At 47.6% G+C, this 264,569-nt stretch overlaps 2 protein-coding genes and 1 long non-coding RNA gene across 15 annotated transcripts; 2 read left to right on the forward strand and 1 right to left on the reverse strand.

Annotated features, from left to right (window-relative positions):
• Positions 1 to 25,436: 25,436 nt before the first annotated feature.
• On the forward strand, positions 25,437 to 223,361 carry ARMC9 (armadillo repeat containing 9). Of its 12 annotated transcripts, none has more exons than XM_063695276.1 (26): positions 25,682 to 25,794; positions 33,401 to 33,492; positions 35,329 to 35,454; positions 42,044 to 42,214; positions 43,851 to 44,006; positions 49,930 to 50,022; positions 53,957 to 53,981; positions 62,403 to 62,560; positions 67,079 to 67,177; positions 83,600 to 83,634; positions 86,003 to 86,114; positions 89,329 to 89,421; positions 98,025 to 98,115; positions 99,994 to 100,117; positions 103,702 to 103,841; positions 105,436 to 105,512; positions 109,095 to 109,169; positions 118,393 to 118,483; positions 123,248 to 123,303; positions 158,474 to 158,578; positions 171,442 to 171,557; positions 183,148 to 183,284; positions 188,098 to 188,227; positions 197,381 to 197,553; positions 221,375 to 221,561; positions 223,160 to 223,361. In XM_063695276.1, the coding sequence occupies exons 2-26, from the start codon at positions 33,442 to 33,444 to the stop codon at positions 223,215 to 223,217; spliced, it is 2,679 nt and encodes an 892-aa protein (XP_063551346.1). In that variant the 5' UTR covers positions 25,682 to 25,794; positions 33,401 to 33,441; the 3' UTR covers positions 223,218 to 223,361. The 12 variants fall into 12 exon arrangements, with proteins under 12 accessions (XP_018878300.1, XP_063551346.1, XP_055235724.1 ...); XM_063695277.1 differs by lacking the exons at positions 25,682 to 25,794; positions 221,375 to 221,561; positions 223,160 to 223,361 and adding exons at positions 26,105 to 26,123; positions 32,847 to 32,957; positions 198,945 to 204,261; XM_019022755.4 differs by lacking the exons at positions 221,375 to 221,561; positions 223,160 to 223,361 and adding an exon at positions 198,945 to 204,268 and having other exon boundaries at positions 25,437 to 25,794.
• On the reverse strand, positions 80,571 to 86,009 carry LOC109026016 (uncharacterized). Of its 2 annotated transcripts, XR_008677522.2 has the most exons (4): positions 85,506 to 86,009; positions 81,894 to 82,061; positions 81,458 to 81,563; positions 80,571 to 81,346 (listed from the first exon to the last, which is right to left on the reverse strand). It is a non-coding gene; the product is annotated as an uncharacterized lncRNA (long non-coding RNA). The 2 variants fall into 2 exon arrangements; XR_010129719.1 differs by having other exon boundaries at positions 80,571 to 81,563.
• A 579-nt stretch (positions 223,362 to 223,940) lies between the features above and the next one.
• Positions 223,941 to 228,966, forward strand: B3GNT7 (UDP-GlcNAc:betaGal beta-1,3-N-acetylglucosaminyltransferase 7). Its single transcript, XM_019021650.4, has 2 exons — positions 223,941 to 224,192; positions 226,105 to 228,966. The coding sequence occupies exons 1-2, from the start codon at positions 224,182 to 224,184 to the stop codon at positions 227,297 to 227,299; spliced, it is 1,206 nt and encodes a 401-aa protein (XP_018877195.3). The 5' UTR covers positions 223,941 to 224,181; the 3' UTR covers positions 227,300 to 228,966.
• The last annotated feature ends 35,603 nt before the right edge of the window (positions 228,967 to 264,569 follow it).

Raw genomic sequence — 264,569 nt, forward strand, 5'->3', positions numbered from 1 at the left:
ACATGGCAAAAACTCACCTCTACAAAAAAAAAAAAAAATTAGACATGCACAGTGGCACGTGCCTGTAGTCCCAGCTACTCAGGAGGCTGAGGTGGGAGGATCACCTGAGCTTGGAGGTCGAGGCTGCAGTGAGGGTTGATCATGCCAGTGTACTCCAGCCTGGGTAACAGAGTTAGACACTGTCTGAAAAAAAAAAAAAAAATTAGCCAGGCAGGGTGGTATGCACCTGTAGTCACAGCTATTCAGGAGGCTGAGGCAGGAAGATCAATTGAGCCCAGGAGGTTGAGGCTGCAGTGAGCTGTGTTTGCACCACTGCACAACAGCCTAGGCAACAGGGCAAGACCCTGTCTGGAAAAAAAAAAAAAAAAAAAAGAGTCTCACTCTGTCGCTTAGGCTTAGGCTGGTCTCAAACTCCTGGGCTGAAGCAATTCTCCCACTTTAGCCACCTGAACTACAATTTTTTAATCGAATAGAGGGTGTCATCACTTACTGAAGTCCCTTTCATAATCCAAGGGAATTGTGTGTTTAGGCAGCTCAGAAGCTTTTTTGTTAAACCTTTGCTTATTGTTTCTTGCTTTTGATCCTGTTAATAGATAAAATTTATTTAGTTTCATTTAGCCACAGGATCTGATAACATACCTTTATTCCTTTCTCATTTTCCAATCTTTTTTTCATGTTTTTTAAAAATTAAAGTATAATTTAAAAGCAATAAAATGCAGACATTTGAGGTATATACAGGATAATGAATTTTGACAAGTACAATTTTGGTTTCTAGATTATCAAGCCTTTCTTGGATGCTAGGCTTTTAGAATAAGCAGTCAGGGTTGATATTCTGACGACTATACCATCTCCTCATGTTCTGGCATATGAAATGGATGTTTCTGATTTACTGGGACATGGAATTTAAAAGAGCTGGATTTCAGGGGTTTTGTGTTGTTTTATGAGTAGGTAGCTTAAAAAATTATACAGGAATGGCATTTTGCCCCACCTTGATTCTTTCACTTCTTAACTTAGGATGTAGTTTTCTGAATCTTGTAGGGGGAAACTATTCTTAAAGGAAACAAATTCCTGAGTAGATCAGCCCTAGTACATTCATCTACCACAGGCTAGTTTTTATGTCCAGGTCTAAAGGTTACTGATCCCAAAGGATCAACCACTCATTGGTTAATTTCATTGTATCCCCTCCTTTGTAAATTCCTTGTTTCCTCAATATCAGATGATTCTATAAAAGAGATTATCTCATTTCCTAGCCTCTCATTAGCTATGTCCTTCCTGTTCAAGCTTTTAATGTTGCTTGCATTCCAGACAGTTATCTCTTACATTTCCCCTAGTATATGAAATGTTTAAAAAACAGAAGTCTCTGGATGTCACTGTACAAAATTGAGTAGTCTGGGAGGGGTGGTCCATTCGCTGGCCTCCTGCCAATGTTATCACACTCCTTCCAAAATAATAGACTGAACTTCAGGGAGCAATTAGCACTAGTTCCTATTAGGCAGTGCAATTCAGAATTTAAATCTTGAAAAGGTTATAGCATTAAAAAGTGCAGGCTATAAAGTAAAATATCTACATGGAACAGATTATGATGAGACAGTCGGTATCTGCTTTCCTGATGAATATTTATTTATTTGTTTTGAGATGGAGTTTTGCTCGTGTTGCCGAGGCAGGAGTGCAATGGCACGGTCTCGGCTCACCGCAACCTCCACCTCCCGGGTTCAAGCAATTCTCCTGCCTCAGCCTCCCGAGTAGCTGGGATTACAGGTATTTGCCACCATGTCCAGCTAATTTTGTATTTTTAGTAGAGACGGGGTTTCTACATGTTGGTCATGCTGGTCTCAAACTCCCAACCTCAGGTGATCTGCCCACCTCAGCCTCCCAAAATGCTGAGATTACAGGCGTGAGCCACTGCGCCCGGCCTCCTGATAGGTTTTTTTTTTTCCTAGATGTCCTGGGAAATGCATAGGACTGAGAGCTAACCAAGGAGTAAGGAAGTCTACAGTAAAATAAGAGTGAAAGGCCGGGCGCGGTGGCTCACGCCTGTAATCCCAGCACTTTGGGAGGCCGAGGCGGGCGGATCACGAGGTCAGGAGATCGAGACCATCCTGGCTAACATGGTGAAACCCCGTCTCTACTAAAAATACAAAAAATTAGCCGCGCGTGGTGGCGGGCGCCTGTAGTCCCAGCTACTCAGGAGGCTGAGGCAGGAGAATGGCGTGAACCTGGGAGGCGGAGCTTGCAGTGAGCTGAGATTGCGCCACTGCACTCCAGCCTGGGCGACAGAGCCAGACTCCGTCTCAAAAAAAAAAAAAAAAAAAAAAAAGAGTGAAAGTCATATGAAAACAGGCTAGGAGCTAGAGTTGACACAACCAATAGAAGAAACAGAAGGGAGGGTGGCAGCAATTACTCCCAGGTGGTGTCATTGTGGCACACAGTGTCAGGGTTGACGGTAAGTGGGATGCACACCATTGAAACCAGGTGCAAGTGATAAATGGTTTGGTTTCTTAAATGGGACCGATCCTAGAATCTAGTCTTTTCCTACTGGCCTGCAGGTAAATGACTCTTGCGTTTTAAAAATACTCTCCTTGGGGCTGGACATGGTGACTCATGCACTTTGGGAGGCCAAGGCAGGTGGATCACGAGATCAGGAGATCAAGACCATCCTGGGCAACATGGTGAAACCCCGTCTCTACTAAAAATATGAAAAAATTAGCCAAGCATGGTGGCACGTGCCTGTAGTCCCAGCTACTCCGGAGGCTGAGGCAGGAGAATCGTTTGAACCCAGGTAGCAGAGGTTGCAGTGAGCCAAGATCTCGCCACTGCACTCTAGCCTGGGCAACAGAGCAAGACTCCGTCTCAAAAAAAAAAAAATTATCCTTGGCTTTCTTGCTGTAATTTTCCTCCTGTCTCTGACCTTCTCTTCATTTGACAAATCAATAGTATTTCTCTTTATTTGAGCATCTGTTTGTGCAGAGATTCTTTGGTTTTTTTGGCAAGTCCCACTCCCTCTGACTGCACTTTAACTGCCAACCTTCAGAATTTGGTCTTTGATCCTCTTCTCAGTCTACTTTCTCCAAGCAACTTCGTCCATCCCATGTCACCCAGGCGGGGGAGTGTAGTGGCACAATCCCATCTCACTGCAATCTCCGCCTTCTGGGCTCAAGCAGTCCTCTCACTTCAGCCTCCCGAGTAGCTGGGACTACAGGCGCACATCACTACACCCGGCTAATTTTTTGTGTTTTTAATAGAAATGGGGTTTCACCATGTTGGCCAGGATGGTCTCCAACTCCTGAGCTCAAGTGATACACCCACTTACCAAGCTGTTGGGATTACAGGCATGAGCCACCACACCCAGCCTCTGAGCTTCTGACATGTACATTTCAGCAACTCACTGGTGTCCCTATCTGGGCTGCTGCACAAGCACTTAAAACATTATGTCCAACCACACTCCACACCCATCCTGCTCTACTTCGGGCTAATGCCAAGCCCTCCATCTGGTTTCCTACACCAGAAACCCCAGCTTCACCTTGACTCAATGCTTGGCATCTCAATTATCTCTCCAGTTCATCCACTTCCCTTCCCCACTGCTCAGTACCCTCAGCTGAAGCATTTAACTGGTCTGTACTTCCAGAGTTGACCCATTCTAATCCATTCTCCAAATTGATCTCTCAAACACAAATCAGGCCAGGTATAATGGCTCACACCTATAATTCCAGCACTTTGGGAGGCCGAGGCAGGAATCGCTTGAGCTCAGGAATTCAAGACCAGCCTGGGCAACAAAGTGAGACCGTCTACACACGCACACTAGATGGGTGTGGTGATGCGTGCTTGTAGTCCCAACTACTCGAGAGGCTGAGGCAGGAGGATCGCTTGAGCCCAGGAATTCAAGGCTGCAGTAAGCCGTGATCACGCCACTGCGCTCCAGCTTGGATGACAGAGTGAGACCCTGTCTCCACCAAAAAAAAAAAAAAGTTAGTCTTAAAAATCTGTGCTTTCTTGTTACCAAATAAAGCCCAAGTTCTTCAATATGTACACATGGCTGCCCAAGGCTTGAACTGCTGCTTGTCTCTCCAGCCTCCTGTCTCTTCATTCTTCTCTCACCTCACACTCAGAACTGCTTTTTACTTCCTCCAAAGACCCAGGCTTTCTGTCACCTGGCCTTTGCACATACCATTCCCTCTGCCTGAAATGCCCACCTCTTTTGATTCCCGCCATTTTCTGCCTAGACCTGGTAGATCTACTCGTTATTTAGGAGGTTTTTAAAGACCTCCTTCAAGAAGCCCTCCATGATTTCTCCCACCAGGTCTGACTTAGGTTCTCTGTTTCCCCAGTACCCAACATTGCCCCGCATTGCCGCCCCACCGTATTTTCATTCATTGCCTGGTTTATTTGCCTAACCTGTCCTACATTTGCTCACCATCATAAACCCTAGCATATAATTTATGGTCACATACTCATTTGCTAACTGTGGCTGCCTTCCCCAAGTACCTAAATGTCTCTTCTCACTCTTCCTCCAGTGACTAAATGCTCCCACTAAGGACTTTTTCCATTAGTTTTGCTCTTGAAAAACCCTTGTTTTTCTTTATGTGCACAGGCAAACAGTGTCTCTGGAATTTCCAGCTGGCGTGAGATGATGAGAAGACATGAGCGTGGGCAAAGATTTTGTGGCTCTGTCCCAGACAACGCCCAACCTTCTTGTATCGATTATAAATGAAACACTTCCACTTCCTTAGCAAGTGCATTTTGCTGTTTCTAGGGTTCCAGTTTTGGTTCCACCCTCTCATCCTTTACTGTTAAAGCTGTAGGGGCCCTTCCAAGCCAAACCACGTAAATGGGAAGATCATGGGCTTTGGCCTCAGATTTAAGTTCAGATCCTCATCTGAGGATCCCTTCATGGGTTCCTCATTTGCACAGAGGGAGTCATGTTGACCTCAAGGTTGTTATAGGGATTTAAGAATGGCTGATTATTACACGATGGCTATGTGCTACTGATGAGAATCACACGCATTGTTCTTCATTCCTCACAGCCACTTGAAGAGGTAGATGCTATTATATAGAGAAAATTTACGTTAAGAAACCTGCACTCAAGTAGGCATTCACTAAATTTTACCTGAATCAGAATGGTGTGGCCGGCCAGATGCAGTGGCTCACGCCTGTAATCCCAGCAGTTTGGGAGGCCGAGAATGGCAGATCACTTGAGGTCAGGAGTTCAAGACCAGCCTGGCCAACATGGTGAAACCCCATCTCTAGTAAACATACAAAAATTAGCCAGGCGTGTGGTGTGCCTGTAATCCCAGCTACTCAGGAAGCTGAGGCAGGAGAATCACTTGAACCTGAGAGGCAGAGGTTGCAGTGAGCCGAGATTGTGCCATTGCACTCCAGCCTGGGCGACAAGAGTGAAACTCCATCTCAAATTTAAAAAAAGTGCCAGGCGTGGTGGCTCACGCTTGTAATCCTAGCACTTTGGGAGGCCAAGGCGGGCGGATCCCCTGAGGTCAAGAGTTCGAGACTAGCCTGGCCAACAGGGTGAAATCCCATCTCTACTAAAAATACAAAAAAAAGACCAGATGCAGTGGCTCACGCCTGTAATCCCAGCACTTTGGGAGGCTGTGGCAGGCAGATCACAAGGTCAGGAGATCAAGACCATCCTGGCCAACATGGTGAAACCCCATCTCTACTAAAATACAAAAAAATTAGCCGGGCATGGTGGTGTGCACCTGTAGTCCCAGCTGCTCAGGAGGCTGAGGCAGGGGAATTGCTCGAACCCGGGAGGCGGAGTTTGCCCTGAGCCAAGATTGTGCCACTGCACTCCAGCCTGGCGACAGAGCAAGATTCCATCTCAAAAAATAATAATAATAATACAAAAAAATTAGCTGTGTGTGGTGGCACATGCCTGTAATCCCAGCTACTCAGGAGGCTGAGGCAGGAGAATCATTTGAACCCAGGAGGTGGAGGTTGAAGTGAGCCAAGATCGTGCCACTGCACTGCAGCCTGGGCAACAGAGCAAGACTCTGTCTAAAAAAAAAAAAAAAAAAGAGAGAGAATCATGCGGCCTAACCCCTCATGCAGGTGAGAACATGCAGACTGAAGTGCTTTGTTCAATATCAAAAGCCATTTTTACATTTGTGTTTCTACTTCCTCTTTCCGTTAACCTGGTTTCTGGCCTCTTCATTTTCTGGTATTGTTTGATCCAAAGGATCAACAGACACACCAATAGCCGTGTCTCTTTCATCCTATACCATACTCTGCTCCACATTTCTATCTGCCTCCATACTCCTAAGTCAATATGCCTTTTCTGAAAGGGATTTTTAACAAAAGCATTCTTTCCAACTACCCTCTACAATGTAGCCCATTGGTGATGGGCATTTGCCATTTGTTTGCTGGGATCTGGGCAGTATCTTTGGTGCATGTACTCAGTGTTTTCCCAATCAGCAAGTTATTTATTTTTAATAAAATTATATCCCAGGCCAGGCACAGTGGCTCACACCTGTAATCCCACCTCTTTGGGAGGCCGAGGTGGGCAAATCACGAGGTCAAGAGATCAAGACCATCCTGGCCAACATGGTGAAACCCCGTCTCTACTAAAAGTACAAAAATTAGCCAGGCATGGTGGCGGGTGCCTGTAATCCTAGCTACTCAGGAGGCTGAGGCAGGAGAATCGCTTGAACCCGGGGGGCAGAGTTTGCAGTGAGCCGAGATCATGCCATTGCACTTCAGCCTGGGCGACAAGAGCGAGACTCCATCTCAAAAAAAAAAAAAAATTATATCTGGTAGATAATTACCTTTAGAGATCTTGGGCATTACACAGAGCTGGGACTTGGCAAAGAGTTAGACAGAGATAAGGAATTTTCCATTAAGTCTTATTCCCATGACCTAGGCTGGGCAGCATCTGACTCTTGTGCCATTATCGTCTCTCAGAAGCCCTGATTCATGTTCCAAAGATTTCAGAGGTTTACAAGTGTCTAAGCCTTTTTCTGTAGGCAGAGTATCAACTAGCATCTCTAAAATAACAACAGGGACGGGTCCTAAGGAAATTCCTTCCTTTGTTCCCGGATTAGAAGCCTGATGGAGGGATTCACTTACACCTCACTGTCAGTCCCCAGTAATCTCTTCTCTGAGCAGCTCTCAGGCATGTATGACACATGGTTCACAAGCTGATTACTTGTTCTCCTGTGGTTTCCTGTGTGTGTACAATTTTTGTTTCCTAACCAGACTATAAATAAGCTCCTTAACGGCAAGTCCCAAAGTGTCCCCCAAAGTCCCCATCACAACGCTTGATACACGAGGCCTATTGGTATCAGATTAAATCATTGAGTTAGCTCTGGGGAGTCTAGTGATGCCCTTGATCCTGACTGAGTTTCTTCATGGCACTTACACCCACCTGGCATCATAGCTGCTTATTTGTTTATTGTCTGTCTCCCCGGATTAGCACGTAAACCTAATGAGGACAAGGAGTTTGTTTTTTATGACTGCTGTATTCCTAGTGCCTGCAGCAGTTTCTGGCTCATTGTAGACTCCTGGTAAATAGTTATTGGAAGGACAATAGTGGCGAAAATGTATTTAGCTCCTGTGCTCTAGGCACTGCATTCAGCACTTGGCTGCCCTTCATCCTCACAATTCTACAGTGAGGTAAATATTACAGATAAAGGAAATAGAGCTTAGAGATATTACAGGTGCATAGTAATTTACAGGACTGGAATTCAAACACAGGGTTGTCTAACTATAACACCTGTTTCTTTTGGTTTTGTTTTACTTATTTCCCTTTTTTAAATTTCTTTTTTCATTTTTATTTTTAATTTGAGATGGGGTCTCGCTGTGTTGCCCAGGCTGGTCTCAAACTCCTTAGCTCAAGTGATCTTTCTGCCTCAGCCTCCCAAACTGCTGGGATTACAGGCGTGAGTCACCGTGCCTGGCTATTTTCGATTATTTCTTAACCACTATGGCAGTGATTTGGCAGGTTTGGAGTCCACCTCAGGAATCCAGCAAGTTTAGCAGGTACTCAGATGATTCTGAGACGGATGGTCCTGAGGCCTCCACACTAAGAAACTCTCCCATATAAAGGTGCCTCCAGAAGACCTGAGTCTCCTGGCCATTTCAATGAAGCGTGGATACAGGAATAGTGCACACCCCAGGACGCTCTACCAGCATGGATGACAGTAGGCATAAGCGAAAGTCCTCCCTGAAAAACAGATTTCTCCAGAGGGTACTCAGGGTCTGTCTTACCATCAATAGAGTACAGACATTTCTAGAGACGGAATATACTTCCCAAAGGGGAGTTCCCCAACCACAGAATCGATTGACCAAGTGGGAGCAGGTGGGAGTGCCGTCTATGGCCCCTTGGATGGGTCTCTCTGCAGGACACAAGACACATGGCAGCAGGTCTGCAAGATTCCCCATCTCCAGGCTCTGCTAAACTCGCCATGGCAATTGCTGTTCATCATCAAAAAGGCGTTGGGTTAGCCAGGTGCGATGGCTCATGCCTGTAATCCCAGCGCTTTGGGAGGCCAAGGTGGGTGGATCACTTGAGGCCAGGAGTTTGAGACCAGCCTGGTCAACATGGTGAAATCCCTCTCTACTAAAAATACAAAAAATAGCCAGGTGTGGTGGTGGGCGCCTGTAATCCCAGCTACTCGGGAGGCTGAGGCACAAGAATTGCTTGAACCCTGGAGGCAGAGGTTGCAGTGAGCTGAAATTGTGCCGCTGTGCTCCAGCCTGGGCAACAGAGTGAGACTCTGTCTCAAAAAAAAAAAAAAAAAAAAAAAAGGCTTTGTGTGTATATGACCCTAACAGCAGCCCATATTTTGAAATGCTTCTGGCTGTCTTTCCTGGAGCCCATGCTTGGCATACCATGGAGCCCAGGGGCCACAAGAGCCAGCAGGGGCAGCCAGAATGCACCACTTCTCTTGGGAAGTGCCCTGGCCTGAGACTCTGCAGCTTGCAGCAACCCAAGGAGATCAATACACATCCGATGACCCAAGCAAACAGTGCCTATGAGTGGGTGCCATGGAGTCACTCCTTGCCCTGGAATCTCCAGGCCTCGGGCCTGCCCCACGGTGGCCTGGACACAGGTGCTTCAGCCTCTCGTCGGTTCTCCAAGGGGAACTCTGTTCAGTCACACCAGTCATGCAACAGCGGCAAGCCAGCAGCAGGGGGAAGTGAGAGGGCCACGCTCCAGGGTCAGATTAGGACAGCAGAGCCAGACTCCTATAAGCAGGCAAAGGACACGCTGGAGCCAGCACAGCAGAGGCCCAACAAAAATAATTTCATTTTTCTTAAAATAATTTGATCAACATTTGTTTGTCATTGAAATAATCTTTAACAGAAAAAGGAACAAGTCATCAGACTTCCTTATATTCATTCTGTGGCTTACAGCTGTTGTTGTTTTTAATGGGGACAAAAACGGGGGGGTGAGTAGAAGGCACCGTAATCTTTTTAGTGCTTAGAGTCTTTAAATGTCTTAATCCAGACCCGAACAGGGACACATAATCTGTGCTCCGTCCCTCAACATTCTCAAGCCACTGGTTCAAGATAAAGTCATACTCTGGCGGTGGAGCTGATACTGACAAGGATAATGAACGCGGAGAAGGAGCACATCGCAGGGCAAAGACCACTGACCTGACCAGACGGTGGGAAATCCAGTCTGCAGACCGGACCTAGCTCAAACTTCTGTATCAGGTTACAGACGATGGCAGAGCCTCCTTCACTCATTCATTCGCACATTCAATAGTGAACTTCCACAACGTCTGCAGCCCAGCAACCACTGGCACTCCTGGTAACAGGTATCTGTGCCTTCATTTCTTCTTCAGGGAAGTGGCCACCTCCTAGCTCAGCCCAGATGCCAGCCCACACATTCCATCCACCAGGTGACAATGATTGGTTCAGGGACGAGCACGTGACCAAGTCAGGCCAATCAGAGCTAACAAGACCCAATTCTGGGGTATCTGTTCTGGCTATTGGGAACCCATCTCTCTCTATCAATCAGGATCTATCTACCTACCTAACTACCTACCTATCTTACCTCTCTACCTAATCTATCTTATCTATTGTCTATCTATCTATCTATCTTCCACTGATGATGTAGCCTGAAACTGCTCCTTCCACCATGTAGATCCTGAATGTGGCACCAACCAAGACGAAGCTGAGCTAAGAAGAGGATCCAGACAGGCTCTCCTAAGCCCTACGTCCAGCTGTGCCTCTACTTCCAGACTGTGTCATTCCAGGCAGCAAGTTTTATTTGCTTAAGCAAAACACAGGCTACTTGGAGGTGAATTTCTGGCACTTGATACCAAAAGAGCACTTTAAGAGGAGCCGTGATGGGGGGTATTATGGACTGAGTTGTGTCCTCCCAAAATTCATATGTTGAAGCCCTAACCCCCAGTACCTTCAGAATGTCACTATATTTGGGTGGGCACGGTGGTTCACGCCTATAATCCTAGCACTTTGGGAGGCCAAGGCAGGAGGATTACTTGAGCTTAGGAGTTTGAGACCATCCTGGGCAACATACTGAGACCTTGTCTCTACAAAAAATTTTGAAAAAATTAGCCAGGTGTGGTAGTACATGCCTGTAGTACCAGCTACTCAGGAGGCTGAGGCTAGAGGATCGCTTGAGCTGGGAAGGTTGAGGCTGCAATAAATCGTGATGGCACCACAGCTCTCCAGCCTGGGAAAAAGAGCCAGACCCTGTCTCAAAAAAAAAAAAGAAAAAGAAAAAAGAGAAAAAGAAATGTCACTATACTTGGAGGTGGCCTTTAAAAAGATGATTAATATAAAATGAGGCCATTACGATAGGCCCTAATCCACTCTGACTAGTGTCCCTATAAGAAGAGATTGGGACACAGACACACACAGATAGAGGGACACTGTGAGGACAGAGGGAGAAGGTGGCCACCTGCAAGCCCAGGAGAGAAGCCTCAGGAGAAACAAACCTGCCAGCACCTTGATCTTGGACTCCAGCCTCCAGAACTGTGAGAAATAAACATCTGTTGTCAAAACCACCCAGTCTGTGGCTGTTGCAGCCACCCAAGCAGGCTAACACAGAGGGCTTACCTGAAGAAAGGTGGGGCGGTTGAATGCGGGCAGGGGGCATGAAGGAGGTGAGCCAGCTGGAGGAAATCACTGCAGTCATCACTGGAGAGCTGAGGAGGAGGTGGGAGTGATCAAGAGAACATGGACTTGAGACTTGGTCACTGATGCTGACTGCATCGGCGTAGGGAGGAGATTGGCTTCTTCCTGGAGCCTGGTGGTGCCGGCTCCACTAGGAGGGAGGTCGGGGGCACTGAGTGGTGACTGTGAACTTCCCTGGATCTGTCCTCACTGCACTCTGTGCCTCTTCCCACGCTGGATTATGAGCTTCTGGGGCTGGACTTGGGTCCCTTCATTTTCATATCCCCTCCACTTCCAGGGCCTAGATTCTCAGGAAGGGCACCACTGCCCCTGGGAGGCATTGCACACAATGATGGGACATTTTTGGTTTCTACAATGATGGGGGAATCCAACCAGCGTTCCTGGAGGGAGCTGGCATGCTGGACGTCCTGCGGCGCTGGGTGGGCAGAGACTGACCTGGGGTGGGTTCAGAACTTTACCAAGAGCTGTTCATCATTTTGAAAACTCACATCAAAGATAGCCACACCATTTGTTCTGCTGAGTCACCAAACCACCACACACCTATGCCAGTGCGAGTGTGCATGACCCACTCTGCCTCAGGTCAGCTGCATCAGACTTTGCTTCTTTCTAGAAAGACCTGCATTTTTCTATGCTTTCTGGTATAGTCAGCCTAAGCGCTTGTACATGGAAATTATATATATAAAATTGCTTTCCCCAGCCTGGGCAACATGGCAAAAACCTGTCTCTAAAAAAAATACAAAAATTAGCCACGTGTGGTGGTAACTGCCTGTAGTCCCAGTTACTTGAGAGGCTGAAGTGGGAGGATTGCTTGAGCCCAGGAGGTTGAGGCTGCAGTGAGCCATGATCGCACCGCTGTACTCCAGCCTGGGTGACAGAGAGAGACCCTGCCTCAAAAAGTAATTACTTAATTAATTAATTAAAATAAGTTGCTTGCCTTTTATTTCTTCTTTCCATTAGAGTTAGGGCATTATAAGGGTCATTTTTAAATCATGTGGATAAATATCTGGGAATTTCCTTTTAGGACAGGAAAGAGGATATTACGAAACATGTTATTAAAGGGGGAGTCTGGAAGGGCGGAGACTCACCGCCCAGGTCAGCCAGGCGTGCTCAATGGGGAGCCCCTCTGAGGCCACCCTGCCTGTCCTTCCCCGAAGGCCTGGCCTCCGCCACACCCTTCTCAGCCTCTACCCTATAAGGCCACGTGAGGGCTGAGCAGCAGACAGAATGAATGGGCTTCCCTGGCCGGTGGCTCTCACGGCTCCCCGGAGCAGAGGGAGGGGAAGGCTGTGGAGACTGGGACTGAGCAGCCTCCCAGGAGAGGAAGCTCCACAGCAACCCCTGCCCCGGGAGCCCACGATTGGAGGTAGCCTCCAGAGCTGATGCTGGGCAAGCCAGACTTTGAAGTGCAAGCAAGGAAAATGCCCTGTGACCCCTGCTACTTCCCTCTAGACAGGTGCACACACATGCCCACGGGACAGATGGGTCTAGAAAACGTGAGTCAGGACAGATCAGAGCCTTGAAGGCTGCTGGGGCCAGAATGGAGGGTGGGGAGGGGAATCTGTCCCTTGTCTTGGCTCCTTCCCCAGACCTGTGTTCTGGGTTTGGTGCCACTGGTGGAGATGGCGAATGGCCTGCCTAGGGGCGGGTGAGGCCACAGCTGGCCTGGCCTGAGACCTGAAGGCCTGGACAGCTTGGATTCGGGGGGCTTTGGGCTCCAGACCAAGACCTTGATGCTGCAGGGATGGGGCCCCCATAGTGTACCACCATCTGCAGAGACCCCTGGATGCAGTGGGGGTTCAACCATGCCCCCACCTCCCTGGAGGGCCAGGGCCTTGCTCCAGTCCCCAGCCCCACCAGCACTTCCAGGCTGATTCCAGGGAGGCTGGGAAGAAGCTGGGCCTGGCCTTCCTTCCACAGTTGTTCTTGGAACCAAAAATGTTTATTTCCCAGCCTTTTGGTAGCTCCTCCAGGGAGGGACGTTCACAGGCAGGCTGAAAGGGAAATGGAGGCACAGGACAGGGTGGTAACTCATCCGGGTCATCCTGTGCCTCCCTGCCCAGCCCTGGCCTGTGTGGAACCCAGGTCCAGATCATGTCACAGCGAGCCTGGGTCCCAGCAGTCAGCGGGACCACCTCCTCTCTCAGGGCCCTGGTGGATTCCCCAGAGGATGCTGCCTTCAGCCGGCCCTGTGGATCTGTGTGTCTTTGCTGGACTGCCTCTGGGACCACCCGCCTTAACCAACCTGCCAGGACAGAAGGACAGGTAGGGTCAGGCTGCCAGTCTGTCCCTCCAGCTCAGGAGTGGGACTGGCCTGAGATGATGGTATGGCACCTGCTCTGGATGGGGTGCAGTGTTCAGGCTGTGCAGGAGAAGGTCAGAGAATGATGTGGGGCCATGTGTGTCCAGGGCCAGCAGCAGAGACAGAGCTGAGATCCCAGAGCGGCCACCACCTCCAGGGCAGCCAGGTCCTTGAGCCACTTCCAGGTCCTGCGACCCTTGGGCCCAGCCACTGAAGGCTCAAGTTCTTCACCCGGACCTCCCCGGTCAAAGTGCTCAGCACAGGAAGCGCCGTGGGCCTGGGTGGGGGTCAGCTATCCTCCCAGGCTCTGGCCAACAGGCATGAGCTATTTTGTTATTGTTATTTTTAATGTATGGGGTACATGAGATGTTTTGATACAGGCATGCAATGTGAAATAAGCACATCATGGAGAATGGGACATCCATCCCCTCAAGCATTTATCCAAATTTGAGTTGCCAACAGTCCAATTACACTCTAAGTTATTCCAAAATGTACAGTTATTGACTACAGCCACCCCGTTGTGCTATCAAATAGCAGGTCTTATTCAATCATTCTATTTTTTGTACCCATTAAGCATCCCCGTCCCCTTCCAAGCCCCCCGCTACCCTTCCCAGCCTCTGGTAACCATCCTTGTACTCTCTATGTCCATGAGATCAATCACTTTGATTTTTATTTATTAATTATATTTATTTATGTATTTATTTTGAGACAGAGTCTCACTCTGTCGCCCAGGCTGGAGTGCAGTGGTGTGATCTTGGCTCACTGCAACCTCCACCTCCCGGGTTCAAGCGATTCTCATGCCTCAGCCTCCCAAGTAGCTGGGATTACAGGCAAGTGCCACCATGCGCGGCTAATTTTTGTATTTTTTGTAGAGACGGGGCTTCGCCATGTTGCCCAGGCTGGTCTCGAACTCCTGAGCTCAAGCAATCGTCCCACTTTAGCCTCCCAAAGTGCTGGGATTACAGGCATGAGCCACCGCGCCCAGCTATTTTGATTTTTAGATCCCACAAATAAGTGAGAAAGTGCAAGGTGTGTCCTTCTGCCAGGAACTCTCTCAGCTTTTTACCCTGTGCCCACCTATAAAGAGAATGCCACGCCCATGCAAGTGCCCTCACCCAGGGGAAATGCACAGATGGCATGAGGGGTCCCACAGGTGGCTGGACACTCGTGCACCTCAATGTCAGGGACATGCTTCCACTATCTTGTGTTCCTATATGAGCTGGAAAATGTCCCCCTAAAATTCATTTCCACCCAGCGCTCAGAAGGTTAACCTTATCTGGAAATAGAACTCTTGCAGACGTAATTAGTTAAGATCTGGTCATACTGGAGTAGCATGGTTCTCCAGCACAAGAAGCCAGCAGATAGGCAGGGATCAGTCTCCCTCCTAGCCTTCAGGAAGAGATCTGATGTCAGCCTACTGATCTAGCCTTCAGCCTACTGATCTGATGTCAGCCTACTGATCTAGCCTTCAGCCTACTGATCTGATGTCAGGCTTCTGGCCTCCGGAACTGGGAAGGAATCAATTGCTGTTGTTTTCAGCTGCCCAGCTGTGCTCATTTGTTATGGGAGCCCCAGCTGACTGATAAGCTACCAGGCATGGTTCCTTTCCCAAGGCCACCTCGTGATCCAACGTGGCGCCTGGGCTTCAGACGGTACATCTGCGTTCCAGCCATCAGGAGAGGGAGGAGGGAGAATGCTGAAGGCACAATCTTCCCCTTGAGGGACACTTCCCAGAAATTGTACACATCACTTCTGCCTTCATTTGGCCAGAGATTAATCACTTAGTGGTATGTGCCCAGCTAAAAATGTTTGGTTTGGCTGGGCGCAGTGGCTCATGCCTGTAATCCCAGCACTTTGAGAGGCTGAGGTGGGCGGATCACTTGAGGTCAGGAGTTCGACACCAGCCTGACCAACATGGTGAAACCCCATCTCTACTAAAAATACAAAATTGGCCAGGCGTGATGGCAGGTGCCTGTAATCCCAGCTACTCGAGGGCTGAGGCATGAGACTCGATTGAACCAGGGAAGTGGAGGTTGCAGTGAACCGGGATCGTGCCACTACACTCCAGCCTGGGCAACAGAGTGAGACTCTGTCTCAAAAACAAAAATAAAACACAAACAAAAAAAAATTGGTTTTATTCCTTTTATTCGTCTGGAAAAAGTGGAGAAGAAAGATGGAGGCGCTATACAGCACACTGACACTCCACAATAAACAAACTTCCTCTATTAGATGTTTCTGGACCCTAAATCCCAAGATCCCCTGATGGAGCCAGTGCCTTCAGCACCTCCATGAGCAGCTCACCACCTTGCTAGCTCCCTTTCTCCCCAACTCCAAAGCTCCTTCTAGGCCCCTTCTAGGCCAGGACACTCCAGGTCAGCTCCAGTGCCCCCATGGGACCACACACCCTCCACCCACTTCGGCACTGAGACGCAAAAGGCCCCCAGGCACGAGCATCCCACCTCCTTGAAGGCAGTTCTGAGACCCCGGAGTCTCACCCTGCTCCTCTTGCCACCTCACCCTAGAGGACTTATGTAAGTATTCCTTCCTAATGAATCCATTGCTCCTCCTAAGAGGAAATCTGGAGAAAGAAATGTCCTTCATCTGCTACCATGGGACCCCATTACCTTTCCAGCCTGATTGGTCGGTTGGGCTTCCCCACCCACAGCCAGAAAACCCTCAAACTCAGAGCATCTCTTCCCTCCACCCCCACCGGCTAACGGGCCTGGAGTAAAGGACACCGTGGGGTCCAAGCGGCTCAGGCTTCCTCAGCCTCAGAGCTCTCAAGGGGTGGGTTGAAAGCTTTCTTGAAAGCAGGGGGTCCCCGCCTCCCCAAAACCCCTCCCACAGACTTCTCTCACTCTCCACATGTTTTCTGGCTGGTCCCAGGGACTCTCTTGCCTCTAGTAGGATGAATCCCAGAGATTTTTGGCACCCAAATGGGACTCTGGTGCGCCTCCTGGGAGCTGGGACCCGCTGCACCCTGTAGTTATGGGACTGGAAGACAGCTGCCAGGTCTTCACCCGCAACACGGGGAGCACTGTCTCGATGCGTTCATCCTGACGGCTGGGCACTGATGGGCCAGGGAGCAGCTCTCTGAGCCTCAGCTCTCTCCATTTGATGATGCTGCCCCTTGGGTCTGTGCCAGTGTTCTGTACAGACCCTTGCAGAACCAACCTCTGTCAGGACAGCCCCAGTCCTCAGATAGGGTTTGCTTAAATCTAAAGGGTGGGCAGGGCTCATGTCACCTTTTTCTGGATAGCTTCTACGCCTTGATTCAAAGCAGGGGCCGCAAATACCTAGGGGAGTGGGTGACTTAACTCCATTTACTAGAAGTGTCTGAGCCTGGACAAGCTGCCGCCACACTGCACATAACTTCAGCACATTTGCCTCCTTCAGCACCTCCCCCAGGATCCCGGGGCCCCTTTCCAGGACCTGGTCCAGGCATGGAGAAATAGGAGGACACGGCTGATCCCCTGCTCACAGAGGGAGGGAGGGAGGAGGGGGCCCCCGGAGCTGAGATTCAGCCACTTGTTCTTTCCTCCTGCTTAGAACTCTGCCTCGTGGGCAGGAAGGGAGGCCTGGGATGGAGGCCGGCTCTGCCAGGGAGCCTGTAAGAGTGCAGACTCTGCCTTGCAAGTGATCAGTGTGAAGAGCTCGAGTCAAAAAGGATCCTTTATCCAATACACTCAGAGGCATTTTAGAAAGTCAAGAGGGTGCAGCCACGCCAGGGTAAGGACTAGGGCCCCAGGCTCCAGGGAAGACCCTGGAAGGCCTTGGTGGCTCCTCTCTGGTTCTCAGCAGACCCAAGGTTACCCAGGCAGAGCGGACATGCAGTCCCAGTCCCACACAGGGCTGAAAGCGGAGCCGAGAGGGAGATTGCGGGACGGAAGCCCAAAGACCGAGGGCACTGTAAAGTCCTACTTGCAGCCCTGCCCAGCGGGGCCAGCTCCACCCCTGACTTCTCAGGGATGTGAGCCAAAGAAGGCCCTTTTGGCTTAAGCTGTTTCGAGACAAGTTCCTGTCACTGAATGTGAAGGATCTCTTCTTTCCTAAGACACCGGACAGCTCTGATCTGTCCTTTGTAAGGAGTTCAGGCAGGGAGGGAAAGGGCCAGGGGCCGGACCAGAGAGAACGTGCAGTAAGGGACCCCGGTGGGCCAGGGCTGCCGGCCGGCCAGGGCAGCTCCACAGTCAGGGGCTGGGGGCTAAGCCGGGGCGTGTTGAGAGGGGGCGGCTTGGGGGTCGGTGATGGGAGGAAAACAGGGAACCCAGAACCCCCGGGTGGGGACTGACTCTCCACTCCAGGGCGTATGTTTTCTGGGCGCCTCTCGCCGTCCTGACCGCTGGGCTGGCAGAGATGGAGCTGTGTTCCTGGAAATGACGGCCTAGGGGAGGTGGGGGTGCACCTGTGGCCAGGTCGGGCTGTGCTGGCTGCTCCCCAAGACTCTACCTGAGTCTCCTGCCGCAGCCAACCCCAATCCTTCCCACGCCGGAGATCACTGCAGTGACCCACCCTTCGTTAAGTGTCAGGCCACGGGGTAAAAATCCCTGCAGCCCCTCGCTCGCTTCTCTTGGCTGGAGGCCGCGGGACGGGCTCGCTCCCCCCCGCCGGGACCCAGATCGGGAACTGGCCCCCACGCCAGTCTGGCTGCGTCTGGGCCGCTTCCCGGGCTGCTCCGCCGGCCGGATGCTCCCGCTGAGACATTTATCCTCGGCGGGGCAGGGCTGTGGGGGGGCTGCCCCGCCTGCACTGGCCGCGGGTCTCTCCTTGGAGTTGGCTGGGGTACCCAGTGGGCCCGCAGCTCGGCTTTCTTGGCCGCAGATGCTGCAGGGGCCCTGCCTAGGACCTTTGAGTTCCAGCAGAGGCACCCAGACTGCTGAGCCAGAAGATTTGCGTTTCTTTTCTTTTCTTTTTTTTTTTCTTTGAGACAGAGTCAGGCAGATCACGAGGTCAGGAGTTTGAGACCAGCCTGACCAACATGGTCAAAACCCTTCTCTGCTAAAAATACAAAAATTAGCTGGGTGTGGTGGCACGTGCCTGTAATCCCAGCTACTCAGGAGGCTGAGGCAGGAGAATCGCTTGACCCCGGGAGGCGGAGGTTGCAGTGAGCTGAGATTGTACCATTGCACTCCAGCCTGGGTGACAAGAGTGAAACTCCATCTCAAAAAAAAAAAAAAAAGATGTTCTCTGTGTGCCACATCTTGCTGGTCACCCAGGTGTGTTGACCTGCCAGGAAACTACCCAAATGTGGTCACTTTAGCATCTATTCCTCCAGCTTAAACCAACATGCCACCCTCTAGGCTAACATCCTGTGCCCTGTGATGTGCTTTTTTAAACTTGCTTAGAAAGTGACAGTCCTCGGCCGGGCGCAGTGGCTCATGCCTGTAATCCCAGTACTTTAGGAGGCTGAGGCGGGCGGATCACGAGGTCAGGAGATCGAGACCATCCTGGCTAACATGGTGAAACCCCATCTCTACTAAAAAATACAAAAAATTAGCCGGCATGGCAGCGTGTGCCTGTAGTCCCAGCTACTCGGGAGGCTGAGGCAGGAGAATGGCGTGAACCCAGGAGGCAGAGCTTGCAGTGAGCCGAGATCGCGCCACTGCACTCTAGCCTGGGCGACAGAGCCAGACTCCATCTCAAAAAAAAAAAAAAGAAAGTGACAGTCGTCATGAAAAGTCTTAAGTGTCTATGTCTATGAACACCACTGATGAAAGCCCTAGCAATCTCTCCAAGTGTGCCTGCTTGGAAACCACCTGGGAATCCAGGCTTGCTCTTCCAGATGTTCATTTTGAGGCCCGAGTTTTTCTGCCAACCTCCTCCAGGCCACAGAACGATTGGGGCAGTGATGCGGCTCACATCCTTGGGACAGGGGAGGAAGGACACACACTAGAGGCCACAGTGGCTGCTCAGTGACTTTCAGGGGTCGCCTGCTTTACCGCCCACCGAGAGCTCTTTTGGGAGATGAATATTTCCACCCGGTGTGCTCTCCTTCCAAGAAATCTTCAGCTTCCAGATATAAACAGCTTTGGGAAGGGGAGTGGGAGGAGAAGCAGCCTTTGGGAGACAACTGTTCCTCCACCCCTACATGGACTCCAGGCCGGGAAGACGAATGGACCTGCATACCCCACACATCTTGAGTTTTGAGCAGCGACCAAGATCCAACTTTCCTGGAAGGAAATGTTCGCTTAAGCAGCATCTTGTAATTCATCTCTTGATTTACGCCGGGCATTTCAGTACGTTCCTCCTCCATCCCACTGATTAGATCCAGGCGCTGGGCCTGCCCAGAAACATGCTCTTGGTCTGAACTCCCCCTGCAGGAGCTCCCGGATGAGGCAACTGTGTTTAGTCTAGCTGGCCGCTGGTCTGCCTGGGTGGGTCAGGCTCAGTGTGCTTAATTTAGGTGGCTTCACCCTTTTATGCAACTCAGGAAAGTAACATTTACCAACTCTCCCTCTTTGCTTGTGGTCTCAGCTCTTTGCCTTCCAACAAAGACAGCAGCCAGAAAGATGCCTGCTTTGCCTGCAAAGATGACTTCATTCATGAACTGTGTGTAGCGGGCCACAGAGGAGTGTGACCCTCCTGCCCCTAAAGTACTCAGGGCTAGGGCCCACAGAGGGCTCTAGGCTGCAGAAGAATCAGCTGTGTCCCCCACCAGAATCTAGAGCTCCACCAGTCCCTCTGATGTCCTATGCAAGGCTGAAGATATTGGCTAAAGTGTTCTGCATATTCTAAGGATTTAATTTGAGGTTAAGTTTTTCCCAGCACCAGTGTCATTATAATCCTAGAATCTGAGAGATGGGTGTATGGCGATTCACTAAACCATCCTCTGGTTTTGCATATGTTTGAAATTTTCATAATTAAACAATTTCGAAAGTCATCTTGGGCCCATTGGCAGTATGTGTCCCATTTTGGGAAAACTGGAGTGGTCAAACAAGAACATTTGGGGCAAATGGGATGCTTTGGCAGGTCCTAAGAGTGGGGAAGCTGAGGCAGCTGGTTCAGTGTATTGCTATGAACTCATGGAATATACACAGCAGAGCCAACCTAGATACTGGCTGGAGGAAGCTTCAGACCTAAGCAGTTTTGCCTCTTGTGACAAAAGTATCCTTTGTACTCCCACGAGAACACATCGAATAAGTTAAATAGACTGAGATTGAGTCAGAGATTTTCCACCTAAATACTGGCATTATGCTTACACAAGTGTTCAGGATTCAAAGAAAGTCTTAAATTATAACTAAGGAATTATAGCAGTTTAATTATTTTTAAACTGTATCAAACCATATCTATTTGTTCCATATCACACCTAGTCACGGGGATGATACAATTCAGAAACCAACCCAGATCCTTGACAACTTGAGCTGCTGGTAAGAAGCCAGCTACTTCTGTATTTATTATAAGAAAATGAACCACCACCCCCATTGCTGAGGCCACTTTTAGTTGATATGACATTGTGAAATAAGAAAAATATATAATTAGGCTGGGCACGGTGGCTCACACCTGTAATCCTAGCACTTTGAGAGGCTGAGGCAGGCAGATCACCTGAGGTCAGGAGTTCGAGACCAGCCTGGCCAACATGGTGAAACCCTGTCTCTACTAAAAATACAAAAACTAGGTGGGCGTGGGGGCACGCACCTGTAATCACAGCTACTCGGGAGGCTGAGGCAGGAGAATCATTTGAACCCAAGAAGCAGAGGTTGCAGTGAGCTGAGATTGCACCACTGCACTCCAGCCTGGGTGACAACAGCAAAACTCTGTCTAACAAAAAAAAAAAAAAAGAAAGAAAAAGAAAAGAAAAATATATAATTGATCTCTGCCCCTGGCTCCTGGGACAGAGCTCCTAAAATTCTTGTTATTTCCTGAGTGATGGGGCACCAGGTGGATCTTTTTGTTCTATTTGGTCTTTGTCCCTTGCTCCTGATAAAGGGTCCTAATCCCTTGGAATTTCATGGGTGATGGGAACATCTAGTATTCTAATGAGATGACTCTTGGTGGGCTGGTCACCAGAAAAACCAAGCCAAGGTTAGAAGCTTGGAACTTTCAGCCCCATCCCCATCTTCTGGGATGGGGAGAAAAGCCAGAGATTGAGTTAATAATTGATTGTGCCGACCAGGCGCAGTGGCTCACGCCTGTAATCCCAGCACTTTGGGAGGCCAAGGCAGGCGGATCACCTGAGATCGGAAGTTCGAGACCAGCCTGACCAACATGGAGAAACCCTGTCTCTACTAAAAATACAAAATCAGCTGGGCGTGGTGGCGCATGCCTGTAATCCCAGCTACTTGGGAGGCTGAGGCAGGAGAATCGTTTGAACCCTGGAGGCGGAGGTTGCGGTGAGCTGAGATTGCACCATTGCACTCCAGCCTGGGCAACAAGAGTGAAACTCCGTCTCAAAAAAAAAAATTATAATAACAATCGATTGTGCCTCTGTTACAAAGCCTCTGTAAAAATCCCTGAACCACAGCGTTTGAAGGGCTTCTAGACTGCTGAACCGTGGAGGTACCTGGAGTGGGCATGGAAGGTCTGCGCCCCCATCCTTTGCCCTGGGTACCATCTCATCTGGCTGTTTATCTGTAACCTTTGTCACATTCTTTATAATGAGCCAGTACATGTGAGTGTTTCCTTCTATGAGCCATCCTAGTAAATTAATGGAACCCTCATTTATAGCCATTTGGTTAGAAGTATAGATGACAACTGCTACTTTTGACTGGCATCTGAGGTGGGGGACAGTGTTGTGGGACTGAGCCTTTGACCTATGGGATCTGATTCTAACTCCAGTCATTAGCTAGTATCAGAATTGAATTGTAGGACAACCAGTTAGTGTCTGTTGGATAGTTGCTTAGTGTGTAGGGAAAAACCTCCACACATCTGCTGTCAGAAGCATTGTGTTGAGGATGGGCACGGTGGCTCACACCTATAATCCCAGCACTTTGGGAGGCCAAAGCGGGAGGATCGCTTGAGCCTAGGTGTTCGAGACCAGCCTGGGCAACAAAGTGGGACCCCACCTCTAAGAAAAAAAAAAAAAAAAGCCAAGCATAGTGGTGCGTGCTTGTAGTCCCAGCAGCTACTTGGGAGGCTGAGGCAGGAGGATCACTTGAGCCTGGAAGTTGAGGCTGCAGCAAGCTATGACTGTGCCACTTCACTCTAGCCTGGGCAACAGAGTTAGATTCTGTCTCAAAAAAAAAAAATGTGTTGAGTGTGAGAAGAGTAAAAGCAGTCAGTTTGGTTTTTCCTATCTCAAACAGACATATAGAAATTGTGTCTATATTAGTCTGGTCTCTTTTGGTTGCAAGTGACAGAAACCCAACTTGAACCAGTTTATTAATTAAAAGAATTTTTTTTTTGTACAGACGGATTTTTTTTTTTTTTGTACAGATGGATGTTGCTATGTTGCGTAGGCTGGTCTGAAACTCCTGGCCTCAAGCAATTCTCCCACCTTGGCCTCCCAAAGTGCTGGGATTACAGGCATGAGCCACCATGCAGGTCCAAACCAGTTGAAATTAAAAAGATGGTTGAAGTCGTGTGCAGTAATATGTATAATCCCAGCACTTTGGGAGGCTGAGGCAGGCAGATGGCTTGAGCTCAGGAGTTTGAGACCAGCCTGGGCAACATGGCAAAACTCCGTCTCTATAAAAAGTACAAAAATTAGCTGAGCGTGGTGACACATGCCTGTAATCTCAGCTATGAGGGAGGCTGAGGTGGGAGGATTGTTTGAGCCCAGGAGGCAGAGGTTGCAGCAAGCTGAGATTGCGCCACTGCACTCCAGCCGGGGTGACAGTAAGACCCTGTCTCAAAAAAATAAAAAATTAAAAAGACAGTTGACTGGAAGGATGCTGGAGGAGCTATAAGAATAAGTGCAGCTCCAGGAAACTCAGATCCTGGGACCAGGGATTTGATGTCCCCAGCACTTTCTTTGCATTTCTCTAGGTAATGGCTTCATCTTCTCAGTCTTTCCCATGTAGTGAATGCTGTAGGCTGCCCTGGAGTCTCATTTTACAATAACCTGACCACACTTCAACAGCAAAATCCCAGGGAAGGACTATCATTGGCTTTGCTTGGCTCACATGCCCATCCTGGACCCATCACTGAGGGCAGAGGGATGGGGTAAGATTGGTCCAGTCTGGACCATCTGCCCATCCTGTGGTCAGGGATGGGGTATGTTACCAGAAGGGAGAGGGGAGGTAGACGGACAAAGACAATAGCCACCACAATGACCATAATCCCGGCAGTCAGGCAAATGCACTCAGGAGGGAAAGCAAAGCAGGTGGGGTGTTCATGGAAGCTCAGAGCCCAGGGTCCAGAGACACAGAGACCTGGGTTTAGTCCTGGTCTCCTCAGTGGTGTCAACTTTGAGGAGTTTCTTAATCCCCTATGCCTCATGTTGTTCATCTTGCCAAAGACAAAACAGACAGCTCTAATCTCAGCTAATCAACCATCAGACAAAGAATGAGAAGCTGAAAACTCTGTCCTTGGCCTTGCCGGCAGGCTCAGGCAGAAGGGAAAAGGTCTGCATTTGTCCTTGTCACAGGTAAACAAGGGGGTCATCCGTGCATCATATGGGAGGCATGAGAAAGACAGGACTGTGGGTCTGATGAAGTCATATGTGGAAGGGTAGTTCTTTCTGATAAGCTACTTCCCAGAACACAAAAGTGTGGAGGATTTTAGAAAACAAAAGGTTTGGGGGTGTGTGGGTGAGATTTCTTAACTGTGGCTGTTTTCTAAGAGCACACAGCTCAGGTTAATTACAACATTGTCAATCAGTAAAATGCTGAAAATATTATTCATCTCATAGATGTGGTGTGAGAATTAAAAACTTTTTTTTTTTGGGACAGAGTCTCACTCTGTTGCCCAGGCTGGAGTACAGTGGCATGATCTCGGCTCACTGAAACCTCCATCTTCCGGGTTCAAGGATTCTCCTGCCTCAGCTTCCCGAGTGGCTGGGACTACAGGCACATGCCACTACACCCAGCTAATTTTTGTATTTTTAGTAGAGACAGGTTTCACCATGTTGGCCAGGCTGGTCTGAAACTCATGACCTTAGGTGATCCACCTGCCTTGGCCTCCCAAGTGCTGGGATTACAGGTGTGAGCCACCGTGCCGGGCCTGGTGTGAGAATTAAAGAAAACAATCTATATGATTCACTTAGCACAATGCTGGGCACACATATAGGCTGCACGTTTTGCAAACAAAAATACAGAACAATATAACATCCTACATGCACAATAAAATGAAGCAGTATTTGGGATTTACTTATACTAAAACATTATCTAAAATTTACATTTAACTGTGTGTTCTATATTTTGTCTGGCATCTCCTGGCATACAGTTGTGTTGACGACAAATATTATGGCCATGGATCGAAGATTTATTTTCAATCCATATTACCTGGACAGAAGGTAGGGCTCTCTTCTACTAAATACAGCTTTTTTTCTTTTGGAAGACAATCCACTGGCAGGGTTGGGGACTGGGGAGGTGGTGGCCACAGCCCATCTTAGGGCTTCTTCAAAGGCGAGCTGACCTACCTTCCCCGTGCCCCATTCCCTGTCTCTGGCCCTGGTAGCCTCCTCCTTCTTGGAAGCATGGAGGTGGAAACACTGAGGTGGCAACGAGAGACTCCCACGGAATCTCAACGCCTGGAGGGGAGGGATTTTCTATCCATGGCCATCTCTTCACCCTCTAGCACAAAGTTGGGCGACTAGCAAGTGCTCATTCAGTGCTGATGAACTTCAGTTCAAAAGCATCAGGTGCAAAGAGAGGGAAGACGTGTGCTCCTGATTTATTTTTAATAGCCCACATTTGACATGGAAAACAAAAAGTTTCTCTGAAATCCTTGGAAACCGCTGCAGTGGGGCGGGACCCTGGTACCCGGAGCTTTAATGCACATCTTGGGCGTCACTTTTGGTTCTAAGGTGGCCCCAGGTCCCTCCTTTAAGATGGGAATAACCATGCCTGATTCTTTTCCCACGGACACCACACTGTCCTAGTTTGTGTTCTCTACGCGACCACGAACTCCTTGAGACAAGGGGTTGAGCCTGCTCCGGCTCATCCCGAGAGCCGGCGCAGCGACAGGCGCAGCGAAGGGGAAATGAACGAATGAATGAACGAACGAAAGTGGAGTGGTGGAGAGGACCACAGGAGACGCGGTCACCCAGCGCGTCAACCTTGACCACTGCCGGGCTGTGGACCCTCACTTCCGCCGCCAGGAAGTTTCGGGGTCGCCCACCTTCCCTCCCAGGCTGCTCCGCGTCGGCGGCGCCCCGCGCGATTGGCTGCGCCGCCCCCACGTGACGCCGGGGTGGCGGCGGCGGCGGTTGCCCGGGTGACGGCTGCGGAGGTGGCGGCCGGGCTGGGATAGCGCGAGTGTCCGCGGCCGAGCAGCAGGTAAGCGCGTCCCCGGATGCAGCCGGGCCACCCTCCGCCCGCCGTCCTGGTGCTGGGAGGAGCAGCGGTGGGGTTGGAGGGCCGAGGTTCTGCGGACCTCTTGTTCCGAGGAAAACCCCGACGCGCCCGCTCCGCCGCCGCCGGATGCTACCACTTCTCGCCTGCGGTCCAGGGATCTTTCTTCGGCAAGGGCCGAGGCGGCCGCCTGGACATCCCAAGAAAGGACAGGCCCAGCTGCTTCCCGCAAGTAGTCCCTGATCTTTGCTGCAGTGGGCCAAACTTGGAGGGGGTCCCTCAAGCCGTCCAGCTGGTGGTGGCGGCGCGAGCGGGTTAGCCGGGATTTAGATCCCCCTCATAATCTCCATCTGCTAGCCGCGTTCCTCAGGCACCCAGTTGAAGTCCAGACTTCACCTAATCTTAGGAAAAACAGGATGCGTGCTATGCAGATTCGGCTTCCATACAAATCCCGTAATCCCACCCGTTTGTGGGCCCTAAATCTTTCTTATATAGAAATTCAAAAGCTGCCGCTGCAATCCCCAAATGTAACTGGAAAAGTTTTTCTTAGTTTCGGCATAAAGGAGAGCAGTGGTTCTCAAACTTGAGAGTGTGTAAAAGTCACCCAGGGAGCTTGTTTAAAAGGCAGATTTCTGGGCATGGTGCCTGCCATGGTGTTCAGTAAGACCAGGGTGGAGGCAGGAATTTTCATTTGCACAAGCGTGCCAGCTGATTCTGATTTAGGTGGTCCAGACTTTGGGAAATAACTGTGTAGTGGTTCTTTTCAGCCACTTAGTCACTTACTGTGGCTGTTGGGAGTGTGTCAGACTTCCTGGGCCTCAAATTGCCTCATCTGGAATGGGAAAATATAAACTATATTCACCTCTCAGGTTTACTATGAAGGTTAAATGTAAAACATTTTGCACATTGCCTGGCATACCATATACCCTCAATAAATGATACCTATTATGATATAAAAGTTTAGAGAAAATTCTGTAATTTCTTTTTCTTTTCCTTGTTTTGAGACGGAGTCTTTCCCTGTCGCTCAGGCTGGAGTGGAGTGGCATGATCTTGGCTCACTGCAACCTCCACCTCCTGGGTTCAAGCGATTCTCTTGCCTCAGCCTCCCTGGTAGCTGGGATTACAGGTGCAGATGCCACCACGCCCGGCTAATTTTTGTATTTTTAGTAGAGATGGGGGTTCCACCATGTTGATCAGGCTGGTCTCGAACTCCTGACCTCAGGTGATCCGCCTGCCTCAGCCTCCCAAAGTGTTGGGATTACAGGTGTGAGCCACTGCGCCTGGCCAATTCTGTAATTTCTAAGAATGTTGAGTAATAGGATACCCAGCAGCACTCACATTCAATGACAGTTGATCACAGCAGATACTATTTAAACGGCTTAGGGAGGTCTACTCTAAGGAGGTGATGTTTATTAGGCACAGTGGTTAACCAGGTGAAGAGAGGGAAGAGTGTTCTAGGCGGAGAGAGTAATATGGGCAAAGGCCTTGAGGTTGGCCTCAAGGTTTCAAATTCTCAGAAACTCACTTTTCCCGTTCCAGGGCCTTTAAAATGACATCCCCTCAGCTCCGGCTTCATTATTCATTATATGCCTTGAGTACCTTTCTTGCTTACTAGGCACTCTGTTAGGTTCTGGGGATACGAAATTGAAATACAGCTCCCTGTCTTTGTGAACAGGGTTGTAAGAAGTGCCAGGTGCAGTGGCTCATGCCTGTAATCCCAGCACTTTGGGTGGGTGAATCGCTTGAGGTCAGGAGATCAAGACCAGCCTGGCCAACATGGTGAAACCCTGTCACTACTAAAATAATACAAAAATTAGGCCAGGTGTGATGGCTCACACCTGTAATCCCAGCACTTAGGGAGGCTGAGGCAGGTGGATCACCTGAGGTCAGGAGTTCGAGACCAGCCTGGCCAACATGGTGAAACCCTGTCTCTACTAAAAATACAAAAATTAGCTGGGCGTTGGTGGCGGGCGCCTGTAATCCCATATACTTGGGAGGCTGAGGCAGGAGAATCACTTGAACCTGGGAGGCAGAGGTTGCAGTGAGCCAGATTGCACCTTTGCACTCCAGCCTGGGCGACAAAAGTGAAACTCCATCTCAAAACAACAACAACAACAAAATTAGCTGGGCGTCATGGCGCATGCCTGTAACCCCAGCTACTTGGGAGGCTGAGGTGGGAGAATCACTTGAACCCAGGAGGTGGAGGTTGCAGTGAGCCGAGATCCTGCCACTGCACTCCAGCCTGGGCAACAGAGCTAAACTCCATCTCAAAAAAAAAAAAAAAAAAAAAGCCTTGGTAGGGAAAGAAGGGAGGGGTTTTTCATGGAAGACTTCTTGAAAGAGATTAAATCTGGCTTGGCTTAGAATCATGAGTCATGTTTGCCTGGGGGGCAGAGCATACATCAACCACAGGCTTAGGATCCTGGAAGAGCTTGTTGCATGGGGGAATGGCCAGGAGTTCGCTGTTGGCAGGGTCCAATGTGGGATTGGTGGAAGGGAGCAAGGAGAGGGATAAGGTAGGGGGAAGGTGGATGGATTTGAGGCATGGGTCCAGAAAAAGGCTGGAGAGGTGGGTGTCCTCCAGCAGCAGCTGCCTTTCTTCTCTCCCCTTTTGCATCTGGCAGGGCTGGTGTGGTGCATGGGGAGGTGTCCTCCCTGCTCCTCATTACTGCTTCCAGATCACTACCCACTCCTTCACAAACCCCAGCTCCTTTGAAGCACATGGCAGATGCTGTACCCCTTGCCAGCCCTCCCTGAGGTAGCCACTTCCCAGGGCAAGTCTCTCCAGTTCCCTTGGAGCCTCCAGCACCCGGCTGGCTGCCTATCCCTTCATCTCTTTTACTTCACTTTTGGGGGTTTCCACATCCTGGCCCCTCCAGTTTCTTCATCCTCCTTACTTGCAGGCATCTCTTTCCTCCATCCTCCTCATCTGCCCACTCACGTGGTCGGGAGCTTTTTAGTACTAGTCACCTTCAAAGTCTTGCCTTCAGGCATCTGTCCCACTCTCTGCCCACTCCTTTCCATCTTTCACACTCACTGGAATGTGCCTCCTTCAGCAGGTCTCAGACCCCACTGCTTCCTCACTGCTCTGCAGCCGCCTTATGTGTGTTCCCCTCCCCCATTCTTAACCTGATTAGTTCCAGTGTCCCATCATGGTTGTACTGTTTTCCCTTTCCTCTCTCTTCTAGAAGAACCTCTCACATTGGTTAACCTAACTCAGATAGCTGAAAGTGCCTGGAGAAGAGCTGCAAAACTGTGCAGACTGATTCCATTTTAGATTCAAGTCCAGAGATCTTAAATGGACTATAATACCAGCAACCCTGCCATGTTGCTGTAGTCACTTTGGTTCCCACCCTCCCTTCTCTTCGAACTGTCACCATGCTTCTTACTTGCAGCTGATGACCTTGTTTCTTTCTTTTTTTTTTTTTGACAGAGTCTCACTCTGTTGCCCAGGATGGAGTGCAATGGCACGATCTCAGCTCATTGCAACCTCCACTTCCTGGGTTCAAGCGATTCTCCTGCCTCAGCTTCCAGAGTAGCTGGGATTACAGGTGCCTGCCACCACACCCGGCTAATTTTTGTATTTTTAGTAGAGATGGGGTTTCACCATGCTGGTCAGGCTGGTCTTGAACTCCCAACATCAGGCGATCTGCCTGCCTTGGCCTCCCAAAGTGCTGGGATTACAGGCGTGAGCCACCGTGCCCAGCTGATCTTGTTTCTTGTTTCACTTTTTTTTTTTTTTGAGACAGGGTCTTACTTTGTCACCTAGGCTGGAGTGCCATGGCGTGATCCCGACTCACTACAGCCTCAACCTTCCTGGTTCAAGTGATCCTCCTGTCTCATCCTCCCCAGTAGCTGGGATTACAGGCACACACCACCATGCCCGGCTAATTTTTGTATTTCTGTAGAGATGAGGTTTCACCACGTTGCCCAGGCTGGTCTCGAACTCATGAGCTCAAGTGATCTGCCTGCCTTGGTGTCCCAAAGTGCCAAGATTACAGGTGTGAGCCACTGCACCCAGCCTGTTTCACTTCTAATCACTAAATCTGTGTCTTTGCTCAGCACCCATATTCTCTGCTATCCCTCTGAATGCCGTTCCTGCTTCTCCCTTAAACTCCAGGCTCATATATCTGTAAGAATCAAAGAAAGAGGAGAGAAACACGAAGGGTGACTCGACAGTCAACAGGTTTGTTTCCTGGGTAACTGCCAAACTTCACCCTCTTACAATGGGCCTCAGTATAACAGTGGGCCTTAATAAGGACATTCTGTTCCCTTCAGGTGCGCTAAGGGAAGCTAAAAGCAGACTTGGGGAGTATGCCTGCAGCTGCAGAAAGTTGTATGGGAACAGACACACAACTCTCCCTCCCAGATAAGCACAACAGAGAGACACAGAAACAGTTCAAGCCTTTGATAAACTCTCCCGCCCTGAATCCTTAAAAACTCAGTCTGTAGGAGAGTGTGGCTCTGACCTAACTCGGTCGGAAGTCCCTCCCAGGTTTGAAATAAACCTGTTGACTGTCGAGCCACCCTTCGTGTTTCTCTCCTCTCTCATCTTTCTTTAGTTCTTACAATACCCACTGACCATTTCGGAACCTCCACTGGAATGTCTAACAGGCAGCTCAGACTTAACAGCCAAAACAGAGCTCTTGTTTTGACCTCAAAACAGTCCTTCCCCAGGTTTTCGTTGACTCAGCAAATCACATACTCTTCGGCCAGCTGCTCAGATCCCAGGGTTCTTCCTTCCCTTCTTCCCCTCATGTCCCACAACTAACTGGTCTGCAGATTATGCCTCTTCTGCCTTTTCCATCTGGACTCACAGCACTCATGGCCCCTCTTGCTTATCCAAATGATGCTCATGGCTGGCGTGGCCTGAGCAGTACTCATCTCCCTCTTCCCACTCCCCTCCAGTCTTCTCTGCAGAGCAGGCAACATGCATATTAAAAAATGGACATCAGCAGCCGGGCATGGTGGCTCACCCCTGTAATCCCAGCACTTTGGGAGGCAGAGGAGGGAGGATTGAGCCCAGGAGTTCAAGAGCAGCCTGAGCAATGGTGAAATCCTGTCTCTGAAAAAACCAAGGCTGGGCGTGGTGGCTCATGCCTGTAATCCCAGCACTTTGGGAGGCTGAGGCAGGTGGATCACCTGAGGTCAGGAGTTCGAGACCAGCCTGGCCAACGTGGTGAAACCCCGTCTCTACTAAAAATACAAAAATTAGCTAGGCATGGTGGCGGGTGCCTGTGATCCCAGCTACTAGGGAGGCTGAAGCAGGAGAATTGCTGGAACCCCGGAGGTGGAGGTTGCAGTGAGCCAAGATTGTGCCATTCTACTCCAGCCCAAGCAACAACAGCGAGACTCTGTCTCAAAAACAAACAAAAAAAACCTCACCAAAAACCAAACAAACGAAAAAACCAGAAAACAAAAGACTTGGGGCATAGAGGCACACTCTGTAGGCCCAGCTACTCGGGAGGCTGAGGTGGGAGGACTGCTTGAATCCAGGAGTTTGAGGCTGCAGTGAGCTATGATTATGTCACTGCACTCTAGCCTGGGCAACAGAGGGAAACTCTGTCTCCGGAAAAAAAAAAAAAAGGACATTAGTGGTGTCAGTCCCCTCCTCCATACTCTCTCTGAGCCTCCTGTTACTGTCAGCCTAATGTCCAAGCCACTTACCAGCTCTGTAAGGCCCACCTGACCTGGCCCCAGTCCCCCATCGCCTGCTGCTGTCTGCCTCACCTCTAGCTACATCCCAATACCCCAAGACTGCAGAGCTCTTCAGCCTGAGGCCTGTGCACTAGCAAAGCCCTCTTCCCCAGATCCAGGTGCTCAATCTTTGCTGAAATGTCACATTCCCAGTGAGGCCATCAACCACTCTATCTAAAATAACCCCATACCCGTCTCCTTCAGGTTCTGTCCCTTTCCTTGCACTGTTTTCTTCATGTCTGGAATCAATTTCCACTCCGTCCATGTTTTTGAGCCTGTACTGTGTGCCAGGCACTGGTCTAGGCACAGGGGAACACCTGTCAGGTGCTGTTGAGAAGAATCAAGCAGCACAAAGGGCTGAGAAGTGATGGGCCGACCTCTTAGAAAGGGTGGTCAGGGCAAGACTCTCTGAGGAGGTGACAGTTAAGCAGAGACCTGAATGAGACATATCTGAAGGAAGGGCAGTGAGCCAGAGTTCACGAGGGCAGGCGTGTGCTTTGGGTGTTCAGTGGGTGTCCACAGGAACCACACAGTGGCCAGTGTGGCTCAAGTTTACAGAACAAATGGGAGTGTGTCAGAGGCCAAGTTGTCTAGGGCTTTGGGAGTTGAGCCTAAGGAGTCTGGCCTTCATCTGGAGGGCGCTGGAACCACAGGAGGGTCCCAAGCAGGAGGGGAATGCTCACTTGTTAAAAGTGTAGAAATTGGATTGAAGTGGAGAGAAAGGAGATGGGGAGGCAGTGGCAGAAAAATGTAAGGTTACAGACTCAGAAGAGATCTGACTGAGTGTGGTGGCTCACGCCTATAATCCCAGCATTTTGGGAGGCCAAGGTGGGAGGATTGCATTACCCAGGAGTTTGGCAGCTTAGTAAGACCCTGTCTCCCTGTCTCTACTAGAAAAAAAAAAAAACAAAAACAAAATTACCTGGGTATGGTGGCATGCACCTATAGTTCTAGCCACTGGGGAGGCTGAGGAGGGAGGATCCCTTGAACCCAGGAGTTTTAGCTTGCAGTGAGCTATGATTGCACCATTGCACTCCATCCTGGGCAACGGAGTGAGATCCCATCTCAAAAAAAAATTGGATGATTTCTGATACAGTCTGAATTTTACAGATGAAAAAAGGCTCTGCACTTCAGTGAGTTGTCTCAGATCAGGTGCCAGTGAATGGCATGGTTAATATTAGAGCCCAGACCTTTTAATTCCTCTGGGGTTACGGGCAACTGGTTTGGGCTGAGCCTGGGGTGTGGGCCATGGGGAATGACTGCTTTGGGTACACCTTGAGGGAGGGCTGGTAGAAAGAGTAGGAAGAGTTTCTTTTGACTTTAGCCATTGTATTTCCTAGTGCCGCTGAACAAATGACCATAAACTGAGTGGTGTCAAGCAACAAAGATTTAATATCTTCTAGTTCTGGAGGCCAGAAGTCTGAAATGGCTTTCACTGAGCTGAAGTCAAGGTGTCTGCAGTGCTTGATCATTTCTGGATGCAGTGGGAGGATCTGTTCCTTGCCTTATGCAGTTTCTAGAGGCTACTTACCCTCCTTGTCTTATGCCACTTTATCCCCTTTAAAGCCTGCAGTGGCTGTTGAGTCTTTCTCACACCTCATCATGCTGACACTGACCCTCTTGCCTCCGTCTGCCCCCCTCCCTCTGCTGTGACTGCCTTGGGCCCACCTGGGTAATCCAGGATCATCCCCCAATTTAAAGGTCAGCTGATGAGCAACCTTAATTCCATCTGCACCTTAATTCCCCGTTGCTGTGTAACCTCACGTATTCACAGGTTCTGGGCATTGGGGCATGGATGTCTTTGGGGGCCATTATTCTGCTCACCACAACCAACTTTTTGTAGTTTCATAGGTGGTTGAAATGAAAGCTCTTGTCTTGTATTTTTGCCTTCTAGAGATTTTTGCTGTGAGAATTAATTACCAGTAACAGTTCAATATGGGGGACATTCTGGCTCATGAATCTGAATTACTTGGACTAGTGAAAGAGGTAGGTATATTATACAAAACAGGTCACAGAGAAACAGATCTTGAAAACTTGTGTTTTAAAATGCAACAAACTATTTAGTGCCTTGTAATGTTTCTTCTATTGCTATGTTGGAGCTATTTTTCTATTATATAATATTCCATGTATTTACATTTTGGTTTTATAACTAAACAAATCTTAAAGCCACTTAAAAAGTCCCTTGAAAGAAAATTATAAAAGCAATACATGTCCGTGGTAAAAGATTCAAGCACTACAGAAGTATAAAAAGGAAATTTCCCTCCCAGACTTTTTTCTATGTATAGTAAAAATATATTCACATGCCTGTAGTTTGTTTTACAGAATGGGATGATAACATTGTTCTGTAGCTTGCTTTTTATCTGCCAACAATAATATAGCATGAACATCTGCCTATGATCGGCCCTAGACATTTGAATGCCATGGAGTATTTCATTGAGTGGCTGCATCATAATTTTTTTAACTCATTGTCTGGTAATGGCCTAGGTTTCCTACGCTAAAAGCTTTGACAAGTAGGGCCCAGGCCTTAAACTTTCTGGTGCTAAAGAAATGGTTCGCGCTTGCTGCTGCTTAACTGTGTGAGTAACCACCTGCAGATTGCGAGAGCCACGGGCCTGGAGCAGGGATGAGGCGCCCACCGTGCAACTGCAGATTTGGAATTTGGTGGTGTGATGGCGAATATATTCTTTTTTAAAAAATTTACATTTAAAAATCTTTTTAGAGACAAGGTCTTGTTCTGCCGCCTAGGCTGGAGTGCAGTGGCATCATCATGGTTCACTGTAGCCTTGAACTCCTGGGCTCAAGCAATCTGCCTGCCTCAGCCTGCTGGGTAGCTGAGACTACAGACGTGCACCACCTTGCTCAGCTAGGTTTTATTTTAATTTTTGTAGAGATAGGATCTCACTCTGTTGTCTAAGCTGGTCTTGAACTCTTGGCTTCAAGCAATCCTCCTGCCTCAGCCTCCCAAAGTTGTGGGATTGCAGGCATGAGCCACTGCACCCTACCTATATAACACATTTTCTTTTAAAAATTTATTTATTTGAGATGGGGTCTCGCTTTGTTGCCCAGGCTGGTCTCAAAGTCCTAGGCTCAAGAAATCCTCCTACCTCAGCCTCCCAAAGTGTTGGGATTACAGGCATGAGCCATGCCACCTGGCCTATACCATTTTTTCTTTTTTTTTCTTTTTTTTTTGAGATGGAGTCTCACTCTGTCGCCCAGGCAGGAGTACAGTGGTGCTATCTCTGCTCACTGCAACCTCCACCTCCTGGGCTCAAGCGATTCTCCTGCCTCAGCCTCCTGAGTAGCTGGGACTACGGGCACGCACCACTGTGCCCGGCTAATTTTTGTATTTTTAGTAGAGATGGGGTTTCACCTTGTTGGCCAGGCTGGTCTCGAATTCCTGACCTCATGATCCACCTGCCTTGGCCTCCCAAAGTGCTGGGATTACAGGCTTGAGCCACTGCTCCTGGCCGGTGGTTCTATTTTTATTTTTTTGAGGAGCCTCCATACAGTTTTCTATAATGGCTGTACCAATTTACAATCTCACCAACAGTGCACAAGTGTTTCCTTTTCTCCACATCCTTGCCAAGACTTTTTATCTTTCGTCTTTTTTGTAATAGCCATTCTGACAGGTGTGAGGTAATTATGTCTCTGTGGTTTTGATTTGCATTTCTCTGATTGTTAGTGATGTTAAGCACCTTTTCATGTATCTGTTGGTCTTTTTAATGTCTTCTTTGGATAAATATCTATTCAGATCCTTTGGCTGTTTTTTAATTGGATTATTTGTTTGTTTTGCTGTTGAATTGAATTATTTATTTTTTATAGTATTTAGATTTTGCTGAATTTGAAGACACCTTGAAAACATTTTCAAAAGAATGCAAAATAAAAGGAAAACCATTGTGTAAAACAGTAGGCGGATCTTTCAGAGACTCCAAATCATTGACAATTCAGGTAACATTTTGCTTATTTTTCATCCCTGTAGATAATTCAGGATGCTCCCAACTTGTGGAAAATGCTGCTGTTGGATAGTGCTAGAATAGTTTTTGAGCACTTGCTCAGAGTTACTTTAGATGGCACAAGTGTTTATAGATGAACTAATAATGTCATTTTAAATCTCTGTACCCTCCTCAGGAAATGTGTGGCCATATAAGATCTTTCACAAACATTTCTTGGGAAGAAGGAAAAGAAGAAACCTTGCAGTGTTTAGGAACTGAGACAATTGTAGCCTTCCTCCTGAGGAGTTTCAGGTTATTAATTCTAGGCACTGGGGATCCAGCAGTGAACAAACAAAATCCAGCCCCTTGCCAGCTCAGCATTTGCATTCTAGCTTGGGGAGGTTGGAGGGAACAGGGAGCAAGAGTGAGACTGACAAGGCGGGTCTGTGAAAGGAAGTCTGAGCAGCTCTGTGAATACCAGTGGGCTGCAGGGGCACAGAGGTTATACAGACCTCAACTCTCAGGGTTAGAAAGGACCTTAAAAATCCTCGACTAGGCATGGTGGCTGACTCCTGTAATCCCAGCACTTTGGGAGGCCGAGGCAGGAGGATCGCATAAGCCCAGGAGTTCAAGACCAGCCTGTGCAACACAGTAGGACCTCGTTTCTTTTTCTTTTTTTTTTGAGATGGAGTCTCTCGCTCTGTCACCCAGGCTGGAGTGCGCTGGTATGATCTCGGCTCATCGCCACCTCTGCCTCCAGGATTCAAGCGATTCTCCTGCCTCACCCTCCGTAGCAGCTGGGATTACAGGCACATGCTACTGCGTCTGGCTAATTTTTGTATTTTTAGTAGAGATGGGGTTTCACTACGTTGGCCAGGCTAGTCTTGAACTCCTGACCTCAAGTGATCCGCCTGCCTTGGCCTCCCAAAAGTGCTGAGGTTACAGATGTGAGCCACCATGCCCAGCCAGAACCTCGTTTCTATAAAAAATAAAAAATTGGCCAAGCATGGTGGCATGCACCTGTAGTCCCAGCTACTTAGGTGGCTGAGGTAGGAGGATCACTTGAGCCTGGGAAATCAAGGCTGCATTGAGCCATGATCATACTGCTGCACTCCAGCTGTAGTGACAGAGTGAGACCCTGTCTCCAAAAAAATTAAAAAGTCATTATTTTAACCATTATTTGATGTCTCAATCTCATTTGTAATATGCCAGGTAAGTAATCAGTTCACCTAGAATATTTCCATTGACTAGAGACTGTACCATTTCCTGAGACAGCATGTTTCACATTTGGATGATTTTATTATTTATTTATTTATTTATTTGAGACGGGTTTGCGCTCTGTTGCCCAGGCTGGAGTGCAGTGGCAGGATCTCGGCTTACTGCAACCTCCGCCTCCTGGGTTCAAGCGATTCTCCTGCCTCAGCCTCCCAAGTAGCTGGGATTACAGGCACACACCATCATGCCCAGCTGGTTTTAGTATTTTTATTGGAGATAGGGTTTCACCAGGTTGGCCAGGCTGGTCTGAAACTCCTGACCTCTGGTGATCCACCCACCTCAGCCTTCCAAAGTGCTGGGATTACAGATGTGAGCCACCGCACCTGGTCTATTTTATTTTTATAATTAAAAAAAATTATGTGGAGACAGAGTCTTGCTGTGTTTCCCAGGCTGGTCTCAAACTCCCAATCTCAAGTGATCTTCCTGCCTCAACCTCCCAAAGCACTGGGATTATAGGTATGAGCCACTGCACCTGGCCTTATTATTTTAACAGATTTTTAAATTTTAACATACCTACTTCCAGAAATAATTTTAGGCTTGGCTTGCAAGCCCCTTGAGTAGCTGGAGTTCAAGTGGCATTCACTGCTGGTTTTCTCCTAGTCCTTGACTCCCCAGTGGCCTGGCATGGGCGCTGTTGAGAGAGGGACACTTTCTGAAGTGGCCTGTGGAGCTCAAGGCAGGGCTGAACCCTCTGCCTGCTCCGCTTCAGGCCTCTGGCCCCTGGATGCTGAGCTGCTGCTGCTTCCTGTCAACACAGACTCTTCTGTGGATGCTACAGCAGCCAGACCTCCCTGGCACCCCCCACACCTAGAACGATATGTTCAGAACATAAAAGACTATAGTCATTATTAGAGGTGAAAACAGGTTCTTAGAGTGAAGTGTGCTCTTCAGGAAATCAGCTTCACTCCCCAGCACCTGGCTTCCCTGGTTCTTTCTGGATGAAGAAAGACCTTTACCCTACACGTTGGAAGTATATGTGAGCATCTCTTAATTAAAGCTACCATTTGAGAGGAATATAGCAAATCCTCAATACCTAACTAGCAGAACAGTGAGACTCTTTTGTGAAGTTCACACATGACCAGATGATGTGATGATACAGGGTAAGGCCAACAGGCCCTGTGCCTTGAAGCTTCTTTGCGTATCGGTCCCTCCAGAGGTGGCTGCTGTACACTTTCCGCAACTGGTTTGCCATTGCGTTTCAGCTCCAGCTGCATCTGAGAACACTCAAATGTTTCTTTAGGTCTTTTTAAAAAATTGTGATTAAAGATAACATAAAATGTATCATCTTAACTATTCTTATGTGTACAGTTCAGTAGTGTTAAATGTGTTCACATTGTTGTGAAACAGATCTCTAGAATTTTTCATCTTACAAACCTGAAACTCTGTCCCCATTTAACAACTCCGCCTTTATCCTCCCCCTAGGCCTTGGCAGCCACTATTCTACTTTCTGTCTATGACTTGGCTACTTTAGATATGTCATATAAATGGAATTATGCAGTATTCGTCTTGCTATAATTGGCTTATTTCACTCAGCATAATGTTGTCAAAGTTCATTCATGTTGCAATGTATGACAAGATTTCCTTTCCTTTTAAAGGCTGAATAATAATCTGTGATATATATTCACAAACACACACACACACCCACACCCACACACCCACAGTTTATCTGTTCTGTTGATGGACACTTGGGTTGCTTCCACCTCTTGGCTATTAAGAATAGTGCTGTTGGGGCTGGGCGTGGTGGCTCATGCCTGTAATCCCAGCACTTTGGGAGGCGAGGTGGGCAGATCACCTGAGGTCAGGAGTTCAAGCCCAGCCTGACCAACATGGTGAAACCCCGCCTCTACTAAAAAAAAAAAAAAAAAAAAAAACAAAAATTAGCGGGGCATAGTGGCAGGCACCTGTAATCCCAGCTACATGGGAGGCTGAGGCAGGAGAATCACTTGAACCTGGGAGGCAGAGGTTGCAATGAGCCAAGATCGCACCATTGCACTCCAGCCTGGGGTAAAAAAGTGAGACTTTGTCTCAAAAAAAAAAAAATAGTGCTGCAGTGAACGTGGGTGTGCAAGTATCTCTTTAAGGCCTTGCTTTCTGTTCTTTTGGATGTATACCCAGAAGTATTGCTGGATCATATGGTAGTTCTATTTTTAATTTTTTGAGGAATTGCCAAGCTGTTTTACAAAGTGGTTATACCATTTTCCATTCCCACCAGCAGTACATAAGCGTTCCAGTTTCTCTACATCCTTGCCAATGCTTGTTATTTTCTGTGTGTGTTTTTAAAATATTCACCATTTTGATGGGTTTGAAGTGATATCTTGTCATAGTTTTGATTTGTATTTCTCTGATGTCTTCAGGTCTATTTTTATATAACTTCAAAGACCTTGAAACTTTCTGATTGTCACAAGCATATCTTTTCTGCTCATCCAGTCAACAGCTGTGTCCCTCACTGTGGTAGATTTCCCAAATGAAAAATGCCTGGGTTGAATGAAGAAGAGTGGGGAAAAAATTTTAGAAAGAAAAATAAAAAAATATATCTAGAACTGAGGTTCAGCAAAATATGCTAATTGTTAGTGGAACTCAAAAAATAGTGAGTTTCCCCAAGCAGTTTTATGTGTATAGTTCAGTAGTGTTACGTATGTTTACAATGTTGTGAGATATAAGAAGCGTGTGTGTCTACAAGTTACTATTGATGGTGTAAACATTTTCTCATCTTGTTGATTCTGCTTTGATCATGGTTTATAGAACATCACTAATATTTTGTGACTGTAAATTATAATAGCGGATTCTTTTATGTGTGGGAATTATTTTAAGCTCAGGGACCATTTCCAGGTACAGAATATGATTCATGAGTTAGGAAGGATGATAGATGTGATTGTAATGACATAGCAAAGGTTTGTGGTTTCAGGTCTACAAATATAGACCTTAGAACAAACTGTAGATGGGCCATTTGACTTGTGGACTCTGCCAAGCCACATTGATAAAATAACTTTTCTTTAAGCCATAACATTTCACAAGAGTCTGCGCTCACCTCATCCACACAGTCAGAGAGCTCTTGGTCACCGCACTTCTCATGGCAAGGCCCCCTCAGGAATGGGCACAGGGTTTGCTTGGGACCTTGGCAGAGGCAAGCATGGGGCTGAGCCTGGCCCCATAGCACTGCCCCTGGGAGGATCCCTTCACGTTTGTGGCAGTCATTAACAAGCATGCAGGTCTCTGGTCAGCTTCCCCAAATTCTTCCAAGAGGTGCCTGCATTCAGCTGCTTGTGCTTTGTTTTGGCAACCCTCACCCACAGGCGCTAACACACTGTCCCTTGCCTGTGTCTGGGAGGAACAGAAGAGCCAGCCTTGAGGAGGTAGATGCTCATTGTAGGGCTTATTTGAAAAATTCTGAGTTTACTTGAAATGTAACTGGCACCTTCCAGCGTAAGGCAGTATTCAGAGACAGTTCTTGATCACATGACATAGTGAACATTTTTGTAATATTCAGATTTGAGGATTCCTTGCCAATCAACATCTTTGACTTATGTGTAACCAAACACTGTTACATTATTTGTTCTCTATACATTTCCATTTTATGTTAGAAAATTTGCTTATAAACAGATAAAACAAGTAATTTTTAAAAATGACAATTATGCAGGAAAATTATCTGTAAACGTTTTTTCTTTTTTTCTTTTTCTTTTCTGAGACAGGGTCTCATTCTGTTGCTTAGGCTGAAATACAGTGGTGCGATCTCAGCTCAGTGCAGCCTCTACCTCCAAGGCTCAGGTGGTCCTCCCACCTCAGCCTCCCGGGTAGCTGGGACTACAGGCACACGTCACCACACCCAGCTAATTTTTGTACTTTTTGTAGGGACAGGGTTTCACCATGTTGTCCAGGCTCGTCTTGAGCTCCTGGGCTCAAACGATCTGCCCACTTTGGCCTTCTAAAGTGCTGGGATTACAGGTGTGAGCTACCACGCCCGGCCATGTAAACTCACTTTTTTGTGTTTTTTTTTGAGATGGAGTCTCGCTTTGTTGCCCAGGCTGGAGTGCAGTGGCGCAATCTCGGCTCACTCCAACCTCCACCTCCCGGGTTCAAGCAATTCTCCTGCCTCAGCCTCCAGAGTAGCTGGGATTATAGGCATGCACCACCATGCCCGGCTAATTTTTGTATTTTTAGTGGAGACAGGGTTTCATCATGTTGATCAGGCTGGTCTCGAACTCCTGACCTTGTGATCCACCTGCCTTGGCCTCCCGAAGTGCTGGGATTACAGGTGTGAGCCATCTCACCCATAAACTCATTTTTAGAAGTATAAAAGAACAATGGCCAATAATGGTGGTAAATAACGATGGTATTGGGTGGGGAAGTGGGGATTCTGTAGAAAATCCAATCTCAGAAACGCTGTTGCAGTTGAGCGTAAAATGTAAGTACAAACATCCTGGGCATTCGATACAAAAAGAACAGTAGCAACTGCATTGTTTTGGACTCTTAAGAAGTTCTTTGACTTCTGCCTGATACTTAAATCCACAGAATTATGCCACAGATATTTGTGACAGGTGAGTTATCTTCCTTGTGAGACAGGTGACATGATAATTGCCACCTCCTTTCTCCAGATTTCTTTGAACTAGTGCATGCTGAATCATGATGCTGTCATTGTCCCAGGTGGACTCACACAGCTCTGTGGTCAAACAGCACTGAGCCGGTGCTCCTTCCTCCATCTCCAGCCTTCTCTGTCGCTGCAGCTGCATCTGGCAGGCGTGGACAGTCACCTTATGGTATATTGGGGTCTGTGGTGGCTTCCTTCAGCTCCATATCAGCCTGGTGTGCTTCTAGCAATGGGGCAAGTGGCAGCGCTGTCTCCTAGGCCCAGGATTGACTGGGTCAGTGTGTGTGGGCTCCCAGCCACTCCAGGATGTGGAGCCATGCTGTCAGCAACCTTCCGTGCCTGTGAGGTTTGTTCCTGGGAGGCCTGGCTAGACTTGGTCTGGATAGCTTTTGTCAGTTGCACGCTGTGGGTCAGCAGGTCCAAAGGGTGACTTCAGTATATTTACGTGTCCGAGAGTTTTCTGGCCCCAAGTCTTTGTTCTGTGCCTGATTCTTTCCATTTCAAAGACCTTAAATGTTTTGTGTGTTCTTTATAGTGCCCAGATTAGATATTGCAAAGGTGTGGGAAACCAGGGTTGGTCTGCAGGAATCGCAGGCTCAGGAGCTTGAATCCTGTGGGATCTCTATTTTTCTATCCTTTACCTCTGAAAAGGAGTATATGGGAGATCTGTGGTGTTGAGTGGGTTGTGAGAATTTTGGGTGTTGAAATTTACAACGAGGTATATAGTCTGATGTCTTCTCCACAGAAGGATCTTGTCGCTGCATTTGACAACGGAGACCAGAAGGTGTTCTTCGATCTGTGGGAGGAGCACATTTCAAGTTCCGTCCGAGATGGGGACTCCTTTGCCCAGAAGCTGGAATTCTATCTCCACATCCATTTTGCCATCTATCTTTTGAAGTACTCTGTGGGGAGACCGGTGGGTTTACCTGGTGATGCGGGTGGGTCTGAGTGGTGTGTGAAGGAACAGTGTTTGCTGTCATTGTCCACATGGGCATGGATTTCATATGTGGCTGTGCTGTCATAATGCTTACAAGGTACAGGCATCCTCTGTCCTGGTGAGTGATTTTCTACTGTATTCCCAGCAGTTTATATTCTAATTTCTATGGAGATTTAATAATTTCTGTAATCAAAGCTATATTCCTAAATACCTCAAGTTTTTGAAACCTCATCAAAATAAAGTTTATTTGGCAACTTAGTATGTAGGCGTGTATGTCTAAGAGAACATATATTTCAGCTGCATATTAGACCCTATATTAGAACATAAATTTATTTACTTATTTATTGTAGAGAAAGGGTCTTGCTATGTTGCCCAGGCTGGTCTTGAACTCCTGGGCTCAAACAGTCCTCTCACCTTGGCCTCCCAAAGTGCTGGGATTATAGGCGTGAGCCACTGTGTCTGGCCAGAACACACATTTAAACTTAAGTAGTGGAAAAGAGTACGTCTCTTTGTGGAAAGTCCTTTTGAGTGATAGGTTGAATTTAGCATCTGCAGTCCTTTCCCAGATGGGGCTGGAGATGGGAAGAGAGGAGAAGGCTGAAATGTGAAGCTGCTGCGGTGGCTGAGCTTTGAGTGCAGAGTAAATGACAGAAGGGCAGCAGAGGCAAGCTGGCATTTGACCCCGTGCATTAATGACTGCCCTGTGGACCAAGGTGAACACATGAGAATGTCAGAACACCAAAGGTGGGGACAGTGGTGGAGGGAGCAGCAGGACCATACATTGTGGTAGCTGTTGTTGGAAGGCTCTTCCTCAGGTTATCACTCTTGCAGGGAAGATCACAGGAGATTTTCATTTTCTGTTTGTATTTCTGTTTAAGTCTGGGGGTCAAAAAAGGGCTCATGGTATAGGTCAACTGAGATGTGTTTGTAAGAACAGGCTTAGTCTGTGTATGAGACTGTGAAGGCCATGATTGGTAGAGCCAGTGTGGGAGCAAAGCCCCACATTCACCTCCTCTGGTTTTCTCACTGAGGGCCAAGAGGAGATAGAAGCCCCGAGAGGGGAACTGACTTGCCTGGGATCCACATGGAATAGTGACACAGAGCGAGCCCAGGCCTTAGCACAAGAAAGGAAAGGAGTGACTTGGAAGCTTTTGTTTCCAACACCATAAAGAAATGCCTGTTAATCTTTGGAAACCGCTCCTGCTGGAGGCATGGGAATGCAGACAGATATTTATTTATATCTGAAAAGTAGAAGCGATGTGTCCATGTAATAATGGGGAAACTAGTTAAATAAATGTGATAGACAACACGAGGTTTTGTCCTGCCATTAAAAATGTTTATGAAGAATTTTAAGGACATGAGAAAATGGCAATAATAAAGTTAAAAAGCAGCATATTGAACTGTATATATAGTTCTCTGATCTTCCTGACATAGTTTCATTAAGGGGGAAATTTAGGGTGGATGGTAGAATTCTAGAGACAATGCACCTGCCAGGTTAGATAGGGGATGCCAGCGACACGACTGGGACAGAAGGAGCCTCAGAGAGAGGATGGGGTGAGCAGATAGACTGGGCATTGATCTGGAGACCTCAAACAAGTGTTTTCCCTTCTTCTAGGACAAAGAGGAGCTGGATGAAAAGATTTCCTACTTCAAAACCTACCTGGAGACCAAAGGGGCAGCCTTGAGCCAGACCACAGAGTTTCTTCCTTTCTATGCCCTTCCTTTTGTTCCCAACCCTATGGTGCACCCCTCATTTAAAGAACTCTTCCAGGCAAGTGTCAGCTTTTAACTCTTGTGTCAGATCCTGGGTGACATTGTGGTTTTACCTTCTATATGCTGGGGGCTTCTGAATGATGCTTTAAAAAAACTAAAATTTGCTTACATTAGTATTATTTTTAGTTATAACCATAATTTGTTTAGTCAGTCTCCTATTGGATGGTTAGTTAGGTTTGGTTTTTGCCATCCTCTACTAGCAGTGGTTTGCAACTTGTGCATACATTAAATCTGGAAGAGTTACAGTAATTAACACTTTGTAATAGCAAAAACTAGGAACAACCCAGTTGTACACCAACAGGAGCATGCATAAATACATTGTGTTATATTCACACAATGGAATATTATACATCAATGAGAATGAATGAACTAAATTACACATTGATGAAATCTTAAGCCAGATACAAGAGAGGACATGCTATGTGATTCCCTTTGTATATACATCAAAGCAAACAAAAGTAGTTTTTAGGCATATGTGTACCAGTGTTAAAATGTTACAGAAAGTTGGCTGAGCACAGTGGCTCACGCCTGTAATCCCAGCACTTTGGGAGGCCAAGGTGGGTGCATCACTTGAGGCCAGGAGTTCGAGACCAGCCTGGCCAACACGGGGAGACCCCATCTCTACTAAAAGTACAAAAATTAGCCGGGTGTGTAATTCCAGCTACTCAGGAGGCTGAGGCAGAACAGTTGTTCAAACCCAGGAGGTGAAGGTTGCAGTGAACCAAGAGTGCCACTGCACTCCATCCTGGGCAACAGTGAGACCTTGTCTCAAAAAAAAAAAAAAAAAAATTACAGAAAGTAAGGATTCTCACCTGCTCGAATGGCAACTTAACAATTTTTACATTATCACACACAGAATTGACTTTTCAGGATGTATAGTTCTATGAATTGTAACACACATATGTTTTGTTTGTTTGGTTGGTTGGTTTTGTCGCCCAGGCTGGAGTATAGTGGTGCGATCTTGGCTCACTGCAACCTCTGCCTCCTGGGTTGAAGCGATTCTCTTGCCTCAGCCTCCTGAGTTTAGCTGGGACTACAGGTGCGCACCAGCACACCTGGCTAATTGTTGTATTTTTAGTAGAGATGAGGTTTCACCATGTTGGCCAGGCTGGTCTTGAACTCCTGACCTCAGGTGATCCGCCTGCCTCGGCCTCCCAAAGTGCTAGGATTACAGGCGTGTGCCACCGCGCCTTGTTTGTTTGTTTTTTGGAGACAGAGTCTCATTCTGTCACCCAGGTCACTCTCACTCAACAGCAACTGATGCAATTCTTCCAAATCCCAGTACATTTCAGCATCCCATTCAGTTGTAATTCTGTAAAACAACTTTCATCCCTCCTGAATAGTAACTGCTAAACTGAAGGTTACTTAGTTGACCGCTTTCATTAAAGCAGGCCTTTTGTAGAGTAGCCCAAGTTGAAATTTTTGCTGTTTTTTCTTGATCATTCTAGATTTAGTTTTACCTACTTCCTCTCCCAGAAGTTTGAAGAAAAAAGTGGTTAAGAAGGTGATTAAATTTGGAAGGGTTCAGATGTCTTCGAGGATTAAAACAAAGAAAATAATAAAAATAAATTTTAAAAAATTAAAAATTAAATTAAAAAATTTCTAAAAATAAATATTCTTGGAAGGAGATGGTAGATTTTCTCACAGTGAGACTTCTGTTCCTAAGTATTCTGTTCGTGAATATTCTGGCATAGTGGCATAGATAAAGCTTGGATCCAGGTGGCAGTAGAGCTGGCAGAATCGGGGATGGGGCCTAGCAGAGGCTGCAGCTGGCAGCTTGACTCACTCAGATTTGGTGTTCCAAGGTGGAGTTCAGCTTCTGGTGGTTTAAGGAATTTAATGACCTTCCGTATTCATGGAGATTCATTTTATTCCATTTGTTTTCTTTTGTTAGTCTACATATGTTCTTTTAATGGTAATCACAGATATTTTAATATGTATACATAATAAAGTCAGTCTTTTGTTTTTTTTTTTTTTTGAGATGGGATTTCACTCTTGTCACCCAGGCTGGAGTGCAATGGCTCGATCTTGGCTCACTGCAACCTCCACCTCCCGGGTTCAAGCGATTCTCCTGCCTCAGGCTCCTGAGTAGCTGGGATTATAGGCATGCGCCACCATGTCCGGCTAATTTTTGTATTTTTAGTAGAGACGGGGTTTCACCATGTTGGCCAGGCTGGTCTCAAACTCCTGACCTCAGGTGATCTGCCTGCCTCAGCCTCCCAAAGTGCTAGGATTACACGTATGAGTCATCACGCCCAGCCATAAAGTCTAAATTTAATCTTTATTTTCTTCCAGAACATTCAAGGAACTCAGAATGCATTAACTTCATTCATCCCCTTCACAATTTATGTCCTTTTTTTTTTTGTCAAGTATCTTAGTTATATATTTTAAATGTACAAATTAAGAAGTTTTACTATTTTACGCAATCAGTGTGTGTAGATTTTCCCTTATAGCTACCAGTATTTTTGTTCATCATTCCTTCTTGTGTTAACGACCTTCCATCTGGGATAGTCGTCTCCTCTTATTTAAGTACATGTCTTTAAAACCCCATTTCCTTGAAGATCTCTTCTTTCAGTTCTTGTTTGACTACAGTGTCTTTATTGCTTTCTCAGATAGGATTAGAATACTAGGTTTAAAGTTATTGTCTCTTACTACATTGAAGATACAAATCCTAGCTAGATTGCATCATTTCGTAGCTCGCATTGCTGCTATTTTGAAGTTGGCTGTCAGTCTAATTGCCGTTCCTTTGAAGGTGATCAATCTCTTTTCTCTGGCCTCTGGGTTTGTATCATTTCCCTACAGTGTTTCTAGGGATAGATTTCTATTTTCACTTGAGATTTGTTGGGTTTCCTGGATGTGAAGTTTTGTGTCTTTCAACAACTCTGAAAAATTCTCAGTTAGTATCTCTTTGTATATTATCATTCTCTTTATTATCTCCTAGATATCTGACTAAATGTATGTTAGACCTATTATATTCTCCATGTCTTTTTTTTCATTAAAAAAATTGTAAAATACACGTAACATAAAATTTACCATTTTGACTTTTTTTTTAGTATTAAAGAGATGGGGTCTCACTCTATCCCCCAGGCTGGAGTGCATGATTATAGCTCACTACAGCCTTGACCTCCTGGGCTCAAGTGATCCTCCCACTTCAGCCTCCCGAGTAGCTAGACTATAGGCATGCGCCACCACCATTTTGACCATTTCTGAGGGTTCAGCTGAGTAGTGCTAAGAACGTGCACATCATTGTGCTTGCCATACCTTTTAACATCTTATGTTTCCTTCTCTTAATCTCTCTGGCTGTATTCTGGGTGATCTCTTCACATCTGCCTTCCAGTTCACAAACTCACCCTCCAGCTATGTTTAGTCTGTTCTTTAACGTTTTCATTGAATTTGTAATTTCAGTTAACTCTGTTTTTTTAGAAGTTTATTTTTTTGTTGTTTATTGAAATTGCTGGGACATCTTTATAGTCTCTCATTCCTTCCTGTCTTTTATTTCTTTAACACATTAAAACTTTAGGCCAGGTGCAGTGGCTTACACCTCTAATCCTAGCACTTTGGGAGGCCAAGGTGGGCGGATCACCTGAGGTCAGGAGTTCCAGACCAGCCTGGCCAACATGGTGAAACCCTGTCTCTACTAAAAACACAAAAATTAGCTGGGCATGGTGGCTAATGCCTGTAATCCCAGCTACTCCGGAGGCTGAGGCAGGAAAATCTCTTGAACCCGAGAGGCGGAAGTTGGAGCAAGCCGAGATCACACCACTGCGCTCCAGCCTGGGCAACAGAGCGAGACTCCATCTCAAAAAAAAAAAAAAAAAAAATTCCTTGGCTTCCTTGCTCTAATTTTCCTCCTGTCTCTGACCTCCTGTTCATTTAACAAATTGAGCCACCATGCCCAGCTTGGAAATGTTCTTATTCTCAGAGTTGAAAGCACAGAAAAAATAAGAATGGTCAAGAAAAAAATAGGTGACTCATATCCAAAGAGGCTTTATTTCAGTCTCATCCCTGTCATTAGCAGAGCATCATAAAGTAAGTAATTACATTGAAAACACATATTTGTTGGTAATACAAAATAGTAATCAACAACAGAGCAATCTAACTGGAAGTCTGTATGTCCCAAGCATTTTGTTTTGTTTGTTTTTTGAGACGTAGCTGTCCTTTCCTGAGATTCTTCTCTGTGTGGTTGAGCGTAGACCACCTTGAGTTGTAGCACCTGGGTGATTTCCCTAGGGCTGCCCTAGCAAAGTACCACAGGCCAGATGCCTTAAGACAGCAGGCATTCGTTGTCTTACAGTTCTGGAGGCTGCAAATCTGAAATCAAGGTGTTGGCAGGGCTATGCTGTCCCTGAATCCTAGGGGAGGATCCTTCCTTTCCCCTCCCAGCTTCTTGTAGCCACAGGTGTTCTGTGACTGTGGCAGCATCATTCCAGTCTCTGTCTCCATTGTCACATGGCCGTCTTCCTTCTGTGTCTGTGTCTAAATTTTCTTCTTCTTGTAAGGACATATTGGATTAAGGTCATATTGGATTAAGGACACACCCTACTCCAGTGTGACCTTATCTTAACTTTAATTACATCTGCAATGACCCCATTCCCAATGACCTCATGTTCTGAGGTACCAGGGGTTAGGACTTCAGCATGTATTTTGAGGGAACACAGTTCAATCCATAATAACACACACCTTATAAACAAAGTTATCATGCAGTATCAGGGAATTACACAATTTTTTAAAAATATAAGAACTCTCTGGTTGGGCATGGTGGCTCATGCCTGTAATCCCAGCACTTTGGAAGGCCAAGGCAGGTAGATCACTTGAGGTTAGGAGTTCGAGACCAGCCTGGCCAACATGGTGAAACCCCGTCTCTACCAAAAAAAAAAAAATACAAAAATTAGCCAGGCTTGGTGACCCTCGACCCAGCTACTCAAGAGGCTGAGGCAGGAGAGTTGCTTGAACCTGGGAGGCGGAGGTTGTAGTGAGCATAGATCGAGCCACTGCACTCCAGCCTGGGTGACAAAGCAAGACTCTGTCTCAAAAAAAAAAAAGAACTTTTTGCTCATCTGGCAGTATTTTTTCTAGAAATCAGATGGCGTACTGGCTAGAATGATTGGGTAGGGGTGGGAGGCATGGAGGAGGGTACAGAGCTGGAGAGGGAGAGACAGTGGGGAAGGATGGAAAGGTCTGAGGGCCATGGGGCAGCATCCAAGAGGATGGTGGGTAAGAATTTTTAGTGGCTTCGCTGCATTTTTGTGGAACTTCTTGGTTTGGGTGGAAGATATTTCTGTATAAAGAGTATAAGGAAAATTGTCCTGAGACAAAGATTGTTACTTGTTATGTTTTTTCTTATTTAAGTCATTAATTTTTTCTTCTTGATGAGCATTATTTGAGATAAATAATTTGTTTTTAAAGGACAAATCATGCTGAGACTATATCATAATTCTTGATATGGTGGGGTATTTGTGGCAGAAAATAGCTTCTGTCCTTTTTTCTTATCTAGACGAGGTTTGTGGAAATGAGTCCCTTTCTTGGGGAGACTCTCAGTAACTTAGTGATAATTGTTTATGTTACACCTCCCAGTGCTGTGCGTGCCTAGACTGTACTGAACTATTTTTGGTATGCAGCCTAATAAGGTTCCTTGTCACGACTGTGTTTAAATCACATGAAATAGTCAAATCATGTTCAGGGTTATTTTTTCCCTGTTTATGAAAGAACTCTTATTTTTTCTTCCTACTGTGGGCACTTGAATCTTCTGTAAATGAGTTGGTCAGATGTCCTAAACCTGTTTTTCACAGCCTTACATCACTGGCATTTTGCTTTTGGTTTCAATCACTGTGCAGGGTTTTTAAGCCTAATGACCTCAACTTGATGATGCTATTGGTACTTAGTAATCTAATGTTTGTATTTTTGTTCCCTTTTTTCTTTAGGATTCCTGGACTCCAGAGTTAAAGTTGAAGTTGGAAAAGTTTCTAGCTTTAATATTTAAAGCCAGCAACACGCCAAAGCTTTTAACAATATATGTATCCTTTTGAAGCAAATAGAGACCACCTGTGGTTTTAGAGCAGATTTTATTTAGAGTAGCACGCTGGCTTAGGTTTATTTAGGTTGCCTCATTAAATCGGGATAATTAATAGTGTTGCTTTCATATTTACAAGGTCAATGAATCATTAGTGGCAGGGCCTATAGAGATCAATTTCTATATCATTGGATCTCTGAGACTTTCTTTTTGGCTAGGTCTTATTTTGATGTCACGTGGCTAGAAGTTGTCTTGGTAGAAAAGAAAGTTTGTCTTCTTGTAAAAGAATTCCTTGGGATAATTGTCCCTTTGCAGAATGTCACTTAACCACTTTTAAGCCCTTCAGGCCATGGCATATGGATCGGGTGACCATCTAACTTGTCATTCAAATTGGGACTTCTTTTTAAATAACTTTATTGAGGTGTAAATTTACATACCATAAAATCTACCCATGGTAAGTGTACAATTTAATGCTTTTTGGCAAACGTACAGAGCTGTGCAGTGTCACCACAGTCCAGTTCAAACTGGGACACTTTTGAAAGTAAAAAGGGACACTAACTGGACAAAGTACCAGGGTGACAGGTGTAAATAGAGCCTGTTTCAGGAAGAGCAGAACATTAGGTCACCCAACCCATGGAAGACTAATTTCCCAAAGGTTATTAGTTTTTAAAGACAAGTATCTCTTATTTGGAATAAAAATGTATCCAAAGTTATTTCATAACAAGAACATAATGTTTTGAATGGTAAAATTGGTCACTGTTTTGTTTAATTTCATGAAAAATTTAGGCTACTTTGCCACGTAATACCTTCTGCTTCCTTTCTAACTCCAAAGCATTTGACTTTCTTGACCTAATTGAGGTTTTATTTGTCACTAGGATTCCATGCTACATTTCTACTTGAGCTTCCTAAGCCTTCCCTGTTGCCTGTATTCAAATTCCTTAGCCTGGCCTGAGCCAAATGGACTGATCTACAGCTCTCCTCTCTGCCTTTATATCCTTAAGGCTTTTGTTTAAATTCTTCTCTTTACCTACATACCACGATGTTTGCATATCCAAACCTTTTTCTTCCTAGAGTTCCATATACAGTGATTTTCAATGAAACTAGAACTTTTCCAACTTGACTTATAATTATTTGAACACGCTTTAAAAAAGCATTTCTCAGCTTAATTTTTTTTTGATACTGCTCCTTGTGGAACAGGGCTACCCCATAGGCAGTGTGCCCAGAGTAGCTCAGCTTAATAATTATGGGTGCCAATATGTTAAGAATCTAATCAAAATGATTTACATGGTAAATTATATTAGTTATATTAATAATATATTAGTATACTCAAAACAGTACCTGACTGGGCCCTGCAGCTCACGCCTGTAATCCCAGCACTTTGGGAGGCTAAGACGGGAGGATCACTTGAGCCCAGGAGTTTGAGCCCAGCGTGGTCAACATGGCGAAACCCCATCTCTGCAAAAAGTACAAAAAGTTAGCTGAGCATGGTAGCATCCATATGACTATAGTCCCAGCTATCTGGGGGAGACAGGTGGGCGAATCACCTGAGCCCGGCAAGTTGAGGCTGCATTGAGCTGTGTATTTTGCCATTGAACTTCAGCCTGGGCAACATAGTGAGACCCTGTCTCAAAAAAGTAAGAATAAGAAAAGATCATAGTACCTATTTTATAGGAAGAGTATGAAGATTGAGTTAATACATATAACTTGTATGAAACAGTCCAGTATATAGTAAGTGCTTGATAACTGTTAGCTGTTGGCATTAGAATTTTTAAGTACTTGTCACCTTTCATCCTGTTCTACATGCTTTGAAGCATATGCTGAAATACAGCAGGTAACTGTAAATAACATTCTAATATTTTCCTTGTTACATGAAAATACTTGTAGTTCAGTTCAATACATTAAGCTTCTACTATGAGTCAAATATTGTTCTAGGATTTAGGGATATAAAGAAAAGGCCAAGATGTAATTCTCTTAGCCAAACTGGAGCTTTGAACAATAAAATAGGAGTCTGTGAGGCAAACAGAGGAGGGATGGGAATTACAGGTAGAGGGAACAGCCTGTGCAAAGGCACTGAGACAGTGCCTGGGAAACTGAAATAATTTAATATTACTGGAGCAGAGTATTGACATAGACAAACTCAGAGACTAGGCAGGGCCTAGGTCATAAAGGTTTATGCCAAGTCCTATAAAGAATAAGGAGCCTTTGAAGCATTTTAAGTAAGAGAATAACAGTTGTATTTGCAAAAAATAACTTTTTACTTCCTGATTATAAAATCAACTATATTCCTTATAGAAAATTTGGAAAGTACAGAAAGGTATTTAATACAGACATACACCCAAATTGTAATAAAGGTAGGTACATGTATGTGTGTGTATATTTCTATGCATTTTTATCAAAGGAAGAGAACATCTTCCCATATCATTAAATAGCTTTCAAAAGCAGGTTAAGTTCCCTCAGAGGTTTAAACATAGAGTTACCACATGACCCAGGAATTGGTCCTGGCTGTACACCCAAGAGCTATATACCCTAGCTATATACCCAAGAGAAATGAAACATACATATGTCCACAAAACAACCTGTACACAAATGTTCATAGTAACATTATTCGTAATAGCCAAAAAAATGCAAACAACTCAAATGTCTGTCATCTTATGAATGGATAAACAAACTGTGGTGTTATCCAAATGATGGAATATCATTTGATATCATCCAGCCATAAAAAGGAATGAAGCACTGATTCATGCTGTAACATGAATGATCCTTGAAAGCATTATGCTGACTGAAAGAAGCCAGTGGCAGGGACCAGGTATTATATGACTCTATTCATAAAATGTCCAAAAGAGGCAAATCTGGAGAGACAGAAAGTATATTAGTGGTTGCCAGGGGCTGGGGAGAGCAGGGAATATGGGAGTAACTGCCAGTGAGTACAGGGTTTCTTTTGGAGGATGATGAAAATGTTCTGAAATTGATTGTAGTGATGGTTGAATAACTCTGAAAATACTGAAAAGCATTGAAATGTACACATTGATTGATGATTGATTGATTGATTGAGTCAGAATTTTACTCTTGTCACCCATGCTAGAGTGAAATGGCGTGATCTTGGCTCACTGCAACCTCCGCCTCCCAGTTTCAAGCGATTCTCCTGCCTCAGCCTCCCAAGTAACTGGGATTACAGGCACCCGCTACCATACCTGGCTGATTTTTGCATTTTTAGCAGAGACAGGGTTTCGCCATGTTGGCCAGGCTGGTCTCAAACTCCTGATCTCAGGTAATCCACCCACCTTGGCCTCCCAAATTGCTGGGATTACAGGCGTGAGCCACCACACTGGCCTGAAAGGTACACTTTAAATAGGTGAATTATACAGTACGTGAATAAAGTTATTACCAAAATATTAAGGAAAAGTTTAAGACAAATTAAGGGAAAAGAAACATGTTAAGTAACTGTCTTCAGTCATGCAGCCAGACGTGTGGGAACTGAGATTTGAACCCAGGCAGTCTGGCTCCAGAGTCCATGGTCTTAGCAACACTGTGCTATGCTGTTTTCACCTCAATATCAGTTTCCTTAGGATAAAGCTTTGAATTGAAGTTAGAGTTGAATTATGTATAAAATCAGATTTGCATTTTTAGTTGGCTTGGTAGCAGTGGGGAAGGCCTTTGGAAGGGGATAGGAAGGGGATAGGAGGCTGTTGAAATAGTGCAAGACTTGAATTCAGACAGTGATAATTGAGATGGGGAGAAGAGGACTTGTTTGGGAGTGAGTCAGGCCAGTATGGAGAAGTTGCTTAGCTATTTACAGCAACAGTTGGAGCTGGCCCTCCCGGCTCCGAGAATTCTGTTTCACCATGCTGAGGTGCTTTCTCACATTGGCCACAGGATGTCCGATACCCCAAGTACCGTTCCCTGAATGCCTGTTTTCCTGAACTTCTTTTTCATCCCAGAAGGAGAATGGACAAAGTAACAAAGGTAAATCATCTAGATTTAAATTTGTCTAAAAACAACTTTGCCAGTTCAGGTTTGAAGTAGTAAGATCGGTGCAAAGGTGGAGAGAATTCATGATTTTGGCTTTAAGAGTCTAAATATTTATGAAAGGCTTTGCAGTCATAGTGACCTGCAGTTCCTTGAGGCCCATTTTCAGGAGGGCTGGTATTGTTAGCTTCATCTTGCATGTCAGGTAGCTAAGCCTTGCAGAAATGAAGAGAATCCAATAATATCCCAAAGGGAGGTAACTGCAGCAGCAGCACATTTTCCCTAGAAGGTGTAGGGCAGCATGGGTAAGGATAGAGTTCTTTTAATTTAATTTATTTTAATTATTTTAATATTTAACTTTTACCTTGAACTAGTCAACTGGGGTCTTCGAAGACATATGGAGTACCCATTCTTATCAAGCATTTTCCATTCCGAAGTAGGAATTCCAGTCTTCAGTTTGTAGCATAAAGTGTTATTTTTCCATGGTCAATCATTTTTACCAGAACTGTTCACTTTTGAGTAAGGTGAGAAAAAGTGTAGTTAATATGAAGTTGGTGGCCCCAGTTGGGGCACTGTGCCTCAGTTTTGCCTTTGATACTACATTTTGACAGCTGCTTAAATGATGCTGCTGGAAAGGGCCTGTGATGCGTGTCATCCCTCTGGTGAGTATTGATGGCATAACCCTCAGTTCCCAGTAGGTGGAGTGTGACTACGGGAGATCTTGTTCCATGCGCCAGCACATTTGCCCTTTCAAAGCAGAGTCATACCAGAGAGGATTTCAGAACTTCCTGCCATTGCTTTTTCCTGTTTCTTTTAGGGAGTGAAACTCTTTTAAAGAAAGGAAGCATTAATTAGTAAATTATTTAGCTGTTTACTCACCAGGGAGTTGGCAGATAAGCAATGGGGTTTGTCAACCTCAGGGAGAGCTTGGGTTTGGGTTTGTCACTCAAGATGGCTTTGGCAGCGTCAGCCTTTGAGAAGGCTTCGGATGCTTGGTTTTGCTCTTGGTAGCCTCAAGCATCCCCAGCTCAGCCGTTCTAAGTGTGTGACTGGTTCTGCCAGCCATGCTGACCCTTCTGTCGCTCAGAGGGGACAGGCCCTGCTGGCCCTTCATGGAGGAGCAGGGCTACAGATACGGCCCCATGGGATCAACCTGGACTGCTCCAAGGGTCGCAGGAGCACCCTGAGTCTTGGAGCTCCCCAAGGTTGCCCTACCCCCAGTACAGTATGTGGAGGAAGAATCCCAGCCTGCATCCTCAGCTCTGCAGGCCCGCTCTCTCAGTGCTAGCCTAGGCCCAGGCCTTGGCCACGGTGCGTCCCGGGCCAGTTTGCTCACATCCAACACAGCTGGCATCTTCAACTGGACTGGGACTTTGGATCTTGCCCTGCAGCTCCTGGAAATACACCTCAGCCCACTGTTCCATTGCTGCCTGACAGACCATCCCGACTTGGTGGCACAAAACAATGACATTCACTTATAATGGTGATGATGAGCCTGTATGGTCTGGGAGCTGTGGGCTCAGTTAAGCTGTTCTTCCTCAGCGTGTCTCTCAGGTGCAGTGGGCTGGGGCCAACTCCAAGGCACTCACACGCAGAGTGGTGGTCGTTGCTGGCTGTCACGTGGGGTCTCAGCAGAGGCCCTTGACGAGAACACCTGCGTGGCCTTGTGGTCTGGGCTTCCTCCAGGCATGTTGCCTGGTTTCCAAGGGTGAATGTCCCCAGAGAGAGCCAGGAGGAAGCTGTATCACTTTTTCTAACCCAGCCTCTGAAGTAAGTCAGTCATTTCTGCTGCATTGTTTCTTGCAAGTGAATTCCTAAAGCCCCCTCACCTTCAGAGAAAGGAAATTACGTTCCTCTTCTTGATGGGAAGGAGGGTGTGTCAAAGACTACAGGCATTTGAAAACCACCACCATACCCTGTATCCCTGGACCCTAGAGAACTGCCTTAGTTGTTAGTTGAATCTGCCAGGTCGCTGTTCTGAACTAGCCTTTGGACCCCCAGGCAATGGGGGCAGGAAGGTGGTGAGAAACTTCTCTCTCTGGTTCCTGAGTTTCTGCAGCTCATGTCCCCCTAGCATACACTGCATTTTTGAGCATAGCTTTCTTCTGGGAGCATTATGTAAATCTGATAAGTGGCCCAGTTTTGCAGATCAAATAAACATGGGAAGGGGAATGCAAATAAAAGAACTGTGTTTCTCTACAGGTTTTTAATGCTGGAATTTCAGTAAGGAGACCAGTTTTTAAGCCTTCTTTAGGGTCGATTTTAACTGAGTTTTCTGGAAGCCAAGCAGAATGGCTGTGGATTCGAGTCTGGCAAGCAAAGTGCATCTATGAAGGAGTGAACTCTGTAATGCGGTGTTGCTATGGAGATTGGAGATTCGCATTTTGGGCCCAGGCATGACAGTCATTTGTCACCCCCTTGTCCCCTCATCCTGCAGCTAAGGCTGTAATAACCAAAGGCACAGACATGCCCCCAGTTTAATTTAATTCTAGACTCAGGCATTGTTTTAAATGAAGTGGTTGTGTGATATCATTGTTGTGTGTATCTTGATAGGAAGTTTTCACGGTTAAGTAAGATTACCAGAAGCTTTTAAAGAAGGCAGGAAAGGCACTTGCAGCAGAAACTTCTCTCAAAAGGAATTACATTTGAAATGCTGTGTGGAATAAAAACAGTTTGACAATGTAGTAACATCGGATTATTATTTTCACCTAGTCACTTAAAAAGGATATAGAAATAGTATCTTTTGGCATTTCTAGCATGAATTGATTCAACCCTTTCAGAATGAGCAGTTGATCATTTTTCTGGAGTTTGGAGCCCTAAACAGTATTTTAAAAAGTAATGACTTATATTCATAAGTTACATTATAACTTTCTTCATCCAGTATCTGTGGATTAGCAAAGTAGCAAGGAGGTAATTTTTATCTGAATAGAAACAGGAAGGAGTATATCATTATAAAGACAGAGTGGTTAATTTTAGCTTTTCATAGTGGGTGAGAAAAACAATTCCATATTTAAAAGTTGATCATTTTGTCTTGAGCAGCCAATTAAAATCTCATTTACCCTTTAAAAAAAAGTACAGTGCCCTAAGTGAAGTAGAAAAGTTAAAAAAGAAAGCTTGAGTGGCGGGGAAGAGATTTACATCACTGTTATGTCAGTAATTTTGGATCTGAAGAGTCTCAATAAATTTCACTGGCATGACTAAGATGGTTTTATTAAAATAACATGGAGGTTATAATAAGACATCTCCATTAAAAGTTGAGGTCTTGTCACTAGGCGTGGTGGCTCATGCCCATAATCCCAGCACTGTGAGAGGCTGAAGTGGGAGGATAGCTTGAGGCCAGGAGTTTGTGACCAGCCTGGCCAACATAGTGAGACCCTATTGCTATAAAAACTAAAAAAAATTAACCGAGCGTGGCGACGTACATCTGAAGTCCCAGCTACTCAGGAGGCTGAGATGGAAGGATGGTTTGAGCCCAGGAGTTGCAGCGAGCTATGATCGCACCACTGCACTAGTCTAGGTGGCAAAGCCAGACTCCATCTCAAAAAAAAAAAGAAGAGGAAATTGAGGTCTTGCATGGGAAGGCATCTTGGCTTAGTTGTTCTTGTCTCATAAAACTTTTGACAGGGAAAATAGAAAGTCCTGTTTAATGCTCTGAAATAAAGCTGATGTGTTTGAGCTGTCACCCACGTAGCTTCTAGTCATGGACAGGTCTTGTTTGTAGCTAGTTAAGGTATCTGCAAGGTGATATCTCTGGGTAGCAGCCTTTCCTCCTAAGGAGTATACAGTTGTCCCTCAGTATCTACAGGGATTGCTTCCAGGACCCCCACAGATAACTAAAATCAACAGATGCTCAAGTACTTTATGTAAAATGGCATGGTGTTTGCATACAACCTACACACATCTTCCCATATACATTAAGTCATCTCTGGATTACCTATACCTAATACAGTGTAAATGCTGTGTATACTGTTGTTATACCATTTTGTTTACGACATGAAAATGATATGAAAAAAAGTCTGTATGTGTTCAGTACAGGTGCTTCTTTTCCCGAATATTTTCAACCTGAGGTGGTTGAATCCAAAGATGCAGTACCCATGGATATGGAGTGCTGACTGTATTTGAAAATGGTCACAAACATTTCAGCCCTATTGCCTGCTTCTCTCTTTCCAATAGACTGCAGGCAGTTAGGCCTTTTATCCCGGAGATGTGCCACACTTTGAAATTGTCATAAATTCTGATTCTGGGTTCCCAAGGCAAAAGTTCCACAGATAATCTCTTATGTTTAGTAAATTGCAGAATGAACTTCCGGGGGGAAGGGTTCCTTTGTGCAGTCCAGAGGGACTGCTTTGGGGACATTCACATTGGTGACTTGGGAGGTCATTGAGCCTAGCTAATGGGTTTTGGTACTTGATTCATCATGTACCACTTGGTCTGTGTTGAGAAAGTTTGCATAGATGTTCTCCAATACTTACGACTGCAATGTGGGATTATGAATAGTATTCTGTAGAATTTTCATCTTTGGAAGTTTTAACTTATCTAATTTTGAACTCTCTCTATATATATGAAAAACTTTATTTGTATTTATTTATTTTTTTGAGACAGCACTGTTGCCCAGGCTGGAGTGCCGTGGCATGATCTTGGCTCACTGCAACCTCTGCCTCCTGGGTTCATGCAATTCTAGTGCCTCAGCCACCTGAGTAGCTGAGATTACAGGCGCATGCCACCATGCCCAGCTAATTTTTGTACTTTTAGTAGAGACGGGATTTCACCACGTTGGCCAGGCTGGTCTCGAACTCCTGGCTTCAATCAATTCGATCGCCTTGGCTTCCCAAAGTGCTGGGATTATAGATGTGAGCCACCATGCCCCACCTGAAAAAAATTTTTTTTTTTTTGAGATGAAGTCTGGCTTGGTCGCCCAGCATGGAGTGCAGTGGCGTGATCTTGGCTCACTGCAACCTCCTGCTGCCAGGTTCAAGCAATTGTCCTGCCTCAGCCTCCCAAGTAGCTGGGATTACAAGAGTGCGCCACCATGCCCTGCTAATTTTTGTATGTTTAGTAGAGACGGGGTTTCCCCGTGTTGGCCAGGCTTGTGTCGAACTCCTGACCTCAGGTGATCTGCCTGCCTTGGCCTCCCAAAATGCTGGGATTACAGGCGTGAGCCACTGTTCCCGGCTGAAAAACTGTAATAATAGCACAAATTTAACACATTCCTTTTTTTTTTTTTTTTTTTTTTTTGAGACGGAGTCTTGCTCTGTCACCAGGCTGGAGTGCAGTGGTGCAATCTCGGCTCACTACAACCTCCACCTCCCTGGTTCAAGCGATTCTACTGCCTCAGCCTCCTGAGTAGCTGGGACTACAGGTGTGCGCCACCACGCCTGGCTAATTTTTGTATTTTTTGTAGAGATGGGGTTTCACTATGTTGGCCAGGGTGGTCTTGATCTCTTGACCTCGTGATCCACCCGCCTCGGCCTCCCACCAAAGTGCTGGGATTACAGGAGTGAGCCACCGCGCCTGGCCAAATTTATCACATTCTAAGAGGCAGAAGGTAGTGTGACCCCCTTTCCCTAATGTTTAAGGAGAATCTTGATAAATGATTTTCGGGGCCATTCTCAGGGGAGTCAAGTACTGGATGTAAATTCATGCCAGGTGACTTTTTTTTTTTTGAGACGGAGTTTCGCTCTTGTTGCCCTGGCTGGAGTACAATGGCATGATCTCGGCTCACTGCAACCTCCACCTCCCAGGTTCAAGCGATTCTCCTGCGTCAGCCTCCCAAGTAGCTGGGATTACAAGCATGCACCACCACACCTGGCTAATTTTATATTTTTAGTGGAGATGGAGTTTCACCATGTTGGCCAGGCTGGTCTCGAACTGCTGACCTCAGGTGATCCACCTGCCTTGGCCTCCCAAAGTGTTGGGATTACAGGTATGAGCCACTGCGCCCGGCCTTTGCCAGGTGACTTTTTAAAGTTATCTTTCAAAACTGAGATTTGTGGATGTTGAATAATAATAATAATTATCATTGATATTTTGGGTTTTTAATTATTTATTTATTTATTTTTGAGACAGAGTCTCACTCTGTCACCCAGGCTGGAGTGCAGTGGCGTGATCTCAGCTCACTGTAACCTCCACCTCCTGGGTTCAAGCGATTCTCCTGCCTCAGCCTACTGAGTAGCTGGGACTACAGGTGCGTGCCACCACGCCTGGCTAGTTTTGTATTTTTAGTAGAGACGGGGTTTCACCATGTTGGCCAGGCTGGTCTCGAACTCCTGATCTCAAGTGATCCACCCGCCTTAGCCTCCCAAAGTGCTGGGATTACAGGCGTGAGCCACCGCACCCAGCTGAAGATATTTTGGGTTTTAATAGTAAAAATATTTTACTTCTGTATATAAACAGTAATCAAACATGAAGGTTTTTGAAATACAATTTGAATGTAGGTTTTTAGAACACAAATTAGGAAGAATGGTTAACTTAGGTTATCTCAAACCTGTGGTGTGCCCCAGATCCATTTGAGGAGTTTGTTGACTATATAGACATTCAGACCCCACTCAGTGTCTATAAAATCAGAATCTCTGGGAGTGAGGCCTGATCATCTTTAATTGTGGGTGATTCTGATGTATTTCAGAGCTTGCATGCCACTGCTTTAGGATGGAACCTTTCTGCCACTTTTAAAAGTTATCTACTTGTGGCCGGGTGCGGTGGCTCACGCCTGTAATCCCAGCACTTTGGGGGGGCCGAGGCAGGTGGATCACCTGAGGTCAGGAGTTCAAGACCAGCCTGACCAACATGAAGAAACTCCGTCTGTACTAAAAATACAAAATTAGCCGGGCATGGTGGCACATGCCTGTAATCCCAGCTACTCGGGAAGCTGAGTCAGGGGAATCGCTTGAACCCGGGAGGCGGAGGTTGCAGTGAGCCGAGATCACGCCATTGCACTCCAGCCTGGGCAACAAGAGCAAAACTCCATCTCAAAAAAAAAAAAATTCATCCACTTATATAGAAATGTATTTACAAAGTCTTTCACCCCTTTCCATGAAATGAAATAGTAGTAATAGCCACCACTATATAACCTTCTCTAGGTCAGCCATTGTGCTAGGCATGTTGAGTGTCTTTTTTTAAATTTAATCTTCACAATAACCCATCAAAGCAATTATTGTCTCCATTTTATAGGTTAAGAAATGAGAATTACAGAGTTAAATATTTTATCTGTGGTTACTCAGCAAAAAGGTAATAGAGTAGGGATTTGAGCCCAGGTCTTTGTAATTTTAAAATATCTCTCCATATCCTTGAAACCTGTTCTACAATGAAGACTTCAAATATTGTACAGTACTTGGATCAGGACAATAGCGAGTTACTCTGGGTTTGGGGGCACTGTTACCTCCTTTCGTCCAAAGTGTCACCTTCAAGAAAGAGGGAAGGTGGTATGGGCAAAGAAGTGCCAACGCCGATGAGGATTTGCCTATTCCTGCCGAGACCAGGGTGGCTTGGCTTCAGTGTCTTTAGGGCTGCCCACGGGGGGATTCCAAGCAAAGAATCCTAGAGCCTTCTAAGCTGCTTGCTCTAAGGCCTGGTGGGAGTGGTTTTATGCTTTATCAAACTGGCAGAATGATGGAATCTCTTCTCCTTCTGGATTCTTGTTTTTCCTAGCAGGAGTCAAGCAGCCCAAAGTTTTATTTAAAATAAAGAAGTGTCCTGCAGATATGAATTGTCCCCAGACAACTTCATAATACAAAAACAGAGAAAAAGACACAGGTTTGATTCAGGCATTTTATGAGCTCACTATAGAATAAAACATTCTTTTCTTTTTTTTTGAGACAGAGTCTCGCTCTGTTGCCCAGTTGCCCAGGCTGGAGGACAGTGGCGTGATCTTGGCTCACTGCAACTGCTGCCTCCCAGGTTCAAGCGATTCTTGTGCCTCAGCCTCCTGAGTAGCTAGGATTATAGGCGAGCACCACCATACCTGGCAAATTTTTGTATTTTTTTAGTAGAGATGGGGTTTTACCATGTTGCCCAGGCTGGTCTCCAACTCCTGGCCTCAAGTGATCTGCCCGCCTCGGCCTCCCAAAGTGTTGGGATTACAGGCGTGAGCCACCACCAGCCCTAGACATGTTTATTTTCTTAGACCTAGAAGAACTAAAAGAAATTGCATGAGGTTCAGTCAAGGGAATAGATTTTCTTAGGAAACCCAGTGAGGATTGAGTTGAACTTCCTGAAAAGGAAATTTTAAGTCAGTGTGGTTACAAAGCACTATGTAAATAAATGTGGCATAAAATAGAAGTAAGTGTGAAACACAAATAGTGTCCAGTTTATTGTTACAACAAAACATTCTGGCAATAAGTATGGTAGTTCTTTGAGAAGAATACAATTATTTTTCATATTGTGGATTTTTATTGATGTTGTTTGTTTTAACGGTCTTCCTAGAAATCTTGCAGCAGCTCCACCAGCAGCTGGTTGAAGCTGAACGTAGGTCAATGACATACCTCAAACGGTACAATAAGATCCAGGCCGACTACCACAATCTCATTGGAGTCACAGCAGAACTGGTGGATTCTCTAGAGGCCACAGTCAGCGGCAAGATGGTAAGGAAGATCCCCAATTGTGTGTATGTCTGTTTGGCAATGAAGAAGGCTTATAGGCATGGACTATGTTGATATGGCAGATGGAGCCTGCCTCTCTCCATTCCAAGCCAGTGGCGCCTGCTGCTCTATTTCCAAAAGCCGACATGCATGAAGGAGATAAAGCTGATATTTTTTACTGTTTTTATCAAGCTGCTTGCAGTGTTTTACCCATTTTTCTTAACATACTATCTGCCATATCTTTATTTCTCTACTTTATTCTTTTTTGTTTGTTTGTTTTTGAGATGGAGTTTTGCTCTTGTTGCCCAGGTTGGAGTGCAATGGCGTGATCTCGGCTCACTGCAACCTCTGCCTCCCAGATTCAAGTGATTCTCCTGCCTCAGCCTCCCGAGTAGCTGGGATTACAGGCATGTGCCACCACACCCAGCTAATTTTGCATTTTTAGTAGAGACAGGGTTTCTCCATGTTGGTCAGGCTGGTCTCGAACTCCTGACCTCAGGTGATCCGCCAGCCTTGGCCTCCCAAAGTGCTGGTATTACAAGTGTGAGGCACTGCGCCTGGCCCTTTTTAAAAAATATATTTTTCAAATATTGAGACGGGGTCTTGCTTTGTTGCCCAGGCTGATTTTGAACACCTGGGCTCAAGTGATCCTCCCACCTTGGCCTCCCAAAGTCCTGGGGATTACAGGTGTGAGCCATCGCACCCAGCCTCTACCTTATTAATATTAGCAAAGGATAAATTGTCTGGCAACAGAAAAATATATGCTAGCAAAAAAATGAGGGGCACGTGCCCTGCTGTTATATAGGGAAGCCACTGATTTTCTAATATTGGTTTCGTATCCAGCTACCTTTCTGAATCCCATTAATCTTGGGTGTTTTGATTTATTCTTCTGTGTTCTAGATTGACAGTCATGTTACATCAAATAATATTTGTGTTTTGCTTTTAAAATTTATCTTAACTTTTTTTTCTTAGTACATTGGCTATGGCCTATGGGATATTGTTGAATAATGTCATCATGGGCATCTTTATCTCATTCCTGACTCTTTATAAAGTACAATAAAATCTATTTGTGGACATACAGATTTTTTAAAAATTGAAGTAACTGTAGATTCACACTGCAGTTATAAAAAATAATTCAGGCCAGGCACAGTGGCTCACGCCTGTAATCCCAGCACTTTGGAAGGCTAAGGCGGGAGGATCACTTGAGGCCAGAAGTTTGAAACTACTCTGGGCAATATGGTGAGACCTCTGTCATTAAAAATATACAATTAAAAATAAAATTAGCCAGGCATGGTGTCTCACACCTGTAATCTCAGCACTTTGGGAGGCTGAGGTGGGCAGATCATCTGAGGTCAGGAGTTCAAGACCAGAGCCCCGGCCAACATGGCGAAACCCCATCTCTACTAAAAATACAGAAATTTGCCAGGTGTAGTGGAGCACATCTGTAATCCCAGCTACTCGGGAGGCTGAGGCGGGAGGATCTCTTGAACCCGGCTGGCAGAGGTTGCAGTGAGCCAAGATTGTACTCCCGCCTGGGCAACAGCGTGAAACTGTGTCTCAAATAAATAAATTTAATTTAATTTAAAAAAAGATGGGTCAGAGGAGGAAAGCTGGACTCTTTACTAGCCTTTCTAATGTAAAAGAACTGCGTTGTTTTGGTAAAAGATTGAAACAATTCAGAGAAGCGTGTAGTGAGCAAAAGCTCCTTCACCACAATGCTGTAGATTCATTTCCTTATTGATGTTCAAGACTGACATTGTCTTGTGTATTATTTTAGAACATTTCTCTGTGTATGCGTGTGTGTGTGTGTACACACGCGTACAGCATTTGTACCCTTAGTTGGGATCATATGATGCATTACTCTTCTGAAACTTGGTATTTCTCTTTCGATATATCTTGGAGATCTTTCCGTATGACCAGATCCACCTCATTCTTTTTAATTCTTATACACAATTGCATTATAAGGGTGAATCATTATCAGATCTCTGGTGATGAACATTTAGATTTTTTGTTTTTTTGTTTGCTATAACAAAAAAATGTTGCAGTGAACATCCTTGTGTATACTGTACATCTTGATACAATTCTAAAAGTGGAATTGCTAGGGCAAAGGTATGGGCATGAGCATTTTGATAGAGGTTGCTAAATTATTCGTCCTAAAATATCAACAATGTCTACTCCCCCAATAGCGTATGAGAGTACCTATTTCTCCACACACGGCAACACCAAATAGGACTAAACTTTGAAATCTTTGTCAGTTTGGTAAGTAAAACTTGGCATTCTGCATATTTTAATTTAGATTTCTTTAATTATGTATGAGGCTGAGTATATTTTCATGTATTGTTCTTGGCTCTCTCTCTCTATATATGTATGTATATATATATATATATTTTTTTTTTGGTCAGTCATCCATTTTCTTTCCTCATTCTCCTGTTTTAAGCAAGAAAGTAACATGATCAGATTGGCTTGTTAGAGAAATGGTTCTGCTAGCAGTTTCAGAAGTTAAAGGAGGAAACAGTTTCAGAACTGAGGGTTTGATCCAGAGTCTCAAAAGCCACAGAAAACTCCAGAAGAAGAGACCTGAAAAGTATCCAGTGTTTTTGACACTTAGAAGTTCACTGGTTGTGAGCTTTGCCACACGAGTTTCCATGGAGGAACGCAGGTGGAAAGTTGGTCACATTGTATTGAAAGTTGAAGTGGGTTGAGACAGTAAATGCAAGCGGTTCTTTCAAGGACCTTGGCTGTAAAGAGAAGCTGTTGAGAGGGTGATTGATAGATAAGGATCTAGGGTGAAAAAGAAGAAGAAGAAAATCTAGGGTAGAAGACGGGAAAGGTATGTTTTTAATATGAAATATATGTGAACATGTTTCTAGTTGTAGGGAAGGAATAAGTATAGAAAGAAAGGTTAAAAATACAAGATGAAAAAGGTATGTTTTTTGTCCGTTTGTTTGAGACAGGGTCTCACTCTGTTGTCTAGCTGGAGTGCAGTGGTGCAATCTCAGCTCACTGCAGCCTCGACCTCCCAGGCTCAAGCCATCCTTTCACCTCAGCCTTCTGAGTAGCTAGGACTACAGGTGTGTGCCACCATGCCTGGCTAATTTTTATTTTATTTTTATTAGAGATGGTATTTCACTGTGTTACCCAGGCAAGTCTCAAACTCCTGAGCTCAAGTGATCCGCCTGCCTCAGTCTCCCAAAGTGCTGGGATTATAGGCATGAGCCACTATGCCAGGCCTGAAAAAGGAATGTTTAAATTTTAATACTATAGAAATTTACTATAGGAATTCAGAAGGAATGGACTCAGGATAATATAGGAGGTCTAGCCCTGGGATGGGGTTCCTTTTTCTCTGAGTCACTTCACATATAGCTATGTAACAAAGGGTGACAGACCCCTGCCACAGGATGGACAGAGCCTTTTATGTGGCTGAAGCAGACCAGAAGTTTCTAGCAGATAGGCAGGAGGCCCAGGAGGAGAGAATAGGGCCCAGCCCTTTCCAGCTCCCCAGGGGTGAAGTAGCCCTGCTTCCCACGCAGTCCTGGGGGATGGCCTTCCTCCCATGCAAGTGGATGAGCAAGGGGTGGGAGAGCAGCCACTTCTACTGCCATGTGGAAGTTCCCCCAGGTGGAATCATGAAGCTGCGGAAGAGGAGACTATTTTCAATTATCATACCTAGAAAAAAGTGTGGAAGGGTGTACACTTTTTAATAGTCATTATCCGCAGGGATTGGTTTGTGGGGGAAGGGTGGGATTCAGGAGAGGTTGTGGTACTTATACATTGAAATGAGCATACATTATTTTTTTAAAAGGAAAATAGATGAAAAAAACTCCAAGATGACCACTTTCGATGTTGTATGTCAATCCTGAATTCTCGTAGCTGGTGAGAGAGGCACAAGAGATGCTAAAGGAGAATGCAGGATCCAGCAGCGTTGATGGCGACAGCAGCTCAGCCGCACATTGTAGAGCACTGGATAGTTGATTAAAAGCGTTTCCATCACTCATTCAGCAAGCACTGGCCAAGCCACCTGTCATGTGCTAGGCATATCTGTGACCTCATTTACCTGCTCACTGTGGCTGTTACAATAAAGGTGTGGAAAGCGAGAGGCAGAGCTGTTGGTCTTCTCGAGTCCAGGACTTGAGCCCTGATCTTCAGATTTGAAGCTTGGCTCTCTTTCCCCCACATTATGGTTGTCCAGTGACTTTGTTACATGAATTTACCAAAGTGGTTTAGGATCTGTTTATTCTACATGACAGTGGAGATAGCTGAAGTGGAGTCAGTTAATTTGCAGTCTGATGTCTCATGAGCACACCTGCAGTGTGTTAGCACCTTGTTCTGTCAGGGCCGGTGCTTTCACTCCTCCCAAGAGCTCTGATGTTAAAGCAAATGATTATTTTTCTGGCTTACATACCTCATCATCATGCCTTACAGAAAGCTGTTGAGAGACCACTCTAATAATTGCCAGCGTGCCTCAGGTGTCCCTCAGTGAGTTTCATGCCATCACCAGATGTCTTTGTGTCCTCCTTGCAGATCACCCCTGAGTACCTCCAGAGCGTCTGTGTCCGCCTGTTCAGTAACCAGATGCGGCAGAGCCTGGCGCATAGTGTGGACTTCACGAGGCCTGGGACGGTGAGGCTCTGCGCTCAGGGCAGGGTGCCCGTGGTCTATCCCCCCAGATTTAAAAAGAATGTAACTTTAAAAATAGCATGAAAAAATAACATGCAAGAGGCTGCATTTAAGCTGGCTTTTGAAGTCTAGAAACTCCTAGAAGGAAAATAAATCTGTTTTTGAAGAGGGTACAGCTGAAAGCTGGCCTCCTAGGGAGGGTGAGGAGAGAGGCGTGTTCTGCCTACCAATTGCAGCCACTCAGTGGGGGCTCCCAGGGTTGGGGATCAGTAGGAGTGGATAGAAACTTTATTCTCCTTTTTTAAAAGCACTGCCATAGTGGAAATTGTGTGGTCTAAAGCAGGGACACTTTTTTTTCCCCTAACTTTTTACTTGGAATAATTGCAAAACTGCAAAAGTAGCACAAAGGACATTGGTATACCCTTTACCCAGAGTCACCATCTGCTAGCATTGGCCCCTTCCTTTGTTGTGTCTCTACACACAAGTGAACACGCACACATATGCACAAAATCTGTTTTCTGAACTATTTGAGGATAAATTATATATATTATGACTCTTTACTCCTAAATACTTCAGTGTGTATTTCTTAAGGTTAGAAATATTCTCTCATATAACTATACAGTTACCAACTTCAGTAAATTTAACATTGATACAGCCTTCTTATCTACCGTCCATTTTCCAATTTTGGTAGTTGAGTCAATAATGTCCTTCACTGCATTTCCCGTCCTCTGGTCATCTAGGGTCAATTGTCACATTGAGTTGGCACAGCTCTTAGCCTCTTCTATTCTTGAACATTTCCTCAGCCTTTCTTTGAGTTACATGACATTAACATGTTAGAAGAATATAATTTTCCCCCTTTAAAAAAAATAGAACATTTTGTTGGGCGCGGTGGCTCACACCTGTAATCCCAGCACTTTGGGAGGCCAAGGCGGGTGGATCACGAGGTCAGGAGTTCCAGACCAGCCTGGCCAACATGGTGAAACTCCATCTCTACTAAAAATACAAAAATTAGCCAAGCGTGGTGGTGGGCACCTGTAGTCCCAGCTACTTGGGAGGCTGAGGCAGGAGAATCACTTGAACCTGGGAGGCAGAGGTTGCAGTGAGCCGAGATTGTGCCATTGCACTCCAGCCTGGGGGACAAGAGCAAGACTTAGTCTCAAAAAAAAAAAAAAAGAACATTTCTCCTTTTGTGTTTGATATTTCCTTATAATTAGATTCAGGTTATGCATCCCTGAATCACCTAGGCCAAATATGACATCGGTGATCGTGTGTCCTCCTTAGACTAGCACACCTGAAGGCCCATGGTTTTGAGGCAGGTATTCTTAAGCAGGAGAGACACCATTGTCTCTCAAAGTCTTCAAAGTACAGGAACCCACGGGCCAGGAGCTCACACCAAACTGCTGCCCCATTCACAGGCTGCGTGGGTGAAGCCCTGTGAAGCCAGCTATATAGATTTGGAGTGAGGCTCCTGTGTGATCCTGAGGCACCCCTGTGGGTCAGAGCCACAGCTTTTAAGTGAGGGTTTGCACATTAATATAATATTAGAGTCTTAATAAACAGAAGCCTTTTTTTAATGTTTAAAAGAAAATTTATACCCTACCTAATTCTCAAGTAGATTTGAAGAAGTTTATTATAATATGAGAAAACATAAATATGAGAAACGAGAAGGTAGAAAATAAAAATAAGTAAAGCAGTTGTGGTTAAGGGAAAATAAGGGTGGGAAAAATAAAAGTAAGCAAGGGCTAAGGCTGGTACAAAAAATGCATGCTGTGAGTTGCCTCTCCGGAGAGGCAGGCTGCAGACTAGGCTCTGAGCTTTCCAGCAGTCTGTGCAAAAAGGGAAACAGGAGCAGTTACATGATTCCCAGTGCTTATAAAGCAGGAGAGGGCAGTTACATAACTTTTATTATGTAATATTTCCTGCATCCAAAACAACATATGTGCTGCATATGCAGGCTAGGAACCATGACAATAAAACAAACACCCACAAGTCCGCCACATGTGGCTGAAATAGACCATTTCAGTGCTGCTAAAGTTTTCTACCCTTCAGGCTTCTTCCAAGTAGGTGTGTTACTTATGTAATTTAAAAACAAGTTTAAATGCTTCTTTTTTTTTTTTTTAAACTGGATGGTCAGACAACTGCTTCACACAGTTATTCCCGGTGCTAAGACCCGGGATAATCTCTTGGGTCAGCAGTTTGTGTGGATCTTCATAGAAGGCACGTAGTCATGTGCTGAAGAGCAGGTGGCCTTGACCACTTCCTCTCAGCCTAACAAATATCTCAGAATGGCTGGCTGTCAGCTGTTCCACACACGTGGACAGACAGATGGTAGAAGCGGAGTCTTTGGGACATGGCCACAGTGATTTTAGTGTGCCAAAATCTTAGAGAATCAGCCATTTTTAAAAGGTCAGTAAAGTCACCATTGGATATGCAAGTCTTAGAAAAGTAACTTCCTCATGAGCCCCTCAGAAGAAGGACTTGAAGCCACATCCCCGAGAATATGGCTGACCCTCTGTCCACTGTCCAGTTAACATTCGGACAGTTAGGAAGCAGAGTGTGCTTACTGAAAACTGTGGCTTTCTCATAGCAATTAGCATGACAGGGTCTGTCTACTAGGAGCACTCCTTTCTTCCTCCTTCCCATTTATTTGTTAATTCATCAAAGACTTAGTGTTTTCTAGGTTCAGTTTATAAAATCCCATTATATCTTATATATACCAGCCATCCTTACATTCCCATCTTCTATAGGAGGAGTGATGTATCCAGTTTATTTAAAACTGATGTTGGTCGGGCATGGTGGTGCACACCTGTAATCCCAACACTGGTAGTCCAAGGCAGGCAGATTGCTTGAGCCCAGGAGTTCGAGGCCAGTCTGGGCAACATGGTGAAAACCCATCTCCACAAAAAATACAAAAATTAGGCCAGGCGTGGTGGCTCACGCCTGTAATCCCAGCACTTTGGGAGGCCGAGGCGGGCAGATGACAAGGTCAGGAGATCGAGACCATCCTGGCTAACATGGTGAAACCCCGTCTCTACTAAAAATACAAAAAAATTATCTGGGCATGGTTGTGGGCGCCTGTAGTCCCAGCTACTTGGGAGGCTGAGGCAGGAGAACGGCATGAACCCGGGAGGCGGAGCTTGCAGTGAGCTGAGATCACGCCACTGCACTCCAGCCTGGGTGACAGAGCAAGACTCCATCTCAAAAAAAAAAAAAAAAAAAATTAGTTGGGCTTGGTGGTGCGTGGCTGTAGCCCCAGCTACTCAGGAGCCTGAGGTGGGAGGATCACTTGAGCCCAGGAGGTTGAGGCTACAGCAAGAGGAGATCGCACCACTGCACTCCAGCCTCAGTGACAGAGTGAGAGCCTGTCTCAAAAGAAAGAAAAAACTGATGGCATGTTATTAAGCATGGTTTAAAAGGGAGCAGGGGTACAACACAGCTGGTTATCCCACGAGAAGTTATCAATACCATCTGTCAGGAGACAGTCCTACCACCCCGACTGTTATGTTAGCAGCAAAATACAGACTTTGTCTAACCACTGGAAACCAGGGGAGGGAGGATGAGTTATGTTTAGCTTAGTGATAACCATTCTCCTTCTATTGAATCATTGGCTTAGGAACACGCAATAAAAGCTGCAAAAGCCTTTTACTGTTTCTAGCCGATTTCTTTAACAAGATGATAAAAAGCGTATGGGGGGTCATTGTCAAAGTATAAAAGAGTATTGTTGTTGACTAGACATGCATATATAAAGTTGATTTATGATATGTGTCTCGAGTTCAGATTTACAATGTGTGAAGAAGGAAATTAAGAAACAGTTTAGATGCAATGTCCAGTGACTGGACTGATAGGATTTAGGATTTGGAAGGAGAAGAAGATTGCTTGCTTTTTTGCTGATTTTTTTAAAGGGATAAATTCTACTCTAGGGCCCAACAGAAGGCCATCAATTTCAAAATAAGTACGTGGCACAGATCAGCGTCCTTCATAGAGAGGTCTTGGGTCAGCTCGCCGTCAGGTGCTCTGTTGAGCTTGAGTGTTACTGCTAATTACATACTGTAAAGGAGCTTGGGCTGGGCCCTTTCACAAAACCGTTGATGTCTATGAAGTTTGGTACACTTGATACTGGTTTTTATATCTGGCAGTTAACAAGAATCTGGGCTTCTACCAACTTACTCACTGTTAAAAATTCAAAAGGGCCCATTAAATCGAGCCCTTCTTTCCCCCTGAGTTCTGAACTGGTTGAAAAACAGGACAAAAGAGTAAAGGAAAAAGGAGCTGAAAATATCACTGTTGGTACTGACAAAGCTTATATTGGAGAATGTGGATCTTTTTTTTTTTTTTTTTTTTGAGACAGGGTCTCGCTCTGTTACCCAGGCTGGAGTGCATTGGCACGATCAGGGGCCTCTGCTGCCTTGACCTCCTGGGATCAAGTGGTCCTCCCACCTCAGCTTCCTGAGTAGCTGGGACTATGGGCCTGCACCACCATGCCCAGCTAATTTTTATTTTTTATTTTTGTAGAGATGAGGTCTCACTATGTTGCCCAGGCTGGTCTCAAACTCCTGGGCTCAAGCAGTCCTCCCACTTTGGCCTCCCAAAATACTGGGATTACAGGTGTGAGCCACCACACCTGGCTGAGAATGTGGATTTTGTTTGCAGGCAGGTGGGGTCCTACTCTTGTGCCTGGGAATTACGGAAGCATTCTTGCACAGCCCTGGACAGCTCTGGCCAAGCCTAGCCCGCTGCCATTGCTGTGGCCACCATGAGGGCGGCACAGAGGAGCGGAGTTGACACGTCTTCTCTGGTGGGCTCTGCCCAAAGCAGAAGAGGACAGGCAGGGCAGTGATGCCCAGGTCTGCCACCAGCCTCACAAGTCCTGTTAGTCACCGCCTCTCTGGAGAGGAAGTCTCCCACTGACAGAGCAGCTCACGGTAGAAACACCACAAGAGGAAAGAAGTGTGGTTCTGCCCTCACCTAGTTCACACCCAGGTAGCTGTGTTCAGAAAGCTGCCCGTGTTATCGAAGCTGGCACAGGTATCTAGGCTCTCCCAGAGGGTTTATAATGACGGGATTCATTTCTTTGAGGCGAGAGCTGTCCCAGGTGGCCTTTTTAGTTTGACTCCGCGTATTGCTGCTCCAATCCATTTGTCTTTCCGTAGTCCTTACCTTATCAGAACCTGTGGCTTGCTGGGATATGGGAGAAATCAGATTTTATATTATCGTCAACTTAGTGATAAGAAGTAAGGGAGAAAGTTATCCCTCAGGGCACAAGAGGCTGAGTTTTTTGTTTTCTAAGATTACGCAAGTCACACGGGTGTGTTCGTTTGCAGGGAACGCAGTGCTAGGCTATTCCTGGATGACAGTCTGCTGTCGGGGTTTCACCCATGGCAGAGCAGCTCCCTGGCTGTGATCTATTGAAAGTCAGCCCTGGGCAGAAGGGGTTAGCGTTAGGGTTAGGGCTAGCGTTACACAAATATGTTAGCTAGAAAGTATACCATTTTATCTGTAAATGAAGGAAAACCCCTCCCCTCCCTTCGCTCAGCGCATCCTGCCCTCCCGTGGGAACCTGTTGCCTGCGTTTCATATGCGTCCTTCTAGAGCCTTGAAGTTTATATATCATTAACTTTTACTTGTGTGTATATTTTCTTTATCTTCTAGAGTTCTAATTTGAGAACAGCATTCCTCTATCAGACATTTAGGTGGCTTTTCTGTTCTCTGCTGTTTCTAATGGTGTAGTACACATTTTCCCTGCCAAGAGCAGTTGAAAGTGCCTTGGTCGGTCTTTCTCTTCTTCACCCCCTGTTCCCCCTGGGCAAATGTGAATGCAGAGACGCTGGAGAAAAGGTATGCCACGAGTGGGGGCCGTTCCACCCACACCAAGCCTCTGCCCTAAGAGCAGGAGTGGGTAGAAGGCAGGCTGACCAGGAGACAGAATCTGGTGCCAACTCCTAAGGTAGAAATTCGAGCTCCTGCCCCCTGGATGAGTCCCAAGTCTGACCTAGTGGCACCTCTGGGTTTCTGGATTCCTTGGATGGGGAGGTTTCCATTTAAATGCATCCTTATTTAGAAAGATGCCCATTTGAGAATTAATGCTCTTTTTCTTCAACAACTCCAGATAAGGCCCCATTGGAGATAAAAGTCAAAACACTTTATTTATTTGGCTTTTATTTTAGGCTCAGCAGGTACATGTGCAGGTTTGTTACATGAGTAAATTACATGTCGCTGGGATTTGGCATACAGATAATCTCATCACCCAGGTAGTGAGCATAATCCTGAGAGTTAGTTTTTCAAACCTTGCCCCTCCTACCCTCCCCTGCCAATAGTTCCCAGTATCTGTTATTCTGATCTTTGTGTCCTTGAGTGCTCAGTGTTTAGCTTCCACTTAGAAGTAAGAGCGTGTGGTATTAGGTTTTCTTTTCCTGTGTTAATTTGCTTAGGATGATGGCCTCCAGCTGCATCCATGTTGCTACAAAGGACATGCTTTTGTTCTTTTTTATGGTTTCGTAGTATTCCATTGTGTATGTGTACCACATTTTCCTTATCCAGTTCACTGCTGATGGGCACCTGGGTTGATTCCATGTCTTTGCTATTGTGAATAGTGCTGCCATGAACGTATGAGTACGTGTGTCTTTTTGGTAGAACGATTTATTTTCCTTTCAGTATAGAATTGCTGGGTCAAATGGTAGTTCTGTTTGAAGTTCTTGAGAAACCTCCAAACTGCTTTTCACAGTGGCTAATTTACATTCCCACGAACACATACAAAGCTTTTTTTGTTTTTGTTTTTGAGACAAGGTCTTGCTTTGTCGCCCAGGCTAACTGCAGCTTCAACCTGTTGGGCTCAGGTGCTCCTCCCACCTCAGTCTCCCAAGCAGCTGGGACTACAGATACATGTCACCACACTTGGCTAATTTTTTTTTTTTTTTTTTAAGACTGAGTCTCGCTCCATCACCCAGGCTGGAGTGCAGTGGCATGGTCTTGGCTCACTGCCAGCTCTGCCTCCCGGGTTCATGCCATTCTCCCGCCTCAGCCTCCCGAGTAGCTGGGACTACAGGCACCCGCCACCACGCCCGGCTAATTTTTTGTATTTTTAGTAGAGACGAGGTTTCACTGTGTTAGCCAGGATGGTCTCGATCTCTTGACCTCGTGATCCACCTGCCTCGGCCTCCCAAAGTGCTGGGATTATAAGCGTGAGCCAACATGCCCAACCTTGTGATTTTAATTTGCATTAAAATGGTTTTGATTTTGTGATAGAGACTATAGCATTAAATGTAAAAAGACCCAGGACATGTGGCTCTTAGAAGGCACCTGCTTCCACCTCAGCCATCTTTGTCAGCACCTTCCTGCTATGTGGCTTGTGGCTCTGGCTTGAAGCTCAGCGTCTTCAGCCCTTGCCTTCTCCCCAGTGTGATTTTCTTACATCTTGGCAAATGCCTACGCTTTCCCCACATTGCTGCCATGTGTCCAGGCCATCTTCCTTGGTGCAATGCCCTGTGTATTGAGGAGTCTCCCAACCAGCACCCCTGACCCTGCTATCCCTCGTATACCAATGCCTGTTGCATACCCAGACCAACCTGGTGATAAGAGGGTTTAACACCTTTGTAGGCCGGGTGCAGTGGCTCACGCCTGTAATCCCAGCACTTTGGGAGGCCGAGGCAGGCAGATTACTTGAGGTCAGGAGTTTGAGACCAGCCTGGCCAGCATGACAAAACCCCGTCTCTACTAAAAATACAAAAATTAGCCGAGCGTGGTGGCACACACCTGTAATCCCAGCTACTTGGGAGACTGAGGCACGAGAATCACTTGAACCTGGGAGGCAGAGGTTGCAGTGAACTGAGATCACGCCATTGCACTCCAGCCTGGGCAACAGAGCAAGACTCTGTCTCAAAAAAGAAAACACCTTTGTATTAATATCTCAACCAGTGAGTTAGAGCTGTGACCAGCCATCAGCTGAGACCTTTCTCGAGCTCCAAACCCAGACTTCTGGCCTCCCCATGAATGCCTGACAGCTTCACCAGATTTGTGTCCAAATCGGGCTCAACTTTTCCTCCACACAGGTGGTCTCCCCTCCTGAATTTCCTGTCTCAGTGAAAGACACTCCAGGGAACACCTGGGAAGCGTCTGAGGTTTTTCTCTGTCCTTTGCCTGGTAATGGGATCTGCAAGAGTTTCCTCCCTCCCTGCCCACATTGCTGTTGTTTTTGTGTTTGTTCAGGCTCTCCATAGTTCCCTCTTGGCTTAATGTCACATTTCCTAACTGGTCTTAAAGCTCTTACCTTACTGGTCATTTGTCACATGGGATCTGAAGTGGCCTTTCTGGTTGTGTCTTGTTTATTTGTACTCTTCATGTTCCAGGAAGGCCTCAGGTGTCTTACAGGCATCCGATCATATTACTATCTTGCTCAACACCGTTATCACCTTAGGGTGAAGTGGTTTCCACCTCTTTTAACGTGCAAGTGCCCCTTCTCGTTAAAAAGCTGGCAGGGCCAGACGTGGTGGCTTACACCTGTAATCCCAGACTTTGGGAGGCTGAGGCGGGCGGATCATGAGGTCAGGAGTTCGAGACCAGCCTGACCAACATGGTGAAACCCCGTCTCTACTAAAAATACAAAAATTAGCCAGGCGTGGTGGCGCACACCTATAATCCTAGCTACTCAGGAGCCTGAGGCAGAAGAATCGCTTGAACCCGGGAGGTGGAGGTTGCAGTGAGCCGAGATCATGCTGCTGCATTCCAGCCTGGGCAACAGAACAAGATTCTGTCTCAAAAAAAAAGCTGGCCATAGTAGCCCCTTCCGCATCTGATGGGGATGTGCCTCTGGCTTGGGCCTCCATCGCCTCCCCAGTCTCCTGGCTGAGATATTGCCTCAAGGGTTCCATTGTGGGCATTTGAACCTCTGTTGAGGTCAAGGGGCCCTACCTTCCTTACCCACGTGCATCCTGCACAGCCTGCCCAACCACAATGCTCTGTTAGTCCATGTGAGTAGGGAGAGAAGAAGGGGTTGGCAGAAATGGCCTCATCTTCAGGGGCTCACTGGTAGCCTCTGCTGGGGTCTAGCCCCCACACTTACTTTCTGCCCCTCACTGGCCCGCACACCCCTGCGCCATCCTGCTGCTGTCTCTACTTAGAGCAGCGTTTTCCAAAGCCTGTGCCCACAAATGCCCATCCCGCAGGATTTCCCTGTCCCACAGCCAAACAGCCTGGGAGTTAATAAGCTTGTGAACTGCCATACAGTGAGATTCCCAGCACAGCAGCACACAGGAGACTCCCGAGAAGTCCCGCGGAAGAACTGTTACCCTTGCTGAATCCAGTCAGTCTCCAGTTAGATTGGACCCAGGAATACTTTCCTTACCTTACACCTCCTGCTGGTTTGTCTTAGAAAGTCCCCATCCTGCTAGTCACCAAGAGCTGTCCCAGGCTTGGTGTGGCCCCACTGCCCACCTCCCCACATCATGACACCAGCTAGGGAGAGCAGCTGCTCTGGGAGGCAGGCCCCAGGTCTTCCTGTGGCTGAGAAGGGATGGATGGGGGCAGAAATGCAGCTGTTTCAGCTTGGCTTAGGTAGGCATTTATTTTTCCTACCCAAAGGTTCCAGAGAACCTAGAAGGGAGCCTGGCACGGGGCAAGTGCTTAGTGAATAATTGATGGGTTACTACATTAGTTGTTTCCACTGTTCTTCACCTGCATCCTAAAAAGGGTTGCGCCTGCATTTGACCCAGACATCTTCAGATGGGAGCATACCACCCACCCGTGCACACCTCCACGGGAGGGAGACCACCGCCCACCCGTGCACACCTCCACGGGAGGGAGACCACCGCCCACCCGTGCACACCTCCACGGGAGGGAGACCACCGCCCACCCGTGCACACCTCCACGGGAGGGAGACCACCGCCCACCCGTGCACACCTCCACGGGAGGGAGACCACCGCCCACCCGTGCACACCTCCACGGGAGGGAGACCACCGCCCACCCGTGCACACCTCCACGGGAGGGAGACCACCGCCCACCCGTGCACACCTCCACGGGAGGGAGACCACCGCCCACCCGTGCACACCTCCACGGGAGGGAGACCACCGCCCACCCGTGCACACCTCCACGGGAGGGAGGCCACCGCCCACCCGTGCACACCTCCACGGGAGGGAGGCCACCGCCCACCCGTGCACACCTCCACGGGAGGGAGGCCACCGCCCACCCGTGCACACCTCCACGGGAGGGAGACCACCGCCCACCTTTGCACACCTCCACGGGAGGGAGACCACCATGTGCATTCGCAGGTCCACTGTGATTGGGAGCACACCACTGTGATTGGGAGCACAGTCCTTTTTCTGATGCCCTAGGCCTGCCAGGCCTTTCCCTGAGCTCTCAGCCTGAAATCCTAGAAATGAGACAGCACTCACTTGGGCTGGAGTGGGCTGGAGTCAGAGCCTCCGTAGCAGGTGGAGTCCACCCTGTGTTCAGAACCCATTGTTAGCTCAGTGAGGGAAATTTTTCTGACTGGTGATTGGTGATTCTGACTGTGTTGGATGGTTTGGGGCTTGTGATTGTTGATGTCTTTGTTGTAGGGCTGTCTGTTGCACTGTAGGTTGGTTAGCAGCGTTCTTGGCCATCCTCCATTAGATGCCAGTAGCACTACTCCCACTATTAACAACCCAAAATGTCTCCAGACATTGCCACATATCCCCTATGGGCAAAACCACTCCCAGCTGAGAAGCACTTAGAGGGAAAGGAAACATGGCTAGTGCACAGTGTGGAAAATGCTGCCACTCACACTGCAGAGAACGCAGGGGATGCTGAGGAAAATCAGTGCCGGCCTATGCTCCCAGAGGGGAGGGTAGACGGTGATGCTGGAAATGGTCCCGGAGAGCACGGAAGGCCAGGGAAGATCGGAGCTATCTTGGAGGATGGGGGGTGAAGGAGGCCGAAGGGGGTGAGGGGCTGCCAGGGAGAGGAGCTGGTGACTAGAGCCTTGCAGGGGCCTGGGTTGAGGCTGAGCAGATGCGATTTTTACAAAGACCCCTGTGTTGAGTGTGGGAGGAGGGCTGGAGGAGAGACCTGAAGCAGGGGAGTGGGCAGAGCAAATGTGGACTTTGGGACCCGACTACCTGATTAGATTCTTGTTCTAGGGGAAGTTGCTCAGTCCCTGTGTTTGCTGATCTGAAAGTGGAAATGACAGTGCATGAAATGAGTTAATATGTGTAAAGTTCCTACGATGGCATGCCTGGTGACTAGTGAGCCCTCAGTAAATGTCAGTGAGTACATCCTTATTAAGCTAAGGTGGTAGTTCAGAGGAGAAAAGAAGTCCTGAATGGAGCCCCTGGCATGGGGATTGGAGAGAAGGTAGCAGCTGTGGGATGGAATCAGTAGGACCTGATACTTTGGGGGATGTAGAGAGTAAAGAGGCCGCTGTTTTCTTTTCTTTTCCTGTTTCTTTTTCTTGTTTTTTGAGATGGAGTCTGGCTCTGTCACCCAGGCTGGAGTGCAGTGGTGCGATCTCGGCTCACTGCAACCTCCGCCTCCCGGATTCAAGTGATTCTCCTGCCTCGGCCTCCCACGTAGCTGGGACTACAGGTGCCCGCCACCACGCCTGGCTGATTTTTGTATTTTTAGTAGAGATGGGGTTTCACCATATTCGCCAGGCTAGTCTCAAACACCTGACCTTGTGATTCACCTGCCTCAGCCTCCCAAAGTGCTGGGATGACAGATGTGAGCCACTGCACCCGGCCTGGCCACTCTTAACTAATTTAATTCCTTAACAATCCTGTGAGGTAGGTACTGCTGGTGCCACCATTATGCAGATGAGGAAACTGAGGCGTGGGGAGTTATTTGGTCATTTGTCCTCCTCGTTGGATTGTGAGCGCTCTGAGAAGGGCATTTGCTTTCTTCACTGTGTATCACTAGTGCATAGCAGAGACCTGGCTGATGGGGGCAGTCAGTAGGTAGGCTTTGCTTGCCAAATGCATGAAATACTGCAGCCTTCTCTCCTTTTTTTTTTTTTTTTTTTTTTGAGACAGGGTCTTGCTCTGTCACCAAGGCTGCACCGCAGTGGCACAATCATAGCTAACTGCAGCCTCAACCTCCTGGGCTCAGGTGATCCTTCCACCTCAGCCTCCTGAGTAGCTGGGACTACAGGTGTGCACCACCACACCTGGCTAATTTTTACTTTTTGTTGAGATGAGTCTCACTGTGTTGCCTGGCTGGCCTTCTCTCATTGAGAGCATGCTGAGCCACTCCTTCTACAGCCATCTCCAGCTTTGTTTATTTTATTAGATACTAAAGTTGTAATAATGTTTATCAGACTGGCTGTACTCATGAAAGGGCCAATTATTACTGCTTTTCAACTAATTTCTTCACAGGGCAAATAGAATGATAGAGAGTTTAGCAAAAGAGTGTTTTAAAAGGTAGAAAGTGTTTTTTGGCTACGGAAAAAGGAGAATGTTGATAAATTTCATTTGTGGAAATAACCAGCCAATATCACTAATTATCAAGTATTTTTCTTTATATATTATGGTAATATTTTATTTATTTTTGAGACAGAGCTTTGCTCTTGTCACCCAGGCTGGAATGCAATGGCACGATCTCGGCTCACTGCAACCTCTGCCTCACTGAGTCAAGCAATTCTCCTTCCGCAGCCTCCCAAGTAGCTGGGATTACAGGCGCCCGCCACCATGCCCAGCTAATTTTTGTACTTTTAGTGGAGACGGGGTTTCACCATGTTGGTCAGGCTGGTCTCGAACTTCTGACCTCAAGTGACCCACCCACCTCGGCCTCCCAAAGTACTGGGATTACAGGCATGAGCCACTGCTCCCTGCCATGCTAATATTTTAGTATGGCCATGTCCTTACTTGACCCGTCTGACTTGTTATCTTAGCTTCTTGGTCTCTGTAAGGTGTTAGGTGAATAATTTTTTTCTTTTTTGGCACAGGGTCTCACTCTGTTGCCTAGGCTGGAGTGCAATGGTGTGATCTTAGCTCACTGCAGCCTCAACCTCCCAGGCTCAAGCAATCCTCCCACCTCAGCCTCTTGAGTAGCTGGGACCACAGGCACGTGCCATCACAACCCCCTAATTTTTTTTTTTTTTTTTTGTACAGATAGGGTTTCATCATGTTGCTCTGGCTGGTCTCAAACTCCTGGGCTCAAGTGATCCTCCTGCCTCAGCCTCCCAAAGTGTTGGGAGTACAGGCGTGAACGGCTATGCCCAGCTAGATGAATAATTTAGATGACATTTCAAACTTACTTTCTAAACTCACTATTTAAGCCAACAACAGGAATAGGTAATTTCTTTATTAAAACAATCAAGGGTTAAAAAGTATAAAAACATACATGCATGGTCTGAGCCACTTTTTAAATTTTAGTTTTTATTTTCATTGTTTTTTGTTTTTGTTTTTGTGTTTTGAGATGGAGTCTTGGTCTGTCACCCAGGCTGGAGTGCAGTGGTGTGATCGCAGCTCAGTCTCCTGTGTTGAGGCGATTCTCCTGCCTCAGCCTCCTGAGTAGCTGGGACTACAGGTGTGCGCCACCACGCCCAGCTAATTTTTTGTATTTTTAGTAGAGATGGAGTGTCACCATGTTGGCCAGGCTGGTCTTGAACTCCTGACCTCAAGTGATTTGCCTGCCTCGGCCTCCCAAAGTGCTGGGTTTACAGGCCGGGGCCACTGTGCCTGGCTGATCTGAGCCATTTAAAAGTAGTGTTTGGCTGGGCGCGGTTTGGCTGGGTTGAACCCGGTAGGCGGAGGTTGCAGTGAGCTGAGGTCATGCCACTGTACTCCAGCCTGGGAGACAGAGTGAGACTGTGTCTCAAAAAAAAGAAAAAAAAAAAATGTTATAGACCAGAGTTGGGCTTCTCCAAGTTTATTGTGCAGGCATGTCCACTGGGGACCTGGCTGAAGTGCAGGTTCTGGTTCAGGAAGTCTGGGATGGGACCCAAAATTTTGCATTTCCAATGAGAGCTGGATGATGCTGCTTGTCTGAGGAGCACACTTTGAGTAGCAGGGAGCTGCAGAGTCCAGAAACAAACCTAAGGATAGATGTATACCTAGCAGACAACAGAGGTAGGAAAGGGGTGGTTTATTTCATGGGTCACGGAGTCAGGTGCTGTCAGGGCTAGGAAGTGTGTAAAGCAGCTGGTGTCAGGCTGTAGGGAGCTCTGGGGCCTGAAGATGATGTTCCTTCCACCTTAGTGTTCACATTCTAATTTAAAAAGGAAGAACAAAAAGGAGGTGAAGAAAAAGATAGGGAGGAAGCAAGACTTACTGATGGAAGCATTTTGAGGTGATGTTGGATGGCCTGGGTGGGACTTACATGACGCAGCACAACTGGCTCTCGGGGAACAAGAAAACAAAGTTGCATGCCTCACTCACACCACAGAGGAAAATACAGTAGCATGAATTCCAGAAGGATGAAATCTCTAAATGTAAAAAATAAAGCTATGAAAATGTTAGAAGAATTGAGAGAATGTGTGTATCATCTTGAGGTAGGGTAGACCTTCTTAAGCAAGACTGAAATCCATGAAAACAATCTGGTATCACATAAGGCATGAAGGCAAAGTCAAAAAGCAGGTAATGTCTATGAAAAATAATGGCCAATATCACTAAAGTTTAAGAAAGTAAACTGTTTTCTACCCTTCGAATTGATGGAAGTTTTAGAGCAATAGGCTCCAGTACTGATAACGAAAAAGGAAAGCTTTCCTTCAGTGCGGGGTGTCTGGCAATGTTTATCAGAATTGAAAATCACATACCCTTTGATCTAGATTTTGGAAGTCTAGCTTAGCTCACAAAACAAAATATCAGTAAGTACAAGCATGGTGGCGCACACCCATAATCCCAGCTACTCTGGAGGCTGAGGCAGGAGGATTGCTTGAGCCCAGGAGTTCAACACCAGTCTGGGCAATATAGTGAGACCCGATCTGTAAAAAAAAAAAAAAATTGAAAAAAATTTAAGTATCATTAACTGACAATAAGATTTTTAACAAGGCTTCTGTAATTTCATGCACACAGGGGAGAATCATAAAATGGATCCCCAAGTGCCCATCACCCAGCTTCAGCAATAAATGGCATTTCACTAATATTGCTTGCTTTCTTCTCCTCTACTTATTCCCTGCCCCCACCCTGGAGTTCTTTAAAAGCCAATTCCAAACATGTCATGTCACCTGTAAATCATTCAATATACATTTCTAACTGATCAGAGGCTTTAATATACAAGCACATAGCCACAACACCAAATACAGTTAACACTAATTCCTTAGTATCTAATACCAGTCCACTCCATATTCAGATTTTCCTTATTTTCTCAAAATATCTTTTTACAGTTGGTTTATTTGAGTGAGTTCAAACAAGCACTACACACTGTATCTGCTTATATGTTTCTCAGATGTATTTTAGTACATACTTAATACAGCACTACCTGTAGTGGCAAAAAGAAACACACACACACACACACACACACACACACACACAAACACACACACACACACACAATAAATGGGACAAGAATCTCCGTGAAGTAGGTGATGATTTTGCCTATAGACAGGATCAGGATTAAAAGAGAGTGGGGTGGAAGAGGGGTTGTTAATGTTTTTTAAACACGTGTAGAAAATGTTTGACTTGGTACAAAGTGCACATTTTTATACTTGAAGAGAAAATCTTAATAAAGAAAAAAACCAGAATAATATAAAGAAAAAAACCAGAATAATATAATGATTCATATTGCTTTTGTTCTTCACAATGTATTTAACTAGGCAGTTTGAAATGCCCCTGGGAGTTTGGTCAGGGAGAACCCATCGTTTTCTATAGAGGATTTTTTTTTGTTTGGTTGTTTTTGTTTTTTTTTCTAAAGAAAATAAAGGAATCAAAGAATGGTTACTCCGTAGGCAGAGCAGCCTCTAGAGTTTTTCTTGGAGTGGTGTAACATCAAACCAGGGCTGGGTAGGCTGTGAGCTGGATTAGTGGTGTGTAACTTTAGTTTGGGTTGATTTTTACATCGTATGTGACTTTGGTTGGTGAATCCTGGTGGATTAAAACTTTGCATATCTGGGCCAGGCGCGGTGGCTCACTCCTGTAATCCCAGCACTTTGGGAGGCCGAGGTGGGCGGATCATGAGGTCAGGAGATTGAGACCATCCTGGCTAACACGGTGAAACCCCGTTTCTACTAAAAATACAAAACAAAATTAGCTGAGCATGGTGGCAGGTGCCTGTAATCCCAGCTACTCAGGAGGCTGAGGCAGGAGAATGGCGTGAACCCAGTAGGCAGAGGTTGCAGTGAGCCAAGATTGCGCCACTGCACTCCAGCCTGGGCGACAGAGCAAGACTCAGTCTCAAAAAAAACAAAAACAAAAAAACCTAACTTGCACATCTGTTGATTCCATGCTATTAGGGTGATTTGGGATCCGTGCATTGCTATCAGTGTTTAACACCGTCTGTTTTCTTCTGTTCTCTTCCCCCCAGGCATCCACCATGTTACGAGCCTCCTTGGCACCCGTGTAAGTAACTGCTCTTAGGAATTTTTATTAAGGAGAACAGCAATGTGTAAAATGGGAATTCAAAGTGTCTTTAATAAACACTTAGCAGCCTAGGTTAGAGGAATGCCTTTGAGCTAGAGCTACATGTGAATATTAAAGGAAATACGAGTACTTATAAGTAATGTTGTTAAACTAGAATTATTTTTTATTGCCTGTGTGGTTTTTTTTTTTTTTTTTTTTGAGACAGAGTTTCGCTCTTGTTGCCCAGGCTGGAGTACAATGGCGCAATCTCAGCTCACCAGAACCTCCGCCTCCCAGGTTCAAGCGATGGTCCTGCCTCAGCCTCCCGATTACAGGCATACGCCACCACACCCGGCTAATTTTGTATTTTTAATAAAGACAGGTTTTCTCCATGTTGGTCAGGCTGGTCTTGAACACCCAACCGCAAGTGATCGACCCCCTTTGGCCTCCCAGAGTGCTGGGAATATAGGCGTGAGCCACCGCGCCTGGCCATCTGATATTGTTAATTCTATTCTTTTGGTAAGGAAGCCTCAAACAAAAAAACCTGTTGAATTGTTCATATGGTATTGTATAGAAGTGAATCTAATCTGCTATCATAGTGCAATCCACAGAGTGTTGCACTGTCTGAATTTATGTTGTCTGCTGGTTCACACTGTGATCAGGGCCATGGGCAGCCCTGTGTATGCCTGAGCACTCCTGTCCTGATGAGTTGGGCTGTCCCCCTTACAAGTGTCTGATGCTGTGGTGGCAAGGGAGTTGAGAACCTTTGACTTGGGCATGAGGACCAGGGTGGCTTCTGGGACCCTCTGAGCCAGCTTTGCGGGAGAGGAGGGGAAGACAGGGGTGCTGTGTGATTCCTCACACACCTGAGATGCCCACAGCCTTCCTCCTCCCTCAGCCCTGCCTGAATCTGACCTTGACCCCACGCTTTATTCTCTCCTACCACTTTGGCAGCAGTATCACTGCACAGACTGCTAGGGTTAAAAGCCCACCCCTGCTACCCTCCCTGTGACTGGGGATTACTTGTTTAATTTCTCTGTGCCTCAGTTTCCTCACAAAATGAGGAGAATCGTAGTAATTCTATTATAGGATTATTGTGAGGATCAAAATTAGTTAATACATATACAACACTTAGCATTTGGCGTAATACTGTAGTATTACACCAAAATTAGGAAACTATCATTGATACAGTAGTGTGAACTAGACTGCAAACCTCATTTAGTCTCACCAGTTTTTCCATGCCCTCTAATCTCCTTTTCTACAATAAAACAACAATAAAACAAAACGTGAACATGCTTGTTTTAGCGACAAGGAAGCTGAGGTGATTCCTTTTGTTTCTGGCTGACCGAAGGTGGGTGGCAGGGTAGTCTGAGCTGTGTGGATCTCCAATCCAAGGTCTCTCCTCACTGAAACCTGGCTCCCCAGAGGTCTTTGGAGTCTCCCTGAGGAGGGTCTGCAAATTGTCCTACAACCCATCTCCTGCCTACGTTCCCATGCTGCTTCCTGACCACACCTTCTACCTCCTTGGAGGGCTAAGCCACCCACCTAATTACTCTTTTTTTCTTTTTTTTCTTTTCTTTGAGACGGAGTCTTGCTGTGTCTTGCCTAGACCGGAGTGGTGCGATCTCGGCTCACTGCAGCCTCTGCCTCCTGGGTTCAAGCGATTCTCTTGTCTCAGCCTCCCGAGTAGCTGGGACTACAGGCGTGTGTCACTATGCCCGGCTAATTTTGTGTTTTTAGTAGAGACGGGGTTTCACCATGTTGGCCAGGCTGGTCTTGAACTCCTGACCTTAGGTGATCCACCCACGCAGGCCTCCCAAAGTGCTGGGATTACAGGCCTGAGCCACCACGCCCGGCCCCCGACTACTTACTCTTCACACTTGTTTCCTGACTGTTGTTCATATTCCCCCGGTCCAGTAGCTCAGGCTTGAGAGGAACAGTGGCTTCAGGTGTTTAGGTAGAACTCTTGGGGCCTGCTGATGCTAATTTTCTTTGAATTATGTCCAAAATTCTAAACAGAACTTCAGTGGAAAGTCATGATGCCCTCAAGGTGATTTCTTCCCTATCCTAGGGAGGTCTGGCTGAAGGTGAATATAGGGGTTTCTAAATCTGTTCAGGCAAAGACTCCTTGTTTTAGGAAAAATGTTAAACAGAACCTAAGTCCGTCCAACAGAATAGGCAGAGCTGAGCTGGTTGAAGCTGAGGTAGGAGCCTAGAACCCAGCCCGCCCTCCAAGTGGAAGCCGGGAGGTCATGCTGGGAGCCCATGGGAACAGCAGGCTCTAGCTCGGGTGTCATAATGCTCAGGAGGTGTAATAAACATGCCCTTTTGCCCTTTTCTTTCTCTTTGAACTTGTGTTGCTGAGTAGGAAATTGAAGGATGTCCCATTACTGCCCTCCTTGGATTATGAGAAACTGAAGAAGGATTTGATTTTGGGGAGTGACCGCTTGAAAGCCTTCTTGTTGCAGGCTCTGCGCTGGGTAGGTACCTTTGTCTTAAAGTTAGAAAATAAAACCAAACCAGTGCTGGTTTTCTTGGCTGGCTACCTTGCTTGTATCTTTTAACCCATCTTCCAGAAATCTTTCTTCCCCGCTGTCTGCTGACACCAAGAATGGAAGTCAAAAGCCACTTCTGAAGATAGCCTGGGCCTCCTTTTAGAAACTCCTATATTATGGCAGTTGTGATGTAATGAGTTAGATAAATGAATTTCAAGGCCCAAGAGACTGCACCTGTGTGTAGCCCTTTCCTGGTGATGAGCCCCACTCTGCTTGTGTGAGTGTGTGGAGTCAGGGTTACCCACAGTCCCACAGAGGTTCTGTATTCAGGCACTGCCATGCAGCCACCCTGGACAGGCACCAACGAAAGAACTCCTGTTCACAAGGCCTAAGGAAAGTGTCCTGGTCCCCATCGTTACTTTCCTGCCTAGTCTTCAGATTGAGTGCAGCTGAAGCCAGCAATTGGTTCTCAAGCTTTTTAGTGTCAGACCCTTTCCACTCTCAAAAATTACTGAGCACCTCAGAGAGCTTTCATTTATGTGAATTTTACCTACCAATATTTACAGCATTTGAAATGAAAACTGAGAGGATTTGGCTGGGCATGGTGGCTCACGCCTGTAATCCCAGCACACTGGCAGGCCGAGGCAGGTGGATCACCTGAGTTCAGGAGTTCAAGACCATCCTGGCCAACATGGCAAAACCCCATCTCTACTAAAAATACAAAAAAATTAGCCAGGCATGATGGCAGGCGCCTGTAGTCCCAGCTACTCAGGAGACTGAGGCAGGAGAATTGCTTGAACCTGGGAGGCAGAGGTTGCAGTGAGCCAAGATCACACCACTGCACTCCAGCCTCGGTGACAGAGCGAGACCCCATCTCAAAACAAAACAAAACAAAACCCTGAAGATTTGAAATATATGTTTATTAATTCATTTAAAATGAGCAATAATAAATGACATGTTAACATAAATAACATTTTTGTGACAAATACTACTTTGCAAACAACAATAAAATTGTGAGAAGAGCAGCATTGTTCTGCAGTTGTCTTTAATGTCTGGCTTGATGGAAGACAGCTGGATTCTCATATCTGCTTTGTGTTTGATTGTCAGTGTCACACTTCATATAGCCTCCCAGAGATTGATCATAAAAAAGGCATTGTCACATCTTAGTATTATAAAAATTGTGACCTTGCAGACCTGCTAAAGGGTTTGGGGGACCTCTTAGGGTTCCCTGGACCACACTGAGAACTGCTGACGCAAGCCAACACTGGTTGAGCCAGCAGTTCTTTAACTGAACAGTCCATTCTAATTCATTAGCATCAGACACCTTCATGGACCTCCGAATTTCAAGGTATCTTGGCATCAGGATCCTTAGCAATTTCCCATCTGTGGATAGAAACAGTTCTCACTTGCATGCTTCTATGGTAGTGCTTCCTGAAGTACGTCTTGAGGACTCGGACGACGTATCCAGGATCCACAGGAAGAGTCCTGTGGACAAGCAGTGATGTCTGTTCTGGTTTTGTTTGGGTCAGGACTAGAGTAGGTGGGGCAGCATGAGTCGTCCGCGGTGGCCATTTCCTCCCTGGCCATTTGCCTCTCTCTGCTCAAGCTCTCAAACTCATCTTTTATGCGGCTCTTGGTTTACTGACGCTGCACTTCCTCTCAGTCCGTGCTACTCCTGAGCCTCTTGCTGAGACAGGGTATTCCTTTGCTGAGAGAGTGACATCTTCACAGAATAACCAGGAAAAGTGAACAGGTTTCTCATGTTTTTGTCTGTGTCCCCCTCCAGTGCCCCCACGCGGCTTCTTGCCCCTGCTTCAACCTCAGTGAACTCAACGGAAGGGTAGCAGCACCCCAGTGTGACATTCCAGGCACACCCTGGCCATGGTCATCACGTCTGTTGGCAGTGCCTGCTCTGGAGGCCTCCCCGGCTCTCCTTCCAGCCCAGGGCGTCTGATGCTCTGGCCTGCGCTCTTGCCCACACTAAGAACTAGCATATTCCTTGCACATCTAGCTTCTCTTTGGCTAGAAGCAGGGCTTGCAGCCTCAGGACTTTTATCTAGTAGGATTTTCCTGAAAAAGCAAGGATATTTGCTCACTCTGTTACATGCTTTTTCATATCCCACCTCACACCTGTACACACCGATGTGCACACACACATACCCATTATACATGCTCTCCACACGAAAGTTTTCTTCTAGCCCTGCGGACATTGCGTAAATTTTTACTTGTAGCAACATGACAGACTTATGGCTTTCTAAAATCTACAAAATTCTAGCCAGCTACCTCTACACTCATGCATGCACACACACACACGTGCACACACACGCACATGCACTGTATCACTCTGTCATTCCCAATAGGATAGGATAGAGTGAATTTGTTGGCAGGGCATGCATTCAGAGTGCTCTACAGTCAGCCCTGGGCCCCTCCCACTGAGCCCACTCCACTGTGCCCTGTATTGTACTTCCCTGAGCTAGACCTCACTTCCCTATCCCCCACTGTGCTCACGCTCCCCTGTGCTGGTTAATAGGCTGCCCATCCTGCAGGGGCCAGCTCCTGAGCCCCTTTATATAAGAAATGCTTCTCTGGGCATGGATGAGCTTTTCCCTATCTGCACACTTACAGTCTGAGCATTTTGCTGCCTCACTTCTCTGGAGAGTTCACATGTATAAGTTGGCCCCCTGTGTCACCCATTAGGACATCATAGGTTCTTTTTTTTTTTTTTTTTTTTTGAGACCGAGTCTTGCTCTGTCGCCCAGGCTGGAGTGCAGTGGCATGATCTCGGCTCACTGCAACCTCCGACTCCTGGGTTCACGCCATTCTGCTGCCTCAGCCTCCCGAGTAGCTGGGTCTACAGGCGCCTGCCACCACACCCGGCTAATTTTTTTGTATTTTTAGTAGAGACAGGGTTTCACCATGTTAGCCAGGATGGTCTTGATCTCCTGACCTCGTGATCCACCCGCCTCGGCCTCCCAAAGTGCTGGGATTACAGGCGTGAGCCACCGCGCCTGGCCCGCATCATAGGTTCTCGTTTTGGTTGGCTGGTTAACTTGCCACCACTCCCCAAGCTGGATATTACTTATTTTGTTTGGTTAAATGTGTAGGTACTGATACTGCCATCTAAAAACACACCTGCTGTGAGAAACTTTTCTCCATGATAAGACTTAGGTCTCACTACTTTTGTTTTTCTTTGCTCCAGCGCTTGACCACATCCCATCCTGGAGAGCAGAGGGAGACCGTTCTGCAAGCCTACATCAGCAATGACCTCTTGGACTGTTATAGCCACAACCAGGTTGGTAAGAAGTGGGACCAGATCCCAGCCAGGGCCTTCAATTCTAGGGAATGATCTTAGCAGATGGGGGAAGCTTATAATTTCTCTGCACATTTTCAGCTTCGTAACTGTATGTCAGCCTTGAGCTCATGAGGTCCTGGGCATTGGCTTACTTTTTGCTTCTAGTGAAGAGTTCTAAACAAGTTAGAACTGCCTGATTCATCATCTCTGGAGCTCTTTTCTGCCGTTTTTCTTTTTCTCAAATTCCCTACTCTTTACCTCACCTCACTGCTTACCGTGAGTCCTGAAAACTGAGTATGACTTCGGAGGGACAAGGTAGGTAAGCAAATTCAGGTTGTTTACATCTGGGCCTGACTAAAAATTTCTTTAACACAGTACTTACTTATAGTTTTGGACCAGATAGGTCTACTGATCCTGTGGGAAAAGTATGAGACTTGGGGTAAAATAAACTGGCTTTCAAACCTCTGCTCTACCACTCATTAGCCAGGTCACCGTAAGCAAGTTACTCAGTCTCAGGCACCTCCTCATCTGGGCAAGGAGCCGCGCCTGCCTCGGGAGGTCGTTGGGATGATTACATACAGTCAGGTGTGGGAAGTCCTTAGCCCCAGGCCTGGCACCAAGTAGTCACTACATGGTCTTTCTCTTCTGTCCTTGCCCCTCCTACCTGTATCTGCACCAAACTTGACAGGAGGAGGATCAGGATTTTGAATTCGGCACATGTTAAGAGTGTACTACATTTTATTATTTCAGTTGAATTTTTATCCAGAGTGCTGTAAAAATGTAAAGCTATTGTTAAACTTCACAACGTGTGCACTGAGTGGCGTATCAAATGCTCTGGACACTCACCGATTAAACAGCTGTCTTAGGCCATTTCCTGCTGCTGTAACAGAATACCACAGATAGGGTAATTTATAAACAACCCAAGGGTATTGTGCTCATAGTTCTGGAGTCTAGGAAGTCCAAGAGCATGGCGCCAGCATCTGGCAAGAGTCATCCCAAAGCAAAAGGCAGAAGGCAGAAGTGAGCATGCAAGTCAGAGAATGGGGGTCGAAGCTGTCTTTTTATCAGGAGCCTACTCACACAATAACTAACCCACTCCGGCAATAATGGCATTAATCCATTAATGCCTAATATCCTCTTAAAGGTCCCACCTCCCTGTACTACTACATTGGCAATTAAATGTGGATATGAGTTTTGGTGGGGACATTGAAACCATAGCAACAGACCCTGGGAAAGTGAGTTACACATTCATCTGTTGTGCATACAGGCAATACAATCTGAGTTTTGAGTTGCCAGTTTACTCTGTGAATGTAGTCTTAATGTTCTCATGAATGAGTTAAGTTTGAAAATAGTCTCTCATATTCTTGACTTATTTTCTTGCTTTTTTTTCCTGTTTGGATTTATAATGGCATTGAATCCAGCCTACAAGGCATGAAGCAGCTGAATAATGTATTGTTATAACTTCCAAACTCAAATTAAAGAGTAAAGTCAATACTGATTATTTCTAACATTATTTCATTGAGTCGAAGATACACTTTTCCCCCCCATTTTAACGTCTTTGCTGTTAGGGTGTGTCTGACAGGCAATGGCATTTTATAGTTTAATTGGCAGGTTTTTTTTTCTTTCTTGATTATGTATAAAATGATAATGTGTCCTCTGATGAAAGGTGTGTTGGGTTTTGTCATCTGTGGTTTTTGTCAAAAAGGCAGTGACCTCTATAGCCATTGAAGAGAGTAATTTCTTCTTCAAGTAATTATATGTAATTGCTATGGTTTACTTATATATATTTTTTGAGATGGAGTCTCTCTTGTCGCCCAGGTTGGAGTGTAGTGGCGCAATCTCAGCTCACTGCAACCTCTACCTCCTGGGTTCAAGCAATTCTCCTGCCTCAGCCTCCCAAGTAGCTGGGATTACAGGCACCCGCCACCACACCCAGGTAATTTTTTTATTTTTAGTAGAGACGGGATTTCACTGTGTTGGCCAGGCTAGTCTCGAACTCCTGACCTCAGATGATCCACCCACCTCAGCCTCCCAAAGTGCTGGGATTACAGGCGTGAGCCACTGTGCCCAGCTATGGTTTATTTATTTCTTTATTCATTTATTTATTTTGAGATGGGGTTTCACTCTAGTCGCCCAGGCTGGAGTGCAGTGGCACGATCTCGGCTCACTGCGACCTCCACCTCCTGGGTTCAAGCGATTCTCTTGCTTCAGCCTCCCAAGTAGCTGGGATTACAGGCATGCGCCATCATGCCCAGCTAATTTTGTATTTTTAGTAGAGATGGGGTTTCTCCATGTTGGTCAGGCTGGTCTCGAACTCCTGATCTCAGGTGATCCGCCCGCCTCAGCCTCCCAAAGTGCTGGGATTACAGGCCTGAGCCACTGTGTCCAGCCTGGTTTATTTTTTTAAGAAGAAATGAGCTGCTGGGCACAGTGGCTCACGCCTGTAATTCCAGCACTTTGGTAGGCCGAGGCGGGTGGATCAGGAGGTTAGGAGATCAAGACCAGCCTGGCCAACATGGTGAAACCCTGTCTCTGCTAAAAAATTAGCCAGACGTGGTGGCACGCACCTGTAATCCCAGCTACCCAGGAGGCTGAGACAGGAGAATCACTTGAACCCAGGAGACGGAGGTTGCAGTGAGCGGAGATGGCACCACTGCATTCCAGCCTGGCGACAGAGTGAGACTGCGTCTCAAAAAAAAAAAGAAGAAATGAGCTGAACCCTTGAACCCTTTTACACTGCTGGTGGCAATGTAAATTAGTACAACCACTATGGAAAACAGTATGGAGATTCCTTAAAGAACTCAATGTAGAACTACCATTTGGTCCAACAATCCCACTAGTGGCCATCCACCCAAAGGAAAAGAAGTCATTATATGAAAAAGACACATGCACACACACGTTTTCAATTTGCAGTTACAAAGATTTGGAACCAACCTAAGTGCCCATCAACCAAAGAGTGGTTAAAGAAAATGTAGTATATATACAACATGAGATACCACTCAGCCATAAAAAGGAATGAAATAATGTCTTTTGCTGCAATTTGGATGGAGCTGGAGGCCTTATTCTAAGTGAAGTAACTCAGGAATGGAAAATCAAATATCATATGTTCTCACTTGTAAGTAGGAGCTAAGATATGAGGATGCAAACAAAAATTTTATAATGGACCTTGCACAGGTGACAGTGTTCACTGTATCCACTGGGTGCACTGAAGTCTCAGAAGTCACCACTAAATAACTTATCCCTGTAATTAAAAACCACCTGTAACCCAGAAACTTGAAATAAAACTTTTTTTCTAAAAAAAAAAAAAAAAGAAGAAATAGGCCAGGTGTGGTGGTTCATGCCTGTAATCCCAGCACTTTGGGAGGCCTGAGGTGGGCAGATCACTTGAGGTCAGGTGTTTGAGACCAGCCTGGCCAACATGGTGAAACCCTGTCTCTACTAAAAATGCAAAAATTAGCCAGGTATGGTGGTGTGCACCTGTAATCCCAGCTACTTGGGAAGCTGAGTGCTTGAACCCGGGAGACTGAGGTTGCAGTAAGCTGAGATTGTGCCACTGGACTCTAGCCTGGGCAGCAGACTGAGACTCCATCTCAAAAAAAAAAAAAAAAAAAAAGAAGAAGAAATGAGTTGAAGTTCTCTTAAGATGTCAGAGAATCTGCAGGGCAGAAAGACTCCTTGTCCAACATGGATGCTGTGTCACTATGGCACCAAGGTAAACTGACCTGTACAGACAGGAAATTGAATTCGTTGGTTCATTCCTCTCCCATAGTGGTTCTCAAAGTTTAACATGCGTCGTTATCTCCTGGAGGTCTCATTAAAACAGATCACTGGGTCCCACCAACAGTTTCCATTCAATAGGTGTATGGTGGGGCCCAAGGATTTGCATTTCCAACAAGTTTTCCAGTGATGCTAATACTGCTGGTCCAGGATGCGTTGAGAATTACTGCTTGAGACCAAAAACTTGAATGGAGCCAAATTTAATGAAACTGTAGAGAACTGAATTTTTCATTTTTAGCTGAATTCTTAGTTTCTAGACTTCATAAATATCTCTCTTCATATCTCTAAGCATCTTACCCGTTTTTAGGTGTACAGTTCAGTGATATTAAACACATTCATAATGTGCAGCCATCACGTGCCATCCATCTCCATAAATAACTTTTTTCATCTAGTAAAACAAACTCTGTACCCATTAAGCAATAATTCTCCATTTCCCCCTACTCCAGGCCCCTGGCAAATTCCCATTCTACTATCTGTCTCTATGATTGTGACTACTCCAAATACCTCATACAAGTAGAATTGTACAGTATTTTTCTTTTTGTGACTGGCTTATTTCACTTAGCTTATGTCCTCAGGTTCATCCACGTAGCATATGTCAGAATTTCTTTCCTTTTTAAGGCTAATATTTCATCATATGGGTGGACCATATTTTGCGTATCTATCTGTTCCTCCGTCAGTAGACATTTGCGTTGCCTCCACCTTTTGGCTACTGTGGATAGTGCTGCTGTGAAGTGTGCATGCACATCCTGACTGTTGTGTTGTCCGCTCCTTGCTTTTCTTTATAGTTTTCCCATCTATGTATATCCTGCATAATACAGTGTTTGCTTTTGTGCTGAGTAGCAGGCATCAGCCTTGCTCTGCAAGGAAACAGGACTGTGCCCATGTTAGATGAAGTTAGCTAGGAGAAGATGGCATAAACCAAAGTTTGGGATGACAGTTAGACATAGCCTCCCTGAGCACTTATTGATCCCCTCTGGGGACATTGGTAATCAAAGGTGGGAGAGAGTCCTGGGAAACATAGAGCATCTGGCAGAATTGAAAGGTGGGCCAGGTACCAGTTGTCCAACAGCAATATTTATGTATTTATTTTATTTTTTGAGACAGTCTCGCTCTGTCGCCCAGGCTGGGGTGCAGTGGCGCAATCTCAGCTCACTGCAACCTCCGTCTCCTGGGTTCAAGCAGTTCTTCCGCCTCAGCCTCCTGAGTAGCTGGGACTACAGGTGCACGTCACCATGCCCAGCTAATTTTTGTATTTTTATTAGAGATGGGGTTTCGCCATGTTGGCCAGGCTGGTCTCAAACTCCTGACCTCAGGTAATCCACCTGCATCAGCCTCCCAAAGTGCTGGGATTACAGGTGTGAACCACTGCAACCGGCCCAGCGGCAATATTTATGCCCAAGGGCAATGGTGAGCTGCTCTGTATTTTGGCTTTAAGCTCACTTGATCTACTTCTAGTTCTTGATCACTTGAGAACACTTCTGTGGGGGTAAAAAAAACTATTCACAGCTAATCCACACAGCAGGGCATGGAAGGGGGAGCTAGAACTTCACTAGCACTGTTTAGGGTTATCCAAATGCAGATAAGAGTCTGGGCTCGTTTCACCAGTCATTTTGTTCTCTGTTTAAAAATTGGGACCTCGTGCACTACTTTGGAACATGGGCAGCATTTACTAAAACTGAATACCTTATGTCCTAGCAAAACCACTCCTAGATAAGCCCCAACCAAAACGTGCCCATATGTTCACTAAAAAACATGGAAGAATATTCATAGCTGCAGTTCTAGAACCAAAACACTGGCTGCAACCCAAATGTCCATCAGCAGTAGAATGAATACCTGTGATGTATTTGTAAAATGGGATACCTTGAGCAATGAGAAGGAACACAGCAGAGACCCTGGGTGAATATCACAGACATATTGTTGAATGAAAAAGTCAAACATAAGAGAATATATAATATATGGTTTCATTTATTAAAAAATTTAAGGGGGAGCCAAGCAACATGAATCTATGATGTTAGAAGCCAGGAGAGAGGTCACCCTTGGTTTAGAATGGGGTTCTGGAAGGGCATCTGGGACTATGGTCATGTTCTGTTTCTTTATCTGGTTACTAGTTAGCCACATGTTCACTTTGTGAACACTCATCAGGCTGTACATGTGATCTGTGCAATGCCCTGTGTAGATGCTATACTTCAGCAAAAATTCAACCTAAATGGGTGTAATGGTAATAGGCATCTTGGGGACGACAGCCTTTGACATGTTGCCCTCTCGAATCAGCTGGGTTTAGTCTGGAAAACATTCTGGTGCATAGCTGCTGTCCAGGAGTCTCTTCACCAACTTTTGTTGATTCCTTTCACCTCTCTCCTGAATTGGATCACTGTTTCCAGTGCCCCATATTATCTTATTTCTTGACTTGTTCTCTCGGTTGGTGGAACACATCCTTTAGTTAATAGCGTCTAGAGAAAAAGTACACAGGAAGTAAATTTTTTTGAGATCATGTATGGTCAAGAAATTGTCTTCATTCTTCTTATAGAATCCTGGATTGTAAATAATTTTCCTTCAGAATTTTGAAGACATTGCTCCATTGTCTTTTAGGTTCCAGTTTTGCTGTACAGAAATCCAAAGCCAGCTGGGCACAGTGGCTCATGCCCATAATTCTAGCACTTTGGGAGGCCAAGGCAGGAGGATCGCTTGAGCCGAGGAGTTTGTGAGCAGCCTGAGTAACATAGACCCCATTCTCTTAAAACAAAAAAAAAAAAGTTCTTTTAAATTAACCAGGCATGTTGGCGTGCGCCTGTAGTGCCAGCTAACTCAGAAGGCTGAGGCGAGCGGATTGCTTGAGCCCAAGAGGTTGAGGCTGTGAGCTGTGATCACACCACTGCACTTCATCCTGGGCAACAAAGTGAGAGCTTGACTCAAAAACTTTAAAAAAAGAAATCCAAAGCCATTCCAATTCTTTATCTTTTGTATGTGACCTGTGTTTCTCTCTCTAGACGCATATTGAATCTTCCCAATTTCCCATTGACGTCCTTTATGAGGTATATTTTAATCTCTTTTATTGAGCACTTTTTGAGCCCTTTCAATCTGACAACTTCCATTCTGGGAACTTTTTCTTGGAGTTATTTTGTTGATGGTTTCTTCCCTCTGTTTTCTGTGTTCTCTCTCAGAATGTTGAACCTCCTGAACTGGTTTTCTATTATAGTTTTCTCTCATCTTTTCTACTTTTTGTTCCACTCTTTAGGAGATTTCTTTTCTTCTTCTTCTTTTTTTTTTGAGACAGTCTCACTCTGCTGTCCTGGCATGATCTCAGCTCACTGCAGCCTCTGCCTCCTGGGTTCAAGCAATCCTCCTGCCTCAGCCTCCCGAGTAGCTGGGATTACAGGTGTGTGCCACCACACCTGGCTAATTTTTGTAGAGAGAGGGTTTCACCATGTTGGCCAGGCTGGTCTCAAACCCCTGACCTCTCTGCCCACCTTGGCCTCCCAAAGTCCTGGGATTATAGGCATGAGCCACCCTGCCCAGCCTTCCTAGCAGATGTCTTCATCTTTATTTTCTGACCCTTCTGTTGAAACTTTTATTTCCTTTTTGATAGCATTCTCTTGTTTCATGGATATAATACAGTTTCTTATATCTTTGAGGATATTATTGATGAATTTTTATTTAATTTTTAGTTTTCTTCTCCCTGCACAGTCTCATTTACTCCAAGCCCCGCCCCCGCCCTCCCCCCCCATTTGTTTTGGCCTCCTGGTAGAAACTTTTCTCAGATGTCTGCTAGTCCTTGGTGATCTCCTAATGAGAGATTTGGAGTGAAGGGGACCACAAAGCCATTGAGTGTGATGGTGGGGACTGTCGATGGATAGCTCCACCCAGGGGGATCTGGGTGGGCCGTTTGCTGGGAACCTCTGATTTCACGGTCTCTAGTTCTTTCCCCGTGGGCTGGTCATTTCACTGTGAGAATAGTCTTCTAATCTCAGGCCTAGAGGGCAAAGGTCTGGTTGCCAGGGTCCTGGGAGCCAAGTTTTGGGGTGGCCCTCTGTTCCACATTCATTCTGCCTTTAGACACTAACCCCCCTCTCCATTTTGTTCTAGAACCCCTGCAACCCTTGCTCTCTCCTCTGCCTGGTGTCCCGGATCCACAGACCCTTTGTGTCTCCCTCACAAGGGAACACCCTCTCCCCAGCCCTGTGCTGAGAGGTGTGCAGGAGTCACATGAGTGGGATCCAAGTGCTTCTTAAACAACTTTAATTCATTCGTCTTTATTTTTCTTCAGCTCTTAAGTGCTTTGAGGAGTGAGTAATGGAAATTCGGTAATTCCACAGTGCCCGTTGCTGCCTTGAGATTTGGCCTTCTTGGGCCTGCTAAGCCTCTTGCCATGCTGCATTCCCACTTCCAGAATTGTGGTGTTATCATTTCTCATGCTGTTCTCTCTGTCCTTGGGAATTATCTTTTTTAACAGTCCATTTATTGTAGTTTTACTGTGGCTTAGAGGGAGCCAAATTAGTCATGTGTCTTGGATCTGCCATTCTAACCTGGAAAACAGCAGCAATGGTAACAGCAAACAGGACTGCTTCCTTCGCACCAGTCACTGTTCTGAGGGCTTCGTGTAATTAATTCATTTAATTTGGAAGTCTGACTAACTTATTTTTGCCAAGTCTCATCAAATTTCAGTTGGAAATCAAGGCTTCCAGATGAAATGTTTGGCTTTAGTCTGTTTATTTCACCTCTAATAAATTCAGGCAGAGGAAGAGAACTACCAGACCCGAAGAGGAGACATGTGTTTATCTCTCCCTGTTCTTAACCTTGTTGTTTTCCCTCTTGACTTTTTCCCCCAGAGGAGTGTGCTCCAGTTGCTGCACTCCAAGAGCGACGTGGTGCGGCAGTACATGGCCAGGCTCATCAATGCTTTTGCGTCACTGGCAGAAGGTGAGACATCAGCTTTGCTTCAAAGAGAAGAGCTAGGTCATACTGATGTGCTTTTTCCTTTGAAAATGAGCGTTCCTCCCAAGTTTCTTAGAGATGACGCTTCCTCAGTTTGTTACTGTTTAATTCATCTAAGGTCTTTTGTGAAAATTAATTGTTGTCATATTGCTTTAGTTTATATCAGAGCACATTTGGACAGTTTTGGGGTTTATTTTGTAAACCTCCCGGTTTTATTTTATAAAGCTTTCTGGTTTTGTAACATAGTAACATTTTATATTGCTTTCAAGTATATCACAGGTAATGAATGCATCTTCTATAATTTTCTACTTAAGGCAAAATAAGTGAAACAATTATGGCAAAATCAGCTTAGCGAAACAAAGCAGACTCCAATAAACACTGCACCATTTCCTTCAGAAGACTATGACCTCTTAAATCAAAGGATTTGAACACTCTGAAAATAACATGCCCCCATAACTGAATTTAAAATGATTTTGCAAAGTGCCATTACCTTCCGTAAGTTCTTATTTATTTGAGCTCTTTATAATGTGAATAAAGGGAGTTTTCAAATTATGAATATATGATACTCCAAAACTTTGTTCATTTGTTCATTCGTTCTTCCATCCATTTGGCAGACATTTATGATAAGCCAGGATGTGTTACTGAGGACCATTCATATAATAATACTGTTGAAACTTATGTCTGAAATTAACATCTTCCATATCCATTCAGAAGTCCACAACAGGCTAGGGACCATTCTGGGCTTATTACAGGGTCCCAGGTGTGGCTTCCTGCTTCTTCTCCAGGCCTTGTACAGAGAGTGTGTATGGAAGCATTCCTTGGCTGCCTCTGTTGTGAAGACTTAAGGGCTCTTAACACACACGTTACCCCTCATTTCTCTTTGTAGATCTGACTGTTGGGTTCAGGATTTCATGGAAAAAAAAGGACAATGCTCCCCACAAGAACACAGCAATGAATTATGTTTAGCTCACAAGAAGAGTGGTTTTTCTAGTCACCAGACATTTCATTGAATAAAACCAACGTTTAGAAGAAATAGCTTTTAATAAGTTTTAATAAGTTTTGTGGGGGTTTTGTGTGTGTGTGTGTGTGTGTGTGTGGTTTTTTTTTTTTTTTTTTTTTTTGAGACAGAGTCTTACTTTGTCACCCAGACTGGAGTACAGTGGCATGATCTCGGCTCACTGTAGCCTCAACCACCTGGGCTCAAGGAATACTCCTCCCGCCTCAGCCCCCCAATTAGTGGGATCAACAGGTGTGCATCATCATACCTGGCTATTGTTTCTTAGTTTTTATAGAGATGAGGTTACGCCCTGTTGCCCAGGCTGGTCTCCAACGCCTCGGCTCAAACAATCCACCTGCCTCAGCCTCCCAAAGTGCTAGGATTACAGGCGTGAGCCACCTTGCACAACCAGTAAGTTTTTGTTTGTTTGTTTGTTTGTTTGTTTTGAGATGGAATCTCACTCCGTCATTCAGGCTGGAGTGCAGTAGTACGATCTCAGGCTCACTGCAACCTGCCTCCTGGGGTCTAGCAATTCTCCTGCCTCAGCCTCCCGAGTAGCTGGGTTTACAGGCATCTGCCACCACATCCAGCTAATTTTTGTATTTTTAGTAGAGACGGGGTTTCACCATGTTGGCCAGGCTGGTCTCGAACTCCTGACCTCAGGTGATCTGCCTGCCTTGGCTTCCCAAACTGCTAGGATTACAGGCGTGAGCCACCGTGCCCTGCCCAGTAAGTTTTTTAGAACATAAAATTACCCAAACTCTACTGTGTTATATGCAAAGTAAGTTTTTGTGGAAAGTGGTTTTGTAGCATACCAGATAAATTATTTCTGTCTTTCGCCTGTTTCATCTCTGGTGTATTATCAGGTCGCCTCTACCTTGCCCAGAATACAAAGGTGCTGCAGATGCTGGAGGGAAGGCTGAAGGAGGAGGACAAGGATATCATCACCAGGGAGAATGTTCTTGGGGCCCTGCAGAAGTTCAGTCTCAGGTAACGACTGTGCAGTAGGTCACAGTGTCTCCTGTGAGATCAGATTGAGTTAAAATTCCCATGGCAACCCAGGAGGCAGATGGTACTTTTCCACAACACTTTGGAGAGGTTGGATGACTTTCTAAGACAGAGCTAGAAAGCCTATCTGTAATCCACTAAACTATGCTGCTCGAAGCTGCTGGGGATGGAGGAAGACATTTTCAAAGCATCATTGGATTTTCCTAATGGACATTATCGAGTGCCAGCCATGCAGGATTGTGTCTCAGGGCATGTGCAGGGCTTAGAGACAGACACATGAATCAGACCTGATAGAGCCTCAGCCCTCAAGTTACTTCTAGTCCCCTCTGGGGGCTGCACACATGAATGCACATCCCAGCAGAGTGTCAAGGGCAGTCCTGTGGAAGTCAGGGTTAGGGCCTCCTGACCTTGTCCATGATCCCAGCAGCCCACCCCATGGGATCAGCCTAGACCATCATGACTTGGAACCAATGGGGCCAGGCTAATTTCTGTATTTTTAGTAGAGACAGGATTTTACCATGTTGGCCAGTCTGGTCTCGAACTCCTGACCTCAGGTGATCCGCCCACCTCAGCCCCCCAAAGTGCTGGAATTACAGGCGTGAGTCACCGCACCCGGCCCCGTAGATTCCTTTTCAGTTTACAGCTTTGTTGAGATGTATTTACACACCATAATATGCCCCCATATTAAGCATACAATTGAAGGATTTTTAGTGTATTTACAGAGTTGTGCAGTCATCACCACAATCCAGGTTTAGGACATTTCCATCACCACAAAAAGAAACCTCATACCCATTTACAGTCACTCCTCACCCATTTACAGTCACTCCTCATTCCTACCCCCAGTCCCCGGTAGCCACAAATCTGCTTTCTGTCGATTGACTTGTACTGGACGTTTCATATAAATGGAATCATGTAGTGTGCACTCTTTTGTGACTGGCTTCTCTCACTTAGCATCGCGTTTGCAAGGTTTGTCCATGTAGCAGCATGTGTCAGGGCCTCATTCCTTTTGTGGCTGAATATGTACTCCATTATGGCTATATCATATTGTTGGTTTGTTTTTGAGATGGAGTCTCACTCTGTCACCCAGACTGGAGTGCAGTGGCGCAATCTTGGCTCACTGCAACCTCTGCCTCCCGGATTCAACCAATTCTCCTGCCTCAAATTCCTGGGTAGCTGGGATTACAGGTGCACACCACCACACCCGGCTAATTTTTGTATTTTTAGTAGAGATGGGGTTTCACCATGCTGGTCACTCTGGTCTCGAACTCCTAACCTCGTGATCCACCCGCCTCGGCCTCCCAAAGTGCTGGGATTACAGGTGTGAGCCACCGCGCCCGGCCTACACCACATTTTGTTTGTCCTTCAGTTGGGCATTTGAGTTGTTTGCATTTTTGGCCAATATGCATAATGCTGCCGTGAACGTTTCAGCACAAGTCTTCGTGTGGACATATGTTTCCTTTTCTCGTGGATCGGCATCTAGGAGAGGAACTGTTGGGACATATGGTAATTTTTTCAGAGTTTTTATTCTCTCATGATCACCTCAAGTTCTCTTTGACTTTCTTGAGAACTCTAGTCCCTGGAGTCTTCAACTTTTTTCTGTCGGTCCTCTTCTGAACACACTTTCTTCCCATCAAATGTGGTTTACATTTGACTGACTCACAAATAACCAGAAGCCTACAAAGTGAAATGGTCTAAGCATGTGTGTTTTTAGTGGGGGAAGGGATAGGTATTTGTATCTACCATTTGCCAACTCCCTGCCAATGAAAATTCTTTGTTCTAACTATATGAATCAAAAAGAACTGTAAGTGCTGCAGAGTCATTACTTCCTCAGAGCATACAAACACTTCATTTCTGTTTGTTTATAGAGAGAACTTTGCTCAGTGTTGATCGCTTTGGGGAAGTTTTTAGAAATTCGATAACTATAGTTAAGTAACAGATATAAGATATGGTGAAAAAAATACTTCCTCCTGGTAATGCAAATGTTTACTGCCTGTTTATCTTTTCCTCCAAGTGTTAATTTAAGCTTTTTTGTTCTGTAAATGTGCTTAACCTTTTTGCAGTTTTCCAGAGTCTCTGCAATAAATGAAGAAGGTAGCTAGTTACCAAGAGAGCGCAGTCTTCACTGTATTCTAATAAGCCACCCTGATTGGGTCAGTGTAGTGTTTAAGAACAGGATGAATGGATAACTGGTTCTGCTGTTCTGTCCTGAGTGGTGGTTTCACCATAACCTGCTCATCCGGAGGTGTGCAGAGCTGGCTTCTCTGTGGCATGTCAGTTTTCTACTAATCCAGATGGCATCTCATAATGATACCACACTTAGTCTCAGCAATTCTTAAAGCTAACCTGATGACATTAACCATCACACATTTTGATGGGGTATTGGATTTTGTAAGATTCTACACCTGGACTTTGGGTGGAAAATCATTCCTTATAATTTGCATTAACCAGGTCATTAAACTACCCTTACTCTATAGAAATGTGAATCAAAGTGATGTTAAGCTAGGCTTTTGCTCCTCCTTGTTTTCTTTATTTTTATACAGCTCAGAGTGCCTAGAACTGAATTATAGAGAGTTTAGGTAAAAATCTATTTGTCAGCTGGGCACGGTGGCTCACGCCTGTAATCCCAGCACTTTGGAAGGTTGAGGCAGGTAGATCAGCAGAGGTTGGGAGTTTGAGACCAGCCTGGCCAACATGAAGAAATCCTGGCTCTACTAAAAATACAAAATTAGCTGGGTGTGGTGGCGCGTGCCTTTAATCCCAGCTACTTGGGAGGCTGAGGCAAGAGAATCACTTGAACCCAGGAGGCGGAGGTTGCGGTGAGCCGAGATCGTGCCATTGCACTCCAGCCTGGGCAATAAGAGCAAAACTCCGTCTCAGGAAAAAAAAACAAAAACCTATTTGTCAAAGAAGTATTTCTATGGTCCTGTTTCCTGGGTTAAGTAAACCAAAAGCTACAAATAAATATTTATTAGATATTTGAAGCAATGCTCTGCTAATTTTAAATATTGAAAAGGAAACTTTCAAAGTACGAGGCCTCCTTACCACCTTATCTTTATTTAAACCCTTAATAAATATCCCTGAAATGTAAAGAATTTTTGTTATTTCAATTGTATGGGTTTAACAAAAATATTCCTCAGAGTCTATGTCTTCTGTAAGTTTGTCTTTTCTGATATGCATTCACATTACTGTTTCTTCTTCTTTTTTTTTTTTTTTTTTTTTGAGACAGAGTCTTGCTCCATCGCCCAGGCTGGAGTGCAGTGGTACGATCTCGGTTCACTGCAACCTCTGCCTCCCGGGTTCAAGCAATTCTCATGCCTCAGCCTCCCAAGTAGCTGGGATTACAGGCGCCGTCACCACGCCTGGCTAATTTTTGTATTTTTAGTAGAGACGGGGTTTCACCATGTTGGCCAGGCTTGTCTCCAACTCCTGATCTCAGGTGATCCGTCCGCATTGGCCTCCCAAAGTGCTGGGATTACAGGCATGAGCCACTGCGCCCAGCCTACTGTTTCCTCTTATATGAAAAGTTTCTTGGCAGTTTGTATTTACTGTAGGCTCTTTCTTCCCAGGCGTCCGCTGCAGACAGCGATGATTCAAGACGGCCTCATCTTCTGGCTGGTTGATGTTCTGAAGGACCCTGACTGCCTGTCTGACTACACGCTGGAGTACTCGGTGGCTTTGCTCATGAACCTCTGCCTCCGCAGCACAGGTCTCAGCCCCAACCCTCATTCTAGTGCAAGAAGGGGAAGAGATCTTGACCCTTGAAGCTGGGTTTCTAGTGAGCCTTATATGGTTTGCTTTTAGTCTCATAGAAAACTAAAAACAGAAAAAGGAGTAGAAAGCATTTCCAACTAGGTATCAAGCTGTTGAATCCCTGAAGGCAAAATCCATTCTTGCCCTGGAAAAAATGTCTTGTATATATGTAGTGCCTGCATTAAGAGGAGACTAAGTTCATTTACCTTTTTCTTTATTGCATTATTCAAAGGTAGGAAATTAAGAATATGATCCCCTTTTCTGAAGACAAAGAAGTGTGTTCCCAAGATCCTATAGGATTAAGCTGGCCGCAGTAGCAGTGACACTAAACCACACTTCCTGCCCTGAATCACACTCTTTTCCCTGCCCCAGCCCTGGAGGTGGAGGTTCTCCTGTGGGCACAAGTCATTTATATACTTGATCAGTCATTTATATACTTGATCACTGAAAGTAGTGATTTTAGCTTTTCCAGGTACAGGTACTATCTCATTTAAATTGTTACCTGGGATGAAAGAAGCTTCTTTAGAAGAGGTGCCAACTCCAGGCTGTGGCTTTCCCCAGCCTGAGCATCCAGTGTTAGGAGAGAAAGGCTCCCTGGGTAAATAGCTGGCTCAGGAGGACTTGTTGGAGCATCTTCCCCTCTATGTACTTTGTAGACTGAACCATGTTAACTGTGTGTTGTTGACTGAGTAAATGACTGTTATTTCAGTCATTTAAAAAAATAGCATGTGCAAAAAGTCCTAGCCTTTTTTTTTTTTTTTTTTTTGAGATGAAGTCACGCTCCATTGCCCAGGCTAGAGGCAGTGGCGTGATCTTGGCTCAGTGGTGCAACCTCTGCCTCCCGGGTTCAAGCGATTCTCCTGCCTCAGCCTCCCAAGTAGCTGGGATTACAGGTGCCCACCACCACACCTGGCGAATTTTTGTATTTTTAGTAGGGAGGGGGTTTTACCGTGTTGGCAAGGCTGATCCTGAACTCCTAACTTCAAGTGATCCACCCACTTCGCCCTCCCAAAGTGCTGGGATTACAGGCGTAAACCACCGCACCCAGCCAAAAGTCCTAACTTCTAATATGTTTATCAGATTAGAATTAGCTTTTCTTCATCATCATCACCATATTTGCAGTGATTTTTATGATGATGTTTATAACTACTAAAATGCCTATATGGTCTTCCTGATGGTGGTGTCCGTGCGTGGGAGGGAGAACGTTGCTCTATAATGTATTGTGCGTTCACTGTAATGACTCGCTCTGTGCTCTGACCGGAATAATAGCCACCACTTGGGATGGTTTACTGAGCACCGAGATTCTATGCTACACTGAGTCCTTTACATACATTAGTCTACTTAATTTTGCATCACCTTTTGAGGTAGGTATGAATAGTAATCCCTGTAGTAAAGAAGAGGAAACTGAGGCCCAGATTGGTTACATGACTCACCCGAGGTCATACAGCTCATGAGCAGAGGAGCCAAGATTTGTCTCCAAGTCTACCTGACCTAAAATTGTGCTTCTGGGTTTAGACATGTCATGTTTAGCTTTGATTTGTTTCCCATAGGGAAGAACATGTGTGCCAAGGTGGCAGGCCTCGTGCTCAAAGTCCTTTCGGATCTTCTTGGCCATGAAAACCATGAGGTACTCATTCAGCACTGCTGGCCTTGGGCTCGGGGAGGCTACACTGGGGACCCAATGCCTATGACCCCACAGGCACACAGCTGGCCCAGGATGGTTGCTGTATTTGAAAACTATACATGTTCTCTGTCCTTCTGGGATTTTCATAAGCAACTGGAAATCTTTTATAATTTTTAGAATTTTGGAAGTCAGAAGCAGGATGTTCTTTCCGTCCCTGTCTGCTTGGCCCACTGGCCTGTGCCGGGCCCTTCCAGCATTGCTTTTTCTCATCATCTAGCCCCCAACATTCCTCCCCCACATGCCATTCCCTTGGTATGTTTAATGTATCTCTGTGGATGTGGATGGAGCCTTAAAAGAGATATGGTACTGTGTATGTGTGTATTGAATTTACAGAAATAGATTGCCCTCTAGGTCTCATTCTGTTTATGGCTTTTCCCTTGTGTTTTAAGGACCTTTCTATGTTGCTTTACATATGTCTAGGTCATTAAGTGTCACTACTGCAAAATAGCCCCTTGTTTGTGCCCCTGACATTTTACTTATCCAGACTGTACACTTTGAGTGCCATCCACTCTCTGTTGCCACAGCAGTCCTCAGTGGGCATGGCTGCACCTGCCCCATGGGAGCCTGTGCCAGAGCTTCCAGGGATGTGTAGACACTCATCACTACTGGCTGCCAGCGTACATCAGTTTCAGGTCACTGAGTCCTGCCAAATTGTCCTCCAGAATGGCTATACTAGCGTTTGCTCTCACCAGTGTCGCCCCAACACCTGGTGTTATTTTCTAAGTTTTTAACCTATGGGCCCCAAGCACTTTTTAAATAAAGTAGAGGTATGTATGGGTAAACAAATTAACAAAAACAAATAATCAAATATGATTATTCTCTCACTTGCCTTCTACAAATGCCGTTGCAGAAACCATGGCAAAGCTTCAACAAAAATCTAACCACTTTAGACAGATGAGACCCAGGGGTATATCTGAGCAGGATACGATTGAGTACCACTTGGTTTCCACGCGTCTGTTCCCATTTCTTTCTTTCTTTTCTTTTTTTTTTTTTTTTTTTTGAGACAGAGTCTCACTCTATCATCTAGGCTGGAGTGCAGTGGTGTGATCTTGGCTCACTGCAACCTCCATCTCCCGGGTTCAAGCGATTCTCCTGCCTCAGCCTCCCAAGTAGCTGGGATTACAGGTGCCCGCCACCACGTCTGGCTAATTTTTTGTATTTTTAGTAGAGACGGTGTTTCACCATGTTGGCCAGGCTGGTCTTGAACTCCTGACCTTGTGATTCACCCACCTCGGCCTCCCAAAATGCTGGGATTACAAGCCTGAGCCACCACGCCTGGCCCGTCTGTTCCCATTTCAAGCAGACAGCTCCCATTCTGGTCATTCCATTCACATTTTACACCAGCCCTATCCACTGATTGGTGTGACTTCTTTAGCAAGTGGATGTTTGGTGTCTTTGTGACATTCATTTTATATTTTAAAGCTAGTGAGCTCTTAACTACTTCCAGGCCTGAATGAACTCTGTTCCTCACTTTATTCAACTCAGGCAAGTGAAACCAGTGGGAAACATATTCTTCCATCTCATAATAAAGGTTGGTTTCAAGTACTGGAACCAATATGTCTGCTCTGAAAACTTAATAGACCAAAGGATTCATCATATCATTACCTGTTACCAATGCATTGGCTTTGAAAATGAGCTGGATGGGCCGGGCACGGTGGCTTACGCCTGTAATCCCAGCAATTTTGGGAGACTGAGGCAGGAGGATCACTTGAAGTCAGGAGTTCGAGACCAGCCTGGCCAACATGGTGAAACCCCATCTCTATTGAAAATACAAAAATTAGCCAGGCATGGTGGCTTGTGCCTGTAATCCTAGCTACTCAGGAGGCTGAGGCATGAGAATCACTTGAACCTGGGAGGTGGAGGTTGTAGTGAGCTGAGATTGTGCCATTGCACTCCAGCATGGGTGACAGAGCGAGACTCTGTCTCAAAAAAATAAATAAATAAAGTAAGAAAAAGAAAATGAGCTTGAAAAATGACATATATATATACATATATACATACATACATATATACTTTAGAGCCAAGTAATATGTTTGCTACACTGTAGTAGTCATGATCTTGAAAGACAAAACCAAAATAAAGAAAAAGATGCACATAACTGACTATATGAACATTACATTTTTTGATTGGAAAAAGATGCCATAATCAAAGTCAAAAGATGAATGAAACCCCGAGGAAAAGTTGCATCACATGTGACAAAAGTTTAATATTCCTAATAGATGAAGAGCTGGTATAAATTGGTAAGTAAAAGTCAAGCAATCCAATCGAAAAAAAGGATAAAGGATATGACTAGACAGTTCACAGAATCGTGCTGCCCCAGAAACATGAAAAGATGTTCAGTCGTGCTAGTTCAATCGGAAACTGAAAATAAAAACAACCGTAGGATGCCTTTTTTTACCCATCAGCTTGGCAAGCATTGAAAGTGCTAATGAAGTCCAGTGCCGAAGGAGGGCGGTGGGAAACGAGCCGTCCTCCATTGCTGTGGCGGGCACAGCGTACAGCCTGCTGAAAAGGGAACTTGCTTATCAGCACCTGCCATGATCCATGTCCCATGTGTGCAAGTAAAACATGGGTCCTGTCTTCAAAAAGCTCATAATAAAGGGGACATAGTGTGAATTTAAAAGGATACTGCCTCCAGTGCTGTAGTGGAGGGATGTACAAGAAGCGGAAGTGAGTGCCCTGTATGGGGGCAGTGGGGCGGGGGTGGGTTCAGGAGAGCCTTCCCAGGAGACATGTCTGGGCTTAGTTTTCAAGGTTCATTGTATGTGTGAAGACCATTCCTGGGAAGGTGAACTGCCAGAACCTGGCTGAGACATGGAACAGCCTGGTGGGGGGCATCCCTTAGGTAGTATGGACACTTTGTGGTGGCAGGGAGGAAGAAGCAGAGCTCATGAGATAGAGGCCACCCCTTGAAGATCCTGTGTGCCACACCAAGGAGTTCCACCTTTCCAAATGGGCTCTATGGAAGGTTTCTGAGATGGAGAGAGGGATGATTTGGCCCACGCTATAGAATGTTGGTAGTGATCGATGGTTACATTAAAGGGTGAATATTGAGGGTAGAGAGACTGGTTTGGAGATTTGATGTAGCCTGGTTCATGGACGATGATGTCTGAACAAGGACAGTAGCAGTGGATATGGAAAAAGAGGGGTTCCTATCGAAGAGGCTTGAAGACTAAGTATTGGAGACTGAACAACAGCAACAACAAAATCAACGATGACTCCAGAGTTTCTAGCCTGAGTGATTAGGAAGTTAAAGGTAACTTTAATTAAGCAATGAAATGCGCAGGAGTAAGCTTTGGGAGGGAGTGACGAATTTGGTTTTAGACTCAGTGGTAGCTGTCACCTGGGCATGCAGATGGAGATGTCTGTCACTTGGAAACATACATCCTGGAACACAGGAGAGCTGCGAGGACGGGAACACCCACTCTCCCCATTTGCCAGATTGTTCTGAGGTGTGGTGTTTGATATAGAGTTGTGCAGTATTTGAAAACTTGCAAATAACTGGTTTCTTTCCTCCCCTTAAAGATACAGCCGTATGTGAATGGAGCTCTGTACAGCATCCTTTCTGTTCCATCCATTCGTGAGGAAGCAAGAGCAATGGTAAGAAAGCGTGCCTGAGAAACATGTGAGCTTCCTTCAGTGCCACAGTTCAGAGCTTTTAGAGCAAGACCTCCTTGATTGGGCTCCATAGAAAGGCTCAGATCCGTTCCAAACTCCTTGAAATTGTATGCAAAATGTATATTTGCCATTTCCTGGGGAGAGAGTCTGTAGCTTTTATCAGATCCTCAAGGGGATCCCTAACTCCTAAATGGTTAAAAATTAAAGTGTTAGAAAGTTCCCAGCAGGCTGACTTTTGCAAAGTTTTAGACATTCTGATGGCAACCAAATGGAGAAGATTATAAAACTGTCTAGGACTTGGTTTGGTTGGTAAATAGTAAACTCAGTATTTAATGTATACGTTAACGCTTGTATGTGAAGTAAAAAACAAACCTCAGGTGATTCGTATATTATTTTGAAAGGACAAATGTCTCTAGATCTAATCAGCAAAACAACTAGAGTTTTGTCCTTTTTCTTTCTACCATGTGAAACCAGATTAACAGTGTATTAAATGCTGTGGTGAAAGGATTAAATATATTTCCACCTTCAAAACACAGGCAAAATTCTCACTGAGACCAACAAAACATTCTTCTAATTGGTTTTGCTTACTTAAAGAATTGCTAAATCTTCTCATTGATCATTTAAAATTACATCAACAGTTACACCAGAGACCAAACTTATTTAAGAACCATTCTATGTGATCACACTAAACAGTGGACCTTAATTGCCTACTGCTTTTAAATTTCACTACAGAAGAGGGGAAAATAAACTTGCTTAAATTCTGCGTTATGGTCATTTAGGTGAAAGAAAGGGGTTGTCAACCAAGGCAAAGAAGAGGAAAAAACATGTAGGCTGAAGAGAAAGAATGGAGGTAACATTCAGTCAAAGTGTGAGATGCAGCATGGAGGAAAGGCACCAGGGCAAAGGGATGGAGGGAGTGGGGAGTGAAGCTGAGGATGGGGCCATGTGAGGAAGAGTCACAGTTGCAGGTTGTGAGAGCAGGACTGCCCTTAGAGATCCCAGAGCAGGGAGAAAAAAGACGGAAGAGAGGGACAACTTCCGAGACCTATGTGACAACATCAGGTCTGACAGATACCCAATAGGAGTTCCAGAAGGAGATGAATGTGAGCAAATGGGGCGGAAAAATGATTGAATAAATAATGAAGACATGGTGAAAAATACAAACGTAACAGTAAGGTGTCTAGGAAACCCCTAAATGTTTGGAAAATAAACAGCACACTGGTATTAGTTATCTATTACTGCATAACAATTTACCCCAAAGCTTAGTGGCTTAAACAAGTTTTTGTTTTTTGTTTTTGAGACAGAGTCTGGCTCTGTCACCCAGACTAGAGTACAGTGGCACCATCTCGACTCACTGCAACCTCTGCCTCCTAGGTTCAGGCGATTCTCCTGTCTCAGCCTCCCAAGTAGCTGGAACTACAGGTGTGCACCACCATACCCAGCTGATTTTTGTATTTTTAGTAGAGATGGGGTTTCACCATCTTGGCCAGGCTGGTCTCAAGCTCCTAACCTCAAGTGATCCACCTGCCTCAGCCTCCCAAAGTGCTGAGATTACAGATGTGAGCCACCATGCCCAGCCAATTTTTGTTTTAGTTTCTGAGACAGGGTCTTGCTCTTTTGCCCAGGCTGGAGTGCAGTGGCCTGATCGTAGTGCACACTGCAGCCTCCATCTCCTAGGCTCAAGCCATCCTCCTGCCTCAGCTTATCCAGTAGCTGGGACTATGGGTGTGCGCCATCACACCTAGCTAATTTTTTTTAAGAGACAGGGTCTTACCATGTTACCCAAGCTGGTCTCAAACTGCTAGGCTCACGTGATCCTCCCATCTTGGCCTCCATGCAGGGATTACATGCATGAGCCGCTGAGCCTGGCCATTGAATTTTTAAATTACAGTCATGTACCATGTAATGACATTTTGGTCAACAGAAGACTGCATATGTGATAATGGTCCAATAAGATTATAATACCCTATTTTTACTGTACCTTACCTATGTTTTGAGATGCTTAGATACACAAATACCACCTTGTTACAGTTGCCTACAGTATTCAACACAGTCACGTGCTGAACAGGTTTGTACCCTAGGATCTTATTAGCTATGCCATATAGCCTAGGTGTGTAGTAGGCTACACCATCTAGGTTTGTCACTTACTCTATGATATTTGTACAATAATGACATCATCTCACAACACATTTCTCAGAACATATCCCTATCACTAAGCTACCAATGACTGTTTCTGTGGGACAAACATTCAAGAGCAGATAGCAGCGTAGTCCTAAATAAGAGTTGCTCAGTTTATAGTTGAGACTTCAGCCTCTGCTTCCAAGCTCACTCACCTGGCTGTCAGCAGGAGACCTCAGTTTTCTTCTGGCTATTGACTGGGGACCTCGTTTTCTTCCCCCTTGGGCCTCTCCATAAGGCTTCTCTTGACATGGCAGTTGGCTTTCCCTAGAATGAATGATTTGAGAGAGAAAGTAAGCAAGACAGAAGCCCCAGTGTCTTTTAGAAAAACCTACTCTCAGAAATGAGATACCATCGCATTTATTGTCTTGGTTACACAGACCCACCGTGGTACAGTGTGGAGGGGATGGAACCAAGGATGTGACTACCAGGAGGTGGAATCACTGGGGCCACCTTGGGGCTGGCTGCCACACACTCCTAAGTAACTGTGGGTCAAAGAAAAAAGCACAAGAGAAGTGAGGGGCTATTCTTTTGAAAAATATTACAAATATTTTCTCAATTTTGGTTTGTCTTTTTAAATTATGGTAGTTAGCCAGAAGCGGTGGCTCACGCCTATAATCTCAGCACTTTTGGAAGCCGATGTGGGCAGATCATGAGGTCAGGAGTTTGAGACCAGCCTGGCCAACTTGGTGAAACCCCGTCTCTACTAAAAATACAAAAATTAGCCGCGTGTGGTGGCACGTGCCTGTAATTCCAGCTACTCAGGAGGCTGAGGCAGGAAAATTACTTGAACCCAGGAGGCAGAGGTTGCAGTGAGCCAAGATCATGCCATTGCACTCCAGCCTGGGTAACAGAGCAAGACTCTGTCTCAAAAAGAAAAAAAAAAATTATAGCGGTCTTGGTCAAACATTAGCTTTAATGATAGCCAGATCTGTTAATATTTTCCTTAATGGCTTCTACATAGGTTTCTAGATAGGCTGTGAGTTTTGGACTTTGAAAAGGAAATGTGGATTACTTACATAAAGATGTAAGTAGATGATGGGGCACGGTGGCTCATGCCTGTAATCCTAGCACTTTGGGAGGCTGAGGTGGGCGGATCACCTGAGGTCAGGAGTTCAAGACCAGCCTGGCCAACATGGAGAAACCCTGTCTCTACTAAAAATACAATAATTAGCCAGGTGTGGTTGTGGGCGCCGATAATCCCAGCTACTCAGGAGGCTGAGGCAGGAGAATCGCTTGAACCCGGGAGACGGAGGTTGTAGTGAGCTGAGATCATGCCACTGGACTCCACCCTGCGCAACAGGGTGAGACTCCGTCTCAAAAAAAAAAAAAGATGTAAGTAGAATAAGCTTCCCTCTGGCATTTAACAGAGATTAAAGATATAAGCCAGGGAGGAACCCCCTTTTAGCCTGAGAACACATCACCTAGGCAGTTGCCTACTTAATTATTTGTGAGAGTGATCTCTAAGGGATAATCATGCCCACAATAAGGTTTTTCTAAAACCCTGAGATTTCCCTCCTTTCACGTTTATCCTTGAGGAAGTTTTTAGATTGATAAAGCCATTATATTCTCTTTGCATGTAGGTCTCACATGGGTGCATTTGCTTGGCAGAGTCTAGGTTGTATGCCTGCACCCTAGCTGAAAGGGAGGCTAGAAATGCTGAATAATGAAGGAAATAAGACAACAAGGAAAACGTTTCCCACAATTCCTCCACCTTGACATCTGATCATGCACGGTGCTAGGGAAGTGGAGGCAGAATTGATGTCCTCAGCCCTGCTGGTATTTGGTTTTTATTTGTTTATTTTTTTGAGACAGAGTCTCGCTCTGTCGCCCAGGCTGGAGTGCAGTGGTGCGATCTCGGCTTACTGCAACCTCCGCCTCCCGAGTTCAAGCCATTCTCCTACCTCAGCCTCCAGAGTAGCTGGGATTACAGGTGCCCACCACCATGCCCGGCTAATGTTTGTATTTTTAGTAGAGACGGGGTTTCACCGTGTTGGCCAGGCTGGTCTCAAACTTCTACCTCAGGTGATCCACCCACCTCAGCCTCCCAGAGTGCTGGGATTACAGGCGTGAGCCACCGCGCCCGGTGCCTGCTGGTATTTGTATGTGTGTCAGCACAGTCCTTCTGGAAAGCAATTTGGCAGTTACATGAAAAATCACTAAAGGATCTATCTTTTGGACTCATTCATTTTCTTCTGGTTGTTGATGCACAGAAGAAGAGCTCTATGCATGACAATGCTCATTTCAACATTTTTATGAGGGAAAAGCTGGAAGCAACATAAATATCTAGTAATACAGGAATTGCTAATGAAATTATGATTCTTTTGCTCAAAATATTAATATCTATTGAAGATGGTAATTAGGAAAAGCAGTATGAAGCAGTATGGAAAAATTTATTTTACTGTATAATGAGAGATAAAAGCACAGTATCTAAGAATGTATGTGCTCATGGAAAATGACACAATATACATAAAAATTACATTAGTACCAAATGCTATTACAGTAGTCTTACAAGAATACCTAAAGGGAAAAAGGAGAACAAAATAAATGAATCCCCTGAGGCCCATTTGAACTTTAAGAGCCTGCCAAGGCCTGGGGCTGGAGAAGAGATCAGATAAGTGGAGCTGCCCTAATACCCACTCCCCAGGCCTCCTGCGACTAGGGCTGGAGTCATAGTCAGCCATGGGCCTCTGCCCTGGGGACCCCAACAAACATCCTGCCCAGGGCTGGAGCCGATCAGAGGCTCTGCAGGTTATAAAGGCTCCCAGAATCTGGGAAGGCCAGGGAGCTGGGCTTAGAAGCCACTCAGCCCAGAGGAATGTCCAAGCACACCATGGGGCTGCTCTGCTCCAGTGACCCTGGGGCCCACAGCACAGGCCCATGATGCCAGAAACTGCCTCCGCTCTCTCCAGAGGGCTGGGTGCTGCTGCTCCCCACCCAAAAGAATGATGTGTATTCCCCACGCACCTGATCCTCCACATTGCCCACTTCTGAATCAAAGTCATTTGCTTGGCAGAATCTAGGTGGTGTGCCTGCACCCTAGCTGCAAGGGAGGCTTGGAATGTGAGTATTCTGTCTGTTGCCTTGGGAAATTAACAATGTAGAGAACCTGGTTATAAGGCATTCGTCAGCCACAGGTGTCACAGTTGTCCATTACAGGTGGTCAGCCTAGTCACTGTATTCCGTGATGCTCACTAGGTACGGGCTTTGCTTTGCTTTGCTCTCCTTCGTTTCGACGGGGTCTCACTATGTCACCAGGCTGGTCTCGAACTCCTAGGCTCAAGCGATTCTCCTGCCTCAGCCTCCCAATCTCATGATTACATGTCATGTAATCTCATGTCATGTAATCATGTCATGTGATCATGTCATGTAATCATGAGATTACAGACATGAGTCACCACGCCTGGCCTAAGTATGGGCCTTTCAAAATTAGTGTAGAAATTTTTCATATTCTTGGCCCCATAATTCTACTTCTGAAGCTCCACACAAGACATGAGCAAAGATGTATGTATCAGAATGTTCATTCCAGCTTTATTGATCATAGCAGAAGACAGGAAACAATGACAAGAACTAACATGAGGGAGTGACTAAGAACAGAGGCCGGAAGGTAGAGTAGTTGAGAGTGGGTACTCCTGAGCCTGAGGCTGGCTTCGAATCGTGTTCCGCCACTTCCTAGTTGGCTAGTGACAACTGAAGCTCTCAGTGTGATCGTTTTTCCATCTGTAAGATGAGGATTATTGCAGTACCAAACTCATAGGATTGAAAGCATTAAAGGAGCTCATAATATATTTAGAAGAGTGCCTAGCACGCAGTAAGCATTGAGAGATGTTAGCTGCTATTATTATTATTATAGCTATGAAAATGTAGTTTATAAGATTTTTATTGAGCATGAAAATGATCATAAAGTTAAATAAGAAGCAACATATTATCAGTATGTTCTGAGTTACGTAAAACAATGCACAGAAGAGGAAGGAAATACTTCAGAATGTTCCCAATTATCTCTGGGTGGGGGGCCTGTGAGTAATTTTTATTCTTTCTTTTATGTTGTTTGCAAGTTTTCTATACAGAACTTGTGTCACTTTCATAACTAGAGGAAAATATTTATATCTACCTGAAATAGATATTTGAATTTCTCAGGGGAAAATTTCCCCTGAAGACCTTTAGTGATAGAGGATTAGACTGTAAAGCTGGAATGATAGAATGCGCTAGAGAGTTCAGTTGTTGAGTAAAAGTAGAAGTGAGTTCGAAGTTAGTTGTTCTGTGTAGTGTTCAGTGCGTGTTGTCAGGCTCTGGAAGAGATGCTTTCTCTCATTTAATCCCTCAAAGGTCCCCTGAAGGAGTGACTGCAGTTGTGCCCATTTTGCTGCTGACAACATCAAGGCTGAAAGGTGAAATCCTCTGCCCAGGGCCACACGGCCGGCGAGGGGCTACACACCATGGTTTGACTCCAGAGCCCTCTGCACCTGTGCCGCAGTATCACTCCAGACTTGGGACTTTCACCTAGTCAGACATCTGCACATGACAAATTGTTTTCTTAAACACTATGTATACAAATACAGGCTTCTCTATGATTATCTTTATGGTAGTCTTTAATGATAGCTAGCTGGAAGGAGCAGGAGTTCCTTATTTACTTTTTGCACACTGCTTGTATTCCCATTTTTATGCATCTGGATTATTCACTAGGACCTTTTATTATCCTTCTGTCTACCTGGGCATTGTTACCTGACCTAAATTATCTGAAATGACAAGTTATTACTTTCAGGATAAGATGTGGTTGTTCTATGACTTCTTTCTATAATTTAGATCAAATATTACCTAATGTATGTGATTTTTTAAAAATACATGATATTTTGGCTGGGCACACAACTCACACCTGTAATCCCACCACTTTGGGAGGCTGAGGTAGGAAGACTACTTGAGCCCAGGAGTTCGAGACCAGCCTGGGTGACATGGTGAAACCCCATCTCTACAAAAAATACAAAAATTAGGCAGGCATGGTGGCACATGCGTGTAGTCCCAGCTACTTGGGAGGCTAAGGTAGGAGAGTCACTTGAGTCTTGGAGTTGGAGGTTGCAGTGATCAGAGATCATGCCACTGCACTCCAGCCTGAGTGACAGAGCAAGACTCCATCTCAAAAAATAAATAAATAAGTAAAAATTTTTAAAAGGGGCTTATCACACTGCTCTTTGCTTGATAACTTTCTCCTTCCTGTGGCCCTTACATTGAGTGGGGGATGGAGAAGAGAGGAGAGACACATTTGTGAGATAGATATAAAATTCAGCTCTCCCAGCAGTGCAGGGCCAAGGCAGTCATTGGTTGGTAACTGTCTCTCTGGTACGACAAGCCTGGCCAGGTGTCCAACTGGTCCCACAGGAGCCTGGGCACTGCTGGTCCCTCAACTCATGGACAACTTTCCAGAGTTCTTCCTCCCTTCCAGACTGTCACCTCCTCTTCTGTGAGCTTACCCATCTCTGCCTCCCAGCTCAGTGTTACTGTTCCCTAAGGTTCTATCCTAACCCTCTGCTCTTCTCTCACTGCCGTCACTGGGGAACCTTGTTTCTTCCCTTTGCTTCAGCTACCAGATCTCTCTCCTGAGCCACGAACCCCTACTGGACACAGCAAGCACAATCTTGACCATTTATCAAGCATCCACTCTGTGCCAGCCATTGGACTAGAGGCTATTTCTTCAGGTATAATTTACAAACAGTGAAAAGCACAGGCCTTACATGGGGGAGTTAGTACATCTTGACGAATGTGTATATCTGCATACCAACACCCAGTTATATACTTTGTCTTTTAAAAATTTCAAGTCAACTCAAATTGTTATCCTCATATTTATAGTTGAAGAAACAGGCTAGATGAAGTTGAGTAATTTGAGTGAGGTCACACATTAAATTCATGGGGGAGCTAATTGCAATTACAATACTGATTTAACTTTTCTAGAAGGTAGTGCTCTGTTTTGGATGATAAGAACTCAGCATGTTCAAAGCTGCACTTGGCATTTCTTTAATTCAGTTAGAGCTATTGATTCCAAACTAGCCTACATAAAAAGAGAACTTGTTGGCTCATGTAACTGAAAAGTCCAGGAAAATGTTCAGGCACAGTTTGATCAGGGGCTCACATGCCACTAGATCTGTTTCTCTGGCAGTACTTCTGGACTCCACTTCCTCTGTTTTGAGATCATTATTAGAAGCACTTTCCCCTCACAGTGGTTAGAGGCCTCATCAGCTCAAGCTGTATGGACTCATTCAAATCCTGCCAGGGAAGAGGAGGGAGGGGAATTAGACAATGTGCTTAAGTCAGTATCTTATTCCTACTTTTCCCTGGAATTCTTATACCCAATATTGAAAATTCTGGCATCAGGGTATTATAATAAACAATGTATAGTGTAGTGACTTTATAATTCTTTTAATAGGAAAGGAATGAAATCTGTTTAAAGAGAGGTTCTATTCATTTACTTCTCTAAGCATATGGTTTCACTTCTCAATGATCGTATTTGGCCCTAAAATCCAGAAGACAGTTTATAAATTTAGGGAAAACACAGGAAAAAAAAAAACCAGCTCCCAGACCAACATATTGCCAAAACTTAAGGCAATATTGTGCAGTAAAATTTTACAATAGTTTTTTTGTTTTTTTTTTTTGGCTAAATGTGTTATAATTCAGCCAGAGAGTCAATAAAAAGAAAATTATTTCACTATGAATTATGAAAAGGATAAAATGAATGTTTAGTATAAGCCAAGGATTTTTCCTTCTGCCCTTGTGGGACCAGTTGGACACCTGGCCAGGTTTGTCTTGCCAAAGAGATAGTTACCAACCAATGACTGCCTTGGCCCTGCCCTGCTGGGAGAGTTGAATTTTTGTATCTATCTCTTAAACATATCTGTCTCCTCTTCTCCGTCCCCCACCCAAGGTATCCTCTTCCTCTCCCCAAAACATTATTTTTTGGATTAGATGAGATGACCTCATTGAAAAGTAGTTTCCCCCCAGACACTGAAATGTTAACTATTACTTTCGCCAATGCTTCTAGGGAATGGAAGACATCCTAGGCTGCTTCATCAAAGAAGGCAATGCTGAAATGATCCGCCAGGTAGAATTCATCATCAAGCAGCTAAATTCCGGTCAGTTTGATGCAAGAATCTTTGATCTATCTTTTGAATTATTCACATTTGCCAGAAAGACACATGGCGTTTCATTCAAGAGGCCTTTAGGAAGCCGGGCACGGTGGTTCGTGCTTATAATCCCGGCACTTTGGGAGGCCGAGGTGGGTGGATCACAAGGTCAGGAGTTCGAGACCAGCCTGGCCAATATGGTGAAACCCTGTCTCTACTAAAAATACAAAAATTAGCCAGGTGTGGTGGCTTGGCCTGTAGTCCCAGCTACTCAGGAGGCTGAGACAGGAGAATCACTTGAACCCAGGAGGCAGAAGTTGCAGTGAGCCGAGATTGCACCACTGCACTCCAGCCTAGGTGACAGAGCGAGACTCCATCTCAAAAAAAAAAAAAAAAAAAAAAAAGAGGCCTTTAGGAAGGTGGGGAGACCCAAGTGAACCCATAGACAAAAGTTCAGCCAGGTAGGCTGAGCGCAGTGGCTCACACCTGTAATCCCAGCACTTTGAGAGGCCGAGGCAGGCAGATCACTTGAGGTCAGGAGTTCGAGACCAGCCTTACCAACATGGTGAAACCCCGTCTCTACTAAAAATGCAAAATTAGCCAGGCGTGGTGGCTCATGCCTGTAGTCCCAGCTACTCAGGAGGCTGAGGCAGGAGAATCCCTTGAACCTGGGAGGCGGAGGTTGTAGTGAGCCAAGATTGCGCCATTGCACTCCAGCCTGGGTGACAGAGCGAAACTCCTTCTCAAAAAAAAAAAAAAAAAAAAGAAAGTTCCGCCAGGTAGTCAAGGCCAGATTGTCCAAAGATTAACAATCTCTTATCTACTCTAGGCATATAGTCAACAAAAAGAACTTAAAAGCAATTACAGAAACCCTCCCCTAACCTTGTAAGTTCTCTTTATGTGGCCTCTCCCTTTCCCCTCCTAAATCCTGCCCCCCTATTAAGGTGGCTTCCCCAGGGTCCTGGGGTCAGATAATGAAAGCAAATGCCACTGTAAGAAACTTCATCATTTTCCCACTTTTATTCATTCACTGCAGAAAAACTGATGTTGCCAACTGCAGTGTGGAAGGAGGCAATGTGGTCCTCTTTCTATCCAGCCGCCTCCATTACCATAACAATCCACATCCCATAGTAAGCAGGAGAGAGGAAGGCCAGGAAGCCTGGGATGGGGCAGAGGTGGTAGGGAAAGCTCTTCAGCTGTTTCTGTGGACTCCTGACATCATTCACCTGCCAGAGGTACCAAGCACTGCTGGAATCTGGGGCCAGGTTTGTCACCGAGTCTCTCTCCATGCCCTTCCCTGACACCCAGCAGTCCACATCCCTGCAAGTCACATGCGTGAATCCCTTCTGCACATGAGCAGAAAGTGAAGAGTGAGTCTCAAGAGAGCTGCTTGGCCAAGGCCAGAAGCCCCCAGGTGGCCTTTCTTCTAGCTCAGGGTTCACAGTCTGACTGTACAGGGCAGTCACCTGGGGAGATGTTTAAATCTTTAAGACTGTACCCCACACAAATTAAATCAGAACCTCTCAGAGAGGGGATTTCAAGCTCCCAGTGGGGGTCTCATGTGCAGCCAAGGGCAGAGCCTCACTGCCTGGGTCGCAGAAACGAGGGTGTCCAAGGGGCTCCCGATCAAAAGGAGGCAGCTGAGGAGAGCAGCCAGGGAGCTTTGAAACCTTTGTGCTTTTTAGGCTGGGTGCCCATTTGCCTTGAATATCTCTTCTTTGGGTTGTATGGAACAGCTATAATTCATCCCAAATTCAGGTGGGCAAAAATTAGAACTTTGTTTTTTGCAGTAACTTCATTTCTGACTCTCAACCCTCATTCTGGCATATTGAAAAAAATAAAAATAAGACCTGAACCTCAGTGCTGCCTGAGGTTGCTCTCCTGTCTTCTCTGGGTAGGCCACGGTGTGGGGGCGGAGGATTGTTGCACATCCGCGCCATAGTCATCAGCTGTGCCCAGCCCTCCCAGGCCAGGAGTTTTCTGCATTCAGGCTGAGAATCTTCTTCAAGGCCACCTGTGTGTTTTAGTCCACTGAGATACATCTGTCTCCTTGTCTTCCCTCCTTCCTGGCAGCCAAGAAGCAGGATGCAGGCCCCCTTTACTCTCTGGCCCAAGAAACATCTTTTTCTCTTTTATAAGCCTGGCCCTCGGACCAGCCTGCTAGAGTGGGGTAAGGGGACAATTTACACTTTTGTAAAGGATGTCTCTGGAAGAAATTGTGTTGGGCAGAGCTAAACTTTCTAACCCTGGGCGTTCTGGAAGGCTTGGGAAATACCTACTTAGTTCAGTAAGTTACTGTTTAAATAAAGAGGGCCTAAAGTATTTATCTTTCTATCTCAAGCACCTAAGTTATTCTGTATCCATAGGACAGCGGCAGGAGCCCGCCACTTTGAAACAAAATTTTACAGTGATTGAACATTCAGATGGAAGACCAGACACACAAGTACCTCGGGACATCCATCACCAGCATCAAATCAAAGTGAAACCCAGGAGGAGAGCCTCCATCCTGTCTTCAAGTGGAAATTAATAGCACAGTACAAATTGTTGCTAGTGTACCAGTTCTTAAGATGTGTGAAATGGCATTGCCACCATCTTTATTTAGATTATTGGTTTCCTTGTTCTATTTCAGTAAACTTGAAAACATCTCTGTGGGTTTTCACACGTCCAAGTCCAATCACAGTCTTCTAGCACAGTTTTTCCAGTAAAGTTTTAAGGTCTTCAAGTATTAAAATTCAAGTATATTTTAGTGACCTAACCCCACAGGTGGGGAAGAACTATTCTGGCAAAGCCTAAAGGAAAATTCCAGCTGGTGACATTGACAACGCCGGGTGAGCTGCCAACAGCAACAGCAGGGAGATTTGTCCCCTGGCTTGGGCCTGGACCACAATGCCAGCCCTCAGGGAGGGGAACCAGCACCAGAGAGACAACAGAGGCACCAGCCAGGTCACTGGGCAGGAGCAAGGCAGAGCCCCCGGGAAAGGAATGATACTGGCTATTCTAGCCCCACGTGCGTTAGATATCGGAGTGCGGGCACCTCGTGGAGTGTGGACCAACTCAGGGAACAAGATGGGAGACAGTCATCCCAGAGAGGAGCTGAGGTCTACAAGGCACTTCACTTCTCAGGACAGGATTATTCTGGGTAGTGGGATGAGTCTAAGCCAGCAGGCCTTGAGGTTATGGGGTCAGGAGAAGGGGAGCTGGGCAGGAGGAGGCAGAGAAAGAGAAGCGTGGCTGGGCTGTCTGTGGCCTTACAAAATAGCCAAGAGTCTTAAAAAAGGCATTTCTGTATTCGAAAATGAGCGGTTTATAGCTGATGAGTACAGCAGCACTTCCTGAAGGTGGAATGGTGTATGCTGTTGGTGGATAGGGAAGTTAGTCATTAAACTTCAGCCAGAAAGCAGAGTGGCATCACATCTTCATGCCTGCACAGTAGCTTTCTAGACTAAATGGCATTCCACGACAATGCTGCGACCCGTGGGGCATGCAAGCCTCAGTGAGCAGGGGGACACTTTGGTGTCCCACTGGCCTCGGTCCAGTGAAGTCAGTGGAGTCCTTCCCTTTAGAATGAGCGTTGGGTTGAGAACATGGGTTTCTACATCTTCCCTCCTGGGAATGGTTTGGTGTTTGATCAAATGTGGGTGCACCCTGCCTGCCACTTTACAAGCTGGGTGCTCTCCTCAAGTGTGGCTTTAGTTCCTTCTTTTCTCCTACTTCCCATTTGACTTCCTTTCTTCTTTCAGGCTTTCTTTACCTTCATGTCATTTGTTCAAGAAACAAGTGATAATAAGAAAGATGTAGTAGGGATAGAGGGAGGAGTAAGTCAGCTGCTCTGTCCCCAGGGACTCACAGTTCAGTGCAGTGGGTGAGAGACAAGTCAGTAAGCATTCATTCATTAGTAAGCAGCAATCTTCCAGAAGTGGCGTGAACTGTCAGGAGTTCTAGATAAAACGCTGAGTGTGTTCGGGGAGGAAGAGATGGCTGCTGAGCAAGGGGATCAGGGAAGACTTCGTGGAGGAGAAAGTACCAACACCTCTGCAGTGCCTGCTTCGTACCTGGCCCTAAGCGGGGCGCTTCCCTTGTGGTGTATTGTGAGGTCCTCCCGACAACCCTGAGAAGTGGCTGGTACAACCCCCATTCTACAGAGGAGGAAGCCGGGGCTCTTTCTTTCTGTAACTCCTTTGTGCTACCAACTTACTGCTCTTTTGTAAATTCTTAAAAAGACCTAGCAATGAACCACAGAGCCTTCAGGAACCCTACCTGCCATGACCACCACCCATACCGCCCGTGGAAAAATCATGGAGTTTAGAGATAGACTCGGCTTGAATCTCAGCTGTCTGCCACTTACTGGAAGTGAGACCAAGAAGTCTCTCTTTCCTCTCTGTGCCTCTCTGTAAAATGGGGGATAATAGTCAACAAAATATTTGTAAGGATTAAGTGAAATAACGGGTATGGCAGAATCTAGCATGATGCCTTGAAATAAATATTTACTTTCTTTCCCCTAAATTCCCCTAAAATTATATGCTGGCTTTTAATTTTCCCCATGCTACTATAATCATGTTCTGGTAAAAATGGAGAGATTTACTATTTAAAATTGCTTAGGATGATCTCAGACAGTGACTGAAATGGTTGTGATTAGGATGGTTAGGAGCATGATGACTTTGATGTAACCTCATTCTCATTAAGGTGTTTATGTCTCTGCAGAGGCTGACAGATGCTGTGGACCAAGGCTCCCACTGTTTATCCATTATTCACTGATTCTTTTTTTCTTTATAGAAGAGCTACCAGATGGTGTTCTTGAATCTGATGATGATGAAGATGAAGATGATGAAGTAAGTTGGAGGTTCTTGACACCACATAGAAAACCCATACCAAACTATTCTCTCTTTCCTGCCTTGACAAGTTAGTCCAGAAATGGAGATTTTTCATTCCTGCTACACTATTTCTCACAATTCTGAGGGTTGGCTAAAGCTCAGCTGGGTGGTGGTTCGGGTCTCACTTGGGGTCTCATGTGGAGAGCCCAGCGGCCATGTTTGAAGACTCCCACACTCATTGGGTTCACAGCAGAGACGCAGCATTGCATGTCATTCGAGTTTCATGGGAAGCTGAACAATGACCATTCTTCTGTGTGAGCTTTTGCTCTGAAGGGGCACGAGCCTCGGCTTGTCTCCTCACCGGTGGGAGTGCTGGGCGTGTAGGCGCCTGGCGAGAGTCTCTGGCGTAAGGGTGCTGGGTTTAGTTCAGAGCTAACGGAACTGACCAGTTTTCTCTGTTATTTGCATTCTTTTGACTTGTGTTTCCTCAGCTGTGAAAAATCTATTTGCCTGGTGTTTTAGAGCAGGAAGGTTTAGAAGTTAATGTATGCGAGTCTCTGAAATGATGTAAAGAATGGTGACTCAGGGACTGTAGTCGGATTTTCAGATGACAAGATTTTACATGGTTTTCCTTCAGACACCTAGGAAGAAAAGACCTGTTGTCCCCTCTGGTCATCCTTGATTTGCCTGCCTTCATTTGCAGGGAGCAGTTACTCCTGCAGTGAATGCTGGAACATTTTCATCTATTTTGGGGGGAGCATTCACTGAAAAAGTGGATGTCAGAGGATGCTTTTTTTTTTTGGAGTCGTGGCCTATCAGCTTGTAAAATGTGTAAAAGCCAGGTTTTTGATCACTGATGGCATCAGTTGGGAAAGAGGTATTTAAGAGCCCCTGCCAGAGATGTGCTAAGATCTGCTGGGAGATGCTTCCTCAGCAGGCGGCCTCTGTGGCTGCCGTTTTCTTCACAGGCTGCAGGTGGCATCAGCGGGTACGTGCTCCTGCTGGCTCTTCCTGCCTTGTCCAGCAGTGCAGAGCTTGACCTCCAGATAGGGGTCCTGGCCCCTATCATCTTCTCCAGGCCCCTTTGTTTACAAAGGTGGAGGCAGAGGGAAAAACACCAGCTTGAGCTCACACAGAGAGTTGATGGTGGTAAAATTGGGTTTAGAACAGGAGTCGGCAGACACTTTGTGTAAAGGAAAAGATAGGAACTATTTTAGGGCTTGCAGGCCACACAGTCTCTGTTCCAACCACTCAATTCTGCCATTGTAACACGGTGGCTGTCAGCAGTACATAAGTGGCTGAACGTGGCTGTGTTCCTGTAAAACTATTTATGGACGCTAAAAATTTGAATTTCATACAATTTTTGCATGTCATTAAATATTTTTTCAAATACTTAAAAACACAAAAACCATTCTTAGCTGGCGAGCATAGGAAAGCAGGCACCTGACTCGTTGGCCATTGTTTGCCAGCCCCTAGGCAGTTCCCGGACTTGGGCAGCCTTCTCTTGATTATAATGAGTCACCACCTTTGTGCCTGGCCCTTCAATATCATTCTAAATGATAGTGTAAATTAATATTTAATTATTGGTTTTTAACAACTTTTTTCATTGTGTCCAAAAGTTCGTCTCGAGATCTGTTTTCTTCCCTTCTTGTATCATCCCTTTGGGTTTTTCTGTTTGCTTTGGTTTTTCGTTTTGCTTTGTTTTTGCTATAAATCCTGTCTTTATCTTATAAGGGAAAATTCATTTTGTTCAACTGTTCTAGTTAATGATGAGAACTCAATTTCTGGAGATTTCATTCTGAAAGCAGTTGTCTACTGTAAATGAACAAATACAGAAGTCTTATAATTTTCTGGACTTCTGCTACTCTTTTAAGAGGTTGATGTTTGAAAATACTTGTGATAACTAGAATTTTCAGAAGATTTCTAGAAGAGGTTTAGTTGGAAAATTATAAGGAAAAGATCTGTCATTTGGGCCAAATGGGACTCTGTGATGAACCCCGGGCAGCAGATGGGGGCTTCTTCTCCCAGGTAAGCCTCACTGCGCATCACTGGTGCCAGCCAGGGCAGTCCGGGCACAGCCGGTCTTGCCTGGATTTTACTCAGCTTTCACCGGAGGCTAGCATTACGTTTATAACTGTCTTTCAAAGTTGGAGGGAAAAAAGAGAGTGACAGATCTTAGGCTAAAGAAAATTTCTAAGAATCCTTCTAGAAGTAGCACTGTTGTTGGAATGTGGTTATGACTTCCCAAGGTGACAGCTCTGAAGGAGACAGCAAAATTATTTGCAAGGTGTTGGAGTCATACCTTATCTTGCTTAGCAGTGTAAATGTTCTTTCATTTAATATTTAGACCCAAAACACAGAAAAATGAAACCACTGTTTTCAGTTAGCTGCTTAGCGACTCTAAAGATAAAATGGTTCTAATGGGGCCAGGCACGGTGGCTCACACCTGCAATCTCAACACTTTGGGAGGCCGAGGTGGGCGGATCACTTGAGACCAGCCTGGCCCACATGGTGAAACCCCATCTCTACTAAAAATACAAAAATTAGCTGGTTCATGGTGGCGTGCGCCTGTAATCCCAGCTACTAGGGAAGCTGAGGCACGAGAATCGCCTGAACCTGGGAGGCGGAGGCTGCAGTGAGCTAAGAACCTGCCAGTGCACTCCAGCCTAGGCAACAAAGCAAGACCCCATCTCAAAAAAAGTGGGGGGCTGTAGTGGGATGGGGCCTGAGACCAGGGTAAATTATGCTCACTCTAAATCACATTGAGCTGAAATCTGTGCACTCACAACTTCCACCACTGCTATCCCTGCTTCACTGGAAACTCTCAAGAGAACCCCTGATGCAAAGTCTCGTTTTTCTCTGTAATTTATAATGACTTGATCTAATGTGCTAACCTAACAAAGTTATGTCTGAATATACATACATTTATACACTAAAATTTAAAAAAAAATAAAGGTAGAGCTGGAAATGCATCTTCTGATTTATAGACTGTCTAGGATATAATGTCAAATAGAAAAAGGAAATCATAAAGTAATTTGACCAATAATTTCGGAAAAAGCAAATGTATAAACACACAGGGCTATGGATTATGTATGTGCCTATGTAGTGGAAAGGTGTGGACATGTACGCCCTCTTTGCTGACATTATAAACTGCAAGGGGGGAATAGGAATAAGGAAGTTTGGGTGAAAAATGCAGAGAGGCCCTGAGGCTCCTCAAGAGAGAGAAGTGAGAATAGGACACGGGGTTTAGTGGCGTGGAAGTCAGTTGCTGTGCATTTTTGTGGGTTGATGGAGCAAAAGCGAAATGAATGGATTGAGGGCCAGGTGGGAAGTGAGAAAATGGCTTAAGAAGTGTATGCTGCTCCTCGCCCAATCTGGCTGTGCACAGAAGAGCAATAGTGGCTGAAGGGGGCATTTTTGTTTGTTTTAAGATGAGAGAAACCTGAGCATGTTAAAATGCTGATGGAATAGCTCCAGCCGAGAGGGAGAGCTTGAACATTCAAGGCCGGAAGAGTCTACAGGATGGCATCGAAAAGATGGGTGTTTTCATTGTTTTCTAAACCACTTATACTTTCTTGGCCCACAAAGCCCCAGACCCATTTAAACCTCCAGAGAAACAAAACCATCATTAGATCAGCTTGGACAATACACCCCAGGGAATGGACAATGACAGCTGTTATTTAAGGATTCAAATGCATCTCATTTAGCACTTCGGAGAAATGTGTTACCTGATGCATTTATTTTATATGAAATAGACGTAATATGTTACAAAAGGGCTGGTGGCAAATCACTAAGCTTAGGAGCCTGGTTTCATTGTTCTCACCCCCAGTGACTCGGGTTTCCTTACTATATATCACAGCCAGTTTCCTTGTATGGCTTCCTTAAGTAGAAATGCAAGACCTTCCTGTGCTATTCTAGAAGAGTGATTTTAAGACAAATATTCTCGCCTCTTGACAAAATAGGTTTAAGTGCCAGGTGAGGTCAGCCGTGGACATTTACTTGCTGGTTGCCATGTAAGTGCCAATCGTATGCTCAGCAATTTCCTTCTATACAAAGTGCTCAAATCTAAGAGTTGCTCATATATTTACTCAACAAATATTTGAGGGCCTCGAAATAACACTATTGTAGGAACTAATGGGGAAGGGATGCAAAAGAAATCTAAAAGAGTATCTGTGGTTTAAAATACCTCCAAGAGTTTCCAGCCTAGATAGGGAAGATCACAGTGATTCTGACAACAGCAGCTCCCACCTGCTGGCAGTGCCGGGTGCCAGGCACTGTTCTAGGTGCCTTATGGGTGTTCAGTCATCTCCTCTTCTTAGCAGCCCTGTGGTAGGTGCTATTTTTATTCACATTTCACAGATGAGGAGACAGAGAGAAAATAGGTCACTTGCCAAGTTCACACAGCTAATAAGTAACTGATGGGGCTGGGATTCAAATCCAGGTTGTCTGACTCTGTGGTCTATATTACCTTCTTGTGAGACATACATGAATGCAAAATAGCAAGTAACAGAAAATAAATATGTGATCACAGATTCATAAAGGTGATAGACACAGGAAGTGCCACAGAAATTCCAAGTACTCCAGGAATACTGGGAGATGGCTGGCGTGGGGTAAAGAGGAAGTGAGATGAGTTGAGGAAGGGAAGGGTATGGCCAGCAGGGGTGGCATCCTCTAGGGGAGACAGCACAAGCATAAGCTTTATCCTTTGCCTCTCCACTGCATTCACATTAACCCCCCCCAAGAAACCCATGTTAGTGATCTAGTGTGTGCATGTGCTTTCATACTTAAAAGATGCACACACAGAGTACACGGAGGTATGTACTACACACAGATCCATATATACTTTTGTCAGTATTTGTTTTTCAAAATGAGATAACATAGAGATAGAGATACACATACTTCTACACCATGTTGCCTTTTTCTCTTGTTAATGTTTCTTGAAAGTCCTTCTGAATTAGGCAGTGTAGCAAGTTGATACTTTTTAATGCTATGAATGTATAATTTTCTAGATTTTTTGCTATTTCAAACAATGCTGTAGTAAAATCTTTGTAAAAATATCCTTATTTACCAGGGCTTTTATTTATATGGGCTTTTGCTGCTGGATGAAAAAGTATTTTTTTAATAATAGATTTTTCCAGATTGCTCTTCAAAGGCTGTTAATATTTCAGATTTCACTAGGAGAACATGAAGGAGCCTCTTCCCTCCATCTCCACTAGCAATAGGTGCTGTTACTCTATTTTTTTTTAATGTTTTTGCTAATCTGGATTTGGATTTGCTACATTGTACATTTCCAATTTCATATCCTTTCTGTTTTTTTCAGTTGTGCTTCTTTCCAAACCCTTTTCACCATCATTACAAATGTTTTAAAGATATATTTTTTCTAATCTCTTTTGCCACAAATCTTTTTTAAAACTTTTTTTAAGTTAAAGATTGAGGCGGGATGTGGTGGCTCACGCCTGAATCCCAGCAATTTGAGAGGCCAAAACAGGCACATCACCTGAGGCCAGGAGTTCAAAACCACCGTGGCCAACATGGTGAAACCCTGTCTCTACTAAAAATACAAAAATCAGCTGGGCGTGGTGGTGCACACCTGTAATCCAAGCTACTCGGTAGTCTGAGGCGCAAGAATCATTTGAACCCGGGAGGTGGAGGTTGCAGTGATCCAACATCATGCCACTGCACTCCAGCCTGGGCAGAGCAAGACTCCATCTCAAAAAAAAAAAGTTAAATATATTGGCTTTTATTTTATAGCTCCTGGGTTTCCTGTCCTGGTTAAGGTCTTCCCTAACCCTACATTTTACATGTAGTCTCCTAGGTTTTCTTTTAAGATTTTAATTTTTTCATTTAAGTTTTAGTTATTAAATATGTTATATATAGGAAAGAAAAACATATATGTTTATATAAGGTTTGAAGTAACCATTCTCCAATTTTTGGTTTCAGGAGCCATTTACATTCTTAAAAATTACTGAAGATTCTGAAGAGTTAATGAGTATTTTGTCTATCAAAATGTTTTAAATGAGAACTTAAATATGATAAAATGTTAAATATTAAAATATTAAATAACTTAAAATGGCAATAATAAATCCATTACATTAATATAAATAAGATATTCTTATGAAAAAGAATTATTTTTCAAAACAAAATTTTATTAAAAAGTGTAGCATTGTGGGTTTTTTTTTTTTTTTTTTTTTGCCAATCTCTTTAATGTCTGGATCAGAAAAACACAATTTGATCTGGGCTGTATCTGTTGTCATATGTTGTTTTGATTGAAGGACGTAAAGAAAATCTAGCCTCACACACCGGTGTACTTGGAAAGGGGTGAAGTATTTTCAAAGCCTTTTCAGATAGATATTTTTGCTCAATATTACTTTAAAACCAGACAGGTAATAGTTTATTAAAAGTTAGTTGCAATGTGGAATTAGAAACCAATTTTAAATATCATTTTTATTAGCTGGGTGCAGTGGCTCACGCCTGTAATCTCAGCACTTTCGGAGCCCCAGGTGGGCAGATCACCTGAGGTCAGGAGTTTTGAGACCAGCCTGGCCAACGTGGTGAAACCCTGTCTCTACCAAAAATACAAAAAATTAGCTGGGCGTCGTGGTGTGCGCCTGTAATCTCAGCTACTCTGGAGGCTGAGGTGGGAGAATCGCTTGAACCCGGGATGCGGAGATTGCAGTGAGCCAAGATCACACCACTGCACTCCAGCCTGGGTGACGGAGCGAGACTCCGTCTCAAAAAAATAAATAAATAAGTAAATAATCATTTTTATCTTGTTAATTAAAATCTATTGATCTATTTTGCATTTTGTTAATTTGATTTTCTGATTGTTCCCTAACAATCAGATGTGCTAATGTATAGAAATACAATTGATTTTAGAATATTGAACTTGTATCCTACAACCTTACTGAATTTATTAGCTCAAAGAGTTTTTTGTTTGTTGTGGGTTTTGGGTTTGTTTGGGTTGTTTTGTTTTGTTTTGTTTTGTTTTGTTTTGTTTTGGATTCCTTAGGATTTTCTGTATAACAAGATTGTGTCATCTGTGAATAGAGATCATTTTACTTCCTTTTCAATCTAGCTATCCTTTATTTTCTTGCCTTGCCTGATTGCGCTGGCTAGAGCCTCTAGTACAATGCCAAATAGAAGTGGAGAGAGCAGGCATCTTTTGCTTGTTCCTGATCTTACAGTGAACGTTTTCAGTCCTTCTCCATCTAGTACAATGTTAGCTGGGATTTTTTCATAGATCTCATTATAAGATTAAGAAAGTTTCCCTCTGTTCCTAGTTTGCTGAGTGTTGGGTTTTGTTAAATGCTTTTTCTTCGTCATATGAGATGATCATTCTTTGATTTTTTCCCTTTCATACTATTGATATGGTGTATTTATTTATATTGACTTTCAGACCAGGTGCGGTGGCTCATGCCTGTAATCCCAGCATTTTGGGAGGCCAAGGCCGGTGGATCACCTGAGGCCAGGAGTTCAAGACCAGCCTGGCCAACATGATGAAACCCCATTTCTACTAAAATACAAAAATTAGCCGGGTGTGATGGTGCACGCTTGTAATCCTAGCTACTCAGAGGCTGAGGCATGAGAATTGCTTGAACCTGGGAGGTGGAGGTTGCACTGAGCCGAGATTGCACCACTGCACTCCAGACTGGGCAACAGAGCGAGACTCAGTCTCAAAAAAATAATTATGGCCAGGCGTGGTGGCTCACGCCTGTAATCCCAGCACTTTGGGAGGCCAAGGTGGATGGATCACCAGGTCAAGAGATCAAGACCATCCTGTCCAACATGGTGAAACCCCATCTCTACTGAAAATACAAAAGTTAGCTGGGTGTGGTGGCGCATGCCTGTAGTCCCAGCTACTCTGGAGACAAAGGCAGGAGAATTGCTTGAGCCCAGGAGGCAGAGGTTGCAGTGAGCCGAGATAGCGCCACTGCACTCCAGCCTGGCAACAGAGACTGCATCTCAATAATAATAATAATTATTATTATTATCATATTGCTTTTCGTACTTCCCAATTTCTACTGGCATCCTGCCTGTTTCATATTTTCAACAGCTCTTTTACCCATGCAGGATTTTGTATTATAATTCATTGATCATTTGGAAAATATTGGCTTACCAAGTTTTACAGTTTTTCCAAATTTTTTGTTTGTTTGTTTGAGACGAAGTCTCACTCTATCGCCCAGGCTGGAGTGCAATGGTACAATCTCTCGGCCCGCTGCAACCTCCGCCTCCTGGGTTCAAGTGATTCTTTTGCCTCAGCCTCCCAAGTAGCTGGGGTTACAGGCATGTGCCACCACACCTGGCTAATTTTTTGTATTTTTAGTAGAGACAGGGCTTCACTATGTTGGCCAGGCTGATCTTGAACTCCTGACCTCAGGTGATCTGCCCACCTTGTCCTCCCAAAGTGCTGGGATTACAGGTGTGAGCCACTGTACCCAGCCCCAAATGTTGATACATTTTATTATATAACATCAGAAATTGTGTATTATCAACACCAATAGCATCAGAAAAGCCTTTAGGTATTGGGAAGCTATTGAGCTCACAATGGCAGATATAGGTTTCTCAAAATTCTCATTTTTTCTTGAAAGTTTAAATTGTATTATTGCTGGCAAATACTATTGGTTGTTTTCCTTAAAGTGACAGGCTCACTTCATTAATTTTTGAGAAGACATCTGCTGTATACTTAAGTCTAAATAACCATAGTCTGTCAGTTACTCTTTCAAATGAAAATGGTGTTCCTTGAAAAAAGTGGCTTGCAACTTTATCTCACAAGTCCCGTTCCTGAAGATAACCATCCGCTTTAGTATAGCAGTACTGCTTTATCTGCCTGTACATTCCAAAAGATGGGCCGTAAGGGTTAAGAGTTAATAAAATTAATTCCTACCACTTCATCAAGGACAGCCTTAAATGAAACTCTATCTACCTGTCATCTATCATCTATCATCATCCCCGTATTTATCTATGGTGAAATACAGTGACTGCTACTAGAGTTTGAGATCGCTGCCTTGGTTTGTGCTAAGGCACCAGTGGTTTTACCCATCATTGCTTTTGTATCATGAGTGCAAATGTCAATGCATTTGTTCCAGGATAAACCATGAAAGTCAATAAAGCATCCAACACTTTAAGTATTTCAGCCAGTATTACTTGTGCTTCGTTGCCAAGTATTTACATAAGAGATCTTTGTGATTAGTGACTGTTGATACTGGAAGATTACAAGCAAAATAACAAAACCAGGCGTAGTTCTGCAGATGAGATATTAACTCAGCATTCACGTTTGCAGCTTCATCTTTAATTCGACAGGCTATTGTTTCATTGGAAAGTGACACTAATGTGATTTCTTTTGTAACTTTCCATCCAGCAGGCATTCAGCAGTGGCAGCTGTACAAGGCTGTCGTGTGTGTTTCTCTAGCGAAGGCAATATAACTTACCTACCCTTCAAGGTTCTTTACTGGCCGTGTTTTAAAATTTTGGGTGGTGGGGGGAGAATAATTTTAGATTTACAGAAAAAAAATAGTAGAGAGGATTCCTGTCTACCCATCATACAGCTGCAGTGGCTTTTTAATTTCTAGTTTGAAAAGTGATAAAAAACAAATGTTCAATTTCTCACTTTTAAAGAACTCATCACGATTTAAATAAACTCATCACTCATCAATATTTAAACAAACTCATCTTGTTTAAATAGTCAAATTCTTTTTCATTAAACTCCGAATGATTGGTCTCAAAATTGCACTCCAACTTAACTGACGTTTAGACTCCAACTTAACTGACATAGTTAAATATATTCTGTTACATAAGTTACAATAAGGTAAATTATTGACATCTGTAAAACTGAGGGAAAGACCGCTTTCATCATATTTATTTTTTATTGGCAGTTTCATCCAGCTTCTTTGGAATAGATTCCTCCCTTCCATGAGTCAGAGAACTTTCCCTCCCTTATTACTTCCCTCCTTCTTGCCACTAGTTGGGATTTTGATTGGGACTACATTAAATCTATAAATCAATTTGAGTGTTTTATTCCATGAGCATAGTATGTCTCCATTGTTTTGAGGCCTTTTTATACTGTGCTTCAAATCTAATTTAAATACCTGATACATAAAGACTTGAGTCATTGCCACCTTTTTTTTATATCCAGAATCATTTGGAGAATAATCCAATGTGAATAAATTCAAATGTGAATCATTTGAAGAAGCTAATTGGTAGAGTTAGAACAGTACAATGACCAAATTAATACTTTTCTTAGAATTTGAGACAAGAAATAGAAAAATGTGGCTGTTGGTCACATTAGTGCTATAATGGAATTGTAATGAAACACAGCATGACAGATCCAACAAAGTGCAATCAGAACTAGCTAGACCGGGGCATGGAACTTGTATACATCTCGAGAGCAAGAAGTTAAATTCAAGAAGATGGGCTGAACAAGATAGGAACAAGCTAATTGTCCAAGCAGTCAAGAGTAACGAGATCTTCCAAGTGAGGCCTAAGAACTCAGGCAAGGAGGAAAAAAAAAAAAAGAACTCAGGCAAGGAGACAATAAGAAACAACACGGGACTCGTAATCCACACAGAGGATCTGGGCAGTGAGTCTTGAACAACAGGGGAAGCGACAGTGAAGCTTAACACAAAGCAAGAGTTTTATAATCTTATTCTTCTTTCCCTTCTTGACCAGAGCCACAGGTGGCCTTAGCACGGATGTGGAGCTCTAGGGTGTCTGGCCCAAGGATGGTGCTCAGGGCTGGATCATTGAGTTCCTCTGAGAGTGCCTCTCCAGAGGACTCCAGTGCAAACCTCAAGGTGCCCCTGGTTTTCCTTTCCCTTGCCCTGGTGTTCTCCCCTCTCCATCTCAATTTTGCCTGGGAACAGCTCTGCTCCATGGAAAAGACAGTTTGCTGCTCACAGTGCCCCAGAGGCAGGGGCATGCCACACCACAGGGAGTCACACAAGGAAGCACTGGGGTGGAGCAAGAGGCCGAGAGAGGGGGTAAGTATAGGTGAGGTGGCATAAGCATGCTGAGGATTGTTTCGTTTGGATGAATTTCAGTGGGCTCTCGAGCAAAGGGGCTTTCCCTACTTGTCGGGCACCTAGCCCTGGGGTGATTAGGGCAGGTGGATAATGGCCAGGCGTGTAAGAGCCCAATAAAGGAGATGGTTGGGGTGTGAGCTCTGGATTGGTTGATTTGTATTTGGAAAGCACACTTGGGGGCAAATGTTTTAATATTCCTAAGAGCTGACTAGTTCTGGAAGGGGCAGTCCCTCCAGGGCCAGGCAAGCTCCAATCAAAGCATCAGCATAGAGGGAATGGAAGACATGGCTAAAACATGAGACCTCCACAGCCTGGCCTCACTGAATATCTAGTCTCATCTCCCTCTCCTCTCAGAAATGGACTCTGGGCCTGAAGGAGTTCCAGGGACCTTACATGGCCCCAAACCCCCCTTCTTGGTTTTCCCACTTCCTTTATCCCATCATTGCTGTCAACCAGGTTCCAGAGCAGGGACAGTTGACTGCCACCAGGCATCTGGCCATAACGTTGACATTGCTCCCCTTGTTATTCAGCCTGATTGACAAAAGCTGAAGTCTTTCAAAAGGAACTTTTATTAAAAACTAAAGGAAGAAACTTAGCAAATAAGAGAGGTGTTCAAGCATAGGTTCCAGATTGAAATTGCAGAGCAGGTGACATCCCAGCTGAGGAGCAGCAGGAGCCAAGGCACCGGCCTGATGCTAACCAAGGGGGGTTCACTTTGGCCACAGCTCAGGGAGTGTGGAGGGCAAGGGTGGGAGACAAAGCTGGAAGGGTGAATTGGAGCCAGACAGTAAAGATGGACACTCACTGAAGATTTGTGAGCCCAAGAGACGTGAGCAGAGCCGTGCCTTCAGAAGACTACTCTGGCATCAGTGTTCAAGTTCACTGGGGACCCGAAGAGCTTAGTGCGACAACACAGCCAGTATTTTCCCAGTGCTTCCGTGTGCAGGCATGGGCCAAGAGCTTCCCTGGCTTTCTCCTGTGTATTCCCCTCACCCTTCTGCCAGGTGTGTGCTATTCTTAGCCCCATTTTATGGATAAGAAAACCAAAGTTCAGAGAGGTTCAGAAACTTGTCTAGGGTCCCAAGGCAGTAGCTGGTGGGACAGAGATTTAAACCCAGGCTGGCGTGAGAGCCTGCAGGCTGCAGCGGGAGTGGGGCTGAGCTTGGCTGATGGCAGAGGGTGCTCCTGGAGGTGGGACCTGCAGGAGTTGGGAACTCACGGGGCATGACATGAGCAACCAAAGGCTGGTAACCTTGGACCCTAGGTAGCTGGGAGGATGGCGATGCCATTAACAATACGGGACACAGGCTGGGGGTGAGAGCAGATCATGTGTAGGGCGAAACGAGATTTTGCACGTGTCAGGAGGCACAACAAGATGATGTGGCTAGAACAGAAAATGATGGGGCATAGAACCAGGCAGTTCCTGGCCAGCCTTCCTCCAGGTGACTTTGCATTCCATACGCAGAGACATACTGTTGAGGGTTTGGGGCCTCCTTTCTCTTCGGCCACCTTCATACGTGACCTGTGAGATTGTGGACCCACTTGAAGCTGCTTCTAGGTGCATGTCCAGAGAGCCAGAGGCTAGCTGCTCTCCATGAATCAGTCACCTCTGATGGGTCACCCATCGTGGCCAGCTCGCTTGGCGTGGCACAGGCTATGCTTCTAATCCCCGTTACCTAATGAGTAAAGAAGCGTCTGTCTTATGTCTGTGTTACTTGCAGGACCTTTCCATTATTTAACCAAGTCAATAAAGAAACCAGTGTTTCCCAATTAAGGCTTTTGCTTCTTTCTGGTACCTTTTCAGCTTCTAAATTCGTTTATTTCTGCAACACTGCTCCTGTGCTCTCAGACCCTGGCTGGGATGCACCACCCAGCAGGCTGACTCATGGCTCCTGCCCTCATTTCCACTCTGGTTTCTATGGAAATAGACATCCGATGGCTCAAAACAAGGTGAGGGCTTGTAGACACCTCATGATTCCCAGGCATTTATAAATCCTATTTGTCCAACATCAGTTGCCTTGGAAACAGGTGCAGAAAAGGTTTTCTCTCTTATCTGATTTTTTAAAAATTTTACCAAAGCAGTGTATGAGTTTTTCCTGTTATCACGGAATTTGGGAATAATAGTACATTTTATGTAGTGAAGCATATTTCTAGTTTTTCATTATTTGATAAATAAATGAATTCTACATTATTTCATTTTACAATATTTATTTAATAAATATGTTTCTATCCATTTGATCAAATCACTATCACTTGGTATTCAAAGATGAAATGCTTAGCTTCTGGGTCTAGAAATATGACTGGAGAAAAAATGTGTATGGCCTGCTGTTCCTTGCAACTTCAGAATTCGAGGCATCTAGGGCATAGATGTCTCGAATTCTGAAGTTGGAAAGACAACAGGCCATATACCACTTTTTACAATTTTTTTTTTTTGCAAAATCTAAGATGTTTTTTCCAATTGAAGTTAGAGTTTAAGTGATCAAAACTGATGTTTATGCTGAACCTTAGCAAGTGGGAAAAACCAACTAATTATTTCAGTCTTATACTATCCTGACCAAGGTTCTTGGCTTGCATCGCTGCTTGGTTTTAAGAGCTCAGGGTCTGTTTACTCAAATTGAGCCATTTTATATCTAAATTCTGTGTGCCATCCATGTTATGTAAAATATGGAGCATGTCTGTTATAGAAAACATAGAAATAGAAGCAATTTTCTATTAATCGTGAGCAAATGAGCAATGCACCATACTCGGTTTAGTGGAATGACAAGGACTACATAACTAACTGATAGTCATTCATTAAGCATTTGTTAGGCATGGTGTATTAAAGTTAAGCTATGGGGCCGGGCGCGGTGGCTCACGCCTGTAATCCCAGCACTTTGGGAAGCCGAGGTGGGCGGATCACCTGAGGTCGGGAGTTCGCGACCAGCCTGACCAACATGGAGAAACCCCATCTCGACTAAAAATACAAAAATTAGCCAGGTGTGGTGGTGCATGCCTGTAATCCCAGCTACTTGGGAGGCTGAGGCAGGAGAATCGCTTGAACCCGGGTTGGGGGGAACGGAGGTTGCAGTGAGCCGAGATTGTGCCATTACACTCCAGCCTGGGCAACAAGAGTGAAACTCCGTCTCAAAAGATTTAAAAAAAAAAAAAAAAAGGGAAGCTGTGATCTGCTGCTAGGGGCAGTCCAATCTTTAAGGGGAAAAGCAGAGTAAGTTCACTTAAAATAGAAAGACAGAAAAGCAGGCCAGGCACAGTGACTCATGCTTGTCATCCCAGCACTTTGGGAGGCTGAGGTGGGAGGATCGCTTGAGCCCAGGAGTTTGAGACCAGCCTGGGCAACATGATGAGACCTCATCTCTACAAAAAATTTAAAAATTAGCCAAGTGTGCTTGTGCATAACTGTAGTCCCAGCTACTCAGGAGGCTGAGATGGGAAGATCGCTTGAGCCCAAGAGGTTGAGGCTTCAGAGAGCTGAAATTTGTGCCACTGTGCCCCAGCCTGGGTGACAGAGCAAGACTGTGTCTCAAAAAAATAAAAATAAAATAGAAAAAGACAGAAGCATAGTGAAAGTTAATGTTGCTGTGTGGGGAGGGACACTGCAGAGAATTTGCTATGCAGCTCACTTTGCAGCCGGCTGTGTGCTACTTTCTGGCATTTATTTTCATATTCTCTTTCCTGGTGGAGTCATTTTTTTTTCTTTTGCTGCTATTCACACTACCTTTTATTCTGTGTTAGTGAATTGTAAGTGCTGCTGGGACAGGGCCGTATCAGTGTGGTTCTCCAGAGGCTCCTCACTACCTGGCACAGCACTTGGCACATACCAATGGTGGGGTAGGTATTTGCTGACTGAGCATGTGCCCCGTATACAACACTGTGCAGGGGTTCTGCTGGGCGCAGTTGCTCACGCCTATAATCCCAGCACTTTGGGAGGCCAAGGCAGGCAGATCACTTGAGGTCAGGAGTTCGAGACCAGCCTGGCCAACATGGTGAAACACCGTCTCTACTAAAAATACAAAAATTAGCCAGGTGTGGTGGCATGCGCCTGTAATCTCAGCTACTCTGGAGGCTGAGGAGTGAGAATCACTTGAATCCGGGAGGTGGAGTTCGCAGTGAGCCGAGATCGTGCCACTACACTCTAGCCTGGGTGACAAAGTAAGACTCCATCGCAAAAAAACAAACAAAAAAAAAAATATTGTGCAGGGGTTCTGATGGTTCCTTTCCGCAGAGAATCCCTTCAGAGGAATGTAAGAAGGCAGATTCACCCAATCCCAGCCTGGAGAATTTTCACAAAGTGCATATACCTATGTAATTCAGACACCATCCACCCCCTCAAGTTCTTGACCTCTTCTTGAAATTTATATAAATGGAGTTATTCAGTATAATATACTCATGTGTCTGGCTCATTTGATCAATGTTATGTTTGCTAACCCCCAAAAAACTACCCCAAATCTTAGTGGCTTAAAAAACAATAATATTTTCCTCCCAATTCTGTGGGTTGGCTTGGCAGGTCCTCTGCTGGTTTCACCTGGACTTACTCATGTGGCTTCATTCGGCTGGATGTCAGCTGGGCCGGAAGGTTCGAGGTGGTTTGGCAGTTGGTGCAGGCTGCCAGTGCAGTGTGCCTCAGTTCTCTGCCACGTGACTTCACTCCTCCAGTGAGCTGGAATGGGCATCTCTGAGTTCCAAGAGGTTGAAGTTGGAAGCTTCCAGTCCTCTTGAGGCTGAGGCTCCAGAATTCTCAGGGCCTCATTTCTGCCAAATTCTACTGTCAAAGTCACAAGGCCAGCCCAGACTCAAAGGATTAGAAAAATAGACCCTTCCCTGCATGGGATGAGTGGCAAAGCCACATAGCAAAAGGATGTCCTTGCCAGGATGGCAGGAGTTTGTGGCGGTTAAACAGTCTGCTACAGGGAGACTCTTCTCTGAACAAACCATTTGAAGATAGTCTTTGTGTGCAAAACAGTCTTTTACAGTTTCACACACTTTTTTTTTTTTTTTTTGCAAAATCTAAGATTTTTTTTCCAATTGAAGTTAGAGTTTTGGTGATCAAAACTGACATTTATGTTGGCCCTTACTAGGTGGGAAAAGCCAGCTGGCTATTTCAGTCTTATACTACCCTGGCCTTACCACGCTCTATCCTCAGTTCTTAATTTCAGAAACGTTACCATTCTTTTTCTAACAACAAAAAAGTAGTATTGTAAGGACTCAATGAACTAATGTGTATATTATCCTGAACAGAGTGCCTTGTGTGTATAGTATACATTCGGTTCAGGCTTGCTTTTTTGTTTCCTCCTAGTTCGCCCGAGTGGATCAAGCTCTGGGAATGTTGTAAAAACTGACTTGGCTAGAATTCATCTATTTAACAAATATGTATCAAGCACCTGTTATATGCCCAGGTCTATTCTATATCCTTAGTGGTTTTTTCTGTCTACTCATTCTACCAGTTACTAAGAGAGGAGTATAGAAATCTCCAACTAAATTGTGAATTTGCCTATTTTCCCTTTCAATTCTGTCAATTTGGGGTTCATCTATTGTGGAATTCGTTTGCTTTAAGCATATATGTTTGTAATTCTATCATCCAACGGTGTTGACCCTTTATCACCATGAAATGTCCTTTGTCTCTAATAATGTCTCTAGAATATTTGGTCTGTCCGATATTAATATAGCCACTTCAGCTCTCTCATGCTTGCTGTTTGCGTGACATGTTTTATTCTTTTACTTTCAACCTATTCATGTCTTTTAATATAAAGTACTTCTCTTGTAGACAGGATATAGCTAGCTTTTGCTTTTTTAATCCAGTCCGACAATCTGCCTTTGATTGGAGTATTTATTTAGTGTGTTCACATTTTTGACAGTTTTATTGAGGATATAATTTATATACCATAAAATTCATCTGTTTTAAGTAAATGTATAATTCCATGAATTTTAGTAAATTTATAGAGTTGTGCTACCATCCCCACAATTCAATTTTAAAATATTTTCATCACCCTGCAAAGCTCCCTTGTACACATTTGTAGTCAACCCTTGCCTGGGTCCCCCACCCCCACAAACCCCAGGTAACCATTAATCTGCTTCTGTCTCTAGATATTTGCCTTTTCTGGAGATTTTATATCGTATGCATGTGGCTAGTGTTTTCATTTTCTTTTTTTTGTTTGTTTGAGACAGGGTGTCACTCTTGTCACCCAGGCTGGAGTGCAGTGGTGCAGTCACGGCTCACTGCAACCTCTACCTCCTGGGCTCAAGGGATCCTACCACCTCAGCCTCCTTGAGTAGCTGGAACTGCAGGTGTGTGCCACCACTTCTGCCTAATTTTTTTTTTTTTTCTTGGTAGGACGGAATCCCACTGTGTTGCCCAGGGTGGTCTTAAACTTCTGGGCTCAAGTGATCTTCCCACCTTGACCTCCCAAAGTACTAGGATTACAGGCATGAGCCACCACACCAGCCATTTTTTCTTTTCTTTTCTTTTTTTTTTTTTTATTGTTTTTGAGACGGAGTTTCACTCTTATTGACCAGGCTGGAGTGTGATGGCACAATCTCGGCTCACTACAACCTCCGCCTCGCAGATTCAAGCAATTCTCCTGCCTCACCCTCCCAAGTAGCTGGGATTACAGGCATGCGCCACCACGCCCGGCTAATTTTGTGTTTTTAGTAGAGATGGGGTTTCACCATGTTGGTCAGGCTGGTCTCGAACTCCCGACCTCAGCTGATCCACCCGCCTTGGCCTCCCAAAGTGCTGGGGTTACAGACGTGAGCCACTGTGCCAGGTCATTTTCCTAATAGTGTCTTTTGATTTGTAAAAGTTTTTTATTTTGATGAGGTCTAGTTTATCTTTTTCATTTTTTCATTTATGGTCTATGCTTTTGTTGTTGTATCTAAGAACTTTTTGCCCAACCCAGACTTTCTCAACCTTGGCACTATTGACATTTTGGGCCAGATAATTCTTTGTTGGGGGGGCTGTGCTACGCGTTATTGGGTGTTTAGTAGCATCCATGGCCTCTGCCCATTAGATGCTAGTATTAATCCACCCCTCTTCCCAGTTGTCACAACCAAAAATGTTTCTAGACATTGCTAAATGTCCCCTAGGAGGCAAAATTACTCCTAATTGGAAACCATTGGCCTAGGCCAACATTGCAAAGATTTTCTTTTATGTTTCCTTCTAAGGGCTTTGTTGTTTTAACTCCTATGTTTAGGTATAGGACCATTTTTAGTTAATTTTTGTGTGTGATGTGAGATAAAGATCTAAATTCACCCTCCTGCATATGAATATCCAGTTGCCCCAGTATCATTTGTTGAAAACACTATTATTCAACCCATTGTATTGCTTTGTCAAATAGCACCTTTGTAAAAAATAAATTGGCCGGGTGCGGTGGCCATAATCCCAGCACTTTGGGAGGCTGAGGCAGGCGGATCATGAGGTCAGAAGTTCAAGACCAGCCTGACCAATATGGTGAAACCCCATCTCTATTAAACATACAAAAATTAGCTGGGTGTGGTGGTGCATGCCTGTAGTCCCAGTTACCTGGGAGGCTGAGGCAGGAGAATCACTTGAACCTGGGAGGCAGAAGTTGCAGTAAGCCAAGATCACGCCACTGCACTCCAGCCTGGGTGACAGAGCAAGACTCTATCTCAAAAAAAAAAAAACTGCTGGACGCAGTAGCTCATGCTTGTAATCCCGGCACTTTGGGAGGCCAAGGTGGGCAGATCACGAAGTCAAGAGTTCAAGACCAGCCTGGCCAGCATGGTGAAACCCCATCTCTACTAAAAATACAAAAAAATTAGCCAGGCCTGGTGGCGCACACCTGTAGTCCCAGCTACTCAGGAGGCTGAGGCAGGAGAGCTGCTTGAACCTTGCAAGCAGAGGTTACAGTGAGCCGAGATTGCGCCACTGCACTCCAGCCTGGGCAACAGAGCAAGGCTCCGTCTCATAAATAAATAAATAAATAAATAGACCACAAATATAAGAATTTATTTCTGGACTCTCAATTTTGTTCACTTGATTCACATGTCTAGCTCTATGCTAGTACCACATGATGTTAATTACTATAGCTTTATAGTAGGTTTCAAAATACGAGTTCTTCAACTTTGTTTTCTTTTTCAAAATTGTTTTAATATTCATATTTAATGTAATAATTGATACAGTTGGGTTTAATTCTGCCATTTGCTATCAGTGTTCTATTTATCTCTTTGTTACTCTGTCCTTCCTGCCTTCTTTTGTATTAAGTAATATATGTACTGCTGCCCTTTGTATTAAGCGAATATTTTTTAGTAAACCATTTTAATAACTCTACTAACTTTTTAGCCGTATTTGCCTTTTTGTTTCTAAGTTGGTTCTAGGGATTCAGTATGCATCTTTTACTTGTCACAAACTACTTCGAGTTAATACTGATTTATTACTGGTCAAATAGAAGAACCTTGCATCAGTATGGCTCGATTTCTGTTCCTCTTTTGTGCTCTTGTTGCCATATTTGCTACATTTATATTTATTATCAACCCGGTGCTATAAATAGTCATGTATCATTTAAAGAAGGAACATGTGTGTGTGTGTGTGTGTGTGTGTGTGTGTGTGTGTGTGTGTGTATCTCCACCTACATATTTACCATTTCCAGTGCTCTGTAATGCTGGTCTCTTAACAACAATTCTGTTTTGTTTTTTTTTTAATCTGGAATTGTCTTTAGTTCACCTTCTTTTTTTTTTAATTGCTACTTGATTTGGTCAAAACACCTTCATTTTTGAAGCATAGTTTCACTGCATATAGAATTCTTAGTTGGCAGGGCGCAGTGGTTCATGCCTGTAATCCCAGCGCCTTGGGAGGCCGAGGCAGGTGGATCACCTGAGGTCAGGAGTTCAAGACCAGCCTGGCCAACATGGTGAAACCCCATCTCTACTAAAAATATAAAAAATTAGCCAAGCGTGGTGGCACATGCTACTTGGGAGGCTGAGGTGGGAGAATCGCTTGAACCCAGGAAAATCACTTGAATTGAGGCGGAGGTTGCAATGAGCCGAGATCATACCACTGCACTCCAGCCTGGGTGACAGAGCAAGACTCCATCTCAAAAAAAAAAAGAAAGAAAAAAAAAGAATTCTTAGTCAACAGGTGTTTTTTCCCCAGCACTTTTAATATGTCATTCTTTTGTCTTCTGGCTTCCATTGTTTTGTTTTGTTTGTTTGTGACAGAGTCTCACTGTGTTACCCAAGCTGGAGTACAGTGGCTTGACCTTGGCTCACTGCAACCTCTACCTCCCAGGTTCAAGCAATTCTCATGCCTCAGCCTCCTGAGTATCTGGGATTACAGGCATGCACCACCACACCTGGCTGACTTTTGTATTTTTGGTAGAGATGGGGTTTCACCATGTTGGCCAGGCTGGTCTCAAACTGCGCCCAGCCCCATTGTTTCTGATAAGAAGCCAGCTGTTAATTGCATATTTTATCATTGCTCCCCTGTATGTAATGGGTTGTTTTCCCCTTACTTTTGAATATTTTTTTCTTTGGTTCTTAGCGGTTTGTCTGTGATGTACCTAGGTGTGGGTTTTTCTGTGTTAATCTTTTTTAGGGTTCATGGAACTTTTTTTTTTTTTTGAGACGGAGTCTCATTCTGTCGCCCAGGCTGGAGCTCAATGGCGCAATCGTGGCTCACTGCAACCTCCGCCTCCTGGGTTCAAGCGATTCTCCTGCCTCAGCTTCCTGAGTGGCTGGGATTACAGGCGCCTGCCACCATGCCTGGCTGATTTTTATATTTTTAGTCGAGGCAGGGTTTCACCATGCTGGCCAGACTGGTCTCGAACACCCGACCTGAGGCAATCTGCCCACCTTGGCCTCCCAAAGTGCTAGGATTACAGGTGTGAGCTACTGCACCCGGCCTGGAACTTCTTGGATCTGTAAGTTACAGTGTTTTTTTGTGTGTTTGTTTTGGGTTTTTTTTTTTAACCAAATTTGAGTAGTGTATAACCATTATTTACTGAAGTGTTATTTTCTGCCCCTTTCCTCTCCTCCTGAAAATCCAGTTGCACACATGTTAGAATGCTGATATTGTCTAACAGATTTCTGAGGCTTTCTTCATTTTTATGCAATGTTTGTTCTCTTCTTTGAGCTGGATACTTTCTCTTGATCGTCCTTCCAGTTAACTGATTCTTTTACCCTTCTGTATCTGCTGTTGAGCTCATCTATTGAATTCTTCATTTCAGTTATTGTACTTTTCAGCTCTAGAATTCCCATTTGGTTCCTTTTTATAGTGTCTATTTTTCTGTTGAGATTTCCCGTTTTTCACTGATTTTCAGTATTTTTTTTAAAACTTCTGAGCACATTTTCCTTTAATTCTTTGAGCATATTTATAATAGCTGCTTTGAAGTGTTTTTCTACTAAATCTAACATCTGGGCCCACTCAAAGTTAGTTTCTGTTGTCTATTTTTCCCCCAAGGACAGGTCACGCTTGGTTTCTGCTGTATCTAGTAATGCATTTGGTTGACAACCAGACGTTATAGATAACGTGTTGTCGTGATTCTAGATTACGTTTTGCTCTCCTGAGGGCTGTTGCTTTCATTTGTTTGGTAAGCAGTTAACTTGCCTGCTCTTAAACTGAGAAATGTCTCCCCTGTAGAATGCAGCCACGAGTGTCTCTATCATTTTCTCCAATCCCAGGGGTCTCCCCTGCATAATTTAACGGTTGATTGGGATGGAAATTGTGCTCAGATGCCTGAAGCCAGTAAGGTTTCCACCTTCTGCTGCTTGAGCTGTGTGTGGATTGAGGAATACATTTGCAAGCACAAAAAATGATCTGCAAGTTTTCCCACACTGTTAGTTTCCTCTGGGTTCCTTGGGTTTTCTGCATGTACCTGTAGTTTAGCAGTCAGAGATGTGTGGAGATTGTAACATCTCTTAGCCTCTGTAGCTCTCTTGCTTCCAGCTGTCCCCCTTCAATTTCTAGCAGCTGTGCCTGCCACTTGCCTTCTACCATGTTCACACCTCCAGGCCCTGGGGTGTCACTGCCTACGATGGGAACGCCTCCAGGCAGGAAGGCCATGAACACACCATTCTCACCCAGTGCCCTAGCACTTCCCCACTGAGCAAGTACTGCTTAAGTTGTTGCCTGCCATTGGTCATTTTCCAGTGTCCTGGAATGATTATTTTTAGTAAACGTATCACATTTTGCACTTGATAACCGTAGAGAGGAATTGCCTGACCTACTCCTGTTCCAGGAACAGGAGTATATGCCTAGGGCCAGAAGTCGTTAGATCCTAGGGATATAGCGGTAAAAGCAAAGTAGACATCCTATTTGGAGAAAGCAAGCCTTCAACAAATAAGCAGAGATCATAGCCAGGTGACCATGAGTGCTTTGAAGAGCAGTGGGGCAGAGGGAAGAGCAAGTGGCAAGGTCCTGAGGCAGAAGCATATTGGGGGCCTTCCGGGAACAGGAAGAAGCGGGGAGGGAGTTGGATATGAGGTCAGATCACCTAGGGCCTGGGGAAGGACCTTGGCTTCTATCCTGAGAGAGGAGGGAAGCTGTTAGAAGGTCACTTTCATTTTTAAGTGATCAAAGTGCTAGTTTACTAATTTACAGTGAGAAATAAAACTGCCTGAGTGAGGTCAGTAAGTCATTGACTGGGCTGGGCTATTCCTGGGACTTGAACTGAGCCCAAAGGCGCTGGGACCAGGTAGCCTTGTAGAGCTCATGAACATCCAGGGGGAAGTGGCCATTGGGCTCTGCCAAGTGTCCCCCATCCTAGGATCAGGAGCCCTGTTCGGGTCCTGATTCTGCCATGTACAAGCCTTAGTTTCTCTAAATGGGCTAAAACTAACTGCCACGAACCTGAGCAATGCTCAGCCCAGCATCTCACCGCCATGCTAGGCACTAGTAAGGGGTTCTAACCCAGATGTGGGCATAACAAACACCTGAGGCTCATAAATCACCTGGCGGTCCCAGGCACCCATGCTCCTTAAACTGCTAAGTGACCAGGGACTCTTCCTTTCCCTTACACTTTGCTGTCATCTTCCAGATGGTGTCTACACACTGTGGCTCATCGTTCTGGAAGTCACTTTCATCTTCCCCTTCATTTCCTTTCTGCTTCACATCCTGGCTTAAGCCTCACACCCCTCTCTGTACTAACTTCCCAGCCTTCGGTCTCTGGCCCTCCCAGCTTGTCCTGCATGTGGCCACCAGACCATCTTCTTAAAGCAGAGCTTGGACCACACGGGGACATGATAACTTAATTTTTAAATTAGGGAACATTTTAAACTTTTCAGAAAGAACAGAAAATAATATAACAGACAGCTGTGGCTGTATCCCTTCATCTCCCTCCCCTCCTTCTCTCCCCAGAATTAACCACTATCTTGAAGTTGGTGTATAAATTCCACAGATGATTCTGTACTTCCATAATATACACTGTTATGGTTTTAATTTTACATAAGTGGGTAGTATTATATGAATTGTTTTCTGGCTTGCTTTTTTCATTCAACATTATGTGTTAGAGGTTTACTCATCCCAATACCCAGTTCACCCACTTAGCTGCTGTATGTAGTATTTCATTGTCAGAATAAGCCCCTGTGTGTTTCTCCTTCCTTTCCTGTGTTTTCCACAGTGCAGCAAAGAGCTTCCTCATCCTCGTGTCCTTATATGCCCTTGAGTGCTTTTCTGCAGCTCACACCTAGATGTTGAATTGCTGATGCAGGGGGATGAGGGTCTCATCTTTACTAAATCCTGCCAAATTGCTCCCCAAAGGGCTGACCCATTTGCACATTCACATGATGCCTTTTAAAACACTTTCTTGCTCCCCATCACTTGGTATAATCTCAAGTTGCTAATGATAGTATTCAAAGCCTCACTCATTAAGACCCTGTCTACCTTTATATTTTTATTTATATTTGTTTTTTCATCTGTAAAAATAGGGATAAATAATCATGACAGAGATGTGAACAGCGAGTTCATCTGTGGCCCCTCATGGACAAAAAAAAAAAAAAATGATAGTGTCCTTTCCTTCTTTTTCTTCCGTATAGTGTCCACTCGCTGGTCTTTCTTCTGGAGCTATATAGAATAAGCCTCATCCAGAAAAGGCAGTGGCAGGGGGTGGCATTAAAGCCAAGGCTGGGACCTGTCTTGATCCCTGGTAGGCGTCTTATTGGCAGGTGAGCTGATGGTCACAGCTCACTGAGGTATTGGATCACATCCTTGTCTTGTATCATGTGTGCATTTGATCAGCATGCTCTTCCTGTCCTTATTCCAAGTCCAAGGCAACAGGGAACAGGTGGGACCAAGCATGGAACCCTCTCTATACCTGCCAGAGACCCACAAAAATGATAGATGCATGGTTAATACTTGCTGAATGTCGAGTCAGTGACTGGCAGAATCTGAACACCAAGAAACGGTTCAGTAGCTAACTCCCTGTGTTTGAGTCCTGCCCGACAACTTACCAGCTGTGTGTGGCTTTGGGCAAGCTGGTGAACCTCACCAAGCCTCAGTGTTCTCATCTGTAAAGCGAGAATATTAATACCCTTTTCATCAGGTGCTTGTGAGGATCAAATGAAACAATGCATGTCAAGTGCCAGGCAGACTCAATGCCTGTCAGCTGTTTTTAACACCGCCCTTGCGATCTAGAGGCAGACTGGCCTGACTGGTCTGGAGGCAAGCCGAAGTCTGCTGGAATGGGGGTTCCTCATGTGCTGCCTGGCCAGAATTAGAGAGAGCCAAGGCCAGGGCTGGCCCGGATGGAGCGGGGATGGAAAGCAGCTAGCAGAGAAGCAGAGCACCCTCAGTGGGGAAAGGAGGGGTGGGAGGAGGCTGGTCCCAGGCCACACTTTGGGTAGCAGCAGCCGGGGAGTTTTTCCTGAGGTTTTTTCTGTGAAACTTTAAGATTCATCTAAACAGTATTTCAGAACATAGACATTATATTGAATAATAGTTTTTTTTTTTCTTTATGACATTCTGATGGCATGTAAGAAAATCCCGTCATTGGGTCAGGAGTGTGTCCAGTCCTGGAGTGGTGGTTTCTCCTTAACTAGCCCATCTTCACTTGCTCCAGGTTGGGGCGGGGACATACCCTGCCTTGGTCCCTAGGTCTTTTGTTCCCCTTCGCCCCTTGTGTCGTGAGCACACTCTTAGGATCCTGTTTGGAAGGGCCCTGATTTCGGTTACCCTCTTCCTCTTCTCCACGTGAAGCGCGGCGTCTGTGGTGCTGCTGGGACACTGGGTCCCTCTCCCTCTAACCTCATGGAAGCTTTCTGCTCTTTCACTTCCTGTCCCACTGAGCCTCCAGGTCTTCTCTTATTGGGTGTGTTAAATACTGCGATAAGCCCTGCTTTTCCTAGGGCAACTTTGCCATCATCTCCACATTTCTTGCTGTTTTTGTTTAGAGTACAGAAAAAGTTTAAGCAAGTAAACTGAGCGGCGAAAGCAAGAGACTGGGAGAATTAGGGAAGTAAAGGTTGTTTGGGTTCTCCGGTTTCTGTCATATCCTTATTTAATGAACTGGTCTGGTTGTGAAACCAACTGTCATACCCTGGGCTGCATTTTTGTGAATGGGGAAATGAATGTAGAGGGAGACTTTTCCGCGTCGCGGGGAGCCCTCAAGGATCCCGGACGTGCTTCCATCTGCAGTCGTGGGCACATGCTCAGGAGGAAAGCTGCACACGTGGCCAGGGCCCATTCCACTGGGGAAGTCAGCGCCTCAAGCTGCCTGGCCTGGTCACCTCAGTCCACCCTCGCTCTCCCATGTGGAGTGTTTTTCCCTTATTTTCACAAAGAGTGAGATTTACAATTCAGCGTTCTGAGAAGGTGTCTCAAATTTAAACTACTTATAGAAATCTTATAATTATTTCAAGTGGAAAGCACACTGGATACTTTCACTTGTCATGTGTAAAACCACCTGAACACATTCTGCTCTGCATTCTATCTGTAAGAATCTGAGTTTTCAAATGCATTTAGTGGTCACCCTTAGTTTTGTTTTCAGGCCAGTTGCTTAGAATCTGGTTTGTCTGGAGTATTATGTATCGAAAGCCTCCAGTTAAGCATCTTGTAATGTCATAAGGTCACCAAGCTGCCATGGGGAAGCTTCGCATTAGGACATCTAAATTCATCTCAGCTCGAGCGCCTTTTTTATGAGGCATTCTTAATTTCTTGAAGTAATCAGTTATCACTGAGCTCTAACATTAGTAATCTGATGCATTCTGCTCTAGTACATAAAGACCAGTAATTTTAGTCAAATTCCTCCAACAATGGTATTTAAGACCCACCCTAATGAGGCATTTATTCTTGAGTATTTCTTTATCCATCACTCCCTTACTTCACAAAGTAGATTTTAAAATATGTCGTTTCGTTTGGAATTCACAAGCAGCTCAGACAAGTTAGCACAGTGGCTGGTGCCCTTGTCGCCCAGTGCACCCAGCACCTTGCCAGGCTTGCATTGAGAGAGGCTAGCGGAATTCTTTCCCCGAGCAGGGCACGGTGGCTTATGCCTGTAATCCCAGCACTTTAGGAGGCTAAGGTGGGAGGAATGCTTGAGGCCAGGAGTTAGAGGCTATAGTGAGCTGTGATCATACCACTGCACTCCAGCGTGAGCTACAGAGCAAGAACCTGTCTCTTAAAAAAAAAAAATGGGGGGAGAACTGATGGCAGCAGTGGCTCCCCTCCCAGCTGGAAGGCCTGAGTTGGCATTCTCAGAGGGTGCCTCTTGGCCTCACCTCTGGGTTTGCCCATTATTAAAAGTCCGGATACATCCTCAGAGTTGTTTTCATCTGCCTGGCACTGATTGAGAAAGTGGAGCAAGCGCCTGCTATCAGCAAGCTTCATTTCTGGGAGGTTCTCTGCTTACATTTCCCACCGCAGGTAGTGGGCTCCTCTGCCTGCAGGTGTTACTGGGAACGGTTGAATGAAGCTCTGGCTTCTTTGTTAAGCTGCCCTTCCCACCTCAACTAGCGCAGCTCAGTTTGCTTCCGCTCTCTCCCCTCCTGAGCCCTAAGGATGCCTCTGTTCCCTTTTCGCCGGTTTCAGTGTTTCTCAGAAACCATGGCAGTGACTTGTTTATATCTACACAGTATCATGGCGTTCCAAAAGCAGAGAATTTAAGAAATTTCTTCCATCAGTAAGTCATGATTTTAAAGGAGGCAGCCAAGTGATCCCATTTACTAGCTAGAGAAAATGAGGCACTGACAAGAATCATGTCTTTCTGAATTAGAACCTTGGTACAAAACTTTTTAAACCAAGAACCATCAATTTGGTGATGATTTTCACCTCAGTTTTCTTACATCTATGCATTTTACATTGAAGTAACAATAGCGTTTGCCTGCATGTTGCACTAGAGAAACTGAGGCAGCGGAAGCCAACTGTCCCTGTTGTGAGCAGGTCAGCTGCGGGCCCTGGTTCTGCCCCAGGCCCCCTGCTCACACTGCTAAGCTGCAATTCAAGTTAACTTTTATTAATGGGTAGCAAATACTAGGACCAAATGCAGAAACTGTCCTGTGTTTCTGGAGGTTAGGGAGGGCCTATCAATTCTCAGCAAATTTAATTGTAAAGTACTTTTTTTTTTTTTTTTGAGATGTAGTCTTGCTCTGTTGCCCAGGCTGGAGTGCAGTGGTGCGATCTCGGCTCACTGCAACCTCCGCCTCCCAGGTTCAAGCGATTCTTCTGCCTCAGCCTCCCGAGTAGCTGGGACTACAGGCACATGCCACCACGCCCAGCTAATTTTTGTATTTTTAGTAAAGACGGGGTTTCACCATATTGGCCAGGCTGGTCTTGAATGCCTGACCTCGTAATCCGCCCACCTCGGCCTCCCAAAGTGCTGGGATTATAGGCCGCCCGGCCTATAAAGTACGTTTAATTAAAAAACAGCTTTGTTTTAATAATAATAAAAAAAAAAAAGGCCAAGCACAGTGGCTCACGCCTGTAATCCCAGCACTTCGGGAGGCCAAGGTGGGCAGATCACCTGAGGTTGGGAGTTCGAGACCAGCCTGACCAACATGAAGAAACCCCATCCCTACTGAAAATACAAAATTAGTAGTGGCGCCTGCCTATAATCCCAGCTACTCGGGAGGCTGAGGCGAGAGAATCACTTGAACCCGGGAGGCGGAGGTTGTGGTGAGTGGAGATCACACCATTGCACTCAGCCTGGGCAACAAAAGCAAAACTCCATCTCTAAATAGATAACTAAATAAATAAATAAATAAATAAAATAAACCAAAATGAAGACAGGTACAGTGACTCACGCCTATAACCCTAGCTATTCAGAGGCTGAGGCAGAAGATCGCTTGAGCCCAGGAGTTCAAGTCCAGCCTGAGCAACATAGCAAAACCCCATCTCAAAAAAAAAAAAATTTTTTTTTGTTTAATTAAAACAAAACGAGCTGGGTGCAGCGGCTCATGCCTGTAATCCCAGCACTTTGAGAGTCCGAGAGGGGTGGATCACTTGAGCTCAAGAGTTTGAGACCAGCCTGGGCAACATGGAAAAACCCCGTCTCTACCAAAAATACAAAAATTAGCCAGGCGTACTGGTACATGCCTGTGGTCTCAGCTACTTGGGAGGCTGAGGTAGGAGGATCACTGGAGCCTGGGAAGTTGAGGCTGCAATGGGGCCCTTGATTACGCCACTGCTCTCCAGCCTGGGAGACAGAGCAAGAGACCCTGTCTCAAAAAATAATAACAATAAATAAAATAAAATGGAATAAATAACTTTAACTTGTGATTGAGATGTGTTGTTGGCTAGTTTGTGTTTATATAAGTTGATTTGCAAGTAAATGGGTCTTACATATGTACTTGTCCAGGATAAAGAAACACTTTTGCTGGCATTGACTGAAGTTAGCCATTGACTATGTATTTCTCGTTGAAATGGAATGTGGACATTTATTTTGTTTCTTAATGTTTCGTATTCCCTCCTGGCAGGGAAGTGGTGTCTCACCAATACCTTGGTGAAACTGTGATTCCAATGCCCATTTCCAGCTGGGGCCTCTGAGGCTCTGTCCCCTGGAGAAGAGGTGAAACACTACTCCATGCCCAGAGCTCCCTGCCACTCACTCAGACCACAGAGCTGCTGCTTTGGTTCACAAGGAGTGCTCATTTTCCTAAAATTCATCATAAAATGTACACACACCCTTTGATCACTGAGGTGTTGTTATTTTGGTGAAGTACTCTAAGCCAAGGCAACAACCTCAATCTTCCGTAACCGTCCCAGAGTTGACTTGGGGTAGGGCCTCACAACAGGATTACCTTTAAGGAAATTTCAGGACAGCGGGTCTGCTAGCACTTGGCAGAGCTGGCAACTCAGGTGCAGCAGCAGGAGAAGGTGGCTGCCCTCACCATAGGGCATGAGTCCCAACTAGAGCTTAAATCGCAGTGGTAACTGTGAGCCTGGGCCCTGGGTGGGGCAAGAGTGGATTCTCCATTTGTGATTAGACAAGAGAAGGGGAGAGAGAGGGACGAGACCCTGAACTTCAGATGCCACTGTAGCCCTCCCTCCCATTACTCTCTGTGTCCTGTTGAGCTCAGTCTTAGCCAGGCAGCAGGGACCCAAGCTGTCCAGCCTGTACCTCCTCAGAAACAGGCTTCTTCTGTGGGGCCCCAAGAGGCCAAGTCAGAAAGACCTGGGCAGAAAAGGGCTGCCCCAAGCTTAAAGTCCAGACTCCTAGACTCAGAGCTGGGCTACTGCTGTGGATTTGTCACTTCTGTGGGCCTCTGTTTCCACACCAGGAAAATCCACACCAAGCCATTGTGAAAGTTAAGATGTAAAGTGCTATGGAAATGTAAGGTGGGTTCCTTAATTATTCTATGACAAGGGACATCAAATAAATGCCCCCAAATGGAAGCTAGCAGGAGCAGCGTCTCCTCAGTAGCCCCTTCCCTGAGTAAGATGGTGCTGATTGTTGGAAAAGGCTCTGGATTGATCTGGGGCCTGCCTCTTATTCTGCTGGTTCAGGCCTGTCTTTGGGGACAGCCTAGAGTAAGTCGAATCCCCTTTTCGTAGGACAGCCCATCCCAAGGTGACACCGTCTAGTGATGGCAGGTGGCACTGACTATGTGGTTGAGAGACTGGAGAGGCGGGGTAGCTTCCCCCAGCGCAGCCCTAGGACAGGCAGCATCACATTTCAAGGCCCAGTTCCCAGCCACAACCCGCCTTCCAGGCCCAGGAGGTTGAGCCTTCATATTCCTTGGAAACTGACTGGGGCAAATCAAACTCACCGAAGACCAGAACATCCTGAATAACTAGAAATTAGTCGGAAATGAAGACAGGGTACTCATTTTTGCAGAATAGAGCTTTCTCTTCCTGTTGGCAAGTGTCAAGGAGCCAATTATAGTCATTAGATTGTTGGGTGGGCCAGGAGTCAAAGGGAAGGACTGGCTAGATGATCTTAGGGAACACTGTCACCAGGAGATGATGGCCTGCCCTCCCCCTGCACCCCTAGACCACTCCAGCACTTGGCTGCCACCTTCCTCCAGGGCCCCTCCTTCCCCTTTTTCCCTCCATAGCCAGCAGCTTCCCTCTTTCTGAGTTAGTATTTGTATTGCTCTTTGTAATTTAACCTGCAAAGGACAGTCTAAGGTCGGCCGGAAGCTTTAGCAGGGACGAGGAAGGGGCAGTGCACGCTCCCCCATGACTGTGTGTGCTGTTCGGTCGGCATTCAAGTATACAGAGCCTTGTAACATCTCACATATGCTCGTTTTTTAATTTTTAACTCTTCTGTTTTTAATTCAAGATCAGAACGTTTCCATCACTCAAGGATCCCTCATAGAAGGATCCCTTTTACAGCCACCGCCATTTCCTCCTTAACACCTGGCAACCACTAATCTGTTCTCCATTTCTATAATTTTATCATTTCCAGAATGTTATAGAAATGGAATCATATAGTATGCAACCATTGAGGACTGGCTTTTTTCACCAACATCATTCTCCGGAGATCCATCCAGGCTTGTGTACATCAGTAGTTCCTTTTCTTTCTGAGTAGTATTCTGTGGTGTGTATGTACCACATTTGTTTACCTGTTCTCTTGTTGAAGGGCATCTATTGTTTCCAGTTTGGGGTTATTATGAATAAAGCTGCCATGAAACATTCATATACAGATTTTTGTATGCCAACAAGTTTTTATTTCTCTGGGATAAACGCCCAGGAGTATAATTGCTGGTTCTATATAGTTGCATGTTTACCTCTTTAAGAAATTGCCAAAATGTAGTTGCATGTTTAGCTTTTTTTGTTTTTGTTTTTTTGGTTTTTTTTGACACTGAGTCTTGCTCTGTCACCCAGGCTGGAGTGTGGTGGCATGATCTCGGCTCACTGCAACCTCTGCCTCCCGGGCTCAAGTGATTCTCATGCTTCAACCTCCAAAGTAGTTGGGATTACAGGCACATGCCACCAGGCCTGGCTAATTTTTGTTTTTTTCGTAGAGACAGTGTTTCGCCATGTTGCCCAGGCTGGTCTCAAACTCCTGATTCAAGTGATTCGCTCGCCTCGGCTTTCCAAAGTGCTGGGATTACAGGCATAACCCACTGCACCTGGCCTGTTTTTGCCATTCTAATAGGCATGTAGTGATATCTCATTGTGGTTTTAATTTGCATTTCCTTAATGGCTAATGATATTGAACATCTTTTCATGTGCTTATTGCCATCTGTATATTCTCCCTGGTGAAATGTCTCTTCATGTCTTTTGCCCATTTTCTAATTAGATTGTTTGGGTATTTTGAATGTTGAGTTTTGAGAGTTCTTTATTTTAGTTACTAGTCTTCTGCTGAATATGTGGTTTCCAAATACTTTTTCCCTGTCTATAGCTTTCCTTTTCATCTTCTTAACAGCATCTTTTCACCGAACAAGTTTTTAAGTTTTTTGATGAAATTCAGTTTATCACTTTTTTCTTTTTATGGGTTGTTCTAAAAATGTGTTAGTTTTACGTTTAAGTCCATGATTCATTTTGAGTTGATTTTTATATAAGGTACGAGAATTAGATTGAGGTTCAGTTTTTTTCCTACAAATGTTCAATTTCTCCAGCACTATTTGTTGAAAGGACTATCCTTTCTCATTGAATTTCTTTTGTACCTTAGTCTAAAACCCACTGGACATATTTGTGTAGGTCCATTTTGGAGTTCTCTGTTCCATTCCATTGATCTATTTGTCTGTCCCTCTACCAGTAGCATACAATCTGGACTACTAAGCTTGAAATCATGTAGATTGATTCTTCCCATATTGTTCTTCTTTTTCAAAATTGTCTTAGCATGTTCAATTTTCTTTTCTTTTCTTTTTTTTTTTTTTTTGAGTCGGAGTCTTGCTCTGTCGCCCAGGCTGGAGTGCAATGGGGCAATCTCGGCTCACTGCAAGCTCCGCCTCCCAGGTTCACACCATTCCCCTGCCTCAGCCTCCCAAGTAGCTGGGACTACAGGAACCCACCACCACGGCGGGCTACTTTTTTTTGTATTTTTTAGTAGAGACAGGGTTTCACCATGTTAGCCAGGATGGTCTTGATCTCCTGACCTCGTGGTCCACCCACCTCGGCCTCCCAAAGTGCTGGGATTACAGGCGTGAGCCACCGCGCCCGGCCAATGTGTTTAATTTTCTTTGCCCTTTCCATATAGATTTTAGAATAATCTTACTTATGACTACAAAATATCTTGCTGGGATTTTGATAGAAATTCCTTTACACCTGTAAATAAATATGGGGAGAACTATGTTGAGTCTTCTTGATTCATGAACGAGGTGTGGTTCTGTATTTATTTGAATTTTTGATTTCTTTTTTCTTTTCTTTTTTGAGACAGAATTTTGCTCTTTTTGCCCAAGCTGGAGTGCAGTGGCATGATCTCGGCTCACTTCAACCTCTGCCTCCTGGGTTCAAGTGATCCTCCTGCCTCAGCCTCTGAGTAGCTGGGATTACAGGCATGCGCCACCACGCCTGGCTAATTTTGTATTTTTAGTAGAGACGGGTTTTCACCATGTTGGTCAGGCTGGTCTTGAACTACTGACCTCAGGTGATCCGCCCACCTCAGCTTCCCAAAGTACTGAGATTACAGGCTTGAGCCACTGTGCCCGGCAGATTTCTTTCACTAGATTTTTGTAGTTCTCAGCATACAAATGTTGTATATGTTTTGTTAGATTTATGCCTATTTCTCTTTTTTTGAGCACTTGTAAATGGCATTGTATTTTTAATTTCAATGTTCGTGTGTTCCTTACTAGTATATAGAAATTGATTTTATATGTCTTTCTTATATCCTGTGAGCTTTTTGAATTCATTACTTCTAGGAGGGTTTTTTGTGTGTGTATGTGGTTTCTTTGTAGATTCCTTATTTCTACACAGACAGTCATATTATGTGCAAATAGGGATAGTTTTTCTTCCTTTTCTCATCTGTATGGCTTTTATTTGCTTTTCTTGCCTTGTCAGGACTCCTTTTCCTACAAATGTTCAATTTCTCCAGCACTATTTGATGAGATAACTATCCTTTCTCATTGAATTTCTTTTGTACCTTAGTCTTAAACCCACTGGACATATTTGTGTAGGTCCATTTTGGAGTTCTGTGTTCCATTCCATTGATCTGTGTGTCTGTCCCTCTGCCAGTAGCATACAATCTGGACTACTATAGCTTGAAATCATGTAGATTGATTCTTACCATATTGTTTTCAAAATTGTCTTAGCGTGTTCAATTTTCTTTTTCTTTTTTGAGACGGAGTCTCACTCTGTCACCCAGACTGAAGTACAATGGCGCAATTTCGTCTTCTAATTACTGCCAGGTTTGAGTAGAATTCCAGGTTCCATGCTTGGCCTGGTTGACACCAGATGACGGGGGGTCCCGGAAACCCACTACGCCTCCACTAATGCCTCCCTGCCTAGAAGGGACGAGAGTGCCCCGTCACTCACTGCGCCCCACATGGCTCCTCCAACACCACCCCAGGAAGGGTGTGAGGGGCATCTGGTCACTGCCAAGTGTGGGTAGAAGTCTGGGCTCCCACCTGGTCTTCACTTACATTGTGGGGTGGGGGCCTCCTTACAGCCCAGCAGGGATGAAACTGCTGCCTACCCAGCCTTCTCTAGTATAGAGAACCCACCGCCAGGGGTGTTGGGGTGTGCGGCCCAGCCTGGTGAGGGTACAGCTGGGGCTCCTGAGGCCCTTGCTGGCACAGGTGGGAGTGGAGCTACCATATTTTCTCCAGTGTTTATTTCCTAAAATCTTCCTGTCATGCCAGCCTTCCCCTGTCAGGTCCTTTGGCTAAAGGAAGCAGGCTTTGGGTAAAGGAAGCAGGCTTTGGCTAAAGGAAGCAGGCTTTGGCTGAAGGAAGCAGGCTTTGGGGCGCTTTTTTTGTTTTCACCATTGACATTTCTGGGTTGTTGGTTTCTTGGGCTCCAGGTGTGGCATATATGAAACAAAAAGAAAACCCAGGCAGCCTGGGTAACCTGGCAAAACCTCGTCTATACAAAAAAATACAAAAAGTAGCCGGATGTGGTGGCATACACCTGTAGTTCCAGCTACTTGGGAGGCTGAGAAGGGAGGATCACTTGAGCCCGGGAGGTCAAGGGCACAATGACCTGTGATCATGCCACTGCACTGCAGCCTGGGTGACAGAGCGAGACCCTATCTCAAAAAAGAAAAGTAAACCCAGGGAAGTCACCAGCTGTCATCCTTGGGTCTCAAGGCCCCTAGGCAGTCTGCTTTCATCTCTCCATCTTTCAGAGTCACCTTATGTTTCTTTTATAGGTAGTGTCCAGTGTTTTTGGTTGTACGTAGTGGGAGGAATATGGAAAGGAACATCCACTGGGTCTTCCCAGAAGCAGGACAGTGCTGCCCTTTTTGCTGAGTCTTGTTACTTATTGGCTGTAAACGTTCTTGAGACGAGCAAACCTGTTCTAGAGTTCCCTATCCCCCATAAGGCCTGTGTATGACTGACTGGCTGTTCATATGGTGCCTTGATCTCACAGAGAGAGAAGTTCTGAGAACTGTGATTAGGAGAGACTTTAAAGAGCCTTCTAGAACCTCCGCACACCTAAGCAATAGAGGCTCCCTAGCTCACTAGCTTCCTGAAGAGGCTGGTTGGCCTTGTCCCTTTGGTCTTCATGGAGAGGTTGGGAGCAGAGGCAGACTGCCCCTGAGCCCCCTTGGAATATAAGCCTGCAAGTTGCTGTGATTGGCCGAGGCCTTCTTGTTTCATGACAGCTACACATTCTGGGGAGCCACCCCTTGGGAGCTTGTGGCAGGGTGTCCATGGCATTCACCCCATGTCTCCTGAAACAGGAGGACCATGACATCATGGAAGCCGATCTGGACAAAGACGAACTGATCCAGCCCCAGCTCGGAGAACTCTCAGGAGAGAAGCTTCTGACCACGGAGTACCTGGGGGTAAGTGCCACACAAAGGGTGGGGATCCTGAAACAGAAAGGCCAGATGGACATTGATGGATTTCGTGTTTTCAGTGACACAGAGGGTTTAGTTTGGTTTGTTACCATACTGTATTTATGAGAAGGTCCATGTTAGCCAGTCTGCTCTCAGTGGCCCTGAAATGCACTGTGGCCCTAGCTGCCTGTCACAAGTAGACAGGTGTACGGATTGGGGAAAGATATAACTAGAAGGCATATGCCAGGGGCCTTTGGAACATCAGAAGATATGCCTGGCCCCAGTAGCAATCGCCTACCATCCCACTTTTTAATTTCTGCATGCCTTATGTATTGGAAGGGAATACTGAGGTAGACTTGGAAGTCCTTGGCGCAGAGGTGTTGGCTGAAACCATCATAGCCCATGAGGTTACCCACTGAAGCACAGTGTGGAGAGAGAGTGGGGGCTGAGCAAGGAGGGGCATTCCAGCAGTCAGGAATGGGAGAAAGGAGAGGACCCGAGAAGGCCAGAAAGTGAGTAGTCACCGCGTCCTCAGGAGAACTGAAGAGGGTCATGGAAACAGAAGGGAGAGGTGTTTCAGGATGGAGCCAGTGGTCAGTGCAAGCATCCAAGAGGCCTGTGGAGTCACCATCTGGGATGGGTCCTTAAGCTGACCTGTGAGAGCTCCCGTTGGCTCGGATGCTCAGCCAGCTCCAGAACCACTGGCTTACGACCCACCAGCTAAATAGGGCAGATGTGAGTCAGGAGGAAGCAGCCACGCCTCAGGAGAGGATAGCAGTGCCAGGGCCTGCAGGTATCTCAGAGAGCAGGTTGGGGAGCCTGGTGGGATGCTGGAGTGTAAGGGTCTGGAAGGGAGGAGCAATTGCCAGGAACCAGGACCAATTCAGACTGAAACCCTGTGTGGGACAGCTGAGCACATAGGGTAGAAGAGTCACTAAAAGAGGCTCCTGGAACTTTGAAGCTGGTGGTTGCTTCAGTCAGTTGTTTGGACCCCAGAGTCTCCTCACGGCCAGCAGGTAGGTGTTGGAGAAGAAAGGTGGAGCCAGCGTCTCAACAATTGACTGGCACAGCCAGAGCCTTGGGCAGGAGAAAGACGATGCATGCAGGTGGCCTGAGGCTTTATGGGAGCAGGTGGAAGCAGAAAGTGCCTGCCAGGTCCCGTTGCCACCCCCAACCCAGACCCTTGGCACCTCCCCAGGACACTGGGCCCCCTGGTCACCTGGCCCTCATCTCTTCCTCATCATCTGTGGAACTTCAGGGATTCTAGGCTGGAGTGCAGTGCGTGGTGGTGGGACTTCAGGTTGGAGAGAGAGCCACGGTCCAGATCATGTGGCTTTGTAGGTCATGGCAAGGGTTTGGGATTTTATTTACAAGAGCTAGGACGCCACTGGAGGTGAGAGCAAGGAAGTGACTCGGTTTGACTCATGTTCTAACATATCCACTACATTTTCACTCTGCTGCTTTGTGAAGGCAGGGAGGTGACTGATGGAGGCTGGGGGGCGGGGAACCACCACGACCCCCTTCAGGGGTAGGGGTTGCTGGGCAGTACCTGCCATTCCTTAGAACATCTCAAGGATTAAAGTGGTCTAATTGGCTGTGGAGCTGTTTACATTAGGTGGAGCAGGGAGGTGCTCAGGAAAGGTCAGAAGTGCAGCCGTCAAGGTTCCAAGTTGTTGATGGAAGCCTAAGGCTTGACTAGGCCTCTGTCGCCCTTTGGAAGAACACTGGTTTTGTCAGAGACGCGGCTCCGTGTGATTGGTTTCACAGGCAGGCGGTGAGGAAAACAGAGGAGGCTAATTGGTGGGGCTTCCTCAAAGGGCACGTGTTGATACCTGTTGAGACCGCGGTGCATGTACCCCTGACCACACTACCGCACAGACAGACACGCAGGCACGTAAACATGAGCAAGGTGGCCATTTGCAGCCAGGTCAGACAGAAGCTTGAATACAGCGCTCGGTTAATAATCTAGAGGACCTCTCCCTGGCGAAATGCCATGGGGGAGGATCTTCTGTTGATATGGTAAACATCTTCAGTAACAACAAAAAAGCAAGGTGCAGAACGTGGTGAGACTGCTAGTTTAATCATGCAGATTGGTGAGGCGCAAAGGCACAGAGCTTTCAAATCAGTCAGTAACCCCAGTTTAATGGCATCTGGAAATGGTACCATCTTACCATAATATGCAGTTCTAAACCTCCTAAATGTTTATGGATGATCCTTTTACTAGAAGGAAACCATGGGTGGAGATGTGAGTACTGAGAAACACAGAAAGAATCCACTGTGAAGATGGGAAGACCCAGTACAATTTGGTATTTCCCATGGCTGCAGTAACAAAGCACCACTAACTGCAGACTTAAAACAGCAGAAATGTATTCTGTCTTCGTTTTGAAAGGCAGAAATCCAAAATCAAGGTATCCTTAGGGCTCAGCTCCCCCGAAGGACTCTATGGGAGGATCCTTCTTGCCTCTTCCAGCCTCTGGTGGCCCCAGGCCATCCTTGGCTTGTGGCTGTGACATGCCAATCCCTGGCCTGCCTTCACATGGCCTTCCCCTCTTCTGTCTTTTGTAAGGACACTTGTTCTCCCGGGTGACCCAGGATGAGTTCTTCCTCTCAAGGGTCCTTATTACATCTACAAGGGTCTTTTTTCCAAATAAACTCATTCGCAGTTTCCAGGGGTCAGGACATGGCCATAGCTTTTGGGGGCCACCATTCAGCTGACCACACCAGGTCACCATAGGATCTCATGAATATTTTGATTAGAAAATTTAACGTGGAGCAGTAAGCGCTGAGGCCGGATGCACTCCCAGCACTGCCCCTGTTCATGAGTCATCCCCCACCGCCCTGTCACCCGGTCTTGTGATCTGACATTGCCAGCCTGCCAGCCTCTGTGTGCTGGGTTGCGGATCTCAGAAGATGGGATCCCACCTTGTCATGCCCTTGCTCTTGTGGTGCATGAAAGGCCTTTAAATTCACATTTTTGTCGCATTTTGTGTGTGTGCCAAGCTGAGGAGCTCTGACCAAGATAGAAGACGTTTCACTGGGAAATATGTGCCTGAAAGTCATGATCCAGGCCCCTTGTTCCAATGTACTGGGTACATTGCAGATTTTTCAAGATGACTCTAAAGATGTTGGCGTTTTGAAACATTCTGTCAGAAAATTGTATTCAAAAAGCTTTGAGTGAACCTGTGCCATCTGCCCTACACAGCGGAATGCCGAAGAGGCTTAAGACACAGCTGTTACCGTCAAGAAGTTTTCAGAAGGCACCAAACAGATAAAACTGCTCTTGCTGAGTGGGGTAGATAACAGCTGGTCAGTGGCCAGCAGGTGTGATCCTGCAGGGTGAGAGCTAGTCCCAGACCACTGAATCTGGGTTAAGGATAGAGTCTAGGCCCTACCCTATACCTCCTGACCAAATCCCAGGAACCAATCATGGTGCACGCCAGTAATTTAAAAACCAACCAGCAGCTTGGGAGTAAGGGTGGAGGTGCAACTGGGGCGTCTGCCAGAGTGTTCGGGGACGGGAGGAAGCTATTCCCAGGATCCTGGACCAGTAGCCCACCCGTTCCCTGCAGGGCCACACTGCTAGTCCCCACCCTCAAAGTCTACCCACAGCTTCTCTGCTCTGCAGAGCACAGGCTATGCAAAATGCCGAAGAGCACGGTGATCTCAGAAAGCTAGGGACAGAGAACAGGTCATGCTTCTGAGGCTTGCGGGAGAGTAGCGATGGCCCCATGAGATGTGTTGCTTACTTGTAATTCTAGTGAAGCCATGTGCTGTGTTCTGCTATAGGCTATGAACGTCAGAGTTCAAGACTGCTGACTTTCCTCCTGCTTCTCCTGCCTCTAGTATTTGTGAAATTTTTAGTGCCGTGCATACCGTGCTGAGTAATCAACAATGCCTCTGGCCGGGTGCGGTGGCTGACGCGTGTGATCCCAAGACTTTGAGAGACAAGGTGGGAGGATCACTTGAGCTCAGGAGTTCAGGACCAGCCTGGGCAGTGTAGGGAAACCTTGTCTTTACTAAAATTTTTTTAAAAATTAGCCAGGTATGGTGGCATGCACCTGTGGTCCCAGCTATTCAGGAGGCTGAGGTGGGAGGATCCCCTGAGCCCAGGAGATGGAGGCTTCAGGGAGCTGTGATTGCACCACTACATTCCAGCCTTGGAGTGCAAAAATAAATAAATAAATTATTATTATAAAAATAAATAAATACAAATACAAATAGAAAACAATTCTTCTTAAGAAGAATGCCCTGACTTAAATAGCTCCATCACCTGGGTTAAAGGATAGAAACATTTATGACAGAATCATAGAATCCCAGTTGTTTTTTTTTAATTTCATAGTGACCTTTAACAGTAATAGGCAGAGCTCAGAATAATTCAGTACATGCCGTGGGCCAAGCCCTGTGCTGACTGCTTCACACAACTCCATTTGACTGAATCCTCCCAGCAAACTTACGGGGCATCTTCCACTAGTATCTGCATTTTATAGAGGAGGGCGCTGAGGCTGAGAAAGGCTGAGTCGCTTCCAGGCGTCACCTGAGCCCACCTGCCTTTTACCACTCAGCCAGGCCGCCTTGCAGCAGCACTGGCCGTTGTCAGGTGAGTGGATTCTGTACTTGCAAGCTGAGAGAGCTCCAACCCGTGTGACATATTCGTAATAACTATATGATCTATGTTTTCGTCACAGACTCAGTTTTGGGGGGAATGCCTATAGTGAACGCTAATTGCTCCCTTTCCACACTTCCTTTCCCCTCCATCAAGTGAGAACCCAAATTCATTTAGTTTTCCTAAGAATCCCCGAAAGGGCTGGTTAAAGTGCAGGTTCCTGGCCCCACCTCCAGAGAATCTGAGGCTGTGGCAGTGCCCCAGGAGTGTGCATTTTTATTTTCCCCTAAAATGGTTCTGAAGCAGGAGTCTGGGCCCTGGAGACTTGGCCCATTTGGACAGAACTCAGGGTGTTCATGGAGCTGCCCCCAGCCTGTCTTCTGCAGCATGGCACCGTGCAGAGCTGAGGCCCTCCTAGGCTGAGCTCAGGCCTGGGCGAGCACCCGGAGACAGGAGAGGGCCCTGGGGTCCTGCTGCACCCTGTCCTGCTGTGCCTAGAGGGGCAGAAGCATGAGGTGGCTTGCAGCGGGCCCTGAGATCTCCTGCCCCTCTCTGCTCACAACAAAAACCAAAACTAGAGGAGAAAAGGCCTCTGTTTCCAAATATTACTTTTCTGTTTTTTTTTCACATATGTCTCCACTTTGGGGCATTTCCTAATCCCTTTTCAGTCTATTATTCCTGGCCCGTGTGACTGTAATGGTTGAAGAGCCATTGCCTCTGCTTATTAGGGGATTTGTTGGAACTGACTCAATGTCTATACATGTGTGTGTGCGTATATATATATATATATATTTTTTTTTTTTTTTTTTTGAGACAGTGTCTCACTTTGTTGTCCCAGCTGGAGTGCAGTGGCACAATCTTGGCTCATTGCAGCCTCCGCCTCCCAGGTTTGAGGATTCTCCTGCCTCAGCCTCCTGAGTAGCTGGAATTATAGGCGTGCGTCACCACGCCCAGCTAATTTTTGTATTTTTAGTAGAGACAGGGTTTCACCATGTTGATCAGGCTGGTCTCGAACTCCTGACCTCGTGAGCCACCTCACCCAGCCTCAATGTCTATATTCTTGTACATGAAAACACAACCAAATAAGCAGGGAAAAATCCCAAACCCCAAAATATCTTGAATCCTTTTCGTTTGCCATTTATTTCTTATTCTTTTTTCTAATTACAAAAGAAATGTATGCTTATTCTAAAAAGTCAAAGTAACAGAACATAAAGACCAACCCTAAGTCTACCCAACCAGAGGTAATCACTGTCTCTTGCTGTCTTTCCTTATCAGTTAGGATTGGGCTGAGATGCAAATAACAGAGAGTCCTACCTTATCAATCCAGCTAAAAATTCCTGGTGGGTGGGGGCTGTCAGAGCCCAGGCTCTTTTCATCTCTTAGCATGGCCCTGCCTGCCAGAAGGGCAGATTTAGGCTTTGTGGGTCCTCCAGCTTACAAGGGCTTGGGAGGCCTCCTCTAAAATAATGGAATGCAAAATTAGGTATAAAAACGAGTGCTTATGTGGAATGAGAATTAGAAAATAAATCATAGTGAAATTCACTTTTTTTTTTTTTTTTAAACAGTCTTGCTCTGTTGCCCAGGCTGGAGTGCAGTGGCGCAATCTCGGCTTACTGTAGCCTCCACCTCCCAGGTTCATGCAATTCTCGTGCCTCAGCCTCAGCCTCCCAAGAAGCTGGGACTACAGGCATATGTGCCACTACGCCTGGCTAATTTTGGTATCATTAGTAGAGATGGGGTTTCACCATGTTGGCCAGGGTGGTCTCGAACTCCTGGCCTCAAGTGATCCACCTGCCTCAGCCTCTCAAAGTGTTGGGATTACAGGCATGAGCCACCTCGCCCGGCCCCAATTCACTTTTTATTTTATTTTTTTTTTTTGCGACAGTGTCTTGCTCTGTCACAGGCTGCAATGCAGTAGAGCAAACATGGCTCACTGTGGCTTCAACCTCCTAGGCTTAAACGATCTTCCCACCTCAGCCCCCCAAGTACAAATTCAAATTTTAAAAATTGGCAGATAACACAAACATTATAAAATCTAGAAAAATTATGTTTATATTAACTAGCTGCTTGGCAAACACCTCATAGTTTTTCTTCATATATCTTCTGTTTTATGCCTTTTGATTGCTTCTGTATATGGCAAATTAGTAATGTTTTACAAGCATAAACATAAAAATGTAATGTTTTTGTCTACATATATGAAGATGTTTTTAATGTTTTCTACCGAGAAAGAAAAAAAGATTAGCCTTTCCTGTAACATATTTGATCAAATTTTCTTAATATTGATTGATTAAAAAACTTTGTTTTGGCCTCACATTTAGTTCATGGTAATGCCCTGTAAATCTTTTTACTTAAAAAATTATATGTATAGGCTGGGTGTGGTGGCTCACGCCTGTAATCCCAGCACTTTGGGAGGCCAAGGCGGGCAGATCACGAGGTCAGGAGTTCAAGACCAGCCTGGCTAACATGGTGAAACTCTGTCTCTACTAAAAATACAAAAATTAGCCAGGCGTGGTGGTGTGCATCTGTAATCCCAGCTACTCAGGAGGCTGAGGCAGGAGAATTGCTTGAACCTGGGAGGCAGAGGTTGCAGTGAGCCGAGATCGCGCCATTGCACTCTAGCTCTGGGCGACAGAGCAAGACTCTGTCTTGTGAAAAAAAAAAAATTATATGTATTTTTTAAAGACAAAAATTTAAATCAACACCTGTAGAAAATAATAAAAAATAATACAAAAGAAAATGTTTATGTACATTTTTGTTTTGTTTTGTTTTAGAGATATGATGTCACTCTGTCACCCAGGCTGGAGCGCAGTTGTGCAATCATAGCTCACTGCACCTCAAACTCCTGGGTGGCATTAAGCAATCCTCCTGCCTCAGCCTCCCAGAGTGCTGGGATAATAGGCGTAAGCCACTGTGCGTGACCCGTTTTGTTATTAAATTTGAGAAAACCATCCTCATGTTTCTTCCATAAAAACACTAGGCTGGGAGCAGTGGCTCACACCTGTAATCCCAACACCTTGGGAGGCCAAGGTGGGCAGATCACCTGAATTCAAGACCAGCCTGGCCAACACGGTGAAACCCTATCTCTACTTAAAATACAAAAATTATTCAGGTGTGGTAGCGCATGCCTGTAATCCCAGCTGCTTGGAAGGCTAAGGCAGGGGTAATCGCTTGAACCCAGGAGGCAGAGGTTGCAGCAGGCCAAAATCATGACATTGCACTCCAGCCTGGGTGACAAGAGTGAAACTCTGTCTCAACAACAGCAACCACAACAACAGCAAACACTATATAGGGGAGGCAAAATTTTACCTTTATCCCTTAGGATTTTTGGCTGGGCCTGAGAATTAAATTGATGTAAAACAGATACACAGGAGAAAAGCATATACATTTCTATAAGTTTTATGTGACATGGGAGCTCTCCTGCAGAAACGAAGGGAAAAGAACTGGCAGAACCTAAATGCTTTTAAACTAGGTTGAACAAAGAGAGGCAATGGTGGAAAAGTTACCAAATTATATGGGGAGGCTAAAGGAAGGCAAGAATCATGTTACCCAGGTCTGTTTGTACAGAATTCTCTCAGCTCTGACAACATGTGGTTTTTTTCTTCTGGTACCCGGAGGGCATCTTTCACATGGGAGTTTTTATCTCTTGTTTTCAGGAAGAAAAGAGGAAGATTAGAATGTCCTTCTTGCATCAAGCACCTTTACCTCAAAATAATCCTAAGCCAAAGTGGCTTATTTTGGAATGGCATATTCTGCCACCCCTTAACTGTAACTGGGGGCATTTGAAGTTTTCTTGCACACTGGTTATTCACAAATACTCTAACAACATAGAGAATTACTAGAGACCATTCCTACGCCAGGACAGATAGCAATCATTTGACTATGCATGGAAGGTACTGTGAATCATGGAAATTTTTCACTAAATCTAAATTAAGGCCAGGCTGAGTGGCTCACTCCTGTAATCCCAGCACTTTGGGAGGCTGAGGCAAGTGGATCACCTGAGGTCAGGAGTTCGAGACCAGCCTGGCCAGCATGGTGAAACCCCGTCTCTACTAAAAACACAAAAAATTAGCCAGGCATGGTGGCACATGCCTGTAGTCCCAGCCACTCGGGAAGCTGAGGCAGGAGAATCGCTTGAACCCGGGAGACGGAGGTTGCAGTGAGCCAAGATCGCGCCACTGTACTGCAGCCTGGGCAACAGAGCACGCTCCGTCTCAAAACAAACAAACAAACAAAAAACAAGTGTAGGGCTGGGCATGGTGGCTCATGTGTGTAATCCCAGTGCTTTGGGAGGCTGAGGAATGAGGATCACTTGAGGCCAGGAGATCAAGACCAGCCTCAGCAACAATAGGAAGGCCCATCTCTACAGATTAATTAGCTATGGTGATGCATGCCTGTAGTCCCAGCTACTTGGGAGGCTGAGACGGGAGGATCATTTGAGCCTAGGAGTTCAAGGCTTCAGTGAGCTATGATTGCACCACTGCACTCCAGCCTAGGTGGCAGAGCAAGACCTTGTCTCAAAAACCTACACATACATAAAATGACCATGTGACACATTAAGTTTCATTAGCTCTGGTAATTCTGCCTTGATGTCTTCATTCACATGCCTGTTGCCTCTTGATCATATGATGACGGGTACATTTCCTGGCACAAATCTGTGATCAACTCAGGAAGAAGGCCAAATGTGCAGGTCAGCCAAATCTGCCCCTACAGTGCTTTCCTGAAGCTCCACTTGGTGACCTCCACTTAACTAACTGGTCAAAACTGGGTTCTATGGCCCCTAGCTGCACGGGAGTCTGGGAGGTGAGTATTTTTAAGTAGACACATTGCCGTGCCAACAAAATCAGTTCTGTTGGTCAGGAAGGAGAGGGTGAATATTATGTAGACTGCTAACAGTGTCTGCCTCCCCTTTCAGATTATTTTCTATGTGTACAGAGATATAGATGATTGACTGATAGATGGATAGATAGATAGAGTATACCTGTATTTTTTACAGAAATTCATACTGCTTTATAATGTCTTTAAGTGATTCACAAATACTCAAAACCAATTAATGAGAAATTTTTTTTACCTAAATTGACATGTTGACCAACTTTTACTACTGAGTAAATTGCATTCAGCTAAATAATATGCTCTTTTTTTATTGTGCTTAAATATGCTGCATTTTTTAGTAGCAGAACCTTCTTTCAAATAAATAATCTCCGTCTGTAACACTGATGAAAGCCGGGTTCTCTGAATGAGTATAGGTGAATGTCAGGAGCCCTTGCTCTCCTCTCTCCCCAGACCCCAAAGCATTTCTGCGGAACTCAGTATAAACAGCTCTGTCTCAGCAGGTTGTTGGACAAGATACCCTCTAAGATCCTTCAGCCCACAAAGGCTTCTTTGCAACTGAGGGGCCCGAGAGTAGGCTGGGTGGCTCACACTGCAAGCAAGGGGAGGGGAAGCCCAGGCCAGCAAGACCAGGCTGGGAAGCGGCTGCACTGCCAGGCCCTGCACACTGAAGCCGCTCCACTGAGGGCCTTTCTTCAGGCATTTTTGCAACAGACCAGGCAGTGCTGGCCCTCAGGCCAGACGCAGTTTCCCCATCCACTGGAGAGGAAAAACGCCACCCACTTGAAATTATTTTCCAGGTTTCTGTAGTTTAAGGAGATGAAATAACTGGCAGAGTCTAAAGTATTCTCCAATACATGACATGTTCTGTCATTTCCAGGAGGACATTGGGAGGAGCGAGCTCAGATGACCGCTGACAGTGGGGAAGTGGAGGCAGAGGACTAGTCACAGGCTCGAGAAAACCCGCATGTTGACTGTTTCCCCTTTTCCAGTTGCCTTCTTAGTGTTTCTCTGTGGGAGGGCTCAGGGGTCCTCTGGCATGAGGGACAGGAAAAAGAGAAGGCAAGAGTCACCCTGGAGCACCGTGATGAGAGCGTGTGAAGCCGACCCTAGATCCTGGATCGGGGAAGTGGGGTGGAAGGGAAGTCACAGTGGAAGCAGACAGCAGTGTTAAGTGGTTGCAGTGAAAATATCCTGCCTTGGTAGATTTCTTTAGAGACAGAAAAGGCGACGCAACTGCATTTTAGTTTTTATTTACGTGGCTTAGTTACATTCCATTTCCCCCAAGAAGCTGGGTGCCTCCCACTTGTCTCACTCTCCCAGGCTTTTTCCCTTTCACTCTCCTTTCCATCCCTCCCCACCTCCTAGTCAGGGCAGGGTTTTTTTGTTTTTGTTTTTGTTTGAGATGCTCTTGTTGCCCAGGCTGGAGTGCAATGGCGCCATCTCTGCTCACTGCAACCTCCACCTCCCTGGTTCAAGTGATTCTCCTGCCTCAGCCTCCTGAGTCACTGGGATTACAGGCATGCACCACCATGCCTAGCTAATTTTGTCTTTTTAGTAGAGATGGGATTTCTCCATGTTAGTCAGGCTGGTCTCGAACTCCCAACCTCAGGTGATCCACCCACCTCGGCTTCCCAAAGTGCTGGGATTACAGGTGTGAGCCACTGTACCCGGACCAGGGCAGGTTTTGACCCCACCTGTCACTTCCCTGGCTGAGAACTGTCCCAGGGTCCAGTGAGGCTCACTGAATCCCGTAGGCACTGGCCCTTTTTTTCTTCCTCTCCCTGCCTAAGATACTAGATAAACCCAAAGGAATTTTCAGCAGAAATCAAAGATGAAATTCCAATGTTCAAGAAGTTTGTTTTTTTGTTTTTTATTTTATTTACTTTTTGTTTTGAAATAATTATAGATTGATAGGAAGTTGCAGAAGTAACACAGACAGTTCCCAGGTGCCCTTCACATAATTTCCCCTGGTGCTAATATCTTATGTAATTTCTAGCATAATAATAGCAAAGCCAGGAAGCTGACATTGGTATCATCCACAGACTTTATTCACATTTCACTAGTTTTACAGTGATTTCCTTTTTAAACAGTTTTTCTTAAGTATTAACATAATAGTAACCATGTTACAAAAAATTGTGGCAAAAAAAAATATTCTTAGTTCTACTGTCCTGTAGAGCCACCCTAATCATGTTAAGGTTCATTTCTTTCCAAGGTCTTTTTGTGCACTTTTAGCACGATTGAAAGCATTGTTTAGCTGGACACAGTGGCGTGCACTTGTAATCCCATCTACTGGGGAGGCTAAGGCAGGAAGATCACTCCACTGCACTCCAGCCTGGGCAACATAGCAAGACCTCATCTCGAGGAAAAAAAAAAAAGCATTCTTTATGTACATTATTATAACCTGATTTTTATTTAATGTTTTAAATAAATATATTTCTCCATAACCTGTTCTTTATCATTGTACATGGCTATATGATATATATATCAAGTGAATATGCCATGTTTTACTTATTTACTCCCCTGTTACTAGACATTAGATCATTTCAGTTTTACTCTGTAATAGCTTTATAATGAACAACCTTGTTTATCTTACGCTTTCCATGTTTTGGATTCATTCACTAGTATTTACACTCAAGGATGTGTGAACATTTTCACAACTCTTGATAAAATGCCAAATTGTTTTCCAAGAGTTGTCTCAAATTTCAATCTCCCTAATTAGTGTTAATCGTTAAACTAGTGTTTTAAACTATTGGGAGCAGTGGACGGGATCGTTTTTCTGTCATTCGTATAATAGTTGAAGAATGCCACCTTGTTTTGTAAAGTTGTAGTTTCTAATTTCTAGTAAAGTTGGTCTTTTTTGTTTCTTCTACTTACTAGTAATACTTTCTATTTTGTGACATGGTGGTTTGAATTCTTTGCCCGATTATCAATTTAGTGTTTTACTTACTGATTTGTAGGAGCTCCTTAGCTATGAAAATGTTAACCTTTAATCTGTTAAATTTGCTTCAAATACTTCTTCCAAGTTTGTTGTTTGCCTGTTGATTTGGTTTATTTTTAACATACTGCGCATGTGGAAATGTTCGTATTTTTATGAAATCAAATGTCCATCTTTTTTTCCCTTCTCATTTTTACAAACCCAGTCCTTTTCAGAGATGTGATGAGTTACAGTAGATCAACCGCTTTCTTCCTTTTCCTAGGGTTTGACTTTGTTTTAATTTATACTGCTAAGTGGTGTGATACACAAACCGTTAGCAAAAAAAGGGTTTTCCCCCGCAATTTCTGTTTACCTGAATAATTTGTGACATGGTCCTTCCTCATTTATTTGCAAAGCTTCTTATCATTATAGAGTAGTTTATTCAGTGTATTCTGCTTGACTCCCTAGGTCAGCTCTCTAATAGATATTTCTCCAGCCCTTTTTTCTCTTTCCTTCCACCAGATCATGACCAACACGGGGAAGACAAGGCGGAAGGGGCTGACTAATGTGCAGTGGAGCGGGGATGAGCCCCTGCAAAGGCCCGTCACCCCCGGCGGCCACAGAAACGGGTACCCAGTGTAAGTCAGGGCTTAAAGGAAGCGGGAATTGACTTTCTTAAGCTTTGTTTTGATTACAGTGTAAGATGTATGTATTTTTAAAATTCAAAATAAAGCATTCATTTTGAAAAGCATTTATCTCTTTATTTTTGGGGGATTTTTGGAGGGAAAGAGGTTGAGTCCTTCTCCCTTCCCCCAGGATTTTTTTATTCCAGAAGGAGAAGTGGTTGGATTACAGGATCTCCAGGGCCACTTCAGAAGACAAATGTTGGCCAGAGTAATTTCAAAAGAAGGGACCTGAAAGGAATCGGGCTCTCTCCAGAAGGACTCCTGTCGTGCCTTTTCTGTGGCCTCTCGTCGCAGCACCAAGCCCTGTGTTGGGATTGGAATGTTACAGTTTAAGACTCGAAATCAATTTATTTTAGATGACTTTTTGGAACAACTGGATGCGGTTTAGCTGCCGAGCCTTATTCATCTTCCATAGCCTTGCTCGTACCCCATTTATAGAAATGAAATTTTAGTCTCGTTACGTAGAGCCTCTGGTCTCCCTGGGGGCCTAGACCCCTTGTGGGCTAAGGAGCCCCAGATCAGACAGTCCAGTGGGTGGTAGAGAAGCCACTTCTGTGGTCTGGGTGGCCTCTCTTTTCCTGTCTAGAGAGAATATTACAGCAAAATATTACAGAGAGCAGGCTAAAAACCTCCATATATTCATTCAACAAATAATGGCCATGTAATTTTTAAAAGAATATACCGTGTTTTACTTAGTTATCCCCTGAAACTGGGCACTTTATTTTTTCCAGTCTTACTCTATTGCAATTTTGTAATGAACAACCAGGCAACGGAACTGAGCAACAAAACTCAGAAATGCCTGCCCTCATGGAGCTCTGTGCTGCCACGGACACCAGGGACACCAGGCAAGACAGACCCAGCTCCTTGATGAGTTCTGTTGCCCATCTGGGATTTGTCCTATAAATGTTTCAGGGCCTGTGCCATAGATGAGTGCTCTGAGATCTGTTTGGTTTGATTTCGTAATTAGGTATGATATGCTTATATTTCTAGGTGTTTATTTTTAGTTACTGATATATAAACTAGTACATGCCCTTTTCTCTCTTAAACTTACAATCAGTGTTTTTAACCTACAGAAAAGTTAAAGAATATTACACTGAAGATGGCCAGGCGTGGTGGCTCACACCTGTAATCCCAGCAGTTCGGGAGGCTGAGGCAGGCAAATCACGAAGTCAGGAGATCGAGACCATCCTGGCTAACATGGGGAAACCCCATCTCTACTAAAAATACAAAAAATTAGCCCAGCATGGTGGCAGGCACCTGTAGTCCCAGCTACTTGGGAGGCTGAGGCAGGAGAATGCCGTGAACCCAGGAGGCGGAGCTTGCAGTGAGCTGAGATCTCGCCACTAGCACTCAGCCTGGGCGATAGAGCGACACTCCGTCTCAAAAAATAAAAAAAAAGAATATTACACTGAAGAGTTTTCGATTAACATTTGTGTGCCCTATCTCTCTCTCTTGCTCTCCTTCTATGTGTATGATACATAATTTACATGTGTATACATTTTTTTGCTGAACTATCTGAGAGAAGATTGCAGACTTTTGCACATAACCCCACTATCACAGCTAAGAAATTTGACAGTAATAATATGGATATAGTATTATAGTATTCCTTAATTGTCCCCTAAAGGTTCTTTACATCTGAGTGGTTTTGGGTCATTTGGTTTTCATCCAGGAATACGGTCAGTTACCAATTACTAGCAAATCTAGTTGATAAATAGAATACCTTTTTAAATGGAAGTAGCAACAGGAACTAATAAAATTCCTCTTGCTTGACATGGGAAAGAGGACACTGAATCATTGTCTTAAAAGTATTTTTCAATTATTTTTTAAAATAATTAAAACCCTGCTTTCATGAGAGGCAACAATGACATAAGGGTATTTTAATCAGAGATAAGGATAGGGAATCTAATAAATGTGGGGCTAACCAGTGGGCACAGTTAATTCTTGGGTCAGGTGTTCTTCTTTGTAGAGAAATTTGAGGATGTTTTCCATGCCTGGGAGCACATCTATCTCCCCTCTGATATGTGGGGGTGGCCCCATCAAGATCTTTGGCTGTGGCAAGCTGCCAGGTAATGAGGGCAGCTCATTTTCCTGAAACCATGGACCTTCCCACTATAATGATGCAGTCACCCTGTCACCAGCTTCCCTTATCAGGTCTCAACAAACATTTTTATCACTTCTCTGCCATATGGTGTTCTCATTGCTGGGGTTGCAGAAATCAATAAGATGTGACTCCCTGCCCTCAGAAGCACACAGACCAAGCTGTGTGGTAGGGAAAGAGGTGGTCAATGGAATGCAGTGGGCACTCTCCCCAGCGCATGGGTACTCCACACGGGCTACACGATGCTGATGTGCAAGATTTGTAGTTCTGCCTTTGCATCTCGAGCTCACCTCTACAAAGTTTGAATGCTGGGGGTCTTGGACATCATCCTCTACAGATAAGAGACTACCATATGTGATGTAAGATAGGCATCCTAGCTTATTTTTCTCCATGTGGAGAGCTACTCTTCTCTACACCACCTATAAACAGCTCATTATTTCTCCACTGATTCAAGGTGCCACTTTAATTCTATATCCCCTCCAGTCACCCTAGCTCTCTATTTTGACACGTTGTCCAGTTGCCTGTTGCCACACCAGTGTTTATTGCAAAGGTTCTTAACATATCTAAATATTGCATAGAAAAATCCTCTCTCCCCGCCTGCCTTTGGCTTTCTCTTTCAGAGTTGATTTAACTATGTAGAGACCTTTATTTTTCTGTAAGCATTTACAAATAAGTCTGGCAACTTCCTTAAAAAATCCTTTTAGGATTTTGATTAGTATCACATTAAATTTATGTAATGTTTTGGAGATGATTGAAATCTTTGCAATGTTAAGTCACTGTGCAGCATTACATCATATTAATTTTATATGTTAAGACAGAATAATGGTCCCTCAAAGATGTCCACATCCCAGTCCCCACAACCTGTGACTAAATGACATTACATGGCAAAAAGGACTTTGCTGATGTGATTAAGTTAAGGATCTAGAGATGGATGATTCTGGATACTCTGGGTGGGCCCAATGTAATCACAAGGGGCCTTACTGAAGGGAAGCAGGAGTGTCAGAAACAAAAGGAGGTGTGACAACTGTGTCAGAAGTCTGAGTGACGCAAGGCCATGAGCCGAGGAATGCAGACACCCTCTAGAAACTGGAAAAGGCAAGGAAATAAATTCTCTCCTGGAGCCTCCAGAAAGAATGCACCCCTGTTGACCCACTGTAAACTCTTGACCTCCATAATTGTGAGACAAGTTTGTGTTGTTTTCAGTCACTAAGGTTGTGGTAAGACTGCAAATTATGAAACAACTACAGGAAAACATTGGGGAATGTCTCCAGGACATTGTTCTGGGCAAACATTTCTTGAGTAATACCTGACAAGCACAGGCAACCAAAGCAAAAATGAACAAATGGGATCACATCAAGTTAAAAAGCTTCTATAGCAAAGGAAACAATCAACAAAGTGAAGAGACAGCCCACAGAATGGGAGAAAATATCTGCAAACTACCCATCTGACAAAGGATTAATAATCAGAATTAAAAAGGAGCTTAAACAACTCTATAGGAAAAAGTCTAATAGTTGGATTTAAAAAATGGGCAAAAGATTTGAATAGACATTTCTCAAAAGAAGACACACAGATGACAAACAGGCTTATGAAAGGGTGCTCAGCATCACTGATCATCAGAGATGCAAATCAACACTACACTGAGATACCCTCTCACCCCCGTTAAAACGGCTTATCTCCAAAAGTCAGGCAATAACAAATGCTGGCAAGGATGTGGAGAAAAGGGAACCCTCATACACTGTTGGTGAGAATGTAAATTAGTACAGCCACTATGGAGAACAGTTTGGAGATTCCTCAAAGAACTAAAAATAGAGCTACCACATGATCCAGCAGTCCCGCTGCTGGGTATATACCCAACAGAAAGGAAGTCCATGTGTCAAAGATAGCTCTGCACCCCATGCTTGCTGCAGCACCGTTCACAGGAGCCAAGATTTGGAAGTAGCCTCAGTGTCCATCAGCAGATGAATGGACAAAGAAAATGTGGTACGTATACACAATGGAGTACTATTCAGTGCAAAAGAATGAGATCCAGTCATTTGCAAAACATGGATGGAACTGGAGATCATTATGCTACATGAAATAAGCCAGGCACAGAAAGTCAAACATCACACGTTCCCACTTACTTAAACAATCTAAACAATTGAGCTCATGGAGATAGAGAGTAGAAGGATGGTTACTAGAGACCGGGAAGGGTGGTTGGTTGTGGGTGGTGGCTGGGGGAGTTGGAGAAGGTTAATGGTGCCAAAAACATAAAGAATGGGCCAGGCGTGGTGGCTCATGCCTGTAATCTCAACACTTTGGGAGGCCGAGGCAGGTAGATCACTTAAGGTCAGGAGTTCGAGACCAACCTGGCCAACGTGGTAAAACGCTGTCTCTACTAAAAATACAAAAATTAACCAGGTGTGGTAGCGAGTGCCTGTAATCCAGCTCCTCGGGAGGCTGAGGCAGGAGAATCACTTGAACCTGGGAGGCGGAGGTTGCAGTGAGCTGAGATCATGCCACTGCAATCCAGCCTAGGTAACAGAGTGAGACCCCCAACTTAAAAAAAAAAATGAGTAAGGCCTAGTATTTGATAGCACAACAGAGTGACTATAGTCAATAATAATTTAATTGTACATTTTAAAATAACTAAAAGAGTATGATTGGAATTTTTTTTACACACAGGATGAATACTTGAGGGGATGAGTACTCCATTCTCCATGATGTGATTCTTACACATTGCATGCCTATATCAAAACAATTCACGTATACTGTACATATATACACCTACTGTACCCACAAACATCTAAAAAAAAAAAAAATTGAGGGGAAGTCTTGCTCTGTTGCCCAGGCTGGAGTGCAGTGGCACAGTCTTGGCAACTGCAAGCTCCGCCTCCCAGGTTCAAGCGATTCTCCTGCCTCAGCCTCCCAAATAGCTGGGATTACAGGCACCCACCACCACACCTGGCTAATTTTTTAATTTTTTGTAGAGAAGGGCTTTCACCATGTTGGCCAGGCTGGTCTTGAACTCCTCACCTCAGGCAATCCGCCTGCCTCCGCCTCCCAAAATGCTGGGATTACAGGTGTGAGCCACTGTGCCTAGCCTTAAAAATTGAAAATTAAAACAAAAATATTATGGTACTTTGTTAGAACAGCAGTAGAAAATGAAGACAGCCATCCTGTGTGCAAGTACAGGATGACTCTCCAGTTCTTTAGGTCTTATTTGATGCATTTCCTTGCTAGGAGAAACCTGAGGCCAGACATGGTGGCTCACACCTGCAATCCTAGCACTTTGGGAGGTTGAGGCAGGAGCATTGCTTCAGTCCCAGAGGTCGTGGCTGCAGTGAGCTGTGATTGTGCCACTGCTCTCCAGCCTGGGCAACAAAGTGAGACCCTTGTCTCAAAAAAAAAAAAAAAGAAAGAAACTTCGTATGTTCAAGGCAATGGTGGGCATGTTCTTGAGGGAAGGTCAGGACCCTTCTCAGCCCTGGAGGTTGGATTTGATTAATTTAGCCCAGTTTTTTAAATTTAACTCCCCTTGTCAATGATGATCTCAATGGGCATGCAATCCATTCCAGCCATGGGAGCTAAGATTTTCCAACTTTTATGAAGGGCTTGAGAAACTCTGTACTTTCTTTTCCCCTTTTGGGCTTTGACTGTTGCTTGAGATGCTATGCTTGGAGGTCCTGCAGCCATCCTATTTGCACAAAGTGACAATTCTTTTTTTTTTTTTTTTTTTTTTTTGAGACGGAGTCTCGCTCTGTCACCCAGGCTGGAGTGCAGTGGCACGATCTCGGCTCACTGCAAGCTCCATCTCCCAGTTCACGGCATTCTCCTGCCTCAGCCTCCCGAGTAGTTGGGACTACAGGCACCCGCCACCACGCCCGGCTATTTTTTTGTATTTTTAGTAGAGACGGGGTTCCCCTGTGTTAGGATGGTCTCGATCTCCTGACCTCGTGATCCACCTGTCTCGGCCTCCCAAAGTGCTGGGATTACAGGTGTGAGCCACTGCACCCGGCCACAAAGTGACAATTCTAAGAACAAAAGCAAAACCACACCAGGAAGGCCAGGGAAACCCAGCAGAGAGAACCTGGATCTGCAGCAAAGTCACTCAGCTTCGCATTCCCCACCCTGTACTCGCTCCCTCTGGAATTCTGTTTATGTTGAATATTACATTTCCCTTACCGTTTAAACCAGTGATGTTGAACTTTTGTTACTTGTAGTCCAAAACATGTATGGAACCAGTAAATATAAAGAAAATAAAAATTATTTATTCCAGCAGCCAGAGAGAATTATGATCATCATTTTAGTGTATTACATTTAGTGTAGTTTTTTCCTACATATATTTTTAGCAAACGAGAAACCTTTTAGTGTTTGTGTATGTGTCTACATGTATATATGGTTTGTTTGCAGTTTGATTTTTGTTTGTTTTCTTTTGCATTGTTGAACATCCTGTAAAAGATGATTTAATGATTTATATTATATTGACATACCATAATTTATATAGCCATGCTGCCATTTCTGACATTCGTTTTTACTGATTTGGAGTTATTATATGCTTGGTGAACCAGTAAGTACATAAATATTCGTAACTAAAACAAAAAAAAAATTATGACCCTCCCTTCACCACCAGCACCCTCTGGTATCCTGTTGCCAGGAGTGTGGATACATCTAGAATCTTAGTCCTCTTGAGGACACAATGACAGTATGTATTGCACACATTCAGAATACCAGGACTTTTTTGGTTTTGTTTTGTTTTAAGACAGCATCTCGCTCTGTCACCCTGGCTGGAGTATAGCGGCACAATCACAGCTCACTGCAGCCTTGACCTCCTGGGCTCAAACCATCCTCCCACCTCAGCCTCCCAAGCAGCTGGGACCACAGGCATGTGCCACCACATCTGGCTGAATTTTTAATTTTTTGTAGAGACAGGGTCTCACTATGTTGCCTAGTCTTGAACTCCTGAGTTCAAGCAATCCTCCTACCTCAGCCTTCCAAAGTGCTAGGATTACAGGTGTGAGCCACTATGCCCAGCCCAGCCACTAGTACTTTTGGAGCCAGTAATTCCACTGCTAGGATTTTTTTTTTTTTTTTTTTAACAGAGTCTTGCTCTGTCGCCCAGGCTGGAGTGCAATGGTACGATCTCAGCTTACTGCAACCTCGGTCTCCTGGGTTCAAGCGATTCTCCTTTCTCCTGTCTCAGCCTCCCAAGTAGCTGGGATTACAGGCGCCTGCCACCACGCCCAGCTAATTTTATTTTATTTTATTTTATTTATTTATTTATTTATTTATTTATTTTTTTAGTAGAGACAGGTTTTCACCATGTTGGCCAGGCTGATCTGGGACTCCTGACCTCAAGTGATCTGCCCGCCTTGGCTTCCCAAAGTGCTGGGATTACAGGCGTGAGCCACCGCACCCACTGCTAGGATTTTATACTGAGAAATAATCAGATGTTCACAGGATAGATAGATAGATAGATAGGTAGATAGATGATAGGTAGGTAGATAGATGGATAGAAGATAGGTAGACAGATAGATATAGATAAATAGATAACCATATACACACACACACAAGGTTATTTGTTGCAATATTATTCATAAAATTAGAAATTACATTCCCAGGCCGGGCGCGGGGGCTCACAACTGTAATCCCAGCAGTTTGGGAGGCCAAGGCAGGTGGATCACAAGGTCAGGAGTTCCAGACCAGCCTGGCCAAGATGGTGAATCCCCGTCTCTACTAAAAATACAAAAATTTGGCCGGGCGCCATGGCTCACGCCTGTAATCCCAGCACTTTGGGAGGCCGAGATGGGTGGATCACAAGGTCAGGAGAACGAGCCATCCTGGCTAACACGATGAAACCTGGTCTCTACTAAAAATACAAAACAAATTAGCTGGGCGTAGTGGCGGGTAGTCCCAGCTGAGGCAAGAGAATGGCGTGAACCCAGGAGGCAGAGCTTGCAGTGAGCCGAGATCGCACCACTGCACCCCAGCCTGGGCGACAGAACGAGACTCGGTCTCAAAAATAAAATAAAATAAATAAATAAATAAATAAATAAATAAATAAATAAATAAATAAATAAATAAAATACAAAAATTAGCCAGGCACGGTGGTAGGCACGGGTAGTTCCAGCTATTTGGGAGGCTAAGGCAGGAGAATCACCTGAACCCAGGAGGCAGAGGTTGCAGTGAGCCGAGATCATGCCATTGCACTCTAGCCTAGGCAACAGAGTGAGACTCCATCTCAAAAAAAAAAAAAAAAAAGAAAAATTACATTCGCAAAGTAGGAGGCTGGTTATATAAATTATGATATATTCACACAAAAGAGTATGGAAGATGATGTTTTAGAAAGATATTGAATGACATGGGAAGGGCCTCACAATATATTGCTGAGTGAAAAAACAGATTATAGAATGCTGTGAACATAGCATGCTGGCTATTTAGAGTGAACCCCAGCTAGAATTTTTAAGTGTATATTTGCATATTTTTAAAGATGTTTTAAAAAATCAAATGTTAAGTGGTTGTGCTTAGATATTGGGAGTGCAGGTCATTTATATATTCTATATATTTACCTAATTTTTCATGAAAAACACTTACTGGTTTTATAATCAAGGAAAGAAAGGTTGCAGGTAAACACATTTGCCTTGTGCAATGGGGGCTCTCCCACCCCACCTCAGCCTAGCATCAGCTGCGCCTCCGTGGCCATTTTCTTCCCACCCAGCCCTGCCCCCTTCGTTGGTTCCAGATCCTTCTGTCTCCCCGATCTCTGTGCAATCCCTGGACACATCCTTTGCTCTGTCTTCATCCTCCCCTCCCGCTGCCTTCCTTGGGCCTCTTGACGGGCTCTGGGGCTGTGCCTCCCTCCCTCTCAGGCCCTCTCTGGCTGTGTCCCTGCCCCATCTTCCTCTCCATTTAGCCCTCTGTGGCCAGGCGATGACTTCCAGAGGGTATTTCTGCCAAGACCACAGGTGACCTTCCAGTTTCCAACCCCGGAGGACACTCAGGGCACATTGTCCCCACTCTTTCAGTTGCCGGCTGCTGACCCCTCCTAGGAGTCATTCCACCCCAGTCCCCATGTGCTGGCCTCGGCCTCTCACCCCCTTCCTCCCTGGAGGCCCCAGCGAAGGCCCTAACTCCATCCTGCCTGTTCCCTAGTTTCCACTACTCACTCATGACACCCACACTCAGTCCAGATGTCCCTACAGCACCCCAATTCAGTGTTTCCTAGAACGACACAGCTGCCATCTGAGTCCCCTGCTTCAGGGCATGGCATGAGTGCCCGCAAACAGCCAAGCCAGAGTCCAGCAGGTTTGCATGCTCCTCCCACCCCGTCCTGCCCACCACCGGCCTTCATGGCTCAGGGAGTTCCTCCTAACAGTGTTCCCTGCCACCGGCCACCTTCCACGACTGTGGATGGAATGATGTTTCTAGCAGGGAATGTCATTCCTTTGGTTCTCCATTACTTGGGGATCAAGTTTAAATCCCGGCCTTACAGACTGCTTCTCAATTGACACCCCTGCCACAAGCATCAGAGCCCCCCAGGACACCCTGCCCCCTCCACACTACTGTCGCACAGGTCTTTTCAGGAGAGGGAGGTAGGGGACATCCATATTTTGTGATGTTTTAAATCTTTCTGTAACAATGCAGCATATATATATATATATATATATATATATATATATATATATATAGACACACACACACACACACACACCATATATAGATATATAGATTTTTTTCCCCTCTTCACCTTGCTCATGGTGTTACTTCTGCTGGAAAACCTTCCCTCTTCTGGCACCTGGCAGACCCCAACTCAAGAGTTCAAAACTGAGTTGGCTAGGAGTGTGGTGGCTCACGCCTGTAATCCTAGGACTTTGGGAGGCCAAGGTGGTAGGATCACTTGAGCTCGGTTCAAAACCAGCCAAGTCAACACAGACCTCATCTCCATTTAAAAAAAAAAAAAAGACTGACTGCCCACCTCGGGAAGACTTTCCTGCCCTCCTCAGGCTGGTTACATGTCTCCTTATCTTTGACGTTGGGTTGAGCCATGTGAATTTTTTTTTTTTTTTTTTTTTTTTTTTGAGACAGAGTCTCACTCTGTTGCCCAGGCTGGAGTGCAATGGCACAATCTTGGCTCACTGCAACCTCCGCCTCCCTGGTTCAGGCGATTCTCCTGCCTCAGCCTCTTTAGTAGCTGGGACTACAGGCATACATCACCACGTCCCACTAATTTTTATATTTTCAGTAGAGACGGGGTTTCACCATGTTAGCCAAGCTGGTCTCAAACTCCTGACCTCAAGTGATTTGCCCGCCTTGGCCTCCCAAAGTGCTGGGATTACAGGCATGAGCCACCACGCCTAGCCAGACATATGAAATTGACATTCAAAAACAACCATTTGCAGGGTCCAGCCCTAGGCAGGCATGAGCTTGTCGTGTGTTCCCCACTGAGCCCTTGTTGGAGTAGGTGGCCCATATCTCCTTGTTGAAGGGGGAGCAAGTGCTCCGTTGCCTTACAGATAACTGGAGGGCCTTCCTCGGGGATCTGTGGTCAAGGTTGACCCAAGGAGGCTGTCCCAGCCAGCTGGCCCTCGCAACTGGCTGGATCTGGTGCGGTGAAGCTCTCAGCACTTGTCTGCTGGGCGAGGGTGTCTCCCCCAGCTTGGGTGCCAACATTAGGCACTGCAAAGGAGCTGTTCTGCACACATCCTTTAGGTAGTGTTATAAGAAAGTAAGTTCTAGGCCAGTCACAGTGGCTCACGCCTGTAATCCCAGCACTTTGGGAGGCCAAGGTGAGAGGATTGCTTGAGCCCGGGAGTTCGAGACCAGTCCTGGCAACACGGAGAGACCTTGTCTCTACAAAAAATAAAAAAATCAGTTGAGTGTGGAGGTGCCCATCTGTAGTCCCAGCTACTCCAGAGGCTGAGATGGGAGGATCACTTGAGCCTGGGAGGTCAAGGCTACAGTGAGCTGTGGTTCCACCATGGCACTCCAGCCTGGGCGACAGAGTGAGACCCTGTCTCTAAGAAAAAAAGAAGAAAGTTCTGCAGTCTCGTTCTTGGCCAACACTTGCCACGGCTGACATGACATGTTATGTCTTCTCTGGTTGGATTCATCCCTTCATTCATCTGCTTCATCCTTGGAGAAACCAGCAGATCTGTGCCTTACGTTGTTTGCTTGAAATGTCATGGTCCCATGTCACCCAGGGTCGTAACACGTAATTGTGTGTTAGGAATACACCATGCCATGTTTCATTGTGAATACAGAAGGGGGCTAACAGGAGCAAGGGGAGGCTACTGCCTCACAGGGTCAGCCTCCTGGCTCCTGCCAAGACCCTTTAAAAGATCTGATATGCTAATGACGGTTTAACAAGACTTTGAGGCACCGCCCCCTCCTGTATTTGTGATGCTGCAGTCGGCAGTCCGAATCTCCTGGCTGGCTGTACTTACTGCCGTTTTTCATGTTTCTCTCCAGGCTGGAAGACCAACACACACCTCCCCAGACAGCCCAGCACGCCAGAAACGGCCACCCACAGGCTCTGCCAACTGCTCACGAGGCTGTCTACAGGGAGGGCAAGCCCAGCACCCCGGAGTCCTGCGTCTCCTCTTCATGTAAGAACGTGGGCAGCACACTGGGTCAGCTCTGGGATTGTGATGTCTAGAACCTATGCAAAACAGCAGCAGGAGTGGCAGACGCACGTCTGCTCCTGGGAAGCCCTCTGGTCTCAGCAACAGCCCCGTGTCACAGAGGCTCACGGGATTCCCAGCCCACAGCCAGACCCATGCTGGGCTGGTCCTCTGCGTCCCCTTCTCAGAGCACTGCCTGTTGTCCCGTCTGGGAGCTCCTGGGGCAAGATTTCTGACTGGTGAAAGCCGGCTTTAATGTGAAACTTCGGAGGAGGAATCCCGGGCTGATGTTGATCTGTGACCCTGATTCTGATAGCTCAGATTCTGGTGCAGAGGAGGCCAGCCACCTGCTGGAAGGCTGGACGGAGGCAGAAATGTGCAACTAAGAGCACAAACAACTCTGGGATCCAAACGCCTTTGAAACTTCCAGCTGAGTTAACCAGAGGCTGATGGGAGATAAAAGTATTTTTTAGATGCCAGAAAAAATATATATACTTTGAATCAGAAATGTACAAAGTATTTTTTTTTAATTTTTGAAAGGAAATTAAAAGGATTATGAGCAGTTCAGATAAGACTCTAATTTCCATTTGAGTAGGAAAAACAACAGAGGAACGGGTTGGATTCCTGTCTGAGAAACATCTGAGAACTTGCATCTGCTCACAATTGGATTCAGACGCTTCCAGGCCCAGGTGCAGAGCGGTAGCCAGTGACGAGTCAGCAATGGCTGGGTTATTTGCAACCCCTGGGTCTCTTGGTGATGAGCAGTTTCAGAGGTTTTGCCAGCATTGATCATCAGTTATTTTACATGTGCTTTACTAAAGCTGTAAATATTAATATGCTCTCCAAAGGTGAGCAGCTTAGTAATTTATCCAGAGATTTCTGCTGCCAGGGTGGAGGTCTTAGGGGGCGTCTAAAAAGTTTTGCCGATTTGACTGAATGCCGTTGAGTTAAAACATTTCAAGTTCTTAGGCCTGGACTTCCTAAAAGGCTCCACAGTACATTCAGGGTAACATAGCGGTAACATCCTTGCTTTACCAAAATGACCACTGAGAGGCCCTTTATTTTTGCACTGATTGGACGTGCCTTTGGGAAGCTGTCATGCTGTTACCTGCAGGGCGGAGGAACTTGAGGTTGGCATGGATGGAAATGGCCAAGGAGCAGCTGCTGCAATGTTGATGTTATTGTTGTTTTCAAGAACAGTTTACTTTAGCCCTGACAAAGTCTGGGCCCAGGCACATTCCGGGTTCTTGCATGAACAGGGTGGGCACCCACCAGGACACTCAGCCTTGGTTGTCACGGGCGGTTGCCAGTGCTTCTTCCTAGGGAGGCAGCAGCTGCCCACCAGCCCCCAGATGGACCGGCTGGAGGCACAGCAGTGCTTTTCCCAAATCCCGCTGTCGGTGCCCCCATTAACCTGCCCCAAATGCTGACACCGTGTTCTGAGTGTCCCTTCCTTAAGCCTGCTCCTATTGGCTCAGCCTGGCTGGGACCCAGGACACGGACCCGCGCAGCCCTGCCCTTCTTCACCTGCCAGAGAGCAGGAATAGTCACTGCCCTCCCTGGCTCTGCCAGGCCCGCTCTGAGCCTCAGGCCAACACCCCTAGTCCTCCTTTTATTTTATCTTATTTTACTTTATTTTATTTTATTTTGAGACAAGGTCTCACTCTGTCCCCCAGGCTGGAGTGCAGTGGCCAGTCATAGCTCACTGCAGCTTCACATTCCTAAGCGATCCTCCCGCATCAGCTTCCTGAGTAGCTGGCACTACAGATGCACCACCATACCAGGCAAAGTGGTTTTCTAGTTTTTGTAAAGACGAAGTTTGCTGTTGCCTAGGCTGGTCTTGAACTCCTCGTCTCAAGTAATCCTCCTGCCTGAGCCTCCCAAAGCACTGGGATTACAGGCGTGAGCCATCATGCCTGGCCCTCTTAGTCTCCTTTAAAATCCTTTTACTTGACAAAAAGTTCTTCCTTTGGAAAAACCAAGCCCCAGGTGCAGTTTCCTCTGGGTCATGAGTAAGCCTTTGCCATGCCTGGAGTAGATTCCATTCTGACCTTCTTTCAGACAGGCCTGCCCACGGCCTGCTGCGTCTCCCCAGTTGGCCTCCCTGCCCCTCTCCCTGTCCTGTCACCTGCCTCTGCCTAAGGGATGGATGGCAAACAGCCCTCCGCTTCTGTGCTCCATCTGGGCTTTGCAGATAGGGGGACTGCGGTTAAGTCCATTAAGCCAGGGGATGAGTGAGGGGGAGGGGGATGAGCAGCAGGGACAGCAGGGAGCGGGCAGTGCTGGGCTGGGCATGGGCACCCCTGAGCCATGTTGCCTTCTGCTTCATTCCTTCCCTGCTCAGGAGCTTGCTCTGACTTCCTCCAGACAGTCCTGCTTCTCCATCCCTCCCCTCCACTTCAATTGATTGATTGATTGATTGATTGTAGAGAGAGGTGTCTCTCTGTGCTGCCCAGGCTGGTCTTGAACCCTTGGGCTCAAGCGATCCTCCCACCTCGGCCTCCCAAAGTGCTGGGATTACAGGCATGGGGCCCCCTCCACTTCCCTTCTCTCGCTCACCTTGCCCCAGGCCCATCCTGGCCCCAGGCAGCGCTCCCCACAGGTCTCCTTGCACACAGCTCGCTGCCGAGTCTGGCCTGTGCTGGGAACTAACGCCCTACCCAGAGACCCGTGGAAACCCCCACCTTCACGCTGAGTTTCTTGAGGAAGAGCCTTTGCGCTTTGCGTTCAGTCAGCACCGCAGGGAAAACTCATGAGAAGGAACCTGTTGGACCCTCAAACTGCTTGATCGGTTGAGTGCAGGCCCAGAAAGTACATTCTAGGCAAAAGACAGCCCCAAATGCCAACAGGAAATAGTTCCCAAGGGAAAAGGCCAATAATATGGCTTAGCATTTTGCAGAACATTGGCCTGAGGAAAGCTATTCTCATTTCCCCACCAACCAGGACTATCTTCAATATCAAAATCACATGCCTTGGGACTTCATAGCCCTGGGAGTTAAAATGCCCAGCCCTGTCTGAAATGGACCAGCAGGCAAGAGATACTACTGTCCCAGGAAGCCCCTGGTGCACACCCATGGCTGCCCCATCTCCTAGCTCCTGGCTGTCTTAGTTAGGGGGTCTCCTGTTCTTTTTTTTTTTTTTTTTTTTTTTTTGAGATGGAGTCTCGCTCTCTCACCCAGGCTGGAGTGCAGTGGTGCGATCTTGGCTCACTGCAAACTCCACCTCCCGGGGTTCAAGTGATTCCCCTGCCTCAGCCTCCTGAGTAGCTGGAATTACAGGCATGTGTTACCATACCCGGCTAATTTTTGTATTTTTAGTAGAGACAGGGTTTTACCATGTTGGCCAGGCTGGTCTCAAACTCCTGGCCTCAAGTGATCTGCCTGCCCCAGCCTCCCAAAGTGCTGGGATTACAGGCGTGAGCCACCATGCTCACCTGGTCTCTTGTTCTTGGTGGGACCTCTGAAAGTCTTCAGTGTGGCCTGTGCTGGAGGAAGTAGGAGAGGAGAAGGGGACAGTTGAACCAAGACCACCTCATGGTCTCGGGACACTCCAGCTCAGTTCCTCCTTTTTTATGACCACCCCGTCCCCTACGCTCACACGCCCTGGGAAGCTCCTGGTCCTGGTTCTAGAGGACTTGCCTGGCGTGGGCACAGCTTTGTGACTCCACACGTTGTAATGGGGTTCCTCTGCGTGTAGCCCAGCAACTCGGTGTGACTTCACTCAAGTATTCTCTTGTACACCTACGGTTTGTCTCCTGGCCTTATTCTAAGCACACTGAGCAGGTGCCTCCTGTCCTGAAGCTCTATTTCTAGACCCAGATCCAGGTGGAGCCGCCCAGTGCCACCCGCTGTTCTGGTATCAGAAATAGATTCTCGTTTGGGTCAAAAGAGAATTATCTGGAAGTCAAAGCCCCTTGCTACAGGGAAACCTGCAGGGAAGATCCCTTTATATTTAAGATTAAACAAATCACATTGCAAAGCCTCAGAGGAGCTGCTAAAATGAAAGAGCTGAGAGGAGCTTGGCCTAAGGGAGTCACGGATGCAGCCTCTGTCACAGTGTGGCTGCAGCAGTGACATGGACCCCTTCAGCTGTAGGAGAAGAGGAGAGGCGGGGTGGGGGAAGGGGTGCGTGGCATCTGAGATGCAGGAACATCTGTTCCCAGGCCCTTGGGGAGCCCTCCGTATGCTATGATGCTGTCTGGGATTCTCCATCTGCTTCCCCGTGAAGGGCTCCTGCGTGTCCCGGGTGGCTGGTTCTGGGTGGGCATCAGCTACAGCACAAGTCACTGGGAGTGAGGGCACTTCCTGGCCACCCTGGGTGTACCGAGGGGTTCAGCATTAAGGAGCCTTGGGCTGCTCGGTGAGGAGCACCCTACCTCTCAGGTTGTTGGTTTTAGCAAATAAAACTACACACCACCCTGTTACATTTGAGTTTCAGATAAGCAAATGGGCCTCCACGTTCCGTCTGGAGGCACCTAGCCATGGCCCAGGGAGACAATTCGTTGTTCTGAGGGCTTTCCAGAGGCTGAGGAGTGCCAGGAAGGCTGAGCGGCCAGGGTGATTTGAACCTCCCTGGGCTGTGCCTGTCACCACCAGCAGTGTGCCTGCCATCCCCCGCTACCTGGCAAGTTCCCGGGCGGCACGAGTAAACAAGTATCCCAAGCCACAGGCACCAGGGAGCCCGCAGGGCCTGGCCTGGGGTGCGTGCTTTTCTTGGCTTTCCAACCCAGCCCAGGAGAGGGCGTCCTTAGAGGGGCTCCAGAGCAGATGTGGACTGAACTTTCTCTCCTCCTCCCCAGCAGCCATCATCGCCAAGCCAGGAGAGTGGCTCCCAAGAGGACACCAGGAAGAGCCTCGACTAGCCCCCATGGGGACCCCCCACCAGCCAAGGGAGGCGCCCCAGGACCCAGGCAGTGGAGTGACCACCAGGTAAGGGGGATATCACAAGGCCTCGAACCTGACTCTCCGAGCTCTGGGAGTGGGCGCCCCACGCCGGATGCAGAGCACCCAGGAGACCTGGAAGGCTCCTCTGAGGCCCAGCCTCTGACAGGGGAGGCTAAGGAGCAGTGTCAAGATTCCCAGTGGAGTGCAGCCGCCACTCCTGACCACCTCGGAGGGCTGTGCTGCCTGAGAGCCATCAGTCAGACGGGAAGGACACAGCACTCAGAAGCATGCCCATGGGACTAGTTTTCAAAACTGCCAGGCGGACTCGTCCGGGGCTGGGTGATGGGGTGACTTAGGGACAGTGTCCTGTCAGCTTTTTGCATTTGGAGGAAGTGGGCTGTAGGGCAGAAAGATGGAGAAGGAGGTGAGTAAATGGTTTGGCTCAGAGGTCACTTCCTGAAACAGAAACTGGGCCTCCAGGCTGGGGCGTGGTGGCGCACGCCTGTAATCCCAACACTTTGGGAGGCTGAGGCAGGAGGATTGCTTGAGCCCAGGAGTTTGAAACTAGCCTGAGCAACATAGTGTGACCCTGTCTCAAAAAAAAAAAAAAATCAAAAAACTAAAAAAAGAAAAAAAAGAAAAAACTGGACCCCCGAGCAGAAGAAAAGAAAAAAAACAGTGTCGTCTCTTCCACTGTGCCACGTGAGCACAGACTGGCCCTGTGGGTTATTAGGGGTTCTTTAGGGTCTAGAAAGGACCTTTCCAATCTCGCCAGCTCTTTCTTTTGGATCTGGAGAAAACCTGCTCAGGGAGAGGGGCCTGGCCTGGGTCTCAGACCCTGCCTGTCCCTGACCACCAGGCACGCCAGCTGCCCCTCACCACTTCCTCCTGGCCATGAAGGAAGCCAACCTCCCGCGGTAAAATACGGGGCTGGAGCAGGCTCAGCTTAGTTCTGGGGGCCCCAGGAGAGGACAGGCAGGAAGACTGAGCAGAACCTGCACCCACTGGTGGAGAAAATCGGAGAGAGAAAGAGGCAGGAAGAGAAATCAATGGGGAGTGGCAGACAGGAGGAGGATGTAAGAGAAAGGGGGCGCAGACGAGTGTGCTGAGCTTCCTTGGGTGGGGATGGGCTAGAAGCCGAAATCGGAACTGTGGGAAGGATGGGAAGGACTTCAGGACCTGGGCTAGGGAAGGGTGGGGGCAGTCCCAGCTATCTTTAAGAAGCACAGGGGTCAAAGGTGGCCGCATTATTGGGGGAGGGGCCAAGCCTCTGGACTCCTCCAGTTCCACTGCCAACCTGCATGGGGACCCAGGGACCTACCTCCCCTACCTGGGCCTCCTCCCCTCTTTCTGTGGCTGAAGAGGAGCTTGTCAGCCAGACCAGGGGTTCTCAGGTTCTCAGCATCCCCCTGAAATGGGACTCAAAATGAGAGACCTCTGAGGAGTGGGCTAGAGCTATCTCATGCCCCCAGTCCAGACTGGATCCTCCCCTGCGGTTCAGCCAGGCCAAACCTACGCTTCCGGTATAGGCCACTTCTTTTTACTTCCTGCAAATGCTGAGTTCATTTCTGAGGCTCTCCACTGGGGACAGCCCTCTCTCCCCAGAAATAACTGTTTTCACAGTAGGTAGGCAGCCGACCCTGAGGGACCTCATTACATCAAGCAGGGTTGCCTAGCTGGCCCCCCAAGATTCTATTGGGCACAAAGACCCCTCAGGGTCCAACCCAGAGGTGCCCTCCCCTTGGTGTCAGTCACTGAAGCCAGCTCTTATTTTAAGCCTGGGGGTTCAGTGTGAGGAAGAAGAGGATGGAAGGAGGGAGAAGTACAAGTTGTTCCATCTCCCCCTTCCTCCCTCACTGGCAACGTCATCTAGAATATTATGGCATTCTAGATGAGAGAGATGCCGTAATATTCTAAATCACAAGTGGCCATCTCTTGTCAGGCTGACTTCAGCCCCAGTTCAGGTCTCACTGAAGCATCCCTTCCTCCTGCCTGACCCCAAAGTGCAGGTCACGCCCTTCTGCCAGGCTCACAGAAGCCACAGTCCCTCCACGGGGCGGAGACCCCACTGTGTTGTCATGTGGCTGCCTCTCACTGCCTCAGAGACAAGCGCAGTGTGCAGGGCACAGAGAGCGTGCAGGGCCTGCTGGGTATACGGGGAATGCAGGGCTGCAGGGAGTGTGCACAGTGTGCAAGGTATTCAGGAAGTGCAGGGCTGCAGGGAGTGTGCACAGTGTGCAAGGTATTCAGGAAGTGCAGGGCTGCAGGGAGTGTGCAAGGAGTGCAGGGAATGCAGGGCATGCAGGAGTGTGAACAGAGTGCCAGGAGTGCAGGGCATCTGTGCTGTGCTTCTGCACCTGGCCTAGGTGGTTAGAGTACTTGTTGATAAACAAGTAGGAGAAAGGGAGAAAGAGTGGTTCTCTATGTGGCTTTGGTGGGGAACGTTTGTCCCCTCAACTTCCCCGAGCTCTGTTCTCTTGCTCTTTCAGGTGAGGTCTCATACCCAGAAGAATTGGTGGATGGGCAGGAAGTCCTTGGGGCAGAGGTCTGGGGTCAGTGGTAGACTGAATGATGGCACTGTTTACTTAGCCCGGCTTTCAGGTGTTTTAAGGATAATGGCCACTCAAGCTCTGTGCCAGTGACTTCCAGCAACTGTCTTGCTGTAAAATTACTTTCTCGGAGGCTGGGGAATAAAAGTCTAGACCTGCCTGGCACAGTGGCTCACGCCTGTAATCCCAGCACTTTGGGAGGCCGAGGCGGGCGGACAACGAGGTCAAGAGATCAAGATCATCCTGGCCAACATGGAGAAACCCCGTCTCTACTTAAAAATACAAAAATTAGCTGGGCATGGTGGCACGTGCTTGTAATCCCAGCTACTTGGGAGGCTGAGGCAGGAGAATCGCTTGAACTGGGAAGCAGAGGTTGCAGTGAGCCGAGATCGCACCACTGCACTCCAGCCTGGACGACAGAGTAAGACTCCATCTCAAAAAAAAAAAAGCCCAGACCCTACAATCATGGTGCCTTCCCCCAACCCCCATGGTGAAATTTTCCTTTTCCTTTGTCAGCTTCTTAGACTCCTTAGATGAAGTAGCAGGAGAAAACTAATGTTGACCAGCTTTAAAGATGTATTTATTAAGAAACAAATGCATTTATCCTGCGAAGAGCCAAAGTGCATCCCAAGAAGTATGTCAGTACAGACCACAGAGCCTGAGTTGCACCCCGGAATGTGCAGGAAGGTGATGGCAGGGCTGCCTTGACTGTCACCTGTCAGTCCTTCTCAGCATGGCCCTGCCACTCCAGAAGAGCAGCCCCAGCCAGGTGTGGGTGATTGTGCCTGGAAGTTCACCTCCACGTGGCCTGAAGACAGGTGAGGGAGGGAGCTCTGTCTGAGGAGCTCCTCACACCCAGGCCCAGGACAGGATAAGAAGCAAATGTCAAAGATCTTGTCCTGCCACAGATGAGAAGTGATTCTTTTGCAAGTGCTGTGACTTTTTTAAAATGAGAAGAGATTGTACATATGTCTACATGTATGCCTTTCCCCTCACGTTTGTCCCTGAGGATGGACAGCAGCTCCCAATGGCACATTCATGCATCCAGCTAAAGAAACAACACATGCTCACGCCTGGAATCCCAGCACTTTGGGAGGCCGAGGCAGGCAGATCACCTGAGGTCCAGGAGTTTGAGACCAGCCTGACCAACATGGTGAAACCCTGTCTCTACTAAAAATACAAAAATTAGCCGGGCATGGTGGTGCATGCCTGTAATCCCAGCTACTCAGGAGGCTGAGGCAGGAGAATAGCTTGAACCCAGGAGGCAGAGGTTGCAGTGAGCCAAGATCGTGCCACTGCACTCCAGCCTGGGTGACAGAGCGAGACTGTGTCTCAAAAAAAAAAGAAAAAGAAACGACACATGAAGCCCCAGGAGGCCGAGGAGCTTGAGACGTGTAGCCCGATGTGTGCCCATGGCACGGGAGCTGTGTGTGCAGCTGGTTCCTATCTGCCTTTATCTGGTGTATTCTGTTCTGGCCCGTTTCCCCACCTCTGCCCCTTTCTGGGTTTTCTTATAATCCAGATGAAATGTCCGCAGCAATAACTGAGAGCCGGTTATGAACCCTCTGGGCAGAGTCGCCTAGGGGCCCTGAATGCTTTTCTTTGGCCTTAATGCAAACAGAAGGGACACAGGATCCTCTGCTGGGTGATGCTTAGCAGCTGGATTATGACTCAGCAGCATTGCAAACACAGGGAAGGATTCAGCATCTCCCGAGGCATTTTATGGCTCTTCCCTCCCAACACAATGTTCCTGTTGATACGCTGAGATCATATAAGGGCCAGGCTGCTCTAATAAACAATCACCTACCTTGCAGAGCACCTCCCAACTTTCCCGTATATCACCCTTTACATTTTTTCCAGGACTCAGTCCCATGCGTTTCTGCGGCACATGACTTCCCCTATGTCATAGGTGACTGCCGTCCTGGACTTCCTTTCCACATGGTTTCTCTGCTCTGCCCTAATCTGGCCTCATCTCAGGCCAGACCAGCGCCATTTCCTGGCCCTGGCTCCTGGCTGCCTCCAGGCTGCTGAGCTCACCATGCTGGGGGGATGGAGGGCCCTGACGCCACCGGGGGCTCAGCTGACACTTACCAACAGCCATCCACCCCACCTCCCACTGCATCCTTCCTAGAGCAGCTGGAGCATCCAATGACGGGGCCCAGCCTCCTAGGTCAACACAGGCACTGCCTGAAGCAGCCCCCAAGGTGGTCAGGGTGCCTCATGGGGTGGGCTCTGCCAGGCCAAGGGGCAGCTCCCTGATGCTCTGCCGAGGGCCACTTTCTTTCTTTCTTTTTTTTTGAAACGAAAGCTCGCCCTGTTGTCCAGGCTGGAGTGCAATGGTGTGATCTCGGCTCACTGCAACCTCCACCTCCTGGGTTCAAATGGTTCTCCTGCCTCAGCTTCCCAAGTAGCTGGGATTACAGGCATGCGCCACCACGCCCAGCTAATTTTCGTATTTTTAGTAGAGACAGAGTTTCACTATGTTGGCCAGGCTGGTCTCGAACTCCTGACCTCAGGTGATCCACCCGCCTCGGCCTCCCAAAGTGCTGGGATTACAGGCATGAGCCACCGCACCCGGCCACGAGGGCTATTTTCTCCAGTGCCAGTGGGAGGGGCCAGCCAGAGGGAGCCCCGGTCTGAGGAGGCTCATTCCCACCTCACACAGTCATGTCCTAGGGAGAGGGGGACAGGCTTAAGGTGTATTAGTTAGGACTCTCCAGGGAAACAGAGAGGCTGATTTTAGGGAATTGGCTCATGTGATTGGAGAGGCTTGGCAAGTGCAAAAAATCTGATGGGGTAGATCAGCAGGCTGGAGAGTCAGGGGAGAGTTGCAGTTCAAGTCCAAAGGCTGTCAGTGTCAGTTGGCAGAACCCCTTCTTGCTCAGGGAATATCAGTCTTTTTCTATTACGGCCTTCAGCTGACTGGATGGGGGCACTCATGTTATGGAGGGTGATCTGCCTCACTCAGAGTCCACTGATTTAAATGTTCATCTTGTCCAAAAAAGAACTTCACAGAAACATCTAGAATAATATTTGACCGAATATCTGGGCACCATGGCCCAGCCAAATTGACACATAAAAATAACCATTATGGGCCAGGCACGGTGGCTCATGCCTATAATCCTGGCACTGTGGGAGGCCAAGGTGGGAGGATCTCTTGAGGCCAGGAGTGTGAGGCCAGCCTGGGCAACATTAGCAAAACCCCACCTCTAAAAAAATAATAAAATTTTAAAAATTGGGCCAGCCGCGGTGGCTCACGCCTGTAATCCCAGCACTTTGGGAGGCCGAGGTGGGTGGATCACGAGGTCAGGAGATCGAGACCATCCTGGCCAACATGGTGAAAACCCGTCTCTACTAAAAATACAAAAATTAGCCAGGTGTGGTGGCGGGTGCCTGTAGTCCCAGCTACTCGGGAGGCTGAGGCAGGAGAATCGCTTGAACCCATGAGGCGGAGGTTGCAGTGAGCCGAGATCATGCCACTGCACTCCAGCCTGGTGATAGAGCGAGACTCCGTCTCAAAACAAAACAAAACAAAACAAAACAAATTTTTTTTTTTGAGACGGAGTCTCGCTCTGTCGCCCAGGCTAGAGTGCAGTGGCGCAATCTCGGCTCACTGCAACCTCTGCCTCCTGGGTTCACGCCATTCTCCTGCCTCAGCCTCCCGAGTAGCTGGGACTACAGGCGCCCGCCACCACGCCTGGCTAATTTTTTGTATTTTTAGTAGAGATGGGGTTTCACCATGTTAGCCAGGATGGTCTCGATCTCCTGACCTCGTGATCTCCCCGCCTTGGCATCCCAAAGTGCTGGGATTACAGGCGTGAGCCACCACGCCCGGCCAACAAAACAAATTTTAAAAAATTATTTTTAATAACCATCACATAAGGACTTTGATACCCAGTGGCAAATTGCTCTCCAAAAAGATGGTGTCCTCTTCCGGTTATCCTTGGGGTGGGACGTTACGGATTCCTGCGCCCTGCCGCCCAGGCTTTCTCTCCTTGGGCTTCTTGTTGACTCGCCTCAGCTGACCCTGACCCTGCAACTTGACCTTGCTGCCTGTCAGCTTTAAGGCGCCATATGGAAGCCAGCTATCCCTCCTGGAATTGCACAGCCAGTTCCTCCAACCCTGGGGGACCCTGGCTGCCTTTGAGGGCTGCCTCCCAGGCTAGCTGGTGCTGGCTGCCCTGTCCCCAAGACCATGCGATGGTCCTAGGGCTAACCCAGCACTAACCCCTGCCCTTACCAGTGCCGGGAATAGTACCGCTGTTCATGTGAGTCGTTTTTACTAGGTTTCCTGTTGTTCCTTCTTAAAATATGGCAGGGCTACACTTAAAAATGATAAAGATGGTAAATATTATGGATATTTTACTACAATTTAAAATAAGTTAACTGGCCGGGCGTGGTGGCTCATACCTATAATCCCAGCACTTTGGGAAGCAGAGGTGGGTGGATCACCTGAGGTCAGGAGCTTGAGACCAGCCTGGCCAACATTGTGAAACCCCACCTCTTCTGAAAATACAAAAATTAGCCGGGCGTGGTGGCGGGCGCCTGTAATTGCAGCTAGTCGGGAGGCTGAGTCACGAGAACTTGAACCCAGGAGGCAGAGGTTGCAATGAGCCGAGATCGCACCATTGCACTACGGCCTGGGCAACAAGAGCAAAACTCCATTTCAAAAAAAAAAAAAAAGATAAATTAAAATAAGTTAACTATTATAATAATGACACAAAATATCAAAATATGAATAGTAAAACATAAAAATTTGAACCAAATAATTTTAAAACACCTCATTTGATGGTTACACACGTTATACCTGCATCAGAATATCACACTGTACCCCATAAATATGTACAATTATTTATCAGTTTAAAAAAGAAAGAAACCACCTCACTAGACCACGTACAAAGGTCCTTTGTATGTGTGAAAAAAGCATCAGCAAAGCTTTCATGTAATGATTTTACAACCCAGTTCCCTGGTCAGATAGCCCCGCGTATCTGTGAACTCATCCCATCAGGAAATGCATCCTGATCTCTGATCCCCAGCCCCTAGCAGAATTCTCAGCACGCATGAGCTTGATCAATGAATGAAAGAAAAGCAGAACATCCATTTATTAAATCCGAGTACATCAATCAGAAGAAATAATACCCAACTCTTGTAAATGCTAACAACAGGCTGCATGGATGTGTGGAGAGGGTGGGGTGAGACTCATAAAAGCAGAGTGGTAACAGGAGCCTGTAACTGTACCTACAAGTAAGCAACAATGTCACATAGGCAAAAGGTAGAATGTGGAAAATATTTGGGAGAATAGTGTTATGAGTGATACAAAAATTTTATTTTTTGAGACAGGGTCACACTTTGTTGCCCAGGCTGGAGGGCCCTGGCATGAACAAAGCTCACTGCAGCCTTGACCTCCCAGGCACAAGTGATCTTCCTGCCTAGCCTCCCAAGTAGCTGGGATTACAGGCACATGCCACCATGCCCGGCTAATTTTTTGTATTTTTAGTAGAGATGGGGTTTCACCATGCTGGCTAGGCTGGTCTCGAACTCCTGACCTCATGATCTGCCCGCCTTGGCCTCCCAAAGTGCTGGGATTACAGGCGTGAGCCACCGCGCCCGGCCTATTTTTCTAATTATTAAAGTGATATATTATCAATGTAAAAAAAAGGCATATAGAAACAAATCAAACCAAAAGAATCCCACAGTCTCCTCCCAAGTCCTACTTCCCAGAACTATACTTCCATCTAAGGAGTGCTAACAACTGGGCCCAGGATATGACCTCACTGAATTCTCACAGCTGTTCCTTAGACATTTTACAGGCAGGGAAACTGAGGCTCCCAAAGTGTCAGGGAACTCCCGTGCAGTCACCATCTGGAGAGTGGTGGGGCTGGACCCAAGCCTCCATGGCATGGGGATTCTTGCCCATGGGTGCCTGCATTTCCCCACCTTATGCCCATCGTCTCCTTCCTCCTGTGGTTTCTTTTTTTTCTTTTTTTTCTTTTTTTTTTTGAGACGGAGTCTCACTCTGTCACCCAGGCTGGAGTGCAGTGGCGTGATCTTGGCCCACTGCAGCCTCTGCCTCCCAGGTTCAAGCAATTCTCCTGTCTCAGCCTCCTGACTAGCTGGGACTACAGGCATCTGCCACCATGCCCAGGTAATTTTTGTATTTTTAGTAGAGACGGGGGTCTCACCATATTGGTCAGGCTTGTCTCGAACTCCTGAGCTCAGGTGATCCGCCTGCTTCGGCCTCCCAAAGTGTTGGATTACAGGTGTGAGCCACCATGCTCAGCCAGTTTCTTTTTTTTTTTTTTTTTTTTTTGAGGCAGAATTTTGCTCTTGTCGCCCAGGCTGGAGTGCAACAGTGCCGTCTTGGCTCACTGCAACCTCCTCCCAGGTTCAAGCGGTTCTCCTGCCTCAGCCTCCTGAGGAGCTGAAATTACAGGTGCCCGCCACCCCGCCCGGCTAATTTTTGTATTTTTAGTAGTGACGGGGCTTCACCATGTTGGCCAGGCTGGTCTCTAACTCCTGACCTCAGGTGATTTGTCCACCTTGGCCTCCCAGAGTGCTGGGATTACAGGTGGGAGCCACCACACCCGGCCCCTCCTGTGGTTTCTAATGCTGTAGTAGCTGGGACTCCAGGTTACACGTTTTGTTCTAGGGAATGTGCATCAGCCTTCACCTGCAAGCCCCGGGCCCCCTGCACTCCAGAGATGCTGGACTGGAACCCACCCAAGGCAAAGGCGTCAGTTCTGGCCCCTCTGTTCTCTTCGTGTGGCCCCCAGCAGGCCAGCCGCCCCGGCTCCACAGCGTCCTCCACAAGGGGCCTGCCGAGTAAGTCAGCCTGGGCCCCACTGGCGTGGGAGCCTGGCCACCCGCCAACCTGGAGGGAAGGGCATTTTGCTGCTATATTTGGCCCCGTGCTCCTGTGTGTACCAGGCCAGGCCAGAAGGGCAGAAGGCCTGCTTCCCTTCCCCACACAACCAGGCCCCAGCAGGTGGCTTGCTTTCCTCCAGGGACCGGTTCTGCATGAATCTTCCTTCCTATTAAATTCCCTTTGGCCTCAGTGACTCAAACTCAAGCTGAGGAGTGAGACCTCCAGGCAGGTCACTGAGAGAGAAGCCCCTCCCCACTTCCCTCTGTGGAACTCACAGAGTTGGCCCTGAGCTGGCCCTGCTGCCCCGGGGTTGGCCCTGAAATTCGGACCTGCCCTGGTGGGAGGTGGTCCAGCCCCTGGTTCAGCCACTGTGTCTCTGCCTGGCCCAGCCTCTTGGTCAGGCCACCCCCAGGTCAAACAGAAGCAGGTGTCTGCTCGCAGGCTGGATGGAGGGGCCGCCAGAAGGGCCTGAAGATGGGATGGGCCCAAGGGCCCCCACTCTCTCCCTGGGGCCTCCCTCTCACCCTCTCACCTGAGGCTCAGTGTAAGGACCACTTCTCTGTCTTTCTCTGTCCCCTTCCAGCCTCTGCCAATTGATAGCCCCTCCACCTCCACGCCCCAACTGAGCTGAACCTTTCTAGAGGGCTTTACCAAAACACAGGGAAAACAAAAGGACAGAACAAAAGGCCAGGCAGGACGAAAGGAGTCCCGCTTAGGATATGCGCATTTCTGTGGCCGCCCCCAGCCCGCCCCACCCTACTACCTTCCTGGCCAGGCCCTGGGCGCTCTGGTCAGCTGGGGACACGCTGGGTTGGAAGTGGGGGTAATGGCCATGGCTGGGGAGCCAGGTTGGGACCCCTCCCGCTTCCCACTGGGAAACACACCCAAAACCCCAGCCCAGCCAGTCGCAGCCCAGGTCAGGCGCAGAGGAGGTGCAGCAAATCCAGGGGAGGCTCGGCCAGGAGGAAAGTGCCACTGGGGCAGGGATCCCCAGTTCATAGCAACAGTGACACCAGCAGCTGGTGGCTGGCCTGGCCCCACATCTAGCAGCATAGCATGGCCGCAGAGTGGGCGGCTCAGCCAGCCATGGGCGTTGTGTGTCCTGTGGGCTCAACAAACACGTGAGCTGTTGCCAGCAAAGCTGGCTGAGTGACCCGCACCAAGCAGCCTGCTTCCTGTGAGGAAAGAGCCGGCCCCGCCAGTCGAGCCCAGGCCACAGAACAGGTGACCTGGGAGAGGGAAGGTTCCCTCGCTTCTGAGCCTGCTGAAAGAGGGACTGAGTGGGACAGAGGGGATTCTGTGCGGAGACCACACAGCACTGGCATCTTGCTCTGGCTTTTCTCTCCAGGCAGCCAGTCTCACAGGAAGTAAGGATGTCCCCAGGTGTCCCCATCACGTTGCCGGAGGACCAGCCAGCTTCCCGCTCTCAGCTGGCAGCAGCTGCCGGTGATGGATGTGAAGGGACAGTTGTCCACAAGACTCTGGGAGCTGAGGGGAGGCCAGCTCTCCAGGCAGCACCAGAGCAAGGCCATCGCAGCCCCGCCAGCCGGGTCACTTTCTCCCGGGGGCAGAGCCACCAAGGAGGGCTGGGGAGAGCCTGGCACTGCCCTCCTGGAGAGGGGAATTTCCTGCTCACCCTTCACAGACAGAGGAGAGGGGTGGCTTTTGCCCGCAGGTGATCTTCTGGCCCCAGAAACAGCAGGTGCTGGATTTGCAGCCCTGGCCCTCCAGGCCCCAACAGGGCAACAGTGTGGGGCCAGCCTGGAGCAGGGCTTTTCCAAGGCTGCTGAAGCCAGCCCTCCTCACTTGGACTGACTACCAGGACCCAGAAGGAACTTAGGGTGAAGCTCATTTATTCTCAAGCCTGCGTCTCAGCAGCAAAGTTGGTGTTTTCTTCCTATGTTAAAATCTGAGAAAGAAGGCCAGGTGCGGTGGCTCACGCCTGTAATTCCAGCACTTTGGAAGGCTGAGGCAGGCAGATCACGAGGTCAGGAGATCGAGACCATCCTGGCTAACATGGTGAAACCCCGTCTCTACTAAAAAAATACAAAAAAATTAGCCGGGCATGGTGGTGGGCGCCTGTAGTCCCAGCTACTCTGGAGGCTGAGGCAGGAGAATGGCGTGAACCCAGGAGGCGGAGCTTGCAGTGAGCCAAGATCGCGCCACTGCACTCCAGCCTGGGTGACAGAGCGAGACTCCATCCCAAAAAAAAAATTCTGAGAAAGAATATGGTGTGTTCCAGCCTCTTCAAAGTCTGCTCTTCTGCACACGTTTTTTGAAGGCCTTAAAAAGGCCACCAGTGTGACCAGGGAGCGCCCTCTGCCTCCCTCCCTGCACTGGGACCATAAACATAAACAGCTCTACCAGCAAAGTGACCCATCCTGCGGGGGAGGCCTGCGCATGCCCCTCACCAGGGCTGTCATCAGAATCCAGTCTTAGGACAGAGGAAGGATGTTTGCCTTCAGGACCAGCAAGTCACAGGTGTCCTGGATGTTACCCAAGCTCCTCTGAAATCAAATAAAACCCATCAGTATTTAGTAGTGTGTGTGTGTGTGTGTGTGTGTGTGTGTGTGTGTGTGTGTGTGTGTATGAAGGGAAATGGAAAGCAGATAAAAGTCGCGTGCCCTCCCCCAGGCACCTGATCTGCCCAGAAACCCTTCAATGGGGACATCTCCGTGGTCCCAATGGTCGTAAATAAAGGCTAAGCGCTGGATTTTTCCACGGCCCCCTGACTCCTCAGGAGCGCAGGCAGAGGAGGTAAACAGGAGACCAGGTTACCCATGAGATGACCAGAAGTTCATCCAGGGCCGGGACCCTGGTTCATCTCGTGAATTCTTGGCAGCGGCTCCAGGCTGGGCGCATTAGACGCTGTCATGTGACTGGCCTGGTGGCCACCTCTTGGTTCTCTGGAAATGTGTCCACTCTGTGCTCAGGGAAGAAGGCTGCCGTCCTGACCTGTCAGCCACCAGGCCCTCTCTGAACTCCTCACTTGACCTGGAGGCATCGGGAGCAAACACAAAGCTCGCCCCTGGTGTCAGTGGTGCAGACAGAGGAAAAGTAGAGGGTCCGCGAAATGCAGCTCCTCCGTGGTGAGACTTCGAAAAGGTGTAGAGTGGTTGCAGACAAACAGCAAAGGAGTGGAATGGAAAAATCTATTGCTCCCCACAAGAAGTCCACTCCCCTACGGATTCCTCAGATGCCACTGGCTGGCACAGCCTTTCCCGCCCTTGGTGTGGGAGCAGCAGAAGTCCAGGGGGGTGGGAGAATCATCGGGGTCAGGTCAGTGTCTCCCTCGCATGAAGTCAACCACTACTTTTCCCTCAAGCCTACCAAAGAGCTGAAGTCTGATCTGTAGATGTCTGATCGTTTGAGGAGAAAAGATAGTCTTTTAGAGAAGTGGGGAGTATCCAACTTAGGGTCAGAATACACTGAGATGAGGCCGGGCACGGTGGCTCACACCTGCAATCCCAGTGCTTTGGGAGGCCGAGGCGGACGGATCACTTGAGGCCTCCAGGAGTTCGAGACCAGCCTGGCCAACATGGCGAAACCCCGTCTCTACTAAAATACAAAAAATTAGCTGGACGTGGTGGTGGGTGCCTGTAATCTCAGCTACTCAAGGAGGCTGAAGCACAAGAATCGCTTGAACCCGGGAGATGGAGGATGCAGTGAGCCAAGATCACGCCCCTGCACTCCAGCCTGGGCGACAGAGACTCCGTCAAAAAAAAAAATACATTGAGATTACCAGGTGGGGTATGTGTGGTTCTTCCAGGAAAGTGCTGAAAATATCACCCAGGCCTCTGCACCACACCCTGGGAGAGTACACTCCTGGGCTCACGCCTCTGCATTCCAAGGCTGACAGCTAGAAATATACTTTGTAAAATACCAACAACTTATTCACAAATATTCCAACTATCTACCAGCTCCAACGAGCTTGCTGAGGATGGGTATGACCCCAGTCTAAGGGGAAAGAATCTAAAACACAAGTAAACCTGTTTAAAGGCCAGATCTCCAGATGGAGATCCAAGCAGATGGCGCCTAAGGTTTGCCCTTGAAAACTACCAAGGGAAGCCACAGAGAGGGAACTTTGGACCTTCTGGAAAATGGTAAGGCCCCAGGTAGATTATGGCTCCTCTGCTCTGGAGGCTGAGCCGCCCCTCTGGTTACCTCGCATCTTCTGGTTTCTTCTGAGTGGGACTAGATCTCATTTCTGCATTCACAGCAAGGTGAAACTGTCTGGCAAGAGCTTAAATTAGGACCTGTGCTGGGGACTTTAATAGGCAGGTGGAGGTTTGAGATCCAGTTAGATGCCAGCGATTAGTCAATAGGTGAGGAAAGATTTGGCCCAAATCAAAAGAGCTAAAAAAAAAAATAGTAAAATAAAAATAAAAATAAAATAGTTGAACAAATAAGGTTCATGAAAAAAAAAAAAAAGAAAAGAAAGGAAAGGAAAAGAAAAGAAATCTGTGATAAAATATCAAACTTTTTAATAAAAACAAGTCTGGCCCTGTACTTGGATGACCCCACCTGGCTTGTCTAACCCTAATCCCAGCCCCAGTTTTAATAAAACTGTATTTACAAAATAGGCAGCTGGGACGTGGACCAGAGATACCAATTTGATTTTTTTTAAATATTACATTAAAATATTACATCATGTGTCTTCATTACTGAGTTTTGGGGTAGCGCTTTAAATTTTGTATGCAAGGTGAATACCTCACCCCTCTCTCCTGGCCTAGAATCTGGGGGATCCCCCTGTCCCTCCCACAGTGCCTAATAGCACAGCCTGTGGCTGGTGGTGTGCCTGTTTGCCTAGCTTTATCTCTCCAGATATTATTTGGGGTGTGCTGTTCTAAGAAGTGATTAGGTTAGCTTTTGCATATTAACAAACTACCTCTGAAACTTAGTGGCTTAAACCAACAAATTTATTAGCTTTATAATGATTTGGATCAGTGATGGGGGCTGGGCACAGACAGGCGATTCTTCTGCTGGGCTTGGCTGAACTCAACTATGTGTTATGGTCAGAGGGCAGTCAGGGGCTTTACTCATGTCTGGTAGTTGGCTGTTGGCTGAGCCCTTGGTTCTCCTCCGGCTTAGGCTTGTTCACATGGTGGCCTCGGGGCTCCCATGGCCGTTAGAGAAATCAAGCCCAAGTCTTATATCACGTTCACTATTCTCCCATTGTCCAAAGCAGACCACATGGCCAAGGCCCAAGTCTGTGTGAAAGGATGTGGATACAGGGACCCCGAATGAACCAGGGGCAATACTGCTGCAAGCTACCACATAGATGCTGTTCAGAACTTTGCAGAACGAAATCTTTTAGGGCTGTTTTTCCATTGTGGTATACCCTCTCCATTTAGATTCAATTGAACAAATATATTCTTTGGGGCTGCAGTGTGTCAGATGTGGAGACACGGTCCCACTGGCTTTCAAGTTGCCATCCATCTTCTAGGGAGAATTTCTGGCCTTTTCGGATGGCACGGTCCAGGCCGGAGCACCAGCCCCAGGTTGAAACATCAGGCAGGTTTCTAGGAAATGGTTGCAAAATTAGCAAAAAGTCAGGCCTACAGAGCCCTATCCAGAGTCATCTCCTTAAGGTGTCTACTAAAGCCTGGGGGTGGATGGGATCTCAGAAGGGGGACTAGAGAAATAGGAAACTGGGGACAGAACCCGGAGGTGAGAAAGAAGACAGCAGGTGTTGTGGGAAGTCAGGGACCCCAAACGGAGGGACTGGCTGAAGCCATGACAGAAGAACGTGGATTGTGATGATTTTATGGACATTTATTAGTGCCCCCAAATTAATACTTTTGTAATTTCTTATGCCTGTCTTTACTACAGTCTCTAAACATAAGTTGTGAATATTTCATGGACACTTATCACTTCCCCAATCAATACACTTGTGATTTCCTATGCCTGTCTTTACTTTAATCTCTTAATCCTGTCAGCCGAGGGGGATGTATGTTGCCTCAGGACCCTGTAATAATTGCATTAACTGCACAAATTGTACAGCATGTGTGTTTGAGCAATGTGAAATCTGAGCACCTTGAAAAAAGAACAGGATAACAGCAATTGTTCAGGGAATAAGAGAGATAACCTTAAACTCTGACCACCGGTGAGCTGGGTGGAACAGAGCCATATTTCTCTTCTTTCAAAAGCAAATGGGAGAAATATGGCTGAATTCTTTTTCTCAGCATGGAACATCCCTGAGAAAGAGAATGCACACCTGGGGGTGGGTCTCTGAACTGGCCCCCCTCCCCCGGGGGCATGGTCGTCTCTTATGGTTGAGGCTGCAGAGATGAAATAAACTCCAGTCTCCCATAGCGCTCCCAGGCTTATTAGGAAGAGGAAATTCCCACCTAATAAATTTTGGTCAGACCGGTTGCTCTCAAACCCTGTCTCCTGATAAGATGTTATCAATGACAATGGTGCCCGAAACTTCATTAGCAATTTTAATTTTGCCTTGGTCCTGTGGTCCTGTGATCTCGCCCTGCCTCCACTTGCCTTGTGATATTCTATTACCCTGTTAAGTACTTGATGTCTGTCACCCACACCTATTCGCACACTCCCTCCCCTTTTGAAAATCCCTAATAAAAACTTGCTGGTTTTTGTGGCTTGTGGGGCATCACGGATCCTACCAACGTGTGATGTCTCCCCCGGACACCCAGCTTTACAATTTCTCTCTTTTGTACTCTGTCCCTTTATTTCTCAAGCTGGCCAACGCTTAGGAAAAATAGAAAAGAACCTATGTGATTACTGGGGCAGGTTCCCGGATAGGCAGGTGCAGGAGTTTCAAGGAAGGAGGAGGAGGAGGACTAGGGATGCAGGGAGGAGGACTGAGAGTGCAGGGGGAGGACTAAGGATGCAAGCTCTGGAACGCAGGGAGGAAAGCAGGGGATGGAGGGCGGTCACCATGGTCAGGCTGTAGAGGAGGTGGGGAAGAAGATAACAGGCTAAGGCCAGCTTGAGAGCAGTTTCCTTAGAGCACTGGCCAGAGATCAGCCTGCACCAGTGCCCGTCGAGGCGGTAAGCTGGATGCCAAAGGCATTGAGGTCAGAAGGGAGACCCAGAGAAGACAGGGAAGTGGTGGCATGAGCTCTAAGAAGGGAGGCTGGAGCAAAGGCCTCAAAGTTGTGATCTTGAGGGGTGCTGAGGAGCAAGGAGTCCACCAGGCTCTCCTCTGGCCCCTGGGCAGGAGGCAGTGGTGTGTGGCCAGCTTGGGACAGCTCACAGAGCTGATTACTAAGTTTGGGGGGAATTCTTTTTTTTTTTTTTTTTTTGAGACGGAGTCTCCCTCTGTTGCCCACGCTGGAGTGCAATGGTGCGATCTCGGCTCACTGCTAGCTCTGCCTCCCAGGTTCAAGCAATTCTCCTGCCTCAGGCTCCCAAGTAGCTGGGATTACAGGCAGGTGCCACCATGCCTGGCTAATTTTTGGATTTTTAGGAGAGATGAGGTTTCACCATGTTCGTCAGGCTGATCTCGAACTCCTGACCTCAGGTAATCTGCCCACCTCGGCCTTCCAAAGTGCTGGGATTACAGGCATAAGCCACTGCGCCCGGCCCAGTTTGGGGGAATTCTATGAGCTGCTTTTAAACATAGCCATTACCAAAACTTAAGTTATATAAACTTACAGTAAAATAAATTCTATTAAAAACAAAGGGAATAAATACTCAAAACATCCTTTCCTAAGGATTTTCCTGCATCCACTGTCCTCAGTCCTGGAGGTTATTCACATCTGTTGCATCTGTGTGGTGGAAATATGACAGAATTAACAAAGGCTGCTGGACATCTCTTCCCAGCTCTGTGTTCAGTGACATCATTTTGGTAGCTTGAAACTGGCCATGGTGGGCGTATTTACACCACAGAAATTGGCAAGCACCACAAACCAGAGCTTTAGCCCCCACCCCCAAGAGCCGGTTATTAAATGTTTACCAGCACACCACTGGCAGAAGCCGTGCAAGACGGTGCAGCCTCAGGCAGGATGTTGGGTGGACCAGGAACTATGTCAGGGAGAGTTAGAGGAAGCAAGGCAGTGTGCGTCCCTGAAACGGCAAAGCCAAGGGTGTGGCATGCGCGATGGAGAGGTAGCGGCTGACTCTGCCCAAATCTCTTTCTACAGGTCCTCAGGGATCGCACTGGCCCAAAGCACTTATGTCAGCTCACCTTCCAGCATCTGGCTCAGAGCCTCTCCCCATTTCTGTGATCACCGAGGGCTTCTTCCAGTTGCCCTGGGTGTCACTTGGACACCTTCCTGCTTGGCACAGTGTTGCTGCTCACACTCTCACTGTCCCTCTGGGCCTCTGGAAACACGCCTGCCCCAAGTGTGCACAGGTGTGGAGCTGCTCTTTGTCACAAGTCCTCAGTGATGAGTCACCAGTTCCTGGGGTGGGGGAAGAGTTCACTGGACACATGATAGTGTGGCCTGGGTCTCAAACAGCCTGGAGTAGGGAGCACTGACCAGGCTGGAAGGGAGGGGCGTACAGGGTGCCGCCCTCTGACCAGCAAGTTTCCAAGTTATGCCAAGTCAGGCCTCAACTCAGGCAGCACCGTCTTCAAGGGAGAAGCCAGGCAGAGGGTCCCAGTGGCTTATAGGCCCTGAGGGGCAGGACCAGGGACCCTGGGTTTACTGAAGGAAGGTGGGGTAGAGGCTGAATAAAGTACCTCAGCCAAAGGCAAGAAGAGTGGGGCTGAAGGGCTGGGGCCTGAAGTTGGGACGCCATTACCATTGCCATTCCCAGCCAAACATCAGTCTTTTTTTTTTTTTTTGAGACAGTCTTGCTATGTTGCCCAGGCTATCCTTAATTGATCCTCCTGTGAGGCCTCCCAAAGTGCTGGAATTAAAGCACGTTCCACCAAGCCCAGCCGAAGGCCAGTCTTTCAGGGCCTCAAAGGGGAACAGCATGATTAGAATGTATGCACAGCTGGCCGGGCACGGTGGCTCATGCCTGTAATCCCAGCACTTTGGGAGGCCGAGGTGGGCGGATCACGAGGTCAGGAATTCAAGACCAGCCTGGCCAACATGGTGAAACCCTGTCTCTATCAAAAATACAAAAATTAGCTGGGCATGGTGGCGTGTGCCTGTAATCCCAGCTACTTAGGAGGCTTGAGGCAGGAGAATTGCTTGAACCCAGGAAGTGGAGGTTGCAGTGAGCCGAGATTGTGCCACTGCACCCCAGCCCAGGCGACAGAGAGAAAAAAGAATGTGTGCACAGCCTCCAGGGAGGCCCTTGGCCCCAGGGTCTGAGGATAGGCCAATGGCCCTCCCTGGCCTCGGGCATCCCACCTGGGCCCTGTTGGGATGACTACCCTGGGGCTGTGTGGCAAACCAGCAAGGAGGCGGCTGCTGTGCGCTGAGCACCCTGGACAAGGCCCAGGAGGCTGCCGCAGAGACAGGGGAGGCTGGGGGAGGGGGAGGGAGGCAGGGACGGGGAATCAGCATCCCTGGGAGACCCCAGCAGCAGCCAAGACTCCAAAAAGGGCATGAAATAGTGGTCAGGTGGAAAAATGCAAAAACCAGGCCAAAGAGGAGAGAAGTTTCAGATTTTGTGAAACCCCCCTCCCCCAGAGACCCTGGAAATAGTGACAGGGAGGAGACCTCGCTCTCTGACTCACGGCTATTGCTGTGCCGCATGAGTGCACATGAGTGGGCAAGGTTGCTGGGGTACTAGGAGACCCCAGGACCAATAACCCCCATCCTAGGAAAGGAAGCAGAGTCAGGCAGGGTGAGGCCATCCTCTGGGGTGAGGCCGAGGCCCAGGCAACTGGATGTTTGTTGTTCCCGTGGCTGAGAGGAAGAATGGAGGGAGTGGCCATTGTCAATACAAAGATCTCAAGGAGAATCGGTTCATGAGTCAGGCCGACTAGAGCCAGTAAGGGGGGCCACGATCAACAATGGCGCTTCCAGAGGCCACCAAGGCCGAGGCCGTGATGTGGAGAGGATGGGCGGGGAGTGGCATCACACAACACCTGGAACTTGGGCTTCAGGGCGTCCTGGTGCTCTGCTGAGCCCGTCCGTGGGGGTCCTCTGGTGTGGCCTGGGATCCCAGAGCCATCAGCAGCTGCGGCGCTGCCCGGCCAGGGTGAGGGTTGAGCAGGCCTCCCTCCAGGCGGAGGCCTCCCCTCCCCACTCTCGCCATGTGGTCCACATGGGAACTGCCCGACTGCCCTGGTCGGGAGCAGATGGGACCCCCCACTTTCCCTTTCAAAGACAAAGCTGAGATGAGAGCTGCCGGTGGCTGGGCCTCCATCTCTGGAGGAAGCCATGGTACAGGAGGAGAGAGAGAGCCGCTATTCCGGAAGAGGCAGAGGGGCAGATCGCCCGGTGGAATCTGGTTGTTTCCAGCAATACCCGGCCCTGCTCAGCTTATCTGAGCCGATAAATCCCTGCCTTTAAAATAAAAAAGATATTTCAGGTTGGGTGTCGCTAGCAATCCAAAGGTTTATAACCTAAACACTGACCCTGGTCACTCAGACTTGGGATTGCTGCTTGAGTTTTGTGTGCCACATTGCTCCCATCTTCCTTCAAAACCCACCTTCAAGCCCAGTGTAACTCCGGTCCTTAAATTTTTAACTGTGAAACCACCTCCAACGCTCCACAGGCCCTTTACCCTTCCATCGGGAGGTGCCGATGGATGCCCAGGGCTCGGGTGCTTCCAGGGAAATCAGCATTTGGCTGGGCCCCTTCGGTTTGCTTAGGAGCAAACTCCTCTTTCTTTGAGTTCAAAACCACTCCAGGCTCCACTCCATCCTCCATCTCTCCTCCACTCCATCCTCCACGTCCTCCTCCACTCCTTCCTCCACTACATCCTCCACTGTTTCCTCCACTCCATCGTCCTCTCCACTCCCTCCTCCACTCCCTCCTCCACTCCTGCTCCACTCCATCCTCTACTGTCTCCTCCACTCAATCCTCCACTCCATCCTCCATCCTGAACCCCATCCTCCACTCCCTCCTCCACTCCCTCCTCCACTCCCTCCTCCACTCCATCCTCCACTCCCTCCTTCACTACGTCCTCCACTCCATCCTCCACTGTCTCATCTAATCCCTCCTCCACTGTCTCCTCCACTTCCTCCTCCACTGTCTCTTCCACTTCCTCCTCCACTCCCTCCTCCACTGTCTCCTCTACTCTCTCCTCCACTGTCTCCTCCACTCCCTCCTCCACTCCATCCTCCACTGTCTCCTCCACTCCATCCTCCACTCCCTTCTCCACTCTCTCCTCCACTCCATCATCCACTGTCTCCTCCACTCCATCCTCCACTCTCTCCTCCACTCCATCCTCCACTCTCTCCTCCACTCCATCCTCCACTCTCTCCTCCACTCCATTCTCCACTGTCTCCTGCACTCCATCCCCCACTGTCTCCTCCACTCCCTCCTCCACTCTCTCTTCCACTCCATTCTCCACTGTCTCCTCCACTCCATCCCCCACTTCCTCCTCCACTGCCTCCTCTACTCCATCCTCCACTACCTCCTGCACTCCATCCTCCACATCCTCCTTCACTGCCTCCTCCATTCCATCCTCCACTGTCTCCTCCACTCCATCCTCCACTCCCTCCTCCACTGCCTCCTCTACTCCATCCTCCACTGCCTCCTGCACTCCATCCTCCACATCCTCCTTCACTGCCTCCTCCATTCCATCCTCCACTGTCTCCTCCACTCCCTCCTCCACTCCCTCCTCCACTCCCTCCTCCACTCCATCCTCCACTCCCTCCTTCACTACGTCCTCCACTCCATCCTCCACTGTCTCATCTAATCCCTCCTCCACTGTCTCCTCCACTTCCTCCTCCACTGTCTCTTCCACTTCCTCCTCCACTCCCTCCTCCACTGTCTCCTCTACTCTCTCCTCCACTGTCTCCTCCACTCCCTCCTCCACTCCATCCTCCACTGTCTCCTCCACTCCATCCTCCACTCCCTTCTCCACTCTCTCCTCCACTCCATCATCCACTGTCTCCTCCACTCCATCCTCCACTCTCTCCTCCACTCCATCCTCCACTCTCTCCTCCACTCCATCCTCCACTCTCTCCTCCACTCCATTCTCCACTGTCTCCTGCACTCCATCCCCCACTGTCTCCTCCACTCCCTCCTCCACTCTCTCTTCCACTCCATTCTCCACTGTCTCCTCCACTCCATTCTCCACTGTCTCCTCCACTCCATCCCCCACTTCCTCCTCCACTGCCTCCTCTACTCCATCCTCCACTACCTCCTGCACTCCATCCTCCACATCCTCCTCCACTGCCTCCTCCACTCCATCTTCCACTCCCTCCTCCACTCCATCCTCCACTGTCTCCTCCACTCCCTCCTCCACTCCCTCCTCCACTCCATCCTCCACTCCCTCCTCCACTCTCTCCTCCACTCCATACTTCACTGTCTCCTCTACTCCCTCCTGCACTCCCTCCTCCACTCCCTCCTCCACTCCATCCTTCACACCCTCCTCCACTCCATTCTCCACTGTCTCCTCTACTCCCTCCTTCACTCTCTCCTCCACTCCATCTTCCACTCCATCCTCCACTCCCTCCTTTACTCCATCCTCCACTCCCTCCTTTACTCCATCCTCCACTCTCTCCTCCACTCCATCCTCCACTCCCTCCTTCACTGTCTCCTCCACTCTTCTCCACTCCATCTTCCACTCTCTGCTCCACTCAGGAAAACAAGTTTCCACCTTCACTTTTATTTCAAAATCGTGAGGGTTCTCTTGGTGTCGTGTATAAATGTAAGATGATGAAGGGACAAAAGAGGGGACGATGTGGCCTGTGATTAAGGAATTCAGCACAGAGATTAAAGGTGGGACAGATGGTGACAGTGGCAGTGCCCGGCTTGAGGTCCAGACTCAGCTCTGGGCTCTTTTGGTGGATGATACCTGGGCCACAGCCTCGGCCATGGGGCCCAAGGTTCGTGCTGAGGATTTTAAGGTCTCCATCAGGCACAGGCAGCAGTGGGCCCAGCAAACTGGACTGAAAAGTTCACGGTCATAATTGTAGTTAAATAAAACTCAGAAACTCAATCTGGCCCAGGGGTGAAATACACCACAGTTCTTTCCCACACAGTGGTTTGGCTAATGAAAAGTTTACTGCTGGACTGTGAGGCTCCATGACCAGTGGCCGTGGGTGGGGACAGGCAGGCACTGCAATGCTTTGACTGGGCTTCACGCCCCACCTAGGGGCTCTGGCCTCGCAGCACTGTCTCCAGGCCCAGGACCCTGCAGCACGCCGCACTGGCCCTGCCCCTCTGCCCTCACCCACTCTCTGGCTGGTCTCAGGGGTCAGACAGCAAAGCAGGTCCCCTAAGCCAGACAGACGTGGCATCAAACCTCATAGCCTTCCAAAGTGATGGAGACACAGCAAAAGCTGACGCCTGTCACCTGTGAGTCAGGCTCCAGTTCTCTCACCAAGGCCTGTCACCAGAAGCCCTGAGTCCCTGTTACAGCGGCCTTCTGCTCTTACAGCAGCAAACCCAGCACTGAGCTTTTCTCTTCTGCTCTGTTGGTTCTCCAACATCTACCATCAGCAGCCACCCCCACTCCTGATGTCACCCTCCCATGTTAAGGATAGATCCCAGTTCCACTCTCCAGAATCTTGGGTCCTCTGGCTCTGAAAATGCCCTGAATCTCTCCCACCCTCATCTCAGCCCATCAGTGACCCTCTTCCTGCCACCCACCCGCTCGTATACCCAGGGCTCCTGTTAACCTTCCAGCCCTGAGTCCTGCGGGATGACAGCCCAAGAAGAAGAGGGCACAGGGGTTCCACCCGGCGACGAGAGGGTCTAAGCAGGGATGAGAGGAGGGGCCCAGCCTCTGCTCCTCCTCTTGTCCTGGTGCCTCTCGCTCCATAAATTCCCAGAAGCAAGATGGCGCCGTGGGCCTAAAGCTGGCTTAAACCAGTATGATTTCAGGGGCAAGACCAAACTGCTGTTCTGAATTTTAGTCTGCGATTGGGCCAAAATGGCATTATCACTTTCCTGGGCAGAGGATCCTCATTTCTGAGTCCCTGTCCTATGCCGGGGCCAAGGGCTCCAGCCGCAGTGGCAGCAAAGCCAAGACTCTCCCCTAACTCAGCATGGAGGGGAGGGAAGGAAGACCAGGGCCAGGCAGCGGGCTGGGAGTCGGGGGTGTGGGAGCCAAGACGGGGATTGGACTAGGGCCAGGGAGGGCCCTGAAGGTAGGTGCTAAGCTGAGGTGTGTGAGGGACCCTCTGGGAGGTCTTGACCCCATGGGATGCGGAGTTGGGTTTTCCTAGCCCTGGCTTCTGCCTCCGTCCCCCTGGCCTACAGCCCCTGCATGCCTTGGTCCCTGCCTGCTCCTCCCAATGCCACCGCATGCCACCTTTAGGCTCTTGTGGGACCTCAACTCCTCAGCTTCCTGCCCCTCTCCACCTCCAGCTCTCAGACCTTTCCCCTCCCTGTCACTGAACGCACTGTGAGGCCCTTGCTTTGAGAGGGCAGGAAGGGCCTGGGACTGTTCCCACAGTGTCCTGTCGGGGCCAGGCACAAGCTCAAACTTAAATGTGCATATGGGTCACTGGGCAGGGCCTCGCGGGCCTGGGAGCTTGCACTCTAAGGAGCCCAGGTGCTGTCGATGTTGCTTAGCTTCTGGTCGCAATGCAAGGGTCCCTTCCTGAGCTCACCACATGCTGGGGTCACTCCGGGCTGTGGCTACCACTGGGCCTCGCTTCTGCCTTCTGCAAAAACCACAAACTCCCCAGGGCAGCACATGTGTCAAAGACGTCTTTTTAACAGCTTTATTGAGGTATAATTGACAACAATCAACTCTATGTGTTTAAAGTATACAATGTGGTGAATTTTGACGTATGTAAACAACCATAAAATCATTGCCATAATCAAGATCGACACAGTCAACGTCACTCCCAACAGTTTCCTCTGGGCCCCTTGTAATTCCTCCCACCTCACCCCATGTTTAGGCAATTGACATTTCTTGTCATGATAGATTAGTTTGCACTTTCTAGAATTTTATACATACAAGGTAAGGCAAGATAGGTGGGTGGGGACAGGCAGGCGCTGCAATGCCTTGGCTGAGGTTCATACCCCACCCAGGGGGCTCTGGCCTGGCAGCCCTGTCTCCACACCCAAGACCCTGCAGCACGCTGCCCTGGCCCTGCCCCTGCCCCTCTGCCCTCACCCACAGTGAAGACACCTCATCACACAAGATATATTCTTTTTTTGACTGGCTTCTTTCATTCAGAATAATTATTTTGAGATTCATCCCTGTTGTGGTGTGTACCAATAATTTAGTCCTTTTTATTTATTTTTTTATTTTTATTTTTATTTATTTATTTTTTGAGATGGAGTCTCACTCTGTCGCCCAGGCTGGAGTGCAATGCCATGATCTCAGCTCACTACAAGCTCCGCCTTCTGGGTTCAAGCCATTCTGACTGCCTCAGCCTCCCGAGTAGCTGGGACTACAGGTGCCCACTACCACGCCCAGCTAATTTTTTTGTATTTTTAGTAGAGACGGGGTTTCACCACGTTAGCCAGGATAGTCTCGATCTCCTGACCTTGTGACCCACCCGTCTTGGCCTCCCAAAGTGCTGGAATTACAGGTGTGAACCATCGCACCTGGCCTAGACCTTTTTATTAGTAGTAGTATTCCATTGTACAGATATGTCACAATTGGTATATGTGCCTACTACAAATAAAGCTGCTGTGAACGTTCATGTACACATCTCGGTATGGACACATATTCTGTTTCTCTTCGAAATGTATAAAAGTATACGTTTAACTTATTAAGAAGCCATCCTGGCAGGGTGCAGTTGCTCATGCCTGTAATTCCAACACTTTGAGAGGCCAAGATGGGAGGATCATTTGAGGCCAGAAGTTTGAGACCAGCCTGGGCAACATACTGACACCCTGTCTCTACAAAAAAGAAAAGAAAAGAGAAAGAAAGAAACCATCTTAACAGTTTTCCAAAGTTATACCAATTTATATTCCCACCAGAAGTGTATGAGAGTTCCTTCCAGTTGCTCCACATCCTCACCAACACTTGGTATGGTCAGTCTTTCTAATTCAAACATTCTAATGGGTGTGTAGTGCTTTCTCGCTATGGTTTTAATTCATGTCTCCCTAACGACTAATGATGTTGAGCAACTTTTCATGGGAGTATTTGTCATCCAAATGTCTTCTTTGGTGAGGTGTCTGTTCAAATCTTTTGCTAATGTTTCGATTGGGTTGTTTATTTCTTATTTATCACATTTGAGAGTCCTTTACATATTCTTGATACAAGCCCTTTATCAGACATGTACTTTGCAAACAGTTTCTCCCAGTCTGTGGTTTGTCTTTTCATGCTTTTCCAAATGTCTTTCAAAGAGCAGAAGTTCTTAATTTTGATGAAGTCCAATTTATCAATTTTTTTATTTTAGGAGTCACGTTTTTGGTGTTGTATCTAAGAAATGTTTGTTTCCATTTCAGTGCCTGGCCCTAGGCATGTATGCCCCTGTTGCTCAATCGATGCTTGTGTCCGGCAGAGCAAAGGTTGAGGCAGGCTGGCCAGGGGACTTTGGCTATAGATGAAGGAAGACTAGAGGTGCTAGGAGACATGACTCCAGAGGGCTGAAGAAACACTGGTAGTACCTTGAGATGTCCCAGGAGGTGAGCAGGGCAGGCTGCAGCTGCGAAGGGAGGCTTGGGGCAGGGAGGTGCAACTTGGGAGCTTGGATGCTGTGTTCTCCTGCCATTGGTGGCAAATGGCATCTCTCTCCTTTCCTTCCTCTCCCTCCTCTCCTCCTGTCCTTCCTTCCTTCTTTATTTCTACCTTCTTTTTATTTCTTGCTTGCTTGTTTGTGAGCTGGCTTTACATCTCTTTTGTGAACTCTTTGCCCTATTTCTCTCCTGGGGTCTTCTTGTCTATCCATGTAGGGGACCTCTGCATGTAGTAAAGGCACCAACCTTTTCTTTCCTATTGCTCCCAATCTTCCTCGGAATCATGATTTTCTGTCTTTTGACCCTGCCAACCTTTGCAGGCTTTGACCAAACCACCATAGAACATTCTCAGACAAGTCACTTCTCTCGGGCTCCCAAGTGTGCTCTCTCTCCCCAGTGACCCCAGACCTGCTGGGGTGGAGGAAGGGGTCCATCTATTTAGGTGAGGAAGGGGTAGATCTGGGTCTTCTAGAAGAACCTTTGAAAGCTCTGTAGCCGGGTGTGGTGGCGCATGCCTGTAGTACCAGCTACTTGGGGGGCTGAGGTGGGAGGATCGCTTGAGCCCAGGAGGTCAAGGCTGCAGTGAGCCAAGATTGTGCCACTGCACTCCAGCCTGGGCAACAGAGTGAGACCATGTCTCAAAAAGAAAAAAAAGAAAGCAAGCTCTGATGCTCAAGAAGACTTGTCATTCTCACAGCCTTTGCTGCCCCCACCAAAAGTTTCCCCATGTTCTGGTGCCCCTGTCTCCTCCCCATCTGCTAGGGCAAGCCGTTTGTGGGAGACAGATCACAATAACAGCATCAGTCTGGAATCTTTAGTCATGAGTGACCAAAACCGCAAATGAAAAATTATTGGCTCCTGTAACCAAACCAGGGGAGGCAGGGTAGCACCTAAATTGCCACACAAACATAGTGGCTTAAAACAGCTCACATTGACCATCTCACAGTTTCTGCAGGTCAGAAGTCCAGGCCGGCTCAGTTAGTTCTCAGCTCAGGATTTTATAAGGTTGGAATCAAGGTGTCTGTCAGCCACCGGGGCTTTACTGGGAGGCTCAGGAAGCTCTTGGGTCTAGGCTCATCAGAGCATGGGCAGAATCCAGTTCCTCAAGGGTGTGGGACTGAGGTTCCTGTTTCCTGGCTGGTGTCAGCCAGGGCTGCCCTTGGCTCCTCAAGGACTCCTCTGGAGTCTCTGGACCAAATATGGGTCCAGTAAAGGAGGCCAAAGCCATCTCATGCGCAGAATCTCTAACTTTCTCTTCTGCTGCATCACCTCTGCTTGCAGCCAGCAACAGTTCCTTGCTTTTAAGGACTTGTGTGATTAGATTGGACCACCCCAGATAATCCAAGATAATTTTTCTGTTTTAAGGTCCATGACCTTAATTACATCTGCAAAGGCACTTTTTTCCCTGTGACCTAACATAGTCCCAGGTTCCAGGGACAAGGGTATGGATATCTTTGGGGAAAGAACATTCATTTGCCCACTGCAGGGCCTCGAAACCAGGATTCCAGCCCTGTTCAGACTCTGGTTTCTCTGTTTTGCTTTGCGTGTTGTTTCAGTCTTTTCCCTGCAGTGAAGGGGCCTGGGGTGCACAGCACAATATTTCCCCAATATATTCAGAGTCACACCCTAAAAACCCTGATGATCAGAGACCAGTGCCCTTTGAAAATCCCCAGGGAAGGGCCTTGATTGACCCAGCTCAGGTCACAGGCCCATCCCTCGGACCAAGCACATTGTTGGGGTGCAAGGGGTATAAGGTACCATGACTGGTCCAACCTGGCCAAGAGGCCACCCCTGAGACTAGAGGAGTGAGGTCTCTACTAAAAGATGGAGACAGGCGCTAGCTACAAACCCAGAAATGATGTTGTGATTAGCATCATAGGGGGCCACCTGTGGACCCTGCTAGGGGCTCAGGGAGGCTGCTGCCTTTAGTGCTTCACTGCAACCCTGTGAGGTCACACTATTATTATTGTTGTTTTTGAGAAAATATATAATAATAATATTATTTATTATCATTTATGCTGGAAAGCAGTGGTGCAGTCATGGCTCACTGCAGCCTCAATTTCCCAGGCTCACCTCAGCCTCAGCCTCCAAAACCACAGGCACGCACCACCACACCCTGCTAATTTTTAAATTTTTGTAGAGACGGGAGTCTCACTGTGGTGCCCAGGCTGGTCTTGAGCTCCTGAGCTCAAGTGATCCTCCTGCCTCCGTCTCCCAAAGTGCTGGGATTACAGGCGTGAGCCACCATGCCTGGCCGGGTTGCATTATTAACGCTACTCTAATGGCACCAAGTCCCAGCCCCACCACCCACCTGCCTCAGTTTCCTTCTCTGTAAAATGGGACTAATAAGAATCTGTGCCTGGCCAGGCTGTAGGGCTGCTGGGGAAGCAGAGAGGAGGGTGTGTGTGAGGAGGCCTTCGGCCAGAGCCTGGGAAGGACTTCTGGAGCCCTCCAGCTCTCCAGCCCACCTCTCTCCCAGGGCAGCAGAGCCACGGGCAGAGAGATCTGGCGGGCCTAGTGGGAGCAGGGCTGCCCAGCCTGCACCTGGCCAGGCTCAGCTCCATGAAAAGGCAGCCATTCAGGGCCAGCTTGGACGGCGGCCGGGTGACGAGAGACAGGGAGCCCTGTGCTCCGGAGAGGAAGCAGGCCTCCGTGTGGCCTCAGCGTGGGGCTGAGCTGCCAGCTCGGGAGGGGAGGCGCCCGAGAGGGAAGACTAAGCTAGTGTTTGGGGCCGAGGGGCTGAAAGGAGGCTGTGTGTACCCAGGCTGGCCGCCCGGCGGGCGGGATGTGAGTCATGGTGGCCTGGGGGAGGGTGCTGCCTGGGCCCAGCTGTCCAGGGCGAGGGGCACAATGCCCACCGCGGGTGAATATGTGGCAGTGTGTGCTGGGGGTGGGGCTGAGGCTCTGCACATCTGGCCGGGCCGCCCCAAGCTCCCTGGGGTGGGCACACCCCATTGCCCTCTGAATATAGCTGCCCCTCCTCCCTGCCCAGGTCTCCAGGCTGCCATGCTGGCAATGTGGTCCCGCAGTTGCTCAGCCAGTGGGCATCAGCCCCGCCCTCCTGTGTGCTGCCCACCAGGAAAACGGAAAGGCCGGTCCCTGCTCTTAGTGGTGCCCCGTGTGGTGGGACAGGTGGAGGAGGGACAGACAGAGGAGGCTCGTGCAGGGGAACGCCAGCCAAGGAGGGAGCGCCTGCTCCAAGGGAGGGGGCATTTGAGGTGGGTTTTGAAAGATGAGCAGGAACTCACTGGATTCTAAAAGGTGGGTGGAGAGAGCACATTTGAGCAGAAGGAAGGCTGGGATCTGAGTGAACGGAGACCAGGGTTGCTGGATTGAGGTTGGGGGCAGATGCGGGTGGTGTTAAGGGTTTGTGGACAGTGCCCAGAGGGCCCTGAAGGTCATGGGAGGCACAGACTTGAGAACTTGGGCAAGGATCACAAGGGCTGCTCACGGATGTAACAGGGCCCTGCCTGGTCCTCAGCCCCTTCCCAAGGGCCTACCAGGCAGAGTTTCACTGGTAGCAGATGAGCTGGCTTGGGGAGGCCCCTTCCACCTGGGAAAGGCCATGGACATGGTGTGTGTGTACGTCTCTGGCTGTGTGTGGATGGGTGTGGGTGTGTGTGTTTTACCAAGTGTGCATGCATCTCAGGTGTGTGAGGGTTACGTGCATGTCTGTGTATCTGACCTCTATGTGTATAGGCATGGTTTGTGTCTCTCCAAATATGCATGTGTGTCTGTATGTGTATGCATGTCCCTGAGTGTGTGTGTTCATGCGTCTCGGTTCACACGTATGCCTGCGTGTTTCCGTGTGTGTGTTTGTGAGAGTGTGTGTCTATGTGTGCCCACCAGCGCCCCTGCCGACAGCAGCCTAGGTGCAGCCCCGCCGCCCTGTGTCTGGGGCGCGCTGCTTCACTTCTTCTTTGCCTTCTGAGCCCTCTTTGCTGGGCTTCCAGTTCCTCGGCATCTTTGAACTCCAGCTTCTTTCTCTGGCTGCCCAGCTCCACCCTGACTTTCCTGGGTCCCAAACCCAAAAAGCCCGGAGCAGCCAATGGGTGCCTGGGCACAGGAAAGGGTCCAGAGAGCTGCCCAGCCCCAGAAGGAGCTGCGTCCTCCCTCCACTGGCCAGCCTGTGGCTCCTCCCCACCCCAGAAAGAAGGGCTGATCAGGAGCACATGTGGAGGCATTTCCCAGCACCTCCCACCTGATTCTCCAACCTTCTGGGACTCTCATCTAGGGTTCTGTTTTGGATGACCTGAGAGTCCCAGGGGCTTGGCATGAGTGGGAGACCAGGCCCAGGCATCTCTGCGGCTGCTGAGTGAGCCTCTGGAACCAGGTTTTCTTGATAACAGCAGCTTCCTTTGACGGATCTGCCCACTCCAGGCTGTTCTCATGGGGCTGCAAATCTCAGGACTTGTCCCAACCACAGAAGGGAATGCATAACCCAGGCCTGACCAACTGTGGTACCCCCGCCCCCCCCGCAACGTGATCATTGGCCTAGGTTGGGGACATGACTGAAGTGAGACTAGTGAGAGTCCTTCCCTGGACATCTGTATATGGAGGCCAAGACAGGGAAAAACCTCTCTTTTCTCTGAGGTCCCTGAGATGAGGTGACAAATGCCTCAGCCCATTTGCGAGCCTGTGTTTCTCCTGCTCTTCATGAAGAAGCCCGCAGACCTTAGGGAAGAGCTAGGGGCTGGGCAACTGTCCAGAGAGAGAGGCTGTGGAGGGAGAGGGGATCCTGTTATATGAGCCAACAAATCCCTCTGGCTGGAGCCACCTTGGGTCGGGCTGCTGTCTGTCACAACCAGAGGAGCCCTGAGCGATCCCTGCCTGGAACCACACAGCTGGGTTTCCAGGGAGCACCTTTGCCTGGCCCTCGACATGCCTCATCGTTCCTCCCTGGCCTTCTCAGATCCTGCACAGAGGCTGTGGACACCCTCTTCCATTCCTCAAGCTCTAAACCCACTTTTGCTTCCTCAACTGCCACCTATTTCAGTGGGAAATTTTAACTTCCTTAACTCGTTCCTTTCTGGCCCCAATTGCTTCCATTGCCGCTTCCCCATTCTGTCCTCCTCCTGCCCAGGTTCAGTGACGCAGTGGCCCTCCTCTGGCCCTGGCTCAAGGCCCACAAAGAGAGCAGGGATTGGAGGGCTCAAAACCGGTGGTTCCCAAACCTGCCTACACTTTGAGAATCACTGGGAATCTCTGGGGAATTACAGTCTCCTAGGCAGCATCCTTGCTTGCAGGCTCTGGAATTGGTAAGAAGCACCTCCTCTGGGAGGGCAAGGTGTCTTCCTGGTTGTTGGGCTTGGCTTTATTGGGCAGGACTGGGCCATGGAAGGGCACATCAGGGTTCCCTGCAGCAGGATGCTGCCTGGCATGCTGCTTCTATGAGAGCCCTGCTTGCAGCCTTTTTTTTTTTTTTTTTTTTAAGATGGAGTCTCACTCTGTCACCCAGGCTGGAGTGCAGTGGCACAATCTCGGCTCACTGCAAGCTCCGCCTCCTGGGTTCAAGTGATTCTCCTGCCTCAGCCTCCCAAGTAGTTGGGATTCCAGGCACCCGCCACCATGCCCAGCTAATTTTTATATTTTAGTAGAAACGGAGTTTCACCATGTTGATCAGGCTGGTCTTGAACTCCTGACCTCAAGTGATCTGCCCGCCTCAGCCTCCCAAAGTGCTGGGATTACAGGCCTGAGCCACCATGCCCGGCCACATGCAGCCTCTTTAAACTTTTTCCTGTTTCAGTTCAACGCCTTGTGATCTGGGCTTCTTTCTGGCCCAGTCTTCCCTTGGGCAAGGGGAGTTCCCAGACTCCAGACCACCCACGCCTTGAAGACACGGTCATCTCCTCCTACCTCTCTGCTTGCTCTATCCTGGCCTTCTCCTCCTCCCACCCCTTCAAAGGAAGACCTGTCCCCCAGGGAAATGTGTTCTCCCTTTTCATTTTCCATCCCTACTTCCCTTCCTGCCCTAGATCCACACACTGCCTTGGCTTCACACGGGAGCCATTTCTGGGAGACAACAGTTTACCTGGAGGCACTCCCCCAGTGCTTGTCTGGGTAGTGACCCCCTTGACTCAGCAGCCTTGAGGTCCCTCCTGTACTGCCCTGCAGGATGGGTCAGGTTCTCTGCAGAGGATATTGGTGGCCTTCAAGGACGAGAGGTAGTTGAGAAAGCGTAGGTCTCACCCCACCCTTCCCCATCGGGTGGCATGTTATAATGAAATCAACTCTCAGACCCAACAGCTACCCTACTGGAAACATCTGTTAGCACGAAGCACAGAAACAGACACCCTGCCCTGCCCACAAGCTCAGGGAAGTCCCACTCTGTCCTGTCACAACAGCTTTTGTCAGGGTGAATTCAAGGACATGCTCACCAATGACTAGCTAACCTCCAGTCAGAGCACCACCTGTGGGGGCCCAGAACCACTCAGAGAAAGTTCTAGACCCGGGGCACTGCCCTGCTGGTGGCTGGGCTTGCCCAGGCACAGGCAGAGGGGACTTGCGGTGCCTCTTCCCAGGCACACATCTTCAGCAACACTCTTTTTACTACAGAACAATGATTTCCGACCCTCCCGTGTTAATGTACAGACCCTCTGCTGTGACAGTAGACAACCACATTTGAAGTGCTGGCTGTGGCTGCCCCTGGAGTGTAGACTGCTGCTCAGGGTCTTTCAAAAACACCAACTAAGATTAACTCATACGCTCACAAAATCACAGCAGCACTGAGGCGATTACAGCCAGCATAGCTGCCTGCCCGTGGCCCCTGCTGGGCTCTGCGCTCTCGCCCCACGATGGCCACCTCTCTGCCAGGCACGCAAGACTCCTCACCTTCTGCTTTGGGGGTCCCTCTGACCCAAGTTGGCCCCCACCTTGTCCAGTCAAGCCACTGACCCAGTGTGTTTTCTGGCCAGTCAGATACTCCCATCCTTGGGTCTCTGCAGCCCTCGCCTCTGGGCAAAGGCCTGTGCTGAGGTTACCAGCAGGGTTGGATTCCAACCTATTCTGGAAGGTTGAAGGGGTGGGATATAAAAGAAAGTGGAGGTGGAGGTGGGGATGGGCTGAGGAGCCAAAAGATGTACTGGGGAAGGGGGCATTTCTTGGGGTCCTCCAACGTCCTGGCTCACAAGCTTCCCCCTCCAAGGGAGCAACCTGAGGTGCACAGAGTGGCCTTGTGACAAGGACACAGAACCCACCTCCACCTTGGCTTGGGACTCCTGCAGCCTATGCAGCCAGCTCATCCGTCACCCACCCTCTTCTCCTGGGATCCGCCACTCTGGAACTTCCCTCTACCTCTGGGCTCTGCCTTCAGCCAGGGTTGGGGACAGCAGGTAGGCAGATCCCATCGCAGACAGGCCTGCCTTCCTCAGGGCCTCGCTTAAATCCACAGGAATCTGCTGGGGCTCTGCCCTCTGGCTGGGGCAGGTGGAACTGGCCAGATTGGCGGTGGGGGGACCACTGTGCTTGCCATAGTGACTGGCCCAGCTGCCCCACAGGGGAGCACATTGGAGTAACAGGGGAGGCTGACCCGAGCCTGGCCCAGCTCCACATTCCCCACCCCCACCCCCACCCCACCATCAGGGACTCGCATTTAATTGTCACTCATTTCCCCTCTCTGAATTCAAACTAGGCACAGATCAAATGATTCCATGATGACAAACCACCTGTCTCAACTGACCAGATTCCACTGGCAAACACTCCGCTGACCTTGGGCAGCTCCCTCTGCTCCCACCTCCTCTGGCCCTTGTGCTTCTGGGGCTTTGTAGAGTAGCTGGACATCAATGATAACACTAACAGTAGCCGGCCTGCCACCAAGTTCTTTACATAGGGGATGCCTATGTCTGTGCTTCATTGGCGTCATCTCACAAGGCCCTGAGCTGGCAGGAAATTGAGGTCTCAAGGGGAAAAGCCACCTGCCCCCAGTGGCAACCAGGAAGTGCAAGACTCTGACCCAACCCCCATGCCTGCCATCCCCAAACATGGGCTCAAAACCCCTTCCCAGGGACGGCTGTGTCCACCCCTCAGCAGGAGGAGGAGACCCCACAGCACCGGGTGAGAGGTCAGTGCTGAAGCCAGGGAGGCAGCTCTCAGCAGGGCACCTGTGTGGAGCCAGGGAAGCCAGGGCCACACTTGCAGGGTGAAGTGGGGAACCCGGAAGGCTGGGCAGTGGAGCAAAATGCTTGGTGCCCTGCGGGAATGGGTGGCCAAGGCTACACTGGGATGAAGGGAGCCGTGGAGCTGCAGAATCTGCGGGTGGCCCTCAGTGGCAGGCAGCCAGGCCAACAGGGGCTTTGGGCTGCAGGTCAGCCCCTCCCCTGCTCTGGAACTTTTGGAGGGCCATTACAAAGGACATCAGCCCCAAGATACTCCTCTGAAATTCTGCCTGAAAGGCCCTTCACATTCCCTAATTGGCACTTACAACATTCCAGAACATTCTATGGTACCTTAAGTTTCGCCTCCCCCTCCAAGGGGCCCTTGAACCTTAAGGATAGGGCAGAAGGGGCTCCTCACCCTGGCCTCGAGGGCTTAGGATCCAGCTGAGGACTCCTAGCCTCCCTGTGTGCTGGGCAGGAAAGTAGCTCCTTGTCACTGCTGTCCCTGGGAAAGGAAAAAAGGTTGAGGAAGGGCTCAGAGCCAGCCTTCAGACCAGGCAGGAAGGGTTCAGAGCTAGCCTTTAGGCCATGCAGGCCTCCTGGATGTGCTTACTAACTCTGGGCTCGCTGTTCTCTGAGCTGGCTGGGAGTTCCCCTCTGCACCCCCGTTTCCTCCCCTGTAAGGTGGGAATAATAGTGTATGCCTCTAGGATTAAGTGAACCAGTCATGCATGGGCCCAGAACCAGGTTTGGCATATTGTAGCTGCTCAGTGGACGTTAGCTGTTATGACTGGACCACAACGTGCTTCCGTTTCAATTCTATGGGCATTTTGGAGGTCCTGCTGGATGCTAAGCACCGAAACCTCAACCCGGAACAAGACCAGAACAACCTGAGCAACAACAGGACCAGCGATGGCTCTCCCTGCTGGAGGATTCCGGAAGTCACCTGGCTGGACCAAGCCCTCTCCGTGTTCTCTGTCAGCCCACTCCCCAGAGCAGCTAGGCCTGATGTGCACAAGCAGACTAATAAAGGCTTGAGGACAAAAAGGGTTTTGAGTGATAAGTGAAAAAAGAAAGGAGATAGGGCTGGGCCAACAGGCCTTCCCTTGGTGGTGGGGAACCCTCAGAGGTGGGAGGAACCCCAGAGGTGAAGAGAGGGACATGGTGGGGGCACAAAAAAGGCTTCCAGAGCCACAGCCTGGGCGAGTCCTGACATGGAGCCCAGTCTCATACGGCCTCTTTCCCTAGTGGCTGGCTTTGCTCCTGGCCCTAGGTAGCCCAACAGCTGGGCAAGGGGTCTGTCTGGGCAGGGGAAAGGTGCAGGGGCAGAAGGTAGCAGAGGGAGAAAAGGACACCCTGTCTGCCTCTGGCCCCAAAGACAAGTCCGAATGGGGCCAGAGGGAAATGGCTGGGCCTTGGGGTGCCCCAGGGTCTTGGAGGGGACCGGGTGTTCAGGTTTCGCACAAGTACAGGAGGGACCGGCGACTGCCCTCCCCCCGCCCCGGGAGGCTCCGCCAGGGACAGGCGTCCCCGGGATTGGAGGTGACCCCCGTGGGCTCCGAAGCCCCGCCTCGGCCATGCACTGTCTACTAGGCGCGCTTGGGGAGCCTAGGGGCCGTCTCGGAGAAATGGGGTGGTCCCCGCCAGGCGGCGGCGGGGCGGGCCCGGGGCGCCGAAGGGGTTAAGGCACCTGGGCCACCGCCCCTGCCGGCCCCTCCTCCCGCGGCCGGGAAGAGGAAAGTCGCGGCGGGGGCGCGGCCCGGCCTCCGTCCCCACCCGCCCGCCGTCCCGCCGGCCCGAGCCGTGGCGCCCAGAGCTGCGAGCCGCTCGCACCTCCGCCGCTCCGGCCCGGGCCGCCATGTCGCTGTGGTGAGTGGGGCGGGGGGCCGTCGGGGGCCGGGGCGGGGGCGTGGGCCCGGGGCTCCCCCTCCTCCGTGGCCACAGACGGGCGCCGGGACTCCCGGGATGGGAGATGCCCCCGCGCGCGCCGCGCCGGCCTCAGTTTCCCGGGGGCGGATGGGCGGGCGCGGCGGCGGCGGCGGGAGATGTTCGCGGTACGCGGCCCCGGACCCGTGGGGGGCGTCGAGGGGTCTCGGGGCGCCGCGCTCAGCTCTCCGGCCCCGCGGCCCTGGACACCGCTCCAGGACCCCGGCGGCTGGGACCCCAGGTCTTGCCGGCAGCTGGGTCCCCTCGCCCTTCCAGACCCCTGAGGGCCCCCTGCGTCCGGGCCACTCTCCTCCTCTCGGGGCTTCCTTCCGCGGGACCTCGGACCGCCGCCCGCCCGGCCCCTCTCCGCCCCTCCCGGGCTTTCCCTACGAATGGAGCGGACCCGGCAGGTGGAGCGCCCGCAGCCCAGGGCCTCGCCGCCTTCCTGATGCACCCCCCGACCTCCCCCGTCCCGGCCTCGGTGGGCGGCTTCCCTGGAACCCCTAGGGCTGGCAGGGCCGGATCCGGAGCCCTCCGTTTCCTCCCCGGAGAGCTGGACCTTGGGTCACACCCCCCAGCCTGCACCTAAGGTGCCCCTGTCTTCCTCCAACCACATGCCCCAGCAACCTGGGCACCCTATGGGGAAAATGTCGCTCTATGGGGCTCAGCCTGCATTCACCCTGGGGCCTGGACCTGCAACCGGACCAGCCCTCAGGGCAACCCAGGCGTCTCCACGGGCTGCCTGTCTCTCCTGGCACCCTGCTCCTCCCCCTTAGAGGTCAGCGCCATCTCTCTGCTAGGCTGGCCCTGGAAGGCCACTCTGCTGTCCCCAGAGCTCTCAGCCCCCAGGTCTCCACTGGGGAGGGTGGGGCAGGTGTCCTGGCAGCCCCCGGAGGGTGAGATGAAGAGAGGAGGTCCTTCAGGACAGGGGCTCAGGCCCCAGGGCTTGGGACGACCAGCACTTCTGGCAGAGAGCTCTAATTTCTGCTTCTGAGATGGGTGTGGACCAGGGTTGGGGTAGGGGGGTCTCTGGGCAAGAAGGGTCCCTCAAGGGCTGGAGCTGCAAATGTGCCCCCTCCCAGGGAGTAGAGCTGTAGCCTCATGTCTTCTAATGGGGTGTTATGAGCTGGGGATGTTAAGGTAGGGGTGAGGGGCAGTGCCATGCCAGAGGTGCTCACTGCATCCTTGGGCCTCCATCAACCATGAGGGCTGCTCTTTGTTGGGTGAGACAGACTGGAGAAGGGGGAGGAGGGCCAGTCTTCCTCAGGTCCCAAGCTCGAGCCACTCTCCAATGTGCCCCACATGTGATGGAGCTCCCGGGCAGCACAGAGGGTCAAAGGGTGCCCTCTCAATGACTCTGGCTCCGAGTCACCTAATGATACCGATACCTACTGCTGTGGGTAGGTACACCACAGGGAAATGAAAGGCATTGGGGTTCCAGGCGTGGGGAACAGGGCAGAGGTTTCCACCTGAGGCCCTCCTGTTAAGGTGACAGCATTCCCCTAACTGTGCACCCGCTGCCTGGTACTTTATATAGCACTCCAATCCTGTGTTTTAGCCCCATTTGGGGGAAGAAGAAATCGTGGCTCAGAGTGGTTGTAAACCACTCATTCAGCTTGTAAGCGTCAGGGCCTGATTCCACAGTGCTCCTTGAGGAGAGGGCAGGGTGGGAGAAAGAAAGGGCAGGGTGGGAGAGGAAGCGGGACCCTACCCTGACAGCTTAGGGACTCCGGGACTGAGCCTGTGCCCAGGTCCACTTGCCCGTCTGGGACCACCCAGCCTCCCAAGGGGGGCACCAGGAGAGCCCTGGGCTCATCTTTTCTCTCTCCTCTGTACTGTCCGCTCTCCCCCACAGGAAGAAAACCGTCTACCGGAGTCTGTGCCTGGCCCTGGCCCTGCTCGTGGCCGTGACGGTGTTCCAACGCAGTCTCACCCCTGGTCAGTTTCTGCAGGAGCCTCCGCCACCCACCCTGGAGCCACAGAAGGCCCAGAAGCCAAATGGACAGCTGGTGAACCCCAACAACTTCTGGAAGAACCCGAAAGATGTGGCTGCACCCACGCCCATGGCCTCTCAGGGGCCCCAGGCCTGGGACGTGACCACCACTAACTGCTCAGCCAATATCAACTTGACCCACCAGCCCTGGTTCCAGGTCCTGGAGCCGCAGTTCCGGCAGTTTCTCTTCTACCGCCACTGCCGCTACTTCCCCATGCTGCTGAACCACCCGGAGAAGTGCAGGGGCGATGTCTACCTGCTGGTGGTTGTCAAGTCGGTCATCACGCAGCACGACCGCCGCGAGGCCATCCGCCAGACCTGGGGCCGCGAGCGGCAGTCCGCGGGTGGGGGCCGAGGCGCCGTGCGCACCCTCTTCCTGCTGGGCACGGCCTCCAAGCAGGAGGAGCGCACGCACTACCAGCAGCTGCTGGCCTACGAAGACCGCCTCTACGGCGACATCCTGCAGTGGGACTTTCTCGACACCTTCTTCAACCTGACCCTCAAGGAGATCCACTTCCTCAAGTGGCTGGACATCTACTGCCCCCACGTCCCCTTCATTTTCAAAGGCGACGATGACGTCTTCGTCAACCCCACCAACCTGCTAGAATTTCTGGCTGACCGGCAGCCACAGGAAAACCTGTTCGTGGGCGATGTCCTGCAGCACGCTCGGCCCATTCGCAGGAAAGACAACAAATACTACATCCCGGGGGCCCTGTACAGCAAGGCCAGCTATCCGCCGTATGCAGGCGGTGGTGGCTTCCTCATGGCCGGCAGCCTGGCCCGGCGCCTGCACCATGCCTGCGACACCCTGGAGCTCTACCCGATCGACGACGTCTTTCTGGGCATGTGCCTGGAGGTGCTGGGCGTGCAGCCCACGGCCCACGAGGGCTTCAAGACTTTCGGCATCTCCCGGAACCGCAACAGCCGCATGAACAAGGAGCCGTGCTTTTTCCGCGCCATGCTCGTGGTGCACAAGCTGCTGCCCCCTGAGCTGCTCGCCATGTGGGGGCTGGTGCACAGCAATCTCACCTGCTCCCGCAAGCTCCAGGTGCTCTGACCCCAGCCGGGCTACTAGGACAGGCCAGGGCACTTGCTCCTGAGCCCCCATGGTACTGGGGCTGGAGCCACAGTGCCCAGGCCTAGCCTTTGGTCCCCAAGGGGAGGTGGAGGGTTGAGGCCTATGTGCCACCGGGTGTGGTGGGGTGCAGGTAGCCAGAAAGGGACCTCCCTGTGTGGATAATTCTAGGAAACTAAGGCCCAGGAACGGTTGGAGCTGCCCAGTCTGGAGGCCCTCTCTGAGGAGCCAGGCGCCAGGCCCTGGCAGCCCTCCTGACCTGGGTCTGTTGCTGGCCCCCTCAGATGTGGTGGGAGGTCCTGGTGACCTCTGGAGGAACGCTGTGCTCAGGTACCTGGGCTAGGCCTGGCCTGATGGGTCTGTGGCCACCCCTCGTCTTCACAGGGAAGAGTCTTCTGTGAAATGCCTCAGTCTCCCCAGAGGCCGGGCGGCCCTGGCAGGAGAAACTCAACCCTGTGCAGGCTCACAGGCACCCCCCAGTCCACGCCCTGGTCTCCTGGGAGAGAGGGCCCAGCAGGCTCTCCGCAGCCCCAGGCCTGCCTGGAGACGGGCCGCCTCTGCCACAGGGCCTCCACCCCTGGCTGTGTCCTGTAAGGTCCGGAAGGGCGACCGCTCTGACTACCTCAGCGCCCCTCAGAATCTCCCTGGGGCTGCAGCCCTACCCCACCCCGACACAGGGCAGAAGAGCAGCGCTCCTGGCCCCCCGAAGTCCCAGAGCTGCTGACCCCCACCCCAGGCAAGTCCCTCCCGCAGCCCCCACACCCCCAGGCCTGGCTCCCTGGCTGGAAAGCAGCCGGTTTGGCCCTGGAAGTGGACATTCCTCTATTACTGTGAAGTTTTATTTATGAAGAATTTGGAGGGAGAAGGCTCCAGGCTTCAGGAGGGGGTGGTGTCCTCCCTGGCCCTCCTCCCTTCCCTCCCCTCATTCCAGCTGCCTGCCCTCAGCACCCACAGGCCCCTCACAGCCCAGCCCCCTCCAGAGCCCTGCCCCACCGCACCCTGCTTCTCCAGGGCCTAGCAGACCAGCATCTGCCCCGGTGAAGGGATGGATCAGCTGTGGGGGTGGGTGCAGAAGGTTGCCACCTCCTACCTCAGCGGGAGTCACCTAGGAAAGATGGAGGGATTGACACTATTTTCTCAATAAAATGGGACTTTTTTTTTTTTTTTTTTTGGTGTGAAACTTCCTGTTCCCAGCTGCATCAGAGAGCCTGTCTGGGGCCAAGGTTGCCAGAGGTTTCTGAAGACACAGCTTGTTCCTTGTTCTTGGCTGGTGGGTGCACAAGGACTTCTCGAAGGGATTTAGATGGGGCTGAGTGCTAGGATTAAAGTGGGGATGGGAGTACGGCAACAGAAAAACCTGGGAGCTAGCAATGCACCCAGCCCTTGACTGTGCCCTGGTGGACAGCCGAGCTGTGGCTCAAGCGTGAGCCAGTGCCTTCCTGTCCCTGCCAAGGGTGAGGCCAGAGTTGGCCCCGAGACTGATGTTTCAGTGGGTGGGATTAGGTCGGCCGTACAGAGGCCGGTGGGCTCCCTGACGTCCCTTCCAGGCAACCTGAAAGCACTGAAATAGCTTATGGCCCTGTGCCAGGGACCTTGGCCCAAGCTGCTGACCTCCAGGGTGGGGAGGGAGCTACCCCCAGGAGAAGAGTCACTCAGGCAGCAGTATGAGCAAGCCAGCCAGCAGCTCCGTGCCTGCACCCAGTTCAGGGGAATCCCAGGGGGTTCGGATGCCCAGGAAGGAAAAGGGGACAGCGCTGCTGCTATGGAATGAGACCACCACTTCTCCTGTTGTCCTTCCCAGCTTCTCCCCAACCTCCCCTTTTCCCTAGTTTATAAGACAGGAGAAAAGGGAGAAAGCAAAAAGTTGGAAAGAAACAGAAGTAAGATAAATAGCTAGATGACCTTGGCGCCACCACCTGGCCCTGGTGGTTAAAATGATAATAATAATATTAACCCCTGACCAAAACTACTGGTGTTATCTGTAAATCCCAGACATTGTGTGAGAAAGCACTGTAAAACTTTTTGTTCTATTAGCTGATGTGTGTAGCCCCCAGTCACGTTCCTCACGCTTACTTGATCTATTATGACCCTTTCACGTGGACCCCTTAGAGTTGTAAGCTCTTAAAAGGGCTAGGAGTTTCTTTTTCAGGGAGCTCGGCTCTTAAGACGCGAGTCTGCCGACGCTCCCGGCCGAATAAAAACCTCTTCTTTCTTTAATCCGGTGTCTGAGGAGTTTTGTCTGCGACTCATCCTGCTACATTTCTTGGTTCCCTGACCGGGAAGCGAGGTAATTGACGGACGGTTGAGGCGGCCCCTTAGGCGGCTTAGGCCTGCCCTGTGGAGCATCCCTGCGGGAGACTGTGGCCAGCTTGAGCGATACGGATCCTGAGAACACTCCCGGGTAGGCAATGCTCTTGACGGGTGGAACGCCTTGTCAGAGCAGTGTGTGGCAGGCCCCCGTGGAGGATCAGCGCAGTGGCTGAAGGAACGGGCACTTGGAGTCCGGACATCTGAAACTTGGTAAGACTGGTCTTTGGAACTTGCCCACTCCATTTGAGTGGAAGCATGGCCTGATCACCCACGGTGTGCCTGTACCGGCACTTTGGTTTTTGTTTTTGACTTGACTTGAATTGCTTGATACTTTGGTTTTGGTTTTGACCTGGCTTGGATTTCTGGATACTCTGAGTTTGGTTTTGATTCTGGTTTGGTGTAAACTGAAAAAGTGTGTGTGTGCCCTTTTTACCCATTCTTTGTTCTGTGGTGTGCGTGCGGTGTGAGCTTGGTGTTTTGTCTCAAGGAAACATGGGTCAGACACAAAGTAAGCCTACTCCACTAGGAACTATGTTGAAAAATTTTAAGAAGGGATTTAACGGAGACTATGGGGTTACTATGACACCAGGGAAACAGAATTTTGTGTGAAATCGATCAGCCAACATTAGAAGTGGGTTGGCCGTCAGAAGGAAGCCTGGACAGGTCCCTTGTTTCTAAGGTGTGGCACAAGGTAACTGGTAAGTCAGGACACTCAGACCAGTTCCCATACACAGACACTTGGTTACAGCTGGTGCTAGAGCCCCCACAGTGGCTAAGAGGACAGGCAGCAGCAGTGCTAGCAGCAAAGGGACAGATAGCCAAGGAAGGATCCTGCTCTACCCACCGAGGGAAATCAACTCCTGAAGTTCTGTTCGACCCAACATCAGAAGATCCATTGCAGGAGATGGCACCAGTGATCTCAGTGCTGCCCTCCCCTTACCAGGCAGAGAGGCTCCCTACTTTTGAGCCCACAGTGCTTGTGCCTCCGTAAGACAAACATATCCCTAGGCCACCCAGAGTAGACAAGAGAGGAGGTGAAGCCTCAGGAGAAACCCCTCCCTTGGCAGCTCGTTTAAGACCCAAAACTGGGATACAAATGCCCCTGAGAGAGCAGCGGTATACTGGGATAGAGGAGGATGGTCACATGGTGGAGAGGCCTGTTTTTGTGTACCAGCCCTTCACCTCTGCCAACCTTCTCAATTGGAAGAACAATACCCTGTCCTATACTGAAAAACCACAAGCTCTAATTGATTTGCTCCAAACTATTATCCAGACCCATAACCCCACTTGAGCTGATTGCCACCAGTTGCTCATGTTCCTCTTTAACACAGATGAAAGGCAGAGAGTGCTCCAAGCAGCAACTAAGTGGCTACAGGAACATGCACCGGCTGATTACCAAAACCCCCAAGAGTGTGTAAGGACCCAGTTACCAGGAACCGACCCCCAGTGGGATCCAAATGAAAGAGAGGATATGCAAAGGCTAAACCGAGACAGGGAAGCTGTCTTGGACGGATTAAAGAGGGGAGCCCAGAAGGCCACAAACGTTAACAAGGTCTCTGAGGTCATTCGGGGAAAAAGAAGAAAGTCCAGCACAATTCTACCAGAGACTGTGTGAGGGCTATCATATGTATACTCCCTTTGATCCCGTTAGCCCTGAAAATCAGCGCATGATTAACATGGCTTTAGTTAGTCAAAGCGCAGAAGACATTGGAAGAAAACTGCAGAAACAGGATGGGTTTGCAGGGATGAACACATCACAGTTATTAGAAATAGCTAACCAGGTGTTTGTAAACAGGGATGCAGTAAGCCATAAGAAAAACCGCAGAGAGAATGAACGTCAGGCCCGGCGAAACGCCGACCTGTTAGCTGCAGCAATCGGAGGGGTCCCCTCAAATAGGCAAGGGAAGGGGGGCCCCGGGAAAGAAACTCAGCCTGGCTGTCAGAGCTTGCAGTGTAACCAGTGTGCTTATTGTAAAGGAATAGGATATTGGAAGAACAAATGCCCCCAGCTAAAAGGAAAACAAGGTGACTTGGAGCAGGAGGCTCCAGACAAGGAGGAAGGGGCCCTGCTCAACCTGGCAGAAGAGTTATTGGACTGAGGGGGACCGGGCTCAAGGGCCCCCAAAGAGCCTATGGCCAGGATGACAGTCAGGGGTAAAGACATTGATTTTCTTGTAGATACTGGTGCTGAACATTCAGTAGTAACCGCCCCGGTCGCCCCCTTATCCAATTATTGATTGATTGACATAATCAGAGCCACGGGAATTTCAGCAAAACAAGCTTTCTGCTTGCCCTGGACTTGTACTGTAGGAGGACGTAAAGTGATTCATCAGTTTTTATATATGCCTGACTGTCCCTTGCCCTTGTTGGGAAGGGACTTGCTTTGCAAGCTGAGAGCCACTATCTCTTTTACAGAGCATGGCTCTTTGCTGCTAAAGTTACCTGGAACGGGAGTCATTATGACCCTTACGGTCCCCTGAGAGGAGGAATGGAGACTTTTCTTAACTGAGTCAGGCCAAGAGATAAGACCAGCTCTGGCTAAGCGGTGGCCAAGAGTGTGGGCGGAAGACAACCCTCCAGGGTTGGCAGTCAACCAAGCCCCCATACTTATAGAAGTTAAGCCTGGGGCCCAGCCAGTTAGGCAAAAACAGCACCCGGTCCCCAGAGAAGCTCGTGAAGGTATTCAGGTCCCTCTCAAGTGCCTAAGAACCTTTGGAATGATAGTTCCTTGTCAGTCTCCACAGAACACTCCCCTCCTGCCTGTTCCCAAGCCAGGGACCAAGGACTACAGGCCGGTACAGGATTTGTGCTTGGTTAATCAAGCTACAGTGACTTTACATTCAACAGTACCTAACCCGTACACATTGTTGGGGTTGCTGCCAGCTGAGGGCAGCTGCTTCACCTGCTTGGACCTGAAAGACGCTTTCTTTAGCATCAGATTAGCCCCTGAGAGCCAGAAGCTGTTTGCCTTTCAGTGGGAAGATCCAGAGTCAGGTGTCATTACTCAGTACACTTGGACCTGGCTTCCTCAAGGGTTCAAGAACTCCCCCACCATCTTTGGGGAGGCGTTGGCTCGAGACCTCCAGAAGTATCCCACCAGAAACCTAGGCTGCATGTTGCTCCAGTACGTTGATGACCTTTTGCTGGGACACCCCACGGCAGTCGGGTGCGCCAAGGGAACGGATGCTCTACTCCGGCATCTGGAGGACTGTGGGTATAAGGTGTCCAAGACAAAAGCTCAGATCTGCTGACCGCAGGTACGTTACTTGGGATTTACTATCTGACAGGGGGAGCGCAGCCTGGGATCAGAAAGAAAGCAGGTCATTTGCACTCTACCGGAGCCTAAGAGCAGAAAGCAGGTGAGAAAATTCTTAGGAGCTGTGGGGTTTTGCAGATTGTGGATCCCAAACTTTGCAGTATTAGCCAAGCCTTTGTATGAGGTCACAAACTAAGGGGACCAGGAACCTTTTGAATGGGGATCCCAACAACAGCAAGCCTTTCATGAGTTAAAGGAAAAACTTATGTCAGCCCCAGCCCTGGGGCTACCCGATCTGACAATGCCTTTTACATTGTATGTGTCAGAGAGAGAAAAGATGGCAGTTAGAGTTTTAACCCAAACTGTGGGGCCCTGGCCGAGGCCGAGGCCGGTGGCCTACCTCTCTAAACAACTAGACGGGGTTTCTAAAGGATGGCCCCCATGTTTGAGGGCCTTGGCAGCAACTGCCTTGCTAGTACAAGAAGCAGATAAGCTGACTCTTGGGCAAAACCTGAACAGAAAGGCCCCCCATGCTAAGGTGACTTTAATAAATACTAAAGTACATCATTGGCTAACAAATGCTAGACTCACCAAGTACCAAAGTTTGCTCTGTGAAAATCCCCGTATAACCATTGAAGTTTGTAACACCCTGAACCCCGCTACCTTGCTTCTGGTATCAGAGAGCCCTGTCGAGCATGACTGTGTAGAAGTGTTGGACTCAGTCTATTCTGGCAGACCTGACCTCCAGGACCAGCCTTGGGCATCAGTAGACTGGGAACTATACGTGGATGGGGGCAGCTTCATCAACCCACAAGGAGAGAGAGGTGCAGGGTATGCAGTGGTAACCCTGGACACTGTTGTTGAAGCCAGATCGTTGCCCCAGGCCACTTCAGCCCAGAAAGCTGAACTCATTGCTTTAATTTGGGCCTTAGAACTCAGTGAAGGTGAGACTGTAAACATTTACACTGACTCTCGGTATCCCTTTTTAACCCTTCAAGTGCATGAAGCATCATATAAAGAAAAGGGCCTATTGAACTCTGGGGGAAAGGACATAAAATATCAACAAGAAATCTTGCAATTATTAGAAGCCGAATGGAAACCCCACAAGGTGGCAGTTATGCATTGCAGAGGACACCAGCGAGCTTCCACCTTGGTGGGCTTGGGGAATTCCCGTGCTGACTCAGAGTTCCAGAAAGGTAGAGCAGATGAATTGGACTATCAAAAATAGTTAAGGGAAAGTATGTCAGGAAACAGGATTAAAATGGATACAGGCTCTCCCTATGGTATTATTTAAAATTAGATGTACCCCTTCTAAAAGAACAGGATATTCCCCTTATGAAATATTATAGGCCCCCTCCCATATTGCTGGGACTTCCAGGCACTCCCCGAGAGTTAGGTGAAATTGAGTTACAGCGACAGCTACAGGCTTTAGGAAAAATTACACAAACAATCTCAGCCTGGGTAAATGAGAGATGCCCTGTTAGCTTATTCTCCCCAGTTCACCCTTTCTCCCCAAGGACTGGAACGTAGCCTCTTTGTGCCCACGGTGGAAAGGACCCCAGACTGTCATCCTGACCACTCCCACCGCTGTGAAGGTAGAAGGAGTCCCAGCCTGGATCCACCACAGCTGTGTAAAACCTGCAGCGCCTGAAACCTCGGAGGTAAGACCATGCCCAGACGACCCTTGCAGAGTGACCCTGAAGAAAACGACAAGCCCTGCTCCAGTCACGCCCGGAAGCTGACTGGTCCACGCACAGCCAAAGCATGAGGAAGCTCATCGTGGGATTCATTTTTCTTACATTTTGGACTTATACAGTAAGGGCTTCAACTGACCTTACTCAAACTGGGGACTGTTCCCAGTGTATTCACCAGGTCACTGATGTAGGACAGCAAATTAAAACAATCTTTCTGTTCTATAGTTATTATGAATGTATGGGCACGTTAAAAGAAACTTGATTGTATAATGCAACTCAGTACAAGGTATGTAGCCCGCGAAATGACCAACCTGATGTGTGTTATAACCCATCTGAGCCCCCTGTAACCACTGTTTTTGAAAGAAGATTAAGAACTGGCCTTTTCCTAGGTGATACAAGTAAAATAATAACTAGAACAGAAGAAAAAGGAACCCCCAAACAAGTAACTTTAAGATTTGATGCTTATGCAGCCATTAATAGTAACAAGCTAGGAACAGGATGTGGTTCTGTTAACTGGGAAAGGAGCTACAGAGTAGAAAATAAATATGTTTGTCATGAGTCAGGGGTTTGTGAAAATTGTGCCTTTTGGCCATGTGTTATTTGGGCTACTTGGAAAAAGAACAAAAAGGACCTGGTTCATCTTCAGAAGGGGGAAGCCAACCCCTCCTGCGCTGCCGGTCACTGTAACCCACTAGAACTAATAACTACCAATCCCCTAGATCCCCGTTGGAAAAAGGGAGAACGTGTAACCCTGGGATCGATGGGACAGGGATAAACCCCCAAGTTGCCATTTTAGTTAGAGGGGAGGTCCACAAGCGCTCTCCCAAACCAGTATTTCAAACCTTTTATGAGGAGCTGAATCTGCCAGCACCAGAACTTCCGAAAAAGACAAAAAATTTGTTTCTCCAATTAGCAGAAAATGTAGCTCTTTCCCTTAATGTTACTTCCTGTTATGTATGCAGGGGAACCACTATGGGAGACTGATGGCCTTGGGAAGCCCGAGAGTTGGTGCCTACTGATCCAGCTCCTGATATAATTCCAGTTCACAAGGCCCAAGCTAGCAACTTCTGGGTCCTAAAATCCTCAATTATTGGACAATACTGTATAGCTAGAGAAGGGAAAGACTTTATCATCCCTGTAGAAAAGCTTAATTGTATAGGACAGAAGTTGTACAACAGCACAACAAAGACAATTACTTGGTGGGGCCTAAACCACACTGAAAAGAACCCATTTAGTAAATTTTCTAAATTAAAAACTGCCTGGGCTCATCCAGATTCTCATCAGGACTGGAAGGCTCCCGCCGGACTATACCGGATATGTGGGCACACAGCCTACATTCGGTTACCTAATAAATGGGCAGGCAGTTGTGTTATTGGCACTATTAAGCTGTCCTTTTCCTTATTACCCATAAAAACGGGTGAGCTCCTAGGTTTCCGTGTCTATACCTCCCGAGAAAAGAGAGGCATAGTTATAGGAAACTGGAAAGATAATGAGTGGCCCCCTGAAAGGATCATACAATATTATGGGCCTGCCACATGGGTACAAGACGGCTCATGGGGATACCAAACCCCCATCTACATGCTCAATCGGATCATACGGTTGCAGACCGTCTTAGAAACAATTACTAATGAAACTGGCAGAGCTTTGACTGTTTTAGCTCAGCAGGAAACCCAAATAAGGAATGCTATCTATCAGAATAGACTGGCCTTGGACTACTTGCTGGCAGCTAAAGGAGGAGTTTGTGGAAAATTTAACTTAACCAATTGCTGCCTACAAATAGATGATCAAGGACAGGTGGTTGAAAACATAGTCAGGGACGTGACAAAGTTGGCACATACGCCTGTACAGGTTTGGCATGAGTTTGATCCTGAGTCTTTATTTGGAAAATGGTTTCCAGCTATAGGAGGATTTAAAACCCTCATTGTAGGTGTATTGCTAGTAATAAGAACTTGCTTGCTGCTCCCCTGTATATTACCCTTGCTTTTTCAAATGATAAAAGGTTTTGCTGCTACTTTGGTTCATCAGAAAACTTCAGCACACGTGAATTATATGAATCACTATCGCTCTATCTCGCAAAGAGACTCAAAAAGTGAGGATGAGAGTGAGAACTCCCACTAAAAAGTGAAAATTCTCAAAGAGGGGAAATAGGGAATGAGACTACCACTTCTCCTGTTGTCCTTCCCAGCTTCTCCCCAACCTCCCCTTTTCCCTAGTTTATAAGATGGGAGAAAAGGGAGAAAGCAAAAAGTTGGAAAGAAACAGAAGTAAGATAAATAGCTAGACGACCTTGGTGCCACCACCTGGCCCTGGTGGTTAGAATGATAATAATAATATTAACCCCTGACCAAAACTACTGGTGTTATCTGTAAGTTCCAGACATTGTGTGAGAAAGCACTGTAAAACTTTTTGTTCTGTTAGCTGATGTGTGTAGCCCCCAGTCATGTTCCTCACGCTTACTTGATCTATTATGACCCTTTCACGTGGACCCCTTAGAGTTGTAAGCTCTTAAAAGGGCTAGGAGTTTCTTTTTCGGGGAGCTCGGCTCTTAAGATGCGAGTCAGCTGATGCTCCTGGCTGAATAAAAACCTCTTCCTTCTTTATTCTGGTGTCTGAGGAGTTTTGTCTGCGACTCATCCTGCTACACTGCTATTTCTCCCTCCTCAGCACAGGTCTTCCCACAGTTCTCTCTTGGCCAGCCGGCTGCATAATTTGCAGAGCCCAGTGCAAAATGAAATTACAGGACCCTGGTTTTAAAAAGGTATTAAGAATTTTAAAGGTCAGGCTCACGCCTGTAATCCCAACACTTTGGGAGGCTGAGGTGGGAGGATGGCTTGAGCCCAGGAATTTGGGACCAGCCTGGGCGACAGAGAGAGACCCCTGTCTCTACAAAAAAAAATTTTTTTTTTTTTGAGACAGAGGTCTCACTCTGTCGCCCAGGCTGGAGTGCAGTGGTGCGATCTCAGCTCACTGCAAGCTCTGCTTCCCAGGTTCGCGCCATTCTGCTGCCTCAGCCTCCCGAGTAACTGGGACTACAGGCACCCGCCACCACGCCAGGCTAATTTTTTTCTAAAAAAATTTTAAAATTATCTCAGAGTGGTGGCACGCACCTGTCTGGTGCCAAGGTTGCCAGAGATTGCCTCGGGATGCTGAGGTGGGAGGATCCCTTGAGCCCAGGAGGTCGAGGCTGCAGTGAGCTGTGATCGCATCACTGCACTCCAGCCTGGGTGACAGAGCGAGACACTGTCTCAAAAAAAAAAAAAAAAAAGAATTTAAGATTGCCACAGCAGAGCATTGAGCATTAAACCAAGTGCTGGGAGCTTCTGAGGGAGGCCTGCGACTGTGATGCCAGCTCTATTTGCCCCTCCTCATCCTCAGAAGCCAGGTCCTGCTCTGGGCTGCAGAGAGGGGATTGGGGCTCACAGTTCAGCATGGGAGAGGGCAGCCCAGGGACACCCAGAAAATGGAGGTGTACAGGCCACAGGACCCAGGCCCAGGTGGAGGCCCAGAGACGGTTATGGGTTCAGCTGCCCCTGAAGGATCAGGCAGAGGGAACCACGTATACCAAGGGCTGCTGGGAGCAGGGTGGATGCATTCTGAAGCGGAAAGGAGCTCCTCTCGGGGCTGGACCTGGCGTGAGAGAAGGGGTGGGAGGCTGGGAGGCAGGCAGGGCAGTTTCTCAGGTCTTCTAGGTTCAGGAGTACTTTAACTTTATCCTGAGCACAAAGGGACAAGGAGCAGGCAGCCTGAGGGAGCAGAGGGCAGTTTTGAGGCACCTCCGCCCCTCCCTCTGGCACACTTTGGCCCATTCTGGCCATCTCCAGTGGGGCCCCACTCTGGAAAATCAGGCATTTAGTTTTGCTTCCTGGTAATGATAACAACTGACATTTTATGGAGCACATTTCATATGCCAGGCACCCTGGTAAACATTTAACATGTAGTCAATATGACTTTAACTCAGGGTACAAATATGGTTACATTTTAATTTTTCTCATTGATTGCTCAAATCCCTCATGTACCATTATTGGCAGAAAAATCCAATATCAGCCTCTTGGAACCCACTCTCAAATTGTCCAAGAACCTCAGGGATTTCCCTCCTCCAAAGAGAGGGTTCTCTGGAAAGTCTGAGCAGTCATCTCCAGTTGTTCCCTCTTTCTCCACACAGGGGCGCTGTGGAACAGCGGGCCTGCACAGTCCTGTGGCTTCTGAGGCTTGGCTACCTTCACTGCACAGGCTGCAGTGGGGCCTATGCTTCCAAAACAAAGTTACCCTTCTCTCAGTCACCCTCACAAGCTCAACGACCTTTCCCCAGAGAGCAGCAGCATGCCAGGAGTGCTGGGTCCTGTGGCCCCCCAGTCAGCTACACAGTCTGTGGGGGAATCCCACAGACTCAGGTTCTCTCTGGCCTGGTGAAGCAACTTTTTAGACAGTAGATTTTAGTTGGTCCCAGGGTCTTAACTCTTTCCTCCTCAAAGGCCCTGGCTTTGCAAAATGGTTCCCTCCTCCCCGGCAACTGGCTGTGCATTCCAAGGGGCCTTGAAAAGGGGTAGCCTTTGTCAGTCCTCAAAAAGTCCAGTTCCACTTTTCCCCCAGGGTAATGGGTGCCTACTCAGCCACATTTACATAACTAAAGGAGACCACTCAAAGAATCCTACTCTTAACAAAGAAAGCCTGTTCCTAGGTGACTTATTCTGTGCACCTAAACTGAGAAGGAGCAGGGGGAAGCTTCTGGAATCCTGTTATACACCATGTTCAAAGTAAGAAATGGAGGGCTCTAAGAGAAGGATCCCACGGCTATTGTGTGACAGGCACGATTTGAACTCTGTGCCCTGCACACCTAACCCCCATACTCTACTGTCTCCCAAGAGCCTCCAGCCTCCCATCCTTTTTCCTTAGCAGTAACTTAGTCATAAATATCTGTGTTTGTTGTTTCTGTCTAAAAGGAGGAAAATGTTATGTCCAATGAGCGATTGAAACTGTGATGGTTGGGGGAGCCCAGCGTTATTAGGGCTGTAAGAAATAAATGTTTCCAGATAGTTATTTAAGCTATTGTGAAGAAAAACTTTTCTGTTCCAGTGAAACACTATACATTATCTAAAGCACAGCCAGACCTGTCTGCTTCCAGCCCCATTCATGGTCTTTGAGCTATTTTGCACCTCTTTTTAAGTGGCAAGTACTGAGGGCTTTGCAAACTGTCTTGTCAGGTGAAGCTTCCATTGACTTCTCTTCCACCCCCCACCAACACCCCCACGGTGGAAAAACCAGTTTGCCGCTGTTTGCAATTCAATTCCTTCACTCCATATAAATTTGTGCTTTTTGATGTCTCCTTTGAACCAGATATAACATCTACCTTGTCCTTCTTATGAGTAAAATAAATCTTTAATACATGCTCATTTTTTATTTCTGAACAAGGGTCATGAATCTACCTTTTTCTGAAAATTGTCTTTTACCAATTGCCTTTATGTGAAAATGAACACAGATACATTATCGAACAGAATGCAATTTTTGCTTATATTTCTAAAACAAAACTTGACTCTTGGAATACATTGTAAACTCACTAAAGACCCTTCCAAAGTGAGCCAAAGCTTAGAGCTCAATCCTTTTAGAGGCTTTTGCCCCCCGGGAATTTGAGAAAATATCTAGTCCAGATCGCAACCAGATAGAATGAATCCGAATGAGTGAGTGGGTGGGCCGCGAGCCCAGGCATTTTTTATCGCTCTCAGGTGACTCAAGTTGGGAACTACCGGCCCGGGCTGGGATTGACTGACCCTGCCGTGCAGCCTGTGACCTATCACAGATCACCTTGGCTTTGTTTTTCCTCGGTGCGGCCGAATCCCACAGGAATGCACGGAATCCCTGCCCTCACCCATGGCGAAGCTGCCCCCCTCGGGCTCCGCCTGCCCCCCGCGGCTCCTCGTCGCCGGGCAGCCAGGAGCTGCCGGGTGGGCGCGGGCGTCCCGGGGAGCGGTGCGACCCAGAGCCCCTCGCGGAACCCGCCTGGGCTGTGCAGGGGACAACGCGTTCGGCCGTCGAGGGTGGGGCGAGCCCTGTGTGTGTGGTGGGGGTGGCATCCGATGGATCCCGGGGGCCTGCGGAGGAGGTGGGGATCTCGGCGCCACCCGGTGCGCGCCCCGAGAGAGGGCATCTCCCCTCGAGACCAGCCCGCGGGGCTGGGCGAGGCGTGGGGTAAGGCGGCGTAGAACCCCCAGTGCCGGCTGCAGGGCCGCGGGTCGGGGCTGGGCCCCGCGAGGAGCAAGGGGCTGGCCGGGCTGGAGGGCTGGGTGAGTCCCGGCCCTGGCAATACCAGGAGAGGGCAGGGAGCGCCCCCAACTGACCGCCGGGGGCATCGTGACGCTGAGGTGGATGGGAGACTGCACGATTTGAGCAGGTTGTGTGAAATCTGGAACTCCATTACTTGTACCCCAAGGCATCTTTTTTATGCGGATTTATGCTGGAAAGCGCCACACCAAGCTGTTAACAGGAACTGCTTCCTGGCACTGAGATTCCAGGGGCTGCTCGTTCCTTTCTCTGGCTCATCTGTGTAAGGAAGACTTTCCTCCGTGAGCCTTTCCACCAAGCTCAGGTCTGAGGCTTAGGAGAAATGTGCGAGATCCCGACAGCCTCGGAGGGAGTGAGGGAGCTTCGAGACCCTCAGGGCCACCTTAGGGGCCTCTACCAGGGAAGGAGAAATGATCTTGTTTCACCGGCCAGGGAGGTGAGTGCAGCCCCTTCAGGACCGCAGAAATCCCTACTGGGGGCCCACCCTCAGAGGCCTGGTGAGGTCAGAACTAAGGCCTTGGATAGCAGGATACAGTTTGCTCTTCTAATTGTTTAGTATCTGATCTCATAGACAAATGACACAATAATCATTTTTTCATAAAATCTTAATATATAAAGCCAACGATGGTAAGGATATGTTTGGTTTCAAGTGACATGAGATTCTGCTCAGTTGGGCTTGGTGGCTCACACCTGTAACCCCAGCACTTTAAGAGGCCTAGATGGGCGGATCGCTTGAGCTCAGGAGTTTGAGACCAGCCTGGCAACATGGTGAAACACCATCTGTACAAAAAAGTACAAAAATTAGCCAGGCATGGTGGCATGAGCACCTGTAGTCCCAGCCACTGAGGGTTGCGGCGGGGAGCTGAGATGGGAGGATCCTGGGAGGTTGAGGTTGCAGTGCCCATGCACTCCAGCCTGGGTGACAGAATGAGACCCTGTCTCAAAAAAAATAATAATAATAGAAAGAAAGAAAAGGAAAAAAGAAAGTCTGCTCGAACTGGTTGCGACCAGCAAGGAGATGTGTGGGCTCACAGAAGTGAAAGTACAGGGATGCCTGCCTCAGGGGCTGATGCAGGACAGAAATATAAAACAGCCACTCCCCATACTGGAGCTGCCTAGCTGGAAAGGGGCAGGTTGAGATTGCTCTCAGGTGGCCTGACTGCAAAAGCTGTATGTTAGCCACCACTCAGACACGTGCTAGGGTCTGGAGGATGGAGGCAAGTCTGGAAACAGCTGCCTGTCCACCATGACTGCCTGCAATTTGTTAAGACCACCTGCAATTTGCTAAGCGCTGATGGGGAGGCCAGGCTCAGCTCAGATAGCTCAGCTCCTGCAGACCTAGTCGAATGTTTCTCGCTAGATTTTGTTTTATGTACTTTTGTAACCAAACGCTCCCGTTTTTTCTAGGAAAAACGGAATGAATTACTTTTTTTATTATTATTATTTTCTATTCTCTCCCCTTTCCCTCCTTCCCGTTTCCTACTCAGCCCTTCAGAAATGCAAATGTAACCGTTCACCTCCCCCTAGACATTCCCTTCAGGGCAATTTCTTCAACGGCTCCAAGACAGATCTTTCCTTGAGAGCTGACAGTCGATTTGCTGACAGTTGATTTGCAGACTGAAGCGTACCTGCCACAGAACTTTTACCTCCATGGGGTGACCGGCCTTGGAACTTCTGCTCTGCAAGCTGGAAGTGACCTTCATCCTCCAGGAGGGTATGTCGAAAGCATTCCCGCTTGGCCACTTTTACAAGTTATTTCTGCCTGGGAAGGCACCAACTCAATTATCCAGTAGATAAGACACGGGGCAACAGGGGAACCCCTGCCTTGCATACTTGCTCACCCCCCACCTTATAAAAGTGTCCATGTTACTGCTCCAAAGGTGAAGCAGGACATGTAAAGGCAGGACACGTTGTGTCCCTTCCCCAAGCTACCTTTGGAATACATTCACTTTTCTTACACCAGACCTCGCGCTTGTTCACTGGACTCTGCATGCGATGAGCAACTAACCTGCTTTTCAGTTACGCTTTGGAGCCATGTTGTTTAGCACTTAGAAAATAGAGGTGGGTCTGGGCGCGGTGGCTCATGCCTATAATCCCAGCATTTTGGGAGGCCGAGGCGGGTGGACCACTTGAGGTCAGGAATTCAAGACCAACCTGGCCAACTTGGTGAAACCCTGTCTCTACTAAAAATAGAAAAAATGAGCCCAGCATGGTGGCACATCCCTGTAATCCCAGTTACTCGGGAGGCTGAGGCATGAGAATTGCTAGAATCCGGGAGGTGGAGGTTGCAGTGAGCTGACATCATGCCACTGCACTCCAGCCTGGGCCACAGAGTGAGACTCCGTCTCAAAAACAAAAAAAAAAAAAAAGAAAAAGAAAATAGAGGGTGTCTGATAAAAATTCTGATAAAAATGTACCTTCTCTAGTGTGCAGCACAGTAAATCCAGCACCCCAGAGATGTCCTGCCTGGCTCCCTGGAACCCGTCTGTGCACATGATGAGATGTCACCTCTGTAATTAGCTTAGGTTACATGGCACAATTAGCCTTAAAATAGGGAAATATTCTGGGTGAGCCTCATCTAATCCCATGAGACCTTAAAAGCAGAGAGCTTTCTCCCACTGGTGGCAGAAGGAGAAGTCAGACTAGAAGCAGAATTCACATGCCATTGTTGACCTGAAGACTGGGGGACAAGGTGGCAAGGAATGATAGCAAATTCTAGAAGCTAACAGCAGCCCCTGGCTGGCAGCCAGCAAGGAAATGGGAACTTCATACTGAATTCTGCCAGTAATAGAAATGAGCTTGGAAGAGGACCCTAAATTCCAGGGGAGGGATGCAGCGGGCCAACAACCTGATTTCAGCTTGGACAGAGAACATAGCCGTGCTGTACTGGTCTCCTGACCTGTGGGACTATGGCAAAATAAACGGATGTCGTGTTAAAAAGAAAAAACCTAAACACTCAGAAAAAAAGAAAAGTGTTGGCAGTACAAAGAGATATTGCCAGAAACACAAATATAGTGAGTCTTTAACATACTATTTAACAACCTAGAAGAGATTTAACTTACCAAAATCAGAGACATCAGGCCAGACAGGGTGGCTCACGCCTGTAATCCCAGCACTTTGGGAAGCCAAGTGGGTGGATCACTTAAGGCCAGGAGTTCAAGACAAACCTGACCAACATGGTGAAACCCCATCTCTACTGAAAATACAAAAGTTATCCGGGTGTGGTGGCATGCGCCTGTAATCCCAGCTCCTTGGGAGGCTAAGGCAGAAGAATCTCTTGAACCCGGGAGGCAGAGGTTGCAGTGAGCCAAGATTCCACCACTGCACTCCAGCCTGGCCTGGACAACACAGCAAGACTCTCTCAAAAAACATAAAAATGAAAATAAATCAAAGACATCAAAGACCCAAACAATACTATGAGTAGTTTGAATCCAAGATCTGTATCAAATTCTGTACCACACACAGCTTGTATCTTCTTTTTGCATACGAAACCTTTACCAAGTATGTGTATTAGAAGGAAAGACAACATCAAGTATCCCCCAAGGCAGAAATTAAACAGGCCAAACTCTATGTCCACAATATACGGTAAATCAGAAATTACCCAAGAAAGTAAACCAAACAAGAACAATGACAAAAATCCTAGCCTGTTTCTTAAATAACTGTTGAGTCAAAGAGAAAGTAAAAACTATAATGGTTCATTGTTTTGAAATCGGGAATACCACATAATTATATTTAAGGGAATAATGTCAGTTTACCTTATTTTGACTTCAAGGGGTGTTACGTGTCAGGCCTTGGGCTTAAGGCTGTAGCTGCTGAACATTGCCCAGTTTAACAACTATAAATGCATTCATTATTGTAAAAAAAAATTTAAAAAAAAGTGAACTAATGTTTCAACTCAACATTGCACGAGAAGAATTTTATTTTTATTTATTTATTTTTTTTATCTTTTTTTTCTTTTTTTTAATTTTTATTTATTTTTATTTTTTATTCATCATTCTTGGGTGTTTCTTGCAGAGGGGGATTTGGCAGGGTCACAGGACAATAGTGGAGGGAAGGTCAGCAGATAAACAAGTGAACAAAGTTCTCTGGTTTCCCTAGGCAGAGGACCTTGCGGCCTTCCGCAGTGTTTGTGTCCCTGGGTACTTGAGATTAGGGAGTGGTAATGACTCTTAACAAGCATGCTGCCTTCAAGCATCTGATTAACAAAGCACATCTTGCACCGCCCTTAATCCATTCAACCCTGAGTGGATACAGCACATGTTTCAGAGAGCACAGGGTTGGGGGTAAGGTCACAGATCAACAGGATCCCAAGGCAGAAGAATTTTTCTTAGTACAGAACAAAATGAAGTCTCCCATGTCTACCTCTTTCTACACAGACACGGCAACCATCCGATTTCTCAATCTTTTCCCCACCTTTCTCCCCTTTCTATTCCACAAAACCGCCATTGTCTTCATGGCCCGCTCTCAATGAGCTGCTGGGTACACCTCCCAGACGGGGTGGTGGCCGGGCAGAGGGGCTCCTCACCTCCCAGTAGGGGCGGCCGGGCAGAGGCGCCCCTCACCTCCCGGACGGGGCGGCTGGCCAGGCGGGGGGCTGACCCCCCCACCTCCCTCCCGGACGGGGCGGCTGGCCGGGCGGGGGGCTGACCCCCCCCACCTCCCTCCCGGACGGGGAGGCTGGCCGGGCGGGGGGCTGACCCCCCCACCTCCCTCCCAGACGGGGCGGCTGGCTGGGCAGGGGGCTGACCACCCCCACCTCCCTCCCGGACGGGGCGGCTGGCTGGCCGGGCAGAGGGGCTCCTCACTTCCCAGTAGGGGCGGCCGGGCAGAGGCGCCCCTCACTTCCCCGACGGGGCGGCTGGCCGGGCGGGGGGCTGACCCCCCCACCTCCCTCCCGGACGGGGCGGCTGGCTGGGCGGTGGGCTGACCCCCCTACCTCCCTCGCAGACGGGGCGGCTGGCCGGGCAGAGGGGCTCCTCACTTCCCAGTAGGAGCGGCCGGGCAGAGGCGCCCCTCACCTCCCGGACGGGGGCGGCTGGCCAGGCGGGGGGCTAACCCCCCCACCTCCCTCCCAGACGGGGCGGCTGGCCGGGCGGGGGTCTGACCCCCCCACCTCCCTCCTGGACGGGGCGGCTGGCCGGGCAGGGGGCTGACGCCCCCACCTCCCTCCTGGACGGGGCGGCTGGCCGGGCAGAGGGGCTCCTCACTTCCCAGTAGGGGCGGCCGGGCAGAGGCGCCCCTCACCTCCCGGACGGGGGCGGCTGGCCAGGCGGGGGCTAACCCCCCACCTCCCTCCCGGACGGGGCGGCTGGCCGGGCGGGGGGCTGACCCCCCCACCTCCCTCCCGGACGGGGCGGCTGGCCGGGCGGGGGGCTGATCCCCCCACCTCCCTCCCGCACGGGGCGGCTGGCCGGGCGGGGGGCTGATCCCCCCACCTGCCTCCCGGACGGGGCGGCTGGCCGGGCGGGGGGCTGACCCCCCCACCTCCCTCCCGGACGAGGTGGCTGCTGGGCGGAGACGCTCCTCACTTCTCAGACGGGGTGGCTGCCGGGCGGAGGGGCTGCTCACTTCTCAGACGGGGCGGTTGCCAGGCAGAGGGTCTCCTCACTTCTCAGACGGGGCGGCCGGGCAGAGACGCTCCTCACATCCCGGACGGGGCGGCAGGGCAGAGGTGCTCCCCACATCTCAGACGATGGGCGGCCGGGCAGAGACGCTCCTCACTTCCCAGATGTGATGGCGGCCGGGAAGAGGCGCTCCTCACTTCCTAGATGGGATGGCGGCCGGGCAGAGACGCTCCTCACTTTCCAGACTGGGCAGACAGGCAGAGGGGCTCCTCACATCCCAGACGATGGGCGGCCAGGCGGAGACGCTCCTCACTTCCCAGACGGGGGGGGCGGCCGGGCAGAGGCTGCAATCTCGGCTCTTTGGGAGGCCAAGGCAGGCGGCTGGGAGGTGGTTGTAGCGAGCCGAGATCACGCCACTGCACTCCAGCCTGGGCGCCATTGAGCACTGAGTTAACGAGACTCCGTCTGCAATCCCGGCAACTCGGGAGGCCGAGGCTGGCAGATCACTCGCGGTTAGGAGCTGGAGACCAGCCCGGCCGACACAGCAAAACCCCGTCTCCACCAAAAAAATACGAAAACCAGTCAGGCGTGGCGGCGCGCGCCTGCAATCGCAGGCACTCAGCAGGCTGAGGCAGGAGAATCAGGCAGGGAGGTTGCAGTGAGCTGAGATGGCAGCAGTACCATCCAGCTTCGGCTCGGCATCAGAGGGAGACCGTGGAAAGAGAGGGAGAGGGAGACCGTGGAAAGAGAGGGAGAGGGAGACCGTGGAAAGAGAGGGAGAGGGAGACCGTGGGGAGAGGGAGAGGGAGAGGGAGAGGGAGAGCTATTTATTTTTTTGAAACAGGGTCTCGCTCCATTGCCCAGGCTGGAGTGCAGTGGCACCATCTTGGCTCACTGCAATATCTGCCTTCCAGGCTGAAGAGATCCTCCCACCTCAGCCTCCCCAGTGGCTGGGACTATAGGCATGACCTCCAGGCCCAGCTAATTTTTGTATTTTTGGTAGAGATAGGGTTTTGTGATGTTGCCCAGGCTGGTCTCAGTCTCCTGGGCTCAATTCATCCGTCCACCTCAGCCTCCCAAAGTGCTGAGACTACAGGCACGAGCCAGCACGCTGGGCCAGAAAAGAACTTTATTTATTTATTTTTTTTTGAGACAGAGTCTTGCTCTGTCACCCAAGCTGGAGTGCAGTGGTGTGATCTCGGCTCACTGCAACGTCCTCCGCCTCCTGGGTTCAAGTGATTCCCCTGTCTCAGCCTCCTGAGTAGCTGGGATTACAGGCACCTGCCACCACGTCCGGCTAATTTTTGTATTTTTAGTAGAGATGGGGTTTCGCCATGTTGGCCAGGCTGGTCTCGAACTCCTGACCTCAGGTGATCTGCCCGCCTCGGCCTCCCAAAGTGCTGGGATTACAGGTGTGAGCCACCATGACCAGCCCAGAAAAGAACTTTAAAGCAGACTAAAACAAAACCAGAAAAAAGAAATAATAAAGACATAAGAGAGATGAGTCAAATTTAATGAATTTGAAAGGAGTAGATAAATAAATCTAAGTCGATTATTTTTTAAAAAGCATTAAAATAGCTAAACCTATGCCAAATTTAATGAAAGACAAATGTAATTAACAAGTTAATTAAATGCAGTTTAAGGTGTTAAAGTATAAGAATTATAATTCATATATGAATAGATTTTTCATTTTTTATTTTTAAAATTAATTTTTTTTTTTTTACAGACAGAGTCCTGCTCTGTCAACCAGGCTGGAGGGCAGTGGAGTAATCATAGCACACTGTAGCCTTGACCTCCTGGGCTCAAGCGATCCTCTTGCCTCAGCGTCCTGGGTAGCTAGGACTACAGGCATGTGGTACCACACCCTGCCATGAGTAGATTTTAAATCTTATTGAAAAGTATGCGGCCTGAGCAACGTGGAAAAACCCCATCTCTACTAAAAATACAAATATTAGCCAGGCATTGTAGCATGCACCTGTAGTCTCAGCTACCTGGGAGGCTGAGGCAGGAGAATTGCTTAAACCCGGGAGGCGGAGGTTGCAGTGAGCCGAGACTGTGCCACTGTACTCCAGCCTTGGTGACATAGTGAGACTCTGTCTCAAAAAAAAAGAAAAGTATGGTTCAAATAAACAAAAGGAATAGAGTCAAAAAGAAAGGAAGCCAGGTGTGGCACACACCTGTACTCCCATCTATTAGGGAGGCTAAGGTAGGAGGCTCACTTGAGCCCAGGAGTTCAAAGCTGCAGTGAGCTGTGACCATCCCACTGCACTCCAGCCTGTGCAACAGAGCCAGACCCTGTCTCTAAAAATAAAGAAAACTCATACGCTCCCATAATCCAGGAACAATTGGAAAGAGTTATCAATCACCTTCCCAGAGTCTCTGGAGACCATTTGGGCAGTAAGTTCTTTCAGGCAGTAAGGTCTTTCAAACTCCCAAGAAACAACTAGTTCTAGCCTATGAGCCCATTTTTGCCATGGCAAAAAATGACAAGCTCTGCAATTCATTGTATGAAATTAATATAACACTGATCCCAAAGCCAGCAAATAGAGCACAGCTAAATTACCCCTGATTCCCACAAACTGCACTGTAGCCAGAAGCCGCCTTGCTATCCTGGACTCATAGCTTTTAGGTACTTGGCTCCTCATTTGTTCCTAAATCCTACTGACAGGGACATGAGGCGGGGAAAAAAAAAAAAAAAAAGAAGAATTTGCCAAAGATGGCCGGACTTCAGGGGAAGATTACCTACCCCCCATCCCCCTTAACAGCTCCCCTTCCCACTGAAAGCCTTTTTTTTTTTTTTTTTTTTTTTTTGAGACAAAAGTTTCACTCTGTCGCCCAGGCTGGAGTGCAGTGACACATGCCCTCCAGGCCCAGCTAATTTTTGTATTTTCGGCTCACTGCCACCTCTGCCTCCCAGGTTCAAGCGATTCTCCTGCCTCAGCCTCCCCAGTAGCGGGGACTACAGGCACGTGCCACCACACCCAGCTAATTTTTGTATTTTTAGTGGAGATGGGGTTTTACTATGTTGGCCAGGATGGTCTCCATCCCTTGACCTCGTGATCCGCCCGCCTCAGCCTCCCAAAGTGCTGGGATTACAGGTGTGAGCCACGGCTCCCGAACCGAGCCATTTTCATTGGCAATAGAATCTCCCACATTTACTATCCTTCAATTCGTTCGTGTGACCTCATTTTTCCTGGATGCCAGACAAGAGCTTAGGAGCCACAAGTGTGGATACAAAAGGCTGTCACACTGGCCCTTCACCCTCGCTAGCAGAGGGCAGCCATGGGCCCACTGAGAGCTGTTAACACTTAAGCCGTCCATGGACAGCAGAGCTAAAAGAGCACTCTAACATGGCCTCTGGGGCCCCGGGAGTCGCAGGCACCCTGCCTGGACGCTGTTGTGGGGCCTGAACGAAGTTCACTGCTGCCGGCGCCCAAAAGCGCTCGCTCCAGCTCCTGCACCTGCTCACCTGTGTGCTCCCTTTCACGAGGGTCGGAATGCGGTGGATCTGAGAGAGTGGAGTCTGATCCCGCCCCGCACCGAAACAGCTGGCTGGTTCCAGCACTCCTGCGCTCCAGTTCCCGCCTCGTTTGCTGTGTGCTCCCTCCCATCAGCAGTTGAGAGCAGTGGGCTAAGTAAACTAGGCACCCCTGTCCAAAGTCCTGAGAAGGAACTATCCTGCTTCACTATTGATCAGTGGTCTCCCTGTCAGGGGCAGATCCGGCCTTCTCTTCTCAAATTATCCTGGGTGATAATACCCATGGGGTTTGTCTCCTGGGTGATTCCCTCCATGGCTGAGCCTCACCCACTACCTTCTCCTCAGTGTCATTGACTCTGCACACAGGTTACTGTTGCTCACCCACCACTGGTGCCTCTGACCCTTCTAGGACCATCTAGGTTCCCCCTGAGTAACTCAGGGGCATTGCTGACCAGCTGTGGACCAGAAGGCTCCCTTAGGGCACCTGCTGCATGGCAGGGCTAACTGTGGCTGTCCCCCAAGACCTGTGGGGTCAGGCCCTTCCCTCTGATGTTGGGGTTGGGGACCTTGCAGCGGAGTCAGAGGGAGAAGCTTCGTGTTCCCTCCACCCCAGGATCCTCCACCGAAGTAAGTAATTTGGCACAGAGGAAACCAGATGCACAAAAATTAAAAGGATAAACTATAATTCAGCTAAAATACCCAAGGGTTGAAATTGCCAAAGGATGTGCAAAATTCAAGGAAAAAAAGATACGAAAGTGGGCCTGGCGCGGTGGCTCACACCTGTAATCCCAGCACTTTGGGAGGCCGAGGCGGGTGGATCACGAGGTCAGGAGATCGAGACCATCCTGGCTAACACGGTGAAACCACGTCTCTACTAAAAAAATACAAAAAAAATTAGCTGGGCGTGGTCTGGGCGCCTGTAGTCCCAGCTACTCGGGAGACTGAGGCAGGAGAATGGCGTGAACCTGGGATGCGGAGCTTGCAGTGAGCCGAGATCGCGCCAGTGCACTCCAGCCTGGGTGACAGAGAGAGACTCCGTCTCAAAAAAAAAAAAAAAAAAAAGATGCAGAAGTGAAATAATAAAGATAAAGGAACGAGATAGCCAGGAAAGGATAAGCCAACTTAAACAGAAAAGCCAGGAGGAGCCAGGTAACTCAGAATGGTAGGTGTGCTAGATTGAACAATGTGTGTCTAAAGTCACACATAAACAAAACAATTTCGACCTATGTGTTTTAAAATTAAAAAACAAGAAGTAGCTGGGCACAATGGCTCACACCTGTAATCCCAACACTTTGGGAGACCCAGGTGGGAGGATTGTTTGAACCTGGGAGTTCAAGACCAGCCTGGGAGACCCATCTCTACAAAAAATTTAAAAGATTAGCCCTGCGTGGTGGTGCACACCTGTGGTTCCAGCTATCAGGGAAGCTGAGGCAGGAGGATCACTTGAGCCCAGGAAGTCGAGGCTGTAGTGAGCCATGTTTGCACCACTACACTCCAGCCTGGATGACAGAGCAAGACCCTGTCTCAAAAAGGAAAAAAGAAAAACCAAAAGGACCTCCATAAAACAAGAAGTAGCAGGCAGTGGGGTGCAGTGGCTCACCCTGTAATCCCAGCACTTTGGGAAGTTCCCTTGAGCCCAGGAGTTCCAGACAAGCCTGGGCAACATCGTGAGACCCCATCTCTACAAAAAATTCAAAAATTAGCCAGCGCGGTGGTGCACCCTTGTAGCCCTAGCTACTCGGCAGGTTGAGGCAGAAGGATTGCTTGAGCCCAGGAGTTCAAAGTTACAGTGAGCTATGATCGTGCCGCTGCACTCCAGCCTGAGCAATAGAGCAAGACCTTGTCTCAAAAAAAAAAAAAAAAAAAAAGTAGCAGACAAAGAGCATGAGCTCATAAAGGGTCATCTGGACTGAAATCTGGGGGTGAAGGAGAGGGCAGGGACCCAGCACCCCAGCAGCCTGGACACACTCCTGCGTCAGGTACAGCCCCCTTTTCAGGGGACGAATGGGGGACTTGTCTTCCTCTGCATTCCTTGACCAGCCTGAGTGCCAGCCTCACCTCACTGGCGCTGGAGGAAAGGCAGTGGCCTACGGAGACCCCAGTCCCAGGCTGGCTCCTGTTCTTGCTCCAGACAGAACTTTTGAAGCCCTTGGTGTTGCTGAAAGTGCTTGTTTCTTGGCCCCGCTCCTCTCACTCTGGGGACTAGGAGGGCTGATGCTGTTATCCAGGTTGACAGGGACTGCTTTGTCCCTTGGTCAGGGCTCTGTCCTCACAACCTTTCCGGGCCTTCTCAGAGTCTGTGGGCCACCCATTTGGCCACCCACACTGCTGAGAGTCACCGGGCAGAAAATGCGGAGTTTCTGCATTCCATTTGAAGCTGCTTGGTGTTCCGTCTGAACAAACCATGGTGTATTTAACCAGCCCCTGTGGATGGACGCTGCTAGATCAATCCTTGTTAATGTAACATCACTCCCATCCCCTTCTACATCTCCCTGCATTTCCAGAGCCCCTTTCCAGTATGTCCTAGGCTGAATTCTGCCCATGAAGGAAGCAGAAGCCATTGGTCTCCAGCAGCTGCTATGGTTAGGCAGCAAAGCTCATGGCAGACTCCTTTCCTCGGCTTCTGGGCATCACCCTGCATGACCCCCACTGCAGTGCCATAAGCAGCTGAGATCCGGCCAGGCGCGGTGTCTCACACCTGTAATCCCAGCACTTTGGGAGGCCAAGGCTGGCGGATCACTTGAGGTCAGGAGTTTGAGACCAGCCTGAGATCCTTGGTGACAGCTTCTGGCAGCTCCAGGTGTCCCCCTGGGCATCATGTGCTTTGGCCCTGCCAGCACTGAGGATCACTGGTGATGACTTCCCTGTCATCTCCTAACTTCTAGAACTTCCCTGGCCTTTCCTCTCCCAGCCCTTCCAATGCTTCTCTTTCTGCTCGAAATACCTAGCATGGCTTCTGTTTTCTTGATTGAACCCTGACTGCTACAAACAATACCCTCGCATATCCTGCACATGCCAGGAACACATGCCAGTCTATCTGTAGTGTAAGTTACTAGAAGTCAAATTTTCAGGTCAGTTTCAAGGTTGATGGTGTATTAGTTTGCTAGGGCTGCCATAACAGAGAACCACAGACTGCGTGGCTTAAACAACGGAAATTTATTTCCTCACAGTCTGAGGCTGAAGTCTGAGATTAAGATGTTGGCAGAGTTAGTTTCACTCTATGGGTGTATGTGTCCAAATTTCCTCTTCTTATAAAGGCATCTGTCATATTGGATTAGGGCCCCACCCTAACAATCTCATTTTAACTTAATTCCCTCTTTAAAGACCCTGTCTCCAAATACAGTCACATTCTGAGGTACTGGAGGTTAGGACTTCAGCGTGTGAATTTTGAGGGGATGCAACTCAGTCCATAACAGATAACTAGCTATTCCCAACTCACCTTCCCTGGCAATTGTCCCAAACAGCAGGTACATGAAATGTGTCAGCAAACCTGGTGATCATCATCAATCTAATAGGTAAGAAAATGCACATAGTGTTGTTTTAATTTGCATTTCTCCTACTCTGAGTGACATTAACATCTTTTCATGTGTTTGAATCATTCATATTTCCTTTCCTGAGAAAGATTTGTACAGGACAATTCTCTAGGTGACCTTAAACCAGCCCGGTTCTCCCATCTTTCTTGCTTGTAGTTCTGAAAAATAACTGTAGAATGTGCTAGAAATGCAACATCTTGAGATAAGGGGGAGCTGGCCAGAACTGCTCAGGCTCTGTTCCAGTTCCCCCTTAGAAACAGGGTGGCTCATGCCTGTAATCCCAGCACTTTGGGAGGCCAAGGCAGGCAGATCACCTGAGGTCAGGAGGTCAAGACTAGCCTGGCCAACATGGTGAAACCCCATCTCTACCAAAAATACAAAAAATTAGCCAGGGATGGTGGCAGGCGCCTGTAATCCCAGCTACTCGGGAGGCTGAGGCAGAAGAATTGCTTAAACCCGGGAGGTGGAGGTTGCGGTGAGCCAAGATCGCACCACTGTACTCCAGCCTGGGCAACAAGAGCGAGACTCTGTCTCAAAAAAAAAAAAAGAAAGAAAAGAAACAGGGTGTCCTTCAACACTGCAGCTCAGCCACTCACAGAGCATAAAGCTCAGGGCAGGCTGCTTTTCAGGGTTCTTCAGCCATGGTGCAGGTGGGACGCATGAAGTCAAGATTCCATCAGCCCTGGGCAGCTGGCCTGAGCCTAGGGAACTGGCTCTGAATGAATCCTAGACCTCTGTTGCCCCTTGCTGCCAATCTGTAATAAATCCTCATCGTGTAACTGGGTGCATGTGAGTGTGTTCCGTCTCACCAGATGCCGACAAGTTGGTAAGCAGCGCACGGTGAGCCTGCTTCACGGTTGGTTCATATCCTTTGCCTATTTTTCTATTGGCTTATTTGTCTTTGTCTTTGTCTTTTTTTCCATTGCTACACCTACTAAAATGGGATTGACTTTTACTTATTGATTTGTAGAAGGGGTTCATTAAAGACATTTATCTGATATGCACTGAAAATATTTTTCCATTTGTCATCTATCTTTTGACTTTGTTCATAATTTTTCTGTGATACAGTGATATTTTAATGTAAATTTTCCATCTTTTTCTTAATGGCTTCTAGGTACTATGTCGTTATTCTTAGAAAGTCCTCTCCTACCCAAAAAGCACTGAAAGTTTAAAAATTAAAAATAAGACTGGACGTGGTGGCTCACACCTGTAATCCCAGCAATTTGGGAGGCCGAGGCGGGTGGGTCACGAGGTCAGGAGTTTGAGACCAGCCTGGCCAACATGATGAAACCCCGTCTCTACTAAAAATACAAAAATCAGCCGGGCCTGGTGGCGCATGCCTGTAATCCCAGCTACTAGGGAGGCTGAGGCAGGAGAATTGCTTGATCCTGGGAGGCGGAGGTTGCAGTGAGCCGAGATCGCGTCATTGCACTCCACATCTGGGCGACAGAGCAAGACTCTGTCTTGGAAAAAATAAATAAATAAAAATTAAATTAAAAAAGCTCTTTCCAACTTTGAGTTATAAATTTTCCATATTTTCTTCTAGTACTCTAATATTTCACTTTTTACATTAACATATTTGATCCACCTGAAATGTATTTTAATATAAGACATGAGGTATTGCTGGGCGTGGTGGCTCATGCCTGTAATCTCAGCACTTTTGGAGGCCAAGGCAGGATGATCACTTGATTCCAGGAGCACAAGATCAGCCTGAGCAATATAGTGAGACCCCATTTCTACAAATAATAGTCTAAAAATATTAGCCAGGTGTGGTGGTGTGTGCCTATGGTCCTAGCTACTCGGGAGACTGACAGGAGTATCACCTGAACCTGGGAGCAGTGAGCCATGATCACACCACTGCACTCCAGCCTGGGTGACAGAGTGAGACCCTGTCTCAAAAAAAAAAGATATTAATATAATTTTTCCTCTAGGCAGATGGTATTCCAGTTGTGCCAACACCAGTGGAAGTGCCAGATTTATTACGTACTGAATTATCGTGTGGGCTTGGGTCTAATTCCATGTTTCCTGGGCACATTTGAGACCTCTGCACTTCTCAAACCTCTGACTCTGACATCTCCCCTCTTTTCATCAGATGACCTTGCCTTTTAATTCAAAGAGCACGTGGAAGGACTCGTGGGAAGAGCACCTCCAGTTTAAAAACAAAAGACCCATCCCCTGCTTGCCTCCACCTGAGTCTCAGAGCCCACCCTTCCCAAGCCCTTAGGACCACTGTCTCTCTTCTGTGGTCAACATCCATTGCTCCACTAATCCTTCTCCATAGCCTTTTCTTTTTTTTTTTTTTTTTTTTTTTTTTGAGACGGGGTCTCACTCTGTTGCCCAGGCTGGAGTGCAGTGGTGCCATCTCGGCTCACTGCAACCTCCGCCTCCCAGGTTCAAGTGATTCTCACACCTCAGCCTCCCAAGTAGCTGTGATTACAGGCACCTGCCAACATGCCCAGCTAATTTTTGTATTTTTAGTAGAGACAGGGTTTCACCATGCTGGCCAGGCTGGTGTCGAACTCCTGACCTTATGTGACCCGCCCACCTCAGCCCCCCAAAGTGCTGGGATTGCAGGCCTGAGCCACCGTGCCTAGCTCCATGGCCTTTTAAATGGGCTCAAGTCTTTTACGTGTTGAAAACAAACAAAAACAAGAAACTCCTTCAACCCCGCGAACCTCTTCAGCTGTGTCCCTATAGTCTCATCCCACAGCCACATTCCCTGAGGGAATTGTAGTCTCTGCAGTCTCTGCAGTCCCGTTCCCCAGTTACTCCTCAAGACCCTGCACCCCACTCATCCAGAGTCAGAAATAATGGAGAGTTCTTGGTCTTGCTTGGTGTCTGGTCTGTCCTCCCAGCTCTGAACGACCACATCCTCCGCCAACATCAAGCAGGACTTCAGCTGGACAGGATGTGGCTCATGACAGCCACTTTCACATGGTTCCCAGAAGGGGAGCCAAAGGGTAGGAGGTCTCAGAGGTGGCAGCCTTCAGTCTCCTGCGAGAGGGAGTGAGAGGAGCCGCTGGTCTTCTCTTCCGCAAGTGACCAGTCAGGAGTCCGAGTCCACCCACAGATGTTGCAGAAAGCAACAGGGCTTGCTCCAAAAGCCTGAACATCACTGGGGTCTGGGGCTGTAAGGGGGTACCAGGGGGCTCATGAGAGGGCAGTGTAAGTGCCTTCCTGCCCATCGTCAAGCCAGGCCCTGGAGCCAGCCACCTGCCTCAGCAATTTCCCCATTGCCAGTTCCAGGCCAGGTGAGACTCATAAAATCACTCACAAAGCAGAATGTGTAGTCAGAGCTGGGGGAGCACCAGCCTGAAGGGCAGGAGGCTAAAGTCAGGAGCTGTGTACTAAGCAATTCACACCCTCACTCTCCCCAGAGAGATCTGGCCTTTGTCCCTTTGTCCTGGCTCCTGGAAGACCACACCTGATGGTTTACCGTTACCCTAATGAGGTGACTCATGATGGGCCCCTTAGGGCAAGAGCTGTCAGAGCAACGCCCGGGGCGAAGAAACAAGCTAGAGACCCAGTTCAACCTCACAAGCAATGATTCCATCACCCTGCCCACAGAGGGAAACTGCAACACAAATTCTGACATCAAAGCCCGGGGAAGCTTCCGTGGTTGGCGGTACTCTGCGAATTGTCACACATCACAGCAAGGAGGAGGTGATGCCACACCCGTTGGCGGTACTCTGCGAATTGTCACACATCACAGCAAGGAGGAGGTGATGCCACACCCGTGGCTGCCAGCTCTTCATCAGGACCCTCCCTGGACTCTGCCCTGTGTTTCTTCCTTTGGCTGGTTCTAATTAGTATCCTTTCCCGTCCATAAACATGGGGGCAATAGTGCTGTGCTTAAGGAAGCACCAGCAATTGGAGGTGAACCCAGACAGGAAGAATCCAGCCCCAGCCTTGTCCCGCCGTCTGAGGATGACACCAGGAAGTCCTGACCTCCCAGGACCTGAAGCAGAAGGGCGCTTGGTATGGTGACATGGGCGGGACGGCCTGCCACAGGGTCGACCAGCCCACCTTTGTGATGAACCTAAGTAGATTAATTTCATTTTCTGGGAGGGTATAGTGGGTGGAGGGCACAGATAGCCAAAGTATCATCCCAGACCCAAAAAATCAGGGGATCTGTTTGCTTTTTAAATAAAAAGAGATGGGGGTAAGTTTGTGCAGACACGAGGAGCACTTAAAATCACAGGTAGAATAATAGGAGAAGAACAGAATTGTCTGAGTTTAGTGCAAGGAGAGGGAGAGGCCTCAGAGCCACTGGGGCCAAACCCCAGCCCTTGCAAACAACGCTTCCTCAACACCTGTAGGCAGCCATGGTTTTTTCGGATGGATCTAGCTTGGGGCAACCACAGCTTAAGGAAGAACTAGGGGTACCGTGTCTTCAGCTGGGGAGCAGAGCCCACAGGCCTGCTGAGCCCTCAGCCTCCAGTTCCCCGGTCGGGCCTTCCAGCTTCACTGCTTCCTCAGAGCCTGTGGGAACATTGCTACCTCCACCCTTCACCATGATTGGTGTGGGTCTTTGCATTATCCTCTGTTAACCTGCAGGTGGTCTTAACCTGGGGTCCATGAATGCCCACAGGGTCCACAGAGAGCTTTCAGGGGACTCATATGCATGGATGGGAATAAATAGACATCTTTGTTTTCACCAACCCTTAACTTTTCTTCAAAATTTGTTAAGGTAGTGGCAAAAAACCACAATAGTATTAGCAGTTCTGTGACTTTGTCACTATATCAGTCAGAGTGCAACCAGAGAAACACAACCAGCAGGAGGTACGGCCCACGCTCCTGATTCGTGGTGGTTATGTTCTATAAAATCACCACAAACACTGGATTAGTGAATGTTGAAGCTTTGCTCCTAGGAGAAATTAGGTTCCTCCTTCGGTTCCTGTGAGGGTCTGGTCACAATATTTTCTTTCTTTCTTTCTTTCTTTTTTGTTTAGACCGAGTCTCACTGTATTGCCCAGGCTGGAGTGCAGTGGTGCGTGGTGCATTCTCAGCAAACTGCAACCTCCACTGCCTGGATTCAAGTGATTCTCGTACCTCAGCCTCCCAAGTAGCTGCGATTACAGGTGTGTGCCATCACGCCTGGCTAATTTTTTTTATTTTTAGTAGAGATGGGGTTTCACCATGTTGACCAGGCTGGTCTCAAACTCCTGGCCTCAAGTGATCCACTCACCTCGGCCTCCCAAAGTGCTGGAATTACAGGCTTGAGCCACCGTGCCCGGCCTAGTCACAATATTTTCATCAGTTGACCAACACATAACCTTTTTTTATGTTTGTTTCTGTTTAAAGACACCGAAGTTAATATACAGTTGATTCATTAATTTTTTTTTTCTTAGATGCAGTTTTACTCTTGTTGCCCAGGTTGGAGTACAATGACATGATCTTGGCTCACTGCAACCTCCGCCTCCCAGGTTCAAGCCATTCTCCTGCCTCAGCCTGCTGAATAGCTGGGATTACAGGCATGTGCCACCATGCCCAGCTAATTTTTTGTAGTTTTTAGCAGAGATGGGTTTTCACCATGTTGGCCAGGCTGGTCTAACTCCTGACCTCAGGTGATCCTCCTGCCTCGGCCTCCTGAAGTGCGGGAATTACAGGCATGAGCCACCACGCCCAGCCTGATTCATTAATATTGGACTCACGGCACCATAACTCACACCTGAATGAAGCTTCTCCAACGCACAGATTTTCTCCCTATAGCACATCACATCCTTCTTGCTCTTACGAGCACCAGAAAGCTCATCAGCAGTTCACTTGGGGGCCACATGAAACAAGAAAACCAGCAACAAAAAGCACAAAATACAAAAAAAGTGGCACTGGCTGGGCGTGGTGGCTCACGCCTGTAATCCCTGCACTTTGGGAGGCTGAGGCGGGCAGATCACAAGGTTAGGAGTTCAAGACCAGCCTGGCCAACATGGTGAAACCCCATCTCTACTAAAAATACAAAAATTAGCCGAGTGTGGTGACACGCACCTGTAATCTCAGCTACTCGGGAGGCTGAGGCAGGAGAATTGCTTGAACCTGGGAGGCAGAGGTTGCAGTGAGCCGAGATCGTGCCACTGCACTCCAGCCTGGGTGACAGAGCGAGACTCTGTCTCAAAAAAAAACAAAAAAAAATTGGCACTAAATAGACCACCAAAAGGACACGTGTTTACAGTGTGAGAGCTGAAACAAGAAGGCAGGCTCAGCCGGGTGTGGTGGCCCACGCCTGTAATCCCAGCACTTTGAGGCAGGTGGATCACGAGGTCAGGAGTTCCAGACCAGCCTGGCAAAGATGGTGAAACTCCGTCTCTACTAAAAATACAAAAATTAGCTGGGTGTGGTGGCGCATGCCTATAATCCCAGCTACTCCGGAGGCTGAGGCAGGAGAATCGCTTGAGCCAGGGAGGCAGAGGTTGCAGTGAGTCGAGATTGTGCCACTGCACTCCAGCCTGAGCGACAGAGTGAGACTCCATCTCAAAAAAAAAAAAAAAAAAAAGAATGACATGGACACATATGGAGTAGTTTTAAGGAGCGGAGAGTTTAATAGGCAAGAAGAAAGGGAGAAGACAGAAGAAAGAAGCTCCCCCATACAGAGACAGAAGGAGGGGGGCTCCAAAGTCCAAAGAGGGAACCCCAAGTGTGGTGGATACCAGCCAGGTATATGTAGAGGCTGGAGGAAGCAGTGTTTGATTTGCATAGGGCTCAGGGGATTGGTTTGACCATGCATCTCATTCACGCAGCCCGTGAAAAAGCTGGCCCTCCCACCCTAGCCTTTTAATATGCAAATGCAGGGTGCCATGATGTTCTACACACATGGGGATATGTAGGGGTGGCCATGTTGCCAGGAACATGTGGGGCAAGGGCAAGAAGGTCGCGGGAATCGCCATGTTTGGGTGGACCCAGTTTCTAATGGACTTCATTTGCATATCAAAGGTTGCCGGCCTGGCTCTAAGAGCTGCTTTAAAAACGAAAACTTCCCAGGGACCCCTTTTCCTCTCTTATCTGCCTAAAATAATTTCTTAACTCCTACAACACTATCATACCACATTACAGTTGTAGTATTGAAGAAAGAGACATATGATAAATACGTATTATCCAGTTTCAGTTTTGGCAATGCACATGACAGTCCACAAAAGCCACCATGTTTTTTGTGCTGAAAAATTCTTGTGAATGGAAGAATGAAACCAGCAAAATGAAAAGGATCCCTTCTGAAAATGCATTTAAAGATGCAAGGGTTTTTTTGTGTAAGGAAAGCTCAATTCAAAAATAGCTGGGGCCAGGTGTAAGGGGCTCACGCCTGTAATCACAACATTTTGGAGTGCCAAGGTGGGAGGACAGCTCGAGGCCAGGAGTTCGAGACCTACCTGGGCAACATAGCAAGACCCTATCTCTTTTAAAAAGAGAGAGAGAGAGAGAGAGTTGGAGCACTTGATTTTTGTCAAGCACGTCTGTGTGAAGAGACCAGCAAGCAGACCTTGTGTGAGGAATAAAGCTTTTTAATCACCTGGGTGCAAGCGGACTGACTCTGAAAAAGCAGTCAGCGAAGGGAGATAAGAAAGGGGCAGCTTTATAGGGTTTGGGTAGGCAGTGGAAAGTTACAGTTAAAGGTGGTTATCTATTGTTAGCAGGGGAGGGGGTCCCAAGGTGCATGGTGGAGAGATCATGGGACTCATTGTCCAGAAGAAGAATGTCCCAGGGTCAATTGATCAGCTGGGGCAGGGCAGGAACAAGTCATAATGGTAGAATGTCATAAGGTGGATTAATTAGCTAAGGCAGGAACTGGCTGTTTCACTTCTTTGTGATTTTTCGTCTGCTCTAGACTTCTTGGCTCCTGCAGGCCATCTTGGCTCCTGCAGGCCATCTGGACTTATATGTGCAGGTCACAGGGGTTATAATGGCTGACTGTCAGGCCTCTGAGCCCAAGCTAAGCCATCATATCCCCTGTGACCTGCACGTATACATCCAGATGGCCTGAAGCAACTGAAGAACCACAGAAGATGACATTCCACCATTGTGATCTGTTCCTGCCCCACCCTAACTGATCAATTGACCTTATGACAATACACCCTCCCCGCCCTTGCGATCATGTACTTTGTAATATCCTCCCCCGCCTTTAAGAAGGTACTTTGTGATATTTTCCCTGCCCTTGAGAATGTACTTTGTGAGATCCACCTCCTGCCCACAAAAAATTGCTCCTAACTCCACCACCTATCCCAAACCTATAAGAACTAATGATAATCCCACCACCCTTTGCTGACTCCTTTTTTGGACTCAGCCCACCTGCACCCAGGTGAAATAACAGCCTTGTTGCTCACACAAAGCCTGTTGGTGGACTCTTTTCACATGGACACGCGTGACACTGAGCTTTGGCTCAGAGGCTTGACATTCCTGTCTTTTTATTTATAAAATATACAGTTATAAGAAAAGATAAAGAAAATGTAAGTTTCTTCTGGGGATTATTGGCGTAGGGGCGATGTTTCTCAGGACTGCTTCAAGTGTGACCAGGACTGTGCGGACCCCTTAAAGAAAATTTAAGGGTAGAGGGCAGCATAAGAATGGGAATTGAGGTTAAAAGTGAGTATAAAAGTAAAGAATAGGATTTCATCAGGGTGAAAGTATTGGAGTGTGCCCTGCCAGCAAAGATCTTCCATCCACTCCAAAAGGGAGTCAAGAGTGGCGGTTTGGGGATAGCACCAGGAGATATCAGCTGTGATGGTTTGGAGAAAAGGTGTAAACTGTCAGTGTAAACAAGAGCAGGGCATTTATGAGTAGGTGAGAATGGTGAAGAGGAAAATACCAGGGATGAAAAAGTTTGTGAGGTGCAGTCCAAGAAGGAGGGGGTGACGCCAAGAAGGAGGGGGTGACTGCGTAAAGCCTTGTTGTAAAGAGTAGAGTAAGGAAGAAGAGACCTAATCCTGTGAGGCTGGAAGGGCATATTTTCCTTGGTCTAAGAACCATTTGTCTTGAGTGGGGAGGGATTGATAGGTGGAAACTTCAGTGGGAGAGTAAGTAGGAGTGACTGATGAGAAGGAGAAAAACTGGCTGTGAGGGACAGAAATAGGAATACTGGCTGTTTATTTAGCTGTCTTATCAGCATAATTGTTACCTTGAGCAGTGGGGTCGGAGGCCCTTTGATGGCCTTTGCAGGGAATGACTCCAGCTTCTTTTGGAAGTAAAGCGGCCTTAAGAAGAGTATTAAAGAGGCATTAATAATGGAGGACCCTTGTGTAGTGAGGAAACCTCTTTCTGCCCATATAACAGCATGGTGGAGCAGGATATGGAAGGCATATTTAGAGTCAGTATAAATATTGACACACAGTCCCTTTGCAAGACTGAGGGTCCCATTTAAGGCAATGAGTTCAGCTTGCTGAGAGGTAGTGGAGGTGGGCAGCACGGTGGCCTCAATGATAGATGTGGAAGACACTATAGCACAGCCTGCCTTTGCTGGTGAGTGGCAATTAGGCCTGGTGGAACAGCCATCAATAAACCAAAGTGTGATCAGGGTGAGGAACAGGAAACAAGGAAATATGGGGAAATGAAGTGAATGTCAGGTGGATCAGAGAGGTACGGTCATGGGGGTCAGGTGTGGTATCAGGAATATTGTGGGAGGCTGGATTGAAGTCCGGGCCAGGAACAGTGGTAATTGTGGGAGACTCAACGAAGAGTGAGTGTAGCTGAAGGAGCCGGGGAGCAGAAAGTATATGTGTCAGGTGTGAGGAAGAAAATAGATTTTGAAAGTTATGAGAACTGTAGAGAGTGAGTTGAGCAGAGTTTGTGATTTTGAGGTCCTTTATAAACGTATTAGAGTGGTGGCAGCTACAGCACACAGACGTGAGGGCCAGCCTAAAACAGTAAGGTCAAGTTGTCTTGTCGCCTAGGCTGGAGTGCAGTAGCCTGATCTCAGCTCACTGCAGCCTCTGCCTCCTGGGCTCAAGCAATCCTCCCACCTCAGCCTCCCAATAGCTGGGATTATAGGCATGCACCACCACATTGGGCCATTTTTTGTATTTTTTATAGAAATGGGGTTTTGCCATGTTGCCCAGGCTGGTCTTGAACTCCTGAGCTCAAATGATATGCCCACTTCGGCCTCCCAAAGTGCTGGGATTACAGGCATGAGCCACCATGCCCAGCCTATATTTTTTAAATTAATGTATAATTTACATCCAAAAAAATGCACAAATCCTAAGCATACAGTTTGATTAGTTTTGACAATTGTGTACATCTTGTGTAATCACCACCCCTTTCAAGATATAGAATATTTTCAACACCCCAGAAAATTCCCTGGGTGCCTTTCCATTCAATCTCTACCCTACCCCTGGAGACACCTACTTTTCTCTTTTATCACTTTCAAAATTTTTTTCTCATTATTATTTATTAATAATTTCTTTTTTTAATTTTTCAAAAATTCTTTTATTCTCTAGTTATACACACATACTCACTTTCTTCTTTTTTTTTTTTTTTTTTTTTTTTTTTGAGACGGAGTCTCCCTCTGTCGCCCAGGCTGGAGTGCAGTGGCACGATCTCGGCTCACTGCAAGCTCCGCCTCCTGGGTTCACGCCATTCTCCTCCCTCAGCCTCCCGAGTAGCTGGGACTACAGGCGCCCGCTACCACGCCCGGCTACTTTTTTTGCATTTTTAGTAGAGACGGGGTTTCACCGTGTTAGCCAGGATGGTCTCGATCTCGTGACCTTGTGATCCGCCCGCCTCAGCCTCCCAAAGTGCTGGGATTACAGGCGTGAGCCACCACGCCCGGCCCAACATACTCACTTTCAAATAAAATTCTATATTAGAAGGAAAGGTCTCTTTGTAAGGCATAATATTGACTTTTTCTTATGACAAAACAGGAAATATCATTGGTGCTTTTAAAAAAGTGAAAGCATGAGAGAAAAATCAGGGCTCCATGTAGAGAAGGCTAATTGTTTCTCTACAAAAACCAACTGGAATACAAGATAGCTCTGTCCTACAGCAACCTAAAACACAACCTCCCTTGATGTACATATGGAAAATACATGTCTTGTGGCCGGGCGTGGTGGCTCATGCCTGTAATCCCAGTACTTTCGGAGGCCAAGGTGGGCAGATCACAAGGTCAGGAGATCAAGACCATCCTAGCTAACACGGTGAAACCCCGTCTCTACTAAAAATACAAA

Source organism: Gorilla gorilla, chromosome 11 (assembly GCF_029281585.2).
Source record: "Gorilla gorilla gorilla isolate KB3781 chromosome 11, NHGRI_mGorGor1-v2.1_pri, whole genome shotgun sequence".
In the NCBI taxonomy this organism is placed as follows: domain Eukaryota; kingdom Metazoa; phylum Chordata; class Mammalia; order Primates; family Hominidae; genus Gorilla; species Gorilla gorilla.

What these genes read in the sequence shown, in the direction of transcription:
- ARMC9 (XM_063695276.1), top strand. Translation starts at nt 33,442, where the DNA reads ATGGGGGACATTCTGGCTCATGAATCTGAATTACTTGGACTAGTGAAA. An exon ending in AGTACTCTGTGGGGAGACCG is followed by an intron (nt 42,215 to 43,850) that starts GTGGGTTTACCT and finishes CCCTTCTTCTAG; the next exon opens with GACAAAGAGGAGCTGGATGA. An exon ending in GAATGGACAAAGTAACAAAG is followed by an intron (nt 53,982 to 62,402) that starts GTAAATCATCTA and finishes CGGTCTTCCTAG; the next exon opens with AAATCTTGCAGCAGCTCCAC.